Source organism: Leucopleurus acutus (assembly GCF_964270905.1).
Source record: "Leucopleurus acutus genome assembly, chromosome: 2".
Classification (NCBI taxonomy): Eukaryota; Metazoa; Chordata; class Mammalia; order Artiodactyla; family Delphinidae; genus Leucopleurus; species Leucopleurus acutus.
The window spans coordinates 165,507,889-165,744,385 of NC_139143.1; the positions used below are offsets into that span (position 1 = coordinate 165,507,889).

Genomic DNA, 236,497 nt, shown 5'->3' on the forward strand with positions numbered 1-236,497 from the left:
CCCGTGTCCCCTGCATTGGCAGGCGGATTCTCAACCACCGCGCCACCAGGGAAGCCCCCAAAGTTCAAAACTTTTATGCATCAAAGGATACTATCAACAGAGTGAAAAGGCAACCCACACAATGGGATAAAATATTTGCATATCATTTGATATCCAGAGTACATAAAGAACTCCTGGGCTTCCCTGATGGCACAGTGGTTAAGAATCCGCCTGCCAATGCAGGGAACACGGGTTTGAGCCCTGGCCCGGGAAGATCCCATATGCCGTGGAGCAACTAAGCCCGAGCGCCACAACTACTGAGCCTGCACTCTAGAGCCCGTGAGCCACAACTATTGAAGCCCACGTGCCTAGAGCCCATGCTCTCTTGCCCATGCAGCAAGAGAAGTCACCGCAGTGAGAAGCCTGCGCACCGCAATGAAGAGTATCCCCCACTTGCCGCAACTAGAGAAAGCCTGTGCGCAAAAAAAAGACCCAACGCAGCCAAAAATAAATAAATAAAATTTTTAAAAAAAACCTCCTACAGTTCGACAACACAAAACAATTTTAAATAATTAGTAAAGGTGGGAGTTCCCTGGTGGCCTAGTGATTAGGATTCCACTGCTGAGGCCCAGGTTCAATCCCTGGTCAGGGAACTGAGATCCAGCAAGCCGTGTGGTGTGGCAAAAAAAAAAAAAAAAAAAAAAAAGGTAAAGGATTTGAATTTCTCCAGAGAAGATATACAAATGGCCAATAAGCATAAGGAAAGGTGCTCAACCATATATACACTACTATGTATAAAATAGATAACTAATGAGAACCTACTGTATAGCACAGGGAACTCTACTCAGTGCTCTGTGGTGACCTAAATGGGAAGGAAATCTAAAAACGAGGGCATATATGTATATGTATAACTGATTCACTTTACTGTACTGCAGAAACTAGTTGCTTGTAAAGCAACTATACTCCAATAAAAATTAATTTTAAAAAAGAAAAAGATTGGAAAATGCAAATCAAAACCACAATAAGATACCACTGCATACACATTAGGATGACTATTATAAAAAAATAAAACAGAAAATAACACGTGCTGATGAGGATGTAGAGAAATTGGAACCCATGTACATTGCTGGTAGGAATGTAAATGGTGCAGCCACTGTGGAAAAGGGTATTGCAGTTCCTCAAAAAATTAAACATAGGATTATTAAATGATCCAACATATCTACTTCTGGATATATACCCCAAAGAAATGAAAGCAGGGATTTGAACAGATATTTGTATACCCATGTCCATTGCTGCATTATTCATAGTAACCAAAAGGTAGAAGCAACCCAAGTATCTATCAACAGATGAATGGGTAAACAAAAGGTGGTATATCCATATAATAGAATATTATTTAGCCTTTAAAAGGATGGAAGGGCTTCCCTGGTGGCACAGTGGTTAAGAATCCGCCTGTCAATGCAGGGGACATGGGTTTGAGCCCTGGTCTGGGAAGATCCCACATGCCATGGAGAAACTAAGCCTGTGCACCACAACTACTGAGCCGGTGCTCTAGAACCCGCAAACCACAATTACTGAGCCTGCACACCACAACTTCTGAAGCCTGCGTGCCTAGAGCCCATGTTCTGCAACAAGAGAAGCCCCTGCTCACCACAACTAGAGAAAGCCCGCACATAGCAACGAAGACCCAACACAGCCAAAAATAAATAAATAAAATAAATGAATTTATTTTTTAAAAAATGGACAGAAATTTTGACATACAGTACATGGATGAACCTTGAAGAATTATGATATATGAAAAAAGCCATTCACAAAAGGACAAATATTGTACAATTCCACTTGTATGAAGTATCTAGCCTAGCCCAAATCATAGAAACAGAAAGTAGAAAGGGGATTGACAGGGGTTGGGGGAAGAGGAGAATGCAGATTTAGTGTTTAATGGGTACAAAGTTTCAGCTGGGGAAGATGAGAATGTTCTGGAGATGGATGATGGTAATGGTTGCACAGTGATATAAGTGTACTAAATGCTATAAAACTGTACACTTTAAAAATGGTTAAAATGGGGATTTCCCTGGTGGTCCAGTGGGTAAGACTCCATGCTCCCAATGCAGGGGGCCTGGGTTCGATCCCTGGTCAGGGAACCAGATCCCACATGCATGCCACAACGAAGATCCTGTGTGTCACGACTAAGACCCGGAGCAGCCAAAATAAATAAATAAATATTTTAAAAACGAAGAAGAAGAAATTGGGACTGGGATATGGTTATTAAAAAAGTGGTTAAAATGGTAAATTTATGTTATATACACTTGACCACAATAAAAAAATGAAGTAAACAAATTTCCTATTTTATAGATTAAAAAAATAAAGTCTATCAAGATGAAGTGACTTTACACAGCTAGGAATTGGAAATGGTATTCAAATACAAGGCTTTTTAACACCAAAGCTTATGTTCTTACTATTACTACATCAGTGTTTGTTTAAGGTAAAAGTTTGATACAGTGAAATGCATAGATCTAAAGTGTACAATTTAATGAATTTTGATAAATTAATATACCCTTCTAACCAGCGCCCCAATCAAGATAAAGCACATTTCCATGAACCCAGAGAATGCCCTTATGCCCCCTTCCACTCAACCTCCATTCTCTATGTCTGCATCTTTATTCCTGTCCTGCAGCTAGGTTCATCAGTACCATTTTTTTTTTTAGATTCCATATATATGTGTTAGTATATGGTATTTCTGTTTCTCTTTCTGACTTACTTCACTCTGTATGACAGACTCTAGGTCCATAGGTCTATCCACCTCAGTACAAATAACTCAATTTTGTTTCTTTTTATGGCTGAGTAATATTCCGTTGTATATATGTGCCACATCTTCTTTATCCATTCATCTGTTGATGGACACTTAGGTTGCTTCCATGTCCTGGCTATTGGAAATAGTGCTGCAATGAACATTGTGGTACATATTTCTTTTTGAATTATGGTTTTCTCAGGGTATATGCCCAGTAGTGGGATTGCTGGGTCATATGGTAGGTCTATATTTAGTTTTATAAGGAACCTCAATACTATTCTCCATAATAGCTGTATCAATTGACTTTCCCACCAACAGAGCAGGAGGGTTCCCTTTTCACTACCCCCTCTCCAGCATTTTTTTTTAATCTTAAAGCGAGACAATCCTTTTATTTCTCCAGCATTTATTGTTTCTAGATTTTTTTGATGATGGCCATTCTGACTGGTGTTTGGTGATAACTCACTGCAGTCTTTTTTTGTTGTTTTGTGTGTGTGTGTTACGCGGGCCTCTCACTGTTGTGGCCTCTCCCATTGCGGAGCACAGGCTCCAGAAGCGCAGGCTCAGCGGCCATGGCCCATGGGCCCAGCTGCTCCGCGGCATGTGGGATCTTCCCGGACCGGGGCACAAACCCGTGTCCCCTGCATCAGCAGGCGGACTCCCAACCACTACGCCACCAGGGAAGCCCCTCATTGTAGTTTTGATTTGCATTTCTCTAATAATTAGTGATGTTGAGCATCTTTTCATGTGCCTCTTGGCCATCTGTATGTCTTCTTTGGTGAAATTTCTATTTAGGTCTTCCACACATTTTTTAATTGGGTTGTTTGTTATTCTTTCTCTTACTGATGGACATTTGGATTGTTTCCTGTTGTTGACTCTTATGAATAAATCTACTCTAAACATTTTTTCACAACTCTTTGTATGGATATATTTTCATTTTTCTCATGTGACTTGCTTTCATTACAGGGGCAATAGCAAACTTGATACAAACAAATGAAAATTTGCTTTTGTAATTTTAATTCTTCTCTAACCTTGTTACTACCATGGGAACAAACACAGGCTAGCCTGCTGAAAGATGAGAGACCATGTGGAGTGAAGCCAAGTCATCCCACCTGAGGCCTCTCTAGACTAGCCAACCCCCAGGCAATTTGACAGGTGTTATGGATTCATGAACAACTCCAACTGAGATTGGCCTAGCCCAGCCCTGGTCAGAAGAGCTGCCCGGGTGACCCCTAGAGTCATGACAAATAATAGATGGTAGTTCCTTTAAGCTGCTGAGTTTTGGGATGGTTTGTTATACAGAATTATTGTGGCGATAGATAATTTATACACATCTGTACCAGTTTTCTACCACTGCATAACAAATTATCAGAAACTTAGTGGATTAAAATAATACATTCATTATCTCAGTTTCTATGGGTCAGAAATCTAGGCATGGGTAAGCTAGGTCCTCTGCTCTGTTCTTATCAAGCTGAAATCAATATGTCAGCCAGGACTTTGATGTCATCTGAGGCTAAGAGTCCTCTTCCAAGCTTGCTGCTTGTTGGCTGAATTCAATTTCTTCTAGTCGTAGGATTGAGGCCCTCAGCTCTTAGAGGCCAACCACCATGTCCTGCTACACAGAACTCTCTATAACATAGCAACTTGCCTCTTTAAAGCCAACAGATGAGCATCTCTGGTGCTTCAAATCTTTCTGACTTCTCTTTCTGAGCTCTAGGCCCCTTTTCAAAGAGCCCAGCTGATTAGGTCAGGCCCACCCAGGATAATCTCCCTTTTGATTACCTTAAAGTCAACTGATTAGAAACCTTATTACATCTCCAAAATCCCTTCACTTTTGCTATATAAAATAACCTAATGACAAAATTATATCCCATCATATTTACAGGTCCCACCCATCCTTAAGGGTAGGGATTTTATAGAATGTGTACACAAAGGGATGGAAATTTGCGGAGCCAATTTGGAACCCAAGATATGCAAACAATTTTTAAAGATAAAGAAATATATCAGTTAAGCAATGAAAATAGGTTTATGTAATATTATATACTGTAGGACTTCTCTGGTGGCACAGTGGTTAAGAATCCACCTGCCAATGCAGGGGACACATGTTCAAGCCCTGGTCTGAGAAGATCCCACATGCCGCAAAGCAACTAAGCCTGTGGGCCACAACCACTAAGCCTGAGTGCCACAACTGCTGAAGCCCCCTTGCCTAGAGCCAGTGCTCCACAAGAGAAGCCACTGCAATGAGAAGCCCATGCACTGCAATGAAGAGTAGCTCCTGCTCGCCGCAACTAGAGAGAAAGCCCATGTGCAGCAACGAAGACCCAACTCAGCCAATAAATAAATAAATAAATAAATGTTATAATGGTGTATATTATAATATATAATAACGTATATTAATTATATCACATATAAATTATATATATTATATTGTATAATCTATTATGCAATAGATTATACAATATACATACAATTATATAATGGTATATATAATTATAATATGATTTATAACATATATAATTATTTTCACTTAAAAATCATAGTTATATGTTATACCATATTATATATATAATGGTACACAATTGTAATATAATATATAATTGTAAATATATACCATTATATGGTATATTACATGATATACATTACATACTATAATATATAACATATAATTACAATATAATATATACCATTGCCTAATATAATATGAAGTGTACCATGTAATATACCATATTAATCTTCAAATAAACAGCTATTTGCAAGTTAGTATCTTTTGTACATAAAATATAATTCAATTAATTTTTAAACTTATCAAAGGAAGAAGAGAAGACTTGACTGTGAGAGGTGGTTGGTGGAGGAGTGGTACAAGGAAGTTATTCTTTCGAAGATGTACTCTTTTCTTGCCCATTTTCACCAATTTTTCAATCTTTTAGGAGCTCATGGTTTTTTGTTTTTTGTTTTATTTGGCTGTGTTGGGTCTTTCTTGCTGCATGCGGGCTTTCTCTAGTTGCAGCCAGCGGGGGCTACTCTTCGTTGCCGTGCGTGGGCTTCTCATTGCGGCGGCTTCTCTTGTTGTGCAGCACGGGCTCTAGGCACGCGGGCTTCAGTAGTTGCAGCACATGGGCTCAGTAGTTGTGGCTTGTGGGCTCTAGAGCACAGGCTCAGTAGCTGTTGTGCATGGCATGTGGGATCTTCCCAGACCAGGGCTCAAACCCGTTTTCCCCTGCACTGGCAGGCGGATTCTTAACCACTGTGCCACCAGGGAAGTCCCTAGGAGCTCATGGTTTTCTTGCACTTAAACTGCATTTAAAAATAAATTTATAACAAGAAAAACTACCTCTAGAACAAAATAAAGGCTAAATCCAAAAGCGCTTTGAAAAATGGAAATGACATAATCACATCTGACTGATCATAGGAGATGCTTCATTTTTCTCACTTGGCGTACAGATGCAAAACAAAACAAAACATTTGTGTTCATCTAAATCTAGAGCACAATTCAAATGTGTTCATATGATATTCTCTAAATCTGCTGTGCCAAATAAAGTGGTGAGTGTATCTTTACCTAAAACCATAGTATTGAAATATTATATGATAAAAAGAGAGGATACTGCATTTTAAGTGAAAAAAATTGTAGCACCGGGGAAAATGAGTCATTGACTGAAAAATGGAATAATTTTTTAAGAGCCATTGTGGCAAAAACTCGTTATCTGAACGATCTTTATGTGAAGTAAATCTATATTCCTCCCTCCTTAACTCCAGATGTAAAGTTCTTACTGTCAATTTACTGAACTGATAGTTCCCATATCTAATCAATACGACAGTTGAGCTGCCATATACTAATTTAAATCTCATTACTAGATACTGAGGATGAAAGTGAGGTTTAGAAAGTTGAAGTAACTTGTTCAAGGTCATACAGGTTGGAATTAGCAGAGTTGGGTTTTGAATCCAAGTCTGTTCAAGTCCACAGCCTGGTCTCTTAGCCTCTTCTGCCAGTCTAAAGCTTGGCATTTGGTATATGGGAAGAAAAACATTTCTGGAATATAAGAACAGCTTACATTCAAGGCCACCTCTCCCAGTTAATAGATGTTCAGCCTTAGGCAAGTTTCTTAACATTGAAGAGGCTATTTTGTCCCTATCAAACAGGGAGAGTAATTCCTACCTTGTACAGTTACTTTATTTGTTGGTTTGAATTCAAGAGACGATGTTTGTGAAAAACATATTTAGTAAATTATAGATGCATCCTCCATAAATGATAGAAGCTTCTGAGCCTGAAACTCGTGATTTCTCATCCCCTCTCTACCACCCCCATAAACCTGCTCCTTATTTTTTGTTTCTTTCAAGGTTATGGCAACCATCAGTCACTCTGTCTGGAAAACTAAATCATCTTTAATGCCTCTTTGTCTTTGCTTTCAGCCCCATCACCACCCATACCTTCAAAATCAAACCAGTTATCAGAACCAATCAATTCCACTTTTACAATGTCTGTCCTGTCTCCACCTCTCCATTTCATTGCATGAATCATAGATAAGACCCTTGCCAACTGTCACTGAAACTATCTTCTCTTTCTTAATTATTTAAGTAAAATTTTGAATAATAATACATATATATCTGATGGGAAATGTTTTAAGATATAAAAGGTTATATAGTGAAAAGTAAATCTCCCTTCCACTATTGTCTCCCAGCCATCTATCTCCACGTCAGAGGCAGCCACTCTTACAAGTTTCTTGTATATCTTTTCAGAAGCTACAAATCTGCCACACACACACATATTTTTCACACGTGATAGCACACTATGCCCATTGCTCTCAACCTTTTTTTTTTTTTTACTAACAATATATTTTGGAGATAGTTCTATATTTGTACCCATAAAACTGATTCATTCTTTTCAATGGCTTCATACTTTGCCATTGTATGGATAGCTGAACTTATTTCACCATTCTCTACAGACGTTTAGAGTCTTTCCATACATAAGTATGCAATGTGTGTGTGTGTAATTTTGAATAAATGTGCATATATTTGTAGTATAAATTCTCTTTTTAAAGAAAAGAGTTGCTGCGAGCAGGGGCTACTCTTAGTTGTGGTGCGCGGGCTTCTCATTGCGGTGGCTTCTCTTGTTGCAGAGCATGGGCTCTAGGTGCTAGGGCTTCAGTAGTTGTGGCACGCGGGCTCAGTAGTTGTGGCTCACAGGCTTATTTGCTCTGCGGCATGTGGGATCTTCCCGGACCAGGGCTCAAACCCGTGTCCCCTGCATTGGCAGGTGGATTCTTTTTTTTTTTTTTTTTTTTTTTGCGGTACGCGGGCCTCTCACTGTTGTGGCCTCTCCCGTTGCGAGCACAGGCTCCGGACGCGCAGGCTCAGCGGCCATGGCTCACAGACCCAGCCGCTCCGCGGCATGTGGGATCTTCCCGGACCGGGGCAGGAACCCGTATCCCCTGTATCGGCAGGAGGACTCTCAACCACTACACCACCAGGGAGGTCCTGGCAGGCGGATTCTTAACCGCTGTGCCACCAGGGAAGCCCCATAAATTCTTATAAATTTCTGGGTCAACATACAGGGATACTTTAAATATTGATAGATATTAATGTTTTGTGAAGATCTGTCCATCCACCGGCTGTGTATAAAAGTGACTGTTTCTCTGTACCTTCACCTACTCAGTCTATCACCAGACTTCTTGAGCACTGCCAATCAGTTAGATGAAAAAATGGCATCTTCCTGTAGTTTTGAGTATTCTTAAAGTTTCTACTGGGTTGAAACCTTTTCCCTGTACTTTTTGTTACTTTGCATTCAGATTATAGGATGTTCATCACAACTATTTTAATAGCTTCCTCACTGACCTCCCTATCTTCAATTTTTAACCTTTTCAGACTTTCCAGATAACATCTGGAGAATTACACTCTTAAAAACAGTCCTAATCATGTTGCACTCAGCCCCTAAATCACCAGTTCTGAAGTTCTTTGTTTCAGGACCCCTTTACACTCTTAAAAATTACTGAGCTTTTGTTATGTATATACTGAGCTTTTGTTTATGTTTATGTATATTACTGAGCTTTTGTTTATGTATATTACTGAGTATTTGTTTATGTTTTGTTATGTACATATTTGAAATTAAAGCTGAGCAAGTTTTAAAATATATTTTAGTTTCCTTAAAATGATAGCAATAAACCAACTGTGTGTTAATATAAGTGACATATTTTATGAAAAATAACTATATTTTCCAAAATAAAAAAACTAGAGAGAAAAGTGAAATGCTTTACATTTTTGCAAACCTCGTTCATGTCTGGCTTAATAGAAACAGTTGGATACTCATATCTTCTGCATTCAATCTATTGCAATATGCTATTTCGGTTGAAGTCTATGAAGAAAGTCTGGCCTCACACAGATATATTATTGGAAAAGGGAAAGTATTTTAAAAGCCTTTGGGGATGTGGATATTCTTCTTTGGTATTACATACACATAGTAGTTTATGAAAGGTTAGTTTCAGTGTGGAATCTGAAGCCATATCAATGAATTCTGTATTCTGTTACATTAAAATTCATTGGTCTATTTTATACCTTGAATAGATGCTCCACCCAAGAATAATTTTATAACACCATGCATTGGTCATATGGAAAATATTGATTCATTATGTTATGCTAATCTTCCAAATGCTGACACATTTCATTATGAAATATCAAAAATCTCATTCATTAACGTCACCATAAATCTTATCATAAAAGTCTTCAAGTATTGCAAACCTGTCAAGGTCATGATAGTAGATACAAGTTTTCCAAAATTATAATTTCACATGAAAACTTGAAACAAATACTGTCAGTTGTTTTCCTTGAGGTAATAGTCTCATTTCGTTCCATTTTGAGGACATGTCTGCCAATTATGCAAGTCTGTATAACCATCATTTGTCAATCATTCTTTCAAGTAGAAATGGTGTTACGTGAAAAAAGCCAGATCTGCTCCCAACTCAAACAATCTCACAAGAGCTTTTCCTTGAAATAAACCTCATACTTTGGTATGCAGCTCAATTGCTTTATGCCTTCATCACATTTTGCCACAAAGAATATTAAAAAGATATGTCCTCGAGAGTCGAAATTTAATAAAATTAAAATTAATCATTTTTACTGCTTCATCAAGAACACTTGTTTTACTGGGATTATGTGACAGTAAAGAATATAGATTCAGGGACTTCCCTGGTGGTCCAGTGGCTAAGACTTCGTGCTCCCAATGCAGGGGGCCCAGGTTGGATTCCTGGTGAGGGAACTAGATCCCACATGCCGCAACTAAAAGATCCCGCACGACGCAACTAAGACCTGGCCAGCCAAATAAATAAACAATTTAAAAAAACACAACAAGAATACAGATTCAAAAAAAAAAAAGAATACAGATTCAGTTTGGGGCCACTGTGTTATGCTGACCCACTTTTTGTGTTGTTGTTTTTTTGATGAATACATAAAAGAGTTGGTTCTTTTTTGTGTGTATGTGAGATAAGTGTTTTTTGTTTGTTTGTTTTGCATCTTTATTGGAGTATAATTGCTTTACAATGGTGTGTTAGTTTCTGCTTTATAACAAAGTGAATCAGTTATACATATACATATGTTCCCATATGTCTTCCCTCTTGCGTCTCCCTCCCTCCCACCCTCCCTATCCCACCCCTCTAGGTGGTCACAAAGCACCAAGCTACCTCCCTGTGCTATGAGGCTGCTTCCCACTAGCTATCTATTTTACGTTTGGTAGTGTATATATGTCCATGCCACTCTCTCACTTTGTCACAGCTTACCCTTCCCCCTCCCCATATCCTCAAGTCCATTCTCTAGTAGGTCTGTGTCTTTATTCCTGTCTTACCCCTAGGTTCTTCATGACATTTTTTTTTTCTTAAATTCCATATATATGTGTTAGCATACGGTATTTGTCTTTCTCTTTCTGACTTACTTCACTCTGTATGACAGACTCTAAGACAATCCACCTCATTACAAATAGCTCAATTTCGTTTCTTTTTATGGCTGAGTAATATTCCATTGTATATATGTGCCACATCTTCTTTATCCATTCATCCGATGATGGACACTTAGGTTGTTTCCACCTCCTGGCTATTGTAAATAGAGCTGCAATGAACATTTTGGTACATGACTTTTTTGAATTATGGTTTTCTCAGGGTATATGCCCAGTAGTGGGATTACTGGGTCATATGGTAGTTCTATTTGTAGTTTTTTAAGGAACCTCCATACTGTTCTCCATAGTGGCTATACCAATTCACATTCCCACCAGCAGTGCAAGAGTGTTCCCTTTTCTCCACACCCTCTCCAGAATTTTTTGTTTCTAGATTTTTTGATGATGGCCATTCTGACTGGTGTGAGATGATATCTCGTTGTAGTTTTGATTTGCATTTCTCTAATGATTAATGATGTTGAGCATTCTTTCATGTGTTTGTTGAAACTCTGTATATCTTCTTTGGAGAAATGTCTATTTAGGTCTTCTGCCCATTTTTGGATTGGGTTGTTTGGTTTTTTTGTTATTGAGCTGCATGAGCTGCTTGTAAATTTTGGAGATTAATCCTTTGTCAGTTGCTTCATTTGCAAATATTTTCTCCCATTCTAAGAGTTGTCTTTTTTTTTTTTTTTTGGCGGTATGCTGGCCTCTCACTGTTGTGGCCTCTCCGGTTGTGGAGCACAGGCTCTGGACACGCAGGCTCAGCGGCCATGGCTCACGGGCCCAGCTGCTCCGCAGCACGTGGGATCCTCCCGGACCGGGGCACAAACCCACGTCCCCCGCATGGGCAGGCAGACTCTCCACCACTGCACCACCAGGGAAGCCCTAGTGTGCTTTTCACCACCATTTTTTTTTTTTTTTTGGCTGCGCCATGTGGCATGCAGGATCTTACTTCCCAACTAGGGATTGAACCCGTGTCCCCTGCAGTGGAAGCACAGGGTCTTAACCACTACCACCATTTTTTTTTTTTTTTTTTTTTTTTTTTTTTGCGGTACGCGGGCCTCTCACTGTTGTGGCCTCTCCCATTGCGGAGCACAGGCTCCGGACGCACAGGCTCAGCGGCCATGGCTCACGGGCCCAGCCGCTCCACGGCATGTAGGATCTTCCTGGACCAGGGCACGAACCCGTGTCCCCTGCATCGGCAGGCGGACTCTCAACCACTGCGCCACCAGGGAAGCCCCTCACTACCACCATTTTTAAAGGCAAAATATTTTTTATTATTAAAATAGTTTTAACCTCATGGACACTCTGAAAAGGTCTCAGGGACTCTCATGGACCACATCTTGAGAACTGTTGCTATAAATCATCTGTGGGCTCCCGATTACCTTCAGAATGAAGTCCACACTCCACAACATGGCGTTCAGGACAATTCGTGATCTGGCCTCATTTCCTTTCTCTGCATCTACTTCTCTGTGCTTCAACCACACAGACAGTAGCTATTCCCCAAACACAAAATGCACTTTCACACTTCTCTGGCTTTGCTCAAGGAACATTCAAGGGACTACCTTCTTTTTTTTTTTTAATTAATTAATTAATTAATTTTGTGGGGAGGCTGCGTTGGATCTTCGTTGCTGCGCGTGGGTTTTCTCTAGTCACAACGAGTGGGGGCTACTCTTTGCTGCAGTGCGTGGGCTTCTCACTGCAGTGGCTTCTCTTGTTGCGGAGTGCGAGCTCTAGCTTCAGTAGTTGTGGCACGCGGGCTCAGTAGTTGTGGTGCATGGGCTTAGTTGCTCCGCGGCATGTGGGATCTTCCCGGACCAGGGCTTGAACCCGTGTCCCCTGCATTGGCAGGCGGATTCTTAACCACTGAGCCACCAGGGAAGCCCCCTACCTTGTTATTTTATTTAAAATCCTACTCATCCTTTAGAGTCCAGCCTGAATACCTGTCCCCACCAAGTCAGGAAAAATTGCCCTTCCTGTGTGCTCTCTGGATATTTTGCTTGTATCTTTACCTTCTCATTTATTTCCTTTGTTTTATATTATAGTCTTTTGTATATCTGTCTTGCCAGTAGATTGTAGGACTTCCAGAGTAAGAGCCTGTTTCCCTCACAGCATATTCAGCAAAGCGCCTTCTTGGGTGAACTTGGGCAAATTAGCTGCCATCCTAACTTCGGTTTCCTCATTTGTAAAGAGGGAATAATGACACCCATCTTGCAAGTTTCTGGGAAAATTCAATAAGGTCATGTCTATGGATACCTAGCCTAGTGCCAGGTACATTGTAGGCCCTCAATAAATGAGAAGGCCTTTGCTTCCCTCAGTATGTGTTGAATGAACAGATGAATCAACAGATTTGATAGGAAGCATTGTAAAATTCACAACAAGGGGATTTAGAGAAATGTTTGTGATCTTGATATTGGTTATTAATAAATAATACTAGGATTATGAAGGTCTAACATTTGCTGTTAGAACACTTGGAGCAAATTCTTTGTTTTAGGGAAATCTAGTCTTCTCTCCATGGTCCTCTGACTTTCCTCATGCAGATTTGGTCTCATGATTCTTTTTAGGCTTCCCTGGAGAACCCTGGGCACTCAAAATTTGGTGGAATGATGTTTTCAGCTGTTGCTGCAAGTCTCACAAAATCCATGAGCTATTCAAAATTAAATGAGATATTTTAAATATTCAAAATGAATAATTGTCTCATTCTAGGAATATGTGAGAATGCAAGATTCTAAGATTCCTTCAAGTTCCAAAGTATTTAAAACTCAAAAATTTAAGTGGAAGACAACATATCCTTGGATCCCCTCAAATTCAGTGGTTTTAAGAATTAGGAAGAAATGACGTATACATATTCAAGAACCAAAGAAATGCAAAATTCAATCAATTAATTAATATGAGTAGAAGGTGAGAAGAAGGAAAAATTAGGAAATGTGTATATTTAACACGGGCTTGTTATCATACTCCACTTGAAGTTAATGAGTATTGATTTAACAATTTTAAGGAGGGTTCAGTATTTCTGTGGTCATTCATAACTTCAGTAAATGTCTCCCTTTCTGGTCTGCATTATTTCTTTTTTTTTTTTTTTGGCCATGCAGCATGCGGGATCCTATTACCCTGACCAGGGTCTGAAACCACGTCCCCTGAAGTAGAAGCACAGAGTCTTAACCATTGGATTGCCAGGGAAGTCCCCTGCATCTTCTAAGACCGGGAAGTTTTAGAATTTAATACAGAAAAGTGTAAGAGAATCAAACTTTGTGTGTGTTAAGAAAGAATATATGCACAATTGATATTTTATATACCTTTATGTTAAGAGAAATTGCCTCTAGATTGAAAGAGCCTACCAAATGAATGAAAAGAGGCTCACTTTAAGGCACACATTCTTGAAATCTCAGATTACAGGGACTTCCCTGATGGTCCAGTGGTTAAGACTCCATGGTCCCAATGCAGGGGGCATGGGTTCGATCCCTGGTTGGGGAACTAAGATCCCATATAACGCATGGAGCAGCCTTAAAAAAAAGAAAAAAAAAATAGTTGTATGAGCATATGATTAAGAGACATGAAAGTAGATACCAGAAAAAAATATAGGTAACACGGTTGAGAGTCTGGGGAGTGGAATTAGTAGGTGGGGACTGGTATGCAAAAGATGACTAGGTTTCATAAGCCAGGTCATACTGATATTTTAATTACATGTACATTAAAACCTTTATATTAATTTTTTAAAATTATAAATGATGCTGCAATATATATATCTTTATACTCACTTCTGATTATGCCCTTACCATCAATTCTAAGAAATAAAATTTCAAAGTTGGGGGCATGCATATGTTTAAGGTTTTTTGTTTTCTGGGTTTTGTTTTGTTTTTTGGTTTTTTTTTGGCTGCATTGGGTCTTCCTTGCTGTGCACGGCCTTTCTCTAGTTGCGGCGAGCAGGGGCTATTCTTCATTGCAGTGTGCGGGCTTCTCACTGCGGTGGCTTCTTTTGTTGCGGAGCATGGGCTCTAGCCACTCGGGCTTCAGTAGTTGTGGCGCTTGGACTTAGTTGCTCCACGGCATGTGGGATCTTCCTGGACCAGGGATCAAACCCACGTCCCCTGCATTAGCAGGCGGATTCTTTTTCTTTGTAATCAATTTTTAAAAATTAGTTAATTGGGGCTTCCCTGGTGGTGCAGTGGTTGAGAGTCCGCCTGCCGATGCAGGGGACACGGGTTCGTGCCCCGGTCCGGGAAGATCCCACATGCTGCGGAGCAGCTGGGCCTGTGAGCCATGGCCACTGGGCCTGGGCATCCGGAGCCTGTGCTCCGCAGCGGGAGGGGCCGCAACAGTGAGAGGCCCGCATACCGCAAAAAAAAAAAAATTGTTAATTAATGTCTTTATTTTTGGCTGTGTTGGGTCTTCATTGCTGCACGCAGGCTTTCTCTAGTTGCGGTGAGCGAGGGTTACTCTTCCCTGCAGTGTGTGGACTTCTCATTGCGTTGGCTTCTCTTGTTGCAGAGCAGGGGCTCTAGGCGTGCGGGCTTCAGTAGTGGCGCACGGGGGTTTGTTGCTCTGCAGCATGTGGGATCTTCCCAGACCAGGGATAGAACCCGTGTCCTCTGCGTTGACAGGTGGATTCTTAACCACTGGCAGGCAGAGTCTTAACCACTGCACCACCCAGGAAGTTCCTGTTCAAGGTTTTTGATACTAGCTGTCAAATAATAGCAGGGCTAGGCTGATTTGCCTTCCCATAAACAGAGGGCTAGCCTGGCCCATCACCTCCACACCAGGTTGTCAGCAGCTCCAAATCCAATTTAACAGGTTATTCTTATTTGCCTCCGGGGTCATTCCTGTGCCTTCTATTAGAAGCCAAGATTTTGAGCTGGGAAGTTTATTTGGTGAAAGAGAAGCCTGGACCAGCAATTCTGTTCTGGCTCTGCTACTGCCTGACTACATGGTTTTGAACACATTTCTTCCTTTCTCTGACCTCAGTTTTAGCATCTGTAAAATGAGGTGCTTGGACCAGTACTCCTCAAAATTTTTCCACTAAGGCCCTTACTTTGAACATCATGTTTTTATCTACTGAACAAATTGCATTTACTAAGAAATTATTTATTCTCTTTCCTGGTGTGTATTACTCAGAGAAGGGGTGACAGTCAATGAGAATTTCTGAATAGCAGGGTAGAGATACCTCTTGCAGCCTAAGTTAATTAGTAAATTCAAGCCAAAAGAATTTTATTACCCAGCTTGCACAGCCTAGCTGAAGCAAATATATAAACTATGTTGGAATCCTCACAGACCCCCCATTGCCATTTTCAGATTCCTCAGGGTGAATGGGGTGGGCTAACTCTCTGAGATCCAATAATTCATTTTTCCCTCCCTATACCCCCACCATCATCAGACGTTACTCTGTGAAGATTGCTCCCTCAGCTAAATCAGTTTAACAACTGGCCTTGTGCATATTTGCTGGAGCTAGCCTACAAGCAAAGGCCACTGGAGCAAACATTAGCACTTTGCTCTATAAGGAAAGAAGGAAGGAAATAAGATTTATTGTAAAGTTAATGAAGCTTAAGTTTCAGGACCCCTCACTTGCAGGGGACCCCATGAGAGGTGGGAGTCGCTGGGAGTTGTAGTCTGGGAGTTGAGGAGAGGAAGTAGTTTGCAGTCAAGAAGCATTTCTGGAAAATTGCCTAAAGATCTCAGAAAAGAGCATCTGAAACTTAGTCTTCAATAATTTGATCTCTTTTCTTATTCTAAAGAAATATTCACATTCATACTTAATATTGTACTCATAATTTTGTATTCTTTTTCTTGGAGAGGGCCTTCAGAACTGTAGAAGCTCAGGTCCTACAAAACCTGGATCCACTGCATATATAAAAACACATCCCTCCCAAGCTAGATAATAGCTAGTGATCTGGCTTCTTCACAGGAAGCAGAAGAGAAATGGTTCTCTTGTTTCCTTATCTTTGACCAGCAAATCCAGGCAGGTAGGGTCCAATACCATAACATGGAGCACATGGGTGAACAGAGAATCTATATAGTCCCAGATTATTCCAGCTACCTCACTGGGGACACTGAGAGTCTGTGTGAGTGACTGACCATTCAAATAACTTCTCAATTTCTTCCTGACCTTTGCTTTCAAATCTCCCTCCCCCCTGTTGTTTTTCCTTCCCTTCTAATACATTTCAAAAGCAATGTGTTGGCTTTCCTATGCATGGCACATTTGAAGGCATGCAATAGATAATTGTTAAATGAATAATTTAGAAGAACAAATCCTAGCCTTTCTGGTTCTCAGTCTCTGACAAGAGTGCAAAGAAACTATAAAATTACAAAAATATGAGCAGGCATAGGAAAGAGGAGTGTTTATTCACTGAACCAGTGATTTGCAAACTGAGTTTGCTTTTGAGAGTCTTATTTGCAATGCAGCTTCCAGGGCTGTGTCCCTGGAGGTTGGAATCAGTAGTTTGGGATCAGTAGTTTGGGAAGGGATTCAGGAGGCCACATTTTGATTAATGGCCCCTGGTGATTCTGATGTAGGCCACTTCTTTTTTTTTTAATGTTTAAGACAGTGCCTGCAGTTATATTTATTCATTTATTTATTTATTTGACTGTGTCGGGTCTTAGCTGTGGCGTGTGCATGGGCTCCATAGTTTGCAGCACGGGGGCTTAGTTGCCCCGCTGGCATGTGGGATCTTAGTTCCCCCACCAGAGAAAGAACCTGCGTCCCCTGCATTGGAAGGTGGATTCTTAACCACTGGACCACCAGGGAAGTACCTGGGCCACTTCTTGAGAAACACCACGAAAGGGACTGTGTCTGGCTGGGTATAGAATTTAGTTATCTCTTGCAACCACTCCCTATGTTGCCAGTTCTGCTCCAAGATCTATCTGGAGGTAGTTCCAGGGAAGATTCTGTCCCTTGGGATTGTGGTAATCCTTAATTTCTTTTCTTCAGGCAAATATTCACAGCTTCTATAGTGATAACAATGCAGATTTGGAAACTCAGACAGATCTGGCTTCCAGTTGTGACATCTCTCTGAGCCTCAATTTATCCATAAAATAGGGAGACTATTGCTACTTATAATTAATGTGAGGATTAAATACACTGACTTATGTGAAATTGTACACAATGCCTAGTATGGACTAGTTTTTCAGTAAAAGTTTATTTTTACCTCATTTTTTTTACCTGAATACCATCAAGGATCAAGTTTCTCCTGAGAACTGAGGTACCTGAAATTCTCCCATTTAGATATTTACCTCTTAGGCTTCAGCCTTTAGTCCCTGTTGAAATGTAAATGACCCTGAAATTAGTAACTAGATGCCCCACTGTTATTTATGACTTAGTCAAAAGCGGTTCATGAATTGTTTTGAGAAAGCAGAGGCAGGAGAACCGCTTGGGAGTGCCATAAAGGGAAAAGAAGGAGGGGAGAGGATGAGGGACAGGGGACGAGTGTAGCAAAAAACTGAAGGTACCTGAAAACAAACTTTTCCAACATTATAGTCTTACATGGGAGCCTGCAAAGGACAATAGTTTTCAGCTAATACTCCTGGTTGTCATGTGAAGAAATGTTCAAGGAGTGCTAGACACTAGGGAATTTTACCTCATCTGTGGATGAAAAGGATGTTCTTAGTGTAAAGGTGAAAAAATTTTAACAGCTTTGCTAAGGGAAAGTTTTTCTTTGAGAAAATATCTTGATAATCCTCTTAAAGGAGAAGGTGAAACCCTAGGGGAATGACTGTGGCTGGATAAACCACTTCAAGCAAATTGGGGACTTTGGGTTTGCCCCTGAGAGGGAGAGGAAAGAAGAATGGGATGGGACAGAGAAACCTGGAAAGGGCATGAGGTTGGAGACTATGTAGAGTGAAAATGGCTGGTATGAATTCCTTAGCAGTGGGGGAGCCAAATAACATTAGAAAAAGGAATGCCTGGTGTTCACACTGCAATTTTTGGTGGTAAACTAATGAAGGCAATGATGAATAGCTACTAAAGTGTTGGGTTTTCCCATATCCATCTTTTTTTTTTAATATAAATTTATTTATTTATTTTTGGCTGCGTTGGGTCTTCGTTGCTGCGCGTGGGCTTTCTCTAGTTGCAGCAAGCAGGGGCTACTCTTCATTGTGCTGTGTGGGCTTATCATTGCGGTGGTTTCTCTTGTTGCCGAGCCTGAGCTCTAGGTGCCCGGGCTTCAGTAGTTGCAGCACGTGGGCTCAGTAGCTGTGGCTCGTGGGCTCTAGAGCGCAGGCTCAGGAGTTGTGGTCTGTGGACTTAGTTACTCCGTGGCACGTGGGATCTTCCCGGAGCAGGGCTTGAACCCGTGTACCCTGTATTGGCAGGTGGATTCTTAACCACTGCACCACCAGGGAAGTCCTCCCATATCACCCTTAGGATGCTTGCACTCCAACTTTGGCAGAGACTGCTGATGGTCTCCCCAAAATCCAGCCTCCCCTTCTTTAATCTTTATAGAAGCTTTAGCTGAGCATAGAGCTGCTATGAGACTACAGTTCCCAGCTTCCATTGCAGCTAGGTATGGCCATGTGACTAGGTTCATGGCCAATGGAATATGAGCAGAATGAATGAAATGTGCAACTTCCAGGTGTGTCTTTAAAAACAAAGAGTATATTGTCCCTTTTCTACAGAATGTGGATGCAATGGCAGGCTCTACAGCACCCACCTTAGCCATGCAACAACCGAAACTCCCACTGTAGCCACAGCAGCTACTTGTTAAACAGAGCTATTAGATACAAGAAACCTGGGTCTTTTATCAACCTTGTGAAGCAAATTGCCTTATCAGCTCTGGCCTGTGCTGTCTATACCTTTTTGATAGAAAGAAATTAATTTCTATCATGTTTTAATATTTTCTTTTTGTTATAGCAACCAAACTTACCTCCTTAACTAATATACAAAAATGCATTATGTTTGTTCTTAGGCAGAACTTTTAAAAGCGCATTTATTTTTTCATTATAAAAATAACATACCAGGCTTCCCTGGTGGTGCAGTGGTTGAGAGTCCGCCTGCCGATGCAGGGTACACGGGTTCGTGCCCCGGTCCGGGAGGATCCCACATCCCGCAGAGCGGCTAGGCCCGTGAGCCATGGCAGCTGAGCCTGCGCGTCCGGAGCCTGTGCTCCGCAACGGGAGAGGCCACAACAGTGAGATGCCCGCGTACCGCAAAAAAAAAAAAAAAAAAAAAAAAAAAATTACATACCAACAAGTGAAATAATTACACTTGGTATGATGAGAATGGTACTCTATTTCCGTGGTCTTCTTCCCCTAAACCTATAACTCCAGTCCAATTGGGAGAAAAACATCATACAAATCTTACAAAACAACTGACTATCCCCCGAACTATCAAGGTCATCAAAAACAAGGAAAGGCTGAGAAACTGTCATAACCAAGAGGAGCCTGAGGAGACATAATGACTAAAACTGTTGTCAGCCCTCCACATCCATGGGTTCCACAACCACAGATTCAACCAACTGTGGATCAAATATATTTTTGAAAAATTCCAGAAAGTTCCGAAAAGCAAAACTTGAATTTGCTGTGCACTGGCAACTGTTTACATAACATTTACATTGTATTAGGTATTATGAGTAATCTAGAGATGATTTAAAGTATACAGGAGGATGCGTGTAGGTTACACACAAATACTATGCTATTTTATATAAAGGACTTCAGCATTTTCGGATTTTGGTATCTGCGGGAGTCCTGGAAACAAGGGACAACTGTATGTGGTATCCTGGAGAGGATCCTGGAACAGGAAAACGACATTAGGTAAAAACTAATGTCCTTTTAGTACAGAGTTAAAGTATAAATGATCCTTTAAGTAAAGCATGAATAACACTTCACTTAAAGAATGTATGGACTTTAATTCATAATAATGATCAATATTGGTTCGTTAATTGTGACAAAATATGTTAATAATGGGGCAAATTGAGTGTGGCGTATAAGAGAACTCTCTCTTCTATGTTTGCAACTTCTCTGTAATCTAAGTCTACTCTAAAATAAAAAGTTTATTGAAAAAGTAATTAAAAAATAGCATGCATCAAAATGCAGTTTTACGACGGAAGAGGCCACAGCAGTGAGAGGCCCGCGTACCGCAAAAAAAAAAAAAAAAATGCAGTTAAAAAAAAATAACATGCAGCGTTTCAGAAAATTTGGAGTAAAAATTGAAATTTTAAAAATCTTCCCAAATCCCTTGGTGGCCCAGTGGTTAGGACTCTGTGCTGTCGCTGCGGAGGGCCTGGGTTCAATCCTTGGTCGGGGAACTAAAATCCCACAAGCACGCACGCATGGCGCGGCCAAAAAAAAAAGCAAAAACATCATTCCAAACAAAACAAGGTCCTACTGTATAGCACAGGGAACTCTATTCAGTATCCTCTGAGGAACCAAAATGGAAAAGAATATAAAAAAGAATGTATATATATATGTATAACTGAATCACTTTGCTGTACTGCAGAAATTAACACAAAATTGTAAATCAACTATACTTTAATTAAACAAAAACTTACCCCCCAAATTTTGCTGTATCTGTCTGTGTGTTTTGAATGAAAACTACCATACTGTGTACACAATTTTCTGTCTTGATTATTTTACTTAATATTTATCATTGAGCATTTTTTTTTGAATGGTTTAGCCAACTGTGGTACATTTATTTATTTTTTAAGTTATTTATTTATTCATTTATGGCTGCATTGGGTCTTCGTTGCTGGGCGTGGGCTTTCTCTAGCTGCAGTGGGTGGGGGCTACTCTTCGTTGTGCTCGGGCTTCTCACTGTGGTGGCTTCTCTTGTTGCGGAGCACGGACTCTAGGCACCCGGGCTTCAGTAGTTGTGGCTCGGGGCTCTAGAGCACAGGCTCAGTAGTTGTGATGCATAGGCTTGGTTGCTCCGCGGCATGTGGGATCTTCCTGGACCAGGGCTTGAATCCGTGTCGCCTGCATTGGCAGGAGGATTTTTAACCACTGAGCCCCAGGGAAGGCCCCATTAAGCATTTTTTTTTAAGTATTTATTTGGGCTGCACCAGGTCTTAGTTGCAGTACATGGGATCTTTTAGTTGCGGCATGTGGGATCTAATTCCCTGACCAGGGATCGAACCCAGGTCCCCTGCATTGAGAGCGCAGCCTTAGCCACTGAACCACCAGGGAAGTCCCATCATTAAGCATTTTTATGCACATTCATTTTCTAGCCCTTCAAGAGGACTAGAAGCAATGACCCTACAATAACATTGAATACCCTTGGAACAAGGAACACTTAGATAAATGACTGATTACAGGGCTGGGACAGAATGAGCCTGCAAATATTTTGTTGTGCCAGAAAGTAAGTAGTGCTCAAAGAATGATGGGACATGTCAAAAGTACACATGAGCCAGCTTGAAGAGGCTACCACTGGTCAAATCTAGAACAATTTGAAAGTCAACACTCATTGATTAGTCAGTCATTAGTAACGACAAATAACCCAGTGAATAAAGTAAGAAAGCAGTTTTAACAGTTTACTCTGTTTCCCCATACCCTTGACAATACTGGATATTAGCACTATTTTACGTTTTGCCAATCAAAGGATAAAAAGTAGTAGCTCACTATTATTATAGGTTTTGAAATCACTGCTTACTAATGAGGAATATTTACTGACCATATGTGTTTATTTCTTCAGGGAATTTTTGATTCATATTCTTTGCCAATATTTCAACTGGATTATCTGTGTTTTTCTTTTTGAGTTTTAGAAACTCTTATATGTTATGAATATTAAGCCTTCGTCTGCTACATATGTTGCAAAATTTTTCTCCCAGTCTTTTGCCTAATTTTAAAATTCTGCCGTAGTATTTTTCAAGGGTAACTGTAACATAATGGTTGAGAGCATGGACCCTGGATCTAGGCTGCGTGAGTTCTAGTCCGGGGCTCCACAATATTAGCTGGTCTTGGGCAAAGTATTTAATCTTGTTGTGCCTCAGTTTCCTTATAGTAAAAGGGAAATGATAATAGTGCCTGTATCATAAGATTATTAGGATGCTTAAATGAGTTAAGAGATGTAAAGTGCTTAGAACAGAAACTGTCATATAAAGTGACAAATAATTGCTGGTTATTATACTTCAGGTGGAAAGATTTTTGTGTGTGTGTGTGTGTAGTCAGTCATGGCTTCTCGATTTTCCCTCTTGTGTAGGAAGGTTTTATGTACCCCAAGAATTTAAAAATAAATGTCTTCCAATATTTCCTCGTAGTATTTTAATAGCTTGTTTTCTATGTCAAAATCTATAACAATATGCCAGGCATTGTGTTGGTGGCTAGGGATACAAGGATAAGCAAGACTGAAGGTCTGTTCCTTGCCCTCCTGGATCTTACAATGTAGTGGAGTAATGGACAAAAACCAAGAAACCAATTAATAAAATGATAAATTAGATAAGCATCATGAAACAAAAACAAACTTTTCTACATACTTATAATCTCTTACCTCCTCCCCAGAAAGGTTTCTTCTCCTTGTAATGTAGTTTATACTTAGCATGAATAAAGCAAATAGATAAACAACAAGGACCTACTGTATAACACAGGGAACTCTATTCAGTATCCGGTGATAAACCATAATAGAAAAGACTATGAAAAAAATATACATATATATATAAAACCGATTCACTTTGCTTTACAGCAGAAATTAACACAACACTGTATACTTCAATAAAATTTTTTAAAAAAAGCAAGTAGAAAGAAAAGGGGGGAGAAGGAAATAAGTCTAAACCAGCAGCTTTTGGTAGAGTTCATCCCTTTTCCTCCAGCTTTTCTGTCCTATATATCATCTCCACTGTTCTACGTTGTAGTGGAGTTTCCTTGTAACCTTTTAAAAATTTTTTTTCATCAAGATGTAATTGACATATATTAATTTCATGTGTACATAATGATTTGATTTTTGTATATATTGTAAAATGATCACCACAATAAGTCTAGTTAATATGCATCACCACAGTTAGTTAGAATTTTTTTTCTGGTGACAACTTTTACTTTGTAAACTTTCTTCTTTTTTTCTTTTGGCCACACAGTGCGGCTAGCCACCGCGGTGAAAGTGCTGAGTCCTAATCACTGGACTGCCAGGGAACTAACTCCCCCTACCTTGTAACCTTTCAACAGTGCCTTTGCCACTGTCCCCTGAACAAGCTCTTAGGAGCTTGAAGGCTTTGGTGCAGAGCCAAGAAGAAATTACAAATATTGAAGGATAAGGGCTAAAGAAAGGCGTGGACTGGCTCAAAAAGGACATCAGTGACCTTTCAAAGCACAAGAAGCTGAATTTCAAGGCATTGAAATCCATCATTTGTTTCTATGATTATGGATTCTGCTCACCCTTCTAACTCACAGGTCAGTCCTTGGTCTCTGGTTTGAGGGCTGCTCTCCCTCCATTCAACTTTGCAAACAATCTCATTTCCATGAATTGAAATCTCTTCATACCTAGAAATTGAGCCACTACAGTTTCATCAAAGTAGAAATTCTGACCAGATGGGTTCATTCCTCTTCTTTCAAGGATGGGAGGTACTTTATTCTTTTAAGAACAAGCATTCAGGTGGCCAAGTAGGAGAATGGTATAAGGTTTGAATGAATGGGAATGGTGGTTTGTCACAATGTATCAGGGTGGCCGAGCTATTAAAGATCTAGGCTGGGCTTCCCTGGTGGCACAGTGGTTAAGAATCCGCCTGCCAATGCAGGGGACATGGGTTCAAGCCCTGGTCCGGGAAAATCCCACATGCTGCGGGGCAACTAAGCCCGTGCACCACAACTACTGAGCTTGCGCTCTGGAGCCCGCAAGCCACAACTACTGAGCCTGCGTGCCACAACTACTGAAGCCTGCGCGCCTAGAGCCCGTGCTCCGCAACAAGAGAAGCCACTGCAATGAGAAGCCTGCACACTGCAATGAAGAGTAGCCCCGCTCGCCGCAATTAGAGAAAGCCCGCGTGCAACAACGAAGACCCAACGCAGCCAAAAATAAATAAATTAATTAATTTAAAAAAAAAAAGATCTAGGATATAAGTTCCAGTTGTCATCTATATAATGGAATTCAAATCTACATTCTAGTAAAATCATAGAATACGTCTTTACAGCAGGTCTCATGTGCTGTTCTGTGTGTTTTAAATACTCACTTAATTCTCCTAATTCTAAAAGTAAGTACTATTATTATCATCCCCATATTACAGGTAAGGAAACATCCCTTAAGGCCCAGAGAGGTTAAGAGACTTGACAAAGCCATATAACTAGAAAACTGGCAGACCCAGTATTCAAACAGACAGTCTGGTTCTAGAATTCTATATACTGCTTAAAAGCTATGCTTACCTCCCCGGAGTGAGTTTTTTCTGTCCTGAAACATTTTTGGTTTTGTCGTTGTTTTTCTTTTATTAAAAAGGAACTGTTTTCCTTTAAGTGACATATAAAAAAGACATCTAGGGTACACCATTCCTTGAGAATTCTGAGAGGATGAGAAACAAGGGATAGATCAATTTTCTTATGGAGTTGGATAAAGCATCCCAAGAAAAGGTGCTAATGTTTCAAAATTAAGAGTTTTGAGCTTTTTCAAAATCATGGTTTCAGACTTGTGAGGCTGAGGTCATTTTCTGAAACATTTTTTAACCCGGGAAAGGCAGTGGGGTTGAAGAGGCCATTCTCCCCTGAGTGGGCCACAGTGGGAAAGAGAAAGGAGGCAGTGGACAGTGGTGGATGAGTGCCAAAATGATAACTCACAGGGGTTGGGGGTGGGTGATAGATTTAATCCAGTTTTGTGAATACGCTGTTCAGAATTTTAGCCCATTGCCTCCTGGTGTCATCTCTTGCGTGACTGCCTCGTTTCCTCCCAAACAATTGGAGCCAACTGTAGAAAAGAGAAGAAGCAGGCTGTTTGTGCGGTGGATCACCTGGCTGCTTCGGAAGCATCAGATTCTCACCCCCCGGGAGGGCTCTGAAGAGGCAGCCGGCACGGCACGTGGTTCATGGTCTAAATTCAGCAGCAGTGAAAAGGCAGTGGGGGAAGGGTGGCAGGTGGGTAATGCAGGACTTGGGGAGGAGCTACTGGTCAACCCCGGGATCCGGCTTCCATCGGCATTCCTAGGAAGATCTCTCCATTTGCCCCTTTGGTTTACCTCTTTTCCCCTCAGCTTTTACCCGCTGTCCAATCGGATTTGTGTTTATCTAAAGTCAACCCCCGCTGTCAGACTCAGCCCCTGTTGTCAGCCATCCACCAGGCCAGATGAATCCTGAGTCGTATTTCCAGCTTTGGTCTGGTTGGGGTGATTCACAAAGAAGCCCCAGGGGAGGAGGAGGATGCACTTAGCAGGGTCTATTACTGTCTGTGAAGAGGGCTGAGAAGAAACGCTGCAGCGTGAAGCGCGGGGTGGAGCTTCTGCCCCAGGCTTTCCCTCTTGTGAGTAGTGTTCCTTGAAGTAACCCCAAGGAGAACGTCTTTTCATCCATTATGGTAGAATATCAGAGAAGACCTAATTAAGCTCAGTAAATAACACCTTCAGCTAACACAGCCATTGTTTAGCCAAAGACATCATGTACTTAACCTTTATCTCATATCTTCTTACTCCACGAGAATTTTGCAAATGAAGGAGACTCAGAGTCCAGGAGATTTGCATTTTCATTTCTTTCATTTATTGGTGTAAGTTCCTACAGGGGGAAGGAAACTCATTTACTGAGCACCTAAAAGTGGCTAGATCTGGGGGCTATATTCTTTCTTACACTAATCTATTTAACCCTTACAACAATGTTAGGAGGGAGTTATATAGGTCTCCCATGTTTTTGGGTGAGCAAACGGAAACACTGAGTGAAGTAACTTGCTAGGGACACACAGCTTTAATGCCGAGGTTGGGATTCAAATCCAGATCTATAAAAATTCCACAATGCATACTTTTCTCAACATACTTTGCTTTATTTAACAGTCATGAAACATTCATTAAGCATCTAAGATATGATTTCACAGGTTGAATTCACAGATGAAAGATGCAGTCCCTGACTTCAAAGAACTCACAGCCTTGTGGAGGAAATCTGCAAGTCAGCAGACAATAGAAATGCAATGTAGAGTGATTAAGTACAATGACAGACTAAGAACAAAGTGTTTAGGAACAAAAAAGGAGCAAGTGACAGGTCCTGCCTGAGGAAGTCCAGGGAAGATGACCTTTAATTAACCAATGTCCATTGCATTCCAGGTCACGTGGAGCATGGGGGTGCACAGGAATAACAGCCAAAATTTTGCGGTGGGCACTGCACTAAATATGCATCATCTATTTCATTTAATCCTTACAGCCTTGATCCTGAGTTGAACTTTGAAAGATGGCAAAAGGAAATGGAGGCACACAGTCTCTTCCAGCCCTCCTCTGCCCATGGTACTACCTCTAGGCTGTTAGGAGAAGATAATGAGAGCCTTGAATAGTGAGACTTAACCTGGAGCAAAGGCCTCATTCTGGGCCTGAGGGCAGGCAGATGAGACAAAGGCTCTTTTGCTACTCATGCTGCAGTCCTAGCGACTAGCAAGGGAGGGCCAGTGTCCAAAGTGGCTTTCACTATAGTGTCAAAAGTCCAGGAAGCCTATCCCCTTTGTGGTCTGAAGGATATTAAAATTCACTCCAGCTTGCCCCAGATACACCCCTGCCGTGCCTAGCCTGCCTGCCAAAAATCAGCCAGCCTTGATGATCTTGCCTGCTTTGCCCTACCCTTCTAGATTGTTCCCTTGTGTTCTCTCGGGAAATGTCACCTCAAGCTGTGCTTCCATTGTGTCCTTTACTCAATGAAGTACTCAAAGCAGAGACGTTATTTTCAAAACTGTCCCCGTCCAACCAGAGTCACCACATAAGGGCCCTAGTTGGGTTCCCAGAACTTGGATGTCACATTGATAATAATAACTAAATTCAATTGAGAACTTACCAGAAGCCAGACTCTGTGTTAGGAGTATGACCCACTTCACTTAATCCTTAAGCCAACACCAGGTGGCATTATTACCCTTATCATTTTACAAATGAAGAAATTGAAGCTCAGAGAGGTTCAGAAACTTGCCCAAGGACAAATGACCTGAGATGGAGATGGAATGGGAACCTGGAATCTGTTTCATTCCATAGCTGACCTATGCTGTTTTCAGTGTCTGAGATGAAATGTCAGGAAATGTCAACACATAATGCATGAGGCATCTACAGCCAACCTTCAACATGGTTTGTAAATCTATAGTCGAGGAGACTTAGGAACACTCAAGCCCATGAAAGAAATTTAATTGATTAATACCAACACAGTATTATTCAGACAGGTAAGGTGATACTTCAGTATACCGGGGTCCCTTTTAAGGAGATACTTTAAAATTTGGGGGCTTCCCTGGGGGTGCAGTGGTTAAGAATCCGCCTGCCAATGCAGGGGACACAGGTTCAGGCCCTGGTCCGGGAAGATCCCACATGCTGGGGAGCAACTAAGCCTGTGCGCTGCAACTACTGAGCCTGCACTCTAGAGCCCGTGAGCCACAACTACTGAGCCCGCGTGCTGCAACTACTGAAGCCTGAATGCCTAGAGCCTGTGCTCCAAAACAAACAAGAGAAGACAGCACAATGAGAAGCCCGCGCACCACAACGAGGAGTAGCCCCTGCTTGCTGCAACTAGGGAAAACCTGCATGCAGCACATAGCCAAAAATAAAATAAAAATTAAAAAATTAAATTAATCATGTAAGAAAAATATTATTTGTCCACCAACACTTTTTTTTTTTTTTTTTTTGGCTGAGAGGCATGCGGGATCTTAGTTCCCTGACTATGGATCAAGCCCATGTCCCCTGCAGTGGAAGCACAGAGTCCTAACCAATGGACTGCCAGGGAAGTCCCCCCACCAACACATTTACAACATTTTAAATGTTATTAACGGTAAATACACACGGTTAAATGTATTTTAACCGTGTGTATTTAAGGTGTGTTGAAATTTAAATGGAAATATAACCGTATGTCAAAAAGGACACCTGTAACTTGATGCTTGGTATTCTTACGGTTTACTTGTTTATGAATTTTTGCATCTTATATTTCTAAAAAAATCAACTATTTATATTGTGTTTCTAATTAGTCATCTTAAGAGAAAATATTACGTTTCTAAGAGATAAAGAGTGACCTTTCTGGGCTATTATTTGTAAGCACCTTTCAAATAACATTTATGAATATAGGTAGTCTTTTTTTTTTTTTTGCGGTATGCGAGGCTCTCACTGTTGTGGCCTCTCCCGTTGCGAAGCACAGGCTCTGGACGCGCAGGCTCAGCGGCCATGGCTCACGGGCCCAGCTGCTCCGCGGCATGTGGTGTCTTCCCGGACCAGGGCACGAACCCATGTCCCCTGCATCGGCAGGCGGACTCTCAACCACTGCGCCACCAGGGAAGCCCAATATAGGTAGTCTTTATTCCCCCATAAATGAATAACAAGCCCAATTGGATATAGTTGTCCCTATGGGCAGGATACCATAGTGTTTAAGGGTATGGAGATAGACTGCCTAGGTATAAATCTTGGTTCCACCACTTAATAAATGTGTGACTCTAAATAAGTAATCTCTCAGTACTTCAATTTCCTCATCTTTAAAAAAGCAGTGAAATAAGAAAAAAAAATTACAGGCATACCTGGGAGATATTGTGGGCTTGGTTCCAGACCACTGCAATAAACCCAATACTGCAATAAAGCGAGTCACATGACTTTTTGGTTTCCCAGTGCATATAAAAGTTATATTCACACGAGTCTGTAGTCTATTAAGTGTGCAATAGCATTATGTCTAAAAAAATGTACATACCTTAATTTAAAAATTCTAAAAACGCTAACCATCATCTGACAAGGCAGGGTTGCCACAAACCTTCAATTTGTAAAAAGCATAATAAAGAGAAGCACAATAAAACGAGGTATGTCTTATAAGGTTGTGAAAATGAAATGAGTTAATGCATGTAAAGCCCATATGCATATAAAGTCCATTTTAGAAAATCCAGAAATTATAGAAAAATAGAGACAAAACCAGAAATCACCCAATCTCAGTAACTTGATGGGCAGTGGCTAATCCTAGTGGTGCTTCTGTACAAATTAGAAAAGTTGGCCCTTCCTCAAGATACTTGACTGCCATTAGCCAGGCAGTTATCTAAATGGGGGCACGGTTTAATAATTACACTGGGACATCAGGCATAAACCAAGTGTCCTGAGCAAAACAGGACATTTGGTTACCGTGTCTGTGGATGAAAATGTAGGATGTTTTCAATTTGAGGCTATTACTGGTTGTGTTGAGATGAACAAATTTGTACATAAAGTTTTTTCTGTATTTAGAATTTAGGCTAGATTCCAGCACCTAGCAGGCACACAAAGGGTATTTGTTGAATAAAAATGAATGAATGAAAGGGGGGAAAGGACTGGAGGGATAGGCAAAATGAGATGGAAGGAATAGAAAGGAGAGGATGAATTTGCTAAATAGTATGCTACATTATTTTCCAAAAGGGTTATATCAGTAGTGGCTGTTTCAATTTGTGTTAACATATTTTTTTTAATTTTTAAATTTTATTTATTTAATTTTGGCCGCACTGCGCAGCTTGTGGGATCTTAGTTCCCTGACTAGGATTGAACCCAGGCCCCTGGCAGTGAAAGCACAGAGTCCTAACCACTGGACAACCAGGGAAGTCCCCAATTTGTGTTAACTTAGATGAAAAATGGCATCTCATTATTATTTGCATTTCTGTAATTATCAGTGAAGATGAATATTTTCCATATGCTTATTCATTTATTTTGGCTGTTTTTTATTGTGATTTTATGAAATTATATAAATTCTTTATAAAGATATTAACAACTTATAATTTTTCTTTGCAATTATTTTTTCAGTTTAACTTTTAATTTTTGTCTTTTTTTTTCATATGGTGATTTCCAACCTTCATGCAGGGAAATTTATTGATATTTTGTTTTGTAATTTATTTTTATCATATTAAATCTTAGAAATTTCTCTTCCTGACAAAGATCTGATATTCACTTCTATTTTTTTCTCATTATTTCTCTCAGGATTTGATTTTAAAATATATTTACCTCTTTAATGCATCTACCTGGAATTAGTTTGGTAACTTTCTTTTTGTAAGCTAGTTATTTTAATATCATTTGTTGACTATTCGTTTCTCATTGATTTCTGATGTCCCCTTATGGTAAAAATTCATATATATGGGATCTGTCTCTGTGCTATCTTCCTCCATTTGGTAATTCTTTAAATTCTAACTTTTTTTTGGTGTTTAAAATCAATCCAGGAAAAGAATATGAAAAAGAATATATGTAAATATATAACTGAATCACTTTGCTGTACACCATAAAGTAACACAACATTGTAAATCGACTATACTTCAATTAAAAAAGAAATCAATCCAAGTGGTCAATTTAGCTTCAGTCAGAGTGATAACTGCCTTCAAAACTATAGTACCTGTGTGGAGAAAGCCTGGAAGGACACTTAGTTGACTGTGGGGGTGAGAGGTGATCAAGATCAGGTAGAACATCATAATCACTTGAAGCCAAGACTCCCCACCCTCCCCCAATAAACAGATAGAGAAATAAATAAATAAATGTTCTACAAAACACAGCATGTTTTCCCTTAACAAAGGAAAGCCATAACAGGGTGAGACACTTCAGTTAATCCAATATTTGTTATTGAGAGCGGTGATCTAGATTCTGATTAGATCTGCTGGAAGATTTACCCAGGTATTGAGACCAAGCCTTCCAATAGGTTATTTGCTTGGAGGCTCAATAACAATAGAGTGACGGAGTGTGCGCAGCTAGCTGCTTTCCAAGGAGATGGAGGAAGGGGCATGGCTACTGAGACACCTAGTGGTGAGGATCTTTACTGCATCGTTAGAGTTTGCCAGCTGGGCCCATCTAGGAACCCCTTATTACCAGGGAGGGTGGGTTTGGGGAGCTTAGGTGCCCGCTTTTCTGCTCCAAAATAACTTGAGACCTCTATTGTTTACATGAAGCTACAGAGATAAGTGCTGATAGATCCGGAAACTGAATAGCCTCTGCAAAGTTGGATCTGTGAAGCTAAATTAACACAAATTAAGCTGACCAACATGGTAACTCAGGTCCTGGGATAGAGTTGAAGACATAAATTTAGCCAATTCAATTAATATTCATTAGGGAGCAACAATGTGTTTCATCAAGCATATTATCTCCATCCCCTACCTTCTACGCCTCATAAAAAGTCAAACCAGAGGATAATTATACTTTCTATTTATTGAAATTATAGTTTGAATGTAAGTTCACCAATATTCAGAATATTACAGGCTGAAGATTGTTCTACATGCGATTCAGCATAATTTTCCACACATTTGAACTAGGGAGTTATGTTTAATATCTGAAATTAGTCATTTATGACTAGGGGCATTCTTCAGTGGTTCAGAAAAGGGAGATTAATGGATTTGTTAATTCATTCATTTATTCATTCATTCAAAAATATATTGAGTATCCACCACCAGGTTGCAGGGATTTGGTGGTTAAGAGAATCTCAGTCATTGCCCTCATGAGCTTACAGACTAGAGGGTACAATTTAGAAACTCTGTACAATACAGTGGGATGAGTGTTATGAGAGTACAAGTACAGGGTGCCAATCAAATGAAGCAACTTTGTCTTTCTTTGGGGTCACAGATAGCCTTCAGAGAAGGGTAGGTATAAGTCAAGTCCTAAAATATGGATAGGAGCTAACCAAAAAGTGGTAAGAAGGTAGCTAGGGAAAGATTATTTCAGGTGAGAGCAAGTTAAAAGAACTAAAAGGCAGCCAGTGTGACTGCGACAAAGAATGCAAGAGGGAGAGATGACTGGAGAGAAATGTGATGGCCAGGAAATGGAGGTTCACCTTGGGAACTTAAGAGTTTGTATTTTTCTCCTATGGGCAATACAAAGACAACAAGGAGTTTTAAAGAGAGGAGTAAGAAGCATCAGATTTGCTTTTTTAAAAGATAATTTTGATTGCTGCCTGGAAAATAGAAAGAAAGAGGGCAATTGTGACACCATTTTTTTTTTTTTTTTTTTTTGTGGTACGCGGGCCTCTCACTGCTGTGGCCCCACCTGTTGCGGAGCACAGGCTCCGGACGCGCAGGCTCAGCGGCCATGGCTCACGGGCCCAGCCACTCCGCGGCATGTGGGATCTTCCCGGACTGGGGCACGAACCCATGTCCCCTGCATCGGCAAGCGGACTCTCAACCACTGCGCCACCAGGGAAGCCCTGTGACACCATTTTTAGGAAGCTTTTGCAAAGGTCTAGGTGTGAAATCATGTTACCATGATAGCTTGGATTACAGTGCTGGTGGTTTTTCAATCTGTAAAATGGGTAAAACAATACTATCAATCTCAGCATTGTAATGAGGATTCAATATAAAGTACTTGCTGCAGTATCTAGCATATAGTAAATGATCAACTAATTTTGGTTATTGTGGGACTTCCCTGGTGGTCCAATGGGTAAGACTCCGCGCTTCCAACGCAAGGGGTCCAGGTTCAATCCCTGGTCGGCGAACTAGATCCCGCATGCATGCTGCAACTAAGAGTTCGCATGCCACCACTAAGAAGCCCACATGCCACAACTAAGACCCGGTGCAGCCAAAATAAATAAATAAATATTTAAAAAATTTTTGGCTATTGTTATAATGTTGGCTATTATTTGAGGCAGATATTTCTTATCATACTAAAGAATTTTCCTTCTGGTACACACACTAAACTTTTAACAATAGGGTGTGAGTGAGTGAATGAGGATTGGATTTTACACTAGAAACATATTCATTACTTGAATCCTTTATAGTTAATGTGTGTAATGTACTACTCATGTAATTTTTTAAAATTAATAACTAAGCATGTAATTGAACCTAAGAGTCAATATCCAGAATGAAAGAGGAAAAGGTATAGCAGAATGGCTAAGAGCCTGAAATTTAGTCAGAGAGATCTAGATTCAAATCCCAGCTCTATCATTAGCTGTGTAACTCTGGGAAAGTTACTTAGCTTCTGTAAACCCCAGTTTCCTCATCTGTAAAATGGGAATAATTATAGTATCTAGATCATAGCATTGTTTTGAAGATTGAGATAATGGAGTGCCTGGTACAAAGTAAATGGTCACTAAGTGGCAGCTATTCCATTATGTGAAATGGAGGAAATAAGCACATTTCCACTTCCAGAGGTGACTGGTATAATCTGAACACTTCTTCACCCAATAAAATAATAAAGATTTTTTTATAAGAATTATCCTCCTGTTCCAAATTTTAAAAAAATTCAAAAGTCAGTGAGTGTTGAATTTTATCAAATGCCTTTTTCTCATCCAAATGCTTTTTCTTATTTGATTTATTGATGGGATGTATTAGCTTAATACTTTTCCTCTAATATCTTAATCACTTTCCTAATATTAAGACATTCCAGGACTTCCCTGGTGGTGCAGTTGTTAAGAATCTGCCTGCCAATGCAGGGGACGCGGGTTCAAGCCCTGTTCCAGGAAGATCCCACATGCCACGGAGAAACTAAGCCCGTGCACCACAGCTACTGAGCCTGCGCTCTAGAGCCTGCGTGCCACAACTACTGAGCCCAAGTGCCTAGAGACCGTGCTCTGTAAGAACAGAAGCCACCGCAACAAGAAACCCATGCAACACAACGAAGAGTAGCTCCTGCTCCCTGCAACTAGAGAAAGCCCATACACAGCAATGAAGACCCAACACAGCCAAAAATAAATAAGCAAAATTTTTAAAAAAGAATAAAATACAGTACAAATCAACGTATCTATGAAACAAAAACAGACTCACAGATATAGAGAACAGACTTGTGGTTGCCAAGGCGGGGTGGGTAGGGGAGGGAAGGAATGGGAGTTTGGGATTAGCAGAGGCAAAGTATTATATATAGGATGGATAAACAACAAGGTCCTGCTGTATAGCACAGGGAACTATATTCAATATTCTGTGAGAAACCACAAAAGAATATGAAAAAGAATATATTATATATATATGTATATAACTGACTTTGTTGTACACCAGAAATTAATACAACATTGTAAATCAACTATACTTCAATAAGCTTTATATAAAAAAAAAATAAAAGTCATTACAAATCTTGCCTCTTCGAGAAGAATACACTATCCAGACTTTTTTTTTTTTCTTGCGGTACGCGGGCCTCTCACTGTTGTGGCTTCTCCCGTTGCGGAGCACAGGCTCCGGACGTGCAGGCCCAGCGGCCATGGCTCACGGGTCCAGCCACTCCGTAGCACGTGGGATCTTCCCGGACCGGGGCACGAACCCGTGTCCCCTGCATCGGCAGGCGGACTCTCAACCACTGCGCCACCAGGGAAGCCCTATCCAGACTTTCATTACTGAACTCAATTTGTCTTCTGGGCTATAACATTCAAGAGCCTCTGATTTTTTTCATAACAATAGCTAGTATTTATTGAGCACTTAGCAAGTATACTAAACACTTCACATAATCCTCACAACTTCCCTAAAACACTTCACATAATCCTCACAACTTCCCTAAAATACTTCACATAATCCTCACAACTTCCCTAAGGAGTGTGGGAGAAAAGTGAAGGACCTTGGGACAAGGCCCTGGAGATGAAACCAGAGCCTGAAAACTGTTACGTTTTCTTTCATTCATTCGGCATATTTATTAAGCATCACTGTCCTCATGTCTGTTAGGTACCAAAGGTACAGCCTTAAAGAACTCTGACAGAGGGACTTCCCTGGTGTGCAGTGATTAAGATTCCGAGCTCCCAATGTAAGGGGCCAGGATTCGATCCCTGGTCAGGGAACTAGATCCCACATGCATGCCGCAATTAAGAGTTTGCATGCCACAACTAAGGAGGCCGCCTGCCGCAACTAAGACCCAGTGCAGCCAAATACATAAATTAAAAAAAAAAGTTGACAGAATCCCAGCCTAACAGAGAAGACAGACAATAAACAAGCGAAGAAATAAACAAGATAAATACTACAAATTGTGAAGAGAGATCTCATATACATTACATCACATATAGGATGGTGTAACAGAGGCAGGGAGGGCTTTTCTGTGTGACATTCAAGCTGAAATAGAAGAATGAAGAAGCCATAACACTGCAGAAAGTTGGGGGAAGAGCACTTTGGGCTGAGCAAACAGCAAGACCAAATAGCTCGAGGCAAAAAGCATGCAAAGTAACTTGATAAATCCTAAGAAAAGATTAGGGCTCCCTGTGGATGGGGTCTGAGAACTAGAGAGATAAGACTGGGAAAGCAGGGACTTCCCTGGTGGCGCAGTGGTTAAGAATCCATCTGACAATGCAGGGGACACGGGTTCGATCCGTGGTCCAGGAAGATTCCACATGCCACAGAGCAACTAAGCCCGTGTGCCACAACTACTGAGCCCACGCACTGCAACTACTGAAGCCCACACGCTCTAGGGCCCGTGTGTCACAACTACTGAGCCCGCGTGCTGCAACTACAGAAGCCCATGCACCTAGAGCCTGTGGTCTGCAACAAGAGAAGCCACTGCAATGAGAATCCCGTGCACTGCAATGAAGACCCAACACAGCCAAAAAAAAAAAGATATACTTTGGAGGTAGAACTGATTTTTTGATTTCGTGCAGAGGATAAATCCTTGTTGTTGTTAACTATATAATGCTATTTATCATGCTGGGGAACACTGGAAGGAACAGGATAGGTTGATAAAATCATGAGCATGAGCTGATATGCCAGCTAGACCTCCAAATGTAGGTGTCTAATAAGTAGTTGGATAAGTTGGGAGCTCAGAGGAGAGCTCTATCCTACCATGGTAATAAAATGTAAAAATTATTAACATTTAGGGCTTTCCCTGGTGGTCCAGTGGCTAAGACTTCGTGCTCCCAATGCAGGGGTTCGATCCCTTATCGGGGAACTAGACCCCTTTTTAAAAAAAGATTATTAACATTTAGATGGTGTTTGAAGTCTTGAAGAGACTAGATAAGAGAACCTAGTTGTTAAAGCGGGCCCAGAACTGAGCTCTGATATATCTCATCATTTAGGGGTCCTAAGATGGAGAAGTCAGCAAAGGAGACAGGACACTTAGGCAAGAGAAAAATCACAAGGGTGTGGTGTCACAGAGGCCAGTAAGAAAAGTGTTTCATGAAAGACAGGGTACCACCTATGTCGAATGCTGCTAACAGGTAAAAAAAGAGATAGTATAGAGAACTGTTTATTGGATTTGGCAACTTGTGGCTTATTGGTATCCTTCTCAGGTTTAAGAGAAGGGTGGACAGATTGAGTTGGATTGAAGAGGAAACAGAGGTGAGGATATGGAGACCTCTAGTGTGGGCAATTTGTTTTCGTATTGTTGCAAAGAGGAGTGAAGAAATGAGATGACTGGGTAAAAGGGAGGGTTTGTTTATTTTTAAGACGGAAGTGATTCAGTAGAAGTAACTGATGGTACAGCAAGGAAAAATCCTTGAGAAGGTATGGGGGTGGTGGTGTGGGATCCACAGCACTGGGGGTGGAGTTTGCCCTTTGGTAGGGGCAGAGGCACATCTTTCATGGTACCAGGAAGTCAGAAATGGGTGCAGATGCAAGTAGGCTTGTAGCTCCTAGTTGGATGAGAATGATCCTGATTTTTGTTTTCTCAAAGAACTATGAGAAGTCATTATTTATGGTAGAGTGAGAGAAGAGGGTGTAGGAGTTTGAACAGAGAAAGTATGAAATACACTATCTCTGGAAGTAGGAAAGTGAACTTACTAGAGAAATTCAGTACGATTGCCAGGGAAAGTCTAATGCCCTTTTCTGGTCCGCGGTCAAAATTTAAAGTGAAAGCCTCAGCCCTTGTTAAAGAAGGTGAATTCTTTGGTCCAACCAGAATTGGGGTTTTACCAGGTGAGTATATGGGGAAAGAGAAAAACAAGAGTTGTGGCAATCGTAACATCTAAACTGGGTTAACACAAGTTATGAATATAAAAATGTGAGAGAGAGTGAAAAAGTCATACATTTAATGGTTTGGCGTTTTGTTGTTGTTTTTTGCTTTTGGCCATGCAGCCTGTGGGATCTTAATTCCTCCACCAGGGATCTAACCCATGCCCCCTAAAGTGGGAGCATGGAGTCTTAACCACTGGACCGCTAGGTGAGTCCCGGTTTGGAGGTTTTGACGAAGCCAAAGAATCAAAGTTACTATGTTAGTTGGGATGCTTGAAATAGAGATTTTTTAGGGATGTTATTCCTGGCAATAACAAACAGGAATAACTATATATGATGTGGGTGGGGTGGCTGACATAGGATGGAGGAAAAGATTGTTGGAGGTGAGTAGGTAAAGGATTAACAGAGTATTGGGTGGTCATCCACACAGATGTTAAATGATGTACAGAAGTAGAAAGAAAGACAGTGAGCCATGAGCTAGTATTAACTGAGGGAGGAATGATCCACCCAAAGGTCCATAGATGACACTAACTAGGAGAGGTATTAAGGGAAATGTCTCATGCACTTCAAAGTAGTTGGAGATTTTGAAGTAAGAAGGATGCTGTCCATTTGTTGATTCCATATATATATATTTATTTAAAATAAATTTATTAATTTTATTTATTTTTGGCTGCGTTGGGTCTTCGGTGCTGTGCACAGGCTTTCTCTAGTTGTGGTGAGTGGGGTCTACTCTCTGTTGTGGTGTGCGGGCTTCTCACTGCGGTGGCTTCTCTTGTTGTGGAGCACAGGCGCTAGGCGGGCAGGCTTCAGTAGTCGCACGCGGGCTCAGTAGTTGTGGCACAGAGGCTTAGCTGCCCCACGGCATGTGGGATCTTCCCGGACCAGGGCTCGAACCTGTGTCCCCTGCATTGGCAGGCGGATTCTTAACCACTACGCCACCAGGGAAGCACCATATATATATATTTTTGAATTTTATTTATTTTTTTATTCAGCAGGTTATTAGTTATCCATTTTATACATATTAGTGTATATATGTCAATCCCAATCTCCCAATTCTAGATATTTTAATATTGTAGTTTTAAAGTATCTTAATCTGTTCATAAAGTGTTTTGAGGTAGCAGAATTAAGAAAAATGTTAAATTCTTTCTGTGATTCGTGTTTGTAAATTACTAGTCTATATACACACACACAAAATCAAGGCCTTTCTCTTTTAACAAAGAGGGCACTGAAGCTTATTGAGCCATTTATACTGCTAGACCAAACCAGTACTCCAATGAGGTTCCAAAATAAAATCAGTAAGATGGTGTGTGTGAAATCGGTTAAGATTTTATTTCTCTAATTTTATTGGCCCAGCACGAGGCGGAAGAGATAGCAGGCACTTCATTTATGCTTTTGAAGCAGAGACTGCTGTTCTTTCTGGGGAAGGATACCAGCAGGCTGCTCCTAAGAGCAATCAAGAAAGGAAGGAGCCTTCTAACATCTCTCCCTAGGAGCTGCTGATAGGGCCCTGGCTATTTGCTTTCACGGGAAAATTGCTCTGGAGAACCCATTCAAATATCTCCCAGCAAATCACTGTGGCCTACAGCCAACTCCTTTTCCGCTCATTGGCCGACTGGAAACTTCAACCACTCCACGCCTCCCGCCTCTCACCGGGAGCCAATAGGAAAGATTAGTTTCTCGTAACTTAGCGTCATCAAGTACAGTACTTGCAACTGGCTTTTGGAGCTACAGATCGAGAAGTAGGCGGGGCCGTGCCAGCCGGCCTATATAAGAAGAGGACAAAGGCGGCGCGCCGCCTGTGTCATCCGCCATCTTGTGCGAAGCAAGGTGGCCTCCACGTTCCCCGAACGTCTTCTTCGCTTCTGCCTCGACCGCCCCTTGATCACAGACATGTCTCGGGACCGGTTCCGAAGTCGGGGCGGTGGCGGTGGCGGTTTCCACCGACGCGGAGGGGGAGGCGGCCGCGGCGGCCTCCACGATTTCCGCTCTCCGCCACCCGGCATGGGCCTCAATCAGAACCGCGGACCTTTGGGGCCCGGCCCGGGCCAGGGCGGCCCGAAGCCTCCGATCCCGCCACCGCCTCCGCACCAGCAACAGCAGCAGCCACCGCCGCAGCAGCCGCCACCACAGCAGCCGCCGCCGCTTCAGCCGCCGCCGCACCAGCCGCCGCATCCGCAGCCGCCGCATCAGCCGCCGCCGCCGCCACAGGACTCATCTAAGCCTGCCGTCCCTCAGGGACCCGGCCCTGCTCCCGGAGTAGGCAGCGCTCCCCCGGCCTCCGGCTCGGCGCCGCCCGCCACACCCCCGACTTCGGGGGCCCCCACGGGGCCAGGCCCCACCCCGACCCCGCCGCCCGCTGTCACCTCGGCGCCCCCCGGGGTGCCCCCGCCCGCGCCGCCGAGCAGCGGGGTCCCCACCACCCCCCCTCAGGCTGGCGGCCCGCCGCCTCCACCCGCGGGGGTCCCGGGCCCCGGGCCTAAGCAGGGCCCAGGAGCCGGCGGCCCCAAAGGCGGCAAAATGCCAGGCGGGCCGAAGCCCGGCGGCGGCCCGGGCCTAAGCACTCCTGGCGGCCACCCCAAGCCGCCGCACCGAGGCGGCGGGGAGCCCCGCGGGGGCCGGCAACACCACCCGCCCTACCACCAGCAGCACCACCAAGGGCCGCCGCCCGGCGGGCCCGGCGGCCGCAGCGAGGAGAAGATCTCTGACTCCGAGGTGAGTGTCTCTCTACGCTACGGGTCGGTTTCCCTAAGATGGCGGCGCCCCCCCTTCCGCCCTCCATTTTGTTGGAGACCGGAAAGGGCGCCTGCGCGCGGGCGTGGGGGGCGGGGCCGGCTGCTGCAGAGAGGGGCGGACGGCTCGGGTCTGCCAGCTGTCCCCCCCCCACCCCGGGTTAGGCCTCCCGGCTGGCGGAGAACTGACGGAAGGAGGCGCTGAGAAGCTATGGTGGGCCTTGTTAAAGCTAGTGGATCCTGGGAGCCAGAATAGGGTGGAGGATTGGAGAGATCGAGGTAGGCCTGGTCTTACACGCGCAGGCCCAGGGCTTGTCGACAACGGAATTTTTGGTCGTCTGTGTTTAATATCCCACCACCATTTTAACTTTTGCCCACTATGATTTTGATTTTGACACTTAGCATAAACCGCTGACGAGGTTCCTGATACAGAGTCTACTCTATAGAGAGGTTTGTGGCTGTTCTCGAGAGTGTTCTGGATGGTTTAGGGTCTTTGATGTTCGGACTAATTACATTGGAAATCCCGTAAATGTAGTAGCATCTTTGACTTTAAATGGAACAGGAGAGCAACTTGACTGTAACATACCCAGTTTGGGAAAAACGAAAATTATTATTGGGTCTTCCTATTTGCAGAGGTAACTGGTATCTGAAAATTCCTTTCCTTTTTCACTAGGGGTTTAAAGCCAACTTGTCTCTCTTGAGGAGGCCTGGAGAGAAAACTTACACGCAGCGTTGTCGGTTGTTTGTTGGTAATCTACCTGCTGATATCACGGAGGATGAATTCAAAAGATTATTTGCTAAATATGGAGAACCAGGAGAAGTTTTTATCAACAAAGGCAAAGGATTTGGATTTATTAAGCTTGTGAGTTTTTTTGTTTGTTTGTGTTTTTTTGGTGGAATTAAAAGGGTCTTTTTTTCCTACAACAAACATAGTGTTTTTTAAACCAACAAGAATAAATTAGTTTTAAAATTTTTCATCACTCACACAAAAGTTGCAGCTGTTGTACAGTGCATAATTGTTGGTATCTAAGAAAGGAAGGGAGTGGGTGGGTAAGGTATTTACCTCCCTCCCCTGAATGGTGTCAGGGTGGGCTGTCTGGAGATAGTTGAGCTGAGAGCTGTCAGAAGAATAGGATCGGGAGTTAGGCTTATGGCAATTTTAGGGTGGGCAGTAGCCAGTTTTGAGGTCATTAACGTGACTGTATGTCTTGATGCTTTCAGGAATCTAGAGCATTAGCTGAAATTGCTAAAGCTGAACTTGATGATACACCCATGAGAGGTAGACAGCTTCGGGTTCGATTTGCCACACATGCTGCTGCCCTTTCTGTTCGAAATCTTTCACCTTATGTTTCCAATGAACTGTTGGAAGAAGCCTTTAGTCAGTTTGGTCCTATTGAAAGGGCTGTTGTAATTGTGGATGATCGTGGAAGATCTACAGGGAAAGGCATTGTTGAATTTGCTTCTAAACCAGCAGCAAGAAAAGCATTTGAAAGATGCAGTGAAGGTGTTTTCTTACTAACAACGTAAGTTTTTATGTTTATTCGAATAACTTATTTATTAACTTGTATGAAGAAAATGCAATGAAACTGGAACAAAATTAAGATGGAACCATTTTTGTTGTTAGAACTCCTCGTCCAGTCATTGTGGAACCCCTTGAACAGTTAGATGATGAAGATGGTCTTCCTGAAAAACTTGCACAGAAGAATCCAATGTATCAAAAGTAAGATCTGTTGAACTTTTGGGCAGTTCTTAATTTAAGTGTAAACAAGAACTTGCTAGAGTAATTTTTCAATTTTGCTTAAAATATGCAAAGTTCTTTGAAATGGATGGGCATAATGAAAACCTCAGGCTCAGAAAGCTAGAGGTTTTGAAGCAGTTACTCAAATACCTAGTGTTGTTTCTGAGGTAGGTATATTTCACATGCATTCTTGTTTTGTTCTTAATGGTTGTTAGGATGTGTTGTAAGGATCCTCTTTTTTTTTTAATTAATTTATTTTTGTCTGCGTTGGGTCTTCGTTGCTGCACGCAGGTTTTCTCCAGTTGTGGCGAGTGGGGGCTGCTCTTTGTTGCGGTGCGTGGGCTTCTCATTGTGGTGGCTTCTCCTGTTGTGGAGCAGAGGCTCTAGGTGCACAGGCTTCAGTAGTTGTGTCACACGGGCTCAGTAGTTGTGGCTCACGGGTGCTAGAGCGCAGGCTCAGTAGTTGAGGTGCACGGGCTTAGTTGCTCCGCGGCATGTGGGATCTTCCCGGACCAGGGCTTGAACCTATTTCCCCTGCGTTAGCAGGCGGGTTCTTAACCAGTGTGCCACCAGGGAAGCCCGGTATCCTCATTTTTAAGGGTTGAAAAAATATTTCTTGAATCAGAATTTGGCTAGGGAAATAGAAAGTGAGGAAGGTAGGATTTATCTTCAGTGCCCATGTTACTGTTGACTATGTCTTTCTGGAACATGTATTGTTTTTGCTGTAAAAATACCTTATTAAGAATCAAGGTGATCTGTACCTTTCAGTATTTCTTAGCAGTAACAGGCCAGTGAAGTGACCATTGTTTTTAGGGGAAATCAGATATATTTCTTGTGTGCATCTATAAATTGGTTCATATTTAAATATTGTCAGGGAGAGAGAAACCCCTCCTCGTTTTGCCCAGCATGGCACATTTGAGTATGAGTATTCTCAGAGGTGGAAGTCCCTGGATGAAATGGAAAAACAGCAGCGGGAACAAGTTGAAAAAAACATGAAAGATGCAAAGGACAAATTGGAAAGTGAAATGGAAGATGCCTATCATGAGCATCAGGCAAATCTTTTGCGTCAAGGTAAAGGACTCTCTGTGAAATATTACCGTTAGGGTCGTTTGCCTTTTGAACTTACTAGAATTTCACTAATGTGAATGTATGACAAAATTTTCCAATGTTCAGATCTGATGAGACGCCAGGAAGAATTAAGACGCATGGAAGAACTTCACAATCAAGAAATGCAGAAACGTAAAGAGATGCAGTTGAGGTAAAATCTTGTTAAATTAAGTCTTTGCTTCTGCATTAAGTGTACCTAAATTTTGCAGGTGAGTCAAATGAAATACAGAGGTGTTAAATACTGTGGCAGCTTTGGTTTAATGCTTAAATTGAAATAGAGTGTAAGATTTTTGTTATAAGGCTCACTTACTTTGCTGAAATACCTTTAGGGCTCTTCTTAGTCACTGTCCCAGCCTTTGTGTGTATTTGCTCTAACCTAGACTTTGTAATGCTCTTAAACAAACTACGAGTTTTTTTCAAATTGAATTTTTAAAATGTGGATAAAACTTTAGTTTTTATGTTTGATGAATGTTTCTAGGCAAGAGGAGGAACGACGTAGGAGGGAAGAAGAGATGATGATTCGTCAACGTGAGATGGAAGAACAAATGAGACGCCAAAGAGAGGAAAGTTATAGCCGGATGGGCTACATGGATCCGGTAAGTAAACTTCTTTTGCAGTGTAATTGGAGTTTTCTACAAAGTTTGTAGACATCTAGGATGAAATTTTATTCAGTTAAATATAACCTTTCATATTATAGCTATTCTGCCATTTTTTCTCTTTTTAACCCAGGTGGTGTATTATGATTGATATGCCTTTTCCTTTGAGTTTTATCTTTTCCTTGGGTGGGCCAAAAGATTTCATTGGTTGGGAAGAAGCTTGCTTTATAGGTCTTTTGATAATGGAGTCTCACCTGGTTTCAGATTACTGATTTTTAAAATTACCTTATTGTTGTTTTCCCTTAAGTTGAAAAACAATTTTTTTTTTAAGCTTTGGAAATTCTTTTGTATTCAAGAATGCTTGGTATGGGTTTAGTACAGGTGTATGAACGGGTATTTTTTCTTTCAGAGAGAAAGAGACATGAGAATGGGCGGTGGAGGAGCAATGAACATGGGAGGTAAGAATGAAAATTAAATTAGTAATACCACTGAAGAGCAGTATTCTGGTTGAGTTGTAACCAGCATTTTTGTTTCCTAGATCCCTATGGTTCAGGAGGCCAGAAATTTCCACCTCTAGGTGGTGGTGGTGGCATAGGTTATGAAGCTAATCCTGGAGTTCCACCGGCAACAATGAGTGGTTCCATGATGGGAAGCGACATGGTAATGTATCCTGTGGGACATAGTTCAAAAGGAAATTCTCGTTTTCACAACTTATGTGTGTGTGTTTTTTTGTTTTCGTTTTTGTTTTTAAGTAGGCGACTGGACCTCTTTTAGTTCCCCTATCATGTAAATCGTAGTATTGAGGAATACTTTGGCAACATAGAAGAACTCAATGTGGTAACCTAAACAGATAAGGTTGCCAACAAAAAGTCAATGCTTTTAGTAGTATGTTGGAATTATCTTTGGCAATAAGTAGACTTAGGTGCTTTCCATTATATTGCTTGTGTACTTTTGCACTATAGCTCATGGCAAATCCAAATTCTAAATGTTAGATAATGTAACATTATTCTACATCCACGTGAGAGTAATCAAATGGCAAGCTGTCATTCGTTAAGCTGGTATTTGCCAAAAGTGTGAATCAGACTTGTTTGTAGCTTTAGGCATGTTTTAGCAATGTGTAGGACTTTGACCTATATTTGGTGTGACTTCTACCCATGAAAAAGGAATTGTTTAGTCTTCGGACTCGTCGTTTCCCACCTGTTGGGCCTGTCTATAGGTGTACCTTCTAAAATAAACTGACATCTCTGTTTTGCTACAGGGTAGCAAAAGTCAATGATAATTTTAAGCATACTAGTTGTGTGCATTTGATCTGAACCTTCTTGATGCTGTCATATTTTAGCTGTACAGATAGTCTGTCAGGATACTTTAGAACAACCAAGTGAGTTGGTCTGAGTGGCTGTATTAGGACTTTACAATCCTTAGAAGAACTGAGTATTGGCTGTAGAGGTGGGTTTGGAGAAAAGTACATTGTCACAACTGAATTGAATCTGATTAGTTCACCTACAGGCTTTTGGCAAAGGAGGGAAGCTGCAGCATATAGCTCACTAGATTCATTTTACAAATAAGAACATAAGGATTTAGAATGGGGCCTCATCTATTTAAACTCTACTTAAGGCTTTTGAGAATTAGAATCATAAGTAGCTGGTTGGGTTAAACGTAGTGCTGTTAGCTTTCTTCAAATTGAATTTTAAAAATAATGTGGGTAACATTTTGGTTTATATCCTTCTTAATAGGCAGGTGTAGGTATGTATCAGATTTGTAACTGTAATTTGACATGATGTTCCCACAGTTAAGATTCTGTAGTCCATGTGACATGTAGCTCCTGGGTTCTAAGATACTGTAATAACATAATTGTAAAACCCCCAAATTTCCTCTTTACCTTTTTGAGATAAAACATACAATACAACGCGCTGAAAACCTAAGAATTTTAGGATTTTGAAATAGTTTGAAGGATTAGGATTTAGTATTTTTATAGTAACCCTGTAGTATTTTGTAGGAAGCATGTTGAAATCATTTATGGGAACAGTTAAACCCTGATGCCGTTTTAGTTTCTGGGGGGTTTTTGTTCGGGTTTTCGGGTTTTGTTTTGTTTTTTTCCTAGCAATACTCAGAATAACTGGTCTGTTTTAAATAGAATTTGAAAGATAGTTCAGGCTGCTGTGCTTTTGCATATCTGTAGGGTTTTTCTGTTTGGGAACATAGGTTTCTAGGACTAGAAGTACCTAAAACTAGGTGGAATAATGAAGTCCTGCTTTATTGCAGTCACTTAAGCTTGGTGTTAATGCTGTTTGGGAGACACCCAAAACACGGAATCATAACTGTCAGTGGACTTTTTACAGACCTAAGGGGAAAGTTGGGCTGTTATGAGGGTGGGCTGTATATACAGTCAATTTGCAATTGTAGAGAACAGTACTGTGAACATAATTGTCTCTGGTTATACAGTGATGGCTCTGAAGGTGGTATACCTGTGAGAATATGGCAACACACTTTTAAATCAAGTTACTGTGCCGGTTAAGTGACTAAATCTATTAGTCTTTTATTCTTTTTCTTTTTGTAGTCTGGTAGCATTTTATTAAAACTTTGAACCTTTTAAGGTTTCTGCAACTTAGCAGATGTGTCTTAAGATCTTGAAAAGCACAAGGTTTCTTATGCAGCACATACCACTAACTGGTGAGTAGGTCTTTGTCACTTCATTGAGTGAATTGAATCTGTCTGGTTGGGCTTGTTAGGCTTACTTGGAAATTAAATTTCCTGTTCAGACCTTGAAAGTGAGAAGTGTGTAAGCTTTTCAGTGGGTTAATCTGATGTGAAATTTCTTAAAACTCATTTTGGAATGGGTTTTCACATCTGCACTAATTCTTAAATTTTTTAGCACTACAGGGAAGATCTATTCTTTGAAACAGGTGTATGAGAATGGCTCAAGTGGGAACATACCACAAGGCATGTATTATCGTAAACTAATTTTCAAATTACCCTTTTTTCCTTTCTATGTTCCCGGTACCTGTGGATCGACTCATTGGTGATTGTATCGACGAACGTTGACTACGGAACCTTCTAAAATATTTACTTAACACACATGGACATCAACTACATATAATGAACTGTTACTTAACTGTTCCAATAGCGTACTGAGCGCTTTGGGCAGGGAGGTGCGGGACCTGTGGGTGGACAGGGTCCTAGAGGAATGGGGCCTGGAACTCCGGCAGGATATGGTAGAGGGAGAGAAGAGTATGAAGGCCCAAACAAGAAACCCCGATTTTAGATGTGATATCTAGGCTTTCATTCCAGTTTGTTTTTGTCTTTTCTTGTTTAGATAGCAATCTTTTAAATTCTTGCATTTTAGTAAGAAAGCTACCTTTTTATGGATGTTAGCAGTTTATTGACCTAATATTTGTAAATGGTCTGTTTGGGCAGGTAAAATTATGTAATGCAGTGTTTGAAACAGGGGAATTTTTTTTTCCTTTTTTTCCTTTTTTTTTTTTTTTTAACTGTATAATGTCCCTCAATTTATGGCAGTGTACCTTGTGCCACTGATTTCCAAAGTGTACCAATTTTTTTTTTTTTTTACTGTGCTTCAAATAAATAGAAAAAATAGTTAAGATTTTGATCTTCAACTTTGCCATTCATGCTTCTATGCACATTAGGCTAGGTGTTCCACTTGGAAAGCATAAGAGTGTCTAGGCCTTTGAGTGGCATATGCCATTTCTGGGAAATGTATTTGTAGGCTAAGTATTGCTTTCTACATTTAAGTACCCCCTTGTTTTAAAAAGAAGAAATGCATATTGAATAGTTTCATGATTTGATTTGTTTGGCATTATAGGAAGCAAGCCGGTGCTAGTATTTTCAAATGGCTATGTAAGCAAAGCTGAACTGTAAATCTTCATTCAGGAATGTGTATTAAGATTATGGAATGGGTGTAAGACTGTTGGTAGGGGGAGAAAGTGGGTATGACTTAAATGGATCTTTTACGGCCCTATGATCTATCCTTTCCTTGAAAGTTTCTGAAGAACAAGTGGAAAGATCATTTTGTTGCATTCCTCCATTCTTGTTTTTTAAAGAACGAGTCCCAAGCCCTACGAACGGCTTGTATTGAACATTCACATCTGAATTAAAGATTGTTAAACATGAAGTCTTTTCATGTATTACTTCAAGTGATTTATAAAGATGGGGTTTAGTCTGAATAATTAAACTCGAAAGTAAGGTATAGTCATCATAAAGTAGGTTTGGCTATGTATACATTTGTACTCTAACTTTTACATCTCCTTGTGGTACTTCTGTTGGGCAAAAATCTGTAGGACTATAAAAAAAACTTATTTTCTTTTCTAAGAGCTGGTAGTGACTTAATAACAAATAGGGTTGCAGAGAACTATACTTACTGTGAAATATTTTTAACGTGTTTTTCCATAGTTTCCTTTTGATGTAGCACTAAATCTGGAGAGTTGCTCGTGCTACACAGTACAAATATCTTTTCCTCCCACCATAAAGCTTTGGAGCTTTTCGATGGTGTTGTCAGTTTATTGTCAACTTCATTGAATCTCCTTTCATTAGAGACATTTTGACTTATTAATAAAATAGATCGTTACTGTTGTCTGTTAGTACAATGGGAACCTGCTTTCCCATGTTTATATTGTTAGCAGAGGAATAACTTCCTAAAAGTAGTAGGTAAGGTAACTGAATGGTTTGGTTTTGTTCTTAGTTATGTTTCCATTCAAATTTGTACATTATAGAACTCTTACTATGGAATGTGTCTTCCTCCTTTTCACCTCTGTTGGTGTTAATTGGCAAAAGTAAAATTCTAAACCAAATCTTTGTTTAAATACTGAAGGCTTAGTATTGTGCCTGAGTACAAAGGGAAACCTGTTGTTGAAACAATTGAGCACTCGTGCATAGGAAACCTGTTAATACTAAAAGTAAAACACTAGTGGAGTATAACGGCATGCCACCGAATTCTGGTTGTGTGACTGACAGGTACCTGGTGTACTAATTAAGGGAGAGAATCTCATTAGAAAATGTTCATTATTTCTGTTCACCAAGACACTTGGAAATGAGTAGTTCTACCAGAATTATATCAATGAGGAAGTTTTGTCCCAAGTCATTAATTGGTGATAATGTATGAGATTTTCTGTACCGGAAACAAGGGTCTTGATTTGAAAGGAGTCCATTACAATTTGATTGAATTGTATGGTAGGGACTCCACTAATGATAAGAAAATAAGGGGTGTTCATGGGACACCCACAGAGGGTGAACTTGAATGTGTGGGCGGGGGCTGGTGGGGAAATGGAAAAATCTGCCTATCAAATTAATGTTTCAGTTTATTTTTCAGATTACATGCCTTTCTTTATAAGGGATGCTGGCACAGACCCCTAAAATAAGCTTTTGGTAGTACTGTACCTTTGAAGAGTGGTGAAGGATGCTAATGGATAATCTCCTGAAAGTTGTGGTTTTGATAGCCTTATTGTGTAGAATTGCTAAACGTTGTTTAGCAAGTAATGTTGCTTAGTTTCAACTAAGTTTTGACTTTAATCACTGAAACAGCAGCGTACCAAGGGTCGTAAGCTACTCAAATAGACTTTCAACAAGTCTTGGAATGTATATGATAGTTTTTAGCCTAATGGGAATTTGAATCATCTTTAAAAGTAGATTCCTAAAAGCTGATTTATGAAACTTGGGGGTGGGAAAGGGAAAGTAGTACTTTTGAAGTATTTTAGCCATTTTTCTCATTTAAAGAAACCACCTGCCCCTGTTTCCTCCTCCACTTTCTCTCATAATTTTAAGAGGAACACTGATTGTTTTTAAACTTATTACTCCTCTTACAATTCCTAATCTTTAAAAACTGCATTCTCTAAGAGATCCCAGTGTATTTAATAGGTGTTTTAGAAACTTAACCCATTGGCTCAACGTTTAGTGAAACCATAATCCTCTTTGCTTAGGTAAACTTCTAAGAAATACTATAAGCCCCACCACTCTATTAGATGTATTATACCACTAATATAAACATAATAATTTGGGAAATTGTAATGTTACGCCTGTGCAATTTTTATAAGTGGCATATTATGGCAGATAAAAATTTAGAGACTTGGCTTTTCTTGGGCAAGCCACTAAGTTGTGGCGGAATATTTTCTGGTGTTCTTGGACTGCAATTATGCACTATTAAAGTAGTCGCCTGCTACATAACTGCATTTAGCCAGCATTTCTGCAGTGCGTAACTGTGAGGAACGTAGTACCGCAAATGGCAATGGACATTAGGACCCGGATGTAGTATTCCTGCTTGCTCCGAGATTCTCATTGCCGACTGCATACAGGTAGGTAACAAGCAATATAATCTAACTTGGTGACTTGCTATGTACTTTTATTCCGTGGGCATTCTGACATCATACTTCTGACAATGAAATTACAGTGCGGCACCTAACACCTGTATGATAAAGCTAGCTTATATCAAAACTGCGTGGGTTTGGGTTTAGAGCTGTAATTTGTCAGGCAGAATTCAGTGCTGTTGCAGTTCTCAGATAAAAAGTGCAAACTTGATTATTTGGTATATCTGATTCAGTTGTGTGGTTTTTAGTTGCATTGTAACTGAAGATAACTCATGAAACACATCAGTGGTGTGGGGGAGGGAACCATACCATACTTCGGAAGTAAGAGTGCTTTTTAAGCATCTTGACACAGACTGTATAGCATGTGATAATTAGTTTCTGTTGTAGCAAACTGACCTGCTCATAGGTCAGCAATATCAGTTTGAGTGTAATCTTGGTAATTACTCTGCAGGTTGAGTGAATTAAGACTAAAAGTACAGTTTTTTTTGTAATGTGATTTAAAAATTTTTTTAAATGGGCTCCATCGGAACACCTCTGTTACTAACTTGGGGCATAGATGGGAATCTAACATGAATAGTTCAAGTTCTGTGATTTGTCTAAATATGTTTATACTCTAAACCTGGGGGAAAGTGGTGTGGCATGTTGACTTGCCTATTGAATACATGTTGGGAATCATTTCCCAATCATAAGACTTCGTCGTATTCTGTAGGATAACTGCAAATGTTCAGAGTAGCTTTTTGAATTTGGTTCCCTTAGCTTTAGGGATGTGATGTTACAATCCAAACTGTTCGACTACCAAAACAGTAAGTCTTCAAAAGCACCTTCCTTTGTTGCTTAGGATTTAAGCTTTGCATCGACTGTTGTTCCAGACCTCAATTCAACTGAACTTTGGTCTATGAACTGGTTTTTAGCTAGCATGCATGAGAAACAGCTTTCGTGTATAATGTTTTCTGCTCTGTAACTGGAAAGTTTGGTTTATTTTGCATAAATGTTGGTAAAACTCTTCATGACTATGAGAATTTTCTTTCATTGTATCAAGACAAATGGCTTGTTCTTTGGCAAGCGATTCACAAGGTGGGGACAAATTTGTACTTTAATACGTAGTCCATTCAACCAAATGACTTGACTCTCCTGCTAGATGAAAGAGCAAATGGTGACTAGTTTAGCTCTCTATATTAGTAATACAGTGCACATCAAACATAATGCTCAGTATTAGTGACAAGAGTGTCACTAAATTGGCATGCATCCCTGATGGGGTTTTCCTGTGGCATAATCCATTAAGTCGGTGGCCAGCACTTGCTACCGTGGTTCAGTGATTGTTTAGAAATAAAAGCGCAGGTTTGTCTCTTAACAGTCAATAACAATTTTGAGAGAATGTACTTGTTACAATATATGGACATCATTGGGGTGGGGGGGTAATTTTGCTTCATTCTGCTTATCTCGATGAATAGGCTTTTGCACTTTCGATGAGAAACCTGTGACTTTAGTCAATTCTTACTAGTTTTGATTTGTATGTAGCTGTAATTTGTGAATCTTAGTGCAGAGGGTCTTAAAAAAAATCACTCAGTCAAAAAGCTGGGGATAAATGGGTTTCAGTAATAACTCTATATACCGAGGTGCTCGCATTGTATTTCATAGTCTTTTCTTGTTACAAACCAAAATTATTTTTAATGAGAATGGTCGGAAGTTCAGAGGTGTGATGCCAGAATGCATTTTCGTACTGTTAGGCCCTTGGAACAGGTACCGGTGCTTTATGAAAGATGAAAGAAATGCAATGGGTGCTCTTCACATAAGGTTGCAAAACCTACAAAGAATGCATAATAGTTTCACTTTTCCCCAATAAAGAGATGCGTGTGACTAGTTTTGGACTTTTAACCTTAATGGGGGTTGCATGTTTCCTATTGTTAATCATTGTCAGCTGCAGTGACATGATACACAGTCCTGCATTTACTGCCTTTCCCTTAATGATTTTGGACAGGTTTTAGAGAGCCAGGATGTTTGTTCTGGGCCTTTATTTGGTTTTGGCTTTAGCTGATAATGTTTCAGTGCTCTGTCAGCTAGTGCAGTTCTCAAATGGCTGCCTATTAGGGAAAGAATTCAGAGGATTTGGCTGCTCCCAATCATCTGTCATTGCTGCTAGATAATGATTGGCAATTTTTAAGACTCAACTGTGGAAAGCTCACAGTTGGTAAACCATCAAACATAAAAATGTTGCTTTTGAACACCAGTGCTGAAAAGATTTATTTGGAGGGTGAAAAAGGGGCTGGATGCAGCATAGGATAATCTGGAGAATGGAGGAAGAATGCAAAACGATATAGTATCCCTTATGGATGGTACATGTGCAACAGGGAACTATTTCATATACCCTTGGCAGTTGCTGATAATCAGGGAGGAAGAAAAATCTGGAATTTGAATTAAGGCTGATCTTTCTGGTTTTTGTGCACTGTGGCCCTGCCAGGCATATATAGTGAAGGTGAATGTCTTCTCCCTCAGAAAAACTCAGGTTCCTTGCTGTCCCGATAAGGCATAGCTTCCCTGCCCTAACTTAAAACTCAGTGAGGACTTAAGAGGGAAAGAATGAGGCAAATATATAGGATTGCAGGATAACAACTGCATTGTTGTGTACTGTGGAAGGGGGAGGGCTCTCTTGGTGGACTCCTGCTGAAGGTGGTCAGTCCACCTGAGAATGGAAGACATGCTTGGTGGGGAGCAGGGTACGTGCTTTTATATGAAAAGAGCCGATGTTAAAACTCATTTGGTAAGGTAAACGTTGTCACATACCTTCACATAAGGGATAGTATATTTTGGATTGCAGTCAAACTTCATTGTGGTCAGACTGGTGAAAATGCAGTTAGGCTTTTGTATTTTAAAGAGGATACAATTCTCATTCGAACTCAGGTGTCTACTGCTACCTTACACGTCAGAATGATTTTAGATTTTTTCCCCCCATGAAGTCTCTTCCTATTTTTTATGCTGTAACTTGCCCCCAATCTTTGTCTCTGGAATTTACTCTTTAAATTTTGAAATTAACTAGCATTTTCAAATCTTTATGCCCTTGTCTTTTATATTAACTTTTTCTTATTATTCTTTAGGTAAGAATGATTGATGTTGGCTGATATTGGAGTGTTCATTCCGTTGAAGTAAGTTTCCTTGGAAGGTTTAACCTGTAGAGGATTTTGGGTTTGACTTCTATTTAATGGTTAAATAATTTGATTTAGCTATGTGGGGTGAAAACTGTTTAACTCTTTTTTAAGATGTTCGCCTCTCCTAAGATAATACCCTTATTTATTTTTTTTAATGTGTGTGCATGCGTGTGGGTGTATGTGAGTTGGAAAGAGAAAAGATTGGGATTATTACAAATTATTACAAAGATGTCAATAGAAGAAAAAGATGAAAGATTTAGATCAGAAAAGAAGGCTTGAATTAGTGGAGACATATATTTTCAGTACTCTTAAAATGAACTTTGGACCAATTCAAAATCCCATTCCTTTTTACATAATAAATTGTGAGGAACAGTTGTCTAGTCATTGGTAGGAGGGAAAACCTGTTTTCAACAGGTTCATTCAACCTGTTGATGTCAGAATAAAATGTACATGTTAAAAATAGTAAAAATGTAATATATACTGAATATGTTATTTTAACACAGTTAATATTTTAATGATAGGTGGATAAGATATTTGTTCTCAAGACATCACACAGCATGAGCTGATCAAGAAGGAAAGCTACAACTTGTTAGACTGATGAAATATCTAGGTGAGTTGAGTGATTCTTACTCTGTAAACTGCCTTCAGGACTCTCGGGTGGTATAAAAATAACTACTCGTGTGGATATCTCATTTTAATTTATTCTACGTTAAAACTTTCTTACAGGAAATATGTTTTTATAGCACACCCTTAAATATTTAAACATTTTTACAGCCTTCTGAGGTGTGGTAGACCTTGTCTGTTTGGCTAAAGCCTCACAAAAACAGGACTTAAGTTTTAAATAAAAATATATATCTGTATTCACCTCTGGGTCCATAAGACTATGTAGAAGAAGGTTCAGAAGATTTGAAGTTCCCTGTTTTTCATCAGATAGTTAAATGGTGGGATTACCTATAGTTGAGAATAGATGGAAGAAAAAATAAATATAGATGATGATCTAGAAGGGCTGGCAACTCAACTCTGCTGTTCTAGCTGGAAAGCAGTCGTAGACAGATGGACATGACTGTTCCAATAAAACTTTTTTACAAAAAGGTGACTTGTAGATGGTACCTTACTGTCCCTTCATCTTACAGAAATTGCATTCGTTCAAGGTATCACTTAGGTATAAAGGGCTGTCATAATCAGTTTGAAATTAACAAAAACGGAAGAATTGAGGCTATATCTTACACCTAGAAAGAGGGTGCCAATTAATGGAGTGTCTTGAATGTTAGAGGTCTGCCTTGTAAGAAAGTTCTTGTAGAAAATGGAAGTAAAATTTAATAAACTCATTGGGTGAGTCTGATATTAAAATCATTTCTGCTTCTTTAATCCTTAGTTATCTAAAGATCATTAAATACTATTACTACCACATTCCTTGATTAATGTTACTTTGCTGTTAGGAAGTTTACTTGGTTGATGCTGATAAATATTTGAGACCTTGATATGTGATTCTTAGGTCTTTTGGAGTAATTGTTTCCTTTAATTGACAGGATCCGGTGAACTCTGTCCCGAAAACCAGTGAGGAAGAGAGCAAAGAGGAATAAAACAACCTGTTGTTTAATAAAGACATTTTAAAATCAGATTGTCCTTCCATTTGTTTTGGTTTTGTTTTTAAGTAGAGGACTCTTCCGTTTTCCAGAATTTTCTGTATATGTCAGCAACTTGTTTCTAGGTGACATTAAAAAAGTCATTCCATGTTGTAAGTATAAAACAAACTACATAATTTAGGACTCTACTTCTTGAGGCCTTTTTGGCAGAGCTGCTTTCAGCCTCTTAATTACTAATCAACCTGATGGCCCTACACTATCAAACTCACCTGATTTAGCCATCATTATTTTAAAATTGCCTTCAGTCTTAGTAAGTTTTATTCCTGAGATTACCATGTGATTAGCAGTTAAAAAGCATTTTGTATATTACAAAAGGATTATCAGATTATGGTTATGGGTAGTCAAGACATTACTTCACTAACGAGTAGAGACTGAATTGCGTCTTGCCAAATAACCATATTTTGGTTACCCTGAGTAGCAATTTCTTTAAAGTGGAGTTGAATTTTATACGCAGTGTAAAATTCTGGAATTTGCTATAAAATCTGCTTGCCCCCTCCATTCTTGAAGCGCTCATTAAAACTTGACAAACTGTTAAAGGGATCTTTCACACCAAATTAATATGAGGTACGTATTAAAAGTAATTCGGGGTTTGCTTTTTGGTGTCCTTTGTTTTTTGGTTTTGTTTTTCTGGGAGCCGTGCCACATGGCCTGCAGGATCTTAGTTTCCCTGACCAGGGATCATACCTGTGCCCCCTGCAGTGGAAGCACAGAGTCCTAATCACTGGATCACTGGGGAATTCCCTTGTAACTGCAAAGGGAGAGAGTTGAAAGCCACAGCAGTCACTGGTCCCATGGAATTTGCTTTGAAAAGCTGTGTGTAGTCAGTACCAGGGACGAAGCCCAAGATCCTGCTCTAAGTGTTCATAATCATTCTGATTATCTGTGATTGGCATATCTTCAGAGAGGCAAATGAGAGATCCCAAATCAAGAATCATCTGAGTCCATGTCTTGGTTCAACTGTTACTCCATTTTTTTTTTTTTTTTTTTGCAGTGCGCGGGCCTCTCACTGTTGTGGCCTCTCCCATTGCGGAGCACAGGCTCCGGACGCGCAGGCTCAGCGGCCATGGCTCACGGGCCCAGCCGCTCCGCGGCATGTGGGATCTTCCCGGACCGGGCAAGAACCCGCATCCCCTGCATCGGCAAGCGGACTCCCAACCACTGCGCCACCAGGGAAGCCCTGTTACTCCTTTCTGATTGCCAGCTTGCTTAGCATCTTTATGGGTCTCAAGGCAAAAATCTACAGTATAATATATTGGTTAGGAGTTACAGGGTCTTGCTACTGGAGTTCAAGTATTCTGAAATTTGCCCAGTTGCATTATCTGGCAAGAATTGCAGTTTGCTCATCAATAGGATGAACATACTATTTCTTCATTGGGGTAAAAGGTGGGTGTACATAAATGAACTTGCACGAAGACAAAAACAAAAGGAGCATGTGGCATTTTCAAATAAATTTACTAGTCATCAGGGTTCACAGGCAACAGGTCCAGGATTTTTATATTTTATAGAGAATAGGAAATTGTTAATTTTGGTAAGCTTTTAGACTGTAGAGTCCACAAGGGGAAATTAGTAATAGATCCTTAGGACTGAGGATTGGGATTCGTGGGAGAGACCATTTAACTTGGACAAGTTGTATATTGGTTTGGCCAAAAAGTTTGAGTTTTTCCATAACCTCTTAACATGATGTTATAATAGGATTAAGAATCCCTGCCTAGGGGCTTACCTGGTGGTCCAGTGGCTAAGACTCTGCACCCCAAATGCAGGGGGCCCAGCTTCCATCCCTGTTCGGGGAACTAGATCCCACGTGCCACAACCAAGAGCTTGCATGCAGCAACTGAATATCCTGCATGTCACAAGACCCAGTGCAGCCAAAAAAAAAAAAATTTCCCTGCCTAGCAGGGTTGTATGTTGATTAGTTGGTATTTTAAATGTGTTGGGGAGTCGAGTGGGGAGCTTAAGCTCAAAACAAGTCCTCAAAGATTTTTTTTTTTTTTTTTTGCGGTATGCGGGCCTCTCTGTTGTGGCCTCTCCCGTTGCGGAGCACAGGCTCCGGACGCGCAGGCTCAGCGGCCATAGCTCGTCGGTCTAGCCGCTCCGCGGCACGTGGGATCTTCCCGGACCGGGGCACGAACCCGTGTCCCCTGCATCGGCAGGCGGACTCTCAACCACTGCGCCACCAGGGAAGCCCCAGTCCTCAAGATTTTTAACAAATGGTTTATCAGGCATGTAATGTTTTGCATCTAAAGTGGGTTGGGTTCTAAACGTGCTTGAGGTAAGAGGGAATGAGGGGAAAAAGACAAAGATCCAAATAGAAAAACATTCCGTGTTCATTGACGTAGCATTCCCCAAAATAATTTACTCATTTACCATGTTCCAGCTGACTTCTTGAAATTGATAATGCTGACTCTAAGTTTCATATGGACCCTTACTTCACACCTATACAAAAGTTAACTAAAAAAGTGAAATGCCTAAATGTAAGAATGAAATTATAAAACTTAGATTATTAAATGACACCAAAAACATGAACAACAAAAAGGCAAATTGGATTTACCAAAATTAATCACTGCTTCAAAGGACATCATCAAGAAAGTGAAAACTCATGGAATGGAAGAAAATATTTGTAAATCATAACTGGTTAGGGACTTGTATCCAGAATATGTAAAAAATAAACCCAATTGAGAAATAGGCAAAGGATTTAAATAGAAATTTCTGCAAGGAAGGTATACAGAAATGCCAATTAAGTACATGAAACGTTGCTTGGCATCATTAGTCAATAAGAAAGTGCAGGGAATTCCCTGGTGGTCCAGTGGTTAGGACTCTGAGCTTCCACTGCAGGGGTCCTGGGTTTGATTCCTGGTCGTGGAACTAAGATCCCAAAAGCTGCTCGGTCTGGCCAAAAACAAACAAAAAACGCAAATCAAAACCCCGAAATACCACTTCAAACTTTCAGCTATAAGATGAATGTCAGAGGATCTAATGTATAACATGGTGACTCTAGTTACCAACACTGCTTTATAGAATTGCTTTGGTCACTTGATAATCAAAATTGCCTTCACTAGTTCAGCTGTCTTCATCATATACTAGATTTCTTTATCTATCTGGCCCAGTGAACTATCCATTCCTACATAGATGTCATATTTTAAATTTCATTGCTTTATATGAGTTTCAGTAGTTTTTTTTTTTTTTCTAAAGAAAAGATTTTCTTTGGTTTTCTATGAACTCATTTTATTTAGTGGAATAAGTATATACATCTTAGGGTTCTTCAGAGAAACAGAAGCAATAGATTATACGCACACATATATATATTTTGGGGGGCATACTTTTTTTGGGGGGGCATACTTTTGATTAAAAAGCAAAATATACCTTCCACATATTTGGAGGAAAACCAACTAACATTATAACTAGCATTAAGGAAGAACTGAGCAGATACTAATAAAGGTAATAAAACAAGCAAAGGTCTCTGGGGCGTGAAAGTGGGTAGTCCATGGAACTGGTATAGACTTCTACCAAGAGACGTACTGGTGGACACTCAGGTGAAGTCAAACAAGGGAAAAAGAAGAGAGGGCTTTTGATTTTGTATGCATATATAAATTTAAACATGCGTGTTGGAGAACTTTCAGGGTATTGGAGCTGTGCTGCTTCTCCTGAGGGCTCAAGTAATGTCATTGTAATTAATGAAGCACGTAATTGTATACCCACCTTGTTTTGACTGTTTGCTATTTTGTAAGTATCACTGCATGAAGAAAACCTTGAACTAAAGAAAAGGGGCAAGGAGGCTCACAGGGAGGCTCTCTACCACTGTCCCATGTGAGCTGGCCTGGGATTGTAGTAATCTAGAAACATTTTTCAGCGTGCTTATTGCCCTTGCCATCTCCCTAGAAGATTTGGCCTGCCTAAAGAGGGAGCAGAATGAAGAGTTAACACCATTTCCTAGATATAAGAATGGATTGAGATAAGTTTACTTTCAATACTTTGCTACTTTTTAATGTTCCTAGTAGATGGTAAGCACTCGGGAAACTGGTAGATACTTAATACTGATAAGTTTAATTTGGCATTGCATACATTCTAACTGCTCTGCCTGCCTTCTGCTTAATTGAACTCATCTGGCAAAAATCAAAGTCATGATAAAATCCAATTCTCTGTCTAATCCATATACATTGACTGTCTTTAAAGTCTGCTTACTGATCTCTAGGGATCCCTTTTTGCTGCCCAGCAACCACACGATTTTTGTCTTTATTAAATTCTATTTCATGCCATATCCTCTTTCTTCAAAGCTCCAATGCCTCTTCTTTCATCCTCATTTTCAGAAGATGACCTTTTCTGTTTCACTGAGAAAATAGAAACACTCAGAACTTTCACAAGCTTCTACAGTCATATCTCCCCACCTACCTACATCTGTACCTACATTTTCCCTTTTTTTAAAAAAAAAATGTACTTATTCATTTTGGCTGTGCCGGGTCCCAGTTGCATCATGTGGGATCTTCGTTGTGGCATGCAGGATCTTTAGTTGTGGCATCTGGGCTCATAGTTGCAGCATGCGGACTCTTAGTTGCAGCATGCATGTGGGATCCAATTCCCTGACCAGGGATCGAACCCCAGCCCCCTGCATGAGGAGTGCAGAGTCTTACCCACTGGACCACCAGGGAAGTCCCTGTACCTACATATTCTTTTTCTTCTGTTATAATGGATGAACTGTCCATATTTCTAGCTGAGGCCAACTTCTTCACCAAAGAGGATGGCAAATAACCACATGGAAATATCCCCAACATCATTACCTTAAGAGAAATGCAAATTAATGGGGGTATATATATCTATATCTATCTATCTATCATCATCTATCATCTATCATCTAATCTCCAGTGGGATATAACTACACACCTATCAGAATGGCTAAAATAAAAAGTAGTGACAACATCAAATGTTGCAAGGGATGTAGAGAATCTGGATCGCTCATACATTGCTGGTGGAATGTAAAATGGTACAGCCACTTTGGAAAATAGTTTGGCATTTTTTTTTGGTTGGTTTTTTTTTTATACCAGCAATTTTTTTTTGTTTTTTTTGTTTGTACCAGCAATGGTACTCCTGGGCATTTGGACTAGAAAAACGAAAATTTATATTTACACAAAAATCATGTATACAGATGTTCATAGCAGCTTTATTTGTAATAGTCTAAAACTGGAAACAATCCAAATGTCCTTCAAAGCGTGAACTGTAAAAAAAAAAAAATAGTGAACTGTTAAACAAGTACATCAATAACATTATTCAGGGACAAACAGGAGTGGACTATTTAGACACGTTAACAACTTGGGTAGATTTTAAGGGTATTATGCTGAGTGAAAAAAGCAGTCCCAAAAGGCTATATGCTCTATGATTCCATTCATTCTTGAAAAGACAAAATTATAGAGATGGAGTATAGATTAGTAGTTGTCAATGGTTAGGGATAGAAGGGAGAGAGGAAGGTTGGTGTACTTGTAAAAGTATCACAAGGGAGCACTGTGTTGGTGGAATTGTTTCGTATCTTGACTATAGTGGTGATTACATAAATCCATACATGATAAAACTGCATAAAAGTAAACACAAGTACACGAGTACATGTAAAACTGGTGAATCTGAATAAGATCAGTGGATGGTATCAATGTTTAAATTCCTGTTGTGATACTGTATTATAGTTATGCAAGATGTTACCATAGGGGGAAGCTGGGTGAACGATATATGAGATCCTTCTGTATTATTTCTTGCTACTTTATCTAAAAATATCTTAATTTAAAAGTGTTACATAAGATGGTTGATAGTATCTATGTCTTGTTTCTGATACTTTTGTGGTAGTGCTCCTAATATTTCACCTTTAAGCATGATGTTATACATACTATTGTCTAGGTCTATACATACACATTAATAAATATATTACCAACATTTTATTGTTAACAGAAAAAACCTTTAATTCTAATTTTACCAAGGTTTTAAAAATCAGGCACAAAAGTTAAAGCTTTATCAATGCTTTTATTGTATATATTGATATCATTTTCTTAATTTGATATATTTTGTTGCATTTCGTAAATAAATTTCCTAATATTGAAACACCTTTACATTCTTGACATGAACTGGAATGGGTAATAGTGCATCACTTAAAAATTTTTTTATAATAGAAAACTTCACATGTAAAAGCTGAGTAACAGGGACTTCCCTGGTGGCGCAGTGGTTAAGAATCCGCCTGCCAATGAAGGGGACACGGGTTCGAGCCTTGGTCTGGGAAGATGCCACGTGCCGCGTAGTAGCTAAGCCTGTGCGCCACAACTACTAAACCTGTGCTCTAGAGCCTGTGAGCCACAACTACTGAGGCCCGTGCACCAAAACCCCATGCTCCGCAACAAAAGAAGCCACTACAGGGAGAAGCCCGCTCACCGCAATGAAGCATAGCCCCCGCTCACCACAATTAGAGAAAGTCCGTGCGCAGCAATGAAGACCCAATGCAGCCAAAAAAGAAAGCTGAGTAACAATACAATGAATCCCTATGTACCTGTCGCCTAGATTCAACAACTATGAAATCACGGACAATCTTGTTTCATCTTGACCCTCAAGTACTCCCCCCCTCCCGTTATTATTTTGAAGCCCTAGATTTCATGTAATTTCATCCACTAATTCCTGAAGTATTTTTGTCTAAAAGTGACTTTTTATTTATTGGCTGCGTTGGGTCTTCGTTGCTGCACCCGGGCTTTCTCTAGTTGTGGCAAGGGGTCTACTCTTCGTTGTGGTGTGTTGGCTTCCCATTGCAGTGGTTTCTCTTTGGTGCAGAGCATGGGCTCTAGGCACGCGGGCTTCAGTAGCTGTGGCACGCAGACTCAGTAGTTGTGGCTTGTGGGCTCTAGAACGCAGGCTCATTAGTTGTGGTGCACGGGCTTAGTTGCTCCGCGGCATGTGGGATCTTCCCGGACCAGGACTCGAACCTGTGTCCCCTGCATCGGCAGGCAGATTCTTAACCACTGCACCACCAGGGAAGTCCCTAAAAGTGACTTAAAAAAAAACACATAACCACAACGTCATTACAAATATCCATTGTTCACAGTTGCTTAAAGATCTAAACATGGTTTACACACTGCAATTCATTGACATGACTCCTACTTCTTTAATCTATAGGATTCTCTGCCATCTTATGTTTTCCTTGTAAGTTTTTGTTAAAGTTTTTTGTTTATCCTGTGCAGTCTCCTAGGATTTGGATTTTGCTGGTTAATCCCATTGATGTTGTTTAATATGTTCCTCTGACCCACTGTATTTCCAGTAAACATGCAGCTAGATCTAGGGTCTTGATAAGATTCAAGATCAAATTATTTGGCAAGATTACTTCATAGGTAGTGCTATATCAGTCAAAGTCCAGCCAGGAGACTGGAACCACATGTTATTTGAACTATAGAACTAGAAAGGCTAGAGCACTAAGGTATTACAGCAGCAGCAACTGTAGGAAGCTGCTAGGACTGGGAGAAAAAAGAGAAGTTGGAATTATTAATACTTAGAAGCCTGGAAGAAGAGTCCTTAAATTCAGACCTCTGAGAAGGATGCATATCTCAGCTGGTGAATATGTCTATTAGAAGTACACAATGTCTGGCTGTATTAGTGATGTTAGCAGCCAATGATGATCATTGCCTAGATGCATTAATTAAACAAGGTACTATTTTAATTTTATTCATCATTTAATACTTGCAAAACTTTACCATGCTTTACATCAGTGCCTCTCAGTCAATCTGGTTATCTGAACCCTATTCTAATACATTCCTCAGGTAGGGGTCATGGAAACAATGTTCCATGAATTTGCATATTGATGATAGCCTGTGACTCTTACGCTTTAAAGTCCATTTGGTTGGATATAAAATCCTGAGTAAGTTCATATTACTTCATTGTCTTTTGGCATAGAGTGTCATTATGGAAAAGTGTGAAAATAATCGGATTTACCTTCCCTATACCTGCTTTTTTTTTTTTTTTTTTGGCATGGACTCTCAAAGGACTTTTTCTTCAAAAAACCCTTTAAAATTTTTTTCATTCTTTTTTTAGGCCATTACTCAGCACTGACCATCCTGGGTCAGTGTTCCTAGGTGCACAGTGTGTCTTTTCAATACATAAAGTCTTTCTAATTTCAAGCAAGTTCTCTTGAATTCAGTGCATCAGCCAGGGTTCAGTCAGGAAGCAGAAGCCATACTAGTTATCTGAACAGAGAGAATGTAAAAACACGTTAAGTATAAAGTTAACTAAGTTACTGAAAGGATAAAGAGAACATCAAGATGTCATGGAGGTAGCAGCTAATATCCTGAGATGAGAGAACAAAGAAAGGAGATAGGAATTTAAATTTAGAGGGGCCTCATGGAGCTGGAAGTTACAGCTCTGAGGAGGGATGATGCTGGTGCTGGTCTCTGAGCTTGGGCCTAAGACCTAGATCCCTGAAGAGGGGCTGCGGGTGTCTCTGACAGAAGGAAGCATGACGATAAGGCTTCTGCAAGTGTAATAGAAACTGCAACCAGATTCAGCTGCTGCTAGGGAAGGAAGTGCTGGATGAAAACAGCATTGCTGGCATAATGCTCACAAGAACCACAAGCAGACATAAAGCTCACAGAAAGTAGACAGGATGGAACAAATCCTTTCCTTCAGACTTGCAGTCTCCCTCTAGTGACTCCTATTGGCAGAGGCTAACATAAATCCTGCTAAAGCAGAAATGATCACCACAAAGCCGAGTATAGAGGGGTGGGTGCATAGAAAATAGCATAATAACTGGCACATAGTTTTTAGTATTTGCTCTTTCCCATTGCTTTGGATTTCTTTGCAGACTCTATTTATATGGATATCAGGTTTTCAATATGTGATATCACTCTTCTCTTGATTTAAAACATTTTCCTTCTTTCCTTTTCCACCCTCTATTTCTCTTAGGGATTATCCATTGTTTATTCACTTTTGAGTTCCTTCTAGATTAGTTTTCACTTTTACAGTGACTTTTATTTCTTTTAATTTCTAATGCTTTCCTGAATTCTTGTCATTTATCTTTTTAAACCTTTTATCCACTCATCTGAGTTTTTCTAATTCTTGTTTATAGTTCTTTTATAGCTTTTATCATTTAATTTCTTTTAGCTTGGTTTGAAACAGGTTTTTGTTTTGTGAGGATTTACTGTTCTTTATTCTTATTATTTTGTATATTTCACAATTCTTTTCTGTTGCTAAGTTTTAAGTGAAACATTTACCTGTACTTTTGAGACAGAATTACCTTTTCCGTCTTCAAGGTTCATGAAATACTATTATTTTCACAAAGTGACTAAAATAAATGACCTAGTTCTGAGACCTGCTTCCTTTGCCTCTCTCCCTCACTTCACACTATACATTGTCTTTCCTTTGACCCTATTGTCCCTGTCCTGCAGAATTTGGTGTATACAGCCAGCAGTTTCTCCTTGAAAGGGTTCTGTTTTGGAATGAAGCTTACATTTGTTAGTTTCAAGAGCCCGTAAGGACCTAGATTACTCCAACAAATTTGGAATTTAGCACAGTCCCCTTAACTCACCTGCAAATTGGCATCTCCAGGTCACTTTTTGGCTGCAGTTTTCAAATTGGCCAGCCATGCTTTCCAGTGGAAACTTGTTGATTTGGGAGATCTATTCTCAAGGCCATCAGACGTCCCACTGATTTTCATCCATGACCTTCCATACAGATAAATGGCACTACTCAGGTTTTACAGTTGCTCTTGAGTTTGTCACTATCTAATTTTATTTTGGGATTGTGGGGATACCTTGTCACCAAGACTTGCTATAGATGCCATGCATGGGTTTTTGCTTTTATGAAGGGATTTGGGAGATTAAAAAAATACACTGCTACTTCTGTCATCTTCTATTCTTCAATGTACTTCTGGTAGTTAATTTTTTATTTAGGAATATCTGTGATAACAGTTTATATAAAAGGTAGTAGAGCACAGTGATTAGAAGCATGAGCTATGGAGTCACACTGCCTGGGTACAAATCCTAGATTCACTGTTTACTAATTATGTGATCTTTAACCTCTGTGTCTTAGTTTCTCCCATAAAATAATAGGTTGTGAGAAGTGAAATAACATAAAGCACTGAGAAAAGTACTAGGTTACATAGTAGGTATTCAACAAAGAAAGCTGGTGTGTTTTTTTTTTTTTTGGCCACACTTGCAGGATCTTAGTTCCCCGACCAGGGATTGAACCCAGGCCCCCAGCAGTGGAAGCACTGAATGCTAACCACTGGACCACCAGGGAATTCCCAGGAAAGCTGTTTTAATTACTGTAGTTATCCTTTTTTTCTTTTTCAGGTCTAGCTCTTATTTTACTGGCTTTATAGTAGACTATTAAAAAAGTAAAAAAAAAAAAGGGAAAAAAACCACCCTACCTCTTGAAATTAACTCTTGCTTCCACAGTAAGATAGAAATCACAAATGCGAATAGCTAGAAAATAATGAAAATGAGAAGAACACATGGTAGGCAAATGTCACTTCGGAGGAAAGTTCATAGTGTTAAGCACTTTCATTACCAATCAGAAAAGAATGAAAATGTAAGCAATAAGCATTGAATACTAAAGATTAACTGCCTTCTATTAAAGTAGAAATCAATGAATTTTTTAAAAAGAGTAAAATGACCATATTAAATGTTGGCAAGGATGTGGAACAACAGACACAGATATTGTGGGTGGGAGTAGAAAAATGGTATAACTGAGAAGTCTAATTAAAGTGGAAGATGCACATAGCCTTGGCCCATCAAGTCCACCTCTAAGTAAGTCCCTTAGAACAGACCTTCCCAACTTGTGGGCCAGTAGGGTAAAGCCTCAGGTGCCCACAGCTCTCAAAGCCTCATCTTTTATGCTATGAAGCATACAAATATTCTTTTCTGTATTATCATCTATCTATCTACATGAAGAGTTGGTAAGCAACCTCTTCTAATATCTTTCTTGGATTTCCACATTAGAAAGCCAAGTTTCATTGGAGTCAAGGCCTTATTTTATTCTCTGCTGGATATCCAGCAGCTAGAATAGCATCTAGTATATTGTACTTGCTCAATAAATATTTGTTCAATGTGCATACTATATAAAAAAAAGGATCACTGGAATATTATAAAAATGCAAAATCAGACATATAAAATATCCATTTAAATAAAGGATGTCCACCCTAGAGGAGTGGGATAGAGAGGGTGGGAGGGAGACACAAGAGGGAGGAGATACGGGGATATATGTATAGCTGATTTACTTTGTTATACAAAAGAAACACACCACTGTAAAGCAATTATACTCCAATAAAGATGTTAAAAAAAAAAATTCAGCACGCACACAAAATAAATAAATAAATAAATAAAGGATGAACTTGTATACTCATATAATGGAATGGTATTCAGCAATTAGAATAAACAAACTAGAAATCCACATATAAATCTCAAACAACACTGAGTGAAAGAAAGCAAATTGCAGAAAGATAAGCACAATGCAACTTAAAGTTTTATATAAAGTTTACAATCATGTGCAACAAGGCTATGTATTAAGTATAAAATTATATAAGCATGGAATGATGCATACCAAATCATCATTGCCTCTGTGGAAAAACAGAAATATTATCAGGAAAAGATTTACAAGGGAGCTTTAACCCAATCTATAATATTTTATTTCTGAAATAAAAATCTGGAGCATGGCAAAATGTTAGGATTTAATAGAACTAAATGTTAATTATTACGTTCTTTTATTTTTATGTTAAAAATCAACCATAATTAAAAAGTAGAGTAGGATTGATAAATAAACCTAAGAATGTGTATGGAAAACAACTAAATAAAATAAATGACTAGTTTTGGCCTAATCAAGAAAGAAAATGTGTATAGAAGATCAATGAAGAAAGCAAGTATAGGTATATAGAAGAAATTAAGAGAATACTTTCTACAACTCTAAGCAAATTCATTTGAAAGAAGGACTCAATGAAATAGATGCTCTTTCTAGAAAAATTACAAGTTATAAAAGAAAACCAGCCTCAGATATATCTACCACTAAATTCTTTCAAATCTCTGAGGAACACATTTCCCTTGTTATCTAAACTTTTCTAAAGTGTTAAGACAGAAAGAGTTCTTTCAGAATTATTTGAAAATTAGTCATATTTTCATAAAGTAGATTAGGAATTCCTATTGTGTCACCCAGCTAAGTCAACCAAAACCACAGCGATATTTAGAGTTTTAATGTTTAATATATGAGGTTTCACAGAAAAGGAAATACAAATGGCTCAAGCAGATACGCAACCTTATTTTTAAGTGAAAATAAAAAATTCTATTGAGATTTAATCTCCACAGAGATTAACATATCATTATTCAACAGACTGGCAAAGATCAGAATGTTTGTTAATACTTTATAAAGATTCGAGGAAATAGGAACTCTCACACGTTGGTGGGAGTATAAAATGATACAATCCTTATAGAAAGCAATTTGCCAATATCTATGAAAAATAAAAATGTACAAATCTTCTGACCTAATAACTTCAGTTTAAAATTTTTTCTCACAGCAACTCACTAATGTGCAACATGACCTATGTACACGGTTATTAAATGCAGCATTATTTGCAAGAGTAAGAGACTGGAAAGAAAATGTTTGTCAGTAGGGACTGCTCCAATATATTATGGTACATCCATACAATTAAATCTTACGCAGTTATTAAAAAAAGAATCAAGAAACTCTATGTACTGATATGGGACAATCTCAAAAAATCATGTTAAGTGAAAACGGCAAGCTGAAGAACAATGTGCACTGCACAGTACATTTATGATTAAGTATCTCCAGAAGGATATTTAAAAAACAGTTAATACTTCTGGGAGGGGAAACTGGGTACTAAAAAAGGGAAGGAAACTTTTCACTGTATATCATTCTGTGTCATGAATTTTGAACCAAATGAATGTTACATGTTCCGATGAAAAAACTTTTTTTCTTAAAAGACAAAAATTTGAAATAAAAACTGATAGCCAACAGAAATACAAAATTCTTTCAGGTAAATCCAAGTTAGCAAGTTTTATATTTCTTTCACCTGTAGGATAAACTTTTCCACAGTTCCATTGAGTCTTTCAGGTTCCATCAGTTTATTTACCAATTCCTGCTCAACAGCCATTAGGGCTAAGCCACTAAGCTTTTCTTGTCCCCTGGTATGACATAAATATGTTTTAAGACGAGACAGTGTAGAAAATGAATTTTCAACACTTGCTGAAGTAACTGGCCAAGACAAAGCAATATATAATAGCACTGATATGCAAGGAATATTATTGTGAAGACCATGCTGAATAAACAAATGGCCAAGATTGCTGAAGCTGATGCAATCATAATCTAGGACAAAGTTGAGCTTTGCATATTGCCGATAAAATCTAAGTTCTGGGATGATGTCTGCATCAAGTTTATAAAATTCTTGGACATCTTTAGCTGTTGCTTCATTTAACGGTTCATTCCATTTAAGTAACAGTTCTGAAATCTGCTTCATTTTACAATAATCAAACTCTGAAAAACACAATTTTAAATTTTGTAATATAGTATCCAAGCCTTGGTAATAAATATTAATTTTATATTGTTCTTCTGTTGAGGTAGGAAAAAACATACTGTCTGAATTGCTAGGATCTATTGTTTTCTGAATTTTTCTTCTTTTCTGAAATGAAGGCCTTTCAACTTCAAAACCTTTACAGGTTATTTTTTGACATACTTCCTCTGCTCCATCCCAGATAGTTTTGAAATAAGTATCATTTCTTTCAGATGATAAACATTCCAAAATTGCTTCTATTTTTGAAGACAAAGAAAAAATGTCTATGGTTTCACTTTGAAGCTCTTTGGAAAGAATTCCTGTAACACTTAGTACTCGATAAAGAAATTTCAAACAAAAGATAAATTCAAATTTGGAAACCAATGCCAACAAATCACTCAATTCATCAGCTAAACTTGTGTTTGAAGAATGGCTTGATAGAACTTCCAGTGTTTCAATAACCTCTGGAAGACCCTCAATCACAGATAGTAACGTACGATCATGGACTGTCCAACATGATTGTGATGTATGTTTTTTGCATGTTTTGTTTTGACTTAGCTTATAAATGTTTTGAAAATTTACAGACATTTCCCCATGAATAGTGTTGAACAAAGAACTGAGAGTATTTAGAGCACTTCGGAGCTCTTTTACTTCTTTGCAAAATCTAATCACCGCCAAATCCAAAAAATGTGCATAACAATGCAGGTATAAAGCTCTTGGCTCTTCCTTCTTGAATTCTGCTGCAATTTTATTAAATTTTCCCCTCCAGTTACTGGTGCTGTCATAGGCCTGGCCTCGTATTTTATCCAGATCAACTCCAATTTGCTGCAGGTAAGTTTTAATACTCCTGTGTAAGTTGGTCCCAGTCATCTCTTCAACATCTATGAAACCCAAAAATCTTTCTTTAATTAATATAGCCTTTGATGTTTTCTGTGGGTATCTTACACAAATAGAGAATTGCCCTTTAGTGGCACTATCAGTTGTTTCATCACATATTATTGAAAAAGCTGAGGAGACATTGATCTCATTTACAATATCTTGTAACATTTCAGTCTTTATTATTTCAATAATATCATTTTGAATTTGTGTACTATTGTAGAAGTCAACTTGTGAATTCGTAAGTCGAAATATTTCTTCTCCTTTATCTTTTGCTCGGATTTCTAACAATTCTAAAAAATTGCCTTTATTCACAGATGAAACAGACTGGTCATTTCCTCTTAAGAGTAAACACTGCTTTCCAAGAAATAAAATATTTTCAATTATAAGCTTTAGGTACTTTTTATTTCCCTCAATCTGTTTTGAATGATTAGATAAACTGTCATTAACGGCTTCATCACAAAACTGGTATTCCCTCCAAAATTGCAATGACTTTGAATGCATTTCACTTTTTTCATGCTTTCTGAATTTTTCCAGAGTTTTTTTCCAATTGGAAATTCCTTGGGCTGCAAATGACTCTCCTCCATAGCTAAATTGTTTTTGGCAGAACAACTGACACGAATAACAGAATATCACATCCTTTTTAATACTGTTTTCTAATTGCTGAAAATTTGAACACCAAGATTTTTTAATACTTCGTGATTTACCTTTAACTTTTTGTACTTTGGATGTAAATTTTGGGTGACGTAGTCCATCTCTTATTTTCATGGATTTCATACTGTTTGTAGCATCTTGGTTTGACACATGATCTTTTTGTACTTCTATACTGGAGCCAGTTGTATGCTGACTGAGTACTGATGAAGACGGTGCAAGGCTTGGCTGTTCCACATTACTATTAGCAACACCATTACTTGATTCACTGGGTGAAGTCTTAGAAATCTTGGGAGAAAATGACAAAATAACATTTCTTTGAACAGTTTTCAAATAATCAATTAAAATATCGAACATATCCATTCTAATAACAAAAAAAATCAATGGGTGAGTAACAGTATGAGCTCCACTAGGGGGAAACATTAACAATTATTTATAACTTAGTATTCTTATTAATAATTTCAAGTCAAACTTGAGATTTGGGAAACTGAACGTGAATAACAAAAGGTGTTTATTGCTCTACATTTTTGAGCTCTATGATCAAATCAGGAATGAATATGCTCAAATACACACATGCACAATATGTTTATAAAAGAAAGCTTAAAAAAGATAGTAGCAAAAACAATTAAGAATAAAACTTACATCCTCAACATTTGCTGTTACTGAAGAAACTGTACCTGTTAAAATAAAGCATAAATTCTAGATCTTATACCATAATCTATAAAATAGCATCATTAACTATATAATTGCTTATTTCATATTAGGCAATCAAAAGAAAACTTAAAGACAGATTCTATATTCTAATCAAGTATGGCAAAACAGTGTATATGTCAAAGAATGTCACATCAATTTTTACCTTGTAATACATCAGAGTTCATGACGGGCAGGGCTTCATGAGTATCTGCCAATGACACTATATTGCTTATAACTGGAGTTGTATCTTTCTTCGGAGAAAGGAGATCTGTTGAAGCATCATGTACCATGGAAACATTTACTGATAAAAATTAAATGATATCTTATAAACCAGGCAGAATCAATCAGTCAGAAAGCACTGTTTAATTACAAGTGTTTCAACGAATAACGCAAATATCTATCAATAATTGCTTTAAGGGCTTCCCTGGTGGCACAGTGGTTGAGAGTCCACTTGCCAATGCAGGGGACACGGGTTTGTGCCCCGGTCCGGGAGGATCCCACATACCACGGAGCGGCTGGGCCCGTGAGCCATGGCCCCTGAGCCTATGCGTCCGGAGCCTGTGCTCCGCAACGGGAGAGGCCACAACAGTGAGAGGCCCGCGTACCGCCAAAAAAAAAAAAAAATAATTGCTTTAAGTATTAGTGGGTACTGGAGTAATTTGTATTAGGGCTTAGGAATATCCAGGTTCTTTAGGATAAGATTAATATCAACATTAAACAGATAATTTACATTTCCCATCATTTTATATCTTTTACCTTTGCACGCAGTTTATCAGTCCTTTTATACTATTTGCTTGAACTGTCAAGCAAATCTTTACTGTGATATTACCCATGAAGAACATTGCTAGAGAATCTCCTAATGGGTATCATTTCTAACCATTCCAGGATTCATAAACTCAATATGAATGGAGCTGAGTTGGTGTCTAAGCTAGTATTAAAGAGCTTTCTATAATAAGCCAGTCTGCATGATGCACAAGCCCCAGGGGAATCATTCATTCCACCGTCTATGAAATTAGCACCACTGGTCCTATATGAGGCTCTTTGATAGAATACACAGTTGGCTCTGGATTCTCTGTCCCTTTCTATTAGTGAACATCAAAGTATTTCCGATTAGCTCTACTCCATGTGAAAAATGTAACTAATAGCCTTGTTTTTACAAAGCAGGGCTAACTAGAAGATTCTATATTCTAATATGACAATCTTTACAAATAAATATTAAATCTCTGGTGATGAAGTAGCCTTCCTTTTATGCAAAAATACTGGAAACTGTTCTTTGAAACAAGTTTTAGATTGTTTTGACTTTTAAGTCAGTTTAATTTAGAAATGAATCAAGGTTATAAATTAAAGGAAAGCAGTAATATTCTTCAACAGTTACTAAATCTCTGGTAACTGCTAAAAAAAATAGTACCTGTAGAAGATTCCATCTTAGCTTTACTGTAAGCAGAGAAACAATGAACAGAGCAGAAAAGCTCTGTCTTCCCCGAGTCATTGGTAGTCTCAATCATTTCGTCTGAGGGTTTCAGTGATTTGCAAAGAACAGATGTAAGTGTTTTGGCTGGTTTCTGTTAGAGAGTAAAATAATATTCATATTCCTGGTATATGACATATGCTCACAACCACTGCTTAGTTGAAATATTATAATAACAATGAAGTCATATTTTTGTACTTTCTTAAAAACAGAAAAAAGGCACTTATAGATTGTAATGACTAAAATGAAGGAAACTGATCAATCTATTAGGTAACTATTTGTATTTTTTGTCAGGTATATTAATAGCTATAACAATACATATGCAAGCAATGAAGAAAGTGGTCATAAAAGATGTTCATCATCCCAGGCAACTAAAGCCAACTGGACAAATCAACAAAAGTCTTGTAATTACAGGTCTGTCTTTAATGCCAACTTGCGCATCAACTAAGGAAAGCCTTTTACTAGTGCTAAGGAGGAGCCAAAAAAGGGTGCCTAACACACATTACAAGATGCTGTGGGAAACACTGTTTTGCTAGCCTAACTTCATGGTGAAAATTCAAGCACGTTGTAAAAAAGCAGCACACAAGCAGTAAGAGATACAGAACATAGTGCATTCTGTAAGCAGTAAGGCTGCAAAGGAAAAGGATAGAAAATGGGGAGGTTCACCACCTACTCTTCCGGGTGAAACAGGAGCCATCATTCCTGGACTTAATACTAAGTTAACACTAACGACAATGATGAAATGGAACAGCTTTTAGGGGTACACAAAGTGCAAAGACAAATGAAAATATCTTACACAGATTTTCTTTTTCTGGGAAAGAATGGGATATTGGCAAAGGAACAATGAAACAAAAAGTAGAGTGTAATTTTGAAAATTACTATTTTTGTCCCTTATTAGTAGGAATTTTCATATTTTATGAAATATAACAACTCACCAATGTTTACATTAACCAACAGTAGTGGTATAATTTATAACTAATTTATTACTCATGTGGGAAAGCTAATACTTAACTAATGTACTCTAGTAAGAAGATATGGCCAGGGACTTCCCTGGTGGCACAGTGGTTGAGAAGATTCACAAAACATTAATATCTATCAATATTTAAAGTATCCCTGTATGTTGACCCAGAAATTTATACTTTTAAGAATTTTGGGGGCTTCCCTGGTGGTGCAGTGGTTAAGAATCCGCCTGCCAATGCAGGGGACACAGTTCAAGTCCTGGTCTGGGAAGATCCCACATGCTGCAGAGCAACTAAGCCCACGCGCCACAACTACTGAGCCTGCGTGCCACACCTACTGAAGCCCACGTGCCTAGAGCCCATGCTCCGCAACAAGAGAAGCCACCGCAATGAGAAGCCCGCACACCACAATGTGCAGTGAGTAGCCCCCACTCACTGTAACTAGAGAAAGCCCACACGTGGCAGTGAAGACCCAGCGCAGCAATAAATAAATAAATAAGTTAATTAATTTTTAAAAAGATGTGGCCAAAATAATTACAATTATACCAATCAACTTTTTAAAATAAAAAGCCACCCCATTTTTGGATTCATAAGTTTGAGTGCTTTACTAATTTTTTTTTTTTTTTTTGGCCACACTGTGCAGCTTGCAGGATCCTAGTTCCCTGACCAGGGACTGAACCCAGGCCCTTGTCAGTAAAAGCGCAGAGTCCCAGCCACTGGACCGCCGGGGAATCTAATTCTTGATTACAGTTCACTAACAATATGGATTTTCTACATTATCACAATCACATAATATCTTAAATGCAGCAGGGCATAGCGTTAGGTGGTGCTTCTTAACTCATCTAGCCAAATAAGCCGTGCCCCATCACATATGCTGAATAACTGAGTACTCAAATACAGGCTCTTAAAAACAGGAGAAGGTCTATTTATTGAGTGTGAGGGGTAAAGAAAGAAAAGAAGGAATGGCATTAACTGCTTTCAGACAAAGGGTTCTATGCTCTCTGTTCTCCCATTTCTGGTCCCAAGGCAGGGTACTCTCATGGTGTGGGCATTCGGTCATAGAAAAGCTGTGGCTCACAAATGACCTATTTGAACTGTGGCTTGTTAAGACTCCCATCTTCAGTTGCTTGTTTTTAAGGAAGAATTTATAGGGATACAATTGGGTCTCAAAGCGTCACCAGAACAAGCAAGACATGGGACAGTCCACCTCATGAAAGGGGCTCAGACCACTATTGTGTTCAGCTCACTTAGTCCTGCAAAGCAGGGCCAGCTTCTCTGCTCTCAGAGCCACCCATCCAAGGCTCTCCTATCAGAAATAGGGGATTATTTCTCATTGGTTTATTGCCTACTAGGACTCCTGATTCAGAAAAAAGCATGTGACATTCTTGATTTATCTTAACCTTGCTTAGGTGTAAGAAATACATGGAATTAAAAAATAAAAAACATTTCTGTGGTTGAGTCCTACTGACCAATAGACTATTGTTATGCTTGCTATCTAACTTATAAATAAGCTTCCCTCTGATTGCCTTTTCTTCAAGACAAGATCATCACCCTGAGATGCTCCATGCAGCATTTATCATGAATTGTTATGTGAAAAACAACTGTCAGAAGTCTTTTATATCATCTCCTTCATCATCTTACCAACGAAAAATATTCCCAATGGTACTAAAATCTATACCGCCAGTTTCCTAAAGTGGAAACATTCACAAGCCAACTAATGGAAGGAACTCAACCTTCCATTTTTCATTTGAGTCTTATGCAATCAAATTCAAATGGAGTGGTCCTCACTTTATGCAATAGATCTTTATTCATACCTGCTTATATGCTGTAATACGCTTTGAACTATTAAAGTAATGAGACTGTGCTTCCATGTGAAGTATATGGAACAGACTAGAGCTAGTGGAACAGTAAGCTCCACAGTTCTCACAACAGTTCATGATGAGGTTGTTAGCAGAGTGAAACTTTGAAAAACAGGCATTACTGCAAAGACTACGTTTCATGTTCTGGTATTTTACTTCATACTGAATCTAGGATTTAAAAAAAAGACTTAGTAAAAACTCTGATATTTAAGCAGAATAATCAGAGTCCCTCAAGGTTAAGAAATATTGCAACTTACAACAGTAGTCTTCTGACACATGCTGCACTTGGCTGGAATGCTATTAGTACATATGGTATCAAATGGTTTTCTTTTTTCTTCATATGATGAAAGACAAGATTGGCTGCAAAAAGTTTTGCTAGTGGTAGTATCTTCCAGCTGCATACTGATCACATCCTTTAGATTTACAATGTCTCTAAAAATAAATAACAAGGATGCCATTAAACTCTTTTACCACAATTATTTCTTTCTTTTCATAAGCTAAATCACTCCCTTAAATAACCCTCTCCCCTGTTGTTTCATTTACCTGAAGAACTGTGAAATAGTAGGAACATCAGCCTTGAAATAAGAAAACCTGAATTTGGTATCTAGTTCTATCACTTACATTAAGTAACAGTGATTAAGTCATTTGTATTCCCTAAATGTTAATTTCTTCATCTATAACGTTAAGGATTATAAACACATCTGATAGTACAGTTTGAGGATTACCTTGCCTGTATTAGTTGGTGCTAGTGATTATAGAGTGATGATGAGAAATCACATATTCATACCTGACAAACTTTGGAATCTACAAGACAGAGGATTTAGAAGTTTGATCTACAAATTCCTGGGGATTCTCCAGATACTTTCAGGAGGTCCACAGGATCAAAACTATTTTCATAATATTAACATGTTATTTGCCTTTTTCACTGTGTTGACATTTGAACGGATGGTGCAAAAGCAACGGTGGGCCCCTGCAATTCCACTCCTAGGTATATACGCCAAAGAACTGAAAAAAAGTACTCAAAAAAGTACATATACACAAGGGTTCCTAACAGTTACAACAGATAGCAACAGCCTAAATGTTCATCAACAAATGAACGGATAAACAAATTGTGGTATATTATTCGGCTATAAAAAAAAAGAATGAAGTACTGATACACATGCCACAACATGAATGAATCTTGAAAACACTATGCTAAGGGAAAGAAGCCAGACATAAAAGGTCACAAGTTGTGATTCCGTCTATATAAAATATTCATAATAGATAAATCCATAGATAGAATTCAGATTGGTGGTTGCCAGGGGTTGAGGGGAGTGAAGATAGGGGAATGGGGAGAAACTCCTTAACAGATAAGGCATTTTACTTTGGGATGATAGAAATGTTTTGGAACTAGATAGAGGTGGTAGTTGTACAATACTGTGAATGTACTAAAAGGTACTGAAATGGTTTTTGTTATATGAATTTCACCTCAATAAATAGGGAGGGAAAAAAAAAGCGATGGTGGGTAAAACTGCCAGAGCCTTATTTAGCATAAATCAAGGCAGTGACGCCAAAAGGTACCAGTATTCGCACTATTCACAACCATGAATTTGTTGTAAGTTATTTACTTTATTAAAACTCAATCCTTCAGTACATCTTTTTAAGATTCTGTGAGATGAAATGGGACGTAGGCATAAATTATTTCTCCTGCACACCAAAGTATGATGGTTGTTTCAAGGAAAATCTCATGTAGGAATGTTAAGAGTTAAAACCTGAGTTAGGGGACCTCCCTGGTGGCATAGTGGTTAAGAATCTGACTGCCAAAGTAGGGGACATGGGTTCGAGCCCTGGTCCGGGAAGATCCCACATGCCGCGGAGCAACTAAGTCTGTGTGCCACAACTACTGAGCCTGTGCTCTAGAACCCACATGCCACAGCTACTGAAGCCCAAGTGCCTGGAGCCCGTGCTCTGCAACAAGAGAAGCCACCGCAAAGAGAAGCCTCCAAGTAGCCCCTGCTCGCCACAACTAGAGAAAGCCCACGCGCAGCAACAAAGACCCAACGCAGCCATAAACAAACAAACAAACAAATAAATAACTGAGTTAGCTACTTTTTTCATGGAATACCTATTTATTTCAAAGAATGACTATCAGGGAAACTATTAACCAGAAGTAGGTATCTGGCAGATATTTTCTCAAAAATGAATAAAGTAAGACTGTTACCTCAAGGAAAACAACTGGCAGTAGTTATTGCCAATGATAAAATATGAGCTTTCACTGAAAATTAGAATTTTGGAAAACCTCCAGCTTGATAGCTTCCTAATATGTAGACTTTCTTAGTGAGATTAGTGATATTTTCTAAAATGTGATTTTTAAAATATTGCATAATGAAACACGACATTTAGATCTGCATACCTCAGGGAATCAATATTTTCCAAATGATGATAGCATGAAGCAAAAATCAGTTGTGGGTAGAAGAACAATTCAAAGTACAAATAGACCAATACATTTTTTTTTTTTTTTGAGGTACGTGGGCCTCTCACTGTTGTGGCCTCTCCCGTTGCGGAGCACAGCCTCCGGACGCGCAGGCTCAGCGGCCATGGCTCACAGGCCTAGCTGCTCCGTGGCATGTGGGATCTTCCCAGACCGGGGCACAAACCTGTGTCCCCTGCATCGGCAGGCGGACTCTCAAACACTGCGCCACCAGGGAAGCCCTAGACCAATAAATTTTAACCTGACAGTACAAAAAATTCATTGATATGGCTTCAGATTCTACATTGTAACTAACGTTTAAGAAACTGTAGTATCCTTTAAGAAAATTGTAGTATCAAAGAACTTCCACAATTATATGAAATGCTATTAAAACACTCCTCCCTTTTCCAAATACTTATTTGTAAGGTCAGCTTTTCTTCAGACTTCAACCAAAACAACATTTTATAACCAAGTGAATGCAGAAGCAGATATGAGAACCCGGCCAGACAGTAAAGCAGTTTGCAAAACTAATAAAACAGTGCTCACTAAATTTTTCTTAAAATTTCTCCTAAATTTTAAAAAACGCTATTATTCAAAAAAAAAAAATTAGGTCAACATGCAGAGTTTATTACTTTTAAATGAGTTAATAGTTAAAAATTCCTCAGTTTTAATTTCTAACACAATATATGTATAGGTAGATGTAAGCTACATAAACTAAAGTTCTTTGGGTCTTCGAAAATTTTTAAGATTGTAAAGGGGTCCAGAAACCAGAAAATGTGAGAACTGCTACTACAGGAAATACCAAGATATCTGGCTACCTAGATCCCTCAGAATATCAATCTTTCAGGATAATAGTTTTCCAGATGAAATACTCCTGAAATCAACACTATTTTAAACCTCAATATTTACAAATTTTTAGTGTACAAATCTTCCTTGACTTACAATGGGGTTATGTCCAGATAAACCCATCTTAAATTGAAAATATCATAAGTCAAAGACGCATTTAATACACCTAACCTACAGAACACCATAGCTTAGCCTAGTCTACCTTAAAGGTGCTCAGAACACTTACCTTAGCTTACACTTGGGTAAAATCATCTAACACAAAGCCTGTTTTATAATAAAGTGATAAACATATCATGTGGTTTACTGAATATGGTACTGAACATGAAAAACAGAATGGCTGTACAGAATGATTTTAAGTGTATGGGTTGTTTACCCTTGTGATCACGTGGCTGACTGGGAGGTGGGGCTCACTGCCGCTGCCCGGCATCATGAGAATATCATACTGCATACTATCATACTAGCCCAGCAAAAGAACAAAATTCAAAATTCGAAGTAGGTTTCTACTGAATGTGTATCGCTTTAGCACCGCTGTAAAGTTGAAAAATCATTATGTAGAACAATTGTAAGTTAGGGACTATCTGTACTATAATCTTTCTGCCTCCTTAAACAGCACCAAAATTACAGGTTAATTTTCATTATCACAACACCAGTCATTTTACTGGCTTAAGATGTAGCTCTACATGCAGTATCTGAGTTGTGACAAATTTTTTTCTAGGATTCACTGTGTGCCAAGCAGTGTTTAGGCCTTGGGGACATAAAAATGAGTATAATCTGGTCCCTAATGTCAAGAGGTTCATAGTCTAACTGTAGCATTATCAATTCTTTAATAACATTAATTTTACAATCAATGTTTTGGGAGTTATGAACACTATGGAAACACAGACCATGGAACAATTATCTGGGTGGCTGGGGGGAATAAGAGGAAGGAATGGTATGGGAATAGACAAAGGGTACAGATATTTGAGGCAGACCTTTAAGATGGTAAGAAATTAGCCAGATGGGAAGGAAGGCAGAAGAAATAGCACTGGCAGAAGCACTGAAGTCTGAAAATGCTTATTGGCTTTTACTGCTATTAGCATATTAGATTGCTAGCTTCTAATCTACTAAGGCCTTATTTAAAGAAAAAAAAAATCAAAAATGAATTTTGTTAAAAGTGCCTAAAATTAGCTTAACCAAAGGCTGAGCATAGGTCTGAACAACTTTCTTACAAATAAGTGTTACATCATTAGTGCATAGGCCTATTTTAAACTCCACTAATTTCTTTCAGGACCTCTGGTTAGCTTCAATTGGGATACAGAAGTACAGAAATATACTTAAATACATAGCTCTCAAAAGAACAGTCTTATCTTTCTAACATGACTTTAAATGTCATTTTCAAAGTTATCTTTCATTTGGTTCATGAAACATAATAAAAACTACATTGACTCTAACACAACATTGTAAATCAACTATACTTCAATTTTAAAAAAAACCTATAGCGACTCAGAACAGATTTAAAATCACTATTAAAAAAAAACTTCATCAAAAACCTCAACTGATAATTAGCTAAAATCTTGAGAACTACATAACTAATACAAGAGGCTAATGAATGTACAGTAAAAAGTTCTGAAAACAGTAAAGGTTACTCTGAACAATGGACAGCCTCTCGCAGCCTACGCATCACTGTACCACATTTCCACCAACCTATAAAATAGTATTTTCTATCAAAACATTTTTATTCCAAAGGAAGTAAAACTTATTTCATGTTTTGTTCATATTGGATTTCTTTGCCTTAGAGAACAACTTACACACTAAATCTTTCCTGCTTCAGCCTTTTCAATCTGTCATCTGTCTGGGAGCTCCGCTGAAGATGTATAATGGGTAAACTCCAAACACAGCAACATGATACTTTAACTTCTCAGAGCCTCAGTTTCCTCAAAACCAAAAGAAAATATTTGGACTGGATGATCTCTAAGGTCCCTTCCAGTTTTATGACTCTGCAGAGAAAGAAAGCATGCTGAAGAGAGTGCCATACAGCTCACAGCAAAAAAGAAAAAGGACAAAGTATAGTGTTAAAGGGTTTACAAAGCACAAAAGAAAGGTAAGTAGAGTTCTGGGGAGGAAGACTTGAAGCAAAGGTTAACTCCTGAAGCAGCAGCCAAATGAGGAGCTGAAGCAACCAGTATAAAGGGTATGTGAGGTGGTTAAGAGAATAATAGTGACAGCCAACATTTACTGGGTTCTTATTACATGCAAATATTATTCTGATCACTTAAATATATTATTTAATGATCAAAATTCTTACATACATTTAACAAAATAGATGGGAATACTAAAAAAGAAGTTCTCAATGCTTTTTGAACTTTAGCACGTATATGAATCATTTGGGGATAAATGTAGTTCTGATTCAATAGGCCTGGGTGACACCTGAGATTCTGCATTTTTAACAAGCTCCCAAATGATGATGCTGTATAGTGGCTCAGGGATCACATAGAGTAGCAAAATGTAAATTGAGGAAGCAAGATTCAAATTGTGGCAATCTGATTCCAAAACAAGATATTATCTGAAAGGAATTTATATTTACTGGCAAAATTGGTAGCCTATGCGTTTTCTTGTTCTGAAACAAAGACATTTAAACTTAACACTAGCATTTAATGAGTGCTAACAAACCAGAATTATAATACTATGGGACTCTCAAAGCACTGATCCTTTAGACATCTTAGTGTAGTGTTCAAAGTTCTGGACATTATGAAATCACTACTACTTCCCTTCTTCTCATCTAAATTGCTTTACATATGTAAAAATGTTAGCAAAAAAGACCCCAATAATAGTTCACAGAAAACGTAAAAAGATTACATACATACATCTATGTTTACCTAAGGCTATTCAATTTTCAAAACAATTAAACAACTTCACTTGCCATTACAAGAGAAACATTAAATAACTTTACACCTTGGAAGGTCAAAAAAATAACTGTTATATGATTAAATTTTTAGTAGGTTGCTCACTATACAGTTAAACGATAAAATATAATGGGCACGCAATAATCCCACTTACAGAGAATTTCAAATGAAAAGAATAGGAAAATAAGTTTCAGAAGGCATTATTTAAAGGTGAAGAGAAACACAGCTCCTATCATTTTAATTTCTGGAAATCTCTTGATAAAAAAAACTATTTCTGAAGAATCTATTAGAGGAACTAAAAGCAGAAGTAGCTTCTTTTACCTAAACCTAGGTGATTACTTCTTCAGGAAAAAAAAAAAAAAAAAAAACCATGCAGAAAATTACAACCAAGATTCTGATCAAGATCTATGTAGGGAAGTAAAAGGGGCCATAATTTAAAATTATATACTTTGAGCAGTTTGAACAAGTTCTCTTCGGAAGAGCTGGTGAATTGAGAGATGAAATGTATTCAGTGATGCACGGTGTGGAGCAGAAAAGCTGAGTAGACCCTTTCCTCTGATAAGCAGTTTGCCCCTTTTGAAGAATTTTTTTACAGCCAGAACAGGAAACCTGAATAGCTGTGGTTGAAACTGAGGGAAGCATCTTATTCATGCCAGATGATGCCAGAGAAAGCTGAATGCCTGTAGTCATCGGAGAAGCTATAAACACAAAACAGGAAGGAAAAAAATTAGTATTTACATAATATTAAGCATGCATTCTTCCATTATCTCATAGAGGTTACTTCTCTTGGACTTGAAACCCAAAACAATCAATGCACTATTCAAAGGCAGTCTAAAAAAGCAGAATAAACTGGCTATCACATTGGTCAGAATAAATATGATTAACTTAAGTAATTCTATTACCATTGTCTGAAAACGTAGTGTTTATTTTCAGGTCATTCTCCTGAGTTTTGGGCTGTTGGGCTTGACAATACTCCTAAAAAAGAGTTGAAAAATAATGAAAACGACCAGTCAATCAATAGAAAATGATATATTATGCTCAAGTCTGTTCAGTGAATTGCATAATTGAATTGAACCATGGTACATAAGTAAGCACTACCCTTTTGGTGACCTTTGGCTGATAACACCCATCAATTACTACAATATTTCCTACTGTACCTAGATATGACTTTATAAAGTTTTGTTAACAGAGTTCCTCACTAGCTACTACAAAAAGAGAGTAGACATACTCAATGATACCTATTTTCCCTTCTTGTTCTGATCACCAATAGCTAATTGTCTTCATAAAGTCCTTAAACACAAAAATTGTTAGGTTAGGCTGAATGAGTCTAACGAAGGAGGATTTTTTTCAGAGCAGCAGGCAATTTACCTAAACTTGATCTTTGTCTTTGAATGTCCACGGGCTGAAGGAGCAACGGGTACTTCCTAGATGGACAATATTTCCATTGTCACCAACTCAATGGGAGTCATACCCTTACTTGGTATTGATTTACTTTAGCTATTTGTAAACAGAATACTAGAAATTAATTAAAAATGAAATTACTTTTCATTTCACTATAAATTTCAGCTGGTTCATATATAAACATTCTAAGGAAATTTGGCCTTACTTACAAAACACTCACAGCTTGATTCAGTTTTTCCTTTATAGGTTCTTTAGCATCTGACATGTTTAAAGAAGTTTAAGGATAAATATGAAACTAATTTGGATAAACAAATAATAAAGAAAAATTCTAAGAATTTAAAATGTACTAAATAATTCTACTACTTAATAGAGACAGCAGCATAAAAACATATAAGTAATTATTTGTATTGTTTCAAGTTAAGAAAAATGAAAACAAAAATGTGTTAACCTCAGTTAGGCCCATAATACCCTAAGCAATCCTTTTATCAACCCCCAAACCCACTTCCAAACAGTCCAACCTTCTCTCATATTCTTGCATATGCTCACTACAGCACTTACTGCACACCCTGTTGTTACTTGGTCAACTGCTTTGGGGAAGGAATTAAGATTTTCAACTGATAAACCAGCACCTGCATAACTAAAATTTATAATTAAATGCTACTCTAGAAAATAGAAAATAAGGTAAAATATTTACCTGAGCATTGTCAGGTTCTGCCTTAATTTCATCTAGCCTCTTCAGTTGTGGCGCCACTGCCTTGTCACATTCACCATCTGTTGTTGATTCTTTCATCTTACTATCTGATGCAAAGAAATCCTCCAGTTCCAAACTAATGGGTTTTTTCTTGGAGAACAGTATCCAGATTCCTAAAATAAAATACGAACTGATAAAGAGTCTGATTTTAATTTTATTTATTTTGGCTGTGTTGGGTCTTTGCTGCTGCACGCAGGCTTTCTCTCTAGTTGCGGTGAGCGGGGGCTACTCTTTGTTGTGGTGTGCGGGCTTCTCGTTGTGGTGGCTTCTCTTGTTGCGCATCACGGGCTCTAGGCGTGCGGGCTTCAGTAGTTGTGGTGTGCGGGCTCAGTAGTTGTGGCTTGAGGGCTCTAGAGAGCAGGCTCTGTAGTTGTGGCACACTGGCTTAGTTGGCTCTGCAGCATGTGGTGTCTTTCTGGACCAGGGATTGAACGTGTGTCCCCTGCATTGGCAGGTGGATTCTTAACCACTGCACCACAAGGGAAGTCTCAAGAATCTGATTTTTAAACATTAGTCCCTTCAAATATAGTAATTTTCTGGAAGCACAAAACGTTCTTTCACAACACCAGCTTCCTTCCCTCATCCATTACTCCCCAATATAGCTTTGCTTTCTGCCTTCTCCAGTAGATAAACCTTTATGCTTTTTTCTTGCATAGAGACTAGTCTCTATTTCTATTCCCTCAGGTCGCCTCTTCCCCTCCTTATTGGTTTCTCTCATAGAATCATTTAAATACATTCAAAAATTTCTAAAGCTACTGCCCTCCCTCTGACTGTTCCTTCACTTGTCTTTGAAATTCTCTCCTTCCTTGACTTTTTTTTTTTTTTAAAGGCGAAGGATTTCTTTTATTTATTTTCTTTATTTGTTTGGCTGCGTCGGGTCTTAGTTGCAGCATGCAGGGGTCTTTGTTGAGGCTGCAGGATCTTTCATTGCGGTGTGGGCTCTTTGTTGTGGCGCACAGGCTCCAGAGCACATGGGCTCTGTAGTTTGTGGCACGCGGGCTCTCTCCTTGAGGTGCACAAGCTCAGTACTTGTGGTGCATGAGCTTAGTTGCCCTGCAGCACATGGTACCTTAGCTCCCCAACTAGGGATCCAACCCATGTCTCGTGCATTGGAAGGCGGATTCTTTACCAATGGACCACCAGGGAAGTCCCTCTCCTTCCTTGACTCTTAAGACTCCAAGACCTATCTCTCCTCCTACCTCTTTGCCAGTCTTTTTCTCAAACATTTATTTCACCTGCTTCTGAATATCTGTGTTCCTCCAAAGCACAATTCCTCAGGACTCTTCTTGCTTGCTCTATGGGCACAACCTGGGATTCAACTATCATCTATAGGCTATTTTTCCCCTACATACCTGAGCTCTAGCCCATATACCCAATTGCCTATTAAATATCTCCACTTGTATGTTCTACAGGTCCCTCAAGTCCAGGAGATTTAAAATCATATTCTTATATTATCCACATAAACCTGCTTTACACATGTTCCCTTTCTTGGGAAATGACACTATGGTATATACTCAATTTCCCAAGCCAGAAATCTAGGGACAGTCCTAACTACCTCTTCTCCCACATCTAATCACCAAATTATATCAAATATACCTTCTAATTATGTCTTGAAGCTATTTCCCCATTATACTTAATTCCCCCCCCCCCCCATCAACGGATTCCTTTTTGGTAAATAGTGTTAAGAAGAAACAACAAGCCCAAGCTGGCCTTAACTGTGCTAAGCCCCGCCAAGACTTATTGATAATTCCTAACAGAACTGTAGTTTCAGCCTCTCCAAGGAGTGGAATTTTAAGCCAGTCAGTTTAATTTCCTGGTCAGCACTAGTGAGGTAATCTGCCCAAGACCCCCTGCTTTCCCCTAAGGGAAGGTGACCCTGTCTAAACTAGTCCACTCTTTTACCTTTCTTGTCCTACCCTCTTTCTGCCTATAAAAACGTTCCATCTTGTACAGTTCCTTGAGTGCCCTGCTATTTACTAGATGGGATACTGCCAGATTCATGAATAAGGTCAGTTAGATCTTCAAATTTACTGGGTTGAATTTTTTTTTTTCTTTTTAAACAACAGCTAAGGACTTCCCTGGTGGCTCAGTGGTTAAGAATCCACCTGCCAATGCAGGGGACACGGGTTCGAGCCCTGGTCTGGGAAGATAGCACATGCTGCGGAGCAACTAAGCCCGTGCACCACAACTACTGAGCTCATGTGCCACAACTACCGAAACGTGTGTGCCTAGAGCCTGTGCTCCGCAACGAGAAGCCCACGCACCGCAACGAAGAGTAGACCCCGCCTCAACTAGAGAAAGCCCGCGCGCAATGAAGACCCAATACAGCCAAACAAACAAAAAAAAAAACTGCAAAAAAACCCCCCAAACAATAGCTAAAATCCAAAATCAATATAAAAGATTGCTGTGCATTCAAGCTTAAAAAAGAATTCCATTTTATAACTTTTGAGGAACTACAGGAGCCTTGGATTGTGTAAGCAGATAGCTCAGGGGGTCCCTGGAGAAAGAGGAACAGGAATGGCTTTCCTGACATAAGAGAACCCATTTTGGCCTAAGCCATTTTGTGATCTAAGCCTGGCCTCAATGCTTGGCCTTGAACAGGTCTCAGTAATTAATGATCTTGAGGGAATACAGAAACAAGGGAGGAGCAGTCAAGAAACAACAGTGCAGCCTTGGGGCAAGGGTCCTGGTTCCTCAAGGGAATAACAATATATCTTTCAGTTCTGCAAGAGCTAAGGCTCCCACCCAGGTGGAGGATGGAAAGATGATGCTGAGCCTCCAGACTTCAATCAACTAAAGCTTGGACTCTGTTGACCTTTCCCCCAATTCTACGCTGAATTCTCCTCTGCTCAAGTCCCTTCGTGAACAGGCATGTACCCTTAGCTTAAAACTTCCCCAATTTTGCTGTTGGGGAGATACTGCTTTGGTAAAGATCCCCAGTGTTCTCCTTATTTGCTGCAAGTAATAATAAATAAATCCTTCCTTCTCCAGATCTTTGGCTTGGTTGTGTCTACTGGCTTGACGCCCACCAAGGGGCAAACCCAGTTTTCAGGTAACAACTGTTCAGCTCCAAGGCCTCTTCTCTCAAGGACAGACCGGTTCCTTGTGTTCTTCTTTTTCCTTAACTGAGGTCTATTTTCCATTTTACTTGTAGCTGCCACCTCCAATTCTAAATCCTTTGGAACTCTTTCCCTTCCTGCAATCCTAACTTGGCTGCAGAGGACAAGTCTCCTGGATTCCTCTTACATCACCTCCAAGAGAAAAGGATACTCTTTTAAAAAAAGGGCTTTACAACTAATGATTATGGAGGGTAGGAGATAAGTAAAACAGATATGATTAACTCCAGGTCTGTGGTTTTATTCTGAGTTAGCACGTTGAAAACCCCGAAGTTCTGTAATTGTCTTTTATTTTTGAGGTTGGGACTCTGCCACTCAACTCACTGATCTTTAACTCAGCTCTTACTGAAAGCTCCTGTAGACTTAAAAAATGCACAACGTAAGAGTTGCGAGTTAAGTTTTATTTGGGGCAAAATGAGGACAGGGAGACAGCATTTCAGATAGCTCTGAGAAACTGCTCCAAAGAGGTAGGGGGGAAGGTCAGTATATATGTGACTTTGGTGAAGGGGGAGTATATTTCTGCTAGTCGGAGGAGCAGTCATCACCATGAAGGATTTTAGTGCTTTTCTAGATATGAGGAGATAACAAGAATTGGGCTCATAAAATCGGCTCCTGAAAATATCTAACTATCTGAAGACCTGTTCTGCCAGTTTTTCCCAGAGCACAGAGTGCCTCATTTCTGTTCTCCACCCTGAACTCCTTTCAGGGGGTGTTGAAAGTCAGCAGCTGCAGCAGCACATGATTTAATCCTTGTAGAGGTAGTTGGCAAGTGCCAACGGCAAGTGCTAATTTGTAGTTGATACTCCTATCCCAAGGCAGAAAATTAAATAAGGTCTGACTGTGAAGTGCAATAAAAGCTCATATAGTCTCTGCTCAACCCATCTGAGTGTTACATACAACCAGCAAAGCAAAACTCACTGGAAATTAACTACTAGATTGTATATTCCCTTCATCTGAAAGTAAATATGCTATGTTAAGTCTAAAGATCAATTAAAAATAAAACATCTAGGAATCCCTTCATACATGTCAGTCATCACATAGGTAAAGAATAGAAAGTACCCTGAAAGTGTAATTAATCTAAAATATATTTCTGGGACTTCCCTGGTAGTCCAGTGGCTAAGACTCTGCACTCCCAATGCAAGGGGCCGGGCTGGATCCCTGGTCAGGGAACTAGATCCCACATGCCACAACTAAGAGTTCACATGCTGCAACTAAACATCCCATGTGCCACAACTAAAAGATCCCGCAGGCCACACAACGAAGATCCTGCACCCGGCAATGAAGATCCTGCATGCTGCAACTAACACTTGGCACAGCCAAATAAATAAATAAATAAAGTATAAAAAAAGGCAGAGCAGTTAAATATTAAAAAATATATACATACTTCTGAGGTAGAGGAAAATGGTATATAACATTTCTTTAGCTACTAAAAAACCAAAAAGAGCAAAAGACATATACGAATAACAAATTCATTACTTCCTTTTTCAGTACAATGAACAAAGGAGTAAAATAAATCCTAGAGACCTCTTTTTAACATAGTCACACCCATCTTCCCCAACTGGGGCTAAACTATGTATGTTGGAGACTATTAGCCGTCATAGGATAAATATCGTTCTGCTAGTTAGTACTACTTGGTAATAAGTAATTTAAAACATTTTAATTTAAACCAAAGAGGGATATATCATGGAGCAGAAAACAAAATTCACATGTTTTTAAAGGAAAACATGAGTATCAGAAAGAGAAAGTTAAAAAAAAAAATCTCATTCAAAATCATGTTAGAAACTCCCATAAAACCTTAAGGAATAAATTTATACTAGGAAGTAAAAGACCAATACACTGAAAACGATATAACATTGATAAAAGAAACTGAACATGATTCAAAGAAATGGAAAGATATCCCATACTCTTAGATTGGAAGAATTAATATTGTTAAAATGGCCATACTACCTAAAGCAATCTACAGATTTAATGTAATCCCTATCAAAACACCCATGACACTTTTCACAGAAGTAGAACAAATAATCCTAAAATTTATAGGGAACCATAAAAGACAAAGAACAAAGCCAGAGGCATAATGCTTCCAGATTTCAGACTATACTACAAATCTATAGTTATCAAAACAGCATGGTATTGGCAGAAAAACAGACATACAGATCAATGGAACATAATAGAGAGCCCAGAAATAAACCCACACACCTATGGTCAATTAATTTATGACGAAGGATGCAAGAAAATACAATGGAGAAAAGACAGTCTTTTCAGCAACTGGTGTTGGGAAAGCTGGACAGTTACACGTACATCAATGAAATTAGAACACCCCCTCACACCACATACAAAAATAAACTCCAAATGGTTTAAAGACCTAAATATAAGACGCCATAAAACTCCTAGAAAGGAACAAAGGCAAAACATTTTCTGACATAAATCGTAACAGTATTTTCTTAGATCAGTCTCCTAAGGCAAAACAAATAAAAGCAAAAATAAACGGGACCTCATCAAAAGCTTTGGCACAGCAGAGGAAACAATCAACAAAACAAAAAGACAACCTACAGAATGGGAGAAAATATTTGCAAATGATGTGACCGACAAGGCCTTAACTTCCAACATATAAAAACAGGTCATACAACTCAACATCAAAAACCCCAAACAACCCAATCAAAGAATGGGCAGAAGACCTAAATAGATATTTCTCCAAAGAAGACATACAGATAGCCAACAGGCATATGAAAAGATGCTCAACATTATTAGAGAAATGCAAATCAAAACTACAATAAGGTATAACCTCACACCAGTCAGAATGGCTATCATCAAAAAGTCTACAAATAATAAATGCAGGAGGGTGTGGAGAAAAGGGAACTCTCCTACACTTTAGTGGGAATGTAAATTGGTGCAGGCACTATGGAGAACAGTATGGAAGTTCCTTAAAAAACTAAAAATAGGGTTTCCCTGGTGGCGCAGTGGTTAAGAATCCGCTTGCCAATGCAGGGGACACAGGTTTGAGGCATGGTCCAGGAAGATCCCACATGCCACGGAGCAACTAAGCCCATGCACCACAACTACTGAGTCTGCACTCTAGAGCCCATGAACCACAACTACTGAAACTGTGAGCCACAACTACTGAAGCTCGCGTGCCTAGAGCCCGTGCTCCTCAACAAGAGAAGCCACCACAACGAGAAGCCTGCGCACTCAACAAAAAGTAGCCCCCGCTTGCTGCCACTAGAGAAAGCTGGCGCACAGCAACAAAGACCCAACACAGTGAAAAATAAATAAAATAAATAAATTAATTAATTTAAAAAACCGCTAAAAAATAGAGCTACCACGTGATTCAGCAATTCCACTTCCAGGCATATATCAGGAAAAGATGAAAACTCTGATTCAAAAACATACATGCACCCCAATGTTCATAGTAGCACTATTTACAATAGCCAAGATATAGAAACAACCCAAGTGCCCATTAACAGATGGCTGGGTTAAGAAGATTGGTATATATATACAACGGAATATTATTAAGCCATAAAAAAGAATGAAACATTGCCATTTGCAGCAACAAGGATGGACCTAGAGAATATCATACTAAGTGAAGTCACTCAAAGACAAATATTGTATGATATCACTTATATGTGGAATCTAAAAAATAATACAAATAAGTCTATACACAAAATAGAAACAAACAGACACAGAAAACAAACTTACAGTTACCAAAAGGAAAGGGAAGGGGGAGGGATAAATTAGGAGTATGGGATTAAGTAATACAAACCTCTATACATAAAATAGCTAAGCAACAAGGATTTACTGTATAGCACAGTAAATATATATATATATATTCAATATTTGTAATAACCTATAATGGAAAATAATCTGAAGAAATATATATATAACTGAATCACTCTGCTGTACACCTGAAACTAACACAATATTTTAAATCAACTATACTTCAATAAAACAAACAAAAACCCTTGAGACTGCAAAGAAATGGCAAGCTATTAGCAGTTACTTCTAGACACACAGACAGACCTCCAGACGGAATGTATACACTTTCCTCCTGGAAAATTAGTACAATATTGCATACATAAACCTGTTGATGAAAGATTAATTGTCAATCTAAGAAAGAGAGAATTTCCCTCCCCACTACACTTGTGCTCTTACTGTTCTACTTGCGAAGTCATTTCTGCCTATTCAAATTCTACTCAGCTTCTAAACCAACTCAGCTCTAGATTTTATCAAATTGGCAAGAATTAAAAATAAGATATGCCTTGATAAGATAAATCTAGGTATAACAGAATAGCTTTTAGTATGCTAAATTCTTCCACTGGAAACAATTATAAAATTAACAGGCTTGGGCTTCCCTGGTGGCGCAGTGGTTGGGGGTCCGTCTGCCGATGCAGGGGACGCGGGTTTGTACCCCGGTCCAGGAGGATCCCACATGCCGCGGAGCGGCTGGGCCCGTGAGCCATGGCCGCTGAGCCTGGCGTTCGGAGCCTGTGCTCCGCAACGGGAGAGGCCGCAACAGTGAGAGGCCCGCGTACCGCAAAAAAAAAAAAAAAAAAAAAAAAAAATTAACAGGCTTTACCTTTGAGGGCACCTTCCAGGATAAAGGAAAATGCCCAAGCAGAGAATAGCAGCATAGTGAGCTACGGAGATAGGAGTTCTGGGTGCCTAAGTAGCTGGAACTCAAGAGGCACAATCTGGGAGGAAAGAACCTCAGAGAAATAAGCCCCCAAATTTGCACACAAATATTCCCCATCTCCACTTATTAGCTAACCCTTAAACTGCACATCTACAGAGCAAGACTCCAAAAAACCTAGCAGAAAACAGCAGTTGGGAGGCTAAAAGAGATTACAGTAACTTTGCAAAGCTAAGAACAGTTGAAATTTAAGCCCAGATAAGGAAGAGGGGACTTGGTAAAGATGTGGACTTTCAGTTGAGACTCCAGGAGGCCAAGCCCTAAGAGTAAGGGCCACAACCCAGGAGAAAAGACTACTTCCTAGAAGAAAGGGCAAACCTAAATAGATCAGCCCTAATTAATGCCTAACAGAATCCCTCAACAGGATCAATGTAATCTGCTAGTACTATTTGCACACCTAAATGAACTGCAGTCCTCTCTGGAGGAGTCTTTCAAAATTTTCACCCACAATGTCCAGAATAAAAATGTATGAGCAAACTCCCCCCAACCCCCCAACAAACAAAACTGAAAGGACTTCCCTGGTGGTGCAGTGGTTAAGACTCCGTGCTCCTAATGCAGGGGGCCCGGTTTCAATCCCTAGTCAGGAAACTAGATCACACATGCATGTCACAACTAAGAGTTCGCATACTGCAACCAAGAGTTTGCATGCCGCAACTAGGGAGCCCGCCTGCCACAACTAAGACCCAGCACAACCAAATAAATAATTTAAACAAACAAAACAAAACTAAAAACCAAGGGGAAAAAAGACAACAGAAACAGACCCACAGTGTGGCTCATACTGTTGTTAGTAGGCAAGAACTTTGATGTGTTTAAGAAAATACAGAAAAAGATGGAAAAGTTCAGCAGAATCCTGGAATTCAATTTTTAAAAAAATCGTGGGAATTTGAGAATTGGAAAGTAAAATAGGGAAATTAAGAATTCAACAGATGAATTTAATATCAAATTAGTGAACTAGAAGACAGGTTAGTAGAAAGTAGTCAGACTGATACATAAAAGGATACAAATAATGTAAGCAACATGTGGGAAATAGCAAAATGGTCTGACACACATGTAAACTGAGCCTGAGAATAAGAGAAAACAGGCAATGAAACAGGAGCATCATTTAAAGAAATACTGGCTGGACAATTTCCCCAAAATGAACAAAAATTTCAAACCACACGAATTCAAGAAGTTCTGTGAATAAAAATAAGATAAACATAAGGAAAAGACAACTCTGCACATCATAGTCACACTGGTGAAAACCAAAGATAAAAAGAAAATCTTAAAGGCAGCTAGAAAAAAAGGACGTTAACATACAGGGTAACAAAAATAAGAATGAAGGCTGTCTTGTCAGAAACAATGAAGGCCAGAGGCCAATGGAATAACTTTAAAATGCTGGGGGGAAAAATCTATCTAAAATTCTATAGTCAGTAAAAACATCCTTCAAAAATAAAAGTGAGGGCTTCCCTGGTGGTACAGTGGTTGAGAGTCCGCCTGCCGATACAGGGGACACGGGTTCGTGCCCTGGTCTGGGAAGATCCCACATGCCGCGGAGTGGCTAGGCCCATGAGCCATGGCCGCTGAGCCTGTGCGTCCAGAGCCTGTGCTCCGCAACGGGAAAGGCCACAACAGTGAGAAGCCCGCGTACCGAAGAAAAAAAAAAAAAAAAAAATTAAAATCATCATTACTTATAGATGACATATTGTGTACATAGAAAATCCAAAAGGATTTCCAAATAACTACTGAAATTATTAAGTAAAATTAGCAAGGTCAATATTAAAAAAATCAATTATATTTCTTTGCAGAATTAGAAATTTAAAAGTTTAAAATAACTTTTCTATAGTGTCATAAAACATCAAATATTGGAATAAATCTAATGAAATACATCAAGATCTCTAGACTGAAAACAAAACAATGCTGAGAGAAATAAAGTAAGATCTAAATAAATGGAGAGAGACAGTGATTGACTCAATATTAAGTCAGTTTTCCCCAAACTGAGCTACAGATCAAAATCCCAGTTTTTGTTGAACCTGCAAGATGACCATAATGTACATAAAATGTATACACAACCTCGAATAGGCACTACAATCTCAAAAAAGAAAAAAATTTGAGGACTTACTAAAAAGCTACAGTAGTTAAGATGGTATGGTATGGACACAAGCAAAAATAAAATGAGTAATGTACGAGTCCAGAAGCAGGTATACTCTTATTTCTTTGCATTACAGCTACTTCTTTACGCATTACACTTTCCAAAGATTTGTTTTATTCGTTGAGTTCTGCAAGCTCTTTTACTGGAATGATAGGAAGACTGGAGGCAGAAGGCTAAACGCTTCTCAAACCAAACTAAAATGTCCATTTTTAGTTCTGTAGGCAATGGGGAGCCACTACTGATGAAGTGCATAGGTGCTGGGGTTATAGAGGTAATTACCATGTGCAGACTCTCATAACACTCTGCCTAGCACAATGTTAGCATACATGAGGTACAAAGCAGAAATGAGGTAAGAGAAGATGGTCAAAGAAGTCTTAGAAGGTTATATTTCAGCTAGGTTTTCAAGTAGGTGTCTATGAAGCAATCACGGGGGATATTTCAGATATAGGGACAGTATGTGGAAAAACACAAATATATGGGAACTATAAGAAGTGGAGTTATTGATGAAGATAAAATGCAAGAGTGCTAGTGGAAGGAAATGAAGTTGGAAAAGCAGATGTGGTTCATATCCGGAAAGTCCTTAAATACCAAAAACCTTGAACTTAAGTCTTGTACATCAGTAGCTTTTGGGGTTCATCAAACACTTCATATTTCTTTAAGTAAAAATTTACTTTAAAAAAACTAATAAAATTATGAGATACACTTAACTGTGTTACATACCAAATGTGAAGTATTTTGGTGACCTCCAAAGCATTAATTTGTGCTAGATTAACAGAGACCTTCAGAAAATAGCTTTTCCTGCCATCAGGGTGAATATAATTCAATGCCTTGTAGCTGTGTCATTGATGAGGACGTTTACAGCTTTGCACTTACGCTTTTTGGGTTCTGAACTGTATATGTCCACTCACAGAAAATCCTAGAAGTGAATTTACTGTTTTAGCAAGAGCATCTACTCCTTTAACTAATACTCTTGCCTCAACCTAAGAGTTAAATGTGCAAAGTGTTAGGACAAAATGTAGTTCTTGTTATAAATTTCGGGGGCTTCTTGTCTTATATATTTGTGATGAGGAATACAAGCTATCGTCAGATGTTATCAGTGGTTCAACACTTAAAGAGAAAATTCTCCACTTACCTACTTTCCAGTCAGTTTAATTTAAAAGTGTGATGAGATTGCAACCTGAGAAAGTTAAAAAAGTCACCGTTTGTAAACATTAGTCCATGCAACCAAGATACTTTCGATTCAATCTTGTACACAAAAGCAAAATGACATAACATAAAATGACAAAGACTGTACCTTCATCTAATCAAAATTTCAAATCCCATTTCATGACGAGCCAAACATTTATAATAATTAAAAAATACCTTTTATTTAAGACCCCATGTACAACTCTATTTGCAAAAGGAGTTCCATGATTTTTTTTTCAGTTTGAAAAAAATCACTGCTTAACGAGGGAGAGCCACAGGTGGGATCAAAGTAATGTTTTAGAAACGGAGGCCATGGAGAAAGACCGAAGGCTGAAGGCAGTTACGGCGCAGGAGCAGAGTAGGCGCTGAGAAACGCAGGAAGCTGGCGGGGGGGTGTCGGGGGGGGGGGGCAAAACGCCCCGACTCTCTGCAGACTAGGTTAAAGGAGACGACAAACACTATCCAGGGGCCTGACCCCGAATTCCCGGCCCCCACATGGCGGCATCCGCACGCAGGGCTGAGTCCCTAGAACCCCGGCCCTCCCAGACATTTCATCCTTCCTCCGACTGGCCAAACTCTCCGCCCGTCTCTGGTAAAGCACAGAAATAAAGACCGACACTACAAGCGCTTAAGGAGGCTTACTAATTTCTCTCACCGACGGTCGCCGCGCTACGTTTCTCAAAAGAACTTCAACGGGAAACGGTCGCGCAGGCCCCACCCCTTCCCCGTCGTTCTCTGCGGCCGAGCATGCGCAGTGCATCCGCCGCCCACCCCCGCCCACCCAGGCTCTGGGCCACTTTTCCGTCAATAGGAAAAGGCAACCTTGGGGGTGGGTGAGGGGGCTGTTCAGATCCCTGACTAGGGACTAGGAGTTTAGCCCTGAAGCCCTATGTATTATAGGTGGCAGCCAGATTTGGACATTTCTTTTTTTATTTTTTAAAATAAATTAATTTATTTGCTGTGTTTTTGGCTGTGTTGGGTCTTCGTTGCTGCGCACAGGATTACTCTAGTTGCAGCGAGCAGGCTTCTCATTGTGGTGGCTTCTCTTTGTTGGGGCGCACGGGCTTCAGTAGTTGTGGCTTGGGGGGCTCTAGAGTGCAGGCTCAGTGGTTGTGCGCACGGGCTAAGTTGCTCCGTGGGATCTTCCGGACCAGGGCTCGATCCCCTATCTCCTGCGTTGGCAGGCGGATTCTTAACCACTGCGCCACCCGGGACGCCCCAGATGTTCAACTCTTGAACTTTCAAATTATGTGAGACATTAGGTTTTCTTTTTTTTTTTTTTTTGCTGTACGCGGGTCTCTCGCTGTTGTGGCCTCTCCAGTTGCGGAGCACAGGCTCTGGACGCGCAGGCTCAGTGGCCATGGCTCACGGGACCAGCCTCTCCGCGGCATGTGGGATCTTCCCGGACCGGGGCACGAACCCGTGTCCACTGCATCGGCAGGCGGACTCTCAACCACTGCGCCACCAGGGAAGCCCTAGGTTTTCTTAACCTATGTTGACTTGGTTTTCTGTCACTTGCAGTACAAAATCCTGTCTTTTTTTAAATAAATTTGTTTAATTATTTTTGGTTGCATTGGGTCTTCATTGCTGCGCATGGGCGTTCTCTAGTTGCGGCGAGCAGAGGCTACTCGTGGGCTTCTCGTGATGGCTTCTCTTGTTGCGGAGCACGGGCTCTAGGTGCATGGGCTTCAGTAGTTATGGAGCGTGGGCTTCAGTAGTTGTGGCTTGCGGGCTCTAGACCGCAGGCTTAGTAATTGTGGTGCATGGGCTTAGTTGTTCCGTGGCATGTGGAATCCTCCCAGACCAGGGATGGGACCCCTATCCCCTGCATTGGCAGGCAGATTCTTAACCACTGTGCCACCAGGGAAGTCCACAAAATCCTGTCTTTTAATAAATGTACTCATGAGCAATTCCTAACAATAAATGTGTTTTACTTTCTAGGTTCATAAAGTTTGTCTCATTCAGCAAGATAAAGCAGTTGAGCCTATAAGATGTATAGGCTCCTGTTTCTAAAGAATGACTCTTACGAGTAAAAAATATCCATGAGACAAGCCTTACCTTTTGTGTAGAAACTTTAAGAGAACTGGAGCAGTGAGTGCATACCTCTGCTTCTGATAACAGGACTGAGGAAAAAGAAAAAAAACACTATAAAAAAAATTGAATCCTCGTTCTGGGTGAGCACTTCCATCGGGTATGCAAACTGCTTGTTCATGGGGCAGTTATCTAATTTTTTTTTTTTTTTTTTTTGCAGTACGTGGGTCTCTCACTGCTGTGGCCTCTCCTGTTGCAGAGCACAGGCTCCAGACGTGCAGGCTCAGCGGCCATGGCTCACGGGCCCAGCCGCTCCGCGGCATGTGGGATCTTCCCGGACCAGGGCACGAACCCGTGTCCCCTGCATCGGCAGGCGGACTCTCAACCACTGCGCCACCAGGGAAGCCCCAGTTATCTAATTTTTGAGATATTAATTTGTGTTATTTGTTGTACACTTTTCCTCCCTTGCATCATTATCTCAGGGATTTTAGTAGGACCAAAAGCAGAAGCTGTTGGAAGTCAAGAGCTGGTCTCGTGTTTTGTAAAAATTCAGTCTGACTGAAAAGAGTATGAAATTATCCAGGGAGGGAGGGAGAGAGAGAGAGAGTTGTTAGGGGAGACAGGAGGCAGAGACATGCCTTAGAGGAAACCAAGGAAGAAAAGATTTCAGAATTACAGGAAGAGGATGAAGGTCTATAGTTCTGTGATTTTAGGGGACCTGCAACATGTTGTTCAACCGCATTATGGGGAGAGTGCTGGACCCTGAGAATAAGGAGTTACATCCTTGCCGAAGATATTCATGATCAAGCCACTGGTCCTGATGAGAACCTGCAGACTGGGGCAATGGTCATCTCTGATGTAACCAGTCTGGACTACTGAGCTAATAGCTGCAGAGATTCCACGATGCTTTGGTGGCGAGTAAGACCCACCATGGGACCTATACATACCTCTGGTGGCATTCTTCTCGGGAACACCAATAATGACTGAGATTAAATTTTCTGCCAGTGTAAGCATGAGGTCTCAGATTTAGATTTAAGCTGATTATGAGAAAACAAGTAAGTTATTTCCTCCATACTTGCATATGCCCTAAAATTCATACCTGTTACTTTTGGATGAAACATGGGAACCCAACTTGTTTCCTTGACTTACCTCTTTGAAATAAGTATCTAAAGAGAGAAGCCCAGTAGGAGTCAAGCCATAGTCCAAGAAAAGCCCTCAGGATCTCATCCATAATCAATGACATTCATACCCTTAGGAAAACACCCAGATATTAAGAGTATCCTGCTTTTGGCCCAAGAGTAGGAGTTCAGAAAGAATGGGAATTAATACCACAACTTTATTCTTTGTATTCTATGCCCCCCCCAAAAACAGGCTTCATTTATTTTTTTAAAGTCTAGTGCTAAAATTCCTTCATTTGATTATCCCATTTGGGTAGTATATCCATTTAGCATGCTTGTTTGCAAGTATTATATAACTCAACTTTAACAGGTTTAAACAATAAAGGGAATGCATTGAGTCATAAAATTGAACAGTATAGAAAGAAGATAAACTCCATACTTGTCTGGACTAGGTTGTATTTTTCTGTAATTCTCTCAGCTCTACCCTCTTTTTTTTTAGTTGAAATATAGTTGACTTATGTACGTTAGTTTCAGGTGTATTACATAATGAAGCTCTGCCTTTTAAAAAAATTTTAAACATCTTTATTGAAGTATAATTGCTTTACATTGTTGTGTTAGTTTCTGCTGTATAACAAAGTGAATCAACTATACATATACATGTATCCCTATATCCCCTTCCTCTTGTGTCTCCCTCCCACCCTCCCTATCCCACCCCTTGCAGAGCACAGGCTCCGGATGCGCAAGCTCAGCGTCCATGGCTCACGGGCCCAGCCGCTCCACGGCATGTGGGATCTTCCCGGACCGGGGCACGAACCCGTGTCCCCTGCATCGGCAGGCGGACTCTCAACCACTGTGCCACCAGGGAAGCCCCAGCTCTGCCTTCTTTGATTGACTTTATTTTCAAGCTGGCCTCCTTCATGGTAGCAAGCTCATTACCATGGAGTATACTTTCTCATTCACAACCAGCTGGCCTATCTGGGATCTTGTGCTGATTTTGAACCAATTAGTGTGGTAAGGAGTCTAGGATACTGTTACTGAATTATATCAGGGACAACCCTTGGAATTGAGTGGTAGTATCAGTCCTCTTTGAAGCACAAGGCTACCACACAGTAAGGACAGTTGGAATGGAGGATTGCATAAGTAGCATCATTTCAAATACATTTTAAAAAATAACTCACGGAAAGAAGATAAGGGAAAATATGCTAAATGTAAAGAATTGCTGTCTTTGAGACAATGAGACTGAGGGTAGATTTCTTTTTCCCTTACAACTTAAAATATTTATTTCTTTATTTATTTATCTCCCCCACCACCCCAACCATAACCTTGTATCACTTTTATAATGGGGAAAAATCCTCATAAATTTGCTGGGAAAAAGAAATCAAGAGTCAAAGAACGATGCAAAACTGTAGTGTGAGATTTCACCAACTTGTGAGTACGTAGCTAACTGGCAATATGTGGAACAATGTGCCACAGGGAGAGTAAGAATGTGTCAATTCTGTCTCCTTGAAGAGCCCTTCTCCCTCCTCAAAGTTCTTTATGCTAAAAAAAATTTTTTTTTAAAGCACCTTAATTATGTGTCTCAGGACAATTCTTTGAAATACATTTTAGATTTTATTTGCTAGTTATCACACAAACAAACTCAGACGAAACTCTTTGTGTGAGTCTTGCTCTGCATCTCTGCCTCACGTGCACTTTCTCTGTTTCTGAAACTGGGTGTCTTTGCCTCTTACATCTTATTTCCTAGCACTTAACACAATAGTGGACAAGGAGTCACTCGATAAATGTTTGTTTAATGAATGGATCAGGGAATGTATCATTTCTGCCTCAGGATGTCTTTGTTTCTATTTCTCATTGTTACTGTCTCTGGACTATGAATACAAATGACCAAATACTAAATAAATTCACCTTGAAATTGGCTTATTTTTTTCAACTGATATTAAATCTTACAGGGGCCTGGCATTTGGCACTGTTCCCCAGTGTTTCCATCATAACCTCCATGGAACTCTTGGAGTCACTTAATCTGGGCCAACCTAGTTGGTAATATCTGAAATAATAGTATTCTTTTCCTGCTAGCTCATCTTCCCATTTTAAAGATCAGCATATAACAATACTATCTTTGGAGTCAGACAGCCCATGTGTAAATTCTGCCTCTCTCATTTACTAGTTGAATGACCTTGGGCGTTAACCTGTGTGAGCCTCAGTTTCCTCATGTGTAAAATGGAAATGACAATAATACTTTATGGGGTTGCTGAGAAGATCAAATGGGACAATGTATATAAAGCATAATATCTGCCGCAAAGTAAGTGCTGAATATCAGTAATTATTATTATTAATTAACAGATATCTGTTGAGTGTTGTTTATGTGACAGGCACTATACTAGATGGTAGGGATTAAAAAAAGCACCAAGATAGACACAAATTCCTGCCTTCATAGAGCTGGTCTAGTGGGGGATTTTGACATGTGACTAGGTATTACCAACATGACCCTATGAGAGTGGAAGTATGGGATGCTGGGAGGCCCATAAAAGTTCCCATCTAGCTCAGGCTTGGAGGTCAAGGAAGGCTTCCAGGAGAAAATAACATAAAAGTTGATATAAGAAGTCTAAGTAGGACTTAGCCAGGCAAAGAGAAGGGGGAAGAGTATTCTAGGAACAGCCTGTTCAAAGGCTGAGGCAAGAAAGAGCTTGAAGCATTTGAGGAATTGAAATAAATTCAGTATTATTGAAGCCTATTATACAAAGTGGAAGGAGCAGCTAGAATTGAGGCTGGAAGTAGATGGGGGTCACATCATGTTAGGCCTTATAAACTAGGTTAGGGAGTGGGAAGGGTTGTGGGAAGACAAAAGAATTTTAATCAAGGAAGTTACTTGATCGGATTTACACTTTAGAAAAATTGCTTTGGCTGGTTGGGGGTAAGGGTAGGAAGGGCAGAATAGCTGTAGGTACAGAGACCACTTCTGAAGACCAGTTCAGAGACTGCTGTAGTAATCCAAATCAGAGATGATGGTGGTCTGACCCAGGAGTAGAAGTGGGAATGGAGAAAAAAGGACCTATTAAAGAGATGTTTAAGAGAAAATCACTGTGGATTAGTATGAGATGAAGGAGTTAAGCATGATGATCAGAAAACCTGGTAGGGAATTCCCTGGCAGTCCAGTGGTTAGGAGTTCGCACTTCCACTGCCAATTGCGGGGGGCGGTGGTGGTGGAAAGAAAACCTGGTGGATGGTGGTATCATTCCATGAAATAGGGAACACAGGAGAAGGAGAAGTAGTTGAGGGGGTGGGGCACTGGGGCAAATAATGGGTGCAATATTAGATTTGTTGAGTTTCAGGTCCTATGGAATACCCAAAGGAAAATATTTAATAGGCAGCTGGAACAGTTCAGAAGAAACATCTGGGAAAGAGTTATAGCATTGGGTCACCACAGTGTTGATGATTATAGCCACAGAAGTGGGTGATGAGAGTACACCTATTGTGGGTACAATGAGGTGAAAAGAAGACCAAAGAGAGAGACCTTGAGGAGCACTGATAATTTAAAAATTAGTGCAGATATGGGAACATAGGAAAGAGATTAAAAAGAAATGACCAAGGCGTACGAGAATATTGTATCACAAAGCAGTGAATATGGTATCATAGCAGTGGATCAAAGAGTGGGTGTGATATGAAGAAATGAAAACAGTGAGTATAATCAGCTCTTCCAAGAGGTGTGTTGTTATGACAAAGATAAAGTGGTAGCTGGTGAGACACTCCTTCCTTTGTAATTGGAGGAAAGAAAGAATGGTTGGTATAATTGCAGAAAACCTTGTGAGTTTGGTGCCAGGAACTGAAGAAGTCCTTATTTAATGGCTTCTATGGTATTTTCTCTATGGACTAAGAGGTCAGGTCATCTGCCATGAGTGAGATGAAAGGGTCACAGATTTGAAGAGAAGGGAGAAACTCTGAATAGTCATTGTGAAGAATGAAAGAGAGAACTGACAAAAAAGGCATGGGAAGATTTCTGGACAATACCATTAGCACAGTTGAGGTTGAGGAACTTGAATGTATATTCATGCCAGCCTGGTAGGCTGTATGATTTTTTACCAACAATAGTAAGCAGCCCAGGTGTAGGCATGGAGAAGTTGATTCAGGGTTGTTTTTTCCAGGTAGGTACAACAGAAGGGCCACAGGAGAAAGGTGAGCATATTGGCAAGTGACTAGTACAAAAATCTAAAAGGAAGAGAAGACAGTGGAAGGTTAATAGGATGAAAATAGACTGATTAAGGAACCAGATGTCTTCATAAGATAGAAGTATAGCTTTAGAGAGAGAAATTGAGTGAGAAAATAGAAAAGATAGAAGGCTGTAGTCAGAAAGTGGGATATCTTAATATATTATTTCACAGGTGGAGCAAATTTAGGTGGTCGAAGGATTCAGATTGTGGCCATTGGATGTGAGGTTTCCGTGATTTTGGTTACAAACATCTGGCCAATTGCATAGTATTTTATTATGTCTGGTATGTAAAGGGTACACAGGTTGAGTTAACTTCTTTTTTTTTTTTTTTTTGAGTTAACTTCTCTTTCCTTGTGCTCCCAGAGTATCTCTTCTGTAATACTCACCACACTGTAGACTAATTATCTGTTTGGTTGTCTGTCCTTCTCAGAAAGTGTATGTGGCACTGTTTCCCTGATTCTTTCAACCAACCCTTTATTCCAGTCCCCCATTTATTATATTCCCTTCTTCCTAAGAAGTAGTAAAAGCATATTATCTACTTTGTGACTTATGATTCAGTATTTGCAGCCTCAGCGGCCATGGCTCACGGGCCTAGCCGCTCCGCGGCATGTGGGATCTTCCCAGACCAGGGCTCGAACCCGTGTCCCCTGCATCGGCAGGCGGACTCTCACCCACTGCGCCACCAGGGAAGTCCATGATTCAGTATATTTGATGGATTCTTTTACATCCACGGGACTTTTGTGCCTGAGGGAGAATACTCACAGCTACTTGTTTTTTGCTTAACACCCAATTTACTAAAGTCATATTTCTAATAAACAATATGTTGAAATCATTTTTTTCTTGAGCATTAAACATGGAATACACGTTTGATTACTTTAACTTCCTTAAACAATTTAAACTGCAGTTACAAATTTAATATGGCTGATACTTTATTTATTTATTTTTGGCTGCTTTGGGTCTTGCTTGCTGCGTGCTGTCTTTATCTAGTTGCAGCGAGCGGGGGCTACTCTTTGTTGTGGTGCGCGAGCTTCTCATTGCGGTGGCTTCTCTTGTTGCAGAGCATGGGCTCTAGGCATGCGGGCTTCAGCAGTTGTGGCACACGGGCTCAGTAGTTGTGGCTTGCGGGCTCTAGAGCACAGGCTCTGTAGTTGTGGTGCACAGGCTTAGTTGCTCCATGGCATGTGGGATCTTCCCGGACCAGGGCTCGAACCCGTGTCCCCTGCATTGGCAGGCGGATTCTTAACCACTGCACCACCAGGGAAGTCCCTGGTTGATACTTTTGAATATCTCATATGCCTTAAAAATCAGCAAAGCATGTACAAATGCAAAGATTACACAATTGACTACACTTATATTTAACCTATTCAATGCCGTAGGTTAAATATTACTGCATTATTTTTGCACTGTTTTTATACCTCTTAAGTTTATACCTATACTTTGTTATCTTCTTAAGGTTTCAGTAATATTATTTTAAATATTTCTGGGATTTCAGAAATATTACCAAATTCAATAGGAAAAAAATGCAATGTTAGACCAGTTGAGGTTCTGGGATCTGCGATATCAACTAATTCTTTCTTAGTTGGGATTTAAGACCTAGTTTTGATGTTCAAGGTAATTTAGACTAATTTAAAAGCCTTTTTTTAAGTAGTAAAATTTAAAAAAATATCATAAGACATAACTCTCTGTCATCCTTATGGTTTTTAATTTTTGAAGCTTAGTGTCTATACTGGAAACTTTGTAAGTCCTAAGTTTTGCATGATCAATAGTCCCTAATCAATCATCCTGCCATTAGATAACATCATTCTGCTTGAAAACTTAGGTATTTCTAACCAGTATTTTATTATAAGTAGTAGGGCCATTTAGTTGCTTTATCACCTGAGAGATGAAAGTTTGATTCACTTTTCTCATCTTTAGAATATCTGTTGAACTCTATTTTTACTTGCTTACTGTTAATCTGGTGCTGAGTAACTGCTGGACTGTCTTTTATCTGGTCATGATAATTTTATGAAATCACTAGTGCTGATGGCTCCTTCCTAGAATTGGTACTTTTAATTTTTTTTATTTTTTAAAACATATTTATTTATTTGGTTGTGCTGGGTCTTAGTGTGGCAGGTGGGCTCCTTAGTTGTGGCTTGCCGGCTCCTTAGTTGCAGCAGACGGGCTCCTTAGTTACAGCTCAAGGGCTCCTTAGTTGTGACGTGCACTTTTTTTTTTATCTTTATTGGAGTATAATTCCTATACAATGGTGTGTTAGTTTGTGCTTTATAACAAAGTGAATCAGTTATACATATACATATGTTCCCATATCTCTTCCCTCTTGTGTCACCCTTCCTCCCACCCTCCCTATCCCACCCCTCTAGGTGGTCACAAAGCACCAAGCTACCTCCCTGTGCTATGCGGCTGCTTCCCACTAGCTATCTATTTTACGTTTGGTAGTGTATATATGTCCATGCCACTCTCTCACTTTGTCACAGCTTACCCTTCCCCCTCCCCATATCCTCAAGTCCATTCTCTAGTAGGTCTGTGTCTTTATTCCTGTCTTACCCCTAGTTTCTTCATGACATTTTTTTCTTAGATTCCATATATATGTGTTAGCATACGGTATTTGTCTTTCTCTTTCTGACTTACTTCACTCTGTATGACGGACTCTAGGTCCATCCACCTCACTACAAATAACTCAATTTCGTTTCTTTTTATGGCTGAGTAATATTCCATTGTATATATGTGCCACATCTTCTTTATCCATTCATCTGTTGATGGACACTTAGGTTGCTTCCATGTCCTGGCTATTGTAAATAGAGCTGCAATGAACATTGTGGTACATGACTCTTTTTGAATTATGGTTTTCTCAGGGTGTATGCCCAGTAGTGAGATTGCTGGGTCATATGGTAGTTCTATTTGTAGTTTTTTAAGGAACCTCCATACTGTTCTCCATAGTGGCTGTACCAATTCACATTCCCACCAGCAGTGCAGCATGCATGTCCCCCTGACCAGGGATTGAACCTGGGCCCCCTGCATTGGGAGCGTGGAGTTTTATCCACTGTGCCACCAGGGAAGTCCCCTACTTGGTACTTTTTAAAGGTGCTTTGGCTTATTCATAAATTTTTGGTTCATTTTTACTTGCTTGTATATATGTATATATATGTATATATATACACACACACACACACACATACATACATACATAGAGCATAAACATAAGTAAATTATATGTAGGTATATTTAAATCAACATACCCTTTACAGAAGAAAAAATACATGTGCATTCACACCTCTACTTGCAGATACACATATAACTCATTATTAAATGTATCATATTGTATTCATCCTTTTATTGTATTAAAGCTATTTTTCTCTTTTAAGTCTCAGTATGGATGTATAACCTTTATAGATTTGAATTATTCCAATTAACCCAAATTATGATGTTTTACAATCAAATTATTACAAGTTGGTCAGAAGAAAACATAGGCATAAATCATAGCAATATCTTTTGGATGCCTCCTAAGGCAAAAGAAACAAGAGCAAAAATAAGCAAATGAGACCAAATTAAACTTAAAAACTTTTGCACAGCAAAGGAATCCATCAACAGTGAGAAGACAACATACTGAATGGGAGAAAATATTTGCAAATGATATGACCGATAGGGGTTAATATTGAAAATATACAAACAGCTCATATAACCCAGTAATAAAAAAACCCAAAAAACTAAACCAACAACCTGATTAAAAAATAGGCAGAAAACCTGAATAGACATTTTTCTGAAAAATATATATCAGATGGCTGAAAGGCACATGAAGAGATACTCAACATTGCTAACAGTCAGAGAAATGCAAACCAAAACCACAATGAGATATTACCTCACACCTCTCAGAATGACTATCATCAAAAAGTCTACAAATAACAGATATTGGTGAGGATGTGAAGAAAAGGGAACCTTAGCACACTCTTGGTGCGAATGTAAATTGGTGCACCCACTATGGAAAACAGTGTGGAGGTTCCTCAACTAAAAATGAAACTACTATATGATCCAGCAATTCCAATCCTTTGGTTATATATATGAAGAAAATGAAAACACTAATTCAAAAACATACATGCACCTCAAAGTTTATAGCAGCATTATTTACAATTACCTAAGTGTCCATCAACAGATGAATGGATAAAGAAAATGTGGTATATATATATATACAATGGATTATTACTCAGCCATAAAAAAGAATGAAATTCTTGGGAATTCCCTGGTGGTCTGTGGTTAGGACTCAGTGCTTTCACTGCTGGGGCCCAGTTTCGATCACTGGTGGGGGACTAAGATCCCATAAGCTGTGTGGCATGGCAAAACAAAAACAAAAACAAAAATACCTAACCAGTAGGGAAATTGAATCAGTAATAAGAAGAAAATTCTCAACAAAGAAAAGCCTAGGACCATATGTCATCACTGATGATGAAAAAAAGAATGGAATTCTACCATTTACAATGACATAGATAGACCTAGAGGATATGATGCTTAGTGAAATAAGTCAAAGAAAGACAAATACTTTGTGTTATCACTCACATGTGGAATCTGAAAAATAAAACAAACAAATGAATACAAGAAAACAAAAACAGACTCACAGTTATAGACAACAAACTAGTGGCTACCCCGGGGGGGAGAGGGAATGGGAGAGAGACAAGATAGGGGTAGGGAATTAAGAGACACAAACTGAAAAGTAAATAATTTAAAATAAAATAAAATGAAATAATTGCAAGTTGGTCAGTGAGCACATCTTTAAGCTTTGGCCTTTTAGCTCTGCCCCTGACATCCCTGAAACACTCTTGACACAACAAAATGTTCCAAAGCCATACTGATTTTTCTCCTGCCCCATAGAATCATCTATTCTGCAATGAGTTCCAGATTCTTTTGGTGGGAAAAAACCACCAGAGACCAAATTTAGGTTTCAAGGGTGTACACAAGAGTAAATGTTGGACAAAAATATTAGAGCTGCTATTGGGCCTCTTTTAGTATTGAAAAACCTGGAAAAATATATGTATTTTAAGCTTATGGCAAATCTGTAGTCATCAAAACAACATGGTACTGACATAAGTATTGACATATAGGTCAATGGAAAAAAATTGTGAGACCAGAAATAAACCTTCACGTCAATTCATTTCCACAAGCATTCCAACATAATTCAGTGGGGGAAAGAACAGTCTCTGTAACAAATGGGGATGGGACAACTGGTATCCACATACAAAAGAGTGAAGTTGGACCCCCTACCTCACACTACATACAAAATTAACTCAAAATAGATCAAGACCTAAATGTAAGAGCTAAAACTATAAAATCCTTGAAGAAAACATAGACATAAATCTCTGTGACATTGGATTAGGCAATGGTTTCTTAGATATGACACTGAAAAGCACAAGCAACAGAAGAAAATAAATTGGACATCAGTAAAATTCAAGATTCCATCAAGAGAGTAAAAATGCAACCCACAGAATGGGATAAAATCTTTGCAAATCACATATCTGATAGGGGCATTGCAATAAGAATATATAAAGAACTTTTATATCTCAATAACAAAAAGACAAGCCAGTTAATGGACAAATGATCTGAATAGACATTTCTCCAAAGAAGATCAACAATTGGCCAATAAGCACATGAAAATATGCTCAACATCATTAGTCATCAGGGAAATGCAAATTAAAACCACAATGAGATACAACTCCACACCCACTAAGACAGTTATCAGCAAAAAGAGAGATAATAATAAATGTTTAGGGGATGAGAAGAAAATGAAACTCTCATACACTGCTAGAGGGAATGCAAAAAAGGTACACCACTTTGGAAAACAATCTCAAGTGGTTAAACACAGACCTACCATATAATTTAGCAATGCCATTCTTAGGTATATACCCAAGAGAAATAAAAACCTATGTCCACATAAGAACTTGCACCTGATTGTACATAGCAGCATTATTCATTATAATCAAAAGTCCATTAAATGATAAATGGATAAATAAAATATGGTAATCCATCCATATTAATTGGCAATAAGAATAAAATACTGATACACGCTGAAATGTGGATGAACCTTGAAAACATGCTAAGTGAAAGAAGTCAGTCACAAAAGACCACATGTTGTATGATTCTATTTATAAAAAATGTTTAGAATAGGCAAATCTATAGAGAAATAAAGTAGACTGGTAGTTGCCTAGGAGTTGGGAGGAAATGAGGAGTGATGGCTAATAGATACAGGGTTTCTTTTTGGGGTGATGAAAATGTTCTGATGTTAATTGTGGTAATGGTCGCACAATTTTGTGAATACACAAAACCCATTGAATTGTACATTTTATTTTTATTTATTTATTTATTTATTTATTTGGCTGTGCCGTGTGGCACGTGGGATCTTACTTCCCCGACCAGGGATCGAACTTATGCCCCCTGTAGTGGAAGCGCAAAGTCTTAACCACTGGACTGCTAGGGAAGTCCCGAATTGTACACTTTAAATGGGTATATTGTATGGTATGTGAATTATATCTTTTTTTTGTGAATTATATCTTAATAAAGCTATTAAAATTTTTTAAAAAAGAAACCCATTCTGTGAGAGCCACTTACAAGATACGCCCAATCTATTTATTTATTTATTTATTTATTTATTTATGGCTGTGTTGGGTCTTCGTTTCTGTGCGAGGGCTTTCTCTAGTTGCGGCGAGCGGGGGCCACTCTTCATCGTGGTGCACGGGCCTCTCACTGTCGCAGCCTCTCTTGTTGCGGAGCACAGGCTCCAGACGTGCAAGCTCAGTAGTTGTGGCTCACGGGCCCAGTTGCCCGCGGCATGTGGGATCTTCCCAGACCAGGGCTCGAACCCGTGTCCCCTGCATTGGCAGGTGGATTCTTAACCACTGCACCACCAGGGAAGCCCATGCCAACTCTTAGTTGCGGCATGTGGGATCTAGTTCCCTGACCCGGGATCGAACCCAGGCCCCCTACATTGGGAGCACAGAGTCTTAGCCACTGGACCACCAGGGAAGTCCCCCGCCATTTCTTATTTTGATGATATTGTGCTAGCTGGAGAGACTGTCCTGGACCCTTTATATTTTGTCTAATTTCTGCTTGAAAACAAAATCGTTCCTTCTTTAGCTTATTTCTCTTTTACAATAGCTTATCACAAATGTTTAAAATAAATCAATAGGCACTTTTAGTATTCTTTCTGGAAATCCCCTAATCTAGGTCCACAAGTTCATTAAGTACATTTTCTATCTGCTAAGTTAGTACAGGTGGCAGCACTGCCAAACATTTTGTCACTACATAACACTGGTTAGTCTTTTTCTAGCCTCCAATAACAATTTCTTGACTGCTCTTCCAGACTCCACTAAGAGTTTCCTTGCTGTCTTTCCGGACCCTGCCTGCTGCCTGGTCCCAAAGCCAATGTTGTATGTTTTAGGTTTTAGGATTGGCAGTACTCCACTTCTAGATATTAATTCTGGAACAGATACCTATTGCTAAATAACAAAGCACCCCAGAAGTTATTTACTTAAAACAAAAACCATTTACTTACTTGTGATTCTACAATTTGGGCTTAGTTAGGCAATTCTTCTGCCTGAGCTTGCTCATGAAGCTGCAGTCAGCTAGCAACCTGGAGGATCTAAGATGGTTCCACTCACAGGTATGGGGCCCTGGTGCTGGCCATGGGGCCACTCTTTGCATGACTTTTCATCATTCAGTAGTTTAACCCATCTAACTTTGATATGTTGTAGGAATGTTCCAAGAAAGTAAAAGCAGAAGATGTGGGACTTCCCTGGTGGCACAATGGTTAAGAATCCGCCTGCCAATGCAGGGGACACAGGTTTGAGCCCTGGTCCGGGAAGATCCCACATGCCATGGAGCAACTAAACCTGTGTGCCACAACTACTGAGCCTGCATTCTAGAGCCCACAAGCCACGACTACTGAGGCTGCGTGCCACAACTACTGAAGCCCGCGGGCCTAGAGCCTGTGCTCCACAACAAGAGAAGCCACCTCAATGAGAAGCCCGCACACTGCCACAAAGAGTAGCTCCCACTTGCTACAACTAGAGAAAGCTCATGTGCAGTAACAAAGACCCAATGCAGCCAAAAGAAAAACCAGAAGCTGCAAGGACTATAAGGCCTATGCTTGAGAATTCACATGACATCGGTTCTGTAATACTCTATAAGTCAAGATAATTCACAAGGCCCAACCCAGAAACAAGGCGTAGGGAAATAGACTCCCTTTCTTGATGGGAGGAGTTGCGAACAATACAACATATTTAACCCCCCACAGGTGACTGCAAAAATTCTAAAGCAAATATAGTATTTAATGATTTTATGTTGAAAGCAACATAGCAGGAAGAAGATACAGATGCCCAATGTCACTATTTCCATTTAACACATTGCTAGAGGTTTTAGCCAGCACAATAAGGCAAGAAAATTAAATAAATAAAAGTCATCTGTTTGGAAAGGAAGAGATGATTTGTCATTATTCTCTACATAGTTGGAAAACTAAAAAAATTTTTAAAAATATATAGATAAACTGTTAGAATTAATAAATGAATTTAGCAATTGTGCTGGCTTCAAGACCAACATACAAAAGTCAATTGTAGTTCTACAATTGAAATGAACTATTAGAAAATGAAATTTTACCATTTAAAATGACATAAAATATCAAAGATCCAGAAAAACATCTTAAAAGGATGTTAGCTCTCTATACTTAAAAACTACAAAACATTATTAAATTACAGGCATTTAAATAAATGGAGAGATATACCATTTTCATGGATTGGAGGAGTCAACCCTATATAATGCTATCTTAGTTTCCTGGGCCTGCTGTCATAAAGTGTTACTAATAAAAATTTATTGTCTCATAGTTCGGGAGGCTTGAAGGCTAAAATCAAGGTTTCAGTAGGGCCATTCTCTCTTTGAAATCTTTATGGGAGAATCTTTCCTTACCTCTTCTAGTTTCTTGTGTTTAACACCAATCCTTGACATTCCTTGGCTTGCAGTTGCAGCACTTCAATCTCTGCCCCAATTGTCAACTGGTGTTCTCCCTTCATGTGTCCATTTCTACATCTCTTCTTATAAGGACACCAGTCATACTTGATTAAGGCCAACCCTACTCCAATATGACCTTGTCTTAAATAATTACATCTGCAACAACTGTATTCCCAAATGAGGTCACATTCTGAGGGTTAGTACTTCAACATATTTTTTGGGGGGAAACAATTCAACACAGTGAATAACAAATGGCAATTCTCCAAAACAGGTCTACAGCCTTAGTGTAATAGTAAACAAAATCCTTGCTGATTCTAAAATTTATAAGGAAAATTTTGTCACATTTGGCAAGATGATTCTAAAATGTATATAAATATGCAAAGGACCAAGAAAAGCCAAGACAGTCTTGAAGAACATAATGGGACAAAGGACTTTTTCTACCAGATATCAAGTTTTATTATAAAGCTACTACAGAAATAAAGACAGTGTGATATTTCCACAAAAAGAGACAAAAGGAATAGATTACCTAGTCTTCAAACAAACCCGCATTTATGACAACTTATATATATACATGATAAAGAACAGTGGGGGAAAGCACAGACTTTTAAACAATAGCACTTAATCAGTTTAACATTCACATGGAAAAATGAAACCTGACTTACTTCACAGCATACAGAAGATACAATTTTAGATGGATTGTAGATCTAAATGAGAAAGACAAAGTAATAACAATTCCATAAGTCAATCAGAACCTTTGGTAGGAAAATATTTCTTGACAGGACACAAGAAACACTAAGCATAAAGGTCTTTTATGTTCATCAAAGGACACCAGAATTTATATCCATAAGAAAATGGCAGACAGTCCAATACAAAAATGAGTAAGAGACTTGAACAGGCACTTCATAAAATAGGCTATCCATATATCAAAAAACATGAAAATGGGTTCAACCTCATTAGAAATCTGGGAAATCCAAAGTAAAATCACAACGAGATACCACTATACCCCCACCAGAATGGCTAAAATTAAAAAGATGTACAGTAGTAATTACTGGCAAGGATGTGGGGCAAATGGAATTCTTATAAATGGCTGGTGGAAGTACAAACTGAAACAACCACTTTCTAAAGTTGTTTGAAATTATCCACTTAAGTTTCATATATACACAACAAGCAATTTCACTGCTAGGTATAAACCTAGCATATGTGTCACAAGAGGCAGGAATGTTCACAGCACTATTATTCCTAATGGCCGAACATTGGAAATAACTCAAATGTCCATCAGAAGTAGACAGTTAAACTGCAGCACATTCATAAAGTGGAATACTATACAGCAGTCAAAACAAATAAACGACAGCCTCACAGATCATAGATGTATCTCCAAAACAATGTTGAGTGAAAACACATCAAATCTTGACTTTGAACAAGTTGATGTCTTCATTTACAGCTCCCAGACAAAAATTGTACCTCTTGGAGTTGTGGTGAGCATTAAGTGGAAAGATTCATATCAAGTGTTTACCAAACACTTGGCTTAATAAATATCAGCTATTATTTATTCATGTTCTCTTGGCAGGTCACCTTTCCAGACATGGGCAATAAAGAATGGTGCAGGGCACTTAACAGCGTCATCTTACGCCCCTTAGTTTCTTCCCAACCTCTTCCTCTATCTTCTCACCATTGGGTTTTGGTCTCTTTAAGAAGTCAACCATAACTGAGGAAAGAGGAATGCTGGGAAATCCACTCAGCTCAGGTCTGGAGCATAATGGGAAAGGGGGCGGAGACCAGGGTTGCGCACGCGCAGTTGTCCGGGTGTTGCGTTGCGATGGATTAGGCGGAAAAATTCCCGTAAGAGAAAATAATCTTCGTCCCAGGGTGGGGGCCTTGGGTTCTACTCCTTCCCCCGGTCGGTGCTCCCCGGGAGCAGGGAAGCCACCAGAAGGTGAGCGCGGCCGGCAGCAGCGGGAGGGGCCGCGTGGGGCGGGGCGGCGGCCGCGCCACGTGACGAGGCGGGCGCTGGGCGGAAGCGGCGCAGTCGGGCGTTGCGGTTTCGCTGCAGGGACACGCTGACAGGCATTTGTGGGTCGCGTTCTCTCCAAAAGATACAACGTTGCAGCGTTTGTACCCTGTGACAGGCGTGGGAATTATTGGTGGGGACGAGATTTTGGGAGCGATTACGACACGAGAGCCCATAGATTGTTGTAACTGTGGCAGGTAGTCCTAAATTCTCATCCCTCGGACTGGTTATTAAGCCAGTTGCCCATTTCCATGTCTGGCTTGCCTGTTTGGGTAAAGACAACTTTGGAGAGTTTCCTTTTTGCTTCAGGTGTACTACGTCCTGTTTAGGGGAAGGGAAGTCCGCTGAATGACTAATCTTGTTTACAAGAAGGAGATTGGGAAGCGGATCTCAGAGGGGCTCATTCCTGGGCATGGCCTTCGTGAGACCCTGCAGGTGGTCCACTTTAAGTAAGGGCATACCTGTTCATTTGTGGAGGCAACTTGCGCTCTCATCTATCTTTAAGCCGAGAGTTGGGGCCCTTATGGAGGCCTCTAGTGAAGGCTGAGTTAGACGTGGGGGTGGGGAGTTTGGTGTGCCCCATTTTGAGAAATATAAGCTGAGGTGGGCCTCCAAGTACTAATTCTCATGGACTCAGAAACAGTATTTCTGAGTCCTTTCTTCTAAGAGCTTGGTAACGTTCTCTCACGTGTTGGTCTGCCAGTCTAATTACCTCAGTAACTTTCAACATACAAAAGACCAGAGTATTTGTCTTTAAAGCTATCAGGGAAGTGGGAGCTATTGCTGTAAGACTTTATGTGAAGGCAGCTACCAAAGAAGCAGAAGGCAGGAAGAAAGGAGAAGAGTCATGGCCCCAGAAGGGTTGTTTTTTTTCCAAATGCTTAGCCCTAAAACCTTGTGCTCAAAACAAAGCTTTTGATATAGATAAACATGAAAAAAAAAAAAAGTCTGAGTACCAATCCTTTATGTTGTGTTTTAGGAATCCAACTATCCATCACCAAGAAGAAATATATTAGTTTTAGACCGGGGAATTCCTTTACCTAAAAAATTAGAATGAAAGAACCTTTGGATGGTGAATGTGGCAAAGCAATGGCACCGCAGCGGGGGCTTCTGGACAAAATTAAAGAAGAACCTGACAATGCTCAAGTAAGCATTTCATATTTATTTTAAATTTAAAAAAATTTCTTCCTTTCTACCTGGTGAATTCAAATTTTTAGTTAGTTTCTGACTTGTAAGGTAACCCAAACTGATTTTTTCCCCATTAGATGAGTAAATCACCTATTCTGCTCTTTGAATGAAAAAAGATCTTGGTAACTGTATTATATTTCTTTTTGTGAGAAGAAAGTAACGTGTATTACCCTTTTTCCATTGGTACCTTTTTAAAAAGTTCTCTTGTATCTGATAGTAGTTTCCATTTATTCTGTAAGTATTTGTGGTCTCCTCTATGCCAGGCTCTGGGGATCCAGGAGTGAGCAAAATCAGTTTAGTCCCTTCCTTCATAGAGCTTGCAGGTTAGTAGAGGAGATAGACATTACACAAGTAATTGCACATGATATATATAATTACAAACTAAGACAAGTGCTGTGGAAGAAAAGTCTGAAATGGGGAATCTGACCTAGTTTTGATTGGGGGCAGGGGGCTAGAGAAGGATTTGTCAGCCGAATTATGAAGAATGAATTGACTAGGTGAAGGCATGGAGGAGAGTGTTCCAGGTAGAGTGATCTGCATACAGGAAAGCTCTGATTTGGGAAGATGCTTGGTTCTTTTGAAGGACTGCAGGACCAGTGGGCCTGGAACAGAAGAGGTGCAAAAATGGTGATGACGATGATAATGATGATCATAATAACAATACTAATAGTGATATTAATATGTCAATATGTAGAGTATATTATATCATAATAACATGATCTTATAAATACTAACTTGTTACTATTAACACTTATATGTACTTAGACTGTGCCAGGCACCATTCTCACAACCATATTATCATCCCCATTTTAGAGATGAGGAAACCAGGTACAAAGAGGTCAAGCAGTTTACCACAGATCACAGCTCATAAATAGCAAAGATTGGATTCAAACCCAGGTATCAGACATCAGAGCCTATGCTATCCTACTTCTAGGATGAGGCAGTGTAGGTAGTTTGGGGCCAGATTATGCAGAACCTTGTGGACCTTGTTACGAATTTTGGTCTTCTCCTGAGAGCTTTGGGAAGCCATTGTAGGGTTTTACTTGGGAGAATAAGATAAACATGTTTGGAAAGATCATATGGCTACCTTTTAGGGACCCAGATTGGAAATCTGTGGAGATTAGTGTGGAGAGACCAGTTAGTTGTTTTGGCAAAAAATGATTTTTTTTCCTTCATGGACAGTTCTTTTGCTTTATACTCTAGTTATTGGCTTCATTGCATAAGCAAATCAATAATATTGAAAATATAAATAATAAAATAAGTCATAGTGATAATACTCTATTTCTCTTATTATCTCAAAGGCAGTGTCATTCCAGGACAGGGATGTCAAGTAGATGTTGTCTTGTTCATCCACTCCACGCCTTCCTAAAATGCTGTGCTGTGAAGGGTTCTGAGGTAGTGTCTACAGGATGTGGGGTGGGGGATGGTGGTATCCATGATACTTATTTTCCCTCCAGATGGTAAATTCTTTCTCTTCTTTTGCCAGAAGTAACCATTTGTTTGTCAAGTTTTGTGGGTTCTACCTTTTAAGAATTTTTTTTACCTTGCCCTTTCCTCCCTGTTTTATTATTTCTCATCTGGACTTTTATAACAGTTTCCTATTCATCGTCATGTCTTCAGTCACATATCTCACCAAAACTCTGTATAGTGATACTCTTTTTTGAGGAACAAGAGCCAAGTTTTTAATCTGATCATTTCTTCTATTAGAAGTACTCCTTAATGACATCCTTGGCCTGAGACTCTTTGCTTAACCACCACACAACTGCAACCATCCGCTTTACAGGGTTTTTCCTGTCTGTCAGTTTTACAGAGGCCTACCCATTCCCCTAGTTTCTTGTTACCATCAACCTGAATTAGGTTGATTTGTCATTCAGCACAAGGGCCTTTACCAACTTGACATAAGCTCATCAGAATTGGATGCAAGCACACAGAGATGGGATTGGCACTTGTCTAAGGCTTTGGCAGCTTCGGAATCCCACATGCTAGGCTGTCCTGGATGAGGGTGGTCTTCAGCATCTCTTGTAAAGCAGTATTAATGTCCATTACACCTCCAGTGGAAATGCTTTCCTCCACCAAGGCGGTGGGTTATGGCCACAGCAATGGGTTATGGGTGGAGCCGAATCTTGAATGCACCGGGGCCTCTACCTCCCATGCAATTCCCCAGCAACAGGGAAAGAGCACTATGGTGCTCTTTATAGATCTGATGACACTGCTCTCTTTAAAGACCCTGTCTCCTCATGCGGGATAAAACAAACTTTTTAGTGTGGCATCCGAACTATCCATGTTTAGGCCTTTGTTTTCCTCTTCAGTGTCGTCACTCATCCTTCCCACCTTTTCTTTTCTTTCTTTTTTTTTTAACATCTTTATTGGAGTATAATTGCTTTACAGTGGTGTGTTAGTTTCTGCTGTATAACAAAGTGAATCAGCTATACATAAACATATATCCCCATAGCTCCTCCCTCTTGCATCTCCCTCCCACCCTCCCTAACCCACCCCTCTAGGTGGACACAAAGCACCGAGCTGATCTCCCTGTGCTATGTGGCTGCTTCCCATTAGCTATCTGTTTTACATTTGGTAATGTGTATATGTCAATGCCACTCTCTCACTTCGTCCCAGCTTACCCTTCCCTCTCCCCATGTCCTCAAGTCCATTCTCTATGTCTGTGTCTTTATTCCTGTCCTACCCCTAGGTTCTTCAGAACCTTTTTTTTTAAGATTCCATATATATGTGTTAGCATACAGTATTTGTTTTTCTCTTTCTGACTTCACTCTGTATGACGGACTCTAGGTCCATCCATCTCACTACAAATAACTCAATTTCATTTCTTTTTATGGCTGAGTAATATTCCATTGTATATATGTGCCACATCTTCTTTATCCATTCATCTGTTGATGGACACTTAGGTTGCTTCCATGTCCTGGCTATTGTAAATAGAGCTGCAATGAACATTGTGGTACATGACTCTTTTTGAATTATGGTCTTCTCAGGATATATGCCCAGTAGTGCTTCCCACCTTTTCTAATCTATGCTCCTGCAAACTATTTGCATTTCACAGGAAGGTATATTCTGTTGATTTTTATTTCCTTGCCTTTGCACATGCCATTTCTTCTGCCTGTGTATCCTAAACTGGATACTTTAGCTTGGCAAAAAGTTCCTCCTCTTTTAAGATATAGTTTAACTGTCACTCAGGTAGAATTAGCCATTCTTTCTCTGTCTTTTTTTTTAAATCAGGTAGTGCTTTTACATTTATTATGGCATCTGGAGGTCAATGAATTTGGTTTCCTGGGTCTGGTCTTATTTGATCTCAGTTCCTTGCACAATGACTGGCACATGCTCAATAATTAAAATAAAAGAGGCTGTGTTTCACAGATGAGGAAACTGAGCCTGAAGGAATAAGTGACTTCACCAAGGTCTCATGGCAAAGCTGGGATACAAAACCAGTTTTTTAAAATTCCAGATCCAATATTTCTTTCATCGTACCTTGCCTGTAGTATAAAATTTTAAGAAATATTGTACTGTGAGTTAATTGAGTATTCTTTCTGTATAAAAATTGTGATAATGAAAATCCCGTTAACAGCTTACATTGTAAATTTAAGTGGATAGGGACCTACTTAGTTCCTTTTGGTTTATATTAATGCTTCAAGGTGAATAGGCTATAATTTTTCATGATTGAGAGTGTGACCTATGGTGGAAAAGCCAATTGAACAAATAGTATGTGCAATTTTTCATGTCGTATTTGAATATTGGAAAATAGACAAAAAATTGAAAAGTTGAATATTTTATGATATACTAAGGGTCTGTTCTGGATATTAAAGCTATAGTTGAGCTCTCATTCAGTCGTTCAGTGACTTTTATTCCTGTTTATATAACCTAAAGCACTTGTTGAACACCATTGTAAGCAGTTTACATGTGACGCTTACAACCCTATGAGTTAAGTATGTTATTATTCCCACTTTACATACAAGGAAACAGAGACACAGATGGTAACTTGCTAGACTAAATGTAACACAACTAGTAAATGGGTGAGTTAGCATTTGAACCCAGGCAGTCTGGTTCAAGAGCCCAAACCCTTAACTAGGATGCTAAGCTTTGTTAGTTATTTTGTTTTCAGAGGAGCTACAAAGATGAAAAGATAGGGCCTCTGCTCTCAAGAGAATTGATAGTGTAAGGGGGAATAAAGGTATGGAAATGGGAGAGGTAATTATTTGCTGGGTGACTTCTCCCTGCCAGAAGGTATGCTACGTATGTCTTACCTATTCTCATTTAAACTCTACAAACATAGGAGGGAAGTATCCTTACCCCATTTTACAAAGGAGGGAACTGAGGGAAGGACAGGTTAAGTAACTTACAAACTCAAAGGAAGCATCAGAGCTAGAATAGGAACTTAGTTTTTTTTTTTTTTTTTTTTTTGGTACGCGGGCCTCTCACTGCTGTGGCCTCTCCCGTTGCGGAACACAGGCTCCGGACGCACAGGCCCGGTGGCCATGGCTCACGGGCCCAGCCGCTCTGCGGCATGTGGGATCCTCCCGGACCGGGGCACGAACCTGTGTCCCCTGCATTGGCAGGCGGACTCTCAACCACTGCGCCACCAGGGAACCCCAGGAACTTAGTTTTGACTGGCTTCAAGCATATATTCTTTCTGTTGCTTTGTGCCACTTCTATACAGATATAAAATCACAGTATTATGTAATTACTGTAATTTTAAATATTGTGTAAGGTGCATTGGGAGCACAGGGAAAGGATCCCTTATGTCTGTCTAGGGAGGAGAGGAAGGCTTCACAGGGTGGGTAGCGCTTGAGTTATAGCAATTGATGAAGATCTTCAGACAGAGAAGAGCATGTGCCAAGTCATGGAGGGGTGAGAGAATGTGGTGTGTTTAGTGGTTGAGTATTTCAGTAGTAAAGTGGGAGAAGAGAATAGATTTTAGATGTTCAGGTAGAATTGATCCAACTTAGAGATAGCAAATGAAGTATGAGGGTCAAGGAGTATCCAGGAATACTCAAGAGGTTTCTGGCTTCAGTAAGTTGAGTTTGTGACAGTACCATTTACTGAGGGGCTAGGAACAAGATTTGGGGGGAAGTAATAAGTATTGGAATCTGTTGTGTTAAGGGGCTCGTGGGACATTCAAGTGGTAATTTGCACTGGGAGGCATTTGCCCATATGGATGTGGTATTTAGAGATTAGAGAGTTATCTACCTGTAGGTATAGTGTTGCCAGATAAAAATGTAGATTGCTCAGTTAACTTTGATTACCAAATGAACAATGAATATTTTTTCATATAAGTATGTTGCATGCAATGTTTGGGACTTACTTATACTAAAGAATTATTTGTTGTTTATTTGAAATTCAAATTTAACTGGTCATTTTATATTTTTATTTGCTATATCTGATGACCCTACATAGGTGATAGTTGAAGTCATGAAGGTGGATGAGATTGTTCAGGGAACAAAAGTAGAGAAAAGAGAGTAGAGCTCAGGATAGAAAACTGGGAACTAGATTAATTTAGTGCTTCAAAATGGCTTCAAAGTAGTCCCTCAAGCAGCAGCCTCATCATTGCCTGGGAACTTGTTAAAAACGTATATTCTTGGGCCCTGCTCCAGACCTGCTGAATCAGAAATTCTGAGGCTGAAACCCAACACTCTATGTCTTAATAAGACTTTTAGGGGCTTCTGATGCCACTGAATTTGGAACCATTGACTTCAGGGGTGAATATAAGATCAATGAAGGATACTAAGAAATAGTAATGATGAATTGAAGTAATAACATAATCCGAAGACAACCAGTGGAATCATTGGCAGTGTCAGATGTATCTGAGAAGCCAAGTAAGATAAAACCTAAAATTGTTTGTTGAATTACACAATAGTGAGATGATTGGTTATCTTAAAACACCTTCAGTTGAAGCAGTAGCCTGATTGCATTGTGTTCAGGAGGGAATCAAAGTGAGGAAGTAGAGAAAGAATGGAATACTTTTTCTCTAAGTTCACTTGTAAAGGGAGAGAGAAGAGAGGGCAGTAGTTCCTTAGGGAATAGGTTCCTTGTAAGCCGAAGGGAAGAAACCTATATGGAGGTTGTAAAAGGAACAAAGGCAAGAATGACTGAGACTGTCTTGAGGATCTCCACATTTGCTGCCCATGCTGAACTTTTGCTGAACTCTCTAACATAAAACTGCTGAATAGTTGCTGAGTTGCCAAAAGGAAAGAACAATGCTGAGAACTGGATTCTTTCTGGACTAAGGAAACCATACCTTTCCCTAGTAATGGATGAGACGTGCTTGATAACCCAATTGTATGAACAGAACAGTTTTATCGTCCAATCCAAATTCTTGGTAAACAGCTTGTGTAAGCCTGTGTGAGCTTCCTCCTTTTCCCCATAAAAACCTCTACCCATTTTCCTCCACTGGGACACTATTCTGGGTTCTTCCAGAATCTGTGATCCCTGAATTACAATTCTAAGAACCTAAATAAACTACCTTTTTGCCTCTTTACAGTTCATGCTGCTTTTAGTTGACAAGGTAGAGAGAGGCTGAGGATACACAAAGACAGTATGAAGTGCTGTAAGAAGGGAGAGGGAAAGAGATCCTGAACATAAGCGCTGTTTTAGTCATGACTGAGAAGGTTGCCTTTTTCTGTAAGGTTCAAGGACAGTTTGCTGATCAGTTTGTAGGCATGGTGGAGGGGGGGGGAATCAGAATGTTGCAGGAATTCTTACTTAGCTGCTTCTATTTTCTTGGTGAAATAGAAACATTACCGAGCAGGAAGTATGTGGGGTTGGGACTTATGAGTGATGGAGGTGTGGAACAGTTACTTTATGAAGTGAAAGAAACTGACTAGGGAAATGTAACAGGCATATTAGAAAAATACTAGAGATTGAATTGATGGTAAGACAATTTTTTATTGAGTCTTAAGTGTTCTTTTTGGTAAGTTGAAGGAGGTGTATATAGGTACTTTTAACTTCCTCCTCTTTTTGCAAGTGCCAATAAGTAAATATTGTTATTTGAGTATAATGTTTAAGAACATTTGAATTGAATGAACTTGAATGTCCACTTTGAATTGAATTAATTTAGATTCATTCATTCAACAAATATTTATTCAATGTCATAATTATGAAAATAGTAAGAGCTAGCATTTTTGTTCTTAAATCATGTTTAACTTCTGGCTAACTGTAAGGCATCACACTACATACTTTATTTGTATTAAATCATTTATCCCCCATAAATCTAGTCCAGTGGGTTAGATAATATTATCTTTATAGATAAGATAATAAAGATAATAAAGATAATAATAATAATAATAATAAAGATAATAAGGAAGTTGAAACTGAGAAAGGTTAAATAACTTGTTTAAGAACCGGGGTCGCTAGTGTTCTGGCATTCCTGCGGCATACCCCTTTCCTTTTCTCCCCTTCTTGGGGCCTTGGGGTCATGGGCAGCATTCTGTATTCTGGCTGGTTGGCGCAATGCTTGAGTGGCCTGGCAGGGGAGTGGGCCACATGCGCGTGGAGGACACTGTGGACCGGAGGGAGGCACACAGCATGGCTGAAAATGGAGAGCCCCGCGGGGCCATCGAGGCTGTGCTGGACCCGGTTTAGTACACCCTGTGGAAGCGGCTTCCCCACTGCCTGCACCGGAAGCCCAATGACATTTCTGTCAACATGAAGACTGACGTTAAGGCCCAGCTGGCCCACTGCCAGAAACTGCTGGACGGACGGGCATGGGGTCAGAACTCATGCACTGAGATCTACATGCACTGGCCATCAACTGCACCATCAACATTGCCCTACAGCTTCAGGCTGGCAGCTTCAGGTCCCAGCAGGTGGTGCCAGTACCTCCACTGTGGAGCTTGTCGTTGAACTGGAACCAGAGACTTACACGTGAGCGCTGCTGACCCAGATCTACAACAACTCAGCCATCCACATCTGTGTCTTCAGGGTCGCACCCAAGTAATTGAAATGAGGCTGTCCTGTCTTATCCACCCACTGCATACAGCTAGCCTCAGATGTGGCTCTACTGAGTACTGTCATGGACCTTCTACCAGAGGCATGTAGGAAAAAGCCTGTCCTCCTTGCAGCCCCGAGGACTATGAATTCAGAGGGCGAATATTGTCTTTTGTTGGGCCCAAGCAGTGGGTCTTTCTGAATCTTTGTGTTCTGTAACCATTGTCCTATACAGTCAAATGTATCAAGTTGTGTTGGTGCCCGGCCACCCCACTGCAAAAAAAAAAAAAAAAAAAAAAAGAACCAGGATCATACCTGTTTCTGTCTGCTCCGGGAACCCATAGTCTTCTTTGTTATGTTGACTGTGCTGGGTGTTGAATGTACAGAGGTGGAAAAACAGATATGGTCCCTGTCCCTAGTGGACATGGTCCTTTTGGTCTAGTGTATGTGTGGGGGAGGAGGAGGGGTGTTAGACATTAAACAGATTATCACCCAAATAAATATGATATGATGTATTATGACAAGTGCTGTGAGTGAAAGGAGATGGGAGAAGCTACAACAGGGGAACTTAATTTCCATTGGGGACCAGAGTTTGAATTCATTATAGTAATTATGTTATATTGTATTTGTACATTTAGGAGGGTGGCAGCATGGATTTTGAAACAGAGAGACCTGGGTTTGATTCCCATCTGTGCACTTAGTATCTTTGTGACCTTGGACAAGTTGATGAACATCTCTAAGCCTCACTTTCCTCATCCATAAAGAAGGTTCAATAATTCTTACCTTATAGGCAGCAGTTTGTTTGGTGCCATAACGTACATCATGGGAAGTGGTAAATTAATGCAGTGGTTCTTAATCTTTGGCATTTAATATTCTAAAGAAATTCCAAAGTAACTTTGGGAACTGATACATTTGTCATTTATTTTGCTAAGTACAGGGAGATTAAAAATACAACTACCATTTATTATCACCATTGTTTCAAAAAACTTTGAGGGCGGGCTTCCCTGGTGGCGCAGTGGTTGAGAGTCCACCTGCCGATGCAGGGGACATGGGTTTGTGCCCCGGTCTGGGAAGATCCCACATGCCGCAGAGCGGCTAGGCCCGTGAGCCATGGCCGCTGAGCCTGCGCATCCAGAGCCTGTGCTCTGCAATGGGAGAGGCCACAACAGTGAGAGGCCCGCGTACCGCAAAAAAAAAAAACAAAAAACTTTGAGGGCTTCCCTGGTGGCGCAGTGGTTAAGAATCCGCCTGCCAGTGCAGGCCACACGGGTTCGAGCCCTGGTCCGGGAAGATCCCACATGCCATGAAGCAGCTAAGCCCGTGTACCACAATTACTGAGCCTGTGCTCTAGAGCCTGCAAACCACAACTACTGAAGCCCGCATGCCACAACTACTGAGCCCATGCACCACAACTACAGAGCCCATGAGCCACAACTACTGAAGCCCACGTGCCTAGAGCCCGTGCTCTGCAACAAGAGAAGCCACCGCAATGAGAAGCCTGCGCACTGCAACGAAGAGGAGCCTCCACTCGCCACAACTAGAGAAAGCCTGCGCACAGCAACGAAGACCCAACGCAGTCACAAATAAAATAAATAAAATACTGTAACTAAAAAAAAAAAGAACACCGTCATTTAAAAAAATAAATAAACTTTATTTGAAATACGTAAGGCTGTTTTAACAACCCCCCCCCCCCCCCCCCCCGCCGCTCCAAAATGTAGGGTAGTTCTGATCTCAGAATAAAGGGCACTCTTTTTCAAGTTAGGTATATGTACTTTAATTTCTTTCATGATTACGTGTTATTTTAAAGCATTTTGAAGAATACATTAAAGATAAACCTGATTTAGGCTGTGTTGATTTTTTGTATAATGAGCAGATTGCATTGAAACTCGTGTCTTCTGACATTAAGAGATATGCCACTTGCAAATCTGTTGGCTAAAATTACTAATTTGATCCAAACTCTAAATCATTCAGATTTAATTTCATTTATTGCTCCGTTATAAACACAGCCTATAAAAGGGGTAGTGCTCAGCATTGAAATAGCTGTGTATTACTCCCATATAACAAGATTACATTTGAGAAGTAGATATAACTATCATAAAAGATTCTTCAGTTCTAAAGATCCTTTTTGTAAAGATTAAATCTAGGGCTTCCCTGGTGGTGCAGTGGTTAAGAATCCGCCTGCCAATGCAGGGTACACAGGTTTGAGCCCTGGTCTGGGAAGATCACACATGCTGCGGAGCAACTAAGCCTGTGTGCCACAACTGCTGAGCCTGTGCTCTACAGCCCGCGAGCCACACTACTGAGCCTGTGTGCTACAACTACTGAAGCCTGTGCATCTAGAGCCTGTGCTCTGCAACAAGAGAAGCCATCTCAATGAGAAGCCTGCCCACCGCAACAAAGAGTAGCCCATGCTCGCCGCAACTAGAAAAAGCCTGCGCGCAGCAACGAACACCCAATGCAGCCAAAAAAAAAGAAAGAAAAAGATTAAATCTAGTCTAATAACTTGTAAATTTTGACTTTTGAGGTATTTGAAGGCGATTACGACTATAATGTAGAAGAGATGAATATGACAGAGTTATTTTTTTGTTTGAATTTCTAGTTTCCTCAGTACTAACACTGTATTCATTTCTCTCTTCTTTTTTTCTTTAAGGAATATGTACATGCTTCAAAGCCGAAAACTCAAGAAAGTGAACTGAAAATTAGTGCTGTCTTTTCAGTCAGTGACAGTCCTCTTGGTAAGAAACAGAACTGTAAGTTAGTTAGAATCAGTATTTGTTATATTCTGACCAGTAGAATTGAGGGAAAGTACCTCATGTAAGTCTTTTTCTTCCTTTAGACAAAGCAGTGCTTTTCAAACTGGCTAGCTGGTCTTGACCAGTATTTTAAAAAGTGGAATATAATTACAGTTGGTCCTTGAACAACATGGGTTTGAACTACGCAGTTCCACTTACAGGTGATTTTTTTCAATAAACATAGTACCTACAGGTATTCTACAGGACTGTAAATTAACTAAGTGTGGGGACATTTTTATGTTCTATTGGAGATCACAATATGTGGAATCAGAAGAACTAGAGTTTGAGTCCTGATTCTATCCAGACTGTTTCAGCTTCCTGCCCTTGGATGAGTCATTTATCAATTCTTTTGTTTTTGAGACAGAGATAGCAGGACACGGATTTTTGACTGCGTGGGGTCGGCGCCCCTAACCTCTGAGTTGTTTAAGGGTCAACTGTATATCAGAGTGTGGTGCATATAGTAAGGAAGCATATTATTTCATGAAACTACTGTTTCAGTTATTAAATTTTATATACATATACACACACATGCACATACAGATGTATGTGTGTGTCTCTTGGGTTATAATGTGAAATGTAGTTCTAACTATGTGTCATGGTTAAAAAGTTTGAAGCTGCCTGTTTTAGAGTGGTTATTGCCTCAATATTGGATTTCAAGACTGAGGGAATTTGTCCTAAAAAATAGAGAATGTATATATGTTCATGTTGATGTGAAAACAGTTTTTGTTGTTGTTGTTGTTTTTTCTTATTTTGTTTTTATAGCCCAACAGTTGACCCCAGGCTTTCAGCTCTCTCTTGCATCATCTGGCCCAAATATATCGCTTCCTTCAGTTCCAGCCGTAGCTATTCAGGTTTTTTGTTCTGGTTGCAAAAAAATGCTTTATAAGGGGCAAACTGCATTTCATAAGACAGGATCTACTCAGCTCTTTTGCTCCACAAGGTGCATCATCGGATATTCTTCACCTGTCTGCCTACCACCTCCTCCCAAGAAAACCTGTGCAAACTGCTCAAAGTATGAAATTCTTAATTATATCCCTTACTTTTTAAGTGTTTTTAGTTCAAATATGCTATTGCTATTTTAAATCTCTTTAGCTCATTTCCCTGGAAATACTTTTTAGCTAATTGAGAAGTTTGCAAATTCTAAAGTTTTGTAAAGTTAAATAAGTGACTTGATGTAAAAAAGTATTGTTTAGACCAGTTTTCCTATCTCTTTCAATTAGAAAGAAATAAATTATTTGTGAGAAACTATAGGACCACTCCTATATTGTACGTCTACTGTAATTGTAGACAACAATATTCAAAATTGTTATCTTGAATGTTATTGAAGTATAGAATGAAATAATATCACCCGTATAATAGTATATGAAAGTTATTTAATTCTTTAGAAGGTAAATGGCCACAAAAATAATGCATTTATTCCTGAAAAGTCCTTGTGAGCTTTTGTTGGGGGTCATTGTTACTTTATAATAATGCATAGATGCAGAGAGAGGAAGAAATAGCAATGAAGTTATATAAACTTCTTTCTCTGCCTCAGTAAGTTTGAAGAATTTGACACGTTTTACCTATTTGTGTGGTAGTGCAATTCTAGGAATACAGTGTCTTGTCAGTAGTCACTAATGTAGAGCAAGGAAAGTTAAGAGCTTGATTTTAGATTGTAGCTCTATCACTTACCAGCTATATGACCTTGGGCCAGATATTTAACCTTTCTAAGCCTTAGTTTCTTCATTGGTAAATAATATCTATTTCCTCAGGTTTTAATGAGACAGTGTTGGCACAGGACCTAGCACATAGCAAATGCTTAATAAGTGGGATCCTACTATTTTTAATAATAAATTTGGTATTATGTATATTTAACATAATTTATAGGTCTCTATTTTGTCTTTGGCGATATATGATAGTTTCTTTATCTGCTTGGTGTGTTGGCCTTAGGTGTCTAAAAGTAGATCCTGTTAAAATGGAAATCCCCAACTAAAAGGAAAGAGGCATTTTAAAACATTTTACTTAAATATTCAAATTTAGTTTTGTTCCAAAATGCCCCTCTAATACCTTACTTTAACTCTTTTATGTCATTCTCATGAAACTGATCTGGAAGAGTAAATTTAGTTTTTTGTTTTTAGATATTCAGTCTCAACATATCAAATATCAAAAGGAAATTAATTAAATTTTAAAGAACATAACACTGCCTATACATACAAATACATATTCTCTTAAAAGTAGAGACTCTTGTCATTGGCTTTTTACCACAATGCTGTTGTTATTCAAAATTTTTTTTTGTCTCTTGATTTTGCATTGCCTTCAGAGGCTGTGAAACATTCCTTTAGACTAAGTTAGGTGATAAATCTATCTTTCAAGCTGGGGTTTGATTTTTGCACATTGCCAAAAGTTACTTGATGTCTTACCAGCTGACTAGTGTAGATGATTAAACTGAGTCATACTGTTAAACATGGTCTCTGACTATAAAATTAAAAAGTTGTGCTTAGAGTTCTTATAAACTAAAAGAAATTAGAAAAAATGTTTGAGCCATGTTGTTGGGAGAGGTATGGTTTCTCTAAGGTGAATGTTAAGATGTAACATATATTTGGATGTATAAAGTTTAGAATGCATTTATATTTATGTGCACAGATTTTCATTAAAAAGTCATTCTCATTGGTTTACTTATATATACAGAGCACTGGCAGATTTACATTATTAAATAAAATTCTTAATTGCTTTCATTTTAGTAGAAAAATTACTTTTCAAAAATAATACTTCATCTGCATGTAGGCATATCCACTTGGTTTCCAAGATTCACTGTCATATTAGTAAGGCTAGGTGAGTTTTAGAACATTAAAGTAGTGCTCTATTGCTGTTTTTTTATATTTTTAATTTTTTTTATTTTGGCTGTGTGGTGCGGCATGCAGGATCTTAGCATGTGGGATCTTAGTTCCCTGACCAGGGATCAAACCTGAGCCCCCTGCATTGGGAGCACGGAGTCTTAACCACTGGACCACCAGGGAAGTCCCTGTTGCTGTTGTTATTCTTTTGTAGTTTACCATGGAGTTCTGTATAATAAAGGTGCAGGATGGAAGGCAGAATAGTGGAATGATGAAGTCCATGGACTGTAGAATCAGACTGCCTCGATTTGTATTCTGGCTTCACTGCTTACCAGCTGAATGACTTTGGCAAGTCATTATTTAACCTTTCTGATTTGGTGTCCTAATAATACTTACCTTACAGAGTTTTTTGATAATTAAATTGGATAATTTGAGTAAAGAGACCAGTGTGTGGCACATAGAAATTACCCAGTACATTATTGTAGTACATAATATTATTGCCATTAATTTTCTTTACTGTGTGGTCATTAATTAGAAACTAGTGTTTCTAATTAATGACTATTTCCTTCAGTTTTTATACTTGTCAGAAGAATGGCAATAACTTAGTCTCTGTTTTTACTGGCAGTGCTTATTGTAACAATTAGCTCTTACAGAATAACTCTACAAGTCTCATAGAACAACTCAGTTATTTGTATTCTTTTTGTTTCATTCTTGTTTCCATCTGTCCTCTGATACCAAGCCTTAATAGCGCTTTTGTCTGTCATTTGTTTCTTTGGCCTCTTCAGTTATAGTGAAGATTTATATACCATGCTAATTTTTAATGCTAATCTTTGGTAGTTCATCTGTTTCCCAAATCTTACATTTAAATAAAAAGTTTTTTCATTCCTTATTTCATTCATGTTTCTACTCTTGGCAGCTACTGGGTAGTAAGAGGACAAGTGTTTTATGGTCTGGAGTTGTGGGATGGCCACTTGTTCTGTTGGCTCCAGTGGATGAAAGTTGGTTGGAGCTGGAAGCCTCAATGTTTTTTTCATGAGCATCTGGCTAGATATATTTTAAATGTAGCTCTCCTTCAACACATCTATGAATTCAGTATTATAAACTCCGTTTTATACATGAGGAAATTGAGACAGTAATTGCCTCACTCATTGTCACTCAGATGATAAGTAATAGAACTAATCATCAAACCCAGTTTCCCAGATGCCTTTTCCAGGGCTACCCATTTACTACTATACAATAGCTGCCCTTAGTAAATGTAGTTATTTTAGCTCACAAAGAGGAAGAAATTACAATTACGAAGAACACATTTCATTTTGCCTTTGTTATTTATTTTTAGAGACATTTTAAATCCAAAGGATGTGATCACAACCCGATTTGAAAATTCCTCTCCTAGCAAAGATTTCTGCAGCCAATCATGCCTTTCTTCTTATGAGCTAAAGAAAAAACCTGTTGTTACCATATATACCAATAGCATTTCAACTAGGTGCAGTATGTGTCAGAAGAATGCTGATGTAAGTTGAATTTCACCTTTATTGGGATTCTCTTCACAGATTAGATGTTTTTAACCGGCTTTGCTTATTTTGTATCTGTATGTTTTTATTTCCTAGATTCGATTTGAAGTTAAATATCAAAATGTGGTACATGGTCTTTGTAGTGATGCCTGTTTTTCAAAATTTCATTCTACCAACAACCTTACCATGAACTGTTGTGAGAACTGTGGAAGCTATTGCTATAGTAGCTCTGGTCCTTGCCAGTCCCAGAAGGTTTTTAGTTCAACAAGTATCACAGCATATAAACAGGTATGAATATCAGTCTGTTGTGTACAGTTGGGCTTACCCCTTCTGAGATGGCTGCACAGGGATGAAGTGCAGCGTAAAAGAGTGAGCTCTTCCCATCAGTTGATCTTGGTGTGTGATTTCCCCTCCTGAAAAATGCGATAGATTCTGATGCTGTAAGGGTTGATTTGACAGTGAGATGATATAGGTGAACTAGGTCATTTTTTAGGGTTTCCTTCATGGCCAAGAATTCACAAATATAATTTCATGATTTGCTATGAGTCTGAAATATTCTGTGACATATTGATAGTGAAGAAAACCCCATATTATTGTGAATAAACTATGACCAAGAGTTAAAAGATACAATCAGCAAATATAAAACATCTTTTTCCTTTTAGAAAATATATATTTTAAATGTGTTTTGGAATGAATTGTAATTATTCTGGCAACATTGCCTTATTAGAATACTGTAGCTTTTTTGTTTTCTTTTTTCTATTTTCCAACTGCCTTTTTTAAATTTTAGCTAATTTTATTTATTAGTTTCGTTACTAAATATATTAATTTGTGTCAGTTTAATTATTGCTGAATAATATGGGGTCTTTAAAAAGTTATTTTTTAAACAGGTATAAATGATAATTAAAAGTTTTTTTCAGTTAGGATGTTTGGTTTATTTTTAATTCCTTTGAGCAGTTGGTAATAGATGTTCATCTTTGGAAAGTATCTCTTTTCTAGAAACTTAGCCACTTTTTGCAGTCTGGCTACTACTTTCACAAGAATAAAATCCATGTTTTATATATATGTGTGTGTGTATATATATACATATATATATGTATTCCAAAAATCATTTCCATTCCTGATTTTGTTACTGGTATTATACCCTATCAACTGCATGAATGATGTTCGTCTTTTACCAGGAAGATTATGTATTGTAACTTTGCAATTTATATTTTCCTACCTTTTACTTCCCTATTTAATTCATTACTAAAATACCTTATATTGTGTCAGTGACAGGGTAGCAGTTAGGAGCTTGGACTTAGGAGCCAGATGAAGTAAGTTTAGTCTCCTACTTTATTGTTTATTTGTTAATTTAAAGTTTGTTTAAATTAAAAAATATATATAATTTTTTTAAAGTATCTCACTATGTTATTGAAAGGATTTTATGGTATAGTGTATACAAATTGCTTAGTGTGGGGCCTGCTCATGGTAAGCACTCAGTAAGTAATAACATTGGTAATTTATATAAATGGTAGCATTATTATTGTTGTTGTTTCTTAAAACATGAATAACCTTACAGGCAAATTTTATTATGAAACTCAGCTTGAACTACAGGTAGTTCTGTAGAATCTCCTAATATACATTAAACATCTTTTCTATCTCCTGATAAAGAGTCTTCCTAGTTAAGTTACCTTCAAGGTGGTAGACTCTATCCTAGATTGATGTCCAAGTCTGTCCTGAGGGTGGTCCTTCGGTTCATGGATTACTTGGTCCTCTCTGATTATTTGTGATGAGAGAAGTATGTTATGACTAATTAGTTATTACTTTTAATGTGTTTTGTTGTTGCTAATATAGATGAGTAGTTACTAATATTTTTCAGTTTACATTTTACAGGCATACCTCAGAAATATTGTGGGTTTGGTTCTAGACCACTGCGATAAGGCAAGATTATATGTATCAATTCTTATATACACATACACACGAATATAATTTATATATATACATATATATATAATTGATATACATTCTTGGTTGAAAGAGGTATGTTTCAGGTCTATGTGGGTCCTTTCAAAAAGTAAAGAGCTAATCCTTAAATAATTCTAAAATAGTGTTTATAGACATTTCATCAGTTAAGAGTTTTAGAGACATGTGATTGAGTTCATCCAGTTTCTGTAGCTAGGAAAGCAGCTCACTAGATAACTAACTTAGATAGATTATGTCTTTTCTTCACCTTTAGAAAGAGAGGGCATTTATAGACATACCTCAGAGATATTGCATGTTCAGTTACAGACCACCACAATAAAGCAAATAATGCAATAAAGTGACACACAAATTTTTGGTTTCCCAGTGCATATAACAGTTATGTTTACACTATACTGTAGTCTGTGAAGTGTGCGATAACATTATGTCTTAAAAAAAAATGTGCATACCTTAATTTAAAAATGCTTTATTGCTTAAAAATGCTAACATTCCTCTGAGCCTTCAGCGAGTTGTAATCTTTTTGCTGGTGGAGGGTCTTGCCTCGATGTTGATGACTGCCGACTGCTCAGGGTGGTGATTACTGAAGGCTGGGGTGGCTGTGGCAGTTTCTTAAAATAAGACAATTAAGTTTGCTGCATGGATTGACTCTTCCTTTCATAAACGATTTCTCTGTGGTATGCAGAGCTGTTTGATAGCATTTGACCTTCAGTAGAACTTCTTTCAGAATGGGAATCAATCCTGTCAAACCCTGTTGCTGCTTTATCAACTAAATTTATGTAATATTCTAAATCCTTTGTTGTCATTTCAACAGTCATCTTCACCAGGAGTAGATTCCATCTCAAGACACCACTTGTTTTTGCTCAGCCGTAAGAAGCAACTCCTTGTTCATTAAAGTTTTGTCCTGAGATTGTGGAAATTGAGTCACATCTTTCGGGCTTCACCTCTAATTCTTGTCCTCTTGCTATTTCCACCAATCTGCAGTTACTTTATTCACTGACGTCTTAAACCCCTCAAAGTCATCCATGATAGTTGGAGTCAACTTCTTCTAAACTCCTGTTAATGTAGATATTTTGACCTCTTCCCATGAATCACTTATGCTTTTAATGTCATCTAGAATGGTGAATCTTTTCCAGAAGGCTTTTAATTTACTTTGTCCAGCTCTATCAGAAGAATCACTATCTATGGCAGCAATAGCGTTACGAAATGTATTTCTTAAATAATAAGACTTGAAAGTCAAAATTACTCTTTGATCCATGGGCTGCAGAATGGATGATTTGTTAGCAGGTGTGAAAACAACATTAATATCATTGTACATCTCCATCAGAGCTCCTGGGTGACCAGATGCATTGTCAATGAGCAATAATATTTTGAAAGGAATCTTTTCTTCTGAGGAGTAGGTCTCAACAGTGGGCATAAAATATTCAGTAAACCGTGTCGTCAGCAGATGTGCTGTTATCTAGGCATTGTTTTTCCATTTATAGAACACAGGCAGAGTAGATTTAGCATAATTCTTAAGGGCCCTAGGATTTTTAGAATAATAAATGAGCATTGGCTTCAACTTAAAGTCACCAGGTGCAGTAGCCCCTAACAAGAGAGTTGGCCTGTCCTTGAAGCTTTGAAGCCAGGCATTGACTTCTCTCTAGCATGAAAGTCCTAGATGGAATCTTCTTCCAATGGAAGGCTATTTCATCTGCATTGAAAATCTGTTGTTTAATGTAGCCACCTTCATTAATTATCTTAGCTAGATCTTCTGAATAACTTGTAGCTTCCGCATCAGCACTTGCTGCTTCACATTGTACTTTGATGTTTTAGAGATGGCTTCTTTCCTTAAAACTCATGAACCAACCTCTGCCACCTTCAGACTTTTCTTCTGCAGCTTCCTCACCTGTCTCAGCCTTCATAGAATTAAAGAGAGGTAGGGCCTTGCTTTGAATTAGGCTTTGGCTTAAGGGAATATTGTGGCTGGTTTGATCTTCTGTCCAGACACTAAAACTTTATCCATATCAGCAGTAAGACTGTTTTGCTTTCTTATCATTTGTGTCTTCACTGGAGTAGCACTTTTAATTTCCTTCAAGAACTTCTCCTTTGCATTTACAACTTGGCTAACTGGCACAAGAGGCCTAGCCTTAGGCCTCTCTTAGCTTTCCACTTGCCTTCCTCACTAAGTTTAGTCATTTCTAGCTTTTGATTTGAAGTGAGAAACGTGTAACTGTTCCTTTCACTTGACTACCTAGAGACCATTGTAGGGTTATTAACTGGCCTAATTTCAATATTGTTGTGTCTCAGGGAATAGGGAGGCCTGAGAAGGGGGAGAGAGATGGGAAATAGCTGGTCAGTGGAGCAGTCAGAACACATACAACGTTTATCAATTTAGCTAGTCTTAAATGGGCATGGTTTATGGTGCCCCAAAATAGTTACAGTGGTAACATCAAAGATCACTGATTACAGATCACCATAAAATATACAATAATAATGAAAAATTTTGAAATATTGTGGGAATTACCAAAATGTGACGCAGTGAGCAAATGCTGTTGGAAAAATGGTGCTGATAGACACAGGGTTGCCACAGATCTTCAATTTGTAAAAAATGCAGTATCTGCAAAGCATAATAAAGTGAAGCACAATAAAATGAGGTATGCCTGTATTATTGTCTGAAAGAACTTATTTTTCCTACATCCCAACTTTTAGGAAAGTCTGTACTTAGTGTAGCTGCTATCATTGTCATGCTCAAATATTTTAGCCAAAGGCTTTGGTTGTAGGTAGCTTTTCTTTTCCTTTCCTTAAACCATGTATATATACGTGTGCTTGTACTAGGTATCTAAATCTTATTTTATTTTAATAGAATTCAGCCCAAACTCCTCCATATGCCTTGGGGAAATCATTGAGGCCCTCAGCTGAAATGATTGAGACTACGAACGACTCAGGAAAAACAGAGCTTTTCTGCTCTATTAATTGCTTATCTGCTTACAGAGTTAAGACAGTTATTTCTTCAGGTAATGTTTAAGTTTGATAAATTTATAGATTTTGTAACTAATAAAGAAGAATGTGACTGCTTTTCTTTCACTTCGTTACAAACTAAACTGATCTATGTAGTTAAATAAAGACCCAAGGTTATTTTAGTTTCAAAGAGCTGATTTTTATTTTTATTTTCTTTGAAGGATCCATGCAGTATTCTTTTTAAGTAATTAATTAATTTATTTTAGGCTGCGTCGGGTCTTAGTTGCGGCATGTGAGATATTTTGTGGTGGTGCGCAGGCTTCTCTCTAGTTGTGGCACACGGGCTGAATAGTTGTGGCGCGTGGGCTTAGTTGCCCCGTGGCATGTGGGATCTTAGTTCCCCCACCAGGGATCAAACCCATGTTCCCTACATTGGAAGGCGGATTCTTAATCACTGGACCACCAGGGAAGTCCCACAAAGAGCTGATTTTTTTTTTTTTTTTTGCGATACGCAGGCCTCTCACTGTTGTGGCCTCTCCCGTTGCGGAGCATAGGCTCCGGACACACAGGCTCAGCGGCCATGGCTCACGGGCCCAGCCGCTTTGCGGCATGTGGGATCTTCCCGGACCGGGGCACGAACCCGCGTTTCCTGCATCGGCAGGCGGACTCTCAACCACTGCGCCACCAGGGAAGCCCAAGAGCTGATTTTTAAGTGACAAAGTTTTTCAGTGATTCTCTTGACTGAAGTATTTATTTTGTAATTTCATATGTGAAAAGAGAGAAAAAACACGTATAAGTTCCAAGTTAATTTTTGCGTAAGTGGGACTTAATTGAGGTTAGCTTTACATATTATTGTAAAGTTCCTTCATTTTTGTTTTGCATATTACTGAATATTTGGTTTTTTTACTCTCCTAATACATTTTTGGATCATTTGTTCATCTGTGTAACTTACTCATTGGTTTTAATTTTTTGCTACCAAGGTGTCCAGGTTTTGTGTCATAGTTGCAAAACCTCAGCAGTCCCTCAGTATCACCTAGCCATGTCCAATGGAACTATATACAGCTTCTGCAGCTCCAGTTGTGTGGTGGCTTTCCAGGTATGACCTAAGGTAGTACTTTACCCTTGCAGTTCTCTTAGGCATTGGTCTATGGCAAATGTTAACTGCTGAAGGACCATGCTTATTAAGTTAGAAAGAAAAAAATTCTATTCAGCTGTGAGGTCATTTCTGCAAAATGTCTGAGCCCAAGATTTGACCCTCAGTCCTTCTTAATTCAGAGTGCTCACCTAAACTACCTTTCTCTCCCACTTTCTCCCTTGGCTCTCTCCCTTTCAAAAGAATGGAAGCTAGGCTATGGTTTGGATAGGTGGCATGGTGATGTGCTCATGTGTCCCTTCGTTTCATCCTGGGCCAGATACATAATGACTCCTGGTGTGGATATGGAAGCTTCCACTTACTTGTCCCATTCTCTTCTCTCTGATACACAGGGAAAGGGTAGAGTTTCCCATCCTCCTGGGTGGGAAGATGCCTGATGTAGTATCCCTGGCACCAGGGAGAAAGAGACTACTGGTGGCCACTGTGCTCTTAATAGCCATGAGAGGCTGGTTGGTAATGGGAGTGCAGGTGAAGGGGTATCTTGGGGGAAAGGAGAGGCCTGCTCTAATATATTAATTAGTCATGTACTAGAGATCTTTGTCTGGAAAGCCTGAATTTTAGTCCTCAATCTTTTAATGTTGCATTTCTCAGTCCTATTCTGGAAGTATGCCATTTCAACTCTTTCTGTGAACTACTCAATAAAATTTTCAAGAAACGTTTGGGGGGAATTAATTTATTAAAATGAGAAAATGAAATTGATCAAGTTACCTTATTTTTCAGTTGATAAAATCTTTGCCTTATTTGTATTCATTCAGAATGTATTTAACAAGCCAAAAGGAACAAACTCTTCAGCAGTGCCCTTGTCTCAGGGCCACGTGGTTGTAAGTCCACCCTCTGGGTCAGCAGTGTCAGCAGGAGGAGGTAACACCTCTGCCGTTTCCCCCAGCTCCGTCAGTGGCTCTGCCGCAGCCAATCTCCAGCCTCCTTCTGCTCAGTCCCAGCAAGTTGCTTTAACCCATACAGTTGTTAAACTCAAGTGTCAGCACTGTAACCATCTGTTTGCCACAAAACCAGAACTTCTTTTCTACAAGGTAAAGAGAGATCGTGGAAGGGATTGAATATGAGTTTATCTAAAGAAGTATTTTTGTCTTTTCATCTTTGACAGTCCCTTGGTTTGCTTTGAAATGAGAAAGAAAAGGATTTCTTAACAATAAAGCAACTGTTTAATTTAATTAGATATTAATGACTGTTCTTCCTCTGCAGGGTAAAATGTTTCTGTTTTGTGGCAAGATTTGCTCTGATGAATACAAAAAGAGAAATAAAGTTATGGCAATGTGTGACTACTGTAAACTGCAGAAAATTATAAAGGAGACTGTACGATTCTCAGGGGTTGATAAGCCATTCTGTAGTGAAGGTAAAGAAAAAAGCTCAGTTTTGGCCACAGAGCATATGGTTGTTATGAAGTAATTCATGATGAGTTGAGCTGTTAATCCACAATTAATTTTCAAGTAATTTCTTTTATGAAGTATAATTTGAAGCTTTTTTATTGAGTTTATACTTAATTCACGTTAAAGTCTATCCTTTTAAATGTTATAATAATCTCAATAAAGAAAAACTTTCAAAATATAATTAGGTCAATGGTATTCGTATATAGAAAATCTCTTTGTAAGTTTAGCTGTGACTTCAGAGATCTTTCTGTTTTTGCACCCATTCATAAAGAGGGTACTTAGGCAATTACTGCTTCTTGGCTTAAGAAACTTTTATATTGGGTTGGCCAAAAGGTTGCTTCGTTTTTTTCTGTATGATGGCTCTAGTAGCACTTAGTTTTCTTTAACTTCATTCGAAACAATTTTGTTAGATTGTATGTGACAGCTGTCATATCAGCGTGCATTTAAAAAAAGACTTATCAAAATTGGTGAATTTTGGGGGACTTCCCTGGTAGTCTAGTAGTAAAGAATCCACCTTTCAACGTAGGGGGCACGGGTTTGATTCCTGATCAGGGAACTAAGGTTCCACGTGCCTCAGGGCAACTAAGCCCATGCGCCACAACTACTGAGCTTGCGCACCTCAACTAGAGAGGCTGTGTGCTGCAAACTACAGAGCCCACGTGCCCTGGAGCCTGCGTGCCACAACTAGAGAAGAGAAAACCCGCATGCCACAACTGGAGAGAAGCCTGCGTGCTGCAACGAGAAGATCTCGCATGCCTCAACGAAGATTCTGTGTGCCACAACTAAGATCCGACGTGGGCAAAAATTAAAAAAATTTAAAAATTGGTGAATTTTTATGTAACCATTTTAATATTGAAGATGGAAGAAAAAAGCATTTTTGGCATATTATGCTTTATTATTTCAAGGAAGGTAAAAATGCAACTGAAACACAAAAAGAAGATTTGCGCAGTGTATGGAGAAGGTGCTGTGACTGATCGAATGTGTCAAAGTGGTTTGCGAAGTTTCGTGCTGGAGATTTCTCTCTGGACGATGCTCCACGGTTGGGTAGACCAGTTGAAGTTGATAGTGATCAAATTGAGACATTGAGAACAATCAATGTTATACCACGCGGGAGACAGCTGACATACTCAAAATATCCAAATCAAGCATTGAAAATCATTTGCACCACGTTGCTTACGTTAATCGCTTTGATGTTTGGGTTCCACATAAGTTAAGCGAAAACAACCTTGACTGTATTTCTGCATGCAATTCTCTACTTAAACGTAAGGAAGACGTTCTTTTTTTTGTTTGTTTGTTTGTTTGTGTTTTGCGGTACGTGGGCCTCTCACTGTTGTGGCCTCTCCTGTTGCGGAGCACAGGCTCCGGACACACAGGCTCAGCAGCCGTGGCTCACGGGCCCAGCCGCTCCGCGGCATGGGGGATCTTCCCGGACCGGGACACGAATCTGTGTCCCCTGCATCGGCAGGCGGACTCTCAACCACTGTGCCACCAGGGAAGCCCTTGTTTTGTTTTGTTTTGTTTTGTTTTGTTTTGTTTTCAGTACTTGGGCCTCGCACTGTTGTGGCCTCTTCCGTCGCGGAGCACAGGCTCCGGACGCGCAGGCTCAGCGGCCATGGCTCACGGGCCCAGCCGCTCCGAGGCATGTGGGATCCTCCCAGACCGGGGCACGAACCAGTGTCCCCTGCATCGGCAGGCGGACTCTCAACCACTGCGCCACCAGGGAAGCCCCTGTTTTGTTTTTTTGAACTTGGTTTTTTTCTCTTTTTTTTTAAATAAATTTATTTATTTACTTATTTTTGTCTGCGTTGGGTCTTTGTTGCTGTGCGCGGGCTTTCTCTAGTTGCGGTGAGCAGGGGCAACTCTTCGTTGTGGTACGTAGGCTTCTCATTGCACTGGCTTGTCTTTGCTGTGGAGCATGGGCTCTAGGCACGTGGGCTTCAGTAGTTGTGGCTCATGGGCTCTAGAGAGCAGGTTCAGTAGTTGTGACGCATAGGCTTAGTTGCTCCGTGATATGTGGGATCTTCCCGGACCAGGGCTCGAACCTGTGTCCCCTGCATTGGCAGGCAGATTCTTAACCACTGCACCACTAGGGAAGTCCCAGTGTTCCATTTTTAAAACAAATTGTGACGGGTGATGAAAAGTGGATACTGTACAGTAATGTGGAATGGAAGAGACCGTGGGACAAGCAAAACGAACCACCACCAACCACACCAAAGACCAGTCTTCATCCAAAGAAGGTGATGTTGTGTATATGGTGACATTGGAAGGGAGCCCTCTATTATGAGCTCCTTCTGGAAAACTAAACGATTAATTCCAACAAGTACTGCTTCCAGTTAGACCAACTGAAAGCAGCACTTGATGAAAAGTGTCTAGAATTAGTCAACAGAAAACGCATAACCTTCCATCAGGATAACGCAAGACCGCATGTTTCTTTGATGACCCGGCAAAAACTGTTACAACTTGGCTGGGAAGTTTTGATTCATCCACTGTATTCACCAGACATTGCACCTTCGGATTTCCTTTTATTTTGGTCTTTACAAAATTCTTTTAATGGGAAAAATTTCAATTCCCTGGAAGACAGTAAAAGGCACCTGAACAGTTCTTTGCTCAAAAAGATAAAAAAGTTTTGTGAAGATGGAATTGTGAAGTTGCCTGAAAAATGGCAGAAGGTAGTGGAACAAAAGGGTGAATACGTTGTTCAATGAAGTTCTTGGTGAAAATGAAAAATGTGTCTTTTATTTTTACTTAAAAACTGAAGACACTTTTTGGCCAACCCAATACCTCTGATGTTTCTGAATATAGACGACCTAATATTTAGAGTATATGTTTCAAAAGTGATATATTTGTTTTGTGAATATAGATAAGACTGTCTTTTAACCTAGAGGCAAATAATTGTGTCAAGTGTTTAGAAATTAGCTTAAAGTTGCTATCTAAGACTGTAGAAACTCACTTTACTGCCTTCAAGTTTATATAAACTTGATGTTTCTTGCTTTTATCCCTCTGGTTCTCAGTTTGCAAATTCCTCTCTGCCCGTGACTTTGGAGAACGATGGGGAAACTACTGTAAGATGTGCAGTTATTGTTCACAGACATCCCCTAATTTGGTAGAAAATCGATTGGAGGGCAAGTTAGAAGAGTTTTGTTGTGAAGACTGCATGACCAAATTTACTGTTCTGTTTTATCAGGTAAATGTAATATATCTCTTTGGCTTTCTGAAGTTCATACAAATTATTTTCTATTTGAAATATATTCAGATTATGTGAAGAAAAATTGGGTGTTTAGAATTGGGTAAATAAATTATGGGCTCCTAAAGCAAAATTCAATTGAATATAAACATGAAATCTTTGGGGTAAAGAGTATAGAATTAAAATAAATAAATAAAAGAATTAAAAAAAAGAGTATAGAATTTCGGGAGACTTTGTTGTTGTTTGAAGATATGTTCCTTTAATTTTTGCTTTCTTATAAGGTACACGGACCTTATTTATAACTTTGGGTTTTTTTTAGTTAGAACTTTACATAGTTATGTTGCCTTAAGTTGCTCTCTCATTCAGAAAGTTACTCTGAGAAATTTGAAGTCAGACCTTGTTCTCACTTCATAGGTCAAATGACTCTGACCTCCTTACCCCTCACCTGCCTTCTTAAAAAAATTTTTTTTTTGAAAGGCTAACAACGAAAGCTATAATTAATTGAACCACTAATACATGTCCAGTGCTTCATAAGTGTTATTTCATTTACTCCTCACCACAATCCTAAGAGGTAGGTATAGTATTACCTGTTTATAAATAAGGAAAAAAAGTAAGGTCCAGGGAGGTTAAGTAATGTGCCCCTGAAGAAGCTGGTAGGTGATGGACAGCACCTGTAACATTCCAGTGAAATCACCTGTTTACTTGTCTACCTTCCTAACATATAACTTTCTTTGGGGGTCTTTTTCATAATTATATGACCAAGACCTATCTCAATGCTCAAGACGAAGGATATCTAGTTAGATATTTGTTGAATGAGTCAAAATCTTTATGACTCCAAAGCCCATATTCTTTATACTGCAGTAGGCTACCTCTTAACGTTAAAAAAAAAAGCGCCTATCTTTAGATTCCTTCATCAGTAATTTTGAAAACAGGAGATAACTTTTATATCCTCTCAATTGAGGGCATCTATACGAAACAAATAGTGTATATATTTTTAAGTACAGTGTCTTAAGGTAGGAACCTTACATTTTGTGATCTCAACTGACTCATGTATCCTGTTTTCATAGTTCCTCCGATTTTATGATTATTGTTATATTTTCATTATTTTACAGTTTTAAGCCTATCCTGTTTTACATTTCTTTCTCAGATGGCCAAGTGTGATGGTTGTAAACGACAGGGTAAGCTAAGTGAGTCCATAAAATGGCGAGGAAACATCAAACATTTCTGTAACCTATTTTGTGTCATGGAGTTTTGTCATCGTCAGCAAATTATGAATGACCCTCTGTCACAAAATAAAGGTAAAGTTAAACTTGGCTAAGGGGGTCTTTATGTCAGTCCTAAGTTACTATCAGCACACACAGTTGTAAATAATATAATAAAACAAATTTCACTGGAGTCAAATAGCCTGAATTTCCTTAAATTTTCCTGTAAGAATTCTTAAAGATTGCTCTTGAGGGAAAATTAATCCTGATGCCTTTTGCTATCAAAATCAAACACACCAAGGAATCAATAAACATATAAGCACTGATTTTATAGGAAAATTAGATTTGATTGCTTTTGATTGAATTATCTGTACATAAATAACTTACACTAAGGGATATATGCTATTCAGTTAATAAACCAGAAATAAAAACAGAACATCAGGGCAAACAAAGGAAGAGGATATAAGTATGTTAATATGGTTGTGACTGGTGTCAGATTTGATCCAGAGCTTGCTTGTAGCCAAGGAAAAAAGAACAACACATTAATTATATCAGAAAAAATAAAGTAGACCAGTTCTTCACAGGTAGCGAAGTTATTCCTGGCTAAGAATAAAATAATTTTGCAAGTAGGACAGCTAATGTGGTCAGAATATCTAGATGAATAGATATGTGGCATGTTCTGAAAGTAGCTCTCTGAAGTAGCACTTCTCTGAGTTAGACTAAAAACATCTGATGTTATGTTCTCTCCTCAAAGCCTGGCATGCTGCTGAATTGACAGAATTCATGTGCTTTGACATTAAAGTCTGGCCTTTGTCTGCCTTTGCAATCTTATTAATCATCACCTTAATCACATATGCCTTGCACTAATCTTTTGTGTTATCATTCATTCCTTAAGACCAGTCAGGGTGGTGGTAGAATTTTCATTGTATAATGTGGGTTAACAAAGTCACTGTTTTTATGTGGATGGACAGTTACATCACCAACTTACTTATAAAAATTAGCATGTTAAATTTTTATTTGAATCAAGCTTAGGTGTAGGAATTTTAGTATTCACTAATGGAAAAGTCCGGTTAATCCTGAAGCTGATACCTGTATTTTCACCTATTAAGTATCAGTTGAAGTTTATAATTTTAGAGAATCAGGTACCCTTTAAGTCCTAATGAACACTAATCTGAACAGAATCACCCAACCCAACATTATACAGAGTTAGATATTTGCATTGTACCTTGAAACTTAGCTGTTAAACAGGGTTTTTTTAATGTGTGTGTGTGATCCTTTTGTTTATACTAGGTCTTACCTTTTTGTCTATTTTAATCAGTAAATATTTCTAAGGCACAAACTGCTTCAGTGGAGCTCCCTTCTGCAAGGACAAATACAATACCAGTTATAACCAATGTGGTGTCATTGGCAAAAATATCTCCTGCCCAGCTCACAGAGAATGTTGTTTTAAAAGGTATGACTTGATGTAAAGGCATTTGGGTAGACTGTAGAGGTGAGTGTTGTCTAGGGTAAATAGCTCTTATTGGTAATGTTTACATATATGTTTATATGAGGAAACATGCCCCTCTGTCTCTGAGGGAAGTGGGTAGCAAGCAGGGTGGCATGTATAGGGAAGGAAGTGGCATGTATAGTTTATTTTTTTAAGAACCCAATTGATTTTATTTATTTATCTCTTTTTATTTATTTATTTATTTATTTATTTTTATTATTTGTGTGGTATACGGGCCTCTCACTGTTGTGGCCTCTCCCGTTGCAGAGCACAGGCTCCGGACGTGCAGGCTCAGCGGCCATGGCTCACGGGCTCAGCCGCTCTGCGGCATGTGGGATCTTCCCAGACCGGGGCACAAACCCACGTCCCCTGCATTGGCAGGCGGACTCTCAACCACTGTGCCACCAGGGAAGCCCTTTTTTTGAATTTTATTTTATTTATTTTTTTATACAGCAGGTTCTTAATAGTTATCCTTTTTTTTTTTTTTTTTGTGGTACACGGGCCTCTCACTGCTGTGGCCTCTTCCGTTAAGGAGCACAGGCTCCGGACGCTCAGGCCCAGCGGGCATGGCTCACGGGCCCACCTGCTCCGCGGCACGTGGGATCTTCCTGGTCCAGAGCACGAACCCGTGTCCCCTGCATCGGCAGGCGGATTCTCAACCACTGCGCCACCAGGGAAGCCCCTTAGTTATCCATTTTATACATATTAGTGTATATATGTCAGTCCCAATCTCCCAATTGATTTTAATATCACTGCCTTTACCTTCGGAGATTCTAATACAGTAGGATGGGATTAGGCCCAGGAATCCCTACCTTTACCAAGCACCCCAGGTAGTATTGATGCCAAGTTTCCTTGTACCATTTTTTGAGAAATTCTGGACTAGGCTGTAGACCACCTTAGCAAGAGGAAAGTAACCTCTTGGTTTTAGTGTTTACTTCTGTATATTCTAGGGATAATGTATGTTTTAATTTATAACAGGTGCAGTTAATACTAAAGAGGCAGCAAAGATCATTGAAGATGTAAGTTTTATTAAATATTTTCCTGATTAATGCCCCTTGGGTTTAGTTTCATTTTGGATATAGCCTTCTAATATATGTCTGAGTTCATGTCTATTTGCTGCTTAGTCTTTTTAAAAAGTAGAGTAATATATTATACACTGATTTTTGTTTTTGAATCTTAAAGTTAGATCATTAATAAGAATGCATTCCTGATTTTATTGTTTGTGTTCTGGTTCCTTAGTTTCTTTAAATACTTGTTAATTCCGTCTGGTTGCTTATTTTTCTCTTTTACTACATTCAAGTATTTTTCTTTTAGACTAGAAGGTCTCTTGAAAAAGTTCAGTATATTGCTGTTTTATGCATCTTTGAATTATGTGAGGCTGAAAATAGTGCAAAATAAAAATATATTTAAATTCCCACTTTATTGTGAAACTTCCCAAGATTTAAAAAAAATTTAAAGAAATATATAATTTCAAATCTGGCAGGCTGAAAGAATTGCAGACTGTCTCATTGTTGTCCTATGTCAGCATCACTTCAGCAGGAAAACAAAATTCCTATCATCCTTTATCAATATCACACGAACCTAATGTGTCAGATCTTGAGTTAATGTTTTCAGTGACTGTTGTGTTGCTCTCTTAACATTTGCTCTTGATACAATTCAAATCTTTTTAAAAATATTGATATCATATAACAGTGTCATTCAGGTTCATTAAGTGGTGTTGCTATACTAAAAAATGTGCCCCAAATTCTAAATTTGGAGCAGAAGTTAGATGTGATAAAACTTTGTGAAGAAGGCCAGACCATTGCTATGATATCTCATGCTGTTAATTTAGGAGAGTGCACCCTGCAGAGTATTAGAGATAATGCTCAAAAAACCCCAAAGCAGTATTAAAGCAGGTACATTCTTTAGTTCACAAAATTATCTTGTAACCAGGCAAGGATAATGGAATAAATGGAAGAAATCCTGGCAACACAGCTGCAAAATCAGTGCTGCCATAATGCGTCCCTAAGGCCAAGCTATCATCTGTGCTACGGCATGAAGTATTTTTGATGATTTGAAAGGAGGCGACAATGAGACAAAAAGGTTTACTGCAAGTCATGGCTGGCTTTCCAATTTTAAAGCCCACCAAGGTTTTAAGAATATAAAAATGAGCAGGCCAGCTATATCTGCTAACACTGAAGCTATCAAAACATTTCAGCTTTACCAGAATTTAAAGAGGCTTTAACTTGGAAGACACCATAACATCTGCTAATAAAGAAGCTATAAGGGACTTCCCTGGTGGTGCAGTGGTTAGGAATCCGCCTGCCTGTGCGGGGGACATTTGTTCAATCCCTGGTCTGGGAAGATCCCACATGCCGTGGAGCAACTAAGCCCGTGAGCCACAACTGCTGAGCCTGCACTCTAGAGCCCATGAGCCACAACTACTGAAGCCCTCTCGCCTATAGCCGGTGCTCCGCAACAAGAGTAGCCACTGCAATGAGAAGCCTGCGCACCGCAACAAAGTAGCCCCTGCTCGCCACAAGTAGAGAAAGCCCGCGTGCAGCAACGAGGACCCAACACGGCCAAAACTAAATGAATTAATAAAAAAAAAAAAGCTATGAAAATGGTAAAGAAGGTAAATTTGTGCAAGGTTGTTGAAAGGAATGTTGAAATTTTGCTTGGGTTGTTGCCCAGGGATTAATAAAGAAAGACTTGCTAGAATTAGAAAAACAAAGGAAGAGGGCCCCAGCTATTAGCCTGGGCCTTTAACACATCAACTAGCAGTGAAGTGACTTGGCATAGACTTTTGACCATATTTCAGCAACCAGTTGCTATATTTGAAGATGATCCAAATGTGGATTGCGGTTCCATAGTGGCAAGGCGAAAGACGGACAGTGTGTCTGCATATCAAGAAATCCTCAGTGAAAAAAGAAAAAATGAGAAAAAAAAAAAACAAACCACGTTAGATTCATTAGATTCATTCTTTAGCAGAAGTCTTCCAGGGAATCAGACCAGCTTTCACCATAATGTGGAGAGATAGTTTATCCTACTTAGTTCGATATCTCTTAATTCTCCCATTATTAGTGTTGTTGGAAGATGGTGATAACTCTACTTAATTATTTTCAGGCAGTATACTACATTAGTTAATGAACTATCAGTGAGTTAATTTTGTGTCTATATGTATGCTATGTATTGTACATTAAATTATATCTTAAAATTACATTATTAATAGATCACCATGTTGTAGAATTAATAATTTTGTTATTAACTGCCTAACTGTATAATGAATCGTTGTTACTGTACCTTATATTAATAAGTATTATTAATATGTATTATAAAAATATTCTATATTGGTTATAGGCTTATGACTCTGATAATGCATCCCTTCTCTACTTTATATGTATGGGACAATTAGTCTTGAATTATGTTGATTTTGAATTGTTCAGGATTTTCAGGAACACATCCCTCATATTAAATGTGACTGCCCTATATATGTTTTCCCTATATGGAGTATTTCTGTAATTCACCAGTCATTTAAACTATGTTACACAATAGTTCTGATTAATATTTTCAGTTTAGTCTATAAAAAGTATAATAATAAATAATGTAGTATTTTTATGATTAAAAAAACCTGACAGTTTTAGAATTTTTTCTTTGTTTCTCTGGGACTTTGGTCTGAATCTCTTCAGGTTATTTAAGTGGTCTTAAATTTGGGGGAAAGGTGAGATACAGGGAAGTGCAAAGAAGAGAATATACTGCAAATGTCAGCAAACTTTTTCTATAAAGGTCTAGAGAGTAAATATTTAGACTTTGCAGGGCATACAGTCTCTGTTACAACTCCTCACCTCTGCCATTGTAGTGCAGAAGTAGCCATAGCAATACATGAGTGAGTAAAACACTGGAACAGTAAAACTTTATTTACAAACACAGGTGGTGGGCCCATGAACCATATTTTGCCAACTCCCTGTTCTACTGTATTCCCTCCATCCAGAATTAACCATTGATAGATTTGGCTTATTAGCTCACAGTTTTTTTGTTTTTTCTTCTACCCTCCCTTTTTTCTCCTTTTTAAAAAATGAATCACTACCTTCAGTCCTTTTTCACAACCCTAGATGCAACTACTGTTCTGAGTTTGGTGTGTGTCCTTTCAGACCATTTTTAATCTTTCACATTCATATATACACATCCATGGAAAATAATGTTATTTTTAAAAATATCCATGTGATATTTAATAGATTTGTTACATTCCTATTGCTGCTGTATAATATTGTATATAGGGACCATATTTTATTTATCTGTTGCCTATTGATAAACATTAGATTGCTTCACTATCAAAAATATCTGCTACAGTGGACATTCTGTGTCTCCTTGTGCACGTGTGCAGGTGTTTGTCTAGTGTAGACATGGAATTATGGAATTTTGGCGACAAAGTGCATTTGCATTTTTAGTTTTCAAATTGCCCTATAGAGTGGCTGTTCCAGTTTTCATTCCCACCAGCAGTTTATTTTTGTACTTATTTCCCACAGCCTTATTGTTATTTTATGTTGTCAGATTTAAACTTTTTCTTTTGCCAGTCTGTTTAGTAATATCTTGTTTTATTTTACATGTCACTGATTACTAGTGTGTTTGCTTATATTTCTGTTTTTGAACATTTGAATTTTCTTTGAATTTCCTGTTTTTAATTTTTCCCCATATTTGTGTTTGTCTTTTTCTTATGGATTTCTTTTTTTTAATATAAGTTTATTTTTATTTATTTAGTTTTTGCTGCATTGGGTTTTCATTGCTGCACGCAGGGCTCAGTAGTTCTGGCTTATGGGCTCAGTAGTTGTGGTGCATGGGCTTAGTTGCTCTGCGGCATGTGGGATCTTCCTGGACCAGGGCTTGAACCCGTGTCCCGTGCATTGGCAGGCAGATTCTTAACCACTGCACCAGGGAAGTCCTGGGTTTCTTTATATATTCTGGATTTGCCTTCCTTTCTACTTACAATTTTTACCAATACAAAAACATGCAGTAATCTTTCCTACCTGAAAAAAATCCTTCTTTAACACCATGACCTTTCAGCTACTGTCCCATTTCTCTGCTCTCCATTTTGGAAAAACTCCTCTAAGTGTGGCCTCTACTTGCTGCCACCATTTCCTTATCTGTTATCTTCCCTTAGCTCACTCTAGTCAGGCTTTTGTCTGCACCACTCCACTGAAACTATTCTTGTCAAGATCTCCATCAGTGTTTATTTTGCCAAATCCAGTGGTCAATTTTCAGTTCTTATTCTACTCATCCTTTCAGTAACATTTGATACAGTTGATCTCTCCTTCATTCCTTGAAATACCTTCTTCAACTTCTAGGTCAATCATTTGTTCCTTTTGTCAATCTACATTTCTTTGTAGGGGACTCATTATAGTCCTGTGGTTTTAAACCACCTAGATGGTGGCTGATTACCAGATTTATTTCTCTTGCCTTGACCTCTGAGCTCTAGATTCACGTATCCATCCAACTGCTTGCTTGACATTTACTCTTAGATTGTGAATAGCCATCTCAAATAAAGCAGAGCTGTTTTATTTCCCCCACACTTCCTCTCCAGTGTTCCTTCTTATCACTCCTGTTGCTGTCTTCTTAGTCTGAGCCACCATCACCTTTCTTCTGCATTGCAGTGACCTCCTACTTGTCTTCCTCCTTCCATTTTTGCCCTTTGCAGTTTTTTTCTCCACACTATTGCCAGAATGATCATCTTAAAACGCAAATCAGATTGTCATTCCAGTGCTTTAAAAACCTTCAGTGAAATTCTGAAAAAAGAAGAATAGAGAAGGGGAAGAGCTAGTTCCCAAAACTATAGGATAACTACAAATTAAAAAAAATGTTTTTAAAATTTTTATTGGCGTATAGTTGATTTATAAGGTTGTGTTAGTTTCAGGTGTACAGCAAAGTGAATCAGTTATACAACAGACTTTATAAGGCTACATAGTTAAAACAACAAGAAGCCATGGATAGACAGCTCAGTAGAAAAGAAGTCTAGAAATAGACCTAAAAAAAATATATATATATATATGTATATATATATGCGAATTTAGAAACAATCTAGGTGGCAGTTCAGATCAGTAGGAGAGATCTAGATTATTCAGTAAATAGTGTTGTGACAACTGAGTAGACATATGGAAGAAAATACAGTTGGATTTCTACCTCTTAAACCAAAATGATGTCTAGATGGAGAAAAGTTTTAAGTTTTAAAAAATAATGAAAGTACTAGGAAAAAGTATAGGAAAGAATTTTAGTGCAGAAGTGGGGAAAGTCTTTCTAAATATGTCACAGAACCCAAAAGCCATAAAAGATTTGTAAGGAAAATTCAACTACATTTCAAAGGCAAAGACACAGAAAAAAACAAGCTTGCAATTTATGCCATAAAAGGCTATTTTTTTCCATATGTAGAGAGTTTCTGTGAGTCAGTAAGAAGACCCAACACCCATTAGGAACATGGGCAAAAGTATGATCCATCAGTTTACAGACCAGGAAATAATAGTTCTTAAACACATGCAAACATAATTCAACTTCAAGATTAGAGAAATGCCATTTAGAACTACAGTTTTATCAGATGGCAAAGATAAAAATGATGAGTTACACTGTTAAGGCATTTTTACATATTGCCAATGGCAGTTGGTAAAACTGCTACAGAGGGCAATTTAGTAAAACCTATTAAAATTTAAAACATAAATACCGTTTTACCCAGGAACTCCAATTTTAAGAATTTATCTTTCAGGTATATTTTGCACATTCATCGTCCTTACTGCCAGTCAACCAAGAACTCCCAGACTGGTCAGAATTATTCCACCAAGGTGGAGGCCTCCGTCAATCGCCTGGTCAGCCTGCCTCTGCTGGCCTCCTACACGTACCACTCTCTGAGCATCCATTTCCGCCGTGGTCATGTGGCTCTGGAGAGTGTGGGCCACTTCTTCCGAGTGTCCTGAAGATGCAAAACCAGCGCAGTAGCTGTATCCTCTTCCAGGGTGTGCAGAAACTGTCCCAAGATGAGTGGGGTAAAACCCTGGATGCCATGGAAGCCACCATGGTTGTGGAGAAGAGCCTGAACCAGGCCCTTTTGGATCTTCATACCCTGGTTGTGCCTGTGCAGACCCCCATCTCTGTGACATCCTGGAGAATCACTTAATAGATGAGGAGATGAAACTCATAAAGAAGATGGGCCACCACCTGACACACTGGCTGGTGTTAGGCTGGGCTGGGCGAGTATATCTTTGAGGGGGCCACCCTCAACTCAAGAAGGGCTAGGAGCCTCCAGCCCAGCTGCCTTTGAGGGGCCCCTCTGTTATCCCCCGGTGTCAGGGCTTCTGTCTGAGCCTCTTCCTGCAGCCACTAGGCATCTTTTTAACCACGCTGGAGCCCTCTCCCAAGCCATGGACCCAATGGAAAGAAGAAAGCTTTTGCAGGAAAAGAGAAAGACCTTGGTCTACAGATATACTAGCACAGGAAGAATCAATTTGTATGTAAGGATGTTTATTGTAGCATTGTTTATAATAGCAAAAGATTTGTAACATTTAAATGTTTAGCAGCAGGGACTCTTCAAATTACATATAGTACATTCAGTGTATAAAGTTGTTACTAGGCAGCTTTGTATAAAGTTTTATGAAAATACCTCCAAGATAGTTCGCTAAGTGGCAAAGCAAGGTGCTGAGCCTTGCTAATAATATGCTACCATGTGTAGTCAGAAGCAACTTATTTAATTACATAGCCCATCTCTAGAAGGATGTATACAAAACTGGGAACACTGTGTTCAAGACTGAGTCTGGATAGATGGCAGACAGGTGTGGAAAACTTACTTTTCATGTATACACTTTTATACCTTTTGAATTGTCACGTCATTCAAAATTACTGCCTCTATCACCTATTTAAAAAGTAAATTTAAATAACAGTAGTACTCCCTTATCCGTGGGGGATACGTTCCAAGACCCCCAGTGGATGCCTGAAACCATGGGCAGTACCGAACCCTATATATACACTATGTTTTTCCTATACATACATATCTATGATAAAGTTTAATTTATAAAGTAGGCACAGTAAGAGATTAACAATAACAAAATAGAACAATTATAACAGTATACTATAATAAAAGTTATATGAATGTGATCTCTGTCTGAAAATACCTTATTGTACTGTATTCACCTTTGTGGTGGTGATATGAGGTGATGAAGTGAGGTGAAAAACGTAGGTGTTGTGATGAAGTGTTAAGCTTTTCCCTTTGCACTTGAAGGACACACTTTAGGGCTTTTCTTCGGCATATCTGAATTGCCAGCATCACTGCTCTTGCACTTTGGGGCCATTATGAAATAAAATAAGGGTTACTTGTCTAGAAGCGCTGTGATACCACGGCAATCAAGCTGACAACCAGGATGGCTGCTAAATGACTAATGGGCAGGACATGCTGGACAAAGGGATGGTTAACTTCCTGGGCAGGACAGAATGGGACAGCAAGAGATTCCACAGTGCTACTCAGAATGGTGTACAATTTAAAACTTATGAATTGTTTATTTCTGGAGTTTTCCATTTAATATTTTCAGACTGCAGTTGACCATGGGTAACTGAAATGAAGGAAAGCAAAACTGCAGATGAGGGAGGCTACTGTGTACCGTTCGGTGGTTTCCCATCATGCTTAAAGTACAATCCTAATTTTCTGTTGTTTTTTTTACTAAGACCTTCCAGGTCCTATACAAGTTGGCTTCTGCCGACCTTTCCAAATATATCATTCTAGCCCTGGCTTAACTTTATTTCAGCCTTGTTCTTGTTGGTGTTCCTTAAGCATGTCACGCTCTTTCCCACTTCAGGTCTTTTGCATCTCAGTCCCTCTGCCTGGAATCCTCTGACCTCAGGCATTGCATGACATGCTCTTTTGAATATTCATAAGGTCTTTGCTCAAATGTTTACTCCAGAATTACCTCTGCTCCACGCTGTCACTCTCCATTCTCTTATCCTGCTTTATTTCTTTCATAGCAGTTATTACTACCTGGAATTATACATTATGTATTTGTTTTACTTGTTTATATTCTGTGTCTCCCTCTAGAAGGTAAGGCCCATAAGAGCAGGACTTTGTCTTGTCTTCTGCTGTATGCCCAGGTCTAAGGACAGTGCCTGGCTTGTCGTAAACGTTCAGTAAATGTTTGCTGAATGAAAGAACATGTTTTAAATACATTCTCCCACTCTGTTGTTTATCCTTCACCCTTTAAGACCTTTGTTTGCAAAAGCTTAAAACTTCAAGGTGGTCAGTTGTATCAACCTTTTCTACTATATTTTTAACTCTTTTGTGTTTTATTTAAGAATACTTCCTCTGACTTCTGGTTATTTGAAAATTCTCCATTGATTTTAAAGTTTTATTTTTTTCACGTTGAGGTCTTTAATCGATGTGGAATATTTTTTTGCGTATGGTCTGAAGTTGGATCTAAGTTTTCTGAATAGCCAATTGTCCTAATCAGATTGTTTTCTTTGTTTTGATTGTACTTATTATTGGCAGAGTATTTTTTTAAATCAATAAATGGTACTGATACTGATTGAAGAATTAGGAATTAGTATATATTTTCCAAAGCAACTTTCTTGTACCACTCTTTTAGAGAATTATATTTCTCTTGATGTATGTCACCTTTCAACTGATAGCAATATTAGTCAGTGAGAAGGTACTAAAAAAAATCTCTCTGGTTTCTGGATTTTTTTAACTAGGGAAGTACACAGACAGATGCCATGAAACTTCTGTCTTCCCAGTCTTTGAAGCTTTTAAAGAACAAAGCATTATTGTGCAAACCCGTCACACAGACCAAGGCCACCTCTTGCAAACCACATACACAACACAAGGAATGTCAGACAGGTATGTGTTGTGCTTTCCACATGTAGTAAGTTTGTTTTCTGTTTCGTGTGCTTGTTTTTGATTTTTTAAGAAAGGAAAGTCATTGACAATTTCTTAAATGTGAAAACAATTCTTGGATCACATACTTTGAACATCTAATTGATTCCTTTTGTATTTATTGTCATTAACACTAGTAACTACTGAATTGAATCCATATGCACGCAAAGCATTATGTGTAGAGTGGACAAGCATCTTCTGTACATGTGCACTGCTTTTCAAATGTATAGACAGGCTATTATAATTACTAAGATACGAATTTAGTTAAAAGTATTAGTGATTTAACCTTGGTTCTTTTTTTAAATACTGAATTGACTTACTAAGAGTATAACTATATGTCTGACGTATTGGTGATTAGGAAAATTATTTGAATTCATACTTGAAAATATTGTACACTCTTGCCCCAATCCATGTTAACTGCTTTTAATCCCACTACCCTTATGTTTTCAGTTACTTTTATAGGCTACTCTGCCCAAAACATTTTTTGATTTTTGTTTTTAATGCTACTTTTACTTCATAGAATATATTTAAAAGCTTAGTCTGGGGACTTCCCTGGTAGTCCAGTGGTTAAGACTCTGCGCTTCTAGTGCGAGGGGTGCGGGTTCGTTCCCTGGTTGGGGAACTGAGATCCCACATGTGCTGTGCGGCGCAGCCAAAAGATGAAAGTAAAAGCTTAGTCTGTCAACAGCTAACCATGAGTTTTTATGTAGGATGCCTTTCTTTTGGTAGGAGTCAAGGAGAATTCTGTTTTCCTTCCTCAGTAAATTTGATTGTTTTATATTCCTGTAAAAATGATACACTCTTTGTTTACATGAATTTATATTAAATACACATTCACATGTGGAAGGTAGTAAGGGATCTGTGGACAGCTATATATGTGGGTATGTGTGTGCTTATACATTTTTGGATTTCTAGATTAAGTATTAGGATGTTTTCTGTATACTGTTGTAAACTACTTTTTCACTTGACATTGCACGAAAACATCATTCCACGTCAACGTAAATTTAAATATACGTTGAGATTCTTAATGGATGCATAGATTCCAGTGTATATAACGTATGGATATATATAATGTATATCCATCCTCCTAAGGTTGACATTAGATTGCTTTTAGTTTTTTAATATTATAAACAGTATTGAGTTAAGCTGTATAAATGGATCTTTCTCCACTTGTCTAATTATGTCCTTAGGATAAATCCTAAGTAGTGGAATTACTGATTCAAAAGCTCTCATAGAATTTTAATGTTTAGATTTTGATATGTATTGCAAAATTGCCCTCCTGAAAAGTTATATGAATTTATGCTCCAATCAGCAATGTTTGAGAGCATCCATTTCTCTACACCTTCACTGACACTGGGTATTAAAACTAATAATTAACCCCCTTCCCCTCAACTTTAATTTTGAAAAATTCAAAATTCAGAAAGATTGAAAATACAGCACAATGAACACCCTTAGATGAATATACATAATGAATATACCCTTCATCTAGATTCACCAAATGTTAACTTTTTGCCAAATTTTTTTCTCCTCTCAGTTTTTTCCCCCATCTTTTAAAAAGTAAAATAGTATATTCTTTTTTTTTGGTGTTAATTAATTAATTTTTGGCTGCGTTGGGTCTTTGTTGCTGTACACAGGCTTTCTCTAGTTGCGGTGAGTGCGGGCTACTCTTCATTGTGGTGCGTGGGCTTCTCATTGCGGTGGCTTCTCTTGTTGTGGAGCACGGGCTCTAGGCGCGCGGGCTTAAGTAGTTGTGGCACACAGGCTTAGTAGTTGTGGCTTGGGGGCTCTAGAGCGCAGGCTCAGTAGTTGTGGCGCATGGGCTTAGTTGCTCCGCAGCACGTGGAATCCTCCCGGACCAGGGCTTAAACCCATGTCCCCTGCATTGGCAGGCGGATTCTTAACCACTGAGCCACCAGGGAAGTCCCTAAAATAGTTTAGTCTTAACTTGGTGTATTCTATGGACATCAGCCCTAATTCCACTAATCTACTGAATACATGGCACTGCTAGGACACATACCACTGCCTACAGTTTTACTACAGTCAGTGACCAAGCTTTGGGCAAAGAGAAATTCAGTTTTTTGTTTTTTTGTTTTTTAAAAATATTTATTTAGGATGCACCGGGTCTTAGTCTTCGTTGCAGTATGCGGGATCTTTTAGTTGTGGCATGCGGGCTTCTTAGTTGCGGCATGTGGACTTTTAGTTGTTGCCTGCAGCCTTCTTAGTTGCCTCATGTGGACTCTTAGTTGCGCCATGCATGCAGGATCTAGTTCCCTGACCAGGGATCGAACTCTGGCCCCCTACATTGGGAGTGTGGAGTCTTACCCACTGGAGCACTAGGGAAGTCCCAAGAAATTCAGTTTTTAATGGCATCATGGAAGTATTATGGTTTGTGTTTAAACCTTAATTAGTGTATGCTTTTGACAAATATAAATAGTAACAAAATATAAATTTTAAACGTGGGGGAAAAACATAAAGAACATTGCTTATTTGTTCTTGAAAATAACAGTGATTCAAATATTTCATTCAGATTTATCTATGCCTAACGAGAAAAATGATGCGGAACTTGATTCTCCACCTGCAAAGAAAAAAAGAATAGGTTTTTTCCAGACTTATGATGTGGAATATTTAAAAGTTGGTTTTATTATCTGTCCGGGATCAAAAGAAAGCTCACCAAGACCACAGTGTGTCATCTGTGGAGAAATTTTATCCAGTGAAAACATGAAGCCAGCAAACCTTTCTCATCATTTGAAGACAAAGCATTCAGAATTAGAAAACAAACCAGTAGATTTTTTTGAACAAAAATCTCTTGAAATGGAATGTCAAAACAGTGCTTTAAAAAAGTGTTTACTAGTTGAAAAGTCACTTGTGAAAGCTTCTTATTTAATTGCTTTCCAAATTGCTGCCAGCAAAAAGCCATTTTCCATTGCTGAAGAAATAATTAAACCATATTTAGCAGAAATGTGTTCAGAAGTTTTGGGTTCCAGTGCTGGAGACAAAATGAAAACCATTCCTCTTTCTAATAGTACAATTGGACACAGGATTGATGAACTATCTGCAGACATTGAAGATCAGCTGATTCAGAAAGTCAGAGAATCAAAGTGGTTTGCCCTTCAGATAGATGAGTCATTAGAAATCTCAAATACCACCCTTCTTTTGTGCTATATTCGTTTCATTGATTATGGTTGTAGTGATATAAAAGAAGAATTATTATGTTGCATTGAAATGCCTTCTCAGATGACTGGTTTTGAAATATTTGAACTAATAAATAAATATATTGATAGTAAATCTCTGAACTGGAAGCATTGTGTTGGTCTCTGTACAGATGGGGCTGCAAGCATGACTGGTAGGTGTTCTGGTTTAAGGGCAAAAATTCAAGAAGTTGCCATGAATACAGTGGCATTTACACATTGTTTTATTCACCGTGAACATTTAGCAGCAGAAAAGTTGTCTCCGTGCTTACATGAAATTCTTATGCAGTCAGCACAAATTTTAAGTTTTATAAAGAGCAATGCGTTGAATTCACGAATGTTAACAATTTTGTGTGAAGAGATGGGGTCTGAGCACGTGAATTTACCACTTCATGCTGAAGTACGTTGGATATCAAGAGGGAGAATTTTAACAAGATTATTTGAATTACGACATGAAATTGAAATATTTTTAAATCAAAACCATTCAGATTTGGCCAAATATTTTTTTGATGAGGAATGGGTTGCAAAGCTGGCCTACTTATCAGATATTTTTTCACTTATAAATGAACTAAATTTAAGTCTCCAAGGATCTATGACTACTCTCTTCAATTTGTATAATAAAATCGATATACTTAAGAAAAAGTTAAAAATGTGGTTGAAGCGCATGCAAGAGAATGATTATGACATGTTCCCTTCATTTTCTGAATTCTCAAACTCATCAGGCTTAAATATGAGCAGTATTGCAAGCATTATTTTTGAGCACCTGGAAGGACTTTCTCAAATGCTCAATGACTGTTACCCACCAGAAGAAGACTTGTGTTCAGGAAATTTGTGGATAATTAATCCTTTTATGAATCACCAAAATAGTAATCTCACGGACTTCGAAGAAGAAAAACTAGCACGGTTATCGTCAGATTTAGGATTACAATCAGTATTTAAATCAATGTCTGTAACTCAGTTTTGGATAAATGCAAAGGCAAGTTACCCAGAACTCCATGAAAAGGCACTGAAATTTTTATTGCCTTTTTCAACTATTTATTTATGTGATGCTACATTTTCAGCTTTGACTGAGTCAAAACAAAGAAATCTGTTGGTTTCTGGCCCTGCCCTACGACTTGCAGTCACATCTTTAATTCCGAGGATAGAAAAATTAGTAAAGGAGAAAGAATAGTAATGTGCATATTGCTTATTATCAAAGTCTATACTTTTGTGTTAAATTTTGTATGAGATAAGTATCCTAAAATATAAATTCCTAATGTGGATGTGTGTTCTCGGTGATTAAATAAGTGTTTTAATAATTTTTCTCTTTTCATTGAGGAATTTAATAATTATGCATTTATACATAATTATATATAATAGTCCAAGGTAGAGAACTTAGCTATTTTATTAACTGATCAGATAATTTGGATTAGTGACAAAGATGTAGGTAATGAAAGGCCCAGTTTATAATGTAATAGCTAGCACACCTGGATGTTGAAACTGCTTGGTCTTTAGAAGCACATAGGACATTTCAGTCTTCAGCCTGCCGGCTACCTACCCAGCAGGTTGTGGGTAGGTAGAAAACAAAGATCCAAGCAGCTCGGCTATCAGGAAGTGGAAGCAGCAGGAGAGTTTGAGACCCCTGTTAGGGGCCTCTCTGGCTCTCTAGACCAGGGCTTGACAAACCTTTTTCGTAAAAGGCTGGGTAATGAATATTTTAGGCTTCGCAGGCTGTAAGGTGGGAACTACTCGATTCTGCTGTTGCAGCACAAAAGCAGTAGACAATATGCAAAGTGTGGTTCAATAAACCACAGTTTATGAACTTATTTATGAACACTGAAACATGAATTTCATATAATTTTCATGTGTCATGAAAGCTGCCTTAAAAATTTTTATTAAAAAATGTAAACAAACAAACATTGTTAGCTGAGGGAGGGGAAGGGAGTAAAACCAGAGCGCTTTCTGAATTTGTCAGTTTTTTCTCATCCAGGTCTAGATAGATTTCCAGGTAAAAGCAGATGGGCCAGGAGTGGCCTGTAGGGTTTTGTTCAGTGAAAGCCTCTCTACCCATGGCTTTAAGAACCTGAATTTTCAAACACCTTTCCCATTTTAACTTCAGCTGAGAGATATTAGAGGGAAAATACATTTCAGGCAATGATGGAAAAGAACAGCTTATTTTAAAATTACTAGTTATTGATTTATTCTTAATAATTTCATAAATTTACTAATTTACAAATAATTCTGAGTTCTTACATGTGCCAGGCGTTCTGCTAGGCCTGCTCTAGGCTCGGAACTGATAACGGCATTATCCCCATTTACAGATGCAGACGCCACTGAGGCCCGCAGAGGTTAGGTGACAGCTCAGATCGCCAAGCTAGTGTGGCAAGGGCAGGAGCGACTCCCTCCTCCCCTACCCCCCCTACCCCCCGCCGCGCAACGTCTTTTGACCATAACAGAGCTCTTCTGCACGTCACGTCCATATACCCATGTTTGATTCTACTCTGTCCATACTAGCTGGGAGACTTCCCCTGAATTCGGAGGGGCCCGTTTAGTTAAGAGCAAGTGGGCCTCAGTATCCCCATCTGTGAGATGGGGCTGCCCTGCCCAAGCGCCGTCTCCTCCCTCAGCCTTTTGGTGCTGGCCCAAAAGAGGGCGGCAACCCCCTTGGGGGCGAGGAGCGGCGGCTCTGGCGCAGGTCTTCCGGCCGCCCCGGGAGGGAGGAAACGGACGGGCGGCAGGGGGCGGGTTTTCGGCGGGGCCTACCCTGAGGCGGGCGCGTCGCGGAGGCTTGCGCGGCCATGGCGCTCCCGCTCGCAGCTCTGCGCGTCCTGTTGGGCGGCTTCTTCGCGCTCGCGGGGGCGGCCAAGCTCTCGGAGCAGATCTCGGCTCCGGTGTCAGAGCAGATGGTGAGCGGCGCGGGGTGGGCGGCGGACGGTTGGGCGGGGGACTGGCCGCAGGGCGGCGGGGGCTGCGACCCCGGCCGTTACCCAGGTGCCCGGCCGGCCCCCGCCTCTCCCTGCCCGCCCGCGCCCCGCGGACCCGCCTGTCTTCGGGCCAGACGGCGCTAGAGCTGGGGGGAGCACCTGGACAGCTACTTAGGCGTGGGCCCCTGCCTGGGAAGTTCCTCCGAGTTCTCTGGATTTTCCCTGGAAGGGAACGGTCACATTCCCTTCCATTCGGGCATTTTTGGCCCCAGGCAAATCTAGAGCCGATGAGGAATACTCTGGGACCCTTGGGGAGGGAGAGGGACCGAGCTCCCTTTGCGCCCTCCTTCCTTTGCTTGAGTTCTTGGGGGTGTTTATGAGGCAGGGGGTTATTAATCCCCGCTTATCAGAGTAGGAAACCTGCCCTGAAGGTGAAGTGTATCTGCTAAAGGTTACACAACTAGTCAAGAAGCAGGACCCAAACTTTAGATACTCTCCTAATTTAGAATCCAGAGAGCCCTTCCCAGAGCCTGAGAGGGAGGCCTAGAAGTCGCCCTTCGACTTCCTGTCTAGTTCCAGACTCTCCGAAAAGCTGTCATGTCCTTCTGCCCACCAATCTGCCCAGTCCCTCAAATAAGCCAGACTTCTAGATCTCTGCCAGTTTCCTTCTTCCAGGCCTGGCTTAGGTTGGGGGTTGTTTGGGGAAGTACATCCTCAGAACCGGACAGCTTAGAGTTTCTTCCTTAGAGCACTGAGTAGGGGAGGTAGAGCTGAGGTGGGAGAGCCAGCAAAGGTAGCCAACCTAAGGGTCCAGGTGAAGTTGTCATGTGGCCCAGGACAGAGCTTGACTTAGCGAGCGAGCTGAGTCACTCACTTTGACCCCCTCAACTCCCTTTCTGTCTACTGCAATGAGAGCCAGGTCCCAGCATATGATATTGAGTAGAATCTGTTTAATGAACAAGAATCTCCCCTTCCATTCCCTTCCTCCTCACCTGCATAGTAGCCTGAAGAGAAACCAGGCCAAACAGAGAAGCGCCGGAGTTCCCAAGGCCTTGGCACTAGATGAGAAAGCCCAAGCCTAGCTTCCTCTTCCCGGAATTTGGGGCTGGGTTGTAATCTGGTGAGAAAATCAGTCCATCTCTGTACCACCATCCCACCCTTCTTGGAGCGTAAAGCCTGCTTTCTGATTCCAAAGCTCAGCCCCCCAGGGAGGCCGTCTCCTTTCCAGGCTGGCTGACCTTAGCCCTGGACCTGGCCTAGAGTAGTATCTCCTTTGCTGGGGGAGTTGAGGGCACTGGCACAGAATGCCTGTGTGGAGCATCTGGGCAGTAGATCCTTGGTGACTCTGGCTGACAGGCATTCCCTGCCGCCCCTAGAAAGCCCTGTTCGTGCAGTTCGCTGAGGTGTTTCCACTGAAGGTGTTCGGCTACCAGCCAGATCCCATGAGCTACCAAGTGGCTGTGGGCTGGCTGGAACTGCTAGCTGGGTTGCTGCTGGTCCTGGGCCCACCGATGCTGCAAGAGATCAGCAACTTGCTTTTGACACTGCTCATGATGGGTAAGGGGGTTGCAACTGGGCTGGTGAAATGGGGACTTCTAGGCGAGGGTGATAGCAAAAAGTCTGGCTGTTCTCGTTACTTTTGCCACTCTTTTCCTCTGGAACCAGAAGCATTTCCTGCTCTATTGCAGTTTCCATGGTCTTCAGACTAGGCTAGGTGCTTTTTAAACTTAATATACTATAACCCTCTTCTATGTCAAATATACCTTCTATGTCATCAATTCTATTGGCTGCATGGTATTTCCATTATAAGGATATATTGTAACCTAAAAGCCCCTACCCCTTTCTCATTACCCCTACCCTGAGATGAGGGGTTGGAGTAGCAGCCGCCACTGGACTCATGTGTCTGGCAGGTGGAAACAGAGAGCAAGGAAGCCAGGCCCCCTGACCAGAAAGGCAGAGGATTTCCCTGTGGCAGGCATTCCTAGAGGGCCCCCTCTTAGTGGCTCTGCCCACAGGAACTGCTGATGTACAAAGACAGCTGCTGCTTCAAAGGCCAGACATTTTCAGGCTCTTCTATGTCCCCTGGCCTTGTGTCACCATTGCTGCTGCCACTACCACTCTTCTTCCAGGCTTTCTTTCCATTTCCACAGCTTCCTTCATTTTCAGATCTTTCCCACTACCTCCACCACCAATCCCTGGGCCTTCTTCCCTCCACTAGGATTGAGAAAGGAGAAGGATCAGGGAGAATCTGTTCCAAAATGCCCACCTACTCACCTTGCCCTGTTTAGTTGGATTGTTGCTATTTCTTGCCATCTGAGAGGGTCTACGTTAGTTCAAGAAACTTTTGATTTCTGGTTCTGCTTTCTCTGGGAGGTCAGAGAGATGAGTGCAGCTAGTTTAGGGTGTGTGTGTTGGTGGGGGACAGTGTTCAAGAGAGGGCTTAAGGTAGAGTGGGTCAGCCTTGGCTGGAGGGCCCTGAGCTCCTGGATCTCCTGAGCATTCCCAGGGAGCCTCAGGGACCTCATTTTCCATTCCAGGGGCTATCTTCACTTTGGTGTCTCTGAAAGAATCACTGAACACCTGCATCCCAGCCATCGTCTGCCTGGGGCTCCTGCTGCTGCTGGATATCTGCTAGCTCTTAGTCCAAACTAAAAAGATGTTCAGACGCCCTAGGAGGAAGTCTCCAAGTGCATTCAAGGAATCCTGGGAGTAGAGTGTGTCTTGCCTCCTCATGCCATGTCACTGCCAAAGCAGGAACATGGTGGAACACAGAGTGTCATCTTGTTACCAGTACACCCACGGTTGGCCAGCATTGAAGTAGACATCTGGTCTACCTGGCCCTGCTTTGTCTCTTGGACATTTACTGCTCTTTTTTGAGGGGTACATGTTACATATTCTAGCATTCCTCATGTCATATGAAAATAGAAAATAAATTTAAATCACCCAAACTTTTAATGCCCCCAAATAACTACTTTCAATTCCTTTGTATAACTGTACCTCCCTGTTTTTTCTGTGCCTTTATACAGATGTTTTTAAATGAAAATGAGACCATATATACTACTTTATTATCTGCTTTTTAAACCTAATACACTGTAATACCATTCTCTGTCTGTTTTACCTCATTGATGTTAATGGGTGCATAGTATTCCATTGTAAGGATGTACTGTAATGTATCTATACAAGCCCCCAATGAGAAACATTCGGATTATTCCCAATTTTTTAACTATTGTAAACCTCACAGTCAATCATCTCTGCATATTTATTTTCTTTCCCTAGAAGTGAGGGTGCTGATTCAAAAGGCATGCACGTTTTTAAGGTTTTTATTATATGCTCAGAATTTACACATCGAGTACGGCAGAGTACTGAGTATACCTGCTTCTGCCTGCTGAGCCACGTGAGGTACTCCCCATTCTTTTTTTTTCTTTTAAATTTTATTTGTTTTTTGGCTGCGTTGGGTCTTTGTTGCTGCACGCGGTCTTTCTCTAGTTGTGGTGAGCGGAAGCTACTCTTTGTTGTGGTGCACGGGCCTCTCATTGTGGTGGCTTCTCGTTGCGGAGCACGGGCTCTAGGCGCATGGGCTTCAGTAGTTGGAGCACACAGGCTTAGTAGTTGCGGCATGTGGGCCCTAGAGTGCGCGGGCTCTAGGGTGCGTGGGCTTCAGTAGTTGTGGCATGGGGGCTCCGTAGTTGTGTCTCATGGGCTTAGTTGCTCCGCAGCATGTGGCATCTTCCTGGACCAGGAATTGAACCTGTGTCTGCTGCATTGGCAGGCAGATTCTTAACCACTGTACCACCAGGGACGCCCCTCCCAATCCTTTTTTTAATTAATTAATTTATTTTTGGCTGTGTTGGGTCCTCGTTTCTGTGCAAGGGCTTTCTCCAGTTGCGGCAAGAGGGGGCCACCCTCCATCGCGGTGCACGGGCCTCTCACTGTCGCGGCCTCTCTTGTTGCGGAGCACAGGCTCCAGATGCGCAGGCTCAGCAGTTGTGGCTTATGGGCCCAGTCGCTCTGTGGCATGTGGGATCCTCCCAGACCAGGGCTAGAACCTGTGTCCCCTGCGTTGGCAGGCAGACTCTCAACCACTGCGCCACCAGGGAAGCCCCCTCCCATTCCTTTTTATCTTGTGCACTTGAGAGTTGTAAAGCTAACAGAGATGGGCATTAAGTCATTTTACAGGACCTGAAACTGCCAGGGAAGTGCTCCTTGGCACCTAGATGGAGGCAGGGGACAGCCAACTCTAAGGCATGCTGCATGTTAAAGCAGTGCCAGAACCTGTGATGAATCCCAGAGGTCCTAGGGAGTCAGAAGGGTGTGTGTGAGAGACAATTCTCGAGGGCAAGTGACCATGTTAGGTACCTACTATCACATCACCAACCATCTTCACCTCAGTGGGGTTCTTTTGGGAAGTGATGTACCTCCATAAGGGAAAATAGTGAAGAAAAAGAAATCATTTATTTATGCAAATACTCTAGCCACCAGCCTACAAATTGCTTTGGGGGTTAGGGAATGGCTTTTGGGAGCCCACAGGAGTGAGAGAAGTCTATGTATATTACTCCATTTCATCTTCACTATAGAAGGGTAATTTCTGCTCTGACACTGACGAGCTGGGAACCTCAGGTAAGCTGGCACTCTTAGTTAGGTCTTCTTGTGTCTGAAAGCACAGTGATGCAATCTCTCTATAGTTAGGGGTGTGTGTGTGTATGTATGTGTGTGTGTATACATATATATGTATATTAATGCATATATATGTAGTAGTATATGTATACTACATGTACAGTGTGTCAAAACAATAAGGAAACTTTCTGTCACATAAGAGGTCCAGAGATAACATAGCTTCAGTTTCTTTTTTAAAAAAAAAAAATTTATTTATTTTTCTCTGCATTGGGTCTTCGTTGCTGTGCATGGGCTTTCTCTAGTTGCAGCGAGTGGGGGCTACTCTTTGTTGCAGTGTGCGGACTTCTTATCGTGGTGGCTTCTCTTGTTGTGGAGCACGGGCTCTGGGCACCTGGGCTTCAGTAGTTGTGGCTCACAGGCTCCGTAGTTGTGGCTCGTGGGATCTAGAGCGCAGGCTCAGTAGTTGTGCTGCTTTCAATTTATTGACTTCTGCCCTCAGGGTTACAAAATAACTGAAGCAGCTCCAGACAACACATTTGCACATAATATCCAAAGGTGAAAAGAAAGAGGAAAGCTCTCTTAGAAGACCCTAGGTTTCCCCTTGCATCCCACTGTACAGAATTATGTCACATTTCCATTCTTAGACCAATCACTGGCAGAGAGAATGGAATTTCCAAGTTGGACTTAGACAAGTTAAGATTTACCCACACTAGTCAAGTGGTCAGCAAAGAAGAAGGGAGAGAGTAGATAGTGCCACTTATTAGCTTATTTGCAAATATGGATAATAATGGCAAATATTTTCATAGAGTTGCTGTGAAGATTTAGTGAGTTAAAGTGTTTACAATAGTACCTGGTACATAATAAGTGCTCAGTAAATGCTATTATTAAATAGCGTTTGTTATTAAATAGCAGTTCTACAGATGAGAAAATGGATTCAGAAAGCTTAAGTGCCTATGTGTCAGACCTGAGACTAGAATTAAGACCTGGTTGACTCCAGAACCCACACTTTCCACTGCACCAGTTGCCAAGGTTGGAAGTGGGCAGGTGTGGCACCCCTGCTCTTCAACTTGAAGGTAGATGGGATGATCGGTTCAATGTAATTAAATCTCCATTGCTTCCCAGAATTGCCCTTCTGCATGAAAATTTTGAAGCCCTTGAAAGTAGAGCCTGGAAACCCTGGGATCTTGGCCTCTTACCATCTCCACCCCTTCCAGGATTCCATAGCCAGCTTGTCTCCAACCAGGACTTTGAGTAAAACCTCACACAGCTGGTATTAGATTGAAGGCTCCTATTTACCGAGGCTTGGCCTGTAAGCTGATTTAGCAGCTACGGGGCCCTTCAAGCTTGGCTGTAGGGCCCACCTAGCAGCTTCAGGAAAGGCAGGGTGCTGGAAGAGTAGGCTGGCCAGCTGGTATGGAGGAGCAGTTGGGATTGACAGCAGCAGGAGTATCTTTAGCTTTAGCTGTGCTGCCTCACCCCAAGGAGAAGCCAGGCCTTAGGAAATGGGCCCCCCAAACCACAGCCTAAGCCTTGGTCAGGTCGGCACAATGACATTCAGCTGTGAGGCCTTCCTTATACTTTGCTATCTCCCTCCCTGTGCCCCCTTGCCTTGCAATGACATTCCCTTCCCTTGGGGCCCTGGCTGCACCCCACAAACCCTGCTCACAGCTGCCACAGGTGGACTCCAGCCCTTCCAGCTGTTGAGCCCATTCTTCATGTCGTGTCTTGGGATTAGTCAGTTGATGGGAGGGCCTAGGATATGTGGGTGGCAGTGGATTCTCATCTGTCTCAGCTCCTTAAACCCAGGCCCCCAGGAACCCAAAGAGATCTGCAGCAGCCAGAGCAGCAAGAGGTAAGAGAGGAGTGATCTGGTGGGAAGGCGGGGAGAGGTTCAGGGTGGGATGGTTAGGGCCAGAGCCATGGTGGGCCGAGCTGAGCGCGAGGGGCAGAAGGGAATACACTCACTCAGGGTCCCAGAAAGGACTGGAGCCTGAGAGATTCAAAGGAAAGAAGTACAAATTTTGGTATTGGAGGAACCATGTTTTGGAACACCCTAGGAGTGTGACTGTGTGCCACAAATAGGAACAGGACATTGGCTTGTGCACTTATCCCCCTTGGGGAGAGGGGGAATATGCCCAGATGTGTTTGTGCTGTTGTGTTTGACTGGGGTGTCTGTGTCTCTAACGCTGTGTGTGTGCCTGTGTGAGTGTACACATTTATCTCTGTGCTGCCTAGAGGGGAAGGGAGTGTATCTCCCCAGTGTCAGCCAGTGCTCAGAGTTTTACTTATGTTTTCTCATAATCCCCCCAACACCACTGTGAGGCAGGTATTTTAATCTCCATTTTACAGCAGAGAAGACAGGCTCAGTGAAGCTGAGTAATGTGCCGGAGGTCATATGGCAGATAAATGTGTGTATCTAGGATCTGCCTGATTCCCGGGCCTGTGCTCTTTTTGCTTTGCTGTCCAAAGTTTTAAATCAGACCCAGGACTTCTTTGTGGTCAAAAGGCAAGGGGGAAGGAAACAAGACTGGAAGGCCTGTGAGATGTGAAACCTTTTCAGCTCTGCCCAGGGTGCTCCAGGCAAGCCCCAGGAGAGGACCTTCACCAAGGTAAGTCCAAGGTCACTGTGCATGGGCCTGCCTCTGGGTCACTGCATCCTAAGTCCATAACTCCATCCACGCCTCACTCTCCCCCCTACTGATCTGGATGGCACTGGAGCAGGGAGGCGTGGGCTTTTTCTAGGAAGGACCCTATATTCCAGCCTGGTTTCTCCATAACCCCCTGTTGGCTCAGCCTTGCTTAGGCTTATTAATGCACATACCTGGGCACCACAAATCAGAACCGTACACCATCTGTGAGGGACACCTTCACCCTCCCCGTCGCCAAGGTTGGAAATTTCCAAACTACCTGGGATTCCTGTCTCTTCCTCATTTTCTACATCTTGTCACCAAGCTCATTCTACTTCAGATAACTCTGGAGCCCATCCCCTCCTCTCCATCCCCAGCTGGTGCTGGCTGTGCTCAGGCCTCAGCCCCTCGCCGGGCTTCCCACCACCATCGACTGAGGAAAAGAGGACGGGGGTCGGGTGGGGGAAGGCGGGATGGAGGGCTCTTGTATGGCTAACCTCCATGGTGACCTCTCTTCCTCTTGCTAGCCCAAGGTCCGAGATGAACAGCAGCGGGGGACCTGGGTGTTGGTGCTGGCGGCCGCAGCCCCTGGGGGCGACCCTGCTGGCTTCATTGTGGTGCCCACAGCCTACGCCTTGGCGCCGGGCCTGGGGCTGCCGGCCAACGTGGCGGCCCTGGCAGTGTTCGTCCACCGCGGCAGGCGCCTGGGCCAGGCCCTGCGTCTCCACCTGCTCAACCTGGCCATGGCCGACGTGCTCTTCATGCTTACACTGCCGCTGCGGCTCACCTACTACCTGGGCCCGACCCACTGGCCCTTCCCGGAGGCTGCCTGCCGCGCGGGACCACCTGCCGGGACCACCTACTGCGTGTCCACCTACGCGGCCTTGGCCTTCGCGGCGCTCACCAGCGTGTGCCGCTGCGGCTCGGTGCGCCCGCCCAGCCCTGCGCCGCTGGGGCCCCACCCGCGCCACGTGTGCTGCTGCCCGGCTGGCTGGCCAGGCCTGTGCCGCACCCTCGCTGGCCGCCCCGCATGCGCTGCGCCCCAGGCCGGGCAGCGCCAGCGCGGGCCTGGCCAACGACACCGTGGCCTTCTTCCCCACCGCCTTCCTGCTGGTGCTTGCGGCCTATGTGAGCTTGGCGCGGGTGCTCGTGGCGCCCTCGGGCCTGGGTCCGGCCCTCGCCCCAGCCGGTCCAAACCGGCGCGCGACCAGGACAATGGTGCTCGGGCACCTGTTGGTCTTTGCCCTCTGCCTGGCGCCCTACCACCTGCTGCTGGCACCCTGGGTGGCCGGGCAGGAGGACACCGTGGGCCGCGACGACAGAGGGTGCCAGGCCACCTCCACGCTTGATGTCCTGCACACCCTCAGCCTGGCGCTGCTGAGTCTCAACAGCTGCTTGGACCTGCTCATCTACTGCTTCTCTGTGCGCAGCTTCTGCCAGAACTGCTGGGCGCTGAGCTGCCTCCCGGGGGTAGGGAGGTCCGGGTCACACTCGGTCTCCTCGGCCTCCACGGCCTCCTCCTAGAGAGTCCCCTGGCCTGCTGCCTGCTTCACCCCTGCCACCCTCCCAGTGGCGTCCTGGGTGGTGAAAGCTCTTTGCAAGGACCTAGACTCCAGTCCTGACGCAGCCACATACTAGCCGCCTGTAGTTGTAGAACTCCGGGCTCTGTCAAAAGGGGAAAGAACATTCTTTATTGACCCGAATGTTTCCTAGACTTTGCCAGTGTTTGGATACAGATAATATGCCATTGCTTTCAAAATCTCTGGGGATAAACCCCAAAGTCCTAAACAGGGCCTACAAGGGCTAACTGCCTCCTGCTTCTCTCTCAGCATCCTCTCATCCTCATTTTCCCTCTTCTCCTCTACCACATCTGCCCGTCTCCGTGGGTTGAGTCACCTTATCAGTCCCTGGAACAGACCAGTTTCCTCCTCTTCAAAGCCTTTGCAGCTGACTGCCAGGAATGATGTCCCTCCGTCTCCTTTGCTAAGTTAATTCCTTTCCATTCTCACTTCCTCAAACGTAGCTGTAGGGAAGCCTTTGTTGACCAGCACCACATACACCATTCCCTAGACTGGGTTAGATCTGGTTGCTCCTTTATAGCTCTTTCCACAATTGCAATCAAGCAATTAACTGGTTAGTTCTTTTTTTTTTTTCTGTTGTTCTTTTTCTCTGTATTTATGTCGATCCATAAGAGAGTGCCATTTTTGTAGACCCAAAAGGGTTGAATAGTGGCAGTTTTATTTTCATCCAATTCAACTTAATAAATTCCATGTTTGTTTTATTTACTGCTTGCTACTGTGCCTTGCACGTAGTAAGACCTCAGTATGTCAGATGAATGCATGAAACCTGAATATCATTAGCTTAAAATGCTCAAGGACTCACTCAGACATTCTAGTCTCCAGTAGATTTTCCTCAAGTGTTTCTGGGATTCTCCAAGCTTGTATTACCAGATGCATTCTTTTGTTTGTTTGTTTGTTTTTGGTTTTTTTTGCGGTATGCGGGCCTCTCACTGTTGTGGCCTCTCCCGTTGCGGAGCACAGGCTCCGGACGCGCAGGCTCAGCGGCCATGGCTCACAGGCCCAGCTGCCCCGCGGCACGTGGGATCCTCCCGGACCGGGGCACGAACCCGCGTCCCCTGCATCAGCAGGCAGACTCCCAACCACTGCGCCACCAGCGAAGTCTCCAGATGCATTCTTGAACCAGTCCTGATGATTGCTTCCGTCTGCAGTTGCTGGTTATCCACGACTCTGCCATCACCTCCACTGTCCCAAGAGTCCTGTGCCAAGACTTGGTGATAACCAAGCTGGAGATCCATCCTGCCATTAGCTGGGACAGGGATCCGCCAGACTTGCTGCCTTCCGCTTCAGCTTAGCCGGGACTCTGTCACTGGGTGCAAATCCCTGGCAATGGTTCTGGCCACCAGTGCTTTCCCTCCTCGTGCCTTGATGACTTAGCAGTTGGCTTCAAGTGGGGGAATGGAACCACTCCCTCTCCTCGGCCATGTTATAGGGGGCCCCATAACAAGGCTGCTTGGATCTCAAGCTTAATGAGTGAGGGCAGCGTGTTCATGTTGCCAAGTCAGATGGGTCAGGAAGGGTTCACCAGTCAGCTACCATGTCTTACTGACCTCAGGTCCTATTGCTGAATTTGCCTTCTAATGGTAAGTTTGAGAAATTTCTTTAATTTTTGATACATTACCTTTCATTGTTCCCTTATTCCTTCTTTAACTGTTTTCTTTTACATTTTAAAAATAATGTTCATGAAAAGAAATTCAAAGCAGTAGAGAAAAATGCAAAATCAAAAATAAAGCTTCCCCCGGTGGTAACCACCATTCACAGTTTCTTGTGTATCTTTCCAGAGATTTTCTATTACAGTACAGATATAGGTATAGTCAATTTCCTTCAAAAATCCACAAATGGGATAGTGTTACAAGGCTCTTCTGCACGTTTCCTCATTTAATGTATCTTGTACCTCTTTTTATATCAGCACATATAGATCTACCTCATTCTTTTTAATAGATGCAGAGTATTGATTTCACTCAATTGATCCCCCTGTTGATGGGCATTTTTTTAACATCTTTATTGGAGTATAATTGCTTTACAATGGTGTATTAGTTTCTGCTGTATAACAAAGTGAATCAGCTATACATATATTCCCATTTCTCCTCCCTCTTTTCGTCTCCTTCCCACCCTCCCTATCCCACCCCTTGGGCATTTGTTTTACTTTGATAAATAATAATGCAATGAGTGTCCCTGTCCACAAATCTTTGCATACTTGTAAATCTGTAGAATAAATTCCTGGCAGTGAAATCGCTGCGTCAAGGAGTATGTGTGTGCACTTAAATGGTTTAATTAAATCACCAAATTGCCTCCAAAAATGCAGCACCAATTACACACCCATCAACAGCTTGTAACAGTCCCTGTTTTATCACACCCTCACTAGGACTGGATGTTGTCACCTGCCTCCTTCTTGAATCTGGACTCCTGTCTGCATTTCAACTGTGGGCGTGGTTAATTTACTTCTTTTTCCTAGAAGTCTTTTCAGTCTCCTCCATATCTGAAACCTGCCAGTGGGGGCAGAAGTGGGAAGGGAAAGGGTATCACCTGAGACCTCATACCAGCCAAACGCCTGTCTTGCTTGCTAGAGGAATTAAACAAAAGCCCAAATACACATTGGTAATTGTCATCTCTCCTTCCTTGGGAATTAGGTTGGCTCATTCCATGCAACACTGACCATCATCTCAGGCCAAGGCCAGGAGGCAGCCTGGGCCCACGTCATGAATTCACTTGCTCTGTTGGAATGAATTGCTTGGCCCCAGGGGCTGTGCAAAGCTGGGTCTCTGAGAAATGATCTCGTGTCCACGCTAGAGCCAGCTGAATCTCCTGAGGCCAAATTTGATTCTGTTCAAATAAAAAAATGATTCCCTGTGGCATCATCCATCCCCGTGGTCTTGTACTATCTTGCTTTTGATGTGACTTTTCCCTTAGTAGTCAGTTTCCTTTGGGAAATGTCTAACTTAGTCTTCTGTGTCTGACCTGAGGAAAAAGAACTTGAGAGTCGATTGCCTCTGGGAGCTCAGACACAGTGGAAGGAAGGCCTCTGTTTGGAGTTAGTGCATTTGGGAATCACCCTCCCCTCTCCCTGGTGATTCAGGAGAGTAGGAACCTGGGGTGAGGACCCAGAGGCAAAGAGCCTGAGGGATGAGAGAGAACAGATGGCTTTGTACTGTCAATCCTTTTGGATTCTTTTTGCCTTATTTATTCTAAACTTTCAAGAGTTTGACCCAAGACCCTCCCTCAGTCCAGGATGGAGAATAGGGAGCCCAGGTTGGTCCTTGATTAGATGCTGGACACCCTCTTTCTCCAGGATCCAGGGAAAACTCATCTGCCAACTGTTCCCAGCAGCTGGGGGAGTCTAGGGTATGTTTTCAGTATGCCCTGGACCCCACTACCTCTTGTAGGGCCAGGAACGCCCAATTCCCACCCCTACCCACCCAGGCCACACCCTGTAGCTGTGGGGTCCAAACGTGGTGCAGAGAAGATGCTCCTGACACAGAAGGAAGAACGCTTCCTTTCCTGCCAGAACCCGCTCTCTCCAGCTCAATTACTGTCCAGGTCTCTGAACCCAGCCCAAGCCCGTTCCTGCCTTTGGCTAGGGCTGGTCCAAGTCCTCGGCTCTGCACACGCCAGCCTAGGGCCCCTCAGCCAGCCGTGCTTCCTCAGTGACCCTGCTTGCTCTTCCTGAGTCCGCCTCTCCAGACCAGCATCGCCTGTTCCCTCAGCCCCTGCAGGAAGCCTGTCACACCTCAGCTTGATTTCTCTATTGTATTCAGGCCCTGGCCCCAGGCGCTCTCTCTGCAGCTGATTCTTTGCCTTGACATCTATTTCCTTCTCCTCTAGCCTTGGAAGGAGGATAGTGTTTTCCCTCTGGGTTTTGCAGATACCCCTGTGGCTGCAGCTGTCTTTCACTGGTCCTGAAACCAGCTCCCTGGACTACATTCCAGCTTCAGGGACTGGGACCTCCTCCCCAGACCAATCACTCCAGGGCTCTCCCAGGCCTGCCCTTTCCCTCTGCTGGTATGGAACATGCCCACCATCTGGCCCTAATGCTGTCATTAAATCATGCTTCTTTGCCCCTAATTTTCCGTGAGCACCAGGCTAGCTCTGAAATGTACTTGTGGTTGGGGTGCTGGGCTCACGCTGGCCCCTAGCATTGGTGGGGTTCTGGGTGAGCGTGCAGAAGGAGGCCCAGATACTATATGTCTAAATATTTACAAGTTATAAATTAAGCAAACACATTTTTAAATGAAATGCATTCCATTCATCTTCCTTGAAAAATATACCTTCATAATGACAGAATAGAAAAATACGTTTAAAGTTGTGGTTTTCAAGACTGAAAATCAGCAAATTATCAAAGATGAGAGAATCTAATTTTACATATTATGTTCAAACATTGTATTTGGGTGGTGTATGATAAATTATTATTACAGAAAATATTTTAATTTCATCATATAAATCACCATTATTCATAATATAAATATTTTTTACCATTTCTTCAAGCCATTTCTATACTCATACAGAAATTCTTAAGTTCTTTTTTCAAAAATTTCAATAATTTACTGTTATTTTATTTTATTTATTTAATTTTACTTATTTATTTATTTATTTATGGCTGGGTTGGGTCTTTGTTGCTTCACCCGGGCTTTCTTTAGTTGCGGCGAGCGGGGGCTACTCTTCGTTGCGGTGCACGGGCTTCTCATTGAGGTGGCTTCTCTTGTTGCAGACCACGGGCTCTAGGCAGGCGGGCTTCAGTAGTTGTGGCACTCGGGCTCAGTAGTTGTGGCTCACGGGTTCTAGAGGGCAGGCTCAGTAGTTGTGGTGCTCGGGCTTAGTTGCTCCGTGGCATGTGGGATCTTCGCGGACCAGGGCTCGAACCCGTGTCCCCTGCATTGGCAGGCGGACTCCCAACCACTGCGCCACCAGGGAAGCCCCTATTTCACTTTTAAAACTAAAACATATATCTATACATATCAGAAAATGTTTTTTTGAAATTGAGAAACACTGCATGTGAAATATACAACCAAAGTGAGATTTCAATAAAATATGAGGCAATTAGAACAATGAAAGGAAAATGTCTGACAATGAATAAGATTCACAGACATAAAATCTCAAAACTGATTTTTATACAGACTACTTTTTGGGTACTATAGATTGAGGTATAATCTTGATTGAAGAGAGATCTGAACAAATTTAGCAACGAGTCGTCATTTTCTGTTATTTTAAAATAACAGTCCAGGGACTTCCCTGGTGGCACAGTGGTTAAGAATCCGCCTGCCTGTGCAGGGGACACGGGTTCGAGCCCTGGTCCACGAAGATCCCACATGCTGCAGAGCAACTAAGTCCGTGTGCCACAGCTACTGAGTCTGCGCTCTAGAGCCTGTGAACCACAGCTACGGAGGCCTAGGGCTGAAGCCCGCTCGCCACAACTACTGAAGCCCGCGCGCTTAGAACACGTGCTCTGCAACAAGGGAAGCCACGGCAATGAGAAGCCTGGGCACTGCAACAAAGAGTAGCCCCTGCTCACCCCAACTAGAAAAAGCCTGCGCGCAGCAACAAAGACCCGACGCAGCCAATAAATAAATAAATAAAAGTGAAATAGTTAACTCTTATGTTTCTATAAACTTTTACTAACTTTTTTTTTTTACTAATATCTCTTTCAAATTAATATATTTTTCCACCAATGAACATAGTTTGTTCTTTAGTGGAGAATTTTATTTGTTTCATTTAACTTTTCTGGTACATATCATATCTTAAGTAAATTAAATGTAATTGATTTAATGGAATTTAGTTGAGATTTCTACCATGTGTCTGAGAGTGGTTCTGAGGTCATATTTGATGTGTTTCATCAATATATTCTATCTTTGGGCATGTCCAGAAAATATTGCATATAATCTTTGAATTACTCCAAAAAATATCATTGCTATCAGCACAATTGAAACTATGTCTTTTAGTAAATCCAAACTATGTACAATACATGGCCAAAGAATATTTCTGGATTTTTGGCCCAACTTTTGCCTTGTATACCTTTCTTTGTTAATCATATTAGCACCATGACCATAGATTTATCCTTGGCAATCTTTTTTTTTGCGGTACATGGGCCTCTCACTGTTGTGGCCTCTCCCGTTGCAGAGCACAGGCTCTGGACGCGCAGGCTCAGCGGCCATGGCTCACGGGCCTAGCCGCTCCGCGGCATGTGGGATCTTCCCGGACCGGGGCACGAACCCACGTCCCCTGCATCGGCAGCGGACTCTCAACCATTGCACACCAGGGAAGCCCCTTGGCAATCTTTTAAATCAATGTTCAAAACTGAAAGCTGTTTTTTCGTTCTTCATTCAAATCATACTTGTATTTTGGAATTCTGATTTGCATAGGGTATAGCACCCTAATACATACTGTACTCTGGTTGCAATAACTGGAAAAAGCCAAATAAATTATAAATACCATATTTTAAAGATACTGAAGAGCTGTGGAAGCAACAATGACTAGAAGAATTGGAATTCAGACAGGGAGTATCCCTTCTAAGTTGAGTTGATAGTCGCTGGATGTTTTCTTCCCTGGGAACATTTGCTCATTCTGTGCATGAGTTGAGTATTGAGCTTGACCCATGCAGAGACCTTGTATTGGTAGAAGAAGGAACCACATGTCTTTTGGCAGTTAAGTGGGGCTGTTGTGAGAAACTGGGGACTCTAAAACACAGCTGTTTGTAACCATAGGACATTTTCTGAGTTCTGAGTCTGAGTGTGAAAGGCTGGGAAGCTAAGCTGAGGGCTTCCAAAAGGCCAAGTGAAATCTCTCATAATCTTGAGATGCTTAGGACACAAAGTCCTATTAGAGAATGAGGCCTGATGCAAAAACATAGCTGATATTCCCCTCAAGAAAATTTCTAGACTTTGAAGCTGTGGGAGTAAAGAGGAGGTAGGAAAAAAAGCTAAAGTGCCAGGTGCAGAGCCTCTAAAGGGCAGAACCGAATCTCCAGTGAGTCTTTCAGGATTGGGGAGACAGAGAGCAATTAGACTCTTAGTCAAAAGCCCAGGAAAGCCCAACCTGAAAGCAAGAATGAGTCGGAGGTGGACTGAATCATACTGAAATTGTCACCCAGCTCTGTCATAGTTAACTTGTAACTGGATTGAGGTGACCAGTCCCTTATCCTGTCTGCCTAACAGAGGAAAGATGGAACTTTCTGTGATAGGAGATATCATACAGACCTTCTACATGACTTTAACAATGTCTGACACACAATAAAAAGTCACTAGACATGCAAAGAGGTAGGAAAATGAGACTGATCATCAGACAGACAATAAAAACTGATCAATAAGTGATCCAGATGTTGGCGTATAAGACAAAGACTTTATTTATTTTTAATTAATTAATTTATTTTTGGCTGCATTGGGTCTTTGTTGCTGCATGCAGGCTTTATGTAGTTGCAGCGAGTGGGGGCTACTCTTCATTGCAGTGCACGGGCTTCTCATTGCGGTGGCTTCTCTTGTAGAATAGCATGGGCTCTAGGTGCGTGGGCTTCAGTAGTTGTGGCACATGGGCTCAGTAGTTGTGGCTCGTGGGCTCTAGAGTGCAGACTCAGTAGTTGTGGTGCCTGGGCTTAATTGCTCCGTGGCATGTGGGATCTTCCCGGACCAGGGATTGAACCTGTGTCCCCTGCACTGGCAGGTAGATTCTTAACCACTGTGCCACCAGGGAAGTCCCCAAGGCAAGGACTTTAAATAATTATAATTAATTAAAATGATTAAAGAAAATAGAGGAAAATATGGACAAAATGAATTAAAAATAGACATTTTCAATGGAGAATTGAAATTCCCAAAAAGGAATCAAGTGATTGATTTGAGAACAATAGAGAGAAGGTAATATTGGCAAAACTTGGGATTCTTTTATTAACAGAATAACAGTTAATAAGCAGAATTCACACATATAATTTCACCCAGTCAAAAAACTATATATAAAAGTAAAACAGGGCTTCCCTGGTGGCGCAGTGGTTGAGAGTCCGCCTGCCGATGCAGGGGACACGGGTCCGGGAAAATCCCACATGCCACAGAGTGGCTGGGCCTGTGAGCCATGGCCGCTGAGCCTGCCCGTCCGGAGCCTGTGCTCCGCAACGGGAGAGGCCACAACAGTGACAGGACAAAGTACCGCAAAAAAAAAAAAAAAAAAAAGTAAAACAAATTAATCGAGCTCTTGCTAGAAGCAAATCTACCAATAAACATGAGTAATTAATGTTACAAGGTAAATTTTTACCAAGGTAATTTTTCTGGGAAGAAAGAATCATTAGCATTTCAACACTGATGGCAACAACGTAAGAAAAGTCTGTCATCAAGTACTTTATTGGTCTCAGGCACTTAAGACAATGAGGGGTCAAATAACCTTTTTAGTTGCAGCCTGCCAGGGCTTCTGTCCTGGGGCATTAGAGGGAATCAGAGATGGGGTAGGTTACCTTTGAAACTTCAAAAACAGCAGCAGTTTTCATGGGGAAGGGGTCACTTGTATGAGCAAACTGTCTTTGTAAAAATGTCAACTGAGAAAAAAAATGATATATTACTGTGATTTGAAAGAAAATGAAAAATCTAATATTCCAGTTAGTTCAAGTTATTTTGCTTGAATTGTTAAATTTTTCTTGGAAATTAAGGCATGACAGAAGCATGGGATACAGAGGGGGAAAGCATGGGATCTGGAGTTTGAGAGACCTAGGATGAAATCCCAGCCCCACCATGTTCCAGATATAGGACCTTGGCAAAGTACTGCCCCCTCACATGCTCAGTTTTACCCAGATGTAAAGGATGAGACAGTATCCGTAAGGTGTCTCATATAATACTTGGATATAAAAAGGTGTCAATGGGTGGTGGTGCTAATTCTTACTATTGTGGTGGAACTAATATTTGAAGATTAAATGCTCATTTTGAAGACTTTGTTTTTAATTTGGACTTCTTTGAGTAGATTTGCTTTTACAGTGCTGTAGGAATAAAGTGCAATATAATGGAATATAAAATGTGGCATCTAAGCACTGGTCACACACTCAGGACAGACACAAAACTATACATCTACTTCTGAATAATGAATAGGAAATTTAGACATGTAAAAATGAATTTACATCTATATATTTTTCAAAATAAAACAGAGAAGCTGGAATGTAACAACAGAAATAAACTAGTAGTACAATGTCAGAAGTGGAGATGTTTGAGATTTTGTGTTATAACTAATCTTCTGCATTATGTATGAATTTTAACTAAAACAAGAGGATGTGCTGAAAAAACAGGTTCCTCTGGCCAACCGAGTGGATTGACAATTCTGAAAATGCTACTGTTATTAAGAGATGGGACAGGCTTAAACAAACAGGGACAATAGCTTATATCCTCTGTTAAAAGAAGTGCTCACAGATTTCCATTGCAAATGGTGCAGAGAATGTTGTTTGAAGGGAGAGTTCCTTCTGGAACTACCTCCTGATGAGGACTGATGGAAGATGACTGGTTGGAGCTGGGGCTTCCAAGTTGAGCCTGTAGCTCATTTTTGTGTAAAACCCCCATGCATCACCATTTACCAAGAAAATGAAAAATAAACTTGAGTTTCCTTTCTTTACTTGAAAAAAAAGAAAGAAAAGGAATCAAATAAACATTCTAGGACTGAAAATTACAGTGCCTGAAATTAAGAACTCATTGGATAGATTTAACAGCAGATTGGACATAGATTATAAAATTCAAGAAATGTCATAGAAATTATCTAAATAGAAATACAAAGAGAATAAAGAACAAAAAAATTTAAGAAAAGAACACAAATGATGAGATCAATCAAAACTCCAATATGCTTGTAATGGAGAGCCAGAGAGAAGAGAGAAGGTGGGGGTAGAGGGCATATCTGAAGAAATTAGAGCCAAGAATTTTTCAAAATTGATGAAATACATTGACGCACAGATTTGAGAACTTCAGTGAACCCCAAGCAGGAAAAATAAGAACAAACAAACCAAACCAACCAAGCAAAAATGTCATAGGCATATTCTAGTCAAAGAACTTGAATCCAAAGACAGCAGAAAATCTTAAAATCATACAGAAGATACATTACAATTAAAGAAGCAATAATAAGATTAATATGTAGTTTTCCAAAGAAAATATGGAAGGTAGAAGACAATGGAATGACATCTTCAAAGTGTTGGGGGAGAAAAACCTGACAACCTAAAAAAAACAATCCTTCAAAAATAAAAGTGAAATAAAGACAAAAACTGAACACGTCCAAAGGAGGGCTTCTTGAGTGTGGAGTTCTGTAGTTTGGAGTTTTCCTAAGATTGGTTCAAGATGGCGGAGTAGAAGGACGTGTGCTCACTCCCTCTTGCGAGAGCACCAGAATCACAACTAACTGCTGAACAATCATTGACAAGAAGACACTGGAACTCCCAAAAAAAGATACCTCACATCCAAAGACAAAGGAGAAGCCACAATGAGATGGTAGGAGGGGTGCAATCACAATAAAATCAAATCCCATAACCACTGGGTGGGTGTCTCACAAACTAGAGAACATTTATACCACAAAAGTCCACCCACTGGAGTGAAGGTTCTGAGCCCCACATCAGGTTTCCCAACCTGGGGGTCCAGCAACAGGAAGAGGAATTCCTAGAGAATCAGACTTTGAAGCCTAGTGGGATTTGATTGCAGGACTTTGACAGGACTGGGGGAAACAGAGACTCCACTCTTGGAGGGCACACACAAAGTAGAGTGTGCATCAGGACCCAGGGGAAGGAGCAATGACCCCCATAGGAGACTGAACCAGACTTACCTGCTAGTGTTGGAGGGTCTCCTGCAGAGGCGGGGGGTGGCTGTGGCTCACTGCGGGGACAAGGTCACTGGCAGCAGAAGTTCTGGGAAGTACTCCTTGGCATGAACCCTCCCAGAGTCCACCATAAGCCCCACCAAAGAGCCGGGTAGTCTCCAGTGCTGGGTAGCCTCAGGCCAAACAACCATCAGGGAGGGAACCGAGTCCCACCCATCAGCAGACAAGCAGATTAAAGTTTTACTGAGCTCTGCCCACCAGAGCAACACCCAGCTCTACCCACCACCAGTCCCTCCCATCAGGAAGCTTGCACAAGTCTCTTAGATAGCCTCATCCACCAGAGGGCAGACAGCAGAAGCAAGAAGAACTACAATTCTTCAGGCTGTGGAATGAAAACCATATTCACAAAAAGATAGACAAAATGAAAAGGCAGAGGACTGTGCACCAGATGAAGGAACAAGTTAAAACCCCAGAAAAACAACTAAATGAAGTGGAGATAGGCAACCTTCCAGAAAAAGAATTCAGAATAATGATAGTGAAGATGATCCAGGACCTCGGAAAAAGAATGGAGGCAAAGGTCAAGAAGATGCAAGAAATGTTTAACAAAGACCTAGAAGAATTAAAGAACAAACACCTAGAAGAATTAAAGAACAAACAAAGAGAGATGAACAATACAATAACTGAAATGAAAAATACACTAGAAGGAATCAACAGCAGAATAACTGAGGCAGAAGAACAGATAAGTGACCTGGGAGACAGAATGGTGGAATTCACTGCCATGGAACAGAATAAAGAAGAAAGAATGAAAAGAAATGAAGACAGCCCAAGAGACCTCTGGGACAACATTAAACAAACCAACACTCACATTATAGGGGTCCCAGAAGGAGAAGTGAGAGAGAAAGGACCTGAGACAATATTTGAAGAGATTATAGAGTCAAAAACTTCCTGAACATAGGAGAGGAAATAGCCACCCAAGTCCAGAAAACACAGAGAGTCCCAGACAGGATAAACCCAAGGAGAAACACACTGAGACACATGGTAATCAAGTTGACAGAAATTAAAGACCAAGAAAAATTATTGAAAGCAACCAGGGAAAAATGACAAATAACATACAAGGGAACTCCCATAAGGTTAACAGCTGATTTCTCAGCAGAAAGTCTACAAGCCAGCATGCAGTGGCACGATATATTTAAAGTGATGAAAGGGAAGAACCTACAACCAAGATTACTCTATCTGGCAAGGATCTCATTCAGATTCGATGGAGAAATTAAAAGTTTTACAGACAAGCAAAAGCTAGGAGAATTTGACACCACCAAACCAGCTCTACAATAAATGCTAAAGGAACTTCTCTAAGTGGGAAATACAAGAGAAGAAAAGGACCTACAAAAACAAACCCAAAACAATTAAGAAAATGGTAATAGGAACATGCATATCAATAATTACCTTAAATGTGAATGGAATAAATTCTCCAACCAAATGACACAGGCTCGCAGAATGTATACAAAAACAAGACCCATACATATGCTGTCTACAAGAGACCCACTTCAGACCTAGGGACACATACAGACAGAAAGTGAGAGGATGGAAAAAGATATCCCATGCAAAGCAAAATCAAAAGAAAGCTGGAGTAGCAATATTCATATCAGATAAAATAGACTTTAAAATAAAGAATGTTACAAGAGACAAGAAAGGACACTACATAATGATCAAGCGATCAATCCAAAAATAAGATATAACAGTTATAAATATATATGCACCCAACATAGGACCACCTCAATACATAAGGCAACTGCTAACAGTTATAAAGGAGGAAATCGACAGTAACACAATAATAGTGGGGAACATCAACACCTCACTTACACCAATGGACAGATCATCCAGACAGAAAATTAATAAGGAAACACAAGCTTTAAATGACACAATAGACCAGAGAAATTTAATTGATATTTATAGGACATTCCATCCGAAAACAGCAGATTACACTTTCTTCTCAAGTGCACATGGAACATTCTCCAGGATAGATCACATCTTGGGTCACAAATCAAAGCTCGGTAAATTTAAGAAAATTGAAATCATATCAAGCATCTTTTCTGACCACAATGCTGTGAGATTAGAAAACAATTACAGGGGGGAAAATGTAAAAATCACAAACACATGGAGGCTAAATAATACATTACTAAATAACCAAGAAATCAAAAAGGAAATCATAAAATACCTAGAGACAAATGACAATGAAAATACGACAATCCAAATCCTATGGGATGCAGCAAAAGCAGTTCTAAGAGAAGTTTATAGCAATACAATCCTACCTAAAGAAACAAGAAAAATCTGAAATAAAAAATCTAACCTTGCACCTAAAAGAACTAGAGAAAGAAGAACAAACAAAACCCAAAGTTAGTAGAAGGAAAGAAATCATAAAGATCAGAGCAGAAGTAAATGAAATAGAAACAAAGAAAACAATAGCAAAGATCAAAAACTAAAAGCTGGTTCTTTGAGAAGATAAACAAAATTGATAAACTTCTAGCCAGACTCATCAAGAAAAAGAGGGAGAGGACTCAAATCAATAAAATTAGAAATGAAAAAGGAGAAGTTACAATGGACACCACAGAAATACAAAGCATCATAAGAGAGTACTACAAGCAACTCTATGCCAATAAAATGGACAACCTGGAAGAAATGAACAAATTCTTAGAAACGTATACCCTTCCAAGACTGAACTAGGAAGAAATAGAAAATATGAACAGATCTTTCGCAAATAATGAAATTGAAACTGTGATTAAAAATCTTCCAACAAACAAAAGTCCAGGACTAGATGGCTTCACAAGTGAATTCTATCAAACATTTAGAGAAGAGCTAACACACATCCTTCTCAAACTCTTCCAAAAAATTGCAGAGGAAGAAACACTCCCAAACTCATTCTATGAGGCCACCATCACCCTGATATCAAAACCAGACAGAGATATTACAAAAAAAGAAAATTACAGGCCAATATCACTGATGAATATAAATGCAAAAATCCTCAACAAAATACTAGTAAACACAATCCAGCAACACATTAAAAGGATCATACACCATGGTCAAGTGAGATTTATCCCAGGGATGCAAGGATTCTTCAATATACGCAAATCAATCAATGTGATACACCATATTAACAAATTAAGGAATAAAAACCATATGATCATCTCAATAGATGCAGAAAAAGCTTTTGACAAAATTCAACACCCATTTATGACAAAAGCGCTCCAGAAAGTGGGCATAGAGGGAACCTACCTCAACACGATAAAGGCCATATACAACAAAATCACAGCAAACATCATTCTCAATGTTGAAAAACTGAAAACATTTCCACTAAGATCAGGAACAAGACAAGGATGTCCACTTTCACCAGTATTATTCATCATACTTTTGGAAGTCCTAGCCATGGCAATCAGAGAAGAAAAAGAAATAAAAGGAATCCAAATTGGATAGAAGAAGTAAAATTGTCACTGTTTGGAGACGTCATGATACTATACATAGAGAATCCTAAAGAGGCCACCAGAAAACTACTAGAGCTCATCCATGAATTTGGTAAAGTTGCAGGATACAAAATTAATGCACAGAAATCTCTTGCATTCCTATACAATAACAATGAAAGATCAGAAAGAGAAATTAAGGAAACAATACTATTCACCACTGAAACAAAAAGAATAAAATACCTAGGAATAAGCCTGCCTAAAGAGGTAAAAGACCTGTACTCAGAAAACTATAAGACACTGATGAAAGAAATCAAAGATGACAAAAACAGATGGAGAGATATACCATGTTCTTGGATTGGAAGAATCAATATTGTGAAAATGACTATACTACCCAAAGCCATCTACAGATTCAATGCAGTCCCTATCAAATTACCAATGGCATTTTTTACAAAACTAGAACAAAAAGTCTTAAAATTTGCATGGAGACACAAAAGATCCCGAATAGCTAAAGTAACCTTGAGGGAAAAATACGGAGCTGGAGGAATCATACTCCCTGACTTCAGACTATACTATAAAGATACAGTAATCAAGACAATATGGTCCTGGCACAGAAACAGAAATATAGATCAATGGAACAGGTTAGAAAGTCCAGAGATAAACTCACGCATCTATGGTCAACTAATCTATGACAAAGGAGCCATGGATATACAATGGAGAAAAGACAGTCTGTTCAATAAGTGGTGCTGGGAAAGCTGGACAGCTACATGTAAAAGAATGAAATTAGAACACTCCCTAACACCATACACAAAAATAAACCCAAAATGGATTAATGACCTAAATGTAAGACCAGACACTATAAAACTCTTAGAGGAAAACAGGAAGAACACTCTTTGACATAAATCACAGCAAGAACTTTTTTTGACCCATCTCCTAGAGTAATGGAAATAAAAGCAAAAATAAACACATGGGACCTAATGAAACTTAAAACCTTTTGCCGAGCAAAGGAAACTATAAACAAAATGAAAAGGCAGCCCTCAGAATGGGAGAATATATTTGTAAATGAATCAATGGACAAAGGATTAATCTCCAAAATATAAAAACAACTCATGCTGCTCAATATTAAAAAAAACAAACAACCCAATCAAAAAATGGGCAGAAGACCTAACTGGACATTTCTCCAAAGAAGACATACAGATGGCCAAGAAGCACATGAAAAGCTGCTCAACGTCACTAATTATTAGAGAAATGCAAATCAAATCTACAATGAGGTATCACCTCACACTGGTTAGAATGGGCATCATCAGAATATCTACAAAAAACAAATGCTGGAGAGGGTGTGGAGAAAAGAGAATCCTCTTTCACTGTTGGTGGGAATGTAAATTGATAGAGCCACTATGGAGAACAGTATGGAGGTTCCTTAAAAAACTAAGAATAGAATTACCATATGACCCAGCAATCCCACTACTGGGCATATACCCAGAGAAAACCATAATTCAAAAAGAATTATGCATGACATGCACCCTAATGTTCATTGCAGCACTATTTACAATAGCCAGGTCATGGAAGCTACCTAAATTCCCATCAACAGACAAATGGATGATGAAGACGTGGTGCATATATACAATGGAATATTACTCAGCCATAAAAGGGAAAGAAATTGGGTCATTTGTAAAGATGTGGATGGACCTAGAGACTGTGATACAGAGTGAAGTAAGTCAGAAAGAGAAAAACAAATATCATATATTAATGCATATATGTGGGATCTAGAAAAATGGTACAGGTGAACCAGTTTGCAAGGCAGAAATAGAGATATAGGTGTAAAGAACAAACATATGGATACCAAGGGGGGAAAGTGGGGGTTGTGGGGGTGGTGGGATGAATTGGGAGATTGAGATTGACATATATACACTAATATGTATAAAATAGATAACTAATAAGAACCTACTGTATAAAAAATAAATAATTAAAATAAAAATTTTAAAAAATCCCCCCAAAAAAGACAAAAGCTGAGGGCATTCATCACTAATATGCCTACAATATAAGAAAAACTAATTTAAGGTAGACTATCATAAGTTCAGGATGCATACTGCAATCTCTAGGGTAAACACTGAAAGAATTATAAAAGAATGTGTAACATAAAAAGGTGATAGAGGTGAAAAAAATAAAATAAAAAATATCTGATTAATTTAAAAAAGGCAAGTAAGCAATGTAAAAGAACAAAGAAATAATGAGACAGAGAAAACAAATAGCAAGATGGTAGATTTAAGCCAAACTATATCAGTGATTACATTAAGTGTAAATGACCAAACAATAACATTAAGAGACAGTGTTTGTCTGATCAGATAAGAAGCAAAACCCAACAATTTGCATTTTATGAGATACACTTTATATAAAAGGATGCAGACAGGTTGAAAGTGAAAACATGGAAAAGATATACTATATAAATATCAATTAAAAGAATGCTGGTGCAGCTATATTAATATCAGACAAAGTGTACTTTGAGTCAAGAAGTATTAATAGAGAAGAAAAGGGACATTTCTTAGTGATGAAAGAGTCCATCCAAAACACATATATAGCAAATCTAAATTTATATGCACCCAATAATAATACATCCTCAAAAATATGTAATGGAAGGGCTGATGGGACTAAAAGGGAGAATAGACAAATCTACAGATTGGAGATTTAGCATATTTCTCTCAGAAACTGGTACAACACATAGACAAAAATTCAGTAAGAATATAAAGTGTTTAAATGACACAATTAATCAACTGCATCTAATTGATATTAATAAAACATAATATTCAACAACATTCTTTTTAGGTGAAATGGAACATTTAAAATATGATATAGCAGAAAACAAGTCTCAGCAACTTTCAAAAATTGACCTAACCTGATTCTCTGACCACAGTGAAATTATACTGGAAACTGGAACAACAGATAAATAGAAAATCCTCCAAATATTTGGATTTTAAACAATTCAGTCTTAAATAACCCATGAGTCATAGAGGAAATCACAATGTAAATTATAAAATATTTGAGCTGAATGATACTGCATTTTCATTATCATTTAGCTCCAAATATTTTATTATATTTGTTCTTAAAATTTATTTATATTGTTTTTTTGGTAAGTTTTTTTTTTTTTCTTTTTTAGCTGCACCATGCAGTATGTGGATCTTAGTTCCCCAACCAGGGATCGAACCCTCACCCCCTGCATTGGAAGCACAGAGTCTCAACCACTGGACCACCAGGGAAGTCCCTTATTATACTATTATACTTGTGAGAGTCAGCTAAAGCAATGTTTAGAAAGGAAATTGCAGCTTTAAGTAAATATATTAGAAAAGAGGAAATGTTTAAAACCAAATGATCTAAGCCTCCATCTCAAGAAGCTACAGGGACTTCCCTGGTAGTCCACTGGTTAAGACACCATGCTTCCACTGCAGGGGGCACGATTTTGATCCCTGGTTGGGGAGGTATGGACAAAAAAATAGGAAGAAAAAAAAAAGTAGAAGAAGACACTACAAAAAGAAACACAAATTAAACCTAAGGAAAGTCGAGGAAAAGAATAAGAAATAAGAGCAGAGAACAATGAAAATAAAACAGACATTCAAAAGATGAAATCAACAAAGCCAAAAGTTGCTTCTTTGAAAAGATTGATAAAATTGGCAAATAACCAGCAAAACTGATAAAGAAAAATAAGATTGAAAAACAAAATTATCAATATACATAGCAATAGGGGAAGTAATTATAGGAAATATTTAAAAGATAATAAACCTGAAATGGGCAAATTCTTTGAAAGACATAACAATTCTGACACAAGAAAAAAGTAAAAATTAGAATCTCTCTCTATATATTAAATAATATGAACCCATAATTAAACCCTTCCCACAAAGAAAGTTCCAAGTCCAGATGACTAGTGAATACCTTCAGAATTTAAGGAAGAACTAATACCATTAGTCAAAAACTCTTCCAGGGAATAGAAAAAAGAGCAAAGACTTCTCAATTTATTTTGTGAGAACACCATAGCAATGATACTTGTTAAGGGCATTAAAAGAGAGGAAAAATTACACACCAATATCTTTCATGAACATAGATGCAAAAATTCTAAGCAAGATTCTGACAAACTTATTTCTATGATATACAAAAGCGATAATACATTCCAAGTGAGAAGGTTTTATTCTAACAATGCAAGTTGTGGTTTAATATCAAAAAGCAGTCCATGTAATTCACCACATTAGCAGAATAAAGAAAAACTAATAGATGTCATACCCATTTATGATAAGAAGTCTCAGAAAATGAGGAATGAAAAACTTCCTTATTCTGATGAAAGTTACTTGCCAAAAGCTCTACAGCTAACCTTATTCTTAATTATGAAACATTGAAACCTTTAGCCCTGAGATCAGAAACAGATAAGGATGTCTGCTATCACCATGTCATTCAACATTTTACTGGAAGTTCTAGCCAGTAAAGAGAGAAAGAAAACAATTTTAGCAATAAAGAAAGAAAAAGAAATGTGTTAAAAAGATTGGAAAGGAAGAAATAAAACATCAATATTTGTAGATGATTGCGTATGAATCCAAATTGACAAAATATTAGAATTAAAAAGTGAACTTACCAAGGTCACTGGGTACAAGATCAATATGCAAAAACAATGGTATATCTATATAACAGCAGCAAACAGTTAGAAAACAAAACAAAATAATATCATTTACCATAGTATGCACACACACAAATTCTATTAATAAATCTAATGAAAGATGTGCAAGACTTTCTAAACTGAAATATCTTAAGATATTCTTAGGGAAGATCCAAGTAAATAAAGGGATATACCACATTCATGGATTGGAAGTCTCAATGTTATTAAGATGTCAGTGCTCCTCAAACGGATCTGTAGATTCAATGCAATCTCAGTTATAATCTAAGCAGGGTTATCCTTATGGAAGTTGACAGCTGATTCTGAAATTTATATAGAAATATAAATGACTTAGACTAGCCAAGGCAGTCTTGACAGAACTTAATTTTGAGGACTTACACTTCCAGATATCAAGACATATTTTTTTAATATAATGCTTGATTCAGTTTGCTAATATTTTGTCTAGGGTTTTTTGTGCCTATGTTCATGAGAGATATTGATCAGCAGTTTTATTTTTTTGAAATATCTTTGTCTGGACTTGATACCACAATAATGCTGATCTTATAAACAAGATGGGATGTTTTCTCATCTATTTTCTGAAAGAGTTTTGTGTATGATGGTTGTCTAATCTCATTCGTGAGGGCTCCACTCCCATGACCTAATTATCTCAAAAGGCTCCACTTTGTAATAAGCATCACACTGAGGAGGGGGCAGGATTTTGACAGATGAATTTTGGGGGACACAAATATTCAAGTCCACTGTATTTCGTTCCTGTTCCCAACCTCCTGCCAAATTCATGGCCTTCTGATAACCAAGTATGTTCAATCCAGCCCAACATCTGCAAAAGTCTTAACTTGTTTTAGCATCAATTCTAAAATCTAAAGTCCAAAGTCTCATCTAAATCAGATATGGATGATCCTCAAGGTATAATCCAACCCAAGAAAAAATTATGCTCCAGCTTTGAACCTGTGAAACCAAACAAACCCCTGTATGTGTTTCCAAAATACAATGGTGGGTCAGGCATAGGAGAGACACTCCCGTTCCAAAAGGGGGAAATAGGAAAGAAGGAAGGGGCGATGGGTCCCAAGAAAGCCCAAAATCTAGCAAGGCAAGCTCCACAAGATTTTAAGGTTGGAGAAAAATCCTCTTTGGTTAGATGTTCTGCCATTCACACCCACTGGGGCGGCAACATTGCCTCTACAGCTTGGCAGGGTTCTACCCACTTGAAATTGCTCCATTGAGTCTGTTCATTTTTCCTAGTCTTTCTTTTCCCCCCCTCTCTCTATTCTTTATTTTGAAGTTTTATTTTGTCTTCAACTTCACTGATCTTTTTTTCACCAGCGTCTAATTTGTTATTAATCCCATCCAGTGACTTTTTCATGTTGTATTTTTTATGTTTAGAATTTCCACTTAGTTATCTTTAAGTCTTCTATTTACCTCCTTATTATGTTCATGTTTTCCTTCACATTCTTGACTATATTAAACATATATATGAGAGTTATTTAAAGTCATTGTTTGCTAATTCCATTATCGTTCTCATTTCTGATCTTTGTATCTATTTACTAATTTTTTTCTTTTGATTATGGATCACATTCTCCTGGCATATCTATCATTTTTGGATTGGATGTCAGGCATTTTGGAAGTTATGTTATTGAGTTTCAGTGTCTTTCTAAAGAGCTTTGTACTTTGTACTATGAGGCAACTAAGTTATTTCAAATCATATTGATTTCTTCAGCATTGTTTTAAAGTTTTATCAGGACTAGTTGGGAGTAATCTTTATTATAGGGATAATTTAGCCCTACTCCTAATGCATGATCCTCCTGAGAGCTTTAGTGAATGCCACGGGTGTTCAGTGAGGGCTCTCCACTCTAACTGGTCAGAGTTTGAATATCTCCCAAACTTGTGTGAGCTTTGATAACTTTTTTAAAAAATTAATTAATTTTATTTTTGGCTGCATTGGGTCTTTGCTGCAGCACATGGGCTTTCTTTAGTTGTGGTGAGCAGGAGCTACTCTTCATTGTGGTGTGCGGGCTTCTCACTGCAGTGGCTTCTCTTGTTGTGGAGTGCGGGCTCTAGGTGCATGGGCTTCAGTAGTTGTGGCACGTGGGCTTAGTTGCTCTGCAGCATGTGGGATCATCCTGGGCCAGGGCTCGAACCCATGTCCCCTGCCTTGGCAGGTGAATTCTTAACCACTGCACCACCAGGGAAGCCCAAGCGCTGATAACTTTTAACTTTACAATTCCTTACATGTTCTTTGCCCTGTGGTGTTCCCCTTTTTGTGCATGACTTGGGGGTTAGAATAAACCCAAGGGAACCTTTAACCAGATTTCTAGAGCTCTTTTTTTCAGGGTTCCTTTTATTTGTAACTTTGCCCTGTGAGTTGCAGCTAGGTCAGGCTCCACAAATCCCAATTTCTATTTTCCTCAATTAAACAAGACTTCCATACTCTGCTTGGGATAAGATCATCTACTCTGCACCATGGTCCAGAATGCATCCCCAGGCAGATTGCTGGGGAATTCATAGGGCTCTCTATGCTTGTTTTCCTTCTCTCAGGTTTACAGTTCTGCGCTGTGTGTCCAATGTATGAAAACAGTTGTTGCATATACTTGGTCAAGTTTCCTACTTCTTTTTTTTCTTTTTTTTGCTGTATGCGGACCTCTCACTGTTGTGGCCTCTCCCGTTGTGGAGCACAGGCTCTGGACACGCAGGCTCAGCGACCATGGCTCACGGGCCCAGCTGCTCCATGGCATGTGGGATTTTCCCGGACCGGGGCACGAACCCGTGTCCCCTGCATCGGCAGGCAGACTCTCAACCACTGCATCACCAAGGAAGCCTTCCTACTTCTTTTGGTGGAAGGCTAAGCATAGGTCCCATAAGTCCATCATTGCCAGAGGCTGAAGTCAAGGCAGACATCGCTTTAAGATACTTTGTAATTGGTCCAAAAATTGACAGTTAGCTCAATGGGGCAGAGTAGAGGAGAAGAAATAGGTCCACACCCATTTAGTCCTCCGATTTATAAGTAAAATGCTGCTGTGATTCAGTGGGGGTAAAAGTGGGTCTTTTAAATAAGTGATATAGGAGAAAATTAACCTTGATCCCTACCTCACACTCTACTTAAAAACTAATTGGAGATGAAGCATAAACCTACATGTGAAAGGTAAAATGATAAAGCTTCTAAAAGAAACCAGAGGAGATATCTTCATAAACTTCAAGTAGACAAAGATTTCTTAAACAGCACTTAGTTTAAGGACTATAGTTAAGAAATAATTATAAAAAGGAAGATTGGTAATTTTGACTTCATTCAAATTACAAATTTCTCTTCAACAAATGACAAAATTAAGGGACTGTAGAAGCAAAGCACAGACTTGTAGAGAATGTTTGAAACACATATTTGGAAAAAAAAACTCATAACAGGAATACATCAAGAACTCTTTCATGAGCAATGTAAAAAAACTACAACTAAAAACTTAAAAAGATAAAAAGTCTTGAATACGTTGCTTACAAAAGAGGATATCCAAATGGTTAGTAAACATTTGTAAAAACTGTTCAGCATTATTATCTTTCAGATAAAGGCAAATTAAGAGTGCAATGAGAAAAAAAAGTAGACTGCAATGAGATACCACCTCATACTCATCCGATTTTAAATGGCTAAAATTAAAAGAACTGAAAACTCCAAGAGTTGATGAAGATGTAGAGAAACTAGAAGTTTCGTACATTGCTTATGGGAGTATAAACTTGTACAAACATTTGTAAAACTATTTGGAAGCATATACTAAAGATTAACAAACATACTGCCTATGTTTTCTGCTGGGAGATTTATGCTTTCAGGTCTTACATTTAGGCCTTAATCCATTTTGAGTTTGTTTTTTTTTATATGGTGTGAGAGATTAGTTCAGTTTGATTCTTATGCATGTAGTCGTCCAGTATTCCCGACACCATTTATTGAAGAGGCTGTCTTTTCCCCACTGTATATTCTTGTCTCCTTTGTTGTAGATTAATTGAACATATAAACGTGGGTTCATTTCTGGGCTCTTTATTCTGTTCCATTGGTCTATGTGTCTGTTTTTGTGCCTACCAGACCATTTTGATTACTGTAGCTTTGTAGTATAGTTTGAAAATTAGGGACTGTGATACCTTCAGCTTTGTTCTTTTTTCTCAAGGTCATTTTGGCTATTCAAGGTCTTTTGTGTTTCTCTACAAATTTTAGAATTATTTGTTCTTGTTCTGTGAAAAATGTCTTTGGTATTTTTGTATTTTGGAATTTGACAAGGATTGCATTGAATCTGTAGAATACCTTGGGTGGTATGGTCATTTTAACAATATTAATTCTTCCAGCCTATGGGCCTGGTATATCTTTCCATTTGTTTGTGTCATCTTCAATTCTTTCATCAATGTCTTAGAGTTTTCTGAATACAAGTCTTTTACCTTCTTGGTTAGATTTATTCCTAGATATTTTATTCTTCTTGATGGAATTGTAAATGGGATTATTTTCTTAATTTCTCTAATAGTTTGTTGTTAGTGTATAGAAACACAACAGACTTCTGTATATTAATTTTGTATTCTGCAACTTTACTGAATTTATTTATTAGTTTTTTTTGGTGACATCTTTAGGATTTTCTATATATAGTATGTAGGAATCTGTTTTAATGTAAAATACAGACAAAACTACTGTATGGTGATATAATTTAGAATAGTGGGTAATCTCATGGGAGATATTAAGTGGCATGGTACATAAGGAAATCTTTCTGCCGTATTGGAAATGTTTACCTCTTCACCGGGATAGCAATTACGTATGTAATAATTCATTGATCTGTACATTAAGGATCTGTGCCCTTTCCTGTATATAAAGTATATGCCAATAAAAAGGAAAAAATCTTGGTTTTCTAGCAATGGTATAAAACTAATTATGCAGTAATTATTTTTGACTTCCATATTTTCTTTTAGTAGTTCACAATATATGTAATATTAGTTTGCTGTTCAGGAGGATTCTGGGAAGATGGTAGAGGAGGAAGCACCAGGAATTTGTCTCCTACCTAGACATCAATTGCTTTGACAGAATATGTCTGCTGTAACTACTTTGGAAATCTAGAGTCTGTTGAGGCCTTGCAATTTCTTGTGGAAACTTGGGCAGTAAATTATAGTTAATTTTGGTTAATTTCAGCTCTTGGCACAATAACAGTGACCCATACCCACCCCTCAGCCAGGTGGCAGGCAGTTGTGCAGGTATTCCTAGAGCAGTTTGCACATAGCATGTGGTAGCAAAAATGATCTTGTCTGCCAAATATAGTTGGTCTCTGCTCTGATTGCTAATTGCTGCTTCTTATCACAGTGGTGATAAGAGGTGGGCATTCATTGTTGTTGCACCTTCCCCCCTTGTTGCAAGACCCTCCCCCTTGGCTGAAGTGACTTTCAGGGGATTTAAAGAACCAGTGCCCTTTTCCCCCTCCTTCATTTTTCACTTTTCCCCTTTTGGGAGCCAGACATTAAAGACAAGCACATTCAAAAGAAACTGCATTTACATGGAGAATTAAATAATGACCACACAGTTCCACAAAAAGGCATAGAAAAGATCTAAGAAGACATTAAGTTTACAACTCAGGCCGATCATCAGCATAGAGACAACATACAACAATAAAAAACAAAAACAAAAAAAGAAAAAGTAGGGCTTCCCTGGTGGTGCAGTGGTTGAGAGTCCACCTGCCAATGCAGGGGACACGGGTTCATGCCCTGGTCCGGGAAGATCCCACATGCTGCTGAGTGGTTGGGCCTGTGAGCCATGGCCGCTGAGCCTGCGCATCCAGAGCCTGTGCTCTGCAACGGGAGAGGCCACAACAGTTAGAGGTCTGCATACTGCAAAAAAAAAGAAAAAAGAAGCAAAAACCCAGAAAACCCTGAGGGAGGGAGAGGTTCTGATTTCCAGAGTTACCACATTATTAGAGTAAAATGTACAGTGCTCAACAAAAAATCACAAGGCACACAGAGAAACAGGAAAGCGTGGCCCATTCAAAGGAAGAAAAATAAACCAATAGAAACCATCCCTAAAGAAGATCTAATGGAAGATATACTAGACAAAGACTTTAAAACAACTGCCTTAAAGATGCTCAAAGAAATATAGGAAGATGTGGAGAAAGTCAAGAAAACAATGTATGGACAAAATGGAAATATCAAGAAAGAGATAGAAAATCTAAAAGAAACCAAAAAGGAAATTCTGGAGATGCAAAGTACAATAACTAAAATGAAAAATTCACTAGAGGAATTCAAAGACAGATTTGAGCAGGCAGAAGAAAATATCAGTGAACTTGAAGATAAGACAATGAAAATTGTTGATGCTGTGGAACAGAAAGAGAAAAGATTGTAGAAAAGTGAACAGAGTCTAAGGAACATGTGGGACACCATCATGTGGACCAACATATGCATAATGGGAGTCTCACAAGGAGTGGAGAGAGACAAAGGGGCAGAGAGAATATTTGAAAAAAATACTGGATGAAAACTACTCAAATGCGATGAAAGACATGAATATAAACATCCAGGAAACTCAACAATCTCCATGTAAGATGAACTCAAAAAGACTCATGCTGAGCCACATTATAATCAAACTTTCAAAAGACAAAGACAGAGAGAGAATCTTAAAAGCAGCAAGAGAGAAGTGATCTGTCACATACAAGGGATCGTCAATAAGATTATCATAATTATGATTAAGAATATCAAATTTCTCATATTTCTGAATATCATATTTCTCATATTTCTCAAATTTATCATAATTATGATTAAGAATATCAAATTTCTCATAAAAAAACGTTGGACACCAGAAGACAGTGATCAATATATCTGAAGTGCCAAAAGAAAAAAAACCCTGTCAACTAAGAATCCTATATTGACAAAACTGTCTTTCAAAAGGGAGGGATAAATTAAAGTAAGACATTCAGATAAACAAGACCCGAAGGAGTTTGTCATGACTGTATCTGCTCAAGGGCATCCTGCAAGGTGAAATGAGAGGAAACTAAACAGTAACTGGAAGCTGTATGGATAAACAAAGATCTCAGTAAAGGTAAATGCATGGTCAATTATAAGAGCAATTATTATCATAACAGTGGCTTGTAACTGTATTTCGTTTGTTTTTTATGTGATTTAAGAGACTAATACATTAAAAAAACTTATTAGTGTAAAATCTGGTATGACTGTAACTTTGGTTTGTAACTCCAAATCTTATTTTCTGCATAATTGGATACTGATGCATTTAAAAGAACTATTAGTTTATGATTTTGAGCACAGAATGTATAAAGATATAATTTTGTGACATCAACAATTGAAAGGGGTGGGGACAGCCCTGTAAAGGAGCAAAGTTTTTGTATGTTATTGGAGTTAAGCTGGTATAAATACAAATTATAGTGTTATAATCTTAGGATGTTAAATGTAATCCCCATGGAAACCACAAGGAAAATAGCTCTAGAATATACATAAAAGGAAATGAAAAATCAAAATATTTCACTAAAAATTTCAACTAAACACAAAAGAAGACAGTAATGCAGTAAATGAGGGGCAAAAAAGATAGAAGACATAGAAAACAAATAGCACAATGACAGAAGTGAATAGCAGTAATTACTTTAAATGTAAACATATTAAACTCTCCAATCAAAAGACAGAGCTTAGTAGCTCTGTAAAACACATGACCCAACTATATGCTGTCTACAGGAGACTCATCTGATATCCAAAGACACAAACAGGTTGAAAGTGAAAATATGGGAAAAGACATTTCATACGATAGTAACCAAAAGAGCACTGGTATGGCCATACTTATATCAGACAAAATAGACTTTAAATAAAAAAGTTTACAAGAGACAAAAAAGAACATTATATATTAATAAATGGTTTAATACAGCAAGAAGATAGAACAATTATAAATTTTACCACTTAATTACAATAAAAATATATGAAGAAAAAGCTGAAAGAATTGAAGGGAGAAACTAGCTCCACAATAATAGTTGAAGCCTTTGGTACCCCACTCCAAATAGTGGATGGAACAACCAGACAGAAGTAAAGAAATAGAAGACTTAAACAGAACAATAAACCAAAGTATTCTAACAGACATATACAGAACACTCTATCAACAACAACAGCATGCATACTCTTCTCAAGGACACATGGCTCATTTTTCAGGGTAGACTATACGTTAGGCCACAAATTAAGTTTCAATAGATTTTTAAAAGATAGATATCAACAAAGTAATCTCTGATCACAATGGATGAGGTTAGAAATCAATAACAAAGATGAAACTGGAAAATTCACAAAGTTGTGGAGATTAAACAATACTCTTTTAAACAAGTGGAGCAAAGAAGAAATCACAGGGAAAATTAGAAAATACTTAGGGGGAAGTGGTCAAGATGGCAGAGTAGGAAGACCCTGAACTCACCTTCTCCCACAGACACACCAGAATTACAACTACTTACAGAGCAACTCTCTATGAGAATGACCTGATGATTAGCATTAAAAATTTTCCACAACTAAAGACATAAAGAAGGAACCACAACAAGACAGGTAGGAGGGGTGTGGGATAGTCAGGACCCACACACCTGGGTTGACAATCTACAAAAGGGCAGAAAATCACAATTGTAGAGGTCTTCCTGCAGGAGTGAGGAGTCTGAGCCTCACATTGGGTTCCCCAGCCTGGGGATCCTGCACCAGGAAGACCAGACTCCAGAACATCTGCCTCTGAAAACTAGTGGAGCTTACATTCAGGAGGGCTATAGGAAACAGAGACTCTGCTCTTAAACAGGGCATGCAAAACCTCACATGCTCTGAGTCCCAGTACAGAAGCAGCAGTTTGAAAGGAGCCTGCATCAGACCCTCTTGCTGATCCTGGAAAGCCTTCTTGAGGGGAGTGAGGCAACTGGGACTCTTTCTGGGGATGGAGATGCTGGCAGCAGCCATTTTGGGGAGCTCATTCTACTGCAATAACACGAGTGCTGGCAAGCATCATTCTGGAATCCTCCATCTAAACTATTAGTGCTGGGGACCTGGTCCCACCCACCAGTAGTCTGGCACCAGCCCCAACCACCTCTCCCCCTCCCCTTGGCTACACAGCCTACTACACAGGAAGTCTACCCCACCCTCCAGTGGGTCCACAGCTATTGCATGAGCCTTGGAGGCAACTGGACCAGGGGCCAGTCCCTCTTACCATCGTGTCCACAGTAGTTGGCTCCATCATAGCTGAAGAGCTCATGCAGCCCACATAGGGCCCTAGAACATATAGCCAAGACATGGAGACAACCTAAATGTCCATCAATAGATGAATGGATAAAGCATATGTGGTATATATATACAATGGATTACTACTCAGGCATAAAAAAGAAAGAAAGAATGCCATTTGCATTATTGGATGGATGGACCTAGAGATTATCATACTAAGTGAAGTAAGTCAGAAGGAGAAAGACAAATAACATATGATATCACTTACATGTGAAATCTAAAATATGACACAAATAAACTTATCTATGAAACAGAAACAGACTCACAGACATAGAGAACAGACTTGTGGTTGCCAAGGAGGAGGGTGGGTGGGGAAAGGACGGATTGGGAGTTCGGGATTAGCAGATGCAAAGTATTATATGTAGGGTGGATAAACAACAATGGAAATAAAAATACTTTTTATTTTTTGAATTGGAAGTGTCAAATCATTGATATCTATAACACCATGGGGCTCAGTCAACCTCGCTATGGCTCCCCTCCTCTCTTCCACTGAACATTCATCAGGACAGTCTCTTTCTTACTTCCAAGGAGTGAAGCCATGGATTCTTGGCCATGAGTACAGTACAGGCTCTAAGTTTCATGACCTCCAGGCTACAGCTGAATTCCAACTCTACCAGCATGTGGCATGGCTGAGTTCCTGCTTCATTGGTTCCTAGTGGTGGTGGTGGTGATAACATCGATAAGCATGGAGCTTCAGCAGGAGTATGACTCTCATGGAAACGTTAGGGCCTGAGGTATGGAGTCCCCGCCTGTATATCCATGGCAGTGAGGAAAAGAATGACATAACTAACAGCTCAAGCAATTTCACTGCAGGACCTCTCCAACTGAGCATCACGTAGAAAAAGCTTTCTCTCCATTTCACAAGAGATAACTTTAATCTCAAGCCAAAGCAGCAGCATTTTAATTCCATTAACAATGGCACATAACAATGATGGGGGTGCCAATGCCAGTGTGGAAGGGAGCTTCCACAAATGCTTGGGCTCTGACTGAGCAGGTTTCTGGCTTGGCTAGCCACGGGTTAAAGCTCTCACTTTTTGCTTGCTTTCAAAAGGCCTGGGTTTTAAGCTACCAAGATTTAGTTGTGAATGTTAATGGGTGACATTTGTATTCACCTCCTGGCAAAGTTGGACACTTCTGATTATCTCTGTGAGACTTTATAATAATGTGTGTGTGTGTACATGAAATCTAGTCTATATCCACACTGTTGTTAAAATGCTGTTTCTTGGGCTTCCCTGGTGGCTCAGTGACTGAGGGTCCGCCTGCTGATGCAGGGGACGCGGGTTCGTGCCCCGGTCCGGGAAGATCCCACATGCCGCGGAGCGGCTGGGCCCGTGAACCATGGCCGCTGAGCCTGCGCGTCCGGAGCCTGTGCTCCGCAGCGGGAGGGGCCGCAGCGGTGAGAGGCCCGCGTACCGCAAAACAAGAAACAAAGAACAAAAAAATGCTGTTTCTTAAAGCAGATCTGATCATGTCAGTCTTGCCTAAATTAAAACTTCGCTGACTCCACATTGCTTAGGCATCCAACTCCTCAGCTGGGCTCACCAGACCCTTTATAATCTGACTCTTGCTTTTATGACTAATCTCATCTCCTACCATTATTCCCACAGTCTCATCATCTTGAAATGGTACTTGGATTCCCACTTTCATTGACAAACTTTTATTTCAATTATTCTACAACTGTTTGGGAAGTAATATATTCTATTTCTATTTTTTTTGATTACTCTAGAAAATTTAACATATATACTTATGAAAGTCTGAAGTTAATCGATCTCTTTATCCTCCTCTCATCAAATACAAGGGTCTTAGATACTTTAATTCCATTTTTTTCTTTCTTTTCCAGAGATATATGCTATTGTTGTCATATGTTTTAATTCTATCTTTGAAAAACCCACCATCCTGTATTATTACTGTTTTATACAGTCAAGGCCTATTTATATGTATCTGCATATTTACCATTTTCTTTGTTCTTCATTACTTCTTGCATCCTAAACCTTCATCTGAGATCACTTTTTACATGAGAAGATATTTTGTCTAAAGAACTTCCTTTATAATTTTCTTTATTGAGGTCTGCTAATGGCAATCTTTCAATTTTTTCTTCTCTGAAATATCTTTATTTCACCATGATCTTGAAAAGTCTTTTTATTTTAACGTCTTTATTGGAGTATAATTGTTTTACAATGGTGTGTTAGTTTCTGCTTTATAACAAAGTGAATCAGCTATACATATACATATATCCCCATATCTCCTCCCTCTTGTGTCTCCCTCCCACCCCTCTAGGTGGTCACAAAGCTCCGAGCTGATCTCCCTCTGCTATGCGGCTGCTTCCCACTAGCCATGTATTTTACATTTGGTAGTGTATATATGTCCATGCCACTCTCTATTCTATTTGTTAAAATTTGGGCCTTTTAAAATGTATTGGCAGTATGTGCATACAGAAGCTTTTTATTATCATTAAGATGATGTATTCTGGAATAAAATTGATGGTTTTGTGTATAGCAAAAAAAAATGTGAAAAGTCTTTTTTAACTGGGCACAGATTTCTAAGTTGACTGTTTTGTCTCCTTAGCGTATTGAACATACTGATCCACTGTTTCCTGGGTGTCTGTTGTTGCTGTGTGAAGTCAATTGTTAGCTTATCTATTGCTTCTTTGAAGACAACCTGTCTTTGGCTGCTTTTAAATTCTTCTTTTTATCTTTGGTTTTACAGTTTTAATATAATGTTGTAGGTGTGGATTTCTTTCTATTTATTCTACTTGAAATTTGTTGGGAATCTATAGTTTGATATATTTATCAGTTCTGAAAAATCATCATTCTCTCTCCATATATTGCTTCTGCCCTATTCTCTCCCTCTTTTTTGGGGGGTAGGGCTTCTGATTAGAAGTATGTTAGGTCATTTCATGTTCCCTTCGTGTCTCTTAACCCTTCTCCCTCAGAGCTTTATTCCTCTATGATGTTTCCTGCATATATTTTTTTCAGTCCTATCTTTCTGTTTCACTGGTTCTGTTAGTACCTGCTTCCACTTGGCTGTTAAACCCATTTATTGAGTTTCTAATTATAACTAGTATATTTTTCATTTCTAGAAGTTATATTTAGTTCCTTTTCTTATCTGCTTGGTCATTCTTTAAAATTCCTTGTTCTTTGCTCATGTTTCAAAATTGCCTTTAATTTTTTAATGAATCTGAGACACAGAATTGGATAAATCATAACCCTTAGTTCATGGTCACTGGCGTCATTGGACATAGACCTCTTATTTGTGTATGAATGAATGTTTGTATGTATATATAAAAGAATGTAGTGAATACCTATAATCCCACCATCCAACCCCACAGCTGGAAGAGCTACCTATCTACTCCTCTTCATCCTATAACTGTGCTTCCCCCTTCCTAAATTTGTGATGATCATTCTCTTTCTTTTTTGTTTTTATAGTTTTATAACATGTCTATGTGACTTAAGTATATTGTTCAGTTTTAGTTGTTTTTGAACTTTATGAAAAGCGTATTAGCGTGTATATAATCTTCTGGGACTTAGAGAAAATTTGACGTTATATTAACTAAGATTTATCCATATTTCTACATGCTCTTTATAATATTCCATTGTGTGACTACTCCATGATTATTTTATCTGTTCTTCTGGTAATAGGCATTTTGACTGGGCATTAATATCTAACAGTTTTGCTATGAATATTCTTGTACCTATCTCTTGATAAACATGAACAAGTTTCCATTCGTATGTAAATAGGGGTGGAATGCTGAGTTATACTGGAAGTAGCGTTAGTAACAAACCAGTGCACACCAGTAGCACTATTGGCTAGCATCCAGTCTGGTTGGCCAGGCATCTGTTCTAATTTGTCCGTATCCATGTGGTATTGGTTATTAATACTCTGAATATTATCCTTGAGGGTCTGTGTAATGGCAAACTTTGTAAATTAATGCCAAATTATTTAAAAATCGTTGTTCAGATTTATACCTCCACAAGAAATATAGGAGATTCTGTTGATCTACATTCTCTCCAACATTTGGAATTGTCAGATATCTTAATTTTTGCCAATCAAATGGGTGTAAGTTGGGCTTCCCTGGTGGTGCAGTGGTTGAGAGTCCGCCTGTCGATGCAGGGGACACAGGTTTGTGCCCCGGTCCGGGAAGACCCCACGTGCCGCGGAGCAGCTGGGCCCGTGAGCCATGGCCGCTGAACCTGTGCGTCCAGAGCCTGCGCTCCGCAACGGGAGAGGCCACAACAGTGAGAGGCCCGTGTACTGCAAAAAAAAAAAAAAAAAAAAAAAAGGGTGTAAGTTGGTATCTCAATGTGATCTTGATTTGCATTTCCTGTTTACTAATAAGTTTGAGAATCTTTCTGAGTGTATATTAACCATAGACCTTTCCTCTGAGATTTCCCTGCTCATATATCTTGCTCATGTATTTTACTCTTGTATCATATATTTTTCTATTTGATTATCTTTTTCTCATTCATTTGAAGGAATTCATATAAAGAAATTAAAAAATTCTTGATGCCAATTCTTTCTAAATTGAAGTTTAGTTGATTTACAATGTTGTGTTATTTTTTTTTTTTTTTGTGGTACGCGGGCCTCTCACTGTTGAGGCCTCTCCTGTTGCGGAGCACAGGCTCCGGACGTGCAGGCTCAACGACCATGGCTCATGGGCCCAGCCGCTTCGCGGCATGTGGGATCTTCCCAGACCGGGGCACGAACCCGTGTCCCTTGCATCGGCAGGCGGACTCTAAACCACTGCGCCACCAGGGAAGCCCATATATTCCTTTTTATATTCTTTTCCATTATGGTTTACCCCAGGACACTGAATATAGTTCCCTGTGCTACACAGTAGGACCTTGTGGTCCATCCATTCTATATGTAATAGTTTGCTTCTACTAAACCCAAAATCCCAGTCCATCCCTCCCCCAACCACCCACCTCTTGGCAATCACAAGTCTGTTCTCTATGTCTGTGAGTCTGTTTCTGTTTGATGGGCAGGTTCATTTGTGTCACATTTTAGATTCCACATATAAGTGATATAATACGGTATTTGTCTTTTTCTGACTTACTTCACTTAGTATGATAATCTATAGTTGCAACCATGTTGCTGCAAATGGCATGATTTTGTTCTTTTTTATGGCTGAGTAGTATTCCATTGTATAATATGTATATATGTACCACATTTCCTTTTTCTTTTTTTTGGCTGCATTGTGTGTTCATTGCTGTGTGCAGGCTTTCTCTAGTTGCAGAGCATGGGCTCTAGGTGTGTGGACTTCAGGAGTTGTGGCTCACGGGCTCTAGGGTGCAGGCTCAGTAGTTGTGGCACACGGGTTTAGTTGCTCCGCGGCATGTGGGATCTTCCCAGACCAGGGCTTGAACCTGTGTCCCCTGCACTGACAGGTGGGTTCTTAACCACTGAGCCACAAGGGAAGTTCTGGAACATTTTCTTATATTAGAAAGCAAGGAAATCACCAATATTTCTGGAGTTGCAAAGTGCCCAGCAGTCAGCTTAAAGAGGCTCTCTTTGGTCAAAGATGGGAAAAAGAGAGCAAAATAGAATAATTAATTCAATGGATTAAAATACTTTAAATATATTTAAATCCATGAGTTTGTAATGAGATTTTTAAAAATTTTGTTTTAATTAATTAATTAATTAATTTTTGGCTGGGTTGGGTCTTCATTGCTGCATGCAGGCTTTCTCTAGTTGCGGCAAGCGGGGGCTACTGTTTGCTGTGGTATGCGGGCTTCTTATTCCAGTGGCTTCTCTTGTTGCGGAGCATGGGCTCTAGGCGCCCGTGCTTCAGTAGTTGTGGCGTGCAGGCTTCAGTAGTTGTGACTTGTGGGCTCTAGAGCACAGGCTCAGTAGTTGTGGTGCATGCGCTTAGTTGCTCCATGGCATGTGGAATCTTCCCAGACTAGAGCTTGAAACTGTGTCCCCTGCATTGGCAAGTGGATTCTTAACCACTGTGCCACCAGAGAAGCCCATGAGATATTTTTAAAATATTTATTTATTTATTTGGCTGTGCCGGGTCTTAGTCACGGCATGCGGGATCTTTGTTGTGGCATGCTGGATCCATAGTTGCGGCATGCGGGATCTAGTTCTGTGACCAGGGATCGAGCCAGGGCCCCCTGCATTGGGAGCGCAGAGTCTTAGCCACTGGACTACTAGGGAAGTCCCTGTAATGATATTTTTAAAATCCTCATTGGTGCCCTTAAGAATGCTAGTGAACCAAATCATTACTTTTATTTGATTATCTTAATTTTGTATTGAGTTTAAAAAGACACAGTAGAGTGCATTTAAATGTATAGATCTAAATATGTACAATTGAAAGTATTATCTTAAATGTAGAGATTGATGAAAATTTACAGTTATATACATCTATGCAACTATCACTCAGAACAAGATATAGAATAGTGTTTCTCAAATCTCAGTGTGCATTTGCGTCAACTAGTGAATTTGTTAAAATGTATATTCTGATTCAGTAAGACCGTGGATCCTGCATTTTTAACAAGCTCTCAGGTGATGCTGATACTGCTGGTTTGTGGACCACATTTTAAGAAGCAAGGTTATAAATTCTTCACTGTTGTAACATGTAGCGGTAGTTTGTTCTCTTTATTACTGCATGATTTTCCACTGTTTTAATATTCTAACATTTATTTACTTATTTTACCATTGATGGACATTTTGTTGTTTTCAGTTGGGGGCCATTATGAATTAAGTTGCCATGAACATTCTTGTACATGTCTTTGGCTGGACATATGCGCTCACTTTGGGGGGATATATATCTAGGAGTAGAATTGCTGGGTCATAGTGTAGGTATATGTTTAGCTTTAAGAGATATTGTCAAACAGTTTTCCAAAAATGATTGTACCATTACACACTTACCAGTAATATATCAGAGTACTAGTTGCTCCACATTTCACCAGCACTTGGTATTGTTCTTTTAAAAATATAGCCATTCTGTTGGGTGTGTGGTGGTATCCAATTGAGGTTTTCTGGCCAGTGAGAGACCTTCTTTTGAGAAGTAGTTACTCAAGTATTTTTCTCATTAAAATTTTTTGTTTGTTATTTTGTTTCATGTTGATTTGGAGGGATTCTTCTTATATTCTGGATATGAGTTCTTTATTGGATACATGTTTTGCAAATATTTTTTCCCAGTCTGTCGTTCGCCTTTTCATTCTCTTAATGGTGTCTTTTAGTGAACATCTGCTTAATTTTAACAAAATCCAATTTGTTAATATTTTTCTTCAATTAAAAATATTGTTGTAAAATACACATAACATAAAATTTACCCTCACAACCATTTTAAAGTGTACAATTTAGTGGTATTAAGTACATTCATATCCTTGTACAACCATTGCTACCATCCATATCCAGAACACTTTTCCACTTGCAAAACTGAAACTGTATACCTATTGAAACAATTACTCTCCATTCCCTTCTCCCTCCGATGAGTGGCAATCACCATTCTGTTTTCTGTCTCTGTGATTTTGACTACTCTAAGTACCTCATATAAGTGGAATCATGTAGTATTTATCTTTTTATGCCTGGCTTATTTCATTCAGCATAATGTCCTTCTTTGTCTCTTGTAATGCTTTCTTTTTTTTTTTTTTTTTTTTTGCTGTATGCGGACCTCTCACTGTTGTGGCCTCTCCCGTTGTGGAGCACAGGCTCTGGACGTGCAGGCTCAGTGGCCATGGCTCACGGGCCCAGCCGCTCTGCAGCATGTGGGATCTTCCCGGACCGGGGCACGAACCTGTGTCCCCTGCATTGGCAGGTGGACTCTCAACCACTGCGCCACCAGGGAAGCCCTCTTGTAATGCTTCTTGATTTAAATTTTATTTTGTCTGACATTAGTATAGCCACTCTTATTCTTGCATTATTGTCTTCTTTTGTGTTTAGGTATTTTATTTTTGTAATGAAACATTTAAATTCCTTTCTCATTTCCTTTGTGTATATTCTAGAGCTATTTTTCATTGTAGTTACCACGGGGATTTCATTTAAAATCCTAAAATTATAACAATAATTTGAATTTATACCAGCTTAACTTCAATAACATACCAAAAAACTCTGTCTGCACCCCTTTCAGTTGTTGATGTCACAAAATTTTGTCTTTACATATAGTGTGTCCCATAACATAAATTAATAATTCCTTAAAATGCATTAGTTCCTAAATTATCTAGAAAACAAATTTGGAGTTACAAACCAAATTTATAGTAATACTAACTTTTACACTAATTTTTTTCTTTAAATGTATTAATCTCTTAAATCATGTAGAAACAAACAAAAAATACAGTTACAAATCATCATTACAATAATACTAGCTGTTATAATTGTCCACGAATTTACCTGTAGTGAGATCTTTATTTCTCCATACAGCTTTGAGTCTAGTGTCCTTTCATTTCAATCTGCAGGTCTCCCTTGAGCATTTCTTGCAGAGCAGGTTTACTGGTAACAAGCTCCCTCAGCTTTGTTTATCTGTGAATGTCTTAATTTCTCCCTCATTTTGAAGAACAGTTCTGCTGAATATAGGATTTTTGGTTGATAGTTTTTTTCTTTTAACACTTTGAATATATTGGCCACTTTCTTCTGGCCTCCAAAGTTTCTGATGAGAAATCTGCTTACTGTTTTATTGATGATCCCTTGTTTGTGACAAATTGCTTTTCTTTTGTGCTTTCAAAATTCTCTCTTTGTCTTTTGAAGTTTGATTATAATTAGTCTCAGTGTGGGTCTCTTTAGGTTCATCCTGCTTGGAGTTCATTGAGCTTCTTGAATGTTTATATTCATGTCTTTCATCAAATTTGGGGGGTTTTTAGCCAAATATTTGAAGAGTCCTTTCTCTTTCTTGTCCTTTCTCTTTTTTGTCTCCTTCTAGGATGCCTGCAATATGTACATCGGTCTCCTTTATGGTGCCCCACAGGTCCCTTAGGCTTTGTTCATTTTTCTTCCTGTTCCTCAGCCTCAGTAATTTCCATTGTCCTATCTTCAAGTTCACTTATATTTTCTTCTGCCTACTCACATCTGCCTTTGAGACACTCTAGTAAATTTTTATTTCAGTTATTGTATTTTTTTTCAATTAATTAATTAGGCTGTGTCAGGTCTTCGTTGCAGGATGTAGGATCTTCGTTGTGGCATGTGGACCTCTTAGCTGTGGCATGCAGGACCTTTAGTTGAGGTGCGTGGGCTCTTCTTTGCAGTGCATGGGCTTCTCTCATTGTGGCTTGCGGGCTCCAGAGTCCAGGCTCAGTAGTTGTGGCACATGGGCTTAGTTGCCCTGCAGCATGTGGGATCTTAGTTCCCCAACCAGGATTGAATTTGTGTCCCCTGCATTGAAAGGAGGATTCTTAACCACTGGACCACCAGGGAATTCCCCTCAGTTATTATATTTTTCATCTCCAGAATATCTTTTCAGTTTCTTTTTATTAAGACAGTTGTTCTAAGCCTTTGGCTGGTAGAGCCACCATTAGGTCTTTTTCAGGGACAGTTTCAGTTGGCTTATTATTTTTCCCTTGAATGAGCCATACTTTTCTGTTTCTTTGTGATTTGTGGTTTTTTTTTTTTTGTGGCTTTGTGATTTTTATTGTTGTTGTTGAAATCTGGACATTTTAATCTAATAATGTGGTAACTCTGGAAATCAGATTTTTCCCTCATCCTGAGGGTCTGCTGTTGTTTTTTTAAAATAAATTCTTGTAGGCTGTTTCTGTACCAAGGATCAACATGAGGTGTAAAGTTGAGGTCTTCTCAAGTGTTTTCTGAGCCTGTACCTTTTCCTGGGCATGGATGGTGACACTCTAATTTCTCTTGAATATGTAGTTGCTTTTGAATATCTTAGTCTTTAATTCCTGTGTCCCAAAAATGGAAAAGAGGAAAATGAATGGGGAAAAAATCTCCAGCCCCATAAATCTCTGGAAATCACTTTAGCCAGAGGGGTAGGGTCTTGCAATCATAGGTGGAGGTCCAACAACAATGGACACTTCCTCTTTGTCTATACCTCTATTATTAGATATGGCTTCATTGAGCAGAGCATAGATCTCTGATAGTTGGAGAACAGGGCCCTTTCTGCACCCTGGCTTATGCAAGCTGCTCCAGGAATACATGTACAGCTACCTGCTACATGGCTGAGGATGGGGAACAGGCCACTGCTACCGTACTAAAAGCTGAAATTGACCAAAATCAATAGGAATTTACAGTCCAAGTTTTCCCCTGAAAGTTTCAAGCCCTCAATAGACTCCATAGTTCCAAAATAGTTATATCAGACAAATTCTCACAATGCAGATGTATAGGTGGGAAGACAGATTCTTGGTGCTTTCTACTCCACCATATTCCCATAATCCTCTTTTCAATATTTTCTTATACTGGTAGCACATTTTGCATCCTGCTTAAGAAATATTTGCCCATTTCAAGGTTATAAAGATATTCTCCTATATTTTCTTCTGTAAGCGTTAATATTTTACCATTCACATTTAGGTCTATAATCCATTTTGAATTGCTTTTTTTATAGTCAAAGGTTTTTTCTTCTACTTTTTGAGGTCAAGATTCATTTTTTTACCCAACTCATTGTTTAAAAGACTGAAAACTGAAGGGGAAAAAAAATCACGTGTTTTTTCTTCTTTTCCTCTACAAACTTTACATTAGGGCAGTAAAATAATTGAGGAGAGAAGTTTCTTTTGATAGAAGTATTTCTTTGTAAAAGTGCTCCAGCTAATAATTGAGGAGAGTATTATAATACTGGTATACCACCATTTTGCAGCCTCTAATGCAGAAAAAGGAGACATCATAAAAAGAGAGATTATGATAGAAATATATAACATTACTTATGAAGAATTATTGCCCCAAAGTTGAACCTGCATCTGATCAAGCTTATAGATCTAATTAGCAATGTACAAAAAATATGAGGGATAAAGAAATATGATAAATAACTCTGCAGGTAAAAAGATCCAAACTGTAGGAAGTTCTCAAGATTAACAATCTTGTTTTTTGCAACAAATAAATTTGCTGAGAAAAATGGAGAGAGGGAATCTAGTTATTAAAAAGACTTAAATGACATCAGTCAATTACAGCTGACCCTTGAACATTGAACAATGTGGAGGTTAGGGAAGCTGACTCTCCGAGCAGTCAAAAATCCACTTATAACTTTACAGTGGGCCCTCCATATTTGCTGTTTCACATCTGTGGGTTCAACCAACCATGGATCATGTAGTACTGTAGTACACATTCACTGAAAAAAAATCTGTGAATAAGTACACCCACACAGTTAAACCTGTGTTGTTCAAGGGTCCACTGTACAATGTATGAGAAATCAGAAATATTTGATTGGCTATTTCCCTAGATGTTTGATGATATTAAGGGATTATTGTTAAATTTATTAGATGTGATCATTATATTGCAATTAGGTTTAACAAAAAATTCTGGGGTTTTGGAGATACATACTAAAATATTTATTAACAAAATATTATGTTTATGACTCACTTTAAAATAATACAGAGAGGGAGAGTGGGAGATATATAGATTAAACTAGGTTGGCCAGGAATTTATAATAATTGAATTTGGGTAATAGATACATGGGGGCGGGGGTGTTATACTAGTCTTTCTACTATATATTTGTGTGTGTGTTTGAAATTTTTCATGATAAAAAGGTTTTAAAAATGTGCCTTAGTTGTTCTTGGTTCTTTATTTTTCCATAATGATTTTAGAATCAGTTTATCAAATTACATTTTTTTTTTTTTTTTTTTGCGGTACGTGGGCCTCTCACTGTTGTGGCTTCTCCCGTTGCGGAGCACAGGCTCCGGACGCACAGGCTCAGTGGCCATGGCTCACGGGCCCAGCCGCTGTGCGGCACGTGGGATCTTCCCAGACCGGGGCACGAACCCGTGTCCCCTGCTTCGGCAAGCAGACTCTCAACCACTGCGCCACCAGGGAAGCCCTACACTTTTAAAAATTGAAATAACATTGAATGTAGGGATCAATACAGAAAGAACTGACATCATTACAAAATCATGATTTTTTATCCATGAATGTGAAATATCTCTCCATTGATGAGGTCTTTTTTAATGAATTTGAGTAAATATTTATACTTTTATGTATCTTTTATTAGATTTATTATTAAATATTTAACACCTCTGTAGCTATTATAAATGATGTACTTTTACAAATTACATGTTTTATTATCGTGTTAATGTAAAAACATGCAAGTGACTTTTGTATATTGATCTTCTATTCAGATACCTTGCTAAATACAATTATATCTAATAGTTTGTCTTTAGATTATTTTCTATGTAGAAAATTATGTCATCTGAAAATAATGATAGTTTTATTTTTCCTCTTTAATCGTACCACACATGCACCTAAGAAAGTAACCTTAAGATAAAGAAAATTTGATAAGGCTACAATATGAAATCGACAAATCCACCATTATGATGGGAGATTTCAACACATTTTCTTAAATTGCTGATAAGTCAAGCAGATAAAAATTCACTAAATATATTGAAGATATAAACAATAAAATTGAACAAACAGAAGCATGACTGTACATAATTCTCCTTTCTACAATAGAGAGTACAAAATCTTCTTCAAAACTGTCTTAGTTATCCACTGCTGCACAAACTCAATAGTGTAAAACAAAAATAAGCATTTTTTAAATCTCTAAGTGTCTGTGGGTCAGGAATTCAGGAGCAGCTTGGCTGGGTGGTTTTAGTTCAATATGTCTCATGAGATTCAGAGAGATGTTGTCAGTGGCTACAGTCTTCTTGACTGGAGCTGGAGGATCTGCTTTCAAACAGGTTCACCCACATAACAAGTAAACTGGTGCTAGTGGTTGGAAGGAAGCCTCAGTTCCTTCCCATGTAGGACTTTTCACAGGGCTACTTGAGTGTCTTCATGACATTGCAGCTGGCTTCCCTCAGTGTGAGCAACCTCAGGCCAAAAGATGGACACTGCAACGTGTTTCACTATGTAGCCTCAGAAATCCCGTACTGTCATTTCTGCAACGTCATATTGGTTGTACATAACAGCCCTATTATTCAATGTGGGAGGGGACTACCCAAAAGAATAAACACCTTGAGATGAGAATAATTGGGGGCCACCTTGAAGACTAACTACCATAAGCACACATGTAACATTTACAAACATTGATTATATACTAGTCACAGAGCAAATTTCAAACAATAACTATCATACAGGCAAGATTCTTTGATCACAGTGCAATTAGGTTAGAAGACAATAAAAAAAACGTACACTAACTACTGCTATTTGGAAATGATTAACACACTTCCAAATAACTCATAGGTCAAAGAAGAAATCTCAATGGAAACTTAAAAACACTCAGAATTGAATGATAATGAAAACATATGAAATGCAGTGAAAATACTTCTTCAAGGATAATTTTTTTTTTTTTTTGCCACGCTGTGGCTTACAGGTTGTTAGTTCTCTGACCAGGGATCAAACCCGGGCACTTGGCAGTGAAAGCACCAAGTCCTAGTAACTGGACTACCAGGGAATTCCCAAGGATAATTTATAGCCTTACATATTTATATTTAAGAAGAGGAAAGGCCAAAAATTAAAAAAACTACATTTCCAATTTAACCAGTGAGTTAAAGAAGGAGTAGACTTAAAGAAGATAGAGGGAAGTAGATAATAAAAATAAGAGCAGAAATAAAGAAATTAGAAAAGATACAATAGAGAAGAGCAACAAAACTAAAAAAATTGCTCCTTTACAATAATTAAAATATGGACAAGTCTCTGGCAATGAGAATCAAGAAAAAGAGAGAAGGCACAAATAAATATTATAAAAGGGGGGACAATTGCAGAGGAAGCAGATTCCAAAGATGATAGAATTTTATCATCAACTTTATGACAATACATTTGAAAACTTAGAAAAAATAGACATTCTTAGCAAGATATAAATTATTAGAATTGATTCAAAAGAAATAGAAAACCTAAAATAGTCCTATTAGGGAATTCCCTGGTGCTCCAGTGCTTAGGACTTGTTACTTTCACTGTCAGGGAAATAAGATCCCGCAAGCCGCACAGCACAGCCAAAAAAATAAAAATAAAAATAAAATAAATGAATAGTCCTGTTAAAGAAACAGAAGCAATAGTGAAACAAAACAAAACAAAGCAAAACAGAAAACTTCCCATTAAAAAAAAAAACACACCAGTTCCAGATAGTTTTACAGATGCGTCTCACCAAAATTACAAATATCTGACCATCCCAATCTTACACAAACTTCTTCAGAGAAAAGAAGAGGGATAATATTCCCCCAACTCACTCTATGCAGCTAGGATAATTTAGAAACCAAATCCTAGGCAAAAAAAAAACCAGGAAAATATCAGGCTCATTTTACTTATCAATATAGGATGCAAAAATCCAAAACAAAATTTTAGCAGATCAAATCCAACAGTATATGTAAAATAAACCATTAAGCTCTTCAGGTAACTTGGGTTCATCTCCGGAAAGTGAAATTTAATGTTAGGAAAATCTCTGAATGGAATGATGACAACAGATTAAAGGAGAAAAGCCATATGATCATGTCAAAAGATGCAGAAAAAGTCCTTGAAAAATTCAACATATATTTGATTAAAACTCTTAGTGAATTAGAAGTAAAGCAGAACTGCCTTTACCTGATCAAGAGAGGTGTTCAAAAATCCTGCAATAAGTATCATCCTAAAGAAAAAATGTCAGAGCATTAAAGTTATGAATGAAACAAACATACCCGCCGTCACCACTTCTACCTAACGTTGTACTCTATTGTACTCTGGCCAGCACAATAAGACAAGGAAAATAAGCCAAAGGCAACAGGATTATTTTATTTCTCTAAATACATTAAACATAATTATTTTATGTTCTGTGTCTCATAAGTCTAATAACTGGGTTCTTTGCAGATGCATTTCTGCCATTTGTTGTTGTTCATTTTTTTTGGAACTTTATCTGTGGAAATTATTTGAGGCCTAAGATGAAAGTGAGTTCCTCTAACAAAGATTTACATTTGCTTCTGCCAGGCACCTGGGGCACTACCTGTCTGGGAACATTTTATACTAAATTTTTGGTTTCAGGTTTTTCAGATCACCTCGGTAGAGTGAGTTTGATTGCACGTGAGGTCTAAGTTGTAGTTATGGAATCTCAGGAGGTGACTCTTCCTCCCTACACTCATTGTTATTGCCAAGGTTTAAAACAGATAATTTTCCTTGCAATTTCCTACATGTGGGGATGGGGTGAGTTTTTTCCTAGCTCACCTGTACATTGGAGTAGAGCCCTTTAGGGTTCTAAGTTTAAACAGGGAAGTATTTGCCCAAGTTAAACCCTGTGCTTCATCTTCTTTCCCTCATGTCCTGTCCTGTCTTTCCCTCATGTCCTTCTTTCACAAAAAGTGAAGTTCAATTTCATATGTTGGCAAATACCCCTGAATCAGTTATTTATTGCCAAAAAATTGTGATACAACACATTATTCAAAAAATCAGTGGCTTAGGGCTTCCCTGGTGGCGCAGTGGTTGAGAGTCCGCCTGCCGATGCAGGGGACACGGGTTCGTGCCCCGGTCCGGGAGGATCCCACATGCCGCGGAGCGGCTGGGCCCGTGAGCCATGGCCGCTGAGCCTGCGCGTCCCGAGCCTGTGCTCCGCAACGGGAGAGGCCACAACAGTGAGAGGCCCGCGTACCGCAAAAAAAAACAAAAACAAAAAAATCAGTGGCTTAAATTAATAAGCATCTATTATTGCTCAAGAGTCATCAAACTGACTGGGTGGTTCTTCTCATTCAGCTGGTCTCACTTAAATATCTGCAGTCAGCCATGGTTAGGTATATGTCTCTGTCGCTCTCGGCTGGACTCTCTCACATGGTTGGGGGTCAGTTGGCTATAGGCTAGTCTATGATGGTCTTGTCTTGGATAGCAAAGCTCTCTTGTATCTTGTCTCTCATCCGACAGCAGGTTACCAGGCTTGTTCTCAGAAAGGAGGCAGGAGACCAAGAGAAGAGTAGAAGTAGGCAAGCCTCTTATAGCTTAGGCTTAGAACTGGCACACCATGACTTCTTCCACATTCTATTGGTTAAAGCAAGTCACAAGTCCACCCAGATTCAAGGGGCGGGAAAATAGAGCGCTCTCTTGATGCAGGAAGTTGCAAAGTCATATGGCAAAAGACAAGGATTCAGGAAGAGGTGAGCCCCTTTTGCAACCAATGTGTTACAGCTCTCAAGGCTAACAGGCTTCAGTGCTCTGCTCACTTCTCTGGTTCTGCCTTCACTTAGACTTTGGCTGGAGTGATTTTTATTTTTTTGCCAGCTCATTGATGAATTTAAGAAGATTTAAAAATTAAAAAAAAATCATTTATCATGCTTTCAGTGGGAGGATGAACCAAGCACCTGGTCTGCCATACTGCTTGATTGACATTTTTTTTTTTTTTTTTGTGGTAGACGGGCCTCTCACTGCTGTGGCGTCTCCCGTTGCGGAGCACAGGCTCCGGACGCGCAGGCTCAGCGGCCATGGCCCACGGGCCCAGCCGCTCCGCGGCATGTGGGATCCTCCCGGACCGGGGCACGAACCCGTGTCCCCTGCGTCGGCAGGCGGACCCTCAACCACTGCGCCACCAGGGAGGCCCTTGATTGACATTTTGATGAATTTCTGTCTCTGTACATGTGTGGCTCTCTACCCTAATTCTCTCTACCAATCTTTGAAACTCTACTCATATGCTTCCGTTATGCTTCTTTACTTCTTTGACTGCCCTTCTTCACCCAGACAGAGCTCTAGACGCTAAAAGTATTTAGTGCCCATTTCTACTAAGGCCTGGCGTTCCTAATACAGCAGTCATAATTTGTGGAGTGCAGGGTCCCTTGTTAAAAAATTATTAAGAATTTCAAGACAGTGACAGCAGAGCATAAAACCTTGTAAGCATGGGGCTCTGTGTGACTGCACCGCTCACACTCCCATGAAGCTGACTCTCATAGTAATGGTTGATTTATGTCTCCATCTCCCTTATACATCACTGGATGGATGTGGGAGAACACTGTCTAAAGTCTGTCTGACTAATCTTTATGCCTCAATGGGCTAGCAAGGTGCCAGGTACAATCAGTAAGTGTTTGTGGAATAAACAAGTGAAAACTACACTATTTCTCAATTCTAAAACACATCAGCTCTTTTATACAACTGTAAGAGAAATGTAGAAAACCATATAAAATGTCCCTATCCATTGTAAGATGCTCTTCCAATTTCAGAATAGTTAACAAAGTATACATCTTAGAACTGAGAAAACGTAGTGGTGCCTTTTAGCATCCTACATGATGGCTGTTCTTATGCTTCACGGAAAGTGAGATGCTTCTTGTAGTTCTAAGGGAGGTTCCTAGGATCAACTTTAAATCTTATTTTCCCTGATATCTGCTCTTGGCCGATCCCTAGGCTGGGGAATTATCTGCAACCTTAGCTCATGTTGAAACGTCTTGACTGAACAGGTCATGTGGGCAGCAGGACAGGTGACCAGTCTGCCTATCTCCCACCAGAACTTTATGTTATGTGGCATCTTTAAACATCTTCTTGGGAAATGGAAAAAGGGCTTGACTCCCAGTTTTAATTCACTTGGGCCTGTGACTTCTACTTTCTCTGCCTCAGTCTCCCCGTTTATATGAGGAGGAGAGCCAGTGACCCCAAAGGGGTACAGGGAGAAGGAGGTTGTTGGGTGGGTATTCAATCAGAACTACTCCAAGGTCTATTCCTAGAGAGGAGGATGGTCAGTGTCCCTAGCCTCCCAAGCCCACACCTCACCACCCCAAAGCTTTCAGGACCAGAAAGTGTGGAGGAGGGAAGAGGGCAAGAAGGCTTTAAGGTTGCCCACTACTCTCCACCCCAACTTTCGGAGCCTGGGGCAGTGCTCTCTTCACACTCACCCAGGGAAATCGGAATCCAGAATGAGCCCCTCCCCAAGCGGCTTCCCCAGTGCGCGCGCCCGCCCCCCCATTACAGCATCGCTCTGGGCGCCAAGACGGATTCAAGCCAGGGACTGCTGCAGTCAGCTCTCCTCTGCCTCTTCTGTCTCCTGCAGCCTGTGTCCTGGCTCTGCAGCCTCCGGCTGTGCTTCGGACCGTCCCCTTTCCCTCCCCCGCCCCCGCCTAGGCACGACCCCTGGCTCAGGGCCTAGAGGTGGACGGGCACAGTGGGTACAGGTGGGGGCCCCAGCAAAGTCGACAGGTCTAGCGGGGTTCTCGCTCCACACTGGGGATGCCTGGGCTGTGTGGACTGTGAATGGGGGATGCCTGTCTGTGGCTCTGAGGCCCGGCACAGCGCCCCACCCTGGGAAACAGAGGAAGGGGGCTCTTAGACCCGAGGCCAGGAGCTGAAATCGAGTAGCTCACCCGGGAAACCCGAAGAGTCTCCTAGAGGGATGTGCCCGGGGGGCTGTGTGTGACATTCAGGGTGTGACTGTGCCTCAGTGGGGCGCGAGACCGTGTCTGGGAGGCTGTGTGACTGTTTCCCTAACCGCCCGCCTCTGGGCTGGGGTCCCTGTGCCTAGGCGGCTGTGCGTGACTGTGACACTGTGTGTGCCCGTTCCTGGGTCCCCGGCGGTCCCCGGGGAGGCGGGGGCTTATTCGCCCCCCCACCTGGGTCTCCCCAGCGCTGTCGCTCAGCTAAGCGGGGGCTCCTCTGAGACCCCGGCGGCCGTTCGCGAGCTGCAACCTCGGCCCTCCTGGGTCCCGTGCGGGGGCGGGGAGCTCGGTCCCCTCCCTCTCGCCGGCTCCGGGCTAAGCGGCGGTGCGCGGGGGCGGGGGCGGGGGCGGAGGCGGAGCGCGCGGGCGGGATCCCCCCCGCCTCCCCTTCCTGGTCCCCGGGAAATCCAGCCTCCGTGGCTTGGCCGCCTCCCGCTCCCGCGCCCGCAGCCGCTCGGCGCTCGCTCGGGGCTCAGCAGCCAGCGTGGCCCCTCAGCCTGGGGCTCCGCAGTGCCGGGCCCCGTCCTTGCCCGCCCGCCAGCCGCCGCAGCGCCCCGGCCCGGGCCGCCGGCACCATGTAACCCGGCCGGAGCCCAAGCCGGGCCAGGTAAGGCGCGGAGAGGGGTGGGGACGGGGCCTCGCGCGCCGCGCCCTCTGCAGCGCCCCCCAGCCTCGGCCTGGCTGCGGCCCCGGCGCCGCCCACGCCCCGGGCTCCGGCGGCCTCGGCTCCCGGCCCCGGGATGGGGGAGGACTGGGCCTCCTCCGCCGCCCCCGCCCCGCCCTGGCTGCCCGCGGGCCTGACCGGAGGGACGGGTGGCGGACCACGCGGAGCGCGGACCGGCTCTCGGGGTAGAGCCGCGTGGCCGCCCGCCCCGGCCCAGCCCTGGCCCGCTGAGGCTTGGGTCTGGGAGGGAGTAGCCAGCTGGGTTGTGGAGGGCAAGTGGCGGTGTCGGGGAGATCCAGAGAGAAGTTTCCTCTGCAGGTGTGTGAGTGCGCGTGCGTGTCACCGTGTGTCTGTGGGTGATTGTGTGTGCCAGTGAGTGTATGCAGCGAGTGTGCGTGTGTCATCGTGGGTGAGTGTGTGCGTGTCAGTGGGTGTATGCCGTGTGAGTATGGAGGGTGTTGCTGTGTATGTGTCGGTGGACATGTGTGTGAATGAGTGTGTGTTGTCACTGTGTGTGTGTCTGTGGATGTCTCTGAGTGTGTATGCGAATGGATGTGTGTGTGCCGGTGCGACTGTTTCTGTGAGTGGGTCCAGGTATCTGTGGCCTGTGTGAATGTGTGCGTGTGTGTGTGTGTGTGTGTGTGTGTGTGTGTGAGAGAGAGAGAGAGAGAGAGAGAGAGAGAGAGAGAGAGAGAGAGAGAGAATGTATCCGAGCAGGGTTCACTCTGAATCACTCGCACCTGGGCTTTGTCCCCTCCTCTCCCAGGGGATTTCTGGTGGTATTGGGGATGGGACAGGGAGAGGGGACTTTTCAGAGGTCAGCCCAAACCCCCTCCCCAGGGACTCCTCACCCCTGACTCAGGCAAGAGCTGCATTGCACTTTCCACGTTGGTTCCCACCTTCACCTACCCCATGGGGTACCCTCTGTGATGCCACTGGTTGTGTCCTAGCTGCATGCTGAGGCCCTTGGGCCTGTGGGTGGGGGAGCTGGAGTGTATGTGCCTGTGTGTGCTTCTCCTTCTTGGGGCCTGGAACTTGTGTCACCCCAGTACTGTTTCACCAAGGGCCCTTTAGAGCCAGGAGCTCAGGAGGCCAGGTGGAGGCTTCTGTCCTGTTCTTAGTCATCAGAGCAGGTGGCTGTTTCCAGACTTCCAATCCCTAAATTTCCAAGTTCTGGGTCATTGGTTCAGCCCACTGACTCTGGTGGGTCTGTGCAAAAGCTCTTTGAAGTAATAATAATTTTAAAAAAATGCCCTTATGTCAGTTCAGGGCTTTTAAAAAACGCTCCCTTCTCAACACTTTTCTCATCATCCTAACAATCCCGGGAAACAGGCAGGGCAGGTTAAGCCATATGAAATTGTCAATATTCAACTGTTTTTGTTTTTTACCTACAAAACAGCAATTTCATGTGGTTCAACTTAATATAATGCCAATTTACAGATGAGGATGTTGAGGCTTGAGAGGTGAATTGCATTCCCCACAATCACACACTGCTAGTCAGTGGTTCGGAAAGACTCCAACCCAGGTCTTTTGGTGACTCAAAGAGCTGGGCTGGGCCAGGGTTAGAGAGTGGTACTCCCTGGTGTGCTCTCTCTGACCCTGGTGGCACTGCCCTCCACCTCCACCCAGCATTCCCTGAGTGCTGGGGCTACTTCTGCACCCAGCTGCCAAGGCCTAAAAGGGAGAGAGGAGGAGAGAAGAGGGAGGGGAGGGAGAGGCTTCGTGAGTTGGCAGTGAATCAGGGTCTAAAAAGGGAGCCGGGAGGGCTAGGGTGGCAGGTGTTTCTAAAAGGAACATGAACATAGGATGAACAGCCTCAGATACAACCCCCGCATCCCCCACCCCCCCGCCCCACTGATCTGGCAGGCAGTGCCCACTGCATTTTATGCCAGGGGGCTCACATCCAAGGAGTGCGCTTGTATGTAGCTCTAGAGTGATGGCCAGGGGAGGAAGCTTAGAATTGACTTGGCCCAACCTCTTAATTACAAAGTGAGGAGACTGAAGCCCAGAGAAGGGAGAGGACTTGCCCAAGGTCACACAGCAAACTTGTGGGTTCCTGGCTAGTTTTAGCCTAGGAACTTTACAACCTTCCATGTTGCTTTCCATTCCTAGAAACCCCCAGTCTCACCCCACACTCTGCTCATCAAAACTGAGCAGAGGGGATTTGGGGAGAAGAAACAAAGACTCAGTAACCTTAAGGCTGTAGACCCTTCAACCTGGGACCCCTTTCCAAAGAGAAGGAGTTACAGATGTTCCTGGGAATGGGGATTCCTAGCCATACCCACCACTGAGGTAGGCCATTGAGCATCTCTTAATTCCTGCTGAGGGGTTGAAGCTGCTGCAGGCCAGACTCCCAGACTTTCTTCTGTGGCAGCAGCTGCCTTCATCTCTCTCCAGTTGATGTTGGAACTTGGGCTGGCTGAGCTCCATTTTCCTTCATCCCATCCAGTTTCTGATGCATTTTGCCTCATTGGCCTGATGGTTCCTTACTTCATATGTTCCTGTTAGGTAGAGAAACTTCTGGGGCTTGTCTGATTTTGGAGGGGTCTGTGGTTACCCTTAAACTCTTTCTAATTAAGCCTTCCAGGAGCCTGGGCTAAATGATAAAGATAAGTGTTCCCGGGCTTCCCTGGTGGCTCAGTGGTTGAGAGTCCGCCTGCCGATGCAGGAGACACGGGTTCATGCCCCGGTCCAGGAAGGTCCCACATGCCGTGGAGCGGCTGGGCCCGTGAGCCATTGCTGCTGAGCCTGCGCATCCGGAGCCTGTGCTCCGCAACGGGAGAGGCCACAACAGTGAGAGGCCCGCGTACCGCAAAAAAAAAAAAAAAAAAAAAAGATAAGTGTTCCCATTTTACAGGTGGGAAAATCAGAATTCATAGAAGTGCTTCCTATTTGTTTGGTTTTTCTATTAATCTACTGAGATCAGTAGAAGAGGTTCTTTTGAGTGAGGGGACAAAAGAGCAAGTGACAACAGGAGGTTTTGTCCAGAGGGGCTTCTACAGACCCCTTCCAGTGTCTTCCCTCCCCATGGTCAGGAAACCGTTCCAGCATCTGATTTCATTCCACTTGGTAGATTCAAAGCTTTGTCTCTCAGTGGGGGTTGGAAGAACAGCTGCATACCCTCCACTCTACAAGCAGTACATCTTGATTCCCTCTTTACCCCCCCCCCCCGCTCCCCCAGGTCTGAAGGCTGCTGGCTCAGCGGGCCTCCTGCCGTCTGGGGAGTCTGGGTTTGAGCTGGGGTGAGGTGGTGGCACCATCGTTATGGCAACGCACTGCCAGCTCATCGTTGCTAATAACTTGTCAAGTCCCTGGGCTCAAATGCAGCATGCCTTCCCATCAGTCCTTCTCCCCATGTTACAGAAAGAAAAAGTGAGGCTGTGAGGGAAGGGCCTCTGAAAAGGGAATCTGGGGAGGTGGGTGGCCTTGTCCTTGGGGTTTTAGCTGGAGAGCTGCGAGGAGGTCGCTTGGGGACTGGTTGACACATACGATTATATAAGTTTGCGTATGACTGCATGGGCTGTTACATGTGGATGCACTCAGAACATACTTGTATAAACCTGTACATGCTAGCTGACATGTTCATGTGCTGTTACACAGCGGTCCACATGCAAACACTCCTCCAAGCATCAGAACGTGCTTGTGCATGATACTGCCTCTGCCCTCTGAACATAAGGCACCCGAGAAATCTGGGTTTGTGGGGGTGTCCAGGTATGTGGGTGGGGATCTGATCTTTTTCTGATGCTGCTTCAAAGTGTCTTGTTAACAAAGGGACAGAATGGTCCCAGGGTTCCTTTTTCCTTCCAGTCAAGAGCTCAGAATGGGAATGGGCTGGGGATGGTGTGAGCTCCTAGCTCCCCAAGGCCCCTGCGTTTATGCCCTTTGAGCTCAGGTATTTCCTGCCCCCCTCACTCTCTGTTCTTTCTCATCCTTCCCTCTTCCTGTGTGTAAATATTAAAGAGCTGAGCCTGCAGGGCTGATGTAGACATGGGGAGAGAATGAAATTGAAGGATTCCCTTGCCCCCATCCCGACACCCCCCCCCGCAGTCCTCCGCTCCTGCCTCCTCCCCTCTCCCTTCTCCCCTCCCCTCACTCAGTGCTTCCACATGTCTCTCCTCCCCCCAGTCCAGATGGGAGCTGGCTCCTTCGGAAAGGGGGCTCAGAACGGGGTGTGGGGAGCTACCTCTCTCTGCCTCCCCCCGCCATATCTGCTTACAGGGCTGGGGGCCCCCACGTGAGTATTTATTTTATTTTATTTTTGGGGGGGTGGTTGAGAAGGAAAGTGGTTTTAGAACCAGCTGTGAGTGGCGTTGAGAGGCTCAGGGCTGAAAGGAGGTGGGTGGGGTCCTCTCTCTAGGCTCACTCGGGGAAGCCTAGAGTCTGGGTTTCTTTTCTTTCTTTGGACATAGAGGGAAGAGAGGAGTACCAGGTGCCTCCGGTGGATGGGAGCGAGTGTGGGAGGGGCAGGGGAGAGGGGCTTCTGTACTAAACCGGGGGTGTAGTGGGGTAAGCCTTTCGTTTCTGGCATCCTGGGTTTCTGGCAACAGGACCGCAGAGTGGCTGGGAGCTGTCCCAAGTGCTGAATTGGACTCGGTGGGATTTGCTCCTTTGGAACTGTCCCGGGTATTGAATGGGGCTGTGTTGGGGGCCCAATGATGGAAAGGCTGCTGGGCAGTGCTGAGGGCTCACTAGAAAAATTCTCCCTGATGACCTACTTTCCAAGGACAGGATCCCTGGACGGAAAGATAGATTTTGGGATCCTTCCTCTGACCTTAGGCCTCACGGTTCCTAACGGTATTTGGGAAAGGGACTCCTCTTTTCCTGTTTCAGTTCCCCTCCCCTTTCCAAAACCACCTGACTGTTGGTGTGGGGGTAGGGATGGAGGGTGATGTTGCGGTTGTGAGCTCTCTTCTCTTGGGTAGTTTTTAGTGCAATAAGCTTAGGGGTATTGGCACCAGCCTTTCTCCTACTGGGTCCCAGAACTTCAGGCTCAAGGCAGATCTGGATTAAGAGACTTCAGGTTTTGCTGGTTAGGCCTGGGGTGCGTAGAGCTCAGGAGTTTAGGATAATTTGATTGACCATGTAGCATCCCCCTGCCCACCATACTTTCAAACTCAGGACAGGAGACAGTGACATTTTCTGCAAGCCTGTCTCATGCTTTGCCCACCCCAACCAGAGCTCAGAGCAGCATTTGGGAGAGACTTTGTTGGGGAGAAAGATTTCCAAGCAAAGGACTTAAGGAGTGGGTGGGATTGTTCAGTGCCATGCAGCAGAGAAGGAGGAGGCTACTAGAGATGGGGCAGTGGGAAAAGAGAAAAATCTGGGGGGGAGAAAAAGGATTCAAATCGGGGGATGGGGGTCTGGATTTCAGTTCTTAGCTCCCTTGTATATCTTTCCCGCACTAATCTAGGGACAGGATCATCTTAATTTTCTGGGTTCTTATGCTCCATCTTTGTAAATCTGAAGGGAATAGAGCAAGGACTTATTTTTCCAGGTCCCTTCCCTTGTCATCCCAGGGGGATGAGAGCCAAATGTCAGGACATGCAGATGAGGCTGTGGGGGAACAACAGGCAGGAGTGGATGATAGCAGCTTCACCTCCCATCCCCAAGGAACAATCAAATATTCAAATGGGATCCTTCTTGAGGGGAGAGGAAGGAGAAAGTTTCTGGGTGCTGGGCAAAAACTGGGTGTGGCAGGGAGTTCAAAAAAAAGGGGAGGTATTTAGGGACCCCACACTGAACCCGTTCATCCCTTTCCAGATGTGACTTCTACTTACTAAGGAGCCCCTCACCCATCATGTTTTTGATGTAACTCATCAGGATGATTCCTCCCTTCTCTAGCTGCTTGGGAGGAGCTGAGTTCTCCTATGCTGTGGATGCTGGGAGGTGGTGGGTGTGGGTGTGGGTGCCTGTTTGGGGAGGGGAGGTGTTTGTGCTCCACTCAGCTCCCTTGGTTACATAACAGCTTTGATAAGACTTTACTTTGGAGCTGCTGCTACTGCCTGAAGCAGTCACCCCTCCACCCCCACATGGAACGTTGGATGTCCACCCGCTTCTCCCTGGCCCACTGGAGGGTCCTGCTATTCACGACCCAGTGTTCCAGCAGCTGCCTTCCTGTTGGGAGGTGTCTTCAGCTTGCTCCCCTGCTCCCTACCCAGCTCCTCTTTTCGAAATACTTGCTTCTTTTATTATTGTGAGCCGAGATCACCCCCTGCCCCTTTACGTTTTTAAGCCTCCAGGCCTACCCTGTCTTTGCTGGGGCCCTTGGCTGGGGTGGGAGGGGTTCACTGAACATCATGAAGCTGCCCTCTAGGGAAGAAGAGAAGCATCCCCAAGAAGTTTTAAGGCCCAGAGATATTTTTCTTACTGTTCCTCCCTCTGCCCCAATAGCTGTTTTGGAGTCTGGGAGCTGTGGACCATACCCAGAGATACTGGGAGGAAGAACTCTGGCCTTGATATTTTCTCTTCATTTCCCCTTTCAGAATTAAAAAGTTGTATATATATGGGAGGTGGGGGCTGCCTGTTGGGTGGAAAAAGGTGCACCTATGCTGAGGTGTACCTACTCCATTGTTCCCTGCCTCCCAGGTTGTCTGTGGAAATATTGGTTATTCCAGGCATGAGACAAGGGGATGACAGAGCCCTTTTTTGGAATGACTTTTGTTTTCTTTGAGTGGGTAGGAATGGAGTATATCCAGGAGTGGGGCATATCCTATTGATAATAGGAATAACTTTCCAAAATGAAGTGGGAGACTGGCAAGAGGAGAGAGCAAACGCAAACTTGTGATGTCACTTGGAGAGAATGTGGACTCCTGGCTTTGTGCACATCTCTGCTATTCCAGTGCATGTGCATGTGTATGTGACTGTGTATATGTCCATACGTATGTGTGAGTATGCTGTATGAATGGGTACAAACACATTTATGAGTTTGTGTATTACGTGTATATGTATGTATGACTCTATGCATGCGTCTATGTATATATGTGACTATAAAGGCCATTACTTAAACCCGTGTGTGGGAGGGTGCTCACCCAACCACACATATATGTGAGTGTAAGTATGCATGTGAGCACGTATGTGGGGGCACATGAATTAACAGCATGTGAATATGTGTACATAAGTTGAGTCATTCATGTGAATAAATGTGACAGAAAGAATGAGATGGAGAGATTCTGACTAAACATTGGGACTGTCCAAAAGTTGTTTTCACACAAGCTTGAACTTGATCCACTCTCATGCCTGTGGCTCTTTTCCAAAAACCAGGCTCCTCGAGGTGTCTCAAGTTATCTTCTCATGGGGACCCAGCTCTTCCCTGCCACCATCCGTATGAAAGGATCTTGCAGAGGAGAAAACTGTACAGGCCTTGGGGACAGCTGAGAAAGGGAGCTGAGCTCAAGGCGCATCAGATGCTATGGTGCTCAGGGGTGTATGTAGGGGAAAGAGTTTGGGAGCTTGAACGTTACTGCTGAAGTTTCAAGAATGAAGCAGAACAAGCTGGGCTTAGTGGGTGAAAGGGGTAGGGAATTTTAGGGAGGCCCAAGTGTGTGCATCAGCTTCACACATGGGCGTGTGTACATGTATATGTGTGCATTACTTGTCTATGCCTTAATATGCATGTCTGAACATAAATGCACTTTCTAAAATGTATACATACACGTGAAAAATCTACAGGAATGTGCATACCAACAGAGGGATTTGTCGACATGTACATACATGCTAACACACATATGCATATAGACAGAGTAGAAGAAATATGTGGGCATGTGTTAATACTGGCCTGATTGCCACCCGTGATGACATACACGTGCACCTCACTCACCCAGGTTAACAACAGCCTACAAATAGTCCCTGTTCCATCACATGTGCCTCCTCCAATTCATCCATTCATTCAGCCAGCGTTTTTCTTATGTCGGTGATGTGCCACATACCGTGCTGGACACTGGTGATGGTCCTTGACCTCAGGTAACTTACAGTCTAGAGAAGGTAAAAGACCTGGACCCAAGTAAGGAGAGTGTTCAGGAAAGTAGGAGGACGTAAGTGTTCACGGGGGCAAGTGGAGGCCTATGGAGGGCTTGGTCAGTTCTGGAGCAGGGAAGGGAGGGGTTTGGTAAAGGAGCCATAGAAGAGGAGGCCTTTGAGCCAAGGCTTGAACAGGTGTTCACCAGGTGGGCAGAGGCAGGAAAAGGTGGTTTAGTGACAGGAAATGTCCCAACTGGTCTCCCTACTCCACCCTTGCCAGCCCCTCCTCCGGAGAGTCTCCCCACAAAAGCAGCCAGCTTAAGATGAGATCATGCCTTTCCAGTGGCTTTCCATCTCACCCAGAGTGAAATCCTAAGTGCTTAGTGGGGTCGGAGTGACATAAGTGCTGTGTGTAAAATAGCCTCCAGGGACCTCCCTGATCTCAGATGCCACCCCTACAAGTGCCTCCCTTCAGTTCCACAAAGATGCTGAGCACAGCCTCACGTTGGGGGCCTCTGTTTTCCCTCAGCCTGAAACGCTCTCCCCTCCAGATACCCACATGACTTGCTCCCTCGCTTGATTCAAGTCTTTGCTCAGAAGTCACTTTTTTGGAGAGGCCTCCCCCACAGTCTATCTTTTGTTTGTTTGTTTGTTTTTGTTTTTGCGGTACGCGGGCCTCTCACTGTTGTGGCCTCTCCCGCTGCGGAGCACAGGCTCCGGATGCGCAGCCCCAGCGGCCATGGCTCACGGGCCCAGCCGCTCCACGGCATGTGGGATCTTCCCGAACCGGGGCACGAACCTGTGTCCCCTGCATTGGCAGGCGGACTCTCAACCACTGCGCCACCAGGGAAGCCCCACAGTCTATCTTAAATAGCCCCTTGTCATGCTGTCCTCTCACCTCCCCTTTTTAAAAAATAATTCAGCACTTACCACTTCCATTATTTCATATATTTGTTCATCATCTCTTTGTCCATTAGGAGAGAAACTTCATGAGAATGGAGCAAGAGAATGTTTTGTTCACTACTGTACCTACTGTGTCCAGAGGAGTGCCTGGCTTGGAGGCACTCAATACGTATCTGTTGAATAAACAGATTTTAGGAAGATCGCACTGGCAGCCAGTGAGGAGAGTGGATCGGGCTGGGCCAGGATACAGGCAGGGAGATCAGTTAGGAACCCATTGTAAGAGCTTTAGTGAGAACTTAGGATGAGGGCAGCCTGATGGAGAACATTGGGAGTGGAGGTGGAGAAAGGGAGATACAGTGTGCAAACACGCGCATGTATGCACACACAGACACACGTGTGCACATGTCATATTTTAGCCAGTGACATCTCCTATCTTAGTCGCGGAAGGCTAAGGAAGAAAGTAAAAGTGTCTTTATATGTAAATTGGTACGTATGTCATGAACACCCAGTGACAAGCGGGACAGACTCCAGCTAACCCTGGATGATGGGATCTTCTCACCACCCCCCCCCACATATGTCTACCCCTGTCAGCCAGGCTGCGAAGGGCAGCCAGGCAGGTTCCATTTGATCAGTGATGCAGGGCCCCTGCCTGAGGGAATAGGGATAGGGCACAGGGTGCTGAGCGGTGGAAAGGGTCTTTGGAAGGCAGAGTCACAGAGCCTGAGAGACACACGGGGAGAAACACGTGGACCCTGAGAGGGGTGCTCAGAGCCCGTGAGGAGCTCAGGCCTGGCCGCGACTTCCTGAGGCCAGATGTGGTGGGAGGCAGGACAGCATCCTCAGGCAGCGTCCACTTTCTAGCCCTCACCTTTCCCTGACCCCACTCCTCTCCCTGTTCCACTCTGGTCCCGTTTCCTAGCTGGGTGGGTGCCTTGACCAAGTATGGGCTTAGGAGTGAGTGGTTCCCCACTAGGGTGTGGGAGTTCCGGGATGTGGGGACACCCAGGAAACTGGGACCCGATTTCTAGCGGACAGGCTGGGGCTTTGGCGGTAGGGAAGGAATCTCTCTGAGAGGCTCAGCTGTGTCTGATTTCCTCTCTAAGGAAAGAGCATAGAGACTTGAGCTTGTGTTGCAGAATGAGGAACTGAGGTTAGACTTCAGGCACGACCATTCAGCTTCTAGGGTGAAGTGACTGAAACTTAGTACCTGGGGAACGCTTGGAGGCGGGCTGGTAAGAAAAGGAGGAAGAGGTGGGACCTGTGGGTCAGCCCCGCTCGTGCCGCTGCCTGACCTGCGTAGGGGGCGGGCCCTGAGGCCTAAAATCCGCGTTGAGAGATTCTCCGCAACCCCTCCAAGAGCTGGGTTGCCTCATTTCCAAGAGCTAGAGCCCCTTCCAGGTTCCGGGGTGTATGATGGGGACCTTCTGCCAATCTCTCCTCTCATCTGGACCAGGGGCGGGGGCGCTGCCGCCGCTCCCCTCCCACCTGGGCTCTGAGCGTGGGGGTTGGGCCGAAAGAGCCGCCAGAGCCGCCCACCTGCCCGCGGTGTCATGGCAACGACTCTGCCCACGTGGACGACGAGGAAAGGGAGGAGAAGAGAGGAGAGGAGGCACCACAACAGACAGGAGAATGGGAGGGGGCTCCTCAGGGTCTTGCACGCGGGAGCGCCCATCCCTCCAGCTTGGCTCAGGGCCCCCGGGGCAGGGTGGGGCTTGTGCTCCCGGCCTGGCCTCAGAGAGTGCGTGTCCTTGGGCGTCCTGAGTGATGACAACCTTGGCCTCCTGGGCTGGGCGCCCCCCCCAGTGGAGTCCTGGGGGAGATGGGGCTTTGGCATGGGCAGACCTCTCCTTCTCGCCCCACCCCACAAGTCCGGGATGGTGCCTGGGGTTGAGGGGATGAGAGCACGACCTACTTCTCCATTTTCTCACTATTTTTCAAAAGGAAAATGACCCACTTTTCAGCCAATCGGACTGAGGCCTTTTCCCAGGCTCATTCCCTGAGCCCCCCTGCCCAGGCCTCTGCTCCATCCTCAGCCTGTTAGTCACGTGCTGGACCCACTTCCTGAGGGAAGCAGGTGCACCTGTGTGGAGGGTCCTTCCCTGCCGTCTGCGGCAGGCAGGGGAGGGGCCTATTCCAGGGTTGGCCAGGGCCCGAGTGATCTTACGTCAGCTCCCCTTTGGTCTGACAGTCCCCATTGACGGCCATGGTCCTGGGCACTTTGAGTGTCCTGTCTGCCATCCCCTTACACTGCTAGGACGCACACCGTGGAGGGGCAGGAAGGACTCTGGAGAGGGTGGGAGAAGGACTGTACCCCTCCTCTCACTCTGTATTAGTGGGTGATGGTGGGCTGTCTTCCCAAGCTGCACCATTTCCATGTGGAAAGGGAGAGCCGGTAGCACTGGAGAACCATGTCTGTCTGTCTGCCTTCCAGAGAACCCTCCTGGAGGGTTCTGTCTGTGCCTCTCTTCCCAAGCCCCTCCTCCTCTCTAGGATATTGGTCTGGGCCTCAGAGCCCCCTCCCTCCCTCAGCTATATTGGCTTGGGCTGGCTTGGGGGGGGTGATTAGGGATTTAATTATTTAGTTTCTCCAGCTCAGTAGATTAATTCCATCCATCACAGGCAGGCTGAACCATCTCCCGATCTTTGGGTTGCCTGGCCAACCCCAGAGGGAGGCAGCATCATTGCTCACCTGGGCCTAGTATTGGATCTGGGAACAATGGATAAAGTTCTTGTTGGGGGAGGATTTAGTGTATGACATTGAGCAGATGTGGGTGCTTAAGTGGTGTGAAATGAACATGTATGTCGGTTGTGTGTGGATAAACATGTGAACGTGTATGTGAGGTTTTGTATCTGCGCAGCTTCTGTGTGCACAGGCATCAGTGTCCATTGGATGAAAATGCACGTGCGTGTGGACCCTTGTGGGAACAAGTTTGTATATATCTGTGCACATTATGTGATGATGACTAGCTATTTGAGGACAAATGCCATGTGAGTTGCGTTGGATGAGTCTGCATGGCTGTGTAATCTGCTTCTGGAGAACACGTGTGTTAAATTGTGAATAAGCAGTCTTGGGACCGGATGCCCATATGCAAGGGAGGGATGGCAAGGGTGGAGGTTTCCTGAGGCTGAGTGATGAATCAGGGCACACTGAGGGTCCACCTGGTGACCTCAACAGACCAGTTTGGTCAGAGAGAGATGCTCCTTTAGACCTGCCAGGTCCTAGTGGTTGAGAGTGTCAGGCCAGGACTAGATCCAGATTCAAATCCTCCACCACCTGTGTGACTTTGGGCAATTTTCTTTGCATTTCTTAGCCTCAATTTCCTCACCTGTAAAATGGGAATAATAATGGAACCTACTACAAAGGATGGTTGCGGAGGCCTACACAAAGAAGTACATCTAAAGCACTTAACACAATGCCTGTTCAGTTGTAGGCATTCAAAGAGCTGAGCCTTACACTTCAGAGTTGAAAGGTACCAGAGGGTGTATGATCCGAAATGTGTTCTGTGCTTGAATGCATACTATACCATCCTCCAAAGTGGTCCTCCAACCTCAGCTTATATGCCTCCCTGGACAGGACACTCCCAGCTCTTCAGGAAACCCACGTCACACTTTACCAGCTCTGCCTGCTGGAGAGTTCTGGTCCGGCTGCAGGGAGTCATTTCCCTCATGCCTTCTCCCATTTCTCTCCCTATTTCTATGCACCAGCTGAGGGGTGCTGCTTCTTGATGGCTCAATTACTGATCTTGAACTTATTGAGCATCTACTATAAGGCAGGTTTTGTTTATACAGAGATAGATCAGATGGATCCTGGTTTTCAAGGAGCTCACAGCCTGCAGACAGCTATTTATCCTACTGTGCTGAAGTATGGGACCTTAGAGAAGGTAGCAGCTGCTGTGCTCTGGGATTGATGAGGAGGGCACGCTTAGGTGAGGTTTCTCGGAAGAGAGGATACTTGAACTGCATCAGAGGCAAAGTTGGGAGGACAGGCTTTCCATACGGAAGAATCTCATAGTCTGTGCTGACTCCTCTCCCCATACTCTCTCCCGTTGTGGTCCTAGCTCCTGCTAAGCCCGGAAGTCCAGCGAGGAGAGCAGGGGTTAAGAGACCCTGGCTGCTGGAGGAGGATCAGGCAGAGCAGAGGGGAGGGAGGTGCCACCACGTCAACCTGGCAGTTAGCCAACCAACTAGCCCTCATCGGGTCCCCTGGGCGCTGGCTCTGCGCTTGACTTCCCTGTAGGAGAGGCCCAGAGAAGACAGACCCTGGTGCGGGCAATCCTGGCCCCACCTCTCACAGAGAGCTTCCAGGACAGTGTGCCAACCCAGGAGGCAGGCTTCATGGGGCAGCAAGACACCTGGGCCAGAGAGTAGCACAGGCCAGAGGCCTGGCCTGGCTGAGAAGCTGCTGCCCAGGGGACCCTTGCCATGGACTTGGGATTCTACCTGTTGTTTTCTAATGGCCCTAGAAGGTTCAGGTCTGCCAGCATCCTGGAGGCCAGGGCAGCGTCAGCCCAAATCTCATCAAACACATACAAATAAAAGAAGGCACTAGGGTGCTCACGTCAGGAGAAGCCAACGTGTGGAAACATATGTGCCAGTTGCCTTGAACAGATCAGCTTATTTTCTCATTGCCACAACCTTAGAAGGTAGGTATCGTTATCCCTATTTTACAGATGACCAAATTGAGACTCACGGTCACGCAGGTAGACTGAGATGAAATGGTTGGAAGCAGATGATTGTCTTTTCAATACCGAGCAATAAGTTCACCGGGCTTTCCCTCCCGGATCCTTGGAGTTGGAAGAAAGACCACCAGCCCTGGCTGCGGGGATCAGTGGGGTCTACAAATCAAGGGCGTCTAGTTCTCTCAGATGCCATCATCTTTGGCCACCAGAGCTGCTCTGCTGTCTTCAGCATGCTTAAGGGGTGGGAGGTCTTCAAAAGGAACCTAGGCAAACAGAAAGTCCTGGGTGAAGCATGAAACAAATGAGTATTCAGGGTTTTGGATCTCTGATCCATACCTGATTCAGGTATGGCTACAGCCTCTGACTGAGGCTGTCTGAGGAACCCTCTCAAAGGCGCTGCTCCCAGATCGCACATGTTTTAGTGTTTTCTCCCTGGTAGTCAGGAGCTAACCCCCAGCCCTGTGCTACTTTACCTGCAGTACCTTAATCCTCATGACATCATGGTGAGAAAAGAGCTAGGCTTGCCCCCATTTGGAAGGTGAGGAAACTGAACTAGAGAGAGATGCAGGGACTTCCTTAAGGCCACGTGTCTAGTAACTGGTGGACCTGGGACATGAACCCAAACAGTTGTCACTCGGGACCCATCACCCACAGTCTCTCTCGTTAGCCGTCCCTGACCAGGGTCCTATAGGAGTCTAGTCCTGGGATCCTGCCTCTCAGCGGTCGGCTGGGATGACTTCCCCAAAGCAGACTCCTGGAGACCTTCAGGAGGGGGAGCAGGGACAGGCTGAGCAACCTGAGGATTGATGAGTTGACAGAAAGGGCAGAACGGGCCAAAAGCAGTTGGCTGTGGCCGCAGCTAGCGGGTATGAGGGGTGAGGCTGATCAGGCGGAACTGTATCTCGTAGGGCATTTGGTAGCCCTGGAGAAGCCTGAACTTTGCTTCTGGTGCCTCTGGGCTATATGGCCCCAGCTGGGAGAGAAGCTGGGACCCAGAGAGTCTGGAGGAAGAGACCTATTTGGGGCTGGGAGATTCCCTCCTCATGGTCTCCTCCTTCTGCTCTGCAGTGTGGGGAGTGTAAATTTCCCCCCTTCATTCCTCTTTCCCCTTGCTGCCTTCCTTGAACTCTGCCAAGGGGCACACCTCGAGAGCCCCAGACGTGGCTGGAAAAGAACCATCTTTACCTGCCATTTGAGAGGGGCTAGATAAACAGTGACGAACAGGGCTGGGTTTGGTGGCGGGATTTCGAATACCAAATCCTCCAGGGGCTCTCTAGAGCCCTTATAGGGAAAGGAGCGGAGGTCCTTTCTGTGGGCTGCTGGGCACAGGAGTGGAGTGGAAAGTGACGACATTCATTCATGCGATAGATACTTTTTGAGCACCTGTTCGTGCTAGGCATTGCTCTAGACACTCAGAATACTGCAGCACATAAGACAGACTTAGTCCCTCCCCTCCTGGGGCTTATATTCTGCTATGGGGAAACATACTATAAACATGTAATAGATAAAGAAAATAATTTCAAAGAGCAATAGTGCTATGAAGGCAATGAAACCGGGTGATGTAGAGCGTTTCTGGGGGATGGAGTCCGACTTTAGTTAGAGAGTGGTCAGGGAGGGCCTCTCTGAGCTGAGACCTGAGAGATGAGACAGAGGAAGCCATGGGAATATCTGGGGCAGAGTGTTCCAGCAGAGAGAATATCAAGTACAAAGCCCCCTGAGGTGGGATTTTCAAAGAGATTATAGGTAGTGTGGGTTATTCACGGGCTGAGCACTGTCCAACGGGTCAGGAGATGGATTTAGACTTGGATCTTCCTGTGTCTCAAGTGTTTTGGAGCAGAAAGCCCATTTTCTGTAAAATTCCTACCCTAAACCCCTAGGAAGAGTTGATTAAATGAAGTAATAAAGGTGAATGAAAAAGATCCCAACCCTCCCTCCTGTTCTGTTCCCCCTCCCTTCTTTCCACTTTCTGGGGTAGTGAGAGGAAGAGAAGGCTTTTCTAGGGTCCTAAGGGTGGGGGCTGGGCACGAGGCCTGCCGAGTCTTCAGTGACAGAGCTGGGTAGCGAGGTTGCAAGAGGCCAGGGGTGAGGAAACCAGCCCAGCTGCGGAGATCCTGCCGAAGGCAGCTGAGAAAAGCCAGTGCTGAAATGGTCAAGGGGGCTGGGACAGCCCTGGATGCAGGAAAAGGCTGGGGCTGAGGAGGAATTCCTATCCGTGGGCATGGGAGTGTGGGCTACAGGTCAGAGGCTCTGTGTTAGGGCCCCCCACTAGCTGGCCCCTCCACCGGGGACGGAGCCCCAGCCTCTGAGCTGCTGTCAGGATAGGGGGTGGAGGAGGACTGGAAAGGGAAACTGAGGCAGAATCCTGGCCACTCTTGTTAGGTTGACACAGGGAAAGGGGGTGGGAAGGCAATGCCTGAAACTTTGAGGTCCCAAGGGCACACGTAGCTCACCCGCAGGTGTGGAGGAGCCTGGGCCTACAGCAGCAAAATGAATTCCAGGCCTCACTTGCTGTAGGTTCTGCTATGTTGGAACTGGTGAGGGGATGACCTCAGAGGCTCCAGTGTGAGGGGACTAGAGAAGGCTGATCCACAGCAAGAGAGCAACTGTACCCTTTTGCTGCCATCTGGACCATCATGTCCAGCTTGTAGCTCTTCCAGACAGCTTCTTGGGGGAAGGCATGAAGCAGTTAATATTTGATTTCTGAAATCTTTATCTTTGCCTAAAGCATCACTTTGTGTCAGCCTCTGAGACCCTGGCTTTTGTCGAAGGCACCTTGCTCCTTGGCTGCCCAGGTGTGGACAATCTTGAGTAAGAACTGCTTTTTTCCAGTAGAATACCTTCGGTCTTATATAGCTGTCCCAGAGATACTAAGTGACCTACTCAAGGTCACACTGTAAATCAATGGAGGAAGTCATAAAAATGAAAATGCAAATACGGATAGCTACCTTTATTGAGCATTCACCATGTGCCAGGTGCAGTATTATATGCTTTACCTGGTTAACCATCACATCCTTCATCCCTTTCTGATGGTGCTAATATTATCCCCATTGTACAGAAGAGAAAATAGGCTGAGAGAGGTGAATCACCTGCCCAAGTACACACAGCTAGTAAGTGAATGGAAAGGGACTTAATAGAGTTTGACAACAGAGGCTATACCAATAACTGCTTTGATCCAGGGAGTTTGGGAGTCACCTAGGTCTCAAGAAAGGAAAATCAGCTGGTTTGGCCACACAGGGTCCTGGGGGAGAGGACAAGAAACCGCTGTGACTCTTTCCTCTGCAGCCCTTTTCCTTCCTCCATTTCCCATTGTTTTTCTGGAAGGTAATTGCTTGGGGCAGTGACAACCTCCTGGCGAATTACACAGCTGGTTTCCCAGTGAGATTTGTAACAACAACTCTGCCAGCCTGGCAGCCCCCAGCAAGTTCCAGTTTAAGACACTAATTGCTGGATTGTGTAGTTGGTGCTAAATTGGGTAATTTCTCGGTGACAGCATGTGTGCCACTTCTTCCAATCCCAGATAGATGCGAGCTGCATCAGAGAATGTGTCACTCACAGCACCCTCCTAGCCTCCTTCACTCCCCACTTCCTAGCCAGCTACAGGCAACTGCAAAAGCAGCTGCTTCCCTGGGCTCAGAGGTTCACCATCTGGGCAGCCCTCTGTGTGCTGGTGGCCTGGGATAGTAGATAGATGACCTGGTGCAATAAAATGGGGGAAAGCAGCACCAGCACCCAGAGTTGTCAGAGGGTTTCGGGGACCTTCCTTTATTCTGTACTTATCTGACCTTGGACTTGGAACAAATTCAGTACTCACCACTCAGGGGAAAAGGCTAAACCACACTTTGGTTACCTCTGGAGTGTGTAGTATGTGTGTGGTTCTTAGTCGTTTGTTTCCTTTTTAAAAAACAAAACAAGAAAACCAAATTCATTACTGTGTTCCTTCAGAAGGGTGTTTAATCCGTTTGGCTTCCCTGAGCAGCAGCCCAGGTATGAGGAAAGCTCAGGCCTTGGAGTGGGACTACACTGGGTTTGACTTCTGGGTTTGTCACCAACTGTATGACCTTGGGACGGTCAGCCCCTCCAAGCCTCAGTTTCTTCTTCTGTAAATTGGGAGGTGGGGATAATATCTATCCCTTGGCATAGTTGTGGGAATTAAAATGTCGTAAGTGAAAAGGATCTTGTTCTTTATAGGCTCACATTCACTCAACAAACACCTGCCATCTACCAAACATTGTTCTAGGAGTGGGGGGGGGTAATGCAGTGAATAAGATGGACGAAATTCCTGCACTTACATGGAGCTCACATGCTCCATGTAAGAGAGACAGACAATTTCTGAATCACACAAATTGACAATGGTAATGATAGAAGAGCTATAGAGGTACACAGTGCCTTGAGAGCACGCAGCAGGGGGATCTGACCTAGTCAGGGAGGCCAGAGAAAGCTTCCCTGAGGAAGCAACAACCGGGCTGAGATCTGAAGGGTGTGTAGGAGTTAGCAAGGCAGAGGTGGATGGGAAAAGCTTTCTGGATGGGTAGGGGGTGGGGAATAGGCCCCGTGATGGGAGAGATCATGGGACTGCAGAAAGACTGGCCTGGCTGGAGCAGAGGAAGCAAGGGGGAGAGTGTTGTGAGCAGAGTTTGGAAGCCCAGGAAGGGCCAGAGCCTGCAGGCCTTGTTGGATGGGTTAAGGCATTTTCTCCTAGGAACATCAATAAGCCAGTGAAGAGTTTTAACCACAGAAGTGACATGATCAGATTTGTGTTTCCAAATGACCATTTGGATTGGAGCCGGGTAAGAACGGAAGCAGGGAGACCATTTAGGAGGCTTTTGCAGACGTCCAGGCAGGAGATGATGTTCTGAGGTAGTTGGATTAGTTAGCAGTGTTTTCTGCTGCAAATACAGAAAATCTGGCCAACAGTGGTTTAAATAAGGAGTTTACTCCTTCCTGCATTTAGGCCTGGAGGAAGGCAACTGCTTTATGTCGGAGCCATGGCTCAGTGACTCCAGGGCCAGCATTTCTGTGATTCTCTAGGCCTTTCTTTCATGGTGGCAAGACAGCTGCCCTAGCTCCAGGCATCATGATTGTATTCAAGTTGAAAAGAAAGGGAGGAAGGATGGTACTTGCAAGCCCCATCCCTTTTATTATAAAGGCAAAAATCTTTCCCAGAATCCCTCATCAAATTTTTATGTATATATCGTTAGCTACAAGTGAATCATGTGGCTTCTAGGTACAAGGGAGGCTGGGAAAGGGGAAAGGAGGTTGAGAATGAGTTTTGGCTAGTCAGCCGACAGTGATTTGGTGCATATGGAAATAAGTGGGCAGATCTATTTTTAGGAAGTGGAATCCATAGGACTTGGCGATGGATTGAATTATTAGTCCCCTCCTCGCTTGTTTTTCCTGCCTGTGGATTATGTTTAGTAAGGGGGTGGCAGCAGAAGGTATGTGATCATAAGTGTGATATATAGGAGGAAGTTTATATAATGGAATCTATATCAATGAAATCTTCTCTTTAGGAAATCCATCAATTGGATATCTTCTTCTCCCAGTAATTTGGATTTGATTGTATTGTTTAATATTTGGACATTGGGGATTTGGGAAGTCCAAAATGAAGGCTTCACCTGTGGGATTATATTGTGTAACCTTTTAGAGTTTACAGAGTGGTTTTGTATCGCTTGATACTAAAATCCTTGGAGATAGGTGAGCAGGTATCGTTAGGCTTAGAGAGGGTAGGTCACTTGTCTAGTGTCACACACTTTCTGGTCTCAGGGCTTGAGTTTTTTCCACTAGCGAGTACTGCCCTGTAGGACATGGATAAGGGAGTTGGGGGTGGCTCGTCTGAAGAGAAGCAAACACAGGGACCCATCTCCTTTGAGACTAGAGCTGGGAGGACATGGATTGATGCTAAAGAGACTGATAAGATCTTGATGAAGGTTTAGGGCTGGCAGCAGCGCCTGTGTGGTAGTGGAGGAAGGGGGGAAACCTGGGAATGCCCACCATTGGTGTGGACATTCCCAGGTTTGAAGTGGCCACAAAGAAAGCAAATGGGATGGTCTGGGTTTCTGTCAAAGTGGCCTTTTGTGCTGTGAGTCTCAGACATGGGTCCTGCCTGGGGCAGGAAGAGGAGGACCATGCCATGGATGAAAGACCAAGCTATCAAAGCTTCTTTCCAAGGTGGGGAGATGCTTCTAGGTGCTTTTCCAATAGCTGCTTGAGAGGCCATTTTGGTCTGAAGTCCCCTCCGCTTCCCCAGAGGGGGGCAAAGGAGGAGAATTGTCATCTAGAGCCAGGCAGTTAATATCTGTGAGGTGCCCCCCACCCAGTTCCCCTCCAGGCAAGATAACGAACATCTTCTCCAGCCCAGGCCATAGGGTGGGCCAGGGGCTGGGCATGTCCTACCTTCCCCTCTGTGGAAGATTCCCAGGAGACTTCACAATCTTCCTCATTGTCTCACATCCCTCAGGGTCAGGAAGTTCTTCTTGTTGTCTGACTGTGTCTCTTCCACTACTATTAATCATGTCCGCAGAGCTAGCTCCTCCTGACATCCCTGTGCCTAATAATGGCATCATTAGTCTTCCAGTCACGGCTGCTGCAAACTTCAGAGTCGTCTTCCTTTCTGACTCTCTCCCATCTCTTCCCAGTGTTTTCCAAACCCGTGTCTGCTGGAACTCTCTCAACCCACACCTCAGAATTCCTTATTTGCCCAACTCTTCTGCCTTTATGCTTGCTGTTCCCTCCACTGGGAATTCTCTCTCCCTTACACACAGCCATCTTGTTCTCCATCTTAAACACACTTTTCTCTGGGAAGTCTTCCTCAATTTCCCTCTATTGGATCTGCTCTTGCCCTCATCTTAACTGGCCTGACATTTTGGTACCTCTTTCCAGCACAGTCATTTATTCATCTACTTAGCGAACATTTATTAAGTACCAGCTCTGGGCAAAGCCCCGAGTTAGGTGCTGGAAATCCATTGATAAATAGAGGTTGGTTCCTACCCTGCAGAAGACCAGATTCTAGTTGGGAAGACAGAAACTGAAACAGACAATTTCAGTGCAGTGTGATAGCTGCTTTCATGGGAGGAACCCAGGGTGTGATAAAAACCCAATAGAGAGGCATAACCCAGAATAAGAGCACGAAAAGTCTTCGAGGGAAGGTGGGCTTCATATGAATAAGTGTTAGTTAGCTAGGGGAGTTGGTTGGAAGGTGGATGAAAGGAGATTCTAGGAGGAAGGAGCAGCTTGTGCAAACATACAGGGACCTAAAATAACCCTGTCACGTGAGAGATTGTTCCCCTGTTAGACTACGAGCCTCTCGATGACAGGGGCCACACTTAAATCACCTCTATACACTTCTCATTCCGAGTATTATTATGGTAGCTGCTCAACAAATATTTGTGGAATGGAATCATATTTGAGGGCAATGAAAAAAAAAAATGCAGTGGCTCAGCACCATGGACAGATCACACAGACACCTGCAGTTGGAGGTAGTCCAAACTGTAAGCTCATTTGCATACATTTGCATAATGAAGCCAACTTCATTTCTCTGGGGGCCCAAAGGCTGTGCATCATGGGGGATCCAATCAGTCCTGGTTTGGGGGGTTGGGCAGGGAAACTGTCAAGGCCTGAGACTGGTCCTCTGAGGACTCCAGGAGAATCTCTTTTCCTCTTTGCTTACCACCCTTTTCTTTTTGGTCAGGAGCCAGTGGTCCTGAGCCTTCTGAAGTTAGGATTCTGCCTGGCGGTGGGAATCCTGACGCCAAGGATGGGACAACCCGGATGGTGAGTAGTAGGAGACTCTGGGAGATGGGGTTCTTTTTTTTTTTTTTGGAGATGGGCTTCTTAAATCAGAATAACCTGGGTTTGAATCTTGATTCAAAGTGACTCACCCATTTACCGGCTTTGTGACCTTACCATTTTGAGCTCAATTTTCTCATGGGTAAGTGTGGATAATGTCTACACATAGGATTTCAGTGGGATTAGAGAATATTAGGTATGCACAGTACCTGGTACATAGCAAGTGCTCAGAGATGAGCTGTGAGCAGGATTTGGAAGAAGCCATCCCCATGGTGGGTATGGGGAGGCAGTGGAGGGGAGGAAAGGAGGAAGAGCCTTGGAGGTGCTGCTGTCTGGCGTCTTTGAGGCTGTCATCACCTCATAGTCAGCAGATGGCCCAGGAGCCTGGTCTGGGATGAGAGAGGGCGCCGTCTGCCAGCTCCTCAGTCCCTGTCCCTCCTGCTGGCACCCCCTCCTGCCGTAGCTCCTGTCCTGGCAGCTCTGGAGTCCTGATTGGAGGCAGTACTTGCTGAGAGCTGACCTCTCTGTCCTGTAGTCTTGGCAAGCCTGGGATGGGGGCCAGGAGCACTGGTTCCAATGCTTTCTCTCCATCACCCCCCTGCCCTGCCAGCCCACTGTTCCTGGGAGGAGGAACTCCTGGGTTCTAACCCCAGTTTAGGATTCAGATGCTGCTCGAAGAGCCAGCATTCCTCCTCTTTATGTTGCTCCTCCCTTCATGACTCCCCTCCATTGGAATGGGAGTGGTGGTAAAAGGCAAAAGGGGAAATTTCATCAGGGGATATTTGCAACCCGGAAGAGGAAGGTGGAGTCATCTCAGGTTATCCCTTCCTATCTCGGTCCTGGGTAGGGGGGAAGGAGAATAAGCTGACAGCCAGATAGAAGGAGCTGGGTGTGGAAGGAAGCAGAGGGGTTTTCCTGCAGAATCGTGATAGATACGTAGATTTGGGTCCAGTGTTCTCTTTGGTTATTGCTTCTGGGAGCTGTGACCCAGAGGCCTGACTCTTCCTAGCCGTGGAATTGGGTAGGGATGAGACACAGGTGTGGTGCTGGATCGATTTGCCTCATGTCAGCTTGTTAAAAGCTAGTCCACCTAATGGCTAGTATGTTTGACTATTGTTTTTATGTCTGTATTGGTATCTTTTTATTTTGGGTTACCTAAGGATTTTTAAAAACCC

The 236,497-nt window shown here is 41.0% G+C and overlaps 5 protein-coding genes and 1 pseudogene across 32 annotated transcripts; 4 read left to right on the forward strand and 2 right to left on the reverse strand.

Annotated features, from left to right (window-relative positions):
- The first annotated feature begins 39,276 nt into the window (after positions 1-39,276).
- On the forward strand, positions 39,277-54,722 carry SFPQ (splicing factor proline and glutamine rich). 2 transcript variants are annotated; one of them, XR_014326000.1, is made up of 12 exons: positions 39,277-40,188; positions 40,879-41,067; positions 41,427-41,728; positions 41,830-41,925; positions 42,818-43,014; positions 43,117-43,201; positions 43,529-43,646; positions 44,056-44,104; positions 44,185-44,306; positions 53,053-53,100; positions 53,625-53,713; positions 54,633-54,722. XR_014326000.1 is itself a non-coding variant. In XM_082833691.1 (10 exons), the coding sequence occupies exons 1-10, from the start codon at positions 39,367-39,369 to the stop codon at positions 46,906-46,908; spliced, it is 2,118 nt and encodes a 705-aa protein (XP_082689817.1). In that variant the 5' UTR covers positions 39,277-39,366; the 3' UTR covers positions 46,909-47,775. The 2 variants fall into 2 exon arrangements, 1 of the variants encoding a protein (XP_082689817.1); XM_082833691.1 differs by lacking the exons at positions 53,053-53,100; positions 53,625-53,713; positions 54,633-54,722 and adding an exon at positions 46,771-47,775.
- Positions 54,723-59,547: 4,825 nt separating this feature from the next.
- On the reverse strand, positions 59,548-94,894 carry ZMYM1 (zinc finger MYM-type containing 1). Of its 14 annotated transcripts, XM_082833937.1 has the most exons (13): positions 94,854-94,894; positions 94,146-94,190; positions 83,029-83,198; positions 81,836-81,908; positions 81,382-81,631; positions 75,014-75,188; positions 74,712-74,924; positions 71,879-72,032; positions 70,634-70,771; positions 70,420-70,454; positions 69,834-70,065; positions 67,774-68,234; positions 64,301-65,176 (listed from the first exon to the last, which is right to left on the reverse strand). In XM_082833937.1, exons 3-13 carry the CDS (start codon positions 83,122-83,124, stop codon positions 65,081-65,083), a joined length of 1,923 nt encoding a protein of 640 aa, XP_082690063.1. In that variant the 5' UTR covers positions 83,125-83,198; positions 94,146-94,190; positions 94,854-94,894; the 3' UTR covers positions 64,301-65,080. The 14 variants fall into 14 exon arrangements, with proteins under 14 accessions (XP_082690064.1, XP_082690066.1, XP_082690065.1 ...); XM_082833938.1 differs by lacking the exons at positions 64,301-65,176; positions 67,774-68,234 and adding an exon at positions 59,548-59,955; XM_082833940.1 differs by lacking the exons at positions 67,774-68,234; positions 69,834-70,065; positions 70,420-70,454 and adding an exon at positions 59,904-59,955 and having other exon boundaries at positions 64,279-64,414; positions 65,122-65,176.
- A 17,465-nt stretch (positions 94,895-112,359) lies between these two features.
- Positions 112,360-156,402, forward strand: ZMYM6 (zinc finger MYM-type containing 6). Of its 13 annotated transcripts, none has more exons than XM_082833580.1 (17): positions 112,360-112,466; positions 113,521-113,687; positions 115,031-115,124; positions 124,312-124,411; positions 125,216-125,465; positions 128,603-128,777; positions 128,874-129,065; positions 133,579-133,729; positions 134,654-134,769; positions 135,582-135,857; positions 136,030-136,180; positions 139,226-139,398; positions 140,546-140,696; positions 141,919-142,053; positions 143,068-143,108; positions 151,780-151,924; positions 154,488-156,402. In XM_082833580.1, the coding sequence occupies exons 2-17, from the start codon at positions 113,611-113,613 to the stop codon at positions 156,317-156,319; spliced, it is 4,059 nt and encodes a 1,352-aa protein (XP_082689706.1). In that variant the 5' UTR covers positions 112,360-112,466; positions 113,521-113,610; the 3' UTR covers positions 156,320-156,402. The 13 variants fall into 13 exon arrangements, with proteins under 13 accessions (XP_082689706.1, XP_082689701.1, XP_082689709.1 ...); XM_082833575.1 differs by lacking the exon at positions 112,360-112,466 and adding an exon at positions 112,583-112,990; XM_082833583.1 differs by lacking the exon at positions 112,360-112,466 and adding an exon at positions 112,583-112,990 and having other exon boundaries at positions 124,312-124,396.
- LOC309957986 (small ribosomal subunit protein eS12-like) lies at positions 115,386-115,793 on the reverse strand (annotated as a pseudogene). The gene has a single exon. The product of its transcript is annotated as a small ribosomal subunit protein eS12-like (transcript).
- A 1,497-nt stretch (positions 156,403-157,899) lies between the features above and the next one.
- On the forward strand, positions 157,900-161,979 carry TMEM35B (transmembrane protein 35B). The gene is made up of 3 exons (XM_082834218.1): positions 157,900-158,033; positions 159,428-159,608; positions 160,589-161,979. The coding sequence occupies exons 1-3, from the start codon at positions 157,926-157,928 to the stop codon at positions 160,684-160,686; spliced, it is 387 nt and encodes a 128-aa protein (XP_082690344.1). The 5' UTR covers positions 157,900-157,925; the 3' UTR covers positions 160,687-161,979.
- A 2,445-nt stretch (positions 161,980-164,424) lies between these two features.
- Positions 164,425-168,164, forward strand: LOC309974920 (platelet-activating factor receptor-like; the record flags this gene model as incomplete). The annotated part of the gene is made up of 4 exons (XM_082859777.1): positions 164,425-164,517; positions 165,820-166,218; positions 166,292-166,762; positions 168,021-168,164. 4 exons carry the CDS (start codon positions 164,425-164,427, stop codon positions 168,162-168,164), a joined length of 1,107 nt encoding a protein of 368 aa, XP_082715903.1.
- Positions 168,165-236,497: the final 68,333 nt, after the last annotated feature.

Excerpts from the sequence above, each read along its gene's own strand:
- SFPQ (XM_082833691.1), top strand. The coding sequence starts at position 39,367 with ATGTCTCGGGACCGGTTCCGAAGTCGGGGCGGTGGCGGTGGCGGTTTC. Across the intron at positions 41,068-41,426 it reads GATTTGGATTTATTAAGCTT|GAATCTAGAGCATTAGCTGA; the intron begins GTGAGTTTTTTT and ends TGATGCTTTCAG. Across the intron at positions 44,105-44,184 it reads AGGAGCAATGAACATGGGAG|ATCCCTATGGTTCAGGAGGC; the intron begins GTAAGAATGAAA and ends TTTGTTTCCTAG.
- ZMYM1 (XM_082833935.1), bottom strand. The coding sequence starts at position 83,124 with ATGAAAGAATCAACAACAGATGGTGAATGTGACAAGGCAGTGGCGCCA. Across the intron at positions 72,033-74,711 it reads GTATTACAGCATATAAGCAG|AAACCAGCCAAAACACTTAC; the intron begins GTATGAATAAAG and ends ACTCTCTAACAG. Across the intron at positions 70,455-70,633 it reads GAACTCTGATGTATTACAAG|GTACAGTTTCTTCAGTAACA; the intron begins GTAAAAATTGAT and ends TTATTTTAACAG.
- ZMYM6 (XM_082833580.1), top strand. The coding sequence starts at position 113,611 with ATGGTGAATGTGGCAAAGCAATGGCACCGCAGCGGGGGCTTCTGGACA. Across the intron at positions 125,466-128,602 it reads ACCTGTGCAAACTGCTCAAA|AGACATTTTAAATCCAAAGG; the intron begins GTATGAAATTCT and ends ATTTATTTTTAG. Across the intron at positions 151,925-154,487 it reads ACACAAGGAATGTCAGACAG|ATTTATCTATGCCTAACGAG; the intron begins GTATGTGTTGTG and ends TATTTCATTCAG.
- TMEM35B (XM_082834218.1), top strand. The coding sequence starts at position 157,926 with ATGGCGCTCCCGCTCGCAGCTCTGCGCGTCCTGTTGGGCGGCTTCTTC. Across the intron at positions 158,034-159,427 it reads CTCCGGTGTCAGAGCAGATG|AAAGCCCTGTTCGTGCAGTT; the intron begins GTGAGCGGCGCG and ends TGCCGCCCCTAG. Across the intron at positions 159,609-160,588 it reads TTTGACACTGCTCATGATGG|GGGCTATCTTCACTTTGGTG; the intron begins GTAAGGGGGTTG and ends TTTCCATTCCAG.